At 49.7% G+C, this 233,224-nt stretch overlaps 3 protein-coding genes across 6 annotated transcripts; 2 read left to right on the forward strand and 1 right to left on the reverse strand.

Annotated features, from left to right (window-relative positions):
* Positions 1–931: 931 nt before the first annotated feature.
* On the forward strand, positions 932–54,263 carry SLC28A1 (solute carrier family 28 member 1). 3 transcript variants are annotated; one of them, XM_058665515.1, is made up of 17 exons: positions 932–1,067; positions 1,557–1,648; positions 2,052–2,146; positions 5,092–5,275; positions 9,191–9,332; positions 9,938–10,051; positions 11,956–12,033; positions 14,670–14,750; positions 16,247–16,327; positions 18,426–18,551; positions 27,710–27,840; positions 29,340–29,508; positions 29,615–29,812; positions 32,282–32,363; positions 53,363–53,461; positions 53,570–53,681; positions 53,854–54,263. In XM_058665515.1, the coding sequence occupies exons 1-17, from the start codon at positions 984–986 to the stop codon at positions 53,918–53,920; spliced, it is 1,935 nt and encodes a 644-aa protein (XP_058521498.1). In that variant the 5' UTR covers positions 932–983; the 3' UTR covers positions 53,921–54,263. The 3 variants fall into 3 exon arrangements, with proteins under 3 accessions (XP_058521498.1, XP_058521499.1, XP_058521500.1); XM_058665516.1 differs by lacking the exon at positions 11,956–12,033; XM_058665517.1 differs by lacking the exons at positions 32,282–32,363; positions 53,854–54,263 and having other exon boundaries at positions 53,570–53,684.
* A 3,875-nt stretch (positions 54,264–58,138) lies between these two features.
* On the reverse strand, positions 58,139–58,385 carry LOC101527335 (thymosin beta-10-like). The gene has a single exon (XM_036495648.2). The coding sequence runs from the start codon at positions 58,383–58,385 to the stop codon at positions 58,254–58,256; it is 132 nt and encodes a 43-aa protein (XP_036351541.2). The 3' UTR covers positions 58,139–58,253.
* A 24,639-nt stretch (positions 58,386–83,024) lies between these two features.
* On the forward strand, positions 83,025–217,885 carry PDE8A (phosphodiesterase 8A). 2 transcript variants are annotated; one of them, XM_058665518.1, is made up of 22 exons: positions 83,025–83,539; positions 155,114–155,170; positions 157,672–157,862; positions 164,429–164,485; positions 166,205–166,259; positions 171,808–171,896; positions 175,765–175,843; positions 178,124–178,261; positions 188,287–188,375; positions 190,238–190,289; positions 190,379–190,421; positions 197,674–197,751; positions 204,571–204,641; positions 204,884–205,048; positions 206,047–206,095; positions 206,303–206,438; positions 207,478–207,676; positions 209,166–209,398; positions 210,543–210,675; positions 212,167–212,334; positions 216,927–217,056; positions 217,716–217,885. In XM_058665518.1, exons 1-22 carry the CDS (start codon positions 83,327–83,329, stop codon positions 217,874–217,876), a joined length of 2,586 nt encoding a protein of 861 aa, XP_058521501.1. In that variant the 5' UTR covers positions 83,025–83,326; the 3' UTR covers positions 217,877–217,885. The 2 variants fall into 2 exon arrangements, with proteins under 2 accessions (XP_058521501.1, XP_058521502.1); XM_058665519.1 differs by having other exon boundaries at positions 83,027–83,539; positions 209,181–209,398.
* Positions 217,886–233,224: the final 15,339 nt, after the last annotated feature.

Consider the following 233,224-nt stretch of genomic DNA (forward strand, 5'->3'; position numbering starts at 1 on the left):
TCATATGCATGGACTTAAAAAGTTTTGAAACTAGGATCTGGCACCATGGCATAGTGGGTACAGCGGCACCAGCATAGCATATGGGTGCCAATTTGAATTTCAGCTACTCCATTTCCAATCCAGCTCCTTACTATGTGCCTGGGAAAGCAGGAGAGGACGGGTCCCCTGCAACCACGTGGGAGATGCTCCTGGCTTCAGTCTAGCTTAGCACTGGTCATTGCAGCCATTTGGGGAGTGAATCAGCAGGTAGAACATTCTCTCTCGCTCTTTGTGTGTGTGTGTGTGTGTGTGTGTGTGTGTGTATACGTCTCCCTCGCTGATGTTAAATAATAAATAATGTTAAAGAAGAAATAAATACATCTTTGAAAAATATATTTTTGAACCAAAACAAGCACATTCTTTAATTCTATTTTTCATGAGCTTAAAAGAACATCTGTCCATCTCTCCAGCATTTAATTATCCGAGAAGCCTCAATTATAGCCCCTGAGTTCAAGTCCCCACTCCGGCTCCTGACCCAGCTTCCTGCTGGCACAGACCTTGGTGGGCAGTGTGGTGGACTCAGGGGTTGCAGAGCTGTGGGTTGGAGAGGGTCCAGTGCCTGGCTCCTGGCTTTGACCATGGCCCAGCCCTGTCTGTTGCAGGCATTTGGGGAGTGAACCAGCAGATGGTAGCTCATTCTCTTTCTCTCTCTCTGATCTTTCAAGTAAAAAAAAAAAAAAAAAAAAAAAAAAGCAAAATCCATGGGCAGGAGGAGGTGCCTGCTCCGCAAGCTGGGGTGAGCTCTAGATGGCACCCAGGTGCTCAGTGATAGTGTCAGGCATTTGCCCACCCCGGCCTGCCCAGCGCTCGCTCGCCCGCTCGCTCTATCACTCTCTTTCTCTTTCTCCCTCTCTCTCACCTGTGTCCCTGTCTGTCCCGTCCTCTTGATTCATGGCAACCCTGCTTTGTCTTGCAGCTGAACGGCCTGGCCCCCGGAGGACGGCATGCCCTGGCACGCAGAGGCCAACTCTGCCCCGCCCGAGGCCCACGGCCTGGACAACATGGCGGCGGACTTCCTGGAGAACCTGGTCTGACCCCTCCCGCATCCCCGCGGCCTCCTGGGTTGGGGGGGCTTGGCGCTCCACCTGGCTCCTCCTCTTCCTCAGCACAACGCAGCCCCTCGCTTGCCGAGGACCCACTGTGTGCTCACAGGCCCTGTCCAAGTCTGCAAAGACAGGGACGGTGTCCAAAAGGTGGTGGAGTGCAGAGGGGTCTCAGGGTTAACCGCGCATCAGCAGGAGCCGCTTCAGCGGGCTGTGCACCCTCCGACTGCGCGAGACACCCAGTCGGGACCATCCTCAGGGGCCCCCCAACCCGACAGGGTCCCTGGTGTGTCCCAGGCCAGGCTGAGCCCTGCACATAGCAGGTGCCCAAGACAGGGGCTGCAGAACTGGGGCACTAGGGACTTCAGTGTCAAATCCCGCCCACCCACATGGCAGGTGTCTGTGGGGCCCAGGGCGGCCCCTCATGTCACCTCTGTGGACGGAGGTGGCCCTGACGGCTCCTGGTGCTTCTAGGAGGAAGGCCAGCTCCCTGGCAGCAGCCTGGACCACGCTAAGGACGGTAGCAGCGACTGGAACGGGGCAGGGCCAGAGCCCCAATCCCGATGGTGGGTACTGCGGGGTCACCTTGAGCACGGGGTGTGAGAGGGACTGGTTCCTGACAGATGTGGGGGGCTCTGTGAACGTCTGCTGGAGAAAGGGCTGCAAGAGTGTTACCCATCCAGTCTGGGCAGATGGTCCAGGCTTTCTTTTGCCTCCCTCCCAGGTGGGCCAGGGTGGGGTTCTATTGCTTTTAAGGAAACAGAATGAAATTCCATAGGGAACCCCATCAGGGGGTCTAGGCCAGCCAGAACCCTCTCCCCACCTCCCCCATGCCTTCTACTCCAGTCCATCTAGGAGAAGTTCCAGGCACTGAACATTCCTGGACTGCCCACTGTCCTGGGGGCTGGGGGCTGGGGGCTGGGGCCACTGGGCTCTGCTGACCGTTCCCTCTTCCCTGCCCACTCCCAGGAAGAGCCTGCAGCGGCCAGCGTTGAGAGCCACCCACTTCTGCCGGCAGCACGCACAGGTGTTCCGCTGGATCCTGGTGGGCCTGCTCTGTACAGGTGAGTGTGGACCAGCCCCTTTAGGGCGTCATCACCTGGCCCAGCCAGCCACGCCCCAGGCAGGCTCATTTCCACACATGAGGGCTCAGCACAGGTCTGCAGGCCTCCACCTTAGGACCATTTGGTCAGGCCAGGTGGTGCTGGGCATCCATGAGCCCAGACTGCATCCTATTCCCAAGGCAATCCCTCTTCAGCAAGGGCAGAGGGCCAAGCATTCACAACAAGGCGGCCAGCCAGTTGGGAGCATCCGAGAGGCATATGTGAGGTGGAGTGGTCATCAGGGAGGACTTACTGGAGGGGGTGGCCTTTGAGACACACACATTGAGCAGGAGTTTGACCAGGAGGAGAAAAAGGAGGAGCATGGGGAAGGCCCCTCACTCTTCCCATGCAGAGGAGTCCCAGAGTAAAGATGAGAAACTACAGGGTGTGAGTTTCAGTTGACATGACATTGCTGGAGGGTAAAGTTCCAGACAAGGCCAGTGCCAGAGCACAAGACTGGGACAGGAAGAAGCCTGGGATCAGAGGTGGCAGGAGATGTGGGGTGCTCGGGGGCTTGGCTTTTACCTCTACAGCTAGAGCGCTGAAGAAGGGGTTCTCTGATTGTACTTGTTTACATTTGAGAGAGAGATCTTCCAGCTACTGGCTCAGTCCCCGATGCCTGCCTCAACTAGAAGGGTGGCGGGCAGAAGCTGGGAGCCTGGAGCCCATCCAAGTGTCCAGCGTAGTGGCAGGCACCTAACCACTTGGACCCTCAGCTCTGCCTCGCAGGGCGCAGGTTGTAGGAAGCTGGAATTGAAAGTGGAGCTGGGCGTCTCTCACAGGCTGTCAGATGGGAAGTGGGTAGGGGCATCCTCACTGGAGCATGGGGACTTGGAAAAGGCAGGCAGGGCAGAGGAGAGAGAGTGGGAGGTGAAGGTACAGGGCAGAGGTAAGGGTGACAGGCAGGTACATGGGCAAGGCCCAGGCTCCTGCTCAGTGTGGCGTGGGTGATGAAGCACCCCCTTCATCCCCCAACCATGGGACTGGGCAGTGTTGGTCACTGGTTCACAGACAGGGAAGTCCCCGGATGTAGGGCACAGGCAGACTGGCATTGCAGGGTTCAGCATCGTGGTGCAGTGGCTTAGTCTGCTTCTTGTGACACCAGTGCCAGTTCATGTTCTGGCTACTTCATGTCCACTTAGCTATGCCCAGGGAAAGCAACAGAAGATGTCCCAAGTTCTGAGGCCCCTGTATTCACGGGGGAGACCCAGAAGGAGCTCCAGGCTGCTGGCTTCAGGCTGGCCCAGATCTGACTGAGTCAAGGCATATGCGGAGAACCTGAGAGGGAGCAGCAGAGGAAGGCCACTGATGGAGGGAGGCCCCTGGCACAGAGGGCTAGGCCAGAGCTGGAGCCGTGACTGTGTGGCCGGGCATGGTGAGGGCAGGGAGAGAGGACAGCAGTGCCCTTGTTTGCTCAGTGAACTTGAACACAGCCTTATCTACCAAGGCAGAGGCAGCTTCCTGATCCTGTTTTGTAAGACAGGGGTCGGGTTCTCAGGGAGACAGCACCAGGGGGTGTGGCCCAGTGGGGGCGCATGTGGAGCTGCAACAGGGGGTTCAGAGGGGAACCCCGTTAAGAGGAGCCTCAGGCCTGGGTGGCGGGGAAGTCCACAGCTGCCAGTGGATGACAAGGAGCCCAGAGTCGCAGAAGCCAGAAGCTGGTGGCGCAGTCCTCAGTGTGGACTAGAGACGACAGAAACCTGGGCACAGCAGGTGCACGCCCTGGAGTCCAAGGGCCAAAGAGCTGGGAGTTCCGATGGCCGAGGGCAGAAGAGGAGAAAAACGCCACCCCCCCTCCACCCACACCCAGAAGGTGGGGATACAGTCTTCCATCTACTGATTTACTCCCCTTTGGGCTAGGCCAGGATGAGGCCATGAGCCAGGAGCTTCATCCAGGTCTCCCACATGCATGCAGCAACCCAAATCCTTGGGCCATCTCTGGCTGCTTTCCCAGGTGCATTCACAGGGAGCGGGATCAGAAGTGGAGCAGCAAGACACAAACCAGTGCCTGTAGGGGGTACTGCTGTTGTAAGCGGCAGCTCTCCCCCATGCCATGATCTTTAGACTGGTTCGAGCATCCCCTCAGGCTTTCTCATGCTCGGGTGCTCTGGGTCCCCTCCGCCCTCCCGCGTCTTCACTGCATGCACCCTCTCTTGGAGAGGACTTCCGTGTTCTCTCAGGGCCTCTCTGTGCTTTCTGTCCCAGCTGTGATCATGGCTTCCTCTGCTTAGGTGGACTGTCCCTGGGGTGAAGACATCCCCAGCGTGTCCAATTCACTGAGTGGTCTCCTCATGGGAATGGCCCAGCTCATGTCACATGCACATCCCTGAACCAATCACGGTGTTGGGGAACAGGAACAGGAATCCTAGTCGCTCTTCCTGGCTAGGGCTTCCCGAGAAGGCCTGGCTTGGGGCCCTCTCTGCTCTTGGCTGTTTCCTGTCTGTCTTAGGGGCAGAAGCAGACGCGGCTGAGCTACTGACAAGTGAGAAGGGGAAAGAGAATCCTAGAGAGAGACTGGGTGTTGGTTGTGGTCTCAGAGTGGGGTCCCTGGCAGCCACGTGACAGCCCCTTCCTCAGGGAGCCGGCTCCCTTTTCTGTCCCATCCCCATGGCCCCTGCGCAGTTCTGGCCTGGTATCCTGCAACGCCCTGCAATCCAGCCTCAGTGCACCTTACCTGCAGTTGGCACTGCACAATTTGCAATTCCCTTCCCCACACCGTGTGCCGCTGGGTCACTGGTGGTAATGTGGACATGGTGAGGAGTATGCCACAGAGGGAACAGGCTCAGTCTGGGGAGCCTTGCTTACCCCTCTGTGACTGAGGGTAGCAGTGGGGGTGGTGGAGAGGGTGGCTGCGGGGGCCAGGCATGCCACACATCCTGTCTGATCCCTTGTCTGTCTCCCACCAGCCTATGCTGCCTTTCTGCTCATTGCCTGCCTCCTGAACTTCCAGAGGGCCCTGGCATTGTTCGTGCTCACCTGTGTGGTCCTGGCGTTCCTGGCCTATAGCCTGCTCAAGAGGCTGCTGGGGCCCAGGCTAAGGGGGCGCATTCATCTCCGCAGCCACTCCCGCCTCAGACTCTGGCTTCAGAGGTGAGTGAGGGGCTCCGTGTCAGAACTGGGGGCCAAGCCAGGGTGGGGGTGGTGGGACCTCAGGCTTCTTGCCTGTATCCTGGTGGGGGCACAGGCTAGGAGTCAGGGGAGTGGCTTCTCCACGGTGTTGACAGCTGTAGCTGAGATGACAGTGGCTGACAACAAGGCTGTTATTGAGTTATAGAATTATTTGTATATTATTATATCATTGAGCTGCAATGAGCATAAGGATACAGATAACTCTCAGATGCTGATTTCATTTGTTAGGGTAAATTCCCAGGAGTAGGATGGCTGGGTCTTTATTCAGCTCTCTGAGGACTCTCTGTCCTCCACAGTGGCTGAACTAGTTTACAGTCCCCCCAACAGTGTAGTAGAATGCCTTTCCCCAACCCTCACAGCATTAGATTGTGTTTTAATTTTGGGATGATAGCCTTTCTGACTGTTGCAGGGTGCGAGCGAGATCACACCAGACATGTCTAAGGCTTATTAAGGAGTCTTTATTAACCGAGCTTGGTGATAACAGAGCACAATAGCAAATCACAAGTCCATACAGCAATCCAATCAATCATAATCCCAAAAGGAGCAAATGGTCATTATCCTTAAATCCATCCATTAAGCTGAAGACCTATGTCCCAGCCTCCCCAACAATATAAGTTATTCTAACAACCGGGACGCACTTACAAAGAACCTGGACACACTTACAAAGCTGCAGACATTCAGCTTTCCCTGGCTTCTCTGCCCACATTCCACTACTGCTAGGCCTCACCCCTCCTGGAACTCTTGACAGCACACAAACCAGAAACAACATTATTATATCCATTGCTCTATCTAAATAGTACACAGGGACCATGCTCAGGGGATCACCTGTCCTGGCTCAACCAAGAGTGCTAGCGTAATGGAAGCACCTTACCAGAAAGAAAGAGAAAGAGAGAAAGAGAGAGCCAGAGCCAGAGCAAGAGAGAGAGAGTGAGAGAGCCAGAGAGCCAGAGAGCCAGAGAGTCAGAGCGCCAGAGAGCCAGAGCACCCCAGAGCCCCCAGAGCCCCCAGAGCCCCCAGAACCCCCAGAGCCCTGCTTCCTGGGCCTTTTAAAAGGGGCTCATGAGTCACAGGTGAGCAGGAGCGAATACCTAAGTGTTGTGAGTTAAGGAGTTAATTGGTGCTCATTGGGATGGGCAGGAACTGGGCTTGTAGCTGGAAATGCTTAGACAAACTGGACTTGTCTGTATCCACTATCCTGGTTAAATTAGGACATGGGGGAAGTGGTTGAGGATTGAATTAACATTCCATTGCTGTTAGGACCCACCTTCAGGACAGAGGATAGGGGACCCAGCCAAATTTCACTGGCTGCACCCCGTAACATGACTTCGGGGACATGAATCCTCATTGTGACTTGTACTTGTAATTCCCTGATGTCTAGTGATCCCAGCTCTTTCTTGTTTAGTTTCTTGAGCTCTTTATGCATTCTGGGTGTTAACCCTTTGTCACCCACAGGTGCTCATGGCTGTGCTGATGGTGTGCTGTGCAGAGCTGACGTCATCTCATTTGTTTGTGTTTGCTGTGCTCGCCCGTGCCTCTCTCCGTCAATGTCTCACAGGCTTTCCCTGACGCCTTCCTCTAGGAATGTGGTGGCTTCAGGTTGACATGTTGCTCCCTGATTAGCTTTGAGCACACTTCGTGTAAGGTGTAAGGTAGAAGATCTTATTTTTCGCTGTTTGTGTTTTTGAGGTCTCGTTTCACACTTTTGTACCCAGGGTCTAATTTTCCCAACAGCATTTGTGGAGGAGACTGTCCTTTCTCCTGGGATCAGTCTGAGCTCATTGGTCAGACCTTAGTTGGCAGTAGCTGTGTGGATGCATTCTGGGGTTTCCACTCTGTTGTTTTGGTCCACATGTTATTTTTTGCCAGTTCCAGGCTGTTTTGGTGATAACTGCCCAGCAGCGTGTCCTGAAGTCTGTACTGTGATGCCTCTGGCTTTGTTGTTGTCATGTCAGGTTGCTTTAGCTATGACGGCTCTCCTGTTTCCATGTGGAGCTTCACGCTGTATTTCCTGGGTCTGAGGAGAATGCGTGGTGTTTTGGTTGGGATGGCACTGAATCTGTGAGTCGCCTTCAGCAATGTGGACATACTTAAGATGGTGATTCTTCTGATCCTCGAACGTGGACATTTTTTCCATTTTTGTGTGTCTTTCTTCTATTTCTTTCTTCAATGTTTTACAGTTTTCACCTTGGAGATACTTTGCATCCTGGACTAAATTTATTCCAAGGCATTAAAGCTTCTTGTGGCCATTATGAATGGCACTGCCCTTACAAGCTCTTTTTCAGCCACGGCATTGTTTGTGTATACAAAGGCTGTTGGGCTTTGTGTGTTGATTTTATATCCTGCAACTTGATCAGGCTCTTTAAAGAGTCCCAATATTTCCTTAGTGGAGTCTTTTGGTTCCCCTACATATATAGGATCATGTCATCTGTAAACAGGAATCATTTGGCTTCCTCCTTTCTAATTTGTATCCCCAGGATTTCCTTTTCTTACCTGATATTTCTGGCTAAAACTTCCAGAACTTTCTTGAGTAACAATGGTCTGGTTCCAGATCTTAGTGGAAATGCTCTCAGTTTCCCCTCATGTAACATGATGCAGGTTGTGGGTTTGTCACATATTGCCTTATGTATGCTGAGGAATGTTCCTTCTATACTCAGTGTATTTAAATATATAGATGATATATATCATAAACAGATGATGTATTTTATTAATTAGTGCTTTATCTGCATCTATTAAGATACGCATGTGGTTTCTATTTTTCAAGTTATTTAATGTGATTTTCTTGGTATCTTTGTTGTTCCTAGTTTGTTTATTTTCTAATTTAAATTATTTCTTGCCTCATACTAATCTTGGGCTGGGTTTATTCTTGTGTTCCTACGTCAGTGAGACACATTGCTACATCATTACTTGATATCTTTCCAGTTCCTTAATGTAGGTACTGATTGCTATAAACTTCCCTCTTCACACCAGAATGTTTAAAATTTTCTTTTGATTTCTTGTGCAGATTGTTCAGTCTCCATGTCTTTGCATATTTTCTAAGATTTCTTAAGTTTTAATTTCCAGCTTCGTGGAATTGTGCTCAGGAAAGATACATGACATGATTTTAATTTTTTTTAATCTGTTGAGACTTGCTTTATGGTCTAGTGTGTGACCTATCCTGGAGAAGGTTCCAAGCACCGAAGAAAAAAAATGCACATCCTGCAGCTTTGGGATTGAATGTTCTGCAGGCATCAATTAGGTCCACCTGGTCCATAGATGAGCTGAGTTGTCTGTTGAGCTTTTTCTGGTAACAGTGAGGTGCTGAAGTCTCCCACTGTTGTATTGGAACCCATGTCTCCCTTTAGAGCCACTAGCATTTGCTTCAAATAGCCAGGAGCTTTGTCAAACATGCATTATGTGCATATACATTTACTATACTTCTACCTTCCTGATGAGTCGATCCTTTAATCATTGCATGATGTGCTTCTATTCAAGCAGTTTTTGTGTTAAAGTCAAGGTCAGGCACAGATCCTGGTCCTGGGAGCTGAAAACACCAGGCTGATATGCCTACCTCTAGACATTGGGAGTTGGAGCCTGACCTGGCACAGGCCCTGCCTCCCCCAGGTCAGAGGCTGGGCTGCACGTCCTCACAGTGGGGAGAGTCCCTAGGTGGGCACTCACAGGTGCCGCTGTTCATCATCCCAGCAGCCATGGCTGCATCCAACCAGTGAGGAAGCTTGACTCAGAGAGGCCCCAGGTCACAAAACAAGACCAGCCTGCTCAGTACCTGGCCCCGCAGTGGGGGCTCTGTTCTCTTTTCCTCCTTGTCTCAGGCCCCTGGGCGCCCCTGTGTCTCTGTGTGTGTGTATGACAGCCAGGGTGACTGTCCCCCTCCTGCAGATGTCTGGCCCTCGCTGCCCTCCTGGCCCTGGTGCTGTGGCTGTGTCTGGATACCGCTCGGCGGCCTGAGCAGCTGGTGTCCTTTGCAGGAAGCTGTGTGTTCGTGGTCGTGCTCTTTGCCTGCTCAAAGCACCACCGTGCTGTGAGTATTCCTTGAGCACCCAGGCCTGGAAGCCAGAGGATGCCTCTTGCCTGTCCCTGGGGCCATCCACAGCACCAAGGGGCTTGCTAGATCTGAACCCCCTAAACCAAGAAGGCACGGCCCAGCGCTCTGCATTTCAGCAGGCGCTTAGGTGCCACTGAGCACTGTGGGATACCTGCCCCTCCCCACCTCACAGTGCAACCCAGCCCCCAAGGAGCTAGGACAGCTTTGAGGAGGGGGAGTAGCAGTGTGGGGTCAGGGCATAGGTGCAGGGAATCTGATGGCAGAGAGCCCTGGGGCAGACAGAGGCTGTGGCTGAGATGTGCCTATGCCCCAAAGCTGAGCACATGGTACACTCAGGGCCAACCATGGTTCCCACAGGCCTTTAAGGAGACTAGCCTGTGGCTGCCCAGACTCTGTGGCTGCGCAGAGTATAGCCTGTTGTGAATTCCAGGGGTAGGATGGCCATGAGCAGCATCCCTTGGGCCCTGTCCCTAGTGGGGATGCACCCTCCACTGTCACCCCTCAACCCCCTGCACACTGTTCCCTGTGTATCCCGCAGGGACCGAGCTCAGCAGGGCCTGTCTCTTGGTGTTGGGGGGCAGGTGTCCTGGCGAGCCGTGTCCTGGGGCCTCGGGCTACAATTTGCACTTGGACTGTTTGTCATCAGAACTGAACCAGGATTTGTCGCATTCCAGTGGCTGGGCGAGCAGATCCGGGTGAGTGTGGGGCTGGGGGTCAAGCCGTCGGTGGGTGGGGAAGCCACAGAGCAGGCGTGGGTAACAAAGTGAGGGCAGAGGGTGCTGAGACTGGGCAGAGTGGCTTCAGCTCCCCTGAGGCCTGGGACCAGCAGCCTCACAGAGCATCTCTACTGAGGCCAGCGTGGGATGGGAGAGGGTCCCATGTGGCCAAGCTTTCAGGGTCCTGGGGCCCACAGCACTTAATCTGTAGTGGCCAACAGCAATTTGGAGATAAGAGTGACTTAAAAAGGTGTTATTCACATGGTGTGTATTTCAAAATGTTTCCTGGAATTATACATTTGTATTGTTTAAAGGTAAATGAAACATAAAATTTTCCATTTTAATCATCTTAAGTCTCTTTAAGTTGATGCACGTTGTTGTTACCATGCTTTACTTTTTTTCAGAATCTTTTTTAAATTAACAATTTATGTATTTTTATTGCAAGGTCAGATATATACAGAAAGGAGGAGAGACAGAGAGAAATATCTTCCCTCCCCAAGTGGCCGCGACAGCCAGTGCTGCATCAATTCATCGATCCAGAGGCAGGAGCTCAAATCCTCTTCCAGGTCTCCCACGTGGGTGCAGGATCCCAAGGCTTTGGGCCATCCTCAACTGCTTTCCCAGGCCACAAGCAGGGAGCTAGATGGGAAGCAGGGGTGCTGGGATTAGAACAGGTGCCTATATGGGATCCCGGTGTGTTCAAGGCGAGGACTTTAGCTGCTACGCCATAGCGCCAGGCCCCAGAATCTTTTAAAATTATTTGAGTAGTCCTCCAGTTGTGCTACCAGAATCCAATATGGGTACTGGTTTGAGTCCCAGATGCTTCCCTTCCAATCCTGCTCCCTGGTGATGTGCCTGGGAAAGAAGCAAGATATGACCCAAGTACAGGGCCCAGGCAGCCGCACGGGAGACCAGGATAGAGCTCCAGTCGCCTGGCTTTGGGTCAAATCAGCCTAGTTCTGGCTGTGCTATTTGGGGATGAACCAGTGGATGAAGATCTTTCTCTTCCTCCTTCTTTCTTTGTACCTCTGCCTTTCCTATAAAAGTAAATACATTTAAGAGAGAGAGAGAGAGAGAGAGAGAGAGGGAGAGAGAGAGAACGCTTCTGTATGCTTGTTCACGCCCAGATGCCTGAGGCAGCAGGGTCTGGGCCTGGCAGGAGCTAGGGGCCTGAACTCAGTTCAGATGTTCCACAAGAGTACCAGAACCCAACCCCTCACGCCATCACCGCTGCCTCCCGGGTCTGCATGAGCAGGAAGTCGCAGTCAGAAGCTGGAGCTGGGATTTGAACCCAGGCCCTCCAGCATGGGCAATGAGAGGCAGCATCTGCACTGGGGTATTAGCTGCAAGGCAACCCACATGCACACTGGGGCGTTGATTTGTAAAATGCAAATGCTTGAACCCAGAAGGGTTCCTTCCCCTGCCTCCTGCTCATTGCTGGCATTTGCTGGAGCTCAGGAAGAGGGAATGCATAAGAGGGGAGCGAGGCTGGGCTCCCTGCTCAGTTCACAGCTCTGCTTACACCCCCATTTTAGAGACCATAATAATCAGAATACTGGGGTCAGGGCCAGAAAAGCAACTTGACCCTGCAGTCCTAATGCAGGTTGAAGAGCAAAACCCAGTGCTCCTGAGGGAGTGCAGCTTGAGCCGGGAACCCAAGGCCAGGAGCCCTGGGGTGGAGCAAAGCTGTGCTTCTCACCCTCTGGGGACCTAGCCCTCTGGCCCTGCCTCCTCATGCAGCCTCCTCTGGGAGGGTCTCACAGTGACTGAAGTCACTCTTCTGTAAGGAGTGCTTGGCCCCCGTATCAGGTGCACCTTTGAATCCCCTCACTGCTCCCTGCCAGCCTTGCCTGCCAGCTAAGTTCGCTGTCTTTTACTTCCAGGTCTTCCTGAGCTACACGGTGGCCGGCTCCAGCTTCGTGTTTGGGGACACCCTGGTGGCGGATGTCTTTGCCTTTCAGGTTAACTCAACTCTGGGTGCTAACGGTGTTGGTGGCAGGTGCCAGGGATGTGGGCATGGGAGGGTGGGGCTCTGTCCAGCAGGCAGCCCAGCCAGGCAGCAGGTGTGTGTCCCGGGGGCTGGGAGGGGCTCAGCCACGTACCTGCAAAGTGAAAAGTTCTGGCTGTGATCTGTAAGATCTGCAAGAGAGAGCTGTTTCTGCATTTGCTCTCTCAGTGATGTGCCCCAAGTGACAGGGCAGCTGGAGCTGGGGACCATGTGTAGGGGACGGGGTGGGGGCATGGCCACACTCAGCCCTCCGTGCTGCCAGGGTGAGGGGCACAGCCCGCACTCAGTCTCTCCATGCTGTGGAAACTCTGGACTCACACAGGATGGTTCCCAGGTTCCTCCCAGGAGGCTCCTCCTTGCGTGTCTGTCTCAGACTGCCTCTACCAGGAAGCCCACCTGTATTTGCCACACACAACTCCCTCCTAGCCTTCCTCCCAGGCCCACAGTCCCTTCCCAACCCCCTTGCCTTCCTTCCAACAAGAATTATGCACCAACCACAGCACAGATATTCTGGGGGTGTTAGGATTAGAACTCTGCTGCCTTAGCCAGAGAGCCACAGCCCTAACTGGACCGGGCAGTGGGCTGCTATTTCGTGCCTCCAGGTGGTGTGGGGAGCTGCTGTGGATCACTTCCTGCTCCAGCCCGCTGCCTGAGCACCAGAGACTTGGCTTAGTAAGCACTCGGCCTTAGCTGCCGCCCATGCTCTCACCCCGGGCCTCAGCACCACTGCCAAAGGTCGGGCGCCTGGCCTCCCGGGAACTGGGCCCCTTCCCTGTCTCTGATGCCCTGGAAGCACAGAGGGAAATTGCTGCCACACCTGGCATGTCCTGGACTACACCCCTGGTGCCCTGGGCACCCTGTTTGCTGGCCCAGCCCTTCTCTCTGAAGTCTAGACAGTACACGCTGCTCTCCTCATCACACCCTGGGCCAAAGCAGTCACAGGACAGGGAGAGGCAGAGGCCTGCACAGCCAGCTCCCTGTCAGGTGACATCCCCTGGGCCATAAGGTCAGTGACAGATGTCCAGTGGGCGGGGCCATGTGAGAGGGGGCAGCAGGGGAAGCAGCCCAGGGGGGTCATGGCTCCACCCAGGGCAAGGGGGACCTCTAGGGCCCCTCTGCTCCCACCAGGCTGGCCTGTAAGCCCCGTTCATTCCCATGTCATCGTGTATGCTAGTCTTTTCTGTATCATGCCAAGTTTAGTGTATGTGCTGCCAAAACGAGCACATGCCCCGTTCACGTTCATCCCCAAAAAGGAAACCCTGGCTGCCCCAGGCCTCGCCTGTCTGGCCGTGACTGCTCCTGCTGCCCACCCAGGGTCCCCTGCCCCAGGCCTCGCCTGTCTGGCCGTGACTGCGCCTGCTGCCCGCCCAGGGCCCCCTGCCCCAGGCCTCGCCTGTCTGGCCGTCACTGCTCCTGCTGCCCGCCCAGGGCCCCCCCGCTTGCTGTCTCGGGTTTGCTGACAGCTGTACCCTGACACTGCTCTCCCGTTGCGCTCCAGCGACCCCCCACCTGACAGATGCTGAGCCCCACAGCTCAGCCCCAGGCCTCCTTCTCAGAGCTCCCTGATGTGCCCCAGCTCACCTGCTCTGAAAAGCAGCCCCCTCCCCTACTGTATTTCAGACCCTGCGGGAGGTCCTTAGCCCTTCCTGGCTCCCTTTGACCTCCCTCTCCCTCCAGTGATGCTGACCCCAGGACCTGTCCGCGGCCCATGCTCTTCCTCACTCTGGCCCACAAGGACATTCTCTCTCCATGGTTCTGCCTCGGCCCCCATGCTCTTCCTCACTCTGGCCCACAAGGACATTCTCTCTCCATGGTTCTGCCTCGGCCCGCCTCACTTGCCAAGTGCTGGCCTGGGCCAGATGAGAGCTCAGACAGAGTGGGGACAAGGCACCCACACAGCCCCAGCCCACGGCAGCAGGATGCCCTTGACTTGTAGGGGGGTGTGTCCCTTGCTCGGCACCTTGCTGCTCTCCACCTTGCTTCTAGGTAGTAAATGCTTGCAGTCCCCCTACCTCCTGTGCATCCCAGAGGGAGAAGAGAGAGGAGAAGATCTTTAATGCACTGGCTCACTCTTCGAATAACCAGGCTGGAAACCTGGAGCTGGAATTCCTTCCAGGTCTCCTACATGAGTGACAGGGGCCAGAGACTTAGGTCAGGCTCTGCTGCTTACCCAGATGCACTAGCAGGGAGCTGAATTGGAAGTGGAGTGGCCAGGTCTCAAACTGGTATCCATATGGGATGTCCAGCACTGCAGATGACAGCTTGATCAGTTACACCACAGAACTGGCCCCTGTTCTGTTTACGCTCAAGGAAGCTGGTGGTAGCAGTGGTGTGCTCAGGGCACTGACCCTCTGGGATGAGGAGAAATGGGGATGGCTAGGCTGGGCAGCACTGACTGTCGACCCCCCAAGAGGCCACCTATAGGGCCTGGGGATTACAGGTGCTGGAGCCAGAGCCTCAGCCCAGAATTCTCTCAGCCCCGAGTGACCAGACCTTGGGTAGAGCGGGCGGCCGGGGATCTCCTGGGCCCTGCCTGGTGCCCTTCCATGTGTCTGCCCTGACCTGGGCCTCTGCTGTCTTTCCTGGCAGGTTCTGCCCATCATCATCTTCTTCAGCAGTGTCATGTCGATCCTCTACTACGTGGGCCTCATGCAGTGGGTGATCCTGAAGGTGAGCTCCCGAGGCCAGAGCCACCAGCTCCTGGTTGCACACCCTCCCAGAATCCTCTACTCCCAGGTTGCACACCTTCCAAGAATCCTCTACTCCCAGGTTGCACACTACCCCAGAATCCTCTGCTCCCAGCATGCACACCACCCCAGAATCCTCTACTCCCCGGTTGCACACCATCCCAGAATACCCTGTTCCTGGGATGGTCCACATCTTCCCACAAGCCCCTGCTCCCAGGGCTAACCCTCTCTGGATCTCTGACTCCCAGAGTCTGTACCTTCCCAGAATCCCTTGCTCCTGAGGTTTACAACTACCCAGAATCCGCTGCCCCACAGCTCATTCCCTCCCAGAATCCCCCATTTTCAGGGTCATGACCATCCCTGAATTCCCTGGTGCCAGGGCCCACACCCTCCCCATGTCTCCTGCTGACCAAAGACCCTTTCAAGAGTACTTGAAACCACATTGAGTGGAAATGGCGTCAAAACCCAGTGTGGTCTTGAACCTGCCCTAGAAGATGGGAGGGAAAAAGAATTTACACCAGAAAGTCTGAGGAGACCCTAGCTGTGGTCCACGCTAGCTAGACGAGGCTGGTTATGTGTCAAAGCCTGTGCTTAGGTTCAAACAACTGCCACACACAACCAGGATGTGGCTGACGGTGCTGGGCAGCGGTGTAGCTGGCAGAAGACACTGAGGGTTTGACTGCTGGAGCTCAGAATCCATCAGCAGCAACAGGTGCACCAGCAGGTGCAGCCAGAAATGCAGAAGCAGCCTGTGCACTGGTTTCCAGGCTATATTTCCAGCACCCACTACTCTGTGAGGGACAAAGGGAGGTGATGGGCACTGGTTTTCAGGCTGCGTCCCACCCAGTGAGCTATGATAAGTTGAAGGTGGCTCAAGGGCTTGGACCACACTCAAGGGCTGAAGGCTGAGGGCCTGGACAGAGCAGTTACAGGGCAGGAAGGGGAGCGTGTCAGCCAAAACCTAGAGAAGGGACCCTGGGGCTGGTGCACTTGGCGTCTAGTAGCAGAGTGACTAGACTCTGTGTGTGTGTGTGTGTGTGTGTGTGTGTGTGTGTGTGCGCGCACACACACATGCAGATTCATACTGACTAAAAGGAGGAGCTTTCCAGCACAGAGTTTCCCAGGCCCTGGCACTCACCTCCCTCTACAGCCTGGAGACCAGAACATGGCACCTGCAGTTAGCAAGGGGGAGGGACTGTGAGTGTGTGAGACAGAGGAGATGGGGGCAGAGGCGTCCATGCATCAGGAGCCCAGACCCAGGACACCTCAGGAGACAGGTCTCAGCTCCAGGCCCCCTCAAAGTGTGGCAACAGTGGCTGGTGGACTTCAGCCTGAGCTTGGAGGGATCTTTGAGCTCCAGAGTGGGGGGCACCCTGTGCAGCCAGCAGGCAGAGGGAAGATGGGGAAACACTCCCACCCACTCGCCCAGCCCACCGTGCTGCCGTCAGCGGGCCAAGGGCTGTGTGTGCTTCCTTCCAGATCGCCTGGCTGATGCAGGTCACCATGGGCACCACAGCCACCGAGACCCTGAGCGTGGCAGGAAACATCTTCGTGAGCCAGGTGAGTGCTCCAGCCTCCTGCTCCTGGGCCCATTCCTGACAGTCCCAGAAGAGCTAACTGCACTCCCCAGGGGCACCAAACAAGGACGCCCGTTGTGGGGTGCACTTGGGGCCTGGGCCATGCTGGAGGGGTGTGTCCAAGGCCTCCTGTCCTGCTTTTGCCTAGAGTGTCCCCGTTAGCTCAGAGACTCACAGATCCCGCAGCCGGAGCCCAGGGCTCATCTGCTGCAAGGGCAGGCAATGGAGCCTGCGAGCAGTGGCCGCACTGCTTCTGCCACCAATGGGGGTGGCCTGGGTCCCCCTTTTCCATCCATGCTCCGTTTCTACTCTGTCCTAGGGGATCCCCTTGCCTTTAGACATTGAAACGGCTCCTGGTTGCTGTTCTGTCATCCACCCCCTGAACTCTGACCCTCACATTGCCTGTGCTCTTGGCTACCTAAAGGGCATATTGGATTTGACACGCTGAAGCCCAGACCAAGGGAGCCCTCCACAGCCACCCCCTCGCAGCTGCACTTCTGCAGCACTGCCCCGTGGCAGGGAGGGTGTGAGGTGGGACTGGTGACAGTGAAGATGAAGGTGGCAGTGAATAGGCAACAAAGCCAGGCCCAGGAACCCCTCCTGCCTCTGTTCCCTTCAACTGGCTTTGACTAACCCCGCAGCTCCCCCTCCACGTCACACCCCTGCTGCCTGCTACCTGCCCTCAGCCCTGCTCCCCTCCATTCTCTCCCTCTCCTCTCTTTTCTTCTCCCATCCTTCATGTACCTGCCCAGGGACCCTGCAAAGACACAGCAGGTCATGCCCACACTTCTGCTTCCACTGCTCACTCACCCCTCCCAGTGCCTGATCACTAAGTTGTGGTTGTTTCTTATTTAAATTAGAAAGAAAAGATTCGTGTTTAAAATATCTGCCCTCTCTCCTTATTCCTTGGTTTGTATGTGGTTTCTTAGTTAATACAGAACTAATAGCTCTTATTTTTCTTACATTTTTAACTGCTTAAGTCTCTGGATGTAAGGGTGAGAATTCATTTGATGGAAATACTTGTGAATATTTAAAGACCCAATTACTCCTCTGGAGAGTGTACGTTCAAGAATGATTAGTCTGTAATAAACTGATGACTGCAGTCATTACATATAATTTTGTGTGAATAGGCTTTTTGATTTTAAGAACTTCGTCTAGCTAATATTACTGGTGGACTTTCCCCACTCCTGAGATGTTTTTCATTTATACTGGTTGCATTTCAAAAATCATGAAACAGTTCCAGTTTACATAGTAAAACAGATACCTTGAGAATAATTTGATTGAGCAAGTTAGAGGCATAAGCTTAAAAGCATTCTCATGAGACCTGTATGTGCAACATTCTAGACACATGACTGTGAAACTCAATAAAGAATGAAGAATTTGAGTTCCAGGACAAGAGTTGGCACAGCAGCTAAGACACTGAAGTTTTTACTAAGATTTATTTATTTTTATTTGAAAGGCATATTTACAGAGGAAAGACAAAGGTCTTCCATTTGCTGTTCCACTCCCCAAATGGTTGCAATGGCCAGAGCTGGACTGGACTGGAAGTGGAGTAGCTGGGACATGAACCAGCACATATATGGGCTGTCGGTACTACAGGCAGAGGATTAGCCTACTAGGCCACCTTGACCCCCAGACACTGTATTTTAAACGCCCACTAATCACTGGGCAGCCCTACTGTGTTATCTTCCCAGCTTTATTTTTATTTTTGTGCAAGCACTTATCTGCTTCCTGACTGGTCATCCAACTCCCAAATTCCTATAGGCCCCTTTCTCACCCTCCACGGCCACCCAGAATATGCACCCTATGCCCAGGGCAGGGCTTAGTCTTGTGTCCCCTGACCCCCCAGCTATGGGGGTGCCTGGTCCTGGCTGGTCCTGGCTTGTGGTCAGCACAGGGGTCTTTACTGGCTTGGGCTGGGCTTGAGGCTCAGAGCAGTTCAGCCAAGGACAGATGTAGTTCTAAGACACTCTCTCTCTCCCCCTTCCTGTGGGACCCCTTAGCACAGCCTTTCCCCTGCCACTCCCAGGATGGGGACAGATCACCTCGGTTCATTTATCTGACTTCTCTCCTGGTCACAGACCGAGGCTCCTCTGCTGATCCGGCCCTACCTGGCAGACATGACCCTGTCCGAAGTTCACGTCGTCATGACCGGAGGCTACGCCACCATTGCCGGCAGCCTGCTGGGCGCCTACATCTCCTTTGGGGTAGGTAGATCCTTCCCACTACCTGCCTGGGCCGAGGTCCTGGAGCCCTCCCACTGCCCACCCGGGCCGAGGGCCTAGAGCCCACCCTCGGGACCCCAAGCAGCTCCTGGCTGGAGCAGCACTGACTTCTCTCTCAGGCCTGAATCTGGGGTTGCTGTGCTGGCAGAAGCAGCAAGGCAGGTGGACCATTCTTCTGCCTTCTTTCATGCCTACCTGGGCACGAGTCCTGGCTTCCCATTTCCTGAGTACCTACTAGTGCCAGGTCAGGTGCCAGGGTTTGTTTTATCCTTTTGAAAACTTATTTAGGGGCCAGAATGGTGGTATGGTAGGTTTAACACCTTCTGTGGTGCCACTTGCCCGTGTCAGCAGCAAAAGGTGGTCCAAGTGCTCGGCTCCTGCCCCCATGTGTGACTGGGAAGGAGCTTCTGGCTCACTGGTCCAGCCATCCGGATGGAAGATCTCTCTGTCTCTCCCCATCTCTGTCAAATAAAATAGACAGACACAGATCTTCCATTGATTGGTCGATTTCCCAAGTGGCCACATGAAACCAGGATCCTGGAACTCCATCCAAGTTCCCACATGGGGGCAGGGGCTCCAGCACGTGGCCCATCTTCCGCTGCTTTCCTAAGTGGGAGCTGGATCAGAAGTGGAGTGTCTGGGACTTGAACTGGTGCCCATATGGGATGCTGGTGTCACACAGGTGGCGGCTCCGTCCACTGTACCACAGTGCTAGAGGGTTTAATATCCCCATTTCAGAGATGAGGAAAGTGAGGCCCGTCAGTAAGAGAGCTGTCCAAAGCCAGAATCTGAGTCTGGATCTGTCTGGCTTTACGTGCATGCTCACTTTCCCACGCCGTACACACTGACATGGTACCTGGAGATCGTCTTCCTCCCCCACTTCTTATCTCCCCTTCCACTCCTCTTCCCACTCTCTGACTTCCTGCTTATGGTGCTGGCTCAGCACAGTGCACTGTGGGTGAGCTGGGCCCTCAGGGCGACCACAACACTGCTTCCTGGCAGGTGGAGAGGGAGCTCCATGGTGTCCCTGTGAAGTTCAGGGGCATCCTGCTTTGTGCTTGCAAATGTGCTGCACTTGTGCCTTCCACAATTGAATCCTCAAAGATCTCATTTTTTTTCTGAGCTGACATAGTTCTTAGTTGTTGCAAACTGAATGAAGATTTAAGAAGTTGCATTTTAATTTATTGAAGGTTTCTTGTGTTGATCACACAGTTGAGAGGGATCCATACCCATGTGGGTTTCTGATTAGGATGGGGAGGGTTGAGGTGTGGAGGAAGGTGGGTAAACAAATGTTTCAGTACTTTTTCTCTCCAACATCCACAGTGGTGGGTGGGGGAAGGGAGGGGCCGCTCCCTTGCTGTCAGCCAACGTCAGCACCCAGAGAGCAGGGGACGGTCATTTGATGACACTTGGAGACCCCGATGTGGGTAAGAATGTTGTAAGGGTGTTACCTGAGTGGTTTCGATAATTCCAAGACATTGCCGCTTCTTTGCACCAGATTTGAGAAAAATTTTTCCAAGATCTGTTGGCTGTCCACAGACACAGTTATTTGTTGCAAAGCTTGGCCAGGAGAGCTGTCCAACCTGTTGTGTTTTCCATCCTCTGTGAGACACTCACCATCCTCTGCTGGCCTAGATGAGCTGGCTGTCATGTCCCCCTTGTGCATTTGGGCCTGTCCGCTGCACAGGCTTTAGCAACTGAGGATGCCCGATCCTGACACTTGTACTCCAAGGTTGGACCCCCTATCGTGGGGGTTTTCCCTGAGGAGGGACTTTGAGTCCACAGGAGGTCTTCAGACTTGACTCGTGTGTGCCAGTTAGTGCAGGGTCAGGTTCAGTTCATCTCTTGCATGAGCCAGCCCACGCACCAGTATGTGCACAGTCCTCTCACCTGAGTCAGCAGGTACGGTGGTCTAGTTCAGCCTAACCTTCCCCAGGTTCAGCTCACATGCATTCTGCCATGTACTGTGGTCTAATTGGGGTAGCCCCTGACAACCCCCACCAGGCCCGGCCCCAGGCCTTATTTTTTTTTTGTTAAGATTTATTTTATTTTTATTGGAAAATCAACTATACAGAGAGGAGGAGAAACAGAAAGAAAGATCTTCCGTCTGCTGATTCACTCCCCAAGTAGCCGCACGGCCAGAGCTGAACCGATCCGAAGCCAGAAGCCTCTTCCAGGACTCCCATGCAGGTGCAGGGTTCCAAGGCTTTGGGCCATCCTCAACTCCCAGGTCACAAGCAGGGAGCTGGATGGGAAGTGGGGCTTCCAGGATTAGAACTGGTGCCCACATGGGATCCCAGCTCATGCAAGACGAGAAATTTAGCCACTAGGTTACTGTGCTGGGCCCTTGGCCTTATTTTTGTGCATGGTGGCCAGTGCTTTGGCTTAACCCAGGCCAACCCACCCCCAAGCCTGGTTCTTGGGTGAACCAGTGGGTGCTGAGGCCCGCCAAGCCCACATTCCATCCTGGCTCTCTTGAATGCCAGCAGATGCTGCAGCCCAGTTAGAAGCCCATCCCTAGTCCCAGCCCTTGCCTGCAGGTGCTGCAGCCTAGCTCATCTTGGCCCACTCCCCACCAAGGCCTTTGCATATGCCAATGGGTGCTAAGACAGCCCAGACTACCCCTGGACCCAATTCTCACACGTGCCAGTGGGTGCTGCAGCCTTACCCAGCCCAGACTGCTCCCAGGCCCAGCGGTTGTGGATGCCAGTGGGTATCATTGCCTTGCCTTGCCTGGCCTGCCACCAAACCTAGCTCTTGAGCATGTGGAAGGGTGCTGCAATCCAGCAGGGGTGAAACCACATATTCCCTACTGGACCTGCTCCCAGCCCCTGTCCTTCCGTGAGCTGCTGGGTGCTGCAGCCCAGCCTGCCCTTGCTCAGTCCTGCCCTGATACTCACCAGTGGGTGTGGTAGCCCAGCCCTGCCTGTCCCAGTGCTCAACCCAGGATTTCATGTGTGCCGATGTGCGATGCTACCTAGCCCAGCCCTGCTCTTCCACATGGGCAGGAAAGTCACTTTTTAAATCTCACATCCCATAACTAACTGCTTAAAAAAACAAACTGTATTTGTATTTGAAAGATAGAGTTACAGAGAGGAGAGACGTAGTGTAAGATCTTCAAGCCCCTGCTTTACTCCTCAAATGGCCACAATGCTTGGGACTGGGGTGGCCTGAAGCCGGGAGCCAGCAACTTCTTCCAGGTCTCCCATGTGGACCCAAGGCCTATGGTCATCCTCCACTTTCCCAAGCACATTAGCAGGGAGCTGGATGGGAAGTGGAGCAGCTGGGACACAAAACAGCACTGATAGGGAATGCTGGCACCACAGGCTGAGGCTTAACTTGCTATGCCACGGAGCTTGCCCCAGTAACTGCCTTTTTATTTTTATCTTTATTTGCAAAGCTGAGAGACTGAGAGTGTCATTCACTGATTAACTCCCCAGTTGACTATGGGCACTGGTTCAAGTCCTGGCAGTTCTACTTCCAATCCACTTCTCTCTATGTAACTTTGCCTTTCAAAAAAAAAAAAAAAAAAGAAGAAGAAGAAAAAAAGAAAAGAAAGCTAGGAAGGAAGGAAGAAAGAAAAGAAAAGAAAAATCTTCAAAACAAAACAATAAGTTGAGGCTGTTCTATCCAGACCTGTATACCTGCGGTGTCCTTGTCACTCGTCCTGAGCGGTCACAGACTGCAGGCTGAAGTAGGGGGCTGTGGGAGCCCCGGGGCAGTACACATCCCCCTAAATGTGGACGCTGGATGCTTGTCACAGCTCCTGGCTTTCCCACTGGGCGCATCAGCACACTCCACTCCCCGCTTGGGGACCTTGAACGTGCATCTGTCCCTGGGGCTGGTGTCCTCCAGTCCTCGCTGTGCAGTGGGGTCTTAATATTTCTAACCCTGCTCTGGTGGACACCGTTAACATTCTTCCTGGTACACGGGGGATTGCCAGGGTTCTTGGTCATCACATAGAGCTTATCACTGGAAAATCACTTCTATACAATCTGGCTGAAAACCCAGCCCCCACCCCTGCCTTCCTCCAGCTCAGCCCTGCCACTCAGGCTCCCTCTCCAATAGATGGTGCTGTGGCTACCCACTTCCCATTCACTCTCCGGAAAGCATGGAGGCTGTCAGGACAGCCACGTGGCCCCCAGATCTCAGGTGTGAAAGCGGGGGAAGAGCGGGGGGGCGGGGGGCTACAACCTTGGCTGACTGGGAGAAAAGCTCTCAGCCTCCTTCTCGCCTGCTGCCTCCTTCTGCATCTGAAACTCTCCTCTGCCCCCTCCTGGCTGAGAGCCGCCACTGCACTGCCTCACCTTGGTCAGCTGCCCAGTGGTCATCCCTTCCTGCCCGTTTCCTCTGCTTTGACTCCTGCCCAGATTGCCAGTGTCCATGTGCACAAGGGATCTCATAGAATTCCTACTTACCTGGATTTACAATCAGCCCTTTGTTGTTTTCTTAAAATAACTTATAATTTCATTTTCATTTTCTTTGAAAGAGACTAATCTTCCATTTACCAGTTCATTTCCCCACCCCATCCCCAAATGACTTCAAGAGCCAGGACTGGGTCAGGCTGATGCCAGAAGTGAAGAATTCCATCAGGGTGGCAGGGGACTGCATCCCAGGATGCGTGTTAGCAAGGAGCTGGATCCCAAGCGGAGTAGCGGGATGCTGACCACCCAAGCAGAGATGCTGACCACCCAAGTCGACTTACCTTCTGTGCCAAACACCCGCCGCCTAGAGTCGGCACCGGGTAACTGCAAGTTCCACATCTGGATTCCAACATTCCTGGGATCAAAAATATAGACTTGTCCTCTTGTCACTAGTCCCTAGACGACATGGTGCAACAACAGTTCATGTGGCATTTCCAGTGGAGCAGGTGCTATAATACGTCACCGGGTGCCAACTTAGATACGAGGAAGATGGCCCAAGTTCTAGGCAAATTAAATTGTGTTTCAGTAAGTTTGTAATATACACAATTAAAAGGCAAATTTATGTTGGCACAAAAACATGGGAGAAAACATGCATAGGTTTTTCACAGTACACACACACGTTTAAAAAAGAGTTATTTATTTTTATTGCAAAGTCAGATATACAGAGAGAAGAGACAGAGAGAAAGATCTTCTATCCGATGTTTCATTCCCCATATGGCCACTACAGCCGGAGCTGAGCCGATCCAAAGCCAGGAGCCAGGAGCTTCTTCCGGGTCTCCCACGCGGGTGCAGGGTCCCAAAGCTTTGGGCCATCCTCCACTGCTTTCCCAAGCCACAAGCAGGGAGCTGGATGGGAAGTGGAGCAGCTGGGACATGAACTGGTGCCGCTATAGGATCTCAGGGCATGCAAAGCAAGGATTTTAGCTACTAGGCTACCGTGCCGGGCCCTACACATACACTTTTAAGAGACCCCTGGTATACATATTTAGGTATCAACATTATCTAATGCCAAAAGCAAGCATGTCTTTTAATTCCATCTTCCACACACTTTTTGAAGTCCCTGCATACAGGGCCTTTTTATGGGAGGGACTTAACTGAATGTCCATGGAGCCTGATACCCTGGCAGGATCCTGTGAATGCTGAGAAGTGACTGTTTCCTTTTTCTTCTAGAACATTCCTATGGAGCATCTTTGGGATGGGCATGGGTCCTGAGGTGCCAGGCAGGGGGAGGCCTGGGAGCTGTCGGGGGCTGCAAGGCAGCCAGGCACGGGAAGCCAGGCACAGGCCACTCCAGCACCCAGGGGTGTCACCGAGCAGGACGTTACCCTTGTACCAGTGGGCAGGACGCCACCCGCTGTGGCATTTGGGGCTATGGCCAGGCCGGCGCCTCCAAAGACAATGTTCATGAAAGTGACACATGCAGGGTGTGCTGTCCACTGGGACTCAAATTTACAGAACAGGTGTCGTCTCCATGCTAGGGAGAATTCTACTTCTACCCCCACAGGCTGGGGAAGGACACGGGCCAGTGCTCAGGCCTGGGAGGGGACCTGGCTTTCCTGAGATGCCCACCTGTGTGCTCCAGGCCTTCCTGCATCCTCCACTCTTAGCCCAAGCACGAAGGCCCCAAACCTGGCTTTTTACATCTTCAAGATGGAAGGACTGTACTTAGCTCAGCATAAAAAGCAGGACAAAAGGTGTGTTTTGCATCTCTGTTGATAAAAGGACTTATATGGTCATGGACATAATGGAAAAATGCAGAAAGAAAATAAATTCAGAGAGACCAACACTGTAGTGTAGTAGTTAAAGCTGCCAACATCCCATGTGGCAGCTCCATATTTGAATCACCTCACTGTTAATGACCTGGGAAAGCAGTGGAGGATGGCTTAAATCCTTGTGACTCTGCACCCATGTGGGAGACCCGCAAGAAGCTCCCAGCTCCTGACTTCACACAGGTCTAGCTCTGGCCGTTGCAGTTGCTTGACGAGCCGATTGAGGAATAAACCAGCTTATGAAAATGCTGGAGACTAGCTCCAGCCGAGTTCGGAGCTCGGGAAGGGTGCGTGGAGTCGGCAATAAAGAAAGACATGGACACTGTCACCTGGTGCCCTCTCGCAACAGCTCAAGAAGAAGCTGTCCTTTTTATTTACTCAGACACCTCACAAGCCTCTGCACAAATGTGTGATTTTACTATATTTAACTTCAAAACTAATCCAGCATACACAGATGTTCAATTAATTTTTACTTCATGATCAAGCAGGTGCTCTTAAAGATAATTCTGTAAGTTACTATAATCAGTTTTTTAAAAGCAAGCGATATTCATTCTTCAGAAGTAGCCATTAGGTGACAGCCAGAACTCCAAGGCCAAAGCACAGATGCTTGCCTACTAATCAGTAAAACATTCCGACTACATTTTATTTTCACAACTTATCTATCACTTAATGGGAGAAATACATCAAAAGGGGAAAAAAATGAAGATCTAAGATAAGAAATTTCAAACATTAAATCCCCCTATAACTGCAGGCTCTACAACCTCATAAACAATCAAACTATAATCAAAAGTATATCTCTTTGATGCTAATAAAATCACCCTATATTTCCTCTAGTTAAGAAATTATGAAAGCGGCTAAAACAGCTACATTTTCTATGCTCTAAAGAGTTGCAAGGACAGGCTAACCCTGAGGGTCACAGTAACTATAGTTTTTTGCCATAGAAGTTTCAGACATACTCCCATCACTTCCATTAGTTTGTAAGATTCTTTTTTTTATATATATATTGTTATTGGAAAGCCGGATATACAGAGAGGAGGAGAGACAGAGAGGAAGATCTTCCGTCCGATGATTCACTCCCCAAGTGAGCCGCAACGGGCCGGTACGCGCCAATCCGATGCCGGGAACCAGGAACCTCTTCCGGGTCTCCCATGCGGGTACAGGGTCCCAAAGGTTTGGGCCACCCTCGACTGCTTTCCCAGGCCACAAGCTGAGAGTTGGATGGGAAGTGGAGCTGCTGGGATTAGAACCGGCGCCCATATGGGATCCCGGGGCGTGTTCAAGGCGAGGACTTTAGCCACTAGGCCACGCCGCTGGGCCCCAGTTTGTAAGATTCTTATCAAGCCATTTCCCAGAAGGCATGCTACATGTCTGGGCCAGATTCCGGGGCAATGGGCAGGCACACAATAAGGTGTCCAGAAACGGCATGGGCTTAATTGTACTCCTGTGCACAGTTAAAGGCCTACTCACCAGAATATTAATAACATTAACTCCCAAGCTCACATCAGCTACATCTCACAGGGGCAAGCAACAATGCCTCAATAGATTACAGAGTTCTTAGTGGGGTGCTTGAGTGTCCATGCAAAAAGGGGGTGAGACCGTGTCAAGGTGCTCATAGAGAAATCCGCCGGGTCCTGCCAAACAGCTGGAAGCTCCCCTGGCCCTGCCAAACAGCTGGAAGCTCCCCGGGCCCTGCCAAACAGCTGGACGCTCCCCTGGCCCTGCCGAACGGGAGCTGGTCTCTTCACACCTTCGTGTCATCCTCACCTACTGCACGGACCCCAGCATAAAAGGTCTCTTTCTGTTTCTCCACTCTCTGTAACTCTGACTTTCAAGTAAGATAAATAGATCTTACCCAGTAAAGAAAAATTCTAAAGTATTTATCTGTTTGAGAGGACACACTCACACGGGTTCCCATCCACTCCCCAGATGTTCACAATAGTCTCAGACTGGGTTGAGACCACAGCCAAGAGCCTGCAGCTGATTCCAGGTCTGCCTTGAGGGCGACAGGACCCGGTCCCCACTATCACCCAAAGTCCCTGTTGGCAGGAAATCGGAGTCAGGAGCCAGAATCAGGATTCAAACCCAGACAACAATGTGGCTGACGGACACCTTAACTGCAGAGCCAAATGCCCACCCCTAAAACTACAGATTTTTCTTGAAGTTTTTTTTTTTTTTTTTTTTGAACAGAATTAGAGAAAGAGGAAGAGAGGGATCTTGAGTCTTTTGCTTCACTCCCCAAATGGCCTCAATGATAGAACTGAAGTGCCAGGAGCCAGGAGCTCTGGGTCTCCCACATGGGTGCAGGGGCCCAAGGACCTGAGCCATCCTCTGCTGCTTTCCCAGGTGTATCAACAGGGAGCTGGAAGGGAAGTGGAGCAGCTGGGACTCGAAGCAGCACTCATATGGGGTGTTGGGGTTACAGGCAGCACTTTTATCTGCCACATCACAACGCCAGCCCCTAAATTTCTCTTTTAATTCCAGATTTGCCTTTTTGATGCTTGTTGACTGTCACCTCCCCTGGGGTTGAACTGGGCCGCCTCTTATATCCATGCCAACTCGTAGCCTCTGGAACTTCGCTCCTGGGGATTGGTGGTCAAGGGGAGACCGCCTAGAAGGGAGGAAAGACCTGGAGTTGGGGGCCACAAGGACACCTTGGCACCCCTTCTCTGCATGAACGTGGACAAAGTCACCATGACCCTTTGGGCCACAGTGCCCCTGTCTGTGAGGGGAGGCAGCAACAGTGGCCCCCATGACCCAGGGATGGCCTGGTGGGAATCACCTCCTGACAAAGCTGTGAGCCTCCACACGCATGGGTGCAGCCGTGGTCAACCATGAGGCCAGCCGGAATGTGACGAGGGTAGCCAGGGTGGGGGGCAGGTGGCAGTCAGGGCACATGCCTGCCTGCTGCCCTGGGCCCCCTGCATCACCTCCACTTTCACCCTCACAGATTGACGCATCCTCCCTGATCGCTGCCTCCGTGATGGCTGCCCCCTGTGCCCTGGCCCTGTCCAAGTTGGTCTACCCCGAGGTGGAGGAGTCCAAGTTCAAGAGAGAGGCAGGCGTGAAGCTGAGCACTGGGTGAGCATGGGGCAGGGGCAGGTGGAGCAGACAGCAGGGGGCAGGGCTGTCTCCTCCCACCACTGCCTTCCAGGGAGCCCTGCCCAGGCCAGGGCCTCCCTTGCCAGAACTTGCATCTTCATGTCCAGGCTCCGGCCAGCAGGAAGCAAGGGCTGTGCTGAAACCTTGGGAAGCTTTGGGATGAGGTGGGCGCAGATGTATGGAGGCTCACACGCAGGCCCATGCCCTGTCCCAGAGGGGTCCACCAGGGCCCACAGGAGACAATATTGGCCAGGCACCTGTGTGGTTAGGGGCACCGCGGGCAGCCCCAGCATTTTGAATGCTGCAGGAGCTGTCTAAACAATTGGAAACAAGCAGGTTTTGTTTTTAAATTTATTTTATTTATGTGAAGGTAGTTACAGTGTGAGAGAGGGAGACACAGAGAGAAATCTTCCTTCCACTAGTTCACTCTCCAAATGGCTACAACAGCCAGGGCTGAGGTAGACCAAAGCCGAATGCTAGGAGCCTCTTTCAGGTGTCCCACGCAGGTGCAGGGGCCCAAGGCTTTGGGCCGTCCTCTTCTGCTTTCCCAGGCCACAAGCAGGGAGCTGGATGGGAAGCAGGGCCGCCAGAAATGAAATAGGCGCCCATATGGGATGCTGGTACTTCAGGAGGCGGCTTTACTTGCTGTACAACAGCGCTGACCCCCAAATACATGCTTTTAAGAAAATAGTGTTTCACTCATATAGTACTTCCTTCCAGACAAAGTCTTGGAAAAGGGCATGGCGGGGTCGGAGGTTAGGGGTTGGGTGTTGGACCTGGTGGCCAAAGCACAGGCAGGACACCCACGTCTGTGTCTGAGGGCCTGCTTCATCCCTGCTCCGCCTCCTGCCCCCACTTCCTGCCAGTGTAGGCCCTGGGAGGGGATGCCTGCATGCCGGGGTTCCCAACCCCTGAACTCCACTGTTGGGTGTCTGACTCCCAGCTTAGGCCTGGGGAGCGAACCTGTTCTCTCTCCCTGGCTGCGCTCCTCTTACATAACCATTAAAAACCAAAAAGGGTACATTCACGCTGGTGCAAAATACTTTTAAAATCTGTGCACAGGGTCTTCAAAAAGTTCACAGAGAATGGGCAATTTAAAAAAAAAAAAACTTTGGGAGGATCTCAAAAATTATTTTGAACCCAAATAACCTTTTATTTTTTTTAAGAAAAATTCCAATATTTTGCAAATGTTTTGAAGCCAGAGGGTTACAGGAATGCATTGTTTCCTCACATATCCAAATCATGTCATAATAAAAAAAATAGTGAGGGTTGTTTTGCTTTGCTTTGTTTGCAGTTAGAATGTAAGGCTGTGTGTGCCAGCCTCCTGTCAAAGGCCAAAAGCCACAGGTCCCAGGTGGCTGATGGCTTCTGTCTTGGGCAGAATCTGGGGGTCGGGGGTGCTCTGTCCAAGTTGCCTCCCGGGCCTGCAGGCAGGGAGCGGCCAGTGCTGACAGCTGGCTCTCGGTGCCCACATACAGAGAAGCCCAGAACCTCGTGGAAGCCGCCAGCAGCGGGGCAGCGGTCTCGGTGAAGATCGTGTCCAACATCGCCGCCAACCTGGTCGCCTTTCTGGCCGTGCTGGCCTTTGTCAATGCCACACTCAACTGGCTCGGCCATCTGGTGGACGTGCAGGGGCTCAGCTTTGAGGTGTGAATCCACACGGGGCTAGTGGTAAGGGGGTGGCCCTGGGATGGGAAGGGCCAGGGTGAGGGGTGTGATGCTGGAGACCGCCGGTCCCCTCCTGTGTCCGCAGCTCATCTGCTCCTATGTGCTGCGGCCTGTGGCCTTCCTGATGGGCGTGGCCTGGGAGGACTGCGCGGTGGTGGCGGAGCTGCTGGGCATCAAGCTATTCCTGAATGAGTTCGTGGCCTACGAGGAGCTGTCCAGGTACAAGCAGCGCCGCTTGGCAGGGGTCGACGAATGGATAGGCTCCCAGAAGCAGTGGATCTCGGTGAGTGACCGCGTGCTAGCTGACCTGATTCTGGGGCCTGGGGCCAGTCGGTGCCTTCCTTGCCTCTGTGGCTGGACATAGTCACTATTATCCCATCAGTGGATTGCATCTACTTTTAAAAGAATGTACCATTGTGACTTGAGCATCCCTGTTGTGCTGACTCCTGCTGGCTGGCATTTGGCTCCCAGCCACACTGCTGAAGCACCCGGGGCTACCCCTTGTCCTGCGTCACTTCCTGGGGAACTTGTCCAGATGGGACTGAGTCACTGGGCCTGGGTACCCTGTGGTGGCTGACCCTGCTGTTGGCCTATTGCACAGACTATGGGCAGCCTACACACGGACACACAGGCTCAGCTGTCTTCAGGAGCCCAAAGGTTCATTTGCATGTCTCAGGGAACAGGGAAGTTTGGAGGGGAATGAATTTCTTCCAAATTACTTTTTTAAACTGGCAATGATGTTGCTCTGCAGTTTTAAGAGAGAAGTTGGCATACAGGAAGCAGTGCAAGTTTCCACAAGAACCCTCCCCCAGGTCCTCACTCCTTGGAGTGTCCCAGCGCCATGGCTCTTCTGGGTCTGTTAGCTCGGACTTTGGTTCTTCAACAACTATTTGCTGAGATCACTAAGGGCAACAGAAGTTGTTTTTTTTTTAAAGATGTATTTATTTTTATTACAAAGTCAGAAACACAGAGAGGAGGAGAGACAGAGAGGAAGATCTTCCGTCCGATGATTCACTCCCCAAGTGGCCGCAATGGCCAGAGCTGAGCCAATCCGAAGCCAGGAGCCAGGAGCTTCTTTCAGGTCTCCAATGCAGATGCAGGGTCCCAAGGCTTTGGGCAGTCCTCGACTGCTTTCCCAGGCCACAGGAAGGGAGCTGGATGGGAAGTGGAGCTGCCGGGATTAGAACTGGCTTTTTTTGTTTGTTTGTTTTGTTTTGTTTGTTTGGCACCAGGAAATTTATTTTATTGATTACATTGCATTATGTGACACAGTTTTATAGGCACTGGGATTCCCCCCACCCCTCCCCAACCCCCCCCATGGTGGATTCCTCCACCTTGTTGCATTGCCACAGTTCAAATTCAGTTGAGATTCTTTCATTGCAAGCATATACCAAGCATAAAGTCCAGCATCTTATTGTCCAGATAAGTTCAACGGTTTCTTGGGGAGATCATCTCTGGTCTGAAGGTAGAGCCGGCAGAGTATCATCCTGATCAATTAAAAGCCCCGACATTACATCAGTAACAATTTATATCGTTACGGAATTAGTTGACATGGTATTGAGTAACCAATGTTAAAAGAGGAAAGGAAAAAAAAAAAAAGAATGCAAGTTCTGAACCACATCCTTTGACTTCTACATTAGACGCTTGTCAGGAGGCTTCTTTTTTTTTTTTTGAAAGATTTATTCATTTTTATTGGAATGTCAGACATACAGAGAGGAGGAGAGACAGAGAGGAAGATCTTCCGCCCGATGATTCACTCCCTAAGTGACCGCAGCGGTCAGTGTTGTGCCAATCCGAAGCCAGGAGCTTCTTTCCGAGTCTCCCACATGGGTGCAGGGTCCCAAGGCTTTGGGCCGTCCTCGACTGCTTTCCCAGGCCACAAGCAGGGAGCTGGATGGGAAGTGGAGCTGCTGGGATTAGAACCGGTGCCCATATGGGATCCCAACATGTGTTCAGGGAGAGGACTTTAGCCACTAGGCCGCCGCGTTGGGCCCAGGAGGCTTCTATCTACTATGAGAGGCAGGCAAAACATAATGAGGCAAAGTTTATCAAAGCAAAAAGCAACGAAAACATCCCAGGACAATTGCAGTGGCATAGTAAGCTAATCCTCTTCCCACAGTGCAATCATCTAACATGGGCACCGGTTCAACTCCTGGCAGCTCCACTTTCAGTCCAGATCCCTACTAATAACCTGGGAAAGCAACAGGGAATCACCCAAGTGCTTGAGCCCCGGTAGCCACGTGAGAGAGCTGGATGAAGCAAAGCTCTTGACTGACAGCTTCAGACTGGCCCAGCTCTGAATATTGTGGCCATTTGGGGAGTGAGCCAGTGAATGGAAGATCTCTCTCTTTTTCTCTCTTCCTGTCTCTATCACTTTACACAGAGAGAGAGAATATGAGAGAGAGAGAGAAAGAGAGAATGCTTTCATCTCCACAAAGGTTGGCGCTAGGCCAGGATGAAGCCAGAAGCTCCATCCAGGACTCCAAATAGACCCAAGCAGTTGGACCATCTTCCGCTGCTTTCCCAGGTGCATCAGCAGGGAGCTGGATCAGAAGTGGAACAGCCAGGACTCAAACCAGCACCCACATGGGATACCAGTCTCACAGGTGGTTGCTTAACATGCTGCACCACAGTGCCGATCCCAATAAAATAACTTCCAAAAAAAGAAGGCACAAGGATATGTGAGATGTGGGGAAGACAGGGCAGGGCGGGAGAGCAAGAGGCACTCCGCCTACTCATCCTGTCTCCTCAGGTCAGAGCAGAGACCCTCACCACATACGCCCTCTGCGGGTTCGCCAACTTCAGCTCCATTGGCATCATGCTGGGAGGCCTGGGTGAGTTCCCTCCTTCCCCAGGGTCTTCCCCTCGGGACACCTAGCCTTGTGGGTCTCTGTTGTCCCCTTGGTCCGGGGCTGGGCCTGAACAAGACGCTCACTCAAGGGGGCTCCTCCCAGAGCCCCCTGGTTCTCTGTGCTGCACAGGAAGTTACGTGTTAGCCCTGGAAACCGAGCTCGGCCTAAGCTCTTGGGCAGAGACAGGGAGGGTGGAGCTGAGCTGTCCTTCCAGCTGAGGCCTGCCTGTTCCTACGCCCACCTGCGCAGGCCAGGCAAGCGTGGAGGGAGGGGGACCAAGAGGCGGAGGAGCCGCACAGACCCCAGTCCTTTGCAAACAGCCTGGGCTCCTCGCAGTCCCCCTGCCTGGGGCTGCAGCCAGCCGGTGCTGCACAGGAGGGGGCTGAGTCCTGAAGCTGAGTGGCCCAAGTCACCCAGATTCCACATGCTGGGGCCTATAGGAGGGGACTTCAGAACGTTTGTGGAAAATGGAATTGAAAGGTGAGTGGGGGTGTGTGAGATGGGGGTGTGTGTGGCAGGAGAGCAGTTGACCTGCTAGTTAAACCGCTCACTGGTAGCCTGTGTGGAGGCCCCTGCCCCGGCTCCTGGGCCTGTCTTCCGCTGATGCAGACCCTGGAATTGCAGTGAGGGCTGGGGCCGCTGGGTCCCTGTCCACTCGGGGGGGGCGGGGGGGCCTCGGGCCTAGCCAGCTGCTATAGACACTTTGGAGTGAGTCCATGGATGGGGAAAACATTCTCATTCTCTCTCTTTCAAATATATATATTTGTGTGTATATAATATAATATGTACATAATATACGTGTGTGTGTGTATAATCAAATAAACAATTTTTAAAAATTTAGAAAGACGTGGGCTTGGGAAGACACATTCAGCTTACCAGCTAAGATGCTTACACATCCCACATCTGAGTACCCAGGATTTTTTTTTTTCTCATTTTATAATACAGTTCCATAGGCCCTGCGATTTCCCTTATCTCCTCCCCAATTCCCTCCCACCCACCTAGTTCCTCTATATCATTAATAAAATATAGTTCTTCATACACAGTCATGTGTCCATCATTGTGGGCATGGACAATGGCAGAGAGTCCAACATCCTATTGTCAAGATATAGTAAACAGTTTCATTGGGAATCCATCTCTGATCTGGAAGTAGAGATGCGTATTGCATCGTATTCTCATATCTGGATATGATAGTCTCCATTACATAGTTACTATACATCCCCTTAAATGAAAAGTCATAATACAAAATCAACAACAGGAAGAAAAATATAAATTTACAATGCCATGAAGTTAAATAACATACTGCTAGATGCCGGAGTCCAGCTCCAGCCGAGGTTCGAAACCCGCGAAGTGTGCGTGGAGTCGGCGCAAAGAAAGAGACGGACCACCAGAATTCCTTGAAGATAGTGGACACGGCAATAAAGCCGTCCGCTTTATTTATACAGAATCAGTTAAACTCTGGCTCAGACCTTTTACGTCATGATTAAATGGGTGTTGCTAAAGATAATTTTGCCATTTGTCTCACCTAAGGCAGGCTCATACCTCTTGAATCAACTAAGAGAGGAAATGTGAAACAGGAGGCCGAGATCCAAAGATCAGAGAAGGGAAAGAATGGGTTTCCCCTATACCTGGGAAGTTAGCACCCTTGATTAGCATATCGTCAATGGGAGAGGAAAGGCTGTAAACAAGTCCCTGGCGCCTGGGGACGGGACACCTTTGATTAACATAGCAATGGTGGCAGCCGTAGCAGCAGTAGGTAAAAACCTTTATGCTAGAAGCGAATATCAGTAACATCAACTTCCAAGCTCGCACAGATACCATACATCAAGTGTTAACTCCGCAGGGGCAGACAGTGCCTAGGCAGATCACTGAAAACTCAGTGGGGAAGTCCGGTGTCCGGCAATGGAAAGCGGGCTGCATTCAGGTGATCAAAACAACGTCCCGCCGGAGCCCTGCTCGACGGGGAGTTCCTTCGCGGCCTTGCCTGCAATGGAAGCAATGTTTCTCACACCTTCCTGTTTCCCTACATCCATCACACGGCCCCCGGCATCTCCCCCTTTCTTTTATTAATAAGTTGAAGAGTGCGGAGTTCTCTGCGAGTAGCTTGAATCATGGAGCTCAAACGGCTGAAGATGACTGGGCCAAAAAATAATACAAAAAGGAGAATAATTAGTGCGATACCTAAATTATAGAGAGCGAGTGAAAGGTCTTGTCAGAAATAAAGGATGAAAGAGATTGTAAGAATTGATTAGTAACGCCTCCCGCAGAGAGAGCCTGAAGGTGAGAGTGAGAGATGGCAGAAATCTGGACATGTAATTCCTGAATGCTAAGGCTGGTAGATGTGTCATTCCAAACACCTTGGAGATGAGTTTTAACATCACTCCAAGTGATATGCGAGGCATTATAAGGAAGAGGAGTGACACAGATCCACTTATAAATACTATGGCAAGTGGTACCAAATCTGGTTTTTAAGTGTTGAATTTCATTGCCAATATAAATCACTGCCTCTTCTAATGCATTAATCTTAGCCCCTAAATCTTTATCAATACTTTCCTATGAACTATTGCACCAACTGTAAGAGGTCCAATAAGGGTAACAAATGCAGTGAAACCAAAAGATAACCCACAAAGCATGGACAAAGTTGTTGAATACAATTCCAAAGTATAAACAGTAGCAGCATCATACCATAGTTCAGGCAAATTTACAGCTAACATTACATATGAGGACCTTCTCAAGACACCAAAAGTACCAGGCATCAAGTAACAATTAAGACAGTTGGTAACAATGCACTAGTACAAATTACAGTGTATACAGAACCATCTTCAGGAAAGCTGGAAGGAGCTTAAGGCTCCATCTGTAAGGGAGAAATGTCACTTATCAACAGTCCTTTTGGAAGTGGCTTGAGTTCTGTGCAGAGATGTCTTCCATGGTAGAAGGTAGTCAGCAGATGTACGCATGATGTGTCCTCATGGCAGGTGTTGATCTTCAGACTCAGCCTTTAAAACAGTTCCGGGTGGAAGTGTCTGTGGATCCCAGCAAGCGTAGCATGGAGGCTAGAGAAACTCTTTCCATTGTTATGGCCACAGGGAGGCAAGAAGGAGAGATAGCACCCTGGTACCTAGCTTGCTATTCTTCCTCTGGGCCTCTGGGAAAGTGGGCTGTAGAGGCAATCCTTGGGACTTCAGGTCCATAAGTTAGCCACACCTATATAATCTCTGGAGATCTAACTGTATATTCTGAGAGGCCCTTTGGAATTTTTGGAGAGGAAGTATAAGAGAAGTGAAGGAAAAGTTAAAATAATTAAAAATAATTATATAGATCACTCTCAGTAACAATATCAGGTGAAAACCATCAAAAAACAGCCTTAGAAAATATTTGCCCAAAGGTCCAATGTTTGCTATAAATTTAAAATAAAGGCACATACCCAAGTAACACATTGAAAAAGGCAATGAGTATAACATGAGAAACCTGGCCATAAGTGAACTTAAGCAAAGGCATATGGCTGACTAAAAAACATTTCCAATGATAGTCTGAGATTTAAATTAAGTGAGCCAAAAAACAATATTAGCTTAGCACAATAAAGTAGCTTCAACAATGATCTAAGAGCTTTAGACATTTAAAATTATAAATTGGTTAGAATTACCCTGTTGTTTGTAGTAAAATAAATTTGCATGGTTATTCAGATGGTTTACAAATATAGAATAGAAAATGGATTATAGTAAAGATTTTACCAAGATGGCTAGGAAACATATATCAGACAAGTATATCTGTTCTTTAAATAATTTTTGTTACAAAACCTATAAGATTTAGTTAAAAGTATAGTATTTCCCAACTAGCAAATGCAGTAATGTATAATAGCAATTAAAAATTGTTCTGTAACAACTAGCTGGGAAAAAATGGCATAAAACTAAGATCTATCATGTACTCATTTCTCATCTGATCTCAAGGAACATTGAAGACAAACAATAAAACAAACACACGCACACATATACATTCTCCCTCTTTTTTTTTTTTTTAAACTATAGAGGAGTATAAGAGTAAAATTTCAAACAATTTTAACAAAAAGACGTACAGCAAGACAGACATATGTGGCCACCACACTCACTCAATTTTAAATAGCTAATAAGCCATGACTTCTCATATCCTGACTCAAGAAGTTGTGTTGCATCCAGTCCTCTCAAGTCCCAGATGAGTACTCAAGACAAGCAAATTTGGATGATGAGGTACCTGTATATAGGCAGAGGTCAGTGCAAATCCTGCGAGCCAGGAAGCCAGGACTGGCAGTGGGGCCGTGTTAATCATCACGGTGGCCTCCCCAGACTACTGAGTCAGGCTCTAGAACTCAGGATGGCTACTACCCTCTGACTGAGGCCTCCAAGATGTTACAAAGTGCACAAGAGATCATGTCAGATAAATTTAGGATTAACTAAGGCGCCTTTATAAACCAAGCTTGGTGATAGCATTACCCATTAGAAAATTACTAAGTGAAAGTCAACAATGATAATTCAGTCTGAACTGAAACCCCTGAGAGGAAAAAATTGGTCATTACTGAAGACCCTGATTTTAGTTATCTGAGCAATATAAATTAGCCTAAGAGATAAGCAGTCAACAGCCTAGACATATTTATAAAACCGTAAACATTTATCCTTTTCTGGCTTTTTTGTTGTTAAGCATTACCTGTCCTGGAACTCTTGGAAATACAGAAATTTGAATTAACTTCTGTAAAAAAAAAATTGTTTTATAGTAGTATATTGATATGACAAAATTTTGCCCCACTTGGCATCTGGCAGTATCTTTAATACAATCCAAATGCTTACTCAGTTGCATCTATTAAATAAAATTTTTGAATTTTTAAAATGCATATCAAGGATGTCAAGATCTATAACATCTAGTTGAAACAGAATCTTTATATAACGCAATATAGATTAGACGTAATTATTGGCATTAAGTGATCTCTTTAAATACCTATAAAATAAGTACATAACTTTTATCAATCTTAAGCAATGTGAGCATATTGAAAGGCAGAAAACACAAAGATTACTTCAATATAAAATCTTATCATATTCTGAGACGCTTCAGCAAGGTCAGATCTGGAGTTCACTGGAGCTAACTAGAAAAATTTGATCATTAATTATATAAAAATAATTAAGATGTTATAATATTTGGTTTTAAAACTTTGTTGTTATGTCAGAGGATCAGATTTTAATTCCATGTATCAATGATGAATATTTTAGAAAATGCTGCAAACAGTATTTTAAAGACTATAGATCTAAATTAAAAACTAGCAGATAAAAGCACGGGTACATCCCATACCTGGAAAAAATTTAACAGTGAATTAAATGTTACTTTTATATTCAGTTACAGTTTATATTTGGTGTAAATGTTACACTTTCAAAGCAATGTCTTAATACCTTAAGAGTTACATTCATAAAATTCAAAAATTCAATATAAAAATTTAATAGAGTTAAAAAAGAGATGTTAATTATGAAAAAACATTGTTTATGAAGTACAAGAGGCTAGGTGTTCTTCTGGGGACCCAGTTTAGTTTACCTCCTATCACTCTTCTCTTGGTTAAAAAGGGTTGGAGGTAGGAGGCTTCACAAAGGAAAAAAAAGGTAAAGCGTCCTGGAGAAACTACACCTGTGGGACAAAGAGAAGCAGGAGGGGGTCAGGAGTGAGCGTACCTGCTGAGGAGAAGAGAATTTAACCCTGAAGTTGCTGGGCAGGAGGAAGAACTTCTGTAGAGGATACTTGCTGCTGCGAAACGGCAGGAGGGTGGAAATGTAAATTGGATAAGATCTAGAGCCCTAGTCAGCAAGTCCACGCTCTGTGGAAAAAGAAAGCATTCCCTCCTCCAAAAGTTACGAGGAAACCATGTCCTTCCCATTGGCCTGTAAGGACGTTTTCAAAATCTATGATTAAGGAAGCTGTTGTTATATGACTATCTGTAAAGACTAAAGAAGCAGGTTAAGGAAACAAAAAAGGTTAAAAACAAAGGAGTTAAGAAACGAATCTTTTGAAATATAACCAAATGACTTTTAACAAAATGTAAGAGAGGATTTTCAGCTAACTGGTTTGAAATTGAATCTACAAGGGTTAAGAGTGCTATTTGTCTTATCTCAACCTTGGATATTAAAAAATGTAAGCTGTTTAGAGCTATAAGGAATATTTACATCTTTGCCAAAAAAGCTCCTTATTCTTATGACATCTCTTTGTAATTAAGGTGGAGCTCAAAGCACAATAAGATTAATTTTTTATACATGAAAAGAGATGGAGCTACTCTAAAGACCTTGTTGCCACAAGCATCCAGTTGGGATATGAACAGTAGGTAGTAAATAATTGCCAAGGAAGATACCAATTTTTAATTAGCATATCCAGTCAATATCAGGTTTTAAGTCTGTTACTCTTCTACAGGCACAGCTTGGGTAAGATAATGCTGTCTTAAACCTCTGATTGTTCAAGGCCCAAGACTGGCCCAGCCAGGAGTTTCCTGACCATAGGCGCTGGCCATCAGGATCAATTTTAGATTTACATTTACATACTTTTTGCCCAATGATCCTTAGCAACATAGGTGCCACATTTTTGAGCTAAAAGAGATGCTGTTCGGCATTCTTTTGGAAGGTGGCTGGGTTTCCCACAGTTAAAACTCTTAGCATTCATTTGCTTTTGAATAGCACTGGCTTGAAACCCTGCAAGGTGAGCAGGATGCCTGAAACTCTGAATGTTACCATAGGCCTTCAGATAACCCATAACTTGGTCACCAGATTTTTCGGCATTTGATTTCCTACAATCCTTCCACGTATGTCCCAATTTGCCACAATTATGACATTTAAATCTATTTTGCTTTAACCCATTGCTTGAGGTAGCACTCAACATTTTAGTTTTGTACCTTTCAGAGACAATATCCATACATGACCCTATTACTTGGGGGGCCCAGGACTGGGCCCTCCCGTTTCCCTGCTTCTGACCCTGTACAGACTGATTACTCAATTTAGATCGACTGCGAGGCAATAGAACTGTTCCATTCTTGTGGAATTTAGACTGACAAGCCTTCTGCCAATGAAATCCCTTCTCACACCGTGGACAGACAGTGCGAGGAATATTTAAATTGGGTCTAGCAATGTCCCTATAAGTTTCTTCCTGTTCGAAATTTTGAGATGAGTTTCTGGCAGGACAACTGTGGCTAAAATGCCCTACTCCACCACAAGAATAGCAGTTGTTTCTTTTTTTACGTCTTTGATTGCCTCTTATGTTCTTTAAAATCTGAATCGCAGTTTGACCTTGAAGAGCTGCAGCAATAGTTAACCCTTGAACGTAAGATGGAGTTACCTCAGCACAAGCTCGAACATAGTCTGACAACTTTCCTTTCCTTCTCACTGGCTGAATTAACGTTTGGCAAGTTGGAGTAGCATTTTCAAAAGCTAACTGTTGAACTATAAGATCTGTAGCTGTACTGTTAATTACTGTCCGGCTCACCACTTCTGTGAGTCGAGCTACACAATCTTCAAAAGGCTCCTCAGGCTTCTGTTTAATATTTATAAAACCTGAAGACTTTTGATCTGGAGAAGGCAGGCGTTTCCATGCTCCTATTGCCATGGAGGAGATAAGCTGTAGAGTCTCCTTAGGCAGAGTAAGTTGTTCTGAAACGCCAAGATGAGTGCCCTGTCCTAAAAGCATGTCTAAGGTAAAAGAAGGTTTGCCACACCTCACAGATCCCTGAGACTTTACTTCTGCCTTAGCTAGTTCCTCATACTCCATTTTCCACACAAGGAAGTCTCCTCCTGTGAGGCAAGCCTTGACAGTCTGAAACCAATCATAAGGAGTCATCCACTTTGCTGCTAGTCCCTCCACCATAGTCATCGTGTACGGGGAGTTTGGCCCGTAGTCAGAGACAGCGTGCTTTAGTTCTTTAATAAGCTTATAAGGCAGTGGTTCCCATTCAGGTTCATCCCATTCGTAGATAACAGGAAAACAGAAAAAATCGCCTTCCTTATGTGCCTGCTGCATAGCACCCCTAAAACTGATCTTTGCTGGGTCTGGTCTAGCTGGAAAAGGCTCACAAGGTTTAGCAAAACTAGCTGGAAGAGGCTCACAAGGCTTAGTAGAATACCTTGGAGGCTTATCATCCACAGCAGGAAGCCATATCTCATGTAATTCAACATTTTGTTCTTCCTCACAATCCTCAACTCTTGATCTAGATATTTCTGGTTTCAAAAGACCTTCCTCCTCATCTGTTAAATCCTCCTGCTCATTTTTGCAACACTTTACATTATCCTCAGGACGAACACTTTCCATTGAACCATAAGTGGAGCCTCCCTTCTTGCGTTTAATCAAGGGAGTATGCTCCTGAGGTGGAGCCGTCGGGAGAGATGGGGCATAGGCATCTGTCCCTGTTAAGACCGAGGCCAAACTCGGCCTTCTGAACGGGACGTGAGGTCGCTCGGTGAAACAGCACACACCAGCCGAAGGATGCAACAGCAAGAGGTTTTATTTGGTTACCAGCGCGCTGGGGCCGAGGCCAGTTCCTCATGCAGGAAGCTAGGCATCGACCCCGAGTCATGGTATAGCATCCTTTTTAAAGGCTAAACTGAGTTGAAAATCATAAAACCATAAAACCATAACCATGAACAGGGAAGGGGAACCATAAGCATAAACAGGGAGGGGAACCCTAAACATAAACAGAGAAGGGGAATCCTAAACATAAACAGGGAGGGGGAATCCTAAACATAAACAGGGAGGGGGCCGTGCCATTAGGGGCGGAGGCTAGTTGCAGGTGCCCCTTATCTCTCAGGCCCCCAGGCTCTATCATGAAATGTTTCACTGCCCTTCACTGTCCTTTTACCGCAAGCAGAATACAGAAAGTAAAAAGCAAATTAAATTCTTCTGTCATTTCAATCCTAAATGTCCCTTTTCATTCCCCCCTTTTTTTTCTTGTAACTAAATCCCAATCATGGGATTTCAGTATCCACATCATTGGGGCTGATAGACTGATACTGTTGTCATAACATAAGAACATGCACCGCACTAATTATTTCTCTAATAAAAGCTACTAAACGATTGAGAATAAGGGGTCCAAAAATTAAAAGCATTAATAACCACAGGGACTGGTTAAACCAGGATTCAAATCATCCCTGCTTCTCCTAAAAAAACAGTGTTTCTCTTTAAGAGCCGCACACAGGCCTCCTTACTAAAGAAAGACCAAGTCCAGTCCTCTTTTCAATGATAAGGAGATCAGCTTGAGGCCCTCTTACACAATGGCCAGAGATGCTTCAGGTGGGGAACTGATACTCCAATGTCACCCTTGTCCCTGAGAAGAGACGTGCTCTGGTGAATCCAAGACATGGCGGGGACCCAGAATACCCTAACTGTCTACTACCCAGTCTAACTCCTCTTACATTCTGCCCCCCAGAAGAAGTGACCTTAACTGCTGTTAAGGGGGACAGGGACGTCGTTCGTTCTTAACTGCTTCCTGCTGACAGAGGACGGAGTTCAAGGGCAGCAGTTAGGTACTCCTCTGGGGGTCAGTCTAAGGGTCCCCGGTAGAATGCAGAAGTCATCAGAGGTGCCTGGTAGAAGTCATTAGAGGTGCCTGGCATGTTGTCTGGGCTCTGGGTGTTTCTTCTTGTTGAAGTCTAGATGACAAAACAAAGGCAATTATAATCTTTTCCAATCTAGTAGGTTGTGAGTTCAGTTAAAAATACTCAATGAATTTGAAATTAAAGAAGGGCGGAGTTTGTCTCCAATCAAACCTAGAAAGCATGGCAGAATTCTGGTGGGGCCCCCCTCAGGTTGTGAAACCACCGTAGCACTAATGAGGGGCACAAACCCACATCACTCCACCTTAACAAGGGCCGAGATGACCCTCATTTCAGTTTCCATGCCAAGCAGAGTCCAAAAAGGGCCCTTTCTCATTTCCTCCATGCCTATCTTTTTCCGCAGCCCTAACTCCAGGTCTGTCTGCTGCATGGGGAAGGGAAGGGAAGCCCGTGACTATGACTCCCCGAGACAAAGGCCATCCAGATTCCCTTTACATACTTGGCACAGTTACTCCTTCCCTGAAATTCGGCGAATCCAACAGTAGGGAACAAGCAAGTGTTAAATTTTTCTAAAACAATTATACTTTACCAATTGTTGCAAGCCCTAAGAGATTCAGGATGACACACATAACCTAGAATATAAAACACAGCACTGAAGACATTTTATTGCAGGACCTACTAGTCACAGTGTAGATGGCAAAAGATTAAAACAGGTTTTCATTTGCAGTAACTCAGTAGTTTGTAGCATTCCAACAAGAATTTACAGAACTTTACACACTTTAAGGCAGAGACAAGCAATATACTGGTTATAGTCTAACAAGCTATGCACTTGCAATTCAAGAATACAAGAATCTTAAGTAGGAGAGCAAACAGATTCCAAACAGTTTGGCAAGGAAGTCATGAGCTCTGCTTTAGAGCACTCGGGGTGTCCTACCCTAGGAAGGCTTAGTTGTGGCACTGGTTGAGTAGTCATAGGCCAACTAACTTATAGGCCACTGGTAGCCACTGTATTTCAAGCTCTTCTTGCTAATAAGGCTTTTTAGATCCACAAGACACTACTTAGAGAAATCTATAAATATTTCTAGTATAACTCTGAAGTTACAGGTCCTGCATGGGAAGTCAGTACACAGTGACTCTAATGAATTTAATAAATTAGCACTCTTATGTGTGACGTCAGTGATCACCTGAGGCTCCGACACACGATGGTTAGGCTGTGGAAGCCTCTTGAATTCACAGCACTCCCAGTATTCTTAGACAAGGCCACACACAAAGTGGAAGTTCTCTCCTCTATTGAGAGAAGAGCACAACCATCTTCCATGGCTGCTTCTTTGCACTGGGGCATGGACCACAGAGGTCCTTCACGGAGGGACACTCTTTGCAGCAGTGTCCTGGCTTTCCACACCTGATATGCTTGCTCTCTTGCTGGCTCTCTTGTCAGACCAGAATGCCTTTGGGCTGATTCTGAGGCCACTGAGTGCTACTCAAGTTAGTCAGTCTATGAGTCTGCTGTAAGAACCGTTTCCCATGTTGGAGCATTTTAACATTACCTGACATCTGAGTTATCATAGCCATGCATTTTACCACCTAGTTCATGAGGATTTGGCATCCTATGGTGTTTTGAAACTGTGCCCTTAGCAGTAAGTCCATTTGAATGTATGCAGAACTATATAGCTGAACAGACTTTGTAGGTCCTGAGAAAACAGAAACAGACATGACTCTCCAAGAGCTTAATTATGCATCCATACATTATTTTTAAAAGGATTTAGCTTAACAATTCTCATTCATGAGCATTTTCATCTATAAGTAAATTAAAATAGATGACATAGCTTGTCACATTTAGATAGCACTGTGAAACCAGCTGTGCACCTGTAGAATTTTGTACACTCTTGCACCTTTTAGACCTAGGGGCCTAACCATTATGACAACACCACAACCAGATGGTCACTTAGACATCAGGAGGGAAGGCTTGAGGAATTTACATAATAACAACAAGAGGGAGTATACCAACAAACAATTTGTTTCTCTAGCAGATTCTTTTTCATGGCCTGTTAGTTCCTGTTCCTCCATCTGGAAGAAAAAGCACCTCTTTTTGATCTGTTATCTGAACTGAGGACCCGGGAGTTCCTTTCATGTAAATTTTCACATTAACCATTCCTGGAGCCTTTCTGACAGAATTGCAACTAATCCTGGCTCCTCACTGACAAGGCTTCTACAAGTCATTTCTATAACCAAACTTTTTTACACAACTATCTTTATCAACCAAATATGTAATCTTCGACAAATATTCTTATGCTTTTGAGATTCCTAGGGGCCCATCTAGGAATTCCAAAAATCAGAAGAGTCAGGTTGATTCAAACAGTAATGGATCAGATTCATTCAAACAGTAGCAGATCAGATTTTTTTTTTATTACTTATAAAATGACCACACAAATATTTCTTGAAAAAAAATGCAGCTCTTTTAAACCATGAGAATTTAATAAAGACAATTAAGTTACCTTTCTGAGACACGAAATGTGTATTTCTTTGGTCAGTCACTAAAGGCAGATATAACCTTAAACACAGGAATTAGTGCATAATATCATCACATTACTTCTAAGAATTTAACAAATTCAAAGGTTGGAATGACAACAGAGCTTATTGAAACGAAGCTGGATAGACAATTGACAAAGTTACCAATTTGTTTCCATTAATAGTCCTCAAAACTTGAAACTTCCATTGTCAGATATTCAGGAGCACTTCCATAGATGTCCACTTCAAAGGCATTTTGCAATAAATTTAAATGTCAGCATACATTAGATATTAATGTTAAATACATAAACAATGCTATAGCAATATCTTAAAAATTATAGCCAGATTCATATCTGAAATCTCTTGATTTGTACCTCTTTCTTAACATGCTTAAACCTTTAGATATGTTGCTTTACCTATCCCTTTGCATCTTATAATAGTCATACTCCTGTAGGACAAAATATTTTAACAGTGATGTTCTTTTCAACAATTCTCCTACCATAACCTTTTCACCAAGAACACATTCTCAGACTTGCCACCATCCTTCATCTGCCAATTCTTTGGATTTACATTCTGAAACATTTAAAACTCCAAACCAAAACATTTTCTAAACAAAAACAGGTTAAATTTTAAACACAATTGCTTCAGGCAATCTTCAATTCTTTCATATATGGCCAATCAATGAAAACATTTTAAAATGCGAACCCACTTGGACACCAGAAGCAATTACCTCTTTCCAGCTAATTTGGGAACTTTTCCATTTTTAAGAATCCCAATGGCAAGGACAAAGGCCAGGCTTCAAGCATGCCCTTCCCTTTCCCAGGGCCTGGAGCATCTTCTTATCTTCCGTTTTATTGAAGTCAAGGATATGTAGAATTCCAGTCTTGGCTATTGTCTTAGGAGGTTGCCTAAGAATTTACTGAACTTAGTTAGCAGGTTAGTAATCAATAAGATGAAAATAGTTTAAAACGCTGTTCTCTGACAAGGGTTCAAAGTTCAATTTCAATTCTATTGCTTTAAAGGTTAAATACTTAGAAAATGTACACAGTATAAACAATTTTACCACACATCCTTTAAGAATTTGTTGTCTTCCTGTAAGGCAAAGAATCAGAAAAGATGCTTTTTGCAAACTAGAACACAAATAATCCCACAACTTGGTACAACTTTATAATTAAGACAACTTGACCAATAGACATAACCACCAGTATATGCATTAGCAGCTTTTGGAACTTTAGCAAGCACCGCTCTAGGTGTAAACACTTAGGCCAGATCTGATCAGAGCTAGGATGGCACTATAAACCAGTAGATAGTTAAAACTCCAAGACCAAAAAGCAATGAAAGCAGCAGAAAACATTGCAAAATACTGAGAGCTCATCACTGAAGCCAATTGCAATAATACAGAAAAACCTCGATTCCGCACATGTTGTAACCTTACAAATACTCATTTACTTTAATAGAACATATGAAGCAACAAACTTGGCACAATTGTATAACACTGTCACATTATAATTAAATTATCCAAATTTCTCCTCTATCTTTGAGAGGTCCAGGGATTCTGCTGGACATCTCAAAGTCAGAAGGCTTAGTTTAAAGTTTTGGGGAACTTAAATGTCCAATTGAGTTTAACAAACAAGCCTTCTTTCGGCCAGCCCACGTTGAAAGTGGGCCATTCCGCAGAGAGTCTGCCAAGATCTTCTTTTAACCTGGAGGGAGAGATTATGAGCCCTTAACTTCAGTCCAATGGTTAAGAGTCAAATTAAGGGGTGCTGTCACAGTCTGTCCCATTGTTATCGTCACAATAACACTCAAAAAGAGACAATTAACAAAACACACAACCAGACGGTCCCCAGAGTTCTTTCCACAACAAAAGAAACACATCAGATGGCTTCGGCCCCCCAGAGACGTGATCAGTCTCAACCAGACATACAGAGGTTGAGGCTTGGTCACCCTCACATACAGACGGGGGTGGGGGTAGACTGGCTTTTACAAGCACCACAGACTCAACACGAAAACACAGACAGACAGAAACAACAGAATGCGCGCTAGACAAGAACTCCTCAGGGCCCCGATCCAGACTTCTGGGCAGGATTCCACATCTGCCCACGGGCAGGATTCCACGTCTGCCCGGGTAGGATTCCACGTCTACCTCAGTCTTCTGGGCAGGATTCCACGTCTGCCCGGGTAGGATTCCACATCTACCTCAAAACGGTGGAGCGTCCTCCACCTTTATTCCAAAACAGTGGAGCGTCCTCCACTATCCCTGTCGCGACTCAAAACCACCACAGAACAATAAGACTGCACGAACCACAGACCCACACGAACAGAAAGTAAAGCCGGCCTATCTCACCTCCCTTTGTGGTTTAGCTGGTCACCGAGGGACGATCACGAAATTCCCGGCCAATGCACCAAATGTTAAGACCGAGGCCAAACTTGGCCTTCTGAACGGGACGTGAGGTCGCTCGGTGAAACAGCACACACCAGCCGAAGGATGCAACAGCAAGAGGTTTTATTTGGTTACCAGCGCGCTGGGGCCGAGGCCAGTTCCTCATACAGGAAGCTAGGCATCGACCCCGAATCATTAGACAGAGGGGTTTTTAAAAGGCTAAGCTAAGGCTAAAATCATGAAACCATAAGCAGGAAGGGTGAACCATTAACATAAGCAGGGAGTGGGAATCATTAACATAAACAGGGAGGGGGCCGTGCCATTAGGGGCGGAGGCTAGTTGCAGGTGCCCCTTATCTCTTAGGCTCCCAGGCTCTATCATGAAATGTTTCACTGCCCTTCACTGTCCTTTTACCGCAAGCAGAATACAGAAAGTAAAAAGCAAATTAAATTCTTCTGTCATTTCAATCCTAAATGTCCCTTTTCATCCCCATATCCAGTGCTTGTCTCAATATTGTCCAAATACCATATGCTGAGGAAGGCATCTCAGCCGCCCCATGGTTCTGATACCACCTTTTCATGTCATGTCCTACCTGATCCCATGTTCGTAAATCTAAAGTTCCCTCCTCCGGGAACCAGGGACTAATTGTCCGTATAAACTTTAAGAATCCAGAAACCTGTTTTTTGCTAATCTTAACTCCTCTCTTTTGTAAAGTATGCTTAACGATATCAGCGTATAAGCTGCTGTCGCTGGATGCACTCTGTCCCATTTTTACTTTATAGCAACAGAGGGTACAAGACTTCTCAAAAACTGTTCTGACTATTCACCCCTTCTAACCTGACCTCTGTCAGTGGGCCTGCAGCACCCTAGGTGAAATCCTATCCACGCCGCAAAGAGAAAGAAAAGACCTACCTTCGTCGGGTCACTCACGTTGGGCGCCACTTGCCGGAGTCCAGCTCCAGCCGAGGTTCGAAACCCGCGAAGTGTGCGTGGAGTCGGCGCAAAGAAAGAGACGGACCACCAGAATTCCTTGAAGATAGTGGACACGGCAATAAAGCCGTCCGCTTTATTTATACAGAATCAGTTAAACTCTGGCTCAGACCTTTTACGTCATGATTAAATGGGTGTTGCTAAAGATAATTTTGCCATTTGTCTCACCTAAGGCAGGCTCATACCTCTTGAATCAACTAAGAGAGGAAATGTGAAACAGGAGGCCGAGATCCAAAGATCAGAGAAGGGAAAGAATGGGTTTCCCCTATACCTGGGAAGTTAGCACCCTTGATTAGCATATCGTCAATGGGAGAGGAAAGGCTGTAAACAAGTCCCTGGCGCCTGGGGACGGGACACCTTTGATTAACATAGCAATGGTGGCAGCCGTAGCAGCAGTAGGTAAAAACCTTTATGCTAGAAGCGAATATCAGTAACATCAACTTCCAAGCTCGCACAGATACCATACATCAAGTGTTAACTCCGCAGGGGCAGACAGTGCCTAGGCAGATCACTGAAAACTCAGTGGGGAAGTCCGGTGTCCGGCAATGGAAAGCGGGCTGCATTCAGGTGATCAAAACAACGTCCCGCCGGAGCCCTGCTCGACGGGGAGTTCCTTCGCGGCCTTGCCTGCAATGGAAGCAATGTTTCTCACACCTTCCTGTTTCCCTACATCCATCACACGGCCCCCGGCAGCTAGACATGATAGTCTCCACTACAGTTACTACATATCCCCTTAAATGAAAAGCCACAAAACAAAATCAACAGTAAGAAAAAAAGAATTTAACAACACCACGAAGTTAAATAATATGCTACTGAATGACTAATGTGTTGCTGAAGAAATTAAAAAGGAAATCAAGAACCTTCTTGAAGAAAATGATGTTATTGTATGATGTATGAGTCATTGAATAATTTAATCAGAAGAAAATGTTTTGAAGAGATGAAACTGACAGAAAACATCAAAACCCATGGGATATAGTTTCTGCTGATCTTTGTTGGTGAAATGTGTCTCCTGTAGGGAACAAATAGATGGTTTTTGTTTTTTAATCCAGTCTACTAATCTATGATGTTTGATCGATGAGTTTAAGCCATTTACATTCAGGGTTAATATGAATGGGTAGTAATTTGGACCTGTCATTTTAGCAATGGGATGTTCATTGATTTAGTTTTCTGTTGTTATTTTACTGGGATGTTCTTCACATTTGCTTTGGTTTTGGTGGGTGCTATTCCTTTTCTCTGTCTAGAGAACATCTTTAAGTATCATTTGTAGGGCAGGTTTGGAAGAGGCATATTCTTTCAACTTTTCTTTACTGTGGAAGAATTTTATTTCATTTTCAAAGACACAGGAAAACTTTGCTGGGTACGTTATCCTGAGTCGACAATTTTTTCCTTTAGAATCTGGAATATGTCGCTCCATTCTCCTCTTGCCTATAGAGTTTTCTGTGAGAGGTCTCCTGTGAGTTTAACTGGCATCCCTTTATATGTCAATTGATTTTTTTCCACATACACATTTAAGGATCTTTTCCTAATGTTTGACTGAAGAGAGCTTGATTATCATGTGTATTGGTGAAGATCGCTTTTGGTCAAGTCTGTTGGGAGTTCTGTGCCCCTCCTGGATGTTGTTTCCCAATTCTTTCTCTAGTTGAGGGAAACTTTCCCTTATTATTTCATTAAATACTTTTGTAAACCTAGCTTCTCTTTCTGCACCTTCTGGGACTCCCATAACTCACATATTTGACCTTTTAACAGTGTCTTTCAATTCTTGAATACTTTTTTTGGCCTGATCCAGCTCTGTTTCCAGCTTTTTGCTTGTTTCCCCCTGGTGACAGGAAATATCTTCTATTTTTGAGATTTTTTTCTTCTGTCTCCTTCATTCTATTTTGGAGACTCTCCACTATACTTTTAATTTGTTCCACTGTGTTCTTCATTTCTGACATATCAGCCTTCATTTGATTCATTTCCAGTGTGACATATTCCTTAAATTCCTTGAACGCCTGCTTTACGTGCTTCCATTGTTGATAAGAAGCTTTACAACAAGTGTTTTGAATTCTGTGTCCCCCATTTTCTTGATGTATTCCTCAGGTAACTCTTATGTTGGCAAAGGCTTTTGCTGCTTTGCAGGGGAATCTTTGGTTATCTTTATTGTGCCTATGTCTCTTCTTTTGCTCTTGCTCATTGTAGTTCTGGTTATCAGATTCTCCTTGGGGCAGGTTTCTAAGCTGTGTCACCCACGGGTATACAGTTTAATTTTTCTTATTGTAGTTGGTACATGGCTCTTTGTTTGCAATCAGTTGTGCCACTCCCTCCAGCAAGTTCCAGATCTGGGTTCTTATGTTAGATTTCCACTATGGTCTCTGTAGCCCCAGCTCCTGGCTCACCACTCTCCACCTCCCATGATACTGTACTGAGGCTGCACCGTTGTCTGTACAACCTTCTCCAACTTCCAGCGATTAGGGAGATACCAAGTGTCCTATGGAGCTAGGTTGTTGGTGGTGCTGATCTTGCTGGAACCTGTTGGCCATTAGGTCTGAGGGCCACACGGACCCGTACGATGCCGTAGTTGGTATTATTTTCCTGTGGGACCAGTGCAGTGCACTGAGCTCAGTGAGTTTGTTCCTAGCTCAGTGCATGCACAGCTCACTGTTGTCCCTGAAGTCATAAATTCTTTGCCACACCATATGAAATAGCACCTGATGTGCCACTGCTAGAGTTCTTGATCTGCTGGCCATCAGGTCTGAGGGCTACCTGGACCTATCTTGGATGCCATGTTGTTGCAGTTCGCTGAGCCAGAAATAAGTTCACTCGCAGCTCAGTTTATGCTCAGTCCTTTCCCTTGCCTTTGCCCCCTTAGGCAAAATGGCGTCCAATTCGGCTCTAGGGGGCTCCTGGGCTGCGAGATCCACCCTGTTCCCACACTGCCCACGTGGGATGTGCTGCTCTGACTCTGCTCCTGGTCAAATCAACAGACCAGCAGGACGGGCAATTCTTGGGGTTTACTTAGATGTTCCCTCCCACCTGGTTGTTGGCGGAGTTGCAGCCGCTCGTGCAATTTGGATAGTCACTCAGTGAATGCCACCGGGGCATCAGTCACCACAGCACCACACCATTGTGTTCGCCGCTTTCCTGTGTCTGTCAGTCTCCAGGTGCCCCTCTGCCTCTCCTAGTTCCTGGAATGTGCCCTCTCTTGTTTACACTGGCTAATATTTCTCAGTCTATTTAAATGCGTCCTTACACTATCCCACCATCTTGATTCTCCTCTGCCCAAGATTTTTTAAAGATGTTTTGACATTCTCATTTCATTTAGAAAATAGGACACTTGTCTAGTTTTTGTTTTGAAAAATGAATTGGGAGTTTTAGAGAAAGAGACATCTTCCATCCACTGGTTCCCAAAATGGCCACAACAGCCAGAGCTTGGTCGGTATGAAGCCAGGAGCCAGGAGCTTCATCCCGGTCCTCCATGTGGGTGCCAGGGTGATCCCACTGTTTTCCCAGGCCATTAGCAGGGAGCTGGATCAGAAGTGGAGCAACTGGGACTTGAACCAGTGTCCACATGGGATGCTGACTTTGCAGGCTACCTGCCGTGCCATGTCACTGGCCCCAAGTGCCTGGTTTTGGTCCCAGCCCCAGCTTTGCCCCCACGTAGGCCTGGGGAGGTGACAGTGATGGCTCAGGTGGTTGAGTCCTGCCACCCTCCTCAGGCGAGACCTGACCTATAGCCTCCTGGCTCAGCTCTGACCCCACAAATCCCAGCAGTGCAGATCACTGGAGAGCAAATCCAACAGACAGATGAGCGTCCTCACAACTTCTGTCTCCAAATAGGAACTTTTTAAAAAATAGATAATTTCTTTTCTTTTTTTTTCAAAATTGGTGGACTCATCTTTATTAGTTTAAAACTTAACACAACACTACAATAATCAGGGCAATATTATACTGACACAGGCTAGACCTATGGATCAGTGGAGTACAATTATGAGTCCAGAAATAAACTCTTACATTTATAGTCAACTGATTTTAATCTTTTATTTATTATTATTATCATCATCATCATCATCATTTTATGATACAATTGCATAGGTCCTGGGATTTCCCTTATCCCCTCTCCAATTCCTCCCCCTCACTGATTTCCCCTATATCATTACTACAGTATAATTCTTCATACACAGTCATATGCCCATTACTGTGGGCATGGACAATGGCAGAGTCCAGCATCCTATCGTCATATAGTAAACAGTTTCATTGGGAGCCGATCTTTGGTGTGAAAGTAGAGATGCATACTACATTGCATCCTCACATCTGGATATGTTAGTCTCCATTTCACGTCACTGTACATCCCCTTAAATGAAGATCCTATTTCACCATCTCGATTCTCCGATAACTTATTTTCATACAAAAAAGTTTAATATATGCCCCTATGAGGAATCTTCAGAAAGATCATGGAGAAATGTGTGTGATGAGAAAACCATAGATGCATTTCAAAAACATTTTTACATTAAAAATAAGCTCATCTTTCTTGAAAAATTTTATTTATTTATTTGATAGGCAGAGTTACAGAGGAAGAAGGAGAGACAGAGAGAACTTCCATCCTCTGGTTCACTACCCAGATAACTAAATAGCCAAATTTAGGCAGGTCTTAATCCAGAAGCCAGGTCTGGTGCAATAGCCTAATGGCTAAAGTCCTCTCCCTAAACACGCCAGGATCCCATATGGGCGCTGGCTCTGACCCCGGCAGCTCCACTTCCCATCCAGCTCTCAGCTTGAGGCCTGGGAAAGCAGTTGAGGATGGCCCAAAGTCTTGGGACCCTGCACCCATGTGGGAGTCCCGGAAAGAAGTTCCTGGCTCCTGGCTTCAGATAGGCTCAGCTCCGGCCATTGTGGCCACTTGGCCACAGTGAGTGAATCATCGGGCGGAAGATTTTCCTCTCTGTCTCTCCTCCTCTCTCTATATCTGCCTTTCCAAAAATAAGTAAATAAATAAAGCCAAGAGCCATTAGGTCTTATTTTATTTTTATTGGAAAGGAAGACTTACAGAGAAAAATGAGATACAGAGAAAAAGATCTTCCATCAGCTGATTTACTCCCCCAAGTGGCCGCAATGGCCAGAGTGAGCTGATCTGAAGCCTGGAGCCAGGAGCTTCTTCTGGGTCTCCCACATGGGTGCAGGGACCCAGACTTTGGGTCATCTGTTACTGCTTTTCCAGCCTATGAGCTAGGAGCTGGATCAGAAATGGAGCAGCTGGGACACTAACCTGTTCTCATATGGGACGCTGGTGCTTGTAGGTGGAGAATTAGCATACTGGCCCTTAACTAATCTTTTAACTCCATTTTCCACAAAGTGCCTTAAGACTAAGTCTGTGTGACTCCAAACTTGTGTTCCCTCCCTGTGTCTGCCACAGATGATATGTGGAGGGGTCTGGGGATGTCACCAGAGGTCCAAGGTACACCATGATGGGAGGGAGAAGAAGGGGTTCCCAAAAGTGGGAGAGGAGTCCTGAGGGTGGACTGAGCACAGCTGGGTACCCCTACTCAAAATCCTTGGCCCTGAGTGCTCTCCCCCTCCCCCCACCCCCGCAGCGTCCATGGCTCCAGAACGAAAGAGTGAGTTCTCCAAGATTGTGCTCCGGGCGCTCTTCACTGGGGCCTGCGTGTCGCTGATGAATGCCTGCGTGGCCGGTGAGTGATGGCAGCCTCAGGACTATGATGTGGGGTCGGGGTACGAGGATACTGCCCACCCCTGCTGGGCCTTGCCCACCCCTGCTGTGGTCCCCCCTGCCCTTGCAGGGATCCTCTATGTGCCCAGGGAGGCGCCCACCAACTGCACTGCCCTGCTGAGCACACCGCTCACCAACAGCAGCTTCGAGGTATACCAGTGCTGCAGTGAGGTCTTCCAGAGGTAAGCACTGCCGGTGTCCACTGCAGGGGACATGGTGGCATGGGGCGGGGAGGGGTTGTGGGGATCTGGGTGGACTAGAGACCAAGAGTAGCCTCCCCGGGACAGCACAGCCTGCCCACGGCCTGCAGAGCCTGGCTTTGAGCTCACGCTCTGCCCTGTGCTTCCTCCTCAGCTTGGAGTTCAGCCCTGGGGCCCTGGACAACTGCTGCCAATTCTACAACCGCACCGTCTGCCCCTAGAGGGGATGGAAGGACTCCTGTGTCCCCACCACCTGCCGTCCCCAGTCCCTTCCTGCAGGAGCTGCTGGGTTTGGCTGACACCCGTCCCCTATGTGGAAATGGGTGGTGAAGTGACTGGGGCCTTGCAAGGGCTCCCAAGGATGTGAAGATGCATCCTGCTTACAGCTCCTACTCCCCCAGACAGGAAACCACAGGGTGCCCTCTGTCTCCTCCTCCTTCCCCTGCACACCCCTCATCCCCTCATCTCCCATGTCTCAGTGCGATGGCTCAGTGGCTAAATCCTCAGCTTGCACGCGCCAGGATCCCATATGAGCACCAATTTGTGTCCTGGCAGCTCCTCTTCCCATCCAGCTCCCTGCTTGGGTGGCCTGGGAAAGCAGTTGAGGATGGCCCAAAGCCTTAGGACCTGAACCCAGATGAGAGAGCCGGAAGAAGCTCCTGGCTCCTGGCTTCGGATTGGTTCAGCTCCAGCCATTGCAGTTACTTGGGGAGTGAGCCAGCAGATGGAAGATATGTCTCTCCTTCTCTTTGTAAATCTATCTTTACAATAAAAATAAATATATCTTAAAAAAAAAAAAAAAGATGGCTAAATCCATGTGTCAGTTGCTGCTTCCCTTCCAGGAGACCAGATGCCCAGGCTTAACTGCATCCCAGGTAGAGGTTCTATGTTGGGGCTGGCACTGATGCCCCCACCCCACCCCTACCACAGCTGTGACAGGCATTGCAAATCAATCTCAGCACTGTTCTCGCTGCATCCAGAAGGAGCTCTGGAATCCCCGTGAACTCGGGGCTGCTTGAGCCATCGAGGGAGCGACTCATTATGCCTGCGCACCCACGGTTGACTTCTTGTCACTGGCCTAGGAGGCTATCTGGCCCCCACCTGTGATGGGTGTGTGCTGCTGCAAACTCCAACCCCTGCCCATCTTCCTGTTCCCACAGGTGCTGGCCATGAGGAGGTGGGGCCTTGGGGAGATGAGCGGGAGAGGGAGAGTTGAGTCCTCATGCCTTGTATGCATACATGTGTGGATTAATGTCCTTTGCTCATCCCTCAGGTGAGAGGCTGCCAGTGTGCAAGCTGGAAGCGGGTCCTCCCGAGCCTTGCGTCCCACCTGCACCCTGACCTTGGACCTGCAGCCTACAGGAGGGTGAGAAATAAATTTCCATTGTTCACGAGTCATCCAGTTCCCAGTATTTGGCCTTAGCGGCCTGAACACACTGGGAGAAGGCCCCACCCTCATGATCTCATCTCAGCCTAATTGTCTCCCCAGGCCCCAGCTCGGGGCTGAACTGGGCTAGCATGTGGGGGCGGGGCATGATTCCATCCACAGCACCCACTGTGCCAGGGCTGGGGCCAGGCACGGGGGAGCAGCCCCCAGCAGCTTCCATCAGCAGTGACAGGTCCAAACAGAGAAGACTGCAGTACTGGGTGTTGAGAATATGATGGCAGGATCTTTGCTTTCTTGCCCAGAGCCCAGTTAATTCATTTCTTCAAGAGCCAGGTTCTATGCATAGCAAGTATTTAATGTGATTGTGGTGCCATACTCTGTAGGAGAGAGGAGAGACAGAAAGATCTCCCATCCAGTGGTACACTCCCCAAATAGGCACAATGGCTGGAACCAGGAACCTCTCCCAGGTCTCCCACACGGGTGCAGGGTCCCAAGGCTTTGGGCCATCCTCTACTGCTTTCCCAGGCCACAGGCAAGAAGCTGGATGGGAAGTGGAGCTGCCGGGAAACAAACCAAGGTCCACATGGGATTCCTGGGCTTGAAGGTGGAAAACTAGTCAGTTGAACTATTGTGCTGAACCCTAATAACCACTCTTAATTTAATGAGTTCATCCTATGGGAGTGGTGACTCGTGGGGGCTGGCACTGTGGCATCATGGGTTAAGTCACAGCTTGCAACACCAGCATCCCATGTCAGAGCTCAGGTTCGAGTCCCAGTTACTCCACTTCCCATCCAGCTCCCTGCTAATGCACCTGGGAGGCCCAAGTGCCTGGCCCCGTGTAACCACATGGGAGATCTGGATGGGGTTCCAGTTGCAGGGTATGCCGTGGCTGGCTATTGAGGCCATTCGGGGAATGAACCAACATGTGGAAGATCTCTTTCTTTTCCTTTCTATTACTCTGCCTTTCTGATAAATACATAAAACAGTTACTCCTCATCATCAAAGTGGAGACAGGAAATACCAGCTGAGGAAGGAAGACTGGGGCCTTATGTATCTACCAAGGGCTTTGGGGCCAGAACGATGCATTCTTGTGTATTAGGTGAACCACGGGCAGAGACTATGCGGTTTTGAGAACAAACTCTGCTAAGGCAGTCTGCATGCAAGATGCCCTCAGGGGCAAGTGTTGCTCCTAGCAGGACAGGTGCAAGTGCTGGAGGTCACCAGGGAAAGGCAACAGCAGCCAGAGGAGCGAGCCAGACCAGGGCCAGGTATGTGAGAATGGAAGCTGTGAGAGGGGGAGACTGCATGGATGAGCTTCAAGGATGGCAAGGCCAGAGCCCCAGACGGCACACGTTCCTAAAGCCATCAGCCTGGCGCTTGCTCTCTTCCCTTCTGGTTGTGCTGGGATCCACCTCCTCGCAGGGGCAGGGATTGGTCAAAACACCACAGCCCCACAGGCGCGTAATGTGGGTCCCCAAACAAGTACAAGCTGCTGGGACAGGCATGGCGTGGACCCACTCTCACGGACAGAGGGTTCCTCCGCCTGCCTGCTCTCCAATACCTCTTCCTGCGTCTGTTCCTTTTCTGATTGTGTGTCACTGCCTCTTCAAGCCCGGAGAGGGCACCAGCCCCAAGCCCACCAATTCTAAAACGTCTAAGTTCGTTTCCTAAACTACTCCCGGACTTGGGTCACCTTCGGACCATACCTGTCCTGTAGGTGGCAGCAGAGGCACAGGCAGCCCAGTCCGCAGCCTCTCTAAGGTAGCCGCCTCCCGCGGAAGCAGCTTGCCGGGGTTTTGGAGCAGGGATTGCAGGGCGTCCAGGATGGGGGCAGGGCCCCTTCTGTGCTCAAGCGTCTCCTATGGACACAGCTGCACCTTCAAAGCTCACATGGATCTCCTACTGCTGCGCCTTTCCGTGATGGTCGAACCTCTTCAACTGCAAGCTTGCAAGACACACTTGCCTAGAAAAGTTTCTGAAAAGCAAGCTCTGTGTATGGGTCCTTGCCCCCAGGCACACCTGTGCCCCTTCCTGCCCAAATCCTGCACCCACCAAGGTCTGTAAGTCGTCCAAGAAGCTACAGTCACTCTCCTCTCCTCCCTTCTCCCCATGAGCCTGCTGTCCTCTCAGCCATCCCTCCCTGTAACCCAAGCTCATGCCTTTGGTGGAATACTAATTAGTGCTGAGCTCTTTCCAACTGCTTGAAATTTTTTCTGGCTCAGTGAGCAGCAGGACCTTCCTCCGTCATCCGAGGGTGTCTGCCCCTCCCCTGGGAGCTTCCTCCCAGGGTGTCTGCACGGATGGTGTCTGAATCATGGGACTGCACTTCCCGGAGTGATTCACTAACTGAACCAGGACCCAGTGCCTGACCCCGGGCAGGCCGAGTCTGCAAAGGCTCCGGGAAAAGATAGGAATTATAAAACCCGGAAACAGTGGGCTGGGAGCGGAGTCAGGGCCACAGGGCTCTGCTGGGAGCTCAAGCTCACTCTTCCTTTTCGCTCAGCCTCCACGGTCAGCTTCTCTTTGGATTCACCAAGAGCTGAATTATTTGCAGAAATTTCCACTAACCTGAGCTAACGAAAAGGACGTTGCCCAGAATGGCTCCTCTGCTAACCCCTGTTCCCAGCCCTGCACACTGCATGGAACGAACGGGTCATGCGTCACGTGCTTAAGTCCCATCACCACCTCCTGGGGCAGCCTGTTGTGCAGTAGAGAGCTCTGCTTCTTGGAATGTTTTTTTGTTTTGTTTTGTTTTTGTTTTTTTGCTTTTTGTTGTGCAACCAAAACACTTCTAGTTTGACCTCAGTTTTGAACACTATGGGCATTCACAATCAGAATTGGTTCATATTTGTTATTCTCTATTTCCCAAAGTAATGCTTGCTCATTCTATCTAAGGGATTATATATTTTTTTTTGCCATGAAGTGTGTTTTATTTTCACTTATCATACAAATAATTTTCTATTATATCCCAGGGCAAACCGGAGGAATTTGGCAGTCCGATTAGTTGGGTGGTCCCATCAGACCACAGGCCAGTGGTGGCGGCATGGAGTGCCCGGGTTCACAGTGCAGCTTGTGGCTCGCATCCATCTTGCAGGTGCCTCATCTTCCAAATCACACCTTGGGGTCTTCGAAGACCACGGGGAGGGTGGGGGACTCCTCCCAGGCTCTTACGAAATCTTGCTCCGTTTCTCCTGCTCGATGGTCTCTGTAGTTGGCAGGGTGTTCTGCTGCATTTCCGTCTTCTTCAGCTTGGCCTTTTCGAAGGTGGCGATCTCTCCCATGTCGGGTTTGTCCGCCATTTTCTTACACCCAATGCGGTTTCCTGCTGTGAGCTCGGCTCCTGGGGATCCTGCTCAGTCGCTGCAGTAAGAGATCCAAATTTTTTTTTGAAAGATTTATTCATTTTATTACAGCCAGATATACACAGAGGAGGAGAGACAGAGAGGAAGAGCTTCTGTCTGATGATTCACTCCCCAAGTGAGCCGCAACTGCCGGTGCTGCGCCGATCCGATGCAGGGAACCAGGAACCTCCTCCGGGTCTCCCACGCGGGTCCAGGGTCCCAATGCATTGGGCCGTCCTCCACTGCTTTCCCAGGCCACAAGCAGGGAGCTGGATGGGAAGTGGAGCTGCCGGGATTAGAACCGGCGCCCATATGGGATCTCAGGGTGTTCAAGGCGAGGACTTTAGCCGCTAGGCCACGCCGCCGGGCCCGAGACCCAAAATTTTTTAAATGATTTATTTATTTTACTTGAAAGTCAGAATTACAGAGAAAGAGAAAGCTCTCCCTTCTGCTGGTTCACTTCCAAAATGGCCACAAAGGCCAGAACTGAGCTAATCTGAAGCTAGGAGCCAGGAGTTTCTTCCAGATCGCCCATATGGGTGTAGGGACTCAAAGCTTCGGGCCATCCTCTGCTCCTTTTCCAAGTCACACAGCAAGGAGCTGCCTTAAAAGTGGAATGGCCAGGATTCGAACCAGCACCAATATGGGATACTGTCTCTGCAAGTGGAAGATTATCTTGCTACACTACCGGGCCAGTCCCAAAGTGTCAGATCTTACAGGCACCTTATTAGAATATTATAGCCCCTTTACCCTGTGATAGCCCTTCAACCATTTGCACATGGCAACTGGCCAGATTTCCCTCCCTCTCTGAGCTGGGAACCCTTTGTTCTTTTGGTTGGTCCTCACATTTGTCCTCACATTTGCCCCAGACTGAACTCTGAGTTGTTCTGCATTGTATGCGCAGACAGAGCATGAGGAATGAGCGAGGCCCAGCAGCCGTCAGAATGCCATGTGGGAAGCATCGTCTCACAGGTGGAACCCAGATGATGTGATGGGGGTGCAGGACCAGCTCTGGCCTGGGGAGGAGGTGGAGGGGGCAGGGTGCTGGGAGCCACATGCCTGCTTTGGACCTGCTCGCTAGCACCTCGGGACCTGCATATGGAGGGAGACCCCCCAGGAGGGACCACAGCCATGGCAGGGAAGGGTCAGGCCAAGAGATGGGATGGGGCAGGGATGAGTAGGTAAGAGTCCAACTGCTGGGACATCTTCCTGCCTGGCCACCCACAAGGAGGTTCCTGACTCACCTGGAGCTTGCCCTCCATTCACACAGGTAGAGCGGAGCTGTTGCTTTGGGTCTCACTTCTGGTGAGTATGAGGAGGGGTGAAGTGGGGGTGACCATGTTCACAGATTTAGTGGCTGCAAGCAGAGGAGAGGTTGGTACACTTCCCTCATGCTGGAGGACAGAGTATCCCAATGAAGAAAGAAATAAGGGGCTGGCACAAGGGCTCAACTGGCTAATCCTCTGCCTGGAAGCATTGGCATCGTATATGGGCACTAGTTTGTATCCTGGCTGCTCCACTTTTGGTGCAGCTCCCTGTTTGTGGCCTGGGAAAGCAGTGGAGGATGGCGTGGGACCATTTGGGAGATCCAGGACAGGTTCCTGTAGCCATTTGGGAAGTGAAACAGCAGATGGAAATGCTTTGTCTCTCTCTCTGTGAATTTGCTTTCCAATAAAGATAAATAAATCTCTATAAAACAAAAGGACAGGGCCCGGCGGCGTGGCCTAGCGGCTAAAGTCCTCGCCTTGAACGCCCGGGATCCCATGTGGGCACCAGTTCTAATCCCGGCAGCTCCACTTCCCATCCAGCTCCCTGCTTGTGGCCTGGGAAAGCAGTCGAGGATGGCCCAATGCATTGGGACCCTGCACCCGTGTGGGAGACCCGGAAGAGGTTCCTGGTTCCCGGCTTCAGATCGGCGCAGCACCAGCCGTTGCGGCTCACTTGGGGAGTGAAACTTCGGACGGAAGATCTTCCTCTCTGTCTCTCCTCCTCTCTGTATATCTGACTTTGTAATAAAAATAAATAAATCTTTTTAAAAAAAGGACATAAGTGATGAAAGGAATCAACATTATTCTAAAGAATAACAGGAAAAGGAGGAGAGAGAGGTTGAGTCCTCCCACCTGCAGCTTCACTTCCCAGATGGCTACAACAGCCACCCCTGGGCCAGACCCAAGCCAAAGAGTTTCTTTTGTGTCTGTCATGTGGGTGCTGGGGCCCCAAGCACTTGGGCCATCTCCTGATTTTCTCAGGCATATCAGCAGGGAGCTGGATCAGAAGATAAGCAGTTGGGACACAAACTGGCACCTGAATGGATGTCCGCATTACAAGAGGTAGCTTGACCTGCTACTCCACAACACTGGTCCCCAGTGGAAATTACTTTAAACGTCTTTTGAATGTTTTTTTCTTTATTTGTGAGACAGAGTGACAGTGAGTGGCTGGGACCCAGTGATGTAAGTCCCTAGCATCTGCTCTAGCCTGAAGCTGGAATCCTGGGGGCAGAGGCAGGACGTGAACTCAGCACTCCAAGGTGTAATTCTTTTTACCAATGAGGAAACCACACTGTGGAGAAGTGAAGTGGTGGGCTCAAAGACACGCGAGTCAGGGATGAGCCAGGTCCCAGCCTGTTCTGTTTGATGTCCATCCCAGACACAGAAACAGTCTGCTCACCTATCTACCCAGTGCACAGCTATGTGTGCAAAATACATGATTATTAAATTGTTATTTTATTGAAGAGGCAGTGGCGATCCCCCTTGCTGGTTCACTCCTTCAATGCCTAGAGCAGCAGAGCTGGGCCAGACAGCAGAGTGGAGACTGGAACTCCAGCGGGGCCTCCCGGATGGGTGACAGGGACTTAACTCGTTGAGCCATCAAGTATGCACAATAGTAGGAAGATGAACTGGAGAGCAGATCTGGGGCTCAAACCCCAAACCCAGGCACTGACCTGGGTGTGGGCATCCTAGCACCGTGTCCAGTGCCCATTTATAAGCACTTCTAACTCAATCATTCCTATTTTGATGGATACTATTAAGTCTTTGTGGTGATTTTTTTCAAAACATGTTTGTAAATTCTTTTAAATATTTATTTTATTTCCTTGCAAGGCAAAGTTACAGTTTGAGAGAGAAATTTTCCATCAGTTGGTTCACTCTTCAAAATGGCTGCAATGACCAGGGCCAGGCCAGGCCAAAGCCAGGAACTAAAATCTCCATCTGGGTCTTCCATACAGGCAAGGTGGCCCAGCCAGTCGGACACATTCCCACCATTATCCCAGGCCCATTAGAAAGGAGACAGATCAGAAGCAGAGTGTGGGGACAGCCAGGACATGAACTGGCTCTCACAGAGCGGATGCAGCGTCTCCAATGCTGACAACCCACTGTGCCACAGGGCGCGGCTCCCTTAACTCCCATTGAGGTGCCAGGACTGTGGGTAGGCTGTGACTACTTTGACCAGTAACAGGATAACTCAAAAAGTTCACAGAGGGCCTGGTGCTATAACCTAGTAGCTAAAGTCCTTGCCTTGCAAGTGCTGGGATCCTATGTGGGCACCGGTTCTAAAAGCAGTCCAGGATGACCCAAAGCCTTGGGACTCTGCACCACGTGGAAGACCTGGAGGAAGTTCCTGGTTCCTGGCTTCGGGTTAGCTCAGCTCCAGTCATTGCGGGTCACTTGGGGAGTGAATCATCAGATGGAAGATCTTCCTCTCTGTCTCTCCTCCTCTCTGTATATCTGACTTTGCAATAAAAATAAATAAATCTTTTTAAAAAAAGTTTACAGAAAATAGAATTGCAAAAAGTTTACTTTGGTGCAAAAATTTGAAATCCATGCATACGAGGGGGTCTTGAAAGATTCGCTAAAAAATAGTTTAATTTTTTTTAATGCATGGTTCTCTCTCTCTTGCACCAAAAGAAATGTATCTTTTCATCCCATCTTATGGACTTTCTGAGGATCTTCTTCTACATGGCTGAGTGGGTGACACTACTACTTCTAAGGCTGCACCCTGAAAGGCCAGGCAGCTTGGGCACTGTTCCCTACGGGGAGCACTCACTCACAGTACCCACCCATCACAGAGTGGTCAGCAGCAGTCCCAGAGTGGTGTCAGCCCTCAAGCCATCGCAGCCTCCGTTTTGCAACCAGACTGTCCCTTTGTCTGGGAGGGACCTAGGCAGAAAGTCAGGCAGGAATAAAGGAGCAGCAGGACCTCCCCACAATGGCACTCCTGCAGGCCTGCACGGTTACTCCACCCCCCGGGCCTGCCAATCTGTATTCTGCTTTCCCATGATGACCTGGAGGAGAGGTGATGTCAGGATGGTCATAGGGAGCTTAACCCACATGAAGCCCCACCCAAACTCCACCCTGTGTGTATATTTAATGAGGGGACCTCCCACTGCAGCATTGGAGTAGGAGGGTGCAGCACTGGCCCTTGTGGCCCCCTGCCGCGTGCTCTCCTCCCTGGCATCTCCATGGTAGGATGTGTTCCCTGTGGTATCACATATGAATGTGTTTTCTACTACTTGCGCTGTAATGATGCCTCAGTTTTGAACTCTTTTGGAGAGGCAAGAACTTGTAGTAAAACCTGGGAGGTAGGTTCCCATGTCCCTTCTAGGCCTGGGACATCATGGCACAACAGGGACAAGCCTCCTTACTACCCCATCCAAGTGCCCGAGGTGGGGCAGATCAAACTGCTGCTCAGAATGCTCACACCCCACACTGGAAGCCTCTTGGAGTCCTGGCTACTCCAATTCCCATCCAGCTCCTTGCAAATGCGCTTGTGGAGGGAGCACTTGGTGGCTCAAGGACTTCAATGTCTGTGAGAGATCCTGCGGGACGCCTGGCTTCTGCCTTTGGCCTGGGCCCAGCCTTGGCTGGCTGTGAGAGCATTGGGGAAGTGAACCAGCAGTGGGAAGATCTCTCTCTCCCTCTGTCTTCAAGCAAATCAACAAAATTCCTGAGACACGGAGTCCAAAAGCATAGTAGACAGTAAATCCGCCACTGGGTTTGGGATGGTTTCTTTCACAGCAGCAAACTGGAACAGCCCAGACCAGGCATCAAAGATGTCTTGCCATGGAGCAGATAAAATGAGAAGATGATCAGGGCTGCGTGTGTAGCACAGCCGCTGTGATGCCCATCCCCTATAGCGGCGGGGAACGACAGTTCCCTCCCACCTCCGTGCGCCCTGGGAGGCTGCAATGCCAATAGGGCGGTTCCAGCTAACCACATGGGAAGACTTCAGCTGAGTTCTGGCTCCTGGCTGCAGTCCAGCCCTGGCTGTTGCAGGTATTTGGGGAATTAACCAGTGGATAAAAGCGCGCACTCTCTCTCTCTCCTTGTCTGTCTGTCTGTCTGTCTCAAGGCAGAGCTTCCCTGGACGCTGTGAGAGCCTCTCGCCAGCTGCCTCGCTGCGATCTCCCTGCGTCCAGCAGAGGGAGCAAGTGCACTGGCGGCCGGGACTGAGCGAGAACAGCTCCATCTGTGGTGGCACAGCGACCTGGGCCCACGAGCCACAGCGTGAGGCTCAGGGGGTGTCCACAGCGCCCCAAGCAAAGGCGCTCCTTCATCCCAGCCCAGCTTACCAAGGGGCCAGGCCCCTGGAGAGTCCCCCATTTCCTGCCTTCCGCCCTCCCCGCCCCCACTTCCTTTTCTCCTTTCACCCAAACTCTGCATATGCGTGATTTTCTGACAGCGACAACCTTACAAAGAAACATTCCAGCAATTCCCTCCTCATCCCAGAGGTCCCCCATTCCCGCTCTCTGCTATTGACCCCAGCCATGACTGGGATTTTGCTGTGCTGTTGAGTTAAAATGTTTCCATCAAACTCCCCGTGGTGGCTTTGCTTCCATCTTACACCCTCATTTTCTGCTTACTTTCCTGCCCAAACAGGAATACTGCTAATGTTGATAAATATCATAATCCAGTGAATGAGTACCGTAGTTGTGCTGTTTTCCTAGCTCATCTCTTCCTTCTGGAGACATCATCATAACACTTCAATCTAAGATGACTGGACAGGTTATTACTTAAAGATCGCTAAGAAACACTGTTGCCCACTTGGTGTGACAATCTGGTTTGCATGATACACTTGCATATGACATGATAACTTTCTCAATGCCTTCTCAGGCTGTGTTTGCTTGTTTGTCTTGCTTCGTTTTCTTTGTGCTTGTTATTCATTCTTCCAGATTTTCTAAGAAGAGAGAGTATGTGTGTGTGTGTGTTTCCAGAGACAAAACCCTGAGAACTTTGTTTCCACAGAGTTGACTTCTGGATCTGAAGCTATGGCTCCTTGATGTAGTTGGAGCAGGACATGGCTCCCAAGCCCGGGGAAGGTGTATTTAAAGTCCGGATTTCCAAATTCATGGCAGTAGTAGGGTGGAGATTTAATCCAGGGGTGGTGCCCGTGGAGGTTCTTAGCTTCTTGGGGATGCGGCCCTTGGCAGGTGGTTTGCACCAGGGGATGCTGACAGAGGCCCGAGTGGGGTCTGCCTACCTCTGTGCCCCCTGACTCACCAGCTCTTTTATTCCACGTGACTTTCACCATGGTCAGCATCAGCCCCCTGCACCAGATGCCATCCCACTTGAGGCTGCCTGATCTTGAACCTGAACCTGCAAAACTGTGACCTAGGTAAGCGTGCTGTCTTTAGAACGCTGGGAACCATCCCTTACCATAGTCGGAGACGTCCCAGCTGTCTTCCGGGTCCTACCAGTGCAAAGCCATTCTGATTCCTGATGATCTGTGTGTGAACTTGGTCTTATTTTCTCTCCCTTGCTTAATATTTCTAGAATCATCTCTTTACCCACAGTGTTGTAACAGATCATAATCTTTTTTTTTTTTGTTCCTTGTAACTGGAGAATTATGTAGACCTTTCAAACTGAAATTGCATGTCATTGGTTTCAGGAATATTTTATATGATTTCTTTGGTCATTTCTTCTCTTCTACTTTCTCTGTTCTGTCTGGAATTCCTATTGTTTGAATATTGGTGCTTCTTGATTTAGGCCAAAGCCCTCCCTTCCCATCCAGGGGGAGCCCCAGTGGGAACTCCATTTGAGTCTCCCACATGGGTGGCAGTGACCCAAGTACTAGATCAAAAATGAAGGTACTGGGACTTGAAGTAGGTATTCCAATATGGGCTGTGGGCATCCCAAGCAGTAGCTTAACCTGCCAGGCCTGTCCACCTTCCCTCAAGAGAAAAATCTTGACAATTGTTAAGTCACCGAGATGCTGAAATGGTCTGTTACTGCAGCGCCACTTAACGATAAAGTGGACCAAGACTGAAGCAGGCCAAGTGCTTCAGGAAGATGCTGGGTGAAGAAGGCTGATGCCAGGTGAGAGTGCCAGGTAAGAGCCAGAGAACATGTGGGATAGACAGGCCAACTCCTATGTCTGTCTGAGCCATGCCTTTTGTCTAGTCAGCAGCAGATGGCAGGGCTTGCTGGGATATTGCACTCACTTGCTGGGTATTTTTCTCTTCCAGGCCCTTCGCTTTTATTTGAGAGGCAGACACATACAAACACATACCCACACCCCCCACACAAATCTTCCATCTACTGTTCCACTCCCCATATGCCTGCAACAGCAAAGCCTGGGCTGGGGTGAGACAAGTTGAAGATGGGAGCCGGGAACTCAATTCCGGATCTCCCACCCAGGTTGCAAGGATTCCCCAACTCAAGCCATCCCTGCTGCCTCCCTTCCAGGGTCTTTGTTAGCAGAAAGCGGGGTCAGGAGCTGGAGCTGGGAATCGAACCCAGATGTGGGCGTCTTTAACCACCAGGCTGAGTGCCCACCTTCCCCCTGGGTCTTCCAAGTCGAGAGTCAGTTCCTTGGTATTTCCTTGCCGTGGGTATTTTTGGGGATCAGAACACAGAAGCAGCTGGAAGTCCACAGACCTTTCTGGCCCCTGTGATAACCTTGACTCTTTATAGAGATCCTGTGAGGTATCCCGGAGCGGGAAGGAAGAGAGGGTGGGCCTCTGAGAGCAGCAAGAAGGTAAAGGGGAGAGATTTCTTTTTTTCACTCTAGTAGGGGAAGGGGCAGAGTGTGATGACAGTTTGGAGGGGTGAGGAAGAGTCCCTCGTGCTGATCCTACACCATGTCCGGAGGTGACCAGGACTGATGGCCTCTCCCCCTAAGCTCCTCCTCCCTTCCCTTCCCATCCAGGAGGAGCCCCAAATCAGCAGAGCCACCAGGCCCAAGGCACACAAGAGCTGGGCTGCCAGCTGTCCCTGCAGCCGCTGCTGGGAGCAGTAGGCACTTCCCCGCGGTTTGGCACATGGTGGAGGTTGGGGGAGGGAGAATCAGTGGTGTGTCTGGGCTTGGACTTGTTGCCAGCTCAGTGGGATGGTAGCTAGAAGTCAGATTACATAGACTTAGGGAAAAGAAAGAAACGTGCCAGATACCTCCATCTCTGGCTCCTGACCACAACCTTACTACCCTGCCCACTGCCAGTGGCTCCCAGCACTGAAAGCCCCATTCCTCTTCCTCCCAGGCTGCCCACACTCATGCTCCCCTAGTGGGAAACCCCCATGCCCTCCAGCCTAAGGTGAGGAAGGTGGCACCATGGGATGTGCCAGGATAAGACCTCCATGTCAGCTGAGCCATGCCAGGGCCTGGTGGGTAAGAGGAGACAGCTCCCACCAGCACTGTCAGAGCACATGCCAAGTCTTCCTGGTGGCTCCAGGGACCCCTCTCTTTCATCTTCAGTCACAACCAGGCAGGAGCTGCCTTCCCTGGCTCCAGCCATCCGGACTGGCCATGCAGTAGTCAGCATCACTGTCTCCTGACTCTTCTACAGGCTTAATCCATGCACTTGAACCCTCCCCTTTGCTGTCCAATTTCTACTCATTTCTGAGGACCCTACGTGGTCATCATCCCTTAGAAACCCTCTGCATCCCTCCCCCTACCCCCAGGCATCTGCTCACACCCTGATTTCTCCTATCCTGGTTCTCATCACACCTGTTATGCAGGATGATCTGTCTTGTGGGACAGGCTATAAGCTCTCGGTAGCAGGACGTGAGGATGGAGAAAGGCAGGGAAGAAAGGAACAAAGGTAGGAGGGGAGGTGAAAGAGGAGGGGGCCCACCCATTACTGGCTGTGCAATCCTTGCCGGAGCAGCTGCACAGGACCACCCCCACCTCTCCATTTTCCTCTGCAGGAGACACACTCTATTGGGTGAAATGATTGACATTAACCAGTATACGTTGCCTACAACAGTATGTCCAGTGAAAATGGCTTATTTGGAACTCACACAGGAAGAACTTCCACCTTTTAGTGGTTCTGGGGTTCATCCAGAGGCCCAACGATGGCTTGGAAGGCCCTGCCTTTTTCTGCCTCTCTGCTCTCCCAGCCCACATGCTGTTGGCTTTGTCCTTGGGTGGACTGTTGGTCACTGTCAGGGGTTGCCTGTGGCCAGGGCTGTGAATGTTGGAAACAGGGCTTTTGCTCTCATTCATCCTGCAGATGTCCCTTGTGTCCTGGGCTTCAGCCACCAGGCCCTACGCTCTAGCTGCAAGGGAGCCGGGAAAGGCAGGTGCCTCTGCAGCTGGCTGTGGAGGCTGCCTGCGTGGTAAAGCACATGGGATTGGCTGCTGCAACCCTCCTCATCTTGCTTTTGAGGTTCCTCAGTAAGGAAGTGCCCAGTACCTGGAGGGTATGGTTTAGGAGACCACATCTCCAGCCACCCAGAGAAGTCTTCTGTTGGAAGCTGGAAGCTGGAGCAGGACCCCTAATCCTAATGTCTTTATTTTCTTCTTCTTTTTAGTTCCCAGCCTTCCTTGCAGTGGATGAGGGCAGGTGATACATTTGGGCCAATTGGTTGAAAACCATATGTTGTGTGATTTCTCCAAAATGCCTTTAAGACCAAGCCCTCCTCTAGGGTGACTGACTGTGTCGTGGTATGCCTGAGGCTTCTCTGGTTTTAACGCTGAGGTTCCCACATCTTGGGCATTGTTACTCCCCTACAAACACACACGCACACGCACGCGAATCAAGATAGCTGGTCATGTTCTCTCCACTTTGTTCTGGTTGCAACTTGAGTGCAAGAGAAGCCTGATTGGTTCCACAAGGCTGAAACCACACACTGGGGGGTGGGAGGGCTCTCTCAAAACCCAGGCTATTAGAATGGGGTTGGCTCTGTAATTCTAGAGGACTTTTCTCAATCTCTTACAGCTCCCTTTGGGTGTCACTGATCCAAGAGAAAAAGACAAGCTTCCATGGTGTGTGCTTGAAGTCTTTTGCACCTGTCCCAAGCAGGTACACCTTCTGTCCATGGCCCAAAAGTGGGGCAGGAGGAGCTTGACCCTTGTGCTCATGCCTGTCGGGCCTGTTGATGGAGGAGGGTGTGTTTGTCCTGGATGGGAAACCATTTCCACAAAGGAGCCTCAAGACTGGCCCTGGGGAGTGGTTGCTGACCTTAGGGTAAGCTTTTTTTTTTTTTTTTTTAAGATTTATTTTATTTTTATTACGAAGTCAGATATACTGAGAGGAGGAGAGACAGAGAGGAAGTGGAGCTGCTGGGATCAGAACCAGCGGCCATATGGGATCAAGGCAAGGACCTTAGCCACCAGGCCACGCTGCTGAGCCCTAGGGTAAGCTTTTTACCTTTGACCCGGCTAAGGACTCCTGTCCTTGACCTCACTAAGGGCGGGCTCCAGCCAGAATAACTTCTTTTTTTTTTTTTTTTTTTTTAAGATTTATTTATTTCTTTTATTGGAAAGGCAGATTTACAGAGAGAAGGAGAGACAAAGATCTTTCATCCCCTGGTTCACTCCCCAAGTGGCTGCAATGGCTGGAGCTAAGCTGATCCAAAGCCAGGAGCCAGGAGCTTTTTCTTGGTCTCTCACATCGGTGCAGGGTCCCAGTGACTTGGGCCATCCTCTCCTGCTTTCCCAGGCCACAAGCAGGGAGCTGGATGGGAAGCAGAGCAGCTGGGACATAAACTGGCATCCATATGGCATCCCAGTGCCTGCAAGGGAAGGATTTAGCCATTGAGCCATCATGCCAAGCACCCTCCCACCCCCTGTTCCTTTCTTTAATACAGTTTGAGAGCCACTCTTTTTTTTTTTTTTTTTTGGTTTTTTATTCATTTTTTAAGTTGAAATACTTTCAAAATTACAGACTAATGACTTTGAGCAAGCAGGAGAGGTAAGGAATTTGTTATCCACTCCTGAAGATAGACAGCTTTGTCAGTTCACAATCACCATTAGCTGTCACATCTTTCCTAGTCCCCTTCAAGGTACTCTTTGTTAGGCCTGCCTTGGCATTCATAGCATTAACATGTGATTTTCCCTCAGTGTGACACTTTTTGTTTCAATTTACAGCAGTGATTATGACAGTAAGTAATAAAGCTTACTAGTCATGGATGCAATTGCTAGCCAACATCCATTGTAAAGTTTTCTTAGCATTCATTGACTCTTGTTGGATGACCACTTGTATTCAAAAATATTTTGGAATACTAGGGGCCATTTGGTTTATAGAATGTCCTTTGATTTGCATTTATGTAATGCGTCTGGTGATGAGATTGAAGTTGGGTGAGAGCCACTCTTTTCTTAAAGAGATGGTGACAGCCTAATGTGGCCCCACCTTGCTTCCCTTCCTGGCTGCTTCACCCCTTCCCTTTCGTCTACACATACACAGCACAAGATGCATGCAGAACGTAGCACAGTGGCGGGCACAGGCCGCAAAGAGGAAGCTAAACCCGAGAAGCAGTTACATAAGCCCAACTCTCCCCCACCCCCACTCCCAAGAGAGCCCTGGCACCAGACAGCAGGGCAGGTGGCAGACAGCCCCTGGGTAGAATGTTTGCTGTGAGGACCTCACTGGGGAAGGGAACCTTGGGGAAGGGAACTTGCAGACTTGGGAGTGTTGCATCATGATCCCAGGTGCTCACGGTTTCTAACAAGGCAGTGCTGTTCCTGGAAGCACTAAGCTTGGGGCACACCTGCACTGCCTGGGACTGTCTGGGCTTGTGGAGGGTGTAACGCAGGGCCGTGCACACGTAGCCTGGAGGGGCTGGGGCAAAAGCAAGATCAGATGAGCCTAAGAGCAAGGAGTTCCCTTGTGATCCTGTTGTGGGGGCCAAGGAGGGTGGGAGGTACCAGTGGACCCTGAACTTAAGGAGTGCCTGGGGGTTGAGTTCCCCTGGGGCAAAGGATTTCTGAAGCTGGGAGAAACAGCTGAGTTATCAATCCTGTCTCCATGGATAATTAAAAAAAAATATTTTATTTATTTTTATTGGAAAGGCAGTTTTACAGAAAGAAAGATCTTCCAAATGGCCACAAGAGCTGAAGCTGAGCCAATACAAAGTCAGGAACCAGGAACTTCTACTGAGTCTCCCATGTGGGTGCAGGGTCCCAAGGCTTTGCGCAATTCGCTACTGCTTTCCTAGGCCATCAAAACAGTTAGATTCTAAGTGGAGCAGCCAGGACACAAACTGGCACCCATATGGGATGTTAGTGCTTGCAGCTGGAGGATTAGCCAGTTGAGCTATCATGCCAACCCCAGTGGCTTTCTTGTCTCCTGTTCCTGCTGTTTTCTGGTCCTCTCCTATAGCTCAATCACAATAAAGCCTACTTTATGGTTGCTGTGAGGGCAGAGTGCAGGAAACACAGCTCCTGCCCTACTTTAAGGTGGCTCAGCCCCACATCTCTTGCAAGAGCCAGCTGTGGCCTGGGCTAGTGACTGTCTGAAGACCTGCCAGCACTGGCTGCCTGACTCAGTGTCATGCCTGGGGCAGGCGGCATGCAGCCTGGGGCTCTGTCCACCCACACACTTCCCCGTGAGCAGTTTGAGTGACTCCATGTCCTGGCAGCTGGCTTCTGGCAGTGACAAGGGCCGCCGAGCCACACAGTGTCTTCCATGACGCAGTCTGGAAGCGGCAATGGGCGGGGTCCTTCTCCCTCCTCTGCTTTCGTAGATTCTCCCCTGGGTTCTGGGCTGTAGCTCATGCCAGCAGAAGTTTTCAGGGCATGGCCAGCTCACAGGGGCTCCAAGCAGGTGCCTGGGGAACCTTGAATTCAGCCTGCTGGTCTCCATCCCAAGTGGGCCAGCAGTCCTCCTGAGCTCCCTGTTGTCTTGATGCCAGCCCAGCATTTAAGAGATTCACCCTCTTCTGAGCTTCAGGGTCAGTGGCAGCTGAGGGCACTGTAGCTGCCGGCCCAAGGAAGCAGGTACCCTACAGCTGCCAAACAAGGCAGTTATGCCCCTAGCCACACTTCTCTAATTCACTGGATGCCCAGACCACATGGTCAGAGGGGCACACTGCAGGATCAAAGATGATCTAGGATTGTCTTCAAGCCCTACTGTTGTCCCTTGAAGCTCCCAGAAGCTGTAGATGAGTGAGAAAATGAAACATTTTCTGAAAGTGAAAGCTGTTTAGTGATGACCTCCATCATGGTGTCAGTGCTTGGACAGGACAGGGGGTCGGGGAGGGGCCCAGACCCCAGACACATGCACATGCTACAAGGCTTTTGACAAATCTTGCCAAGCTCAAGTTCCTTCCTGCAAGAGAAGAGACTGGGGCTCTGTTGTTGTGGTGTAGTGATTTAAGCTGCTGCATGCAATTCCATATTGGAGTCCCAGCTATTCCACTTCCAGTCCAGCTCCCTTCTAATGAGTGTGGGAAGACAGTGGAGGATGGCCTTAGGTCCTTGCCTCCCGTGTGTTACTTAAGAGATTAGACTCCTGACCTTGGCCTAGCCATCTGGGGAATGAACCAGCAGATGGAAGATCTCTGTCTGTAACTCTACCTTTCAAATAAAATATCTTAGAGGAAAAAAGAAAATCCAACTACAAAGTGTTAGATATCAAAAGACTGGGGCAACATGCTGCACATGACAGGAGCTCGGAAAATTCCAAGTAGTTGAAGCAACAGGTGTCCATCACACCATATGTGGAGGTCCAAGGCAGAGTGGCTCTGGGTAGGTTAAGTCAGCAGCTCCGTGAGGACACTTGGGACAGTGGTGACACAAGCCTGTCCCACCCTGTGGTACTGGCAGCTCCAGCATGGCAGCCTCATGTCTGCACCAGCTGTAAGTCCTCCTATACCCACTGCAGAGACAAAAGGGGGGCAAGGAAAACTCCCCCAGAAACCCCTGCATTCCAGCCTGAGACTACCACTCAGGTTCCATTGGCCCAGGGTGTGTCACATGCCCTAGATGAAGGGAGTTGCCAACTTTCCATCCTTGGGCATGGAAAGGGTCTTGAAGCAGAGGAAGAAGAGGAGAAGGGAGGAAGTGAAGGAGAGTGTTGGCTGGCAGGAAGCAAGCAGCACTGGCTGCAGCTCAGGCCCTTTCTGAGATAGAGTCCCCCCCAAGGCAGAGTGCACAGGGATTGATGGCAACTGGGGACAAATACTGTCCTGACTTTGGGACTAGTGATTGCCTCCCACCATGTTGCTTCTGGCCTGGATGCTCTCAAGGCTGAAGCTTGAGTTTTATTCCTAGTGAACATGTTTCCCTTTAGGAACATCACAAATCCAGGCTGAACCATTGTGACTTATTCCTTGACTCAAATCCTGCAAGGGTGCATGCCCCTAGCCCAGACAAGCACTACTGGGCAGTTGCTCCCAAGACAGACACCAGGCCTTCCTGCCATCTTTGGCGTACCTGCTGCTGTCAACCCCAGCCCCCACCGGCAGTGAGCCTGCGACCACCAGTGAGCCTGCGACCATCAGTGGCCAGCCAGGAAAACAGAAACCCCTAAGGGGTCATTTCAGGTAGAACAATTTTCATTGTTCATGAGGCAGGCAGAGACAGTGAAAGACAGAGAGAATGCCCACCTGCTGGTCCACTCTTCAGATAGCCACAATGGCTGGGACTACCGCCACAGTTGGGGGCCAGGCACTCAACCCATGTCTCCCAAATGGGTGACAGGGACTCAAACACTCGAGCCATCCCCACTGCCACCCAGGGTCTGCCTTAGCAGGGACTGGAGCCAGGCATCACACCCAGCAACTTAGATATGGGATTCAGGTCTTAATGCACTAGGCCAAATGCTCTTCCCTGGAGATTGGTGCTAAAAGTGTTGGAAGGGCTGAAAGAACAGCAGTGTAATAAGAGTTTTGGGGCTCGGGCCTGGCGGCGTGGCCTAGTGGCTAAAAGTCCTTGCCTTGAACGCGCCGACATCCCATATGGACACCGGTTCTAATCCCGGCAGCTCCACTTCCTGTCCAGCTCCCTGTTTGTGGCCTGGGAAAGCAATCGAGGATGGCCCAATGCTTTGGGATCCTGCACCCATGTGGGAGACCTGGAGGAAGTTTCTGGCTTCTGGCTCCGGATCGGCACAGCACCAGCCATTGCAGTCACTTGGGGAGTGAATCATCGGACGGAAGATCTTCTCTGTCTCTCCTCCTCTCTGTATATCTGACTTTGTAATAAAAAAAAAAAAAAAAAATAGATGTTTAAAAACAATAGGAGTTTTGCCTGGAGGATGCTTGTCTTTGTCAGCCTTTTTTGATGGCTACTATGAAATTATGGAGGTCACTAGCCCTCCTAAGAGAAATAATTTATTTAGCTTATGGTTTGGGAAGTTCAAGTGCAAGATCAAGCTGACTCAGTGGTCTTGACCTCTGTTGTGGAACAGATAGAAAAATTGCATGATGAGCCAGAAAGGAGAGAGACTGAGAAGTTAGGCCAAGTTCAGGCTCTTCCAGTGACCCTCTGGTGGGAACAATCTTCCAAGCATAGCTCCTCTCCTGACCTCCGGACCTTCCCCCAGGCCCAGCCTCTACAGATTCCAGCACCTCCCCACGGCACGACCCTGGGGACAAAGCCTTTAACACATGGGCTTTGTGGGGGTAGGATCCAACAGCCAAACTCACATGTGCTTTCTCATGTCACTGCTTAGCTGCTAGAGGTACCGCCCTGGCTCCCACCGCATTCTGCTCTCACACCAGCCCAGCCGGTGCTCCTTGCTCCTCCTCTCTGCAATGCCTCCACTGGCCAAGCCCTGTTAGACATCTGCTGGTTGAGGAGTGAGGGAAGAGGCGGTCTGAGGTCCAAACTAGTCGCATGTGTAAAAGATCACAATTGATGGTATAGTTTTCGGGGTCAGGAAGGCCTGGGTTGGTGTCCTCACCTTGAGTGAGTCATTTCCCATGTGAGCCTGACTTTACTCATCTGTAAAACAGGAGTGATACTACTTGTCTCTCAAGGTGGTTGTGAAGGCTCAAGGGGAAAATTCTAGAAGACTTTAGCACAGTGGTCTATGGCTTAGAAGGGATCCAACAAATGGAAGCTACACTTAATATTTTTGTTTAAAAAGATTTGTTTATTTTTATTGGAAAGTCAGATATACAGAGAGGAGGAGAGACAGAGAGCAAGATCTTCCATCCATTGATTCACTCCCCAAAGGATCGCAATGGCCAGAGCTGAGCCAATCCGAAGCCAGAAGCCAGAAGCCAGAAGCCAGAAGCCAGAAGCTTCTTCTGGGTCTCCCACGCGGGTGCAGGTCCCAAAGCTTTGGGCCATCCTCAATTGCTTTCCCAGGGCAGGGAGTTGGATGGGAAGCAGGGCCTCCAGGATTAGAACTGGAGTCCATATGGAATCCTGGCACATTCAAGGTGAGGATTTTAGCCGCTAGGCTATCGTGAGGAGGGCCCCCCCACCATCATCACCATTGTCTTATCACAGCTATCACCATTATCACCACTTCCATCATCGTTACCATCACCATCGTTACCATCATCATCACCCCCAGTTGACGCTTCCCCAGATCTTTCATTAGGTTCCCTTTGGATTTCAAAAAGTTCTCAAGTTCTTACAGGAAAATAGCTGGGATTCCAGTTTCCATGATTGAAAAAGTATGGAAGGAGAAAACTTCCTGAGAATTAAACCTTATTTTTTTTTAAGATTTATTTACTTTTATTGGAATGGCAGATTTTCAGAGAGAAGGAGAGAAAGATAGGAAGATCTTCCTTCTGTTGGTTCACATCCGCTGGTTGCAGTAGCTAGAGCTGAGCCAATCCAAAGAAGCCAGAAGCCAGGAGCCTCTTCCGGGTCTTCCACACAGGTGCAGGGTCCCAAGGCTTTGTTTGGGCCAACCTTTCCTGTTTTCCCAGGCCAAAGGGAGGGAGCTGGACAGAAAGTGAAGCAGTCAGGACATGAACTGGTGCCCATATGGAATCCCAGCACTTGAAGGGGGAGGATTAGCCAATTGAGCCATTGTACCAGGCCCAATCTCTTGAATGACCTCGTAGTTACTAAATACAAGGTTACCAGGGGTCTTGATGGAACATGTGCATGACAAAAAATAACATGCATTGATTTGGGGATTTTTTTTGGGCACTAAATAACCATGTTTTACTTGTCCATGAACTTTTAAAAAAATATTTATTTTCGTTTGAAAGGACAATTTCACAGAGAGAAGACAGAGTCTTCCATCTTTTGGTTCACTCTCCAAATGGCTGTAACGGCCGAGGTCAGGCTGATGCAAAGCCAGGAGCTGCTGCGGGGTCTCTCGTAAGGGTGCAGGATCCCAAGGACTGGGGCCATCCTCTGCTGCTTTCCCAGGCCATAACCAGGGAGTTGGATCACATGTGGATCACCCTGGGCATGAACTGGCACTCCTACAGGATGGCAGTGCCACAGGATGGAGGATTAGCAGGCTGCACCGCTGCATTGCCCCTGCATGGGCTTTCTGTGGTTCTCTTGTACATATATGTGCATCTGAGAGCTGGAGCTTCCTCTCTGCGAGAGACACTCCTTTTCCAGTCACCGCCCCCCGGGACTGGCCCCTGTGGCTGATGGCACCTCCCACCTGCTAGTAGGAATGTGCACTATACCACCTCTGCTTGCTGTTGTCTCGCCATCTGTGGCTCTTTCATTGTCTGAACATACCGCACTCCTTCCGCTCATTCAAGGCCTTTGTACTTTGCACTTCCTCTTACCTTGGCCTGGAATGTTCATATATACATATGTATATATATATATATACACACATATATATGTCTATAATCATCATATTTATTGTTATATATAGTCATTATATCATTATAATTATATATATAGTATATATGATATCATTATATACCCTCCTACCCCAAATAGAACATGTTGCCAGAAATAAAAACTAAAAACAGACTCCCCAAAAAACCCCCAGAGGGAAGTTATTGGTTATTGCAGCTGAAAAATTCAAGCATAGTTTTGACTTCAGGCATGGCTTGATCAAGGGGCTTGCTCAGTGACATTAAAGCTCATTGACTCAGGACTGGCTCCTGTGCCCCTCTCTAAACCAATTGCCATGGCCAGGGAAGTGGCACATAAATATTCCAGCCACACAATTGGAGTTGATGCTGGAGAAGACTGTGGTTTCCCAGAGGAAAATAGGGTTCTGTCACAACAAGGGTGAGTGAGTGCCAGGCATGGGCCTGCCGTCTACTTGAGTCTCAAAGGCCTGCCTGATTCTCACCACCTTGCAAACCCAGTCCAAGACTCAGCCCTTTCCTGCTGTGGCCCACGTGTCTGCTGTCACAGCACCCAGAGCTCATGACTATATTCTGGAGAAGCCAAGGCCTGCCTGCCTGCCATCCATGCTAACTTAGGAGTTTGTGAAGGCCAAGGCTGTGTAGCCATCATGGCACCCTCAGGAACCTGACTAGTGGTGTCTGCTTGCACTGTATACTCAACAGTCTATACAGGAAGGGATGTGTTTGGGGGGGACCCTGGTGGTCACGAGGCCCAGCCTGTCCTTTTCCAACTGCACTGCCTAGAATCGTTCCCTCCTACTGCAGGTAGGTTTGGGGACACTTACACAGAATGCACCTTCCTTGAAAAGAAAATGACAATTTTTTCCATGGGACCTCATGGGCACGAGTCCCAGAACTTGGGGTGGGTGACTGGCCAGCAGAGTGGAGTTGATGAGTCAGGAGAGAAGCCAGGAGGAGAGGAGGGTTATTTTAGATTAAGAGCTTTCAAAGAGAGTGATTCATGGTCACTGTGGCTGACATTTAAAAAGCCCCAAATACTTGTGGTCACCAAGCGTAGTGCTTTGCATTTTGCTTCCCATTGATCCCAGGACCGAAGGAGCCCCCACCTCACCCCCCAAACTCCTGCCACCCTGGAGTGAATCAGATTTCACTTTCCACTTCGCAATCCTCCGTGATGCTTGGCTCCTGTTTGTCCTGTATTTAACTTAGTGTTGCCAACCCGGATTTTTCCTGGGAGCTCTTGTTCGCACGTGTGAGCGCTGATGTCAGGCTGCCCTTCGCAGCTTGCTTCTGCCATCTGCTGTGTGACTGAGGGCAGGTTACCGCACCTCTCTGAGTTTCCCTGTTCTTGCCTGTGAAGTGTAGACAGTAATGGCAACCTCACAGGCTTTGGGGAGAGTTCAGTGAGTGGGTGGGGGAATGTTCCTCTAGGGGGTGGAAAATGGCCTTGATGTCTGTCCTTCCTGGATGTGGGAAGGTCTGATGCTGAGAGTGGGGCTGGAAGGGTGCCTGGGTCAGACTGAAGCACCTGAAATCACAGGGTCCAGTGTGGCTTCAGGACCCCAGAGGTGGTGTGGGATGTCATGTGTGGGACAGAGGCAAGACTTGGAGAGGAGATAGAAGAGTGGTGGGCCCAGGCATCTGGTTTCCCTGGAGCTGTTGGGGGAGTTGCTGGATACAGGACTTGCAGTGCTAAGCCGGGAGGGCCTCAGGCAGAGGGCAACACAGTTTTGGCTACCTGCTCCCCTGCCTGGGCCCCCGTCAGCGACACAGAGCAGTTGTGGTAATGCGGTGACCACATCAGCCCTCCCCACACTCTTCGGGAAGTCACAGGAGAAGCTGTGCAGGAAGGTGGAGGCCTGAACCAACAGATGTAGATGAGGTGACCCCCGCCCCCAGGGATGCCAGGAGAGACGGAGGTCCCTGGAAGGGTCCCCCCAGCACGTGGCACTTGCTGCGATTGCCTTTTCCTGTTGGTCACCCTCAGTGTACAGCAGAATGGACGGATGCTGTTTGTATGCTGAAGTGGGCCTTCAGGTTGCTTTCTGAGTCTGGTCCTAAGGCTCTCGTTCCCTGCCTAGCCAATGGCACGGGGCATCTCCCCTCCCCACCCTGACATGGCCCACTCTCAGAACATCTGGGGAGGGTGGTGCTGACAGTCGCTGCCCCTTGTCCATCCCCACCCTGACATGGCCCACTCTCAGAACATCTGGGGAGGGTGGTGCTGACAGTCGCTGCCCCTTGTATATTTCTGAGCGTGTTAGTTATGCTCCAGGGAAGTGTTGGTCCTCTTGGCTATCTTGAAGGCCTCTGTGGAGAAACAGATGTTCTTTGTTGTGTTTAAGGAGCTCCCATTGTTGAACAAGACTCTTGATGTAGGATGGGGGTTGAGTAACCCTCCTGCTAAAAACTCAGGGTTCTTATCTGTAGGAGGGAGTGGCCAGTGCTGGCACAGTGAGTTAAGCTGTTGCTTGTGGTATGGGCACCTCACATGAGAGTGCTGATTCAAGTCCCAGCTGCTCCACTTCCAATCCAGCTCTCTGCTAATGTGCCTGGGAAAGCAGTGGAGGATGGCTAAAAAAACTTGGGCCCGTGCACCCACATGGGAGACCTGAAAGAAACTGCTAGTTTTGGATCAGCTCAGCTCCAACCCTTGTGGCCATTTAGGGAGTAAACCAGTGAATGGAAGATTTTCGCTCTCTCTCTTCTCTCTCTTTCTGTCACTCCGCCTTTCACATAAATAAATCCCCAAAACCAACAGCATGAGAGGATTGGAGGACAGAGACAGAAAGGGTAGCTGTGAGGTCTGTGACAAAGTCAGCCTGACACCACCTTGCTCTTCCCAGATTTGGCTTAATGAACCCCTGTGCCTAAGTATCCATATTTGCTAGATGGAGTTGGGTTTCTGACAGTCCCAATAGAGCAGTGTCAAGAACCTAGGAGGTGGCCTGACCATCTGGGGAGTGAGCCAACAGTTAGATGGACAATCTCTGCCTCCCTCTCTCTCTGTCTTCCAAACAAATAAAATAAATATTGAGGGAAAAAAAGCTAGGAGTGGGATGTTTGGCTTAATTGTTAAGATGTGGACTGCCTGCATGTCATGTCTGGATTTGAGTTCTGGCTCCACATCCAATCCCAGCTTCCTGCTAATACATACCATGGGAGGCAGCAGGTTATGGCTTAAATACTTGGGTGCCTGACCCAGTTGCTAGCGCTTGGCTTCAGCCCTGGCCCAGCTGTGGCTCTTGAGAGCATTTGGGTAGTGAACCAGTGGAGAGGTCAGTATCGTAATTAGATAAAATTGCAAAAGAATCCTGGGCTGCACGCAGTACAGAGGTCGAGGACTGTATTCCCCTGCCACATGTGGGCTTTTGTGAGGGACAGAACCGTGTCTGAGATGGGAATGGTTGGCAAGGTCATCTGAGGAAGCCAGTCCACGATGAGCTGTCCGCCCAGACTCCAGGTGACCTACAATCGAGGGGCGCCAAGTCCCAGAACCAGAAAGAGGAGGGAGATGCGGGGCGTGTTGGCCTGAATTCAGAAACCTCCGTTCCCGCCTCCAGGGGGCGCAGCTTGCTTCTTGCAGCTCCAATAACAGTTTTAAAGGTTAGAGGGGTAAGGATAGAGAAACCCAGGAAGGAAGGAGGGGATGGCCGAGGAGGCCTGGCCTGGGCCGCCTTATCCAGGCGCAGAGAATTCTTTCTCAGCTCAGCTTCGGGTTTCATTTTCCCTCTTGATTTCTGGAGTTGGGGTAGGGGGCAGACCCTTAGGACAAGAAGGTGTCCATGCTAAAGTTAGCACTTCAGCAGGCTACTGTGGCCTTTTGTTTGCAATATCGGAACGTGCATGTGTAATAAGTTGAGTGCAGGTCCGGAAAGCACACACACTGTTCCCAACAGCTACCTCCATGAGGGAAGGAAGGAAGTGGGGAAGCAGGGCAGGTTTTCCTTTGCCCCTGCACACACGAGGCACTTCTGCTTAGTTTTACATTGTTACTCTTGCCTGAGCACATTTTCAGGTGTAAGTTCTAGAGAGTGTGCGTTGAACACAACGACAGTCATTAAAAATAAAACAAAAACCACCTGGGGAAGTTTTGACTTCGAGGAAAGAACCCGATGAAGTTAGGTGCGGTTGCTGAGAAGCCTGTGTGGATGGCTCCTTATGGTTAATTTCGTTTCCTCCCATCGTTTTCAGGGCTAAGAGGGTTGGGCGGGGGTGGCTGGGCAGGTGACAGTGGACCCAGCAAAGCACAGCTCGCGCAGGTGTCAGGGTTAATAGCTGTTCTATTCCCGGCATGTGGGATCGGTTAGCCCATTTAATCCCTGCAAGGTGGCATCTCTAATCCTAGATTGACAGCGGAGGAAAGCCGGCTCTAAGAGACTAAGGTGCAACCTGAGGTCTAGGAGAGGCCAGGGCTGGGGTTCAGAACCAGGGTGCTCAAGTTGTCCTAATGGGGCAGCCTCCTTTGATGGAGAAAGAGGAGGGGGAAGCCCTAGGGTGCTTTGAATGGCTCACCCCAGGCTAGAGAAAGGAGTACCAACGCAGGTGGAGACCTGGCCATGGCAGATGGTGGTGCCGGGGCCATGTGCTTGTACCTGCATTTTGGGCCCCTAACAAACTTTTGAGAGTGTCCCCTGGCCTGAGGCGCCCCCTGGGAACCGGCTGATGTGTCACTCACAAAGCAGAGGGAGGAAGGCTGGGCCTAGCTCCCTTGGTTTGTACATTTCCCCAGCCTCTGCCTCCAGTCTAGGGTCCTGGAGGAAAAGAACAGAAACAGACCTGCAGCAAGTCTGACCCTGTTGGGGCCAGCAGGAGGTGGGGGCGGGGCACAAGTTGCCCACCAGCCACCCCACCACCTCCCTTGGAGAGGTTCAAGGATTTCCAAAGGACGGCCAGGTCCGGCCTGCAAGGGCAAGGATCCAGGGCAGGGGGGGGCAAGGATCCAGGGCAGGGGGTGGCAAGGTCAGAAGCCAGTGGTCAAGGCTGCTTGGCCCTGTGGCCCCAAGAGCCTGGGCGCTCGTTAGGGGTCCCTACACTGTGGTGGCTCAATGCATGTTTTTCCCGAATCAATCTGTGCAAAAGACCCAGATTGTGCCCACTTCCACTCCCTCTCCTGCCCCCCAAAACTGCAGATCAAAGCCAAAACCCACTCCAACCTTAGGTGGAATGAGGGTGATGGCTTAAAAAAAATCTTTGCTCTGTTTTTCAAAACCTCTTCATCCAGCAGGGTGTATTTTTACAAGACAGGGAGACATAAATATTATTGCTTAATGTGCTTGAACTTGACAACGGAGCCACGTGCCTTGGCAAGGGCCGATTGGGAGAGTAGAGAAAGAATCGCGCAGGAGTTTCCAGCTTCCTGGCTCTGCCGCCTTCGGGAAATCGCCTCCGGCCGTTCCTCCGACTCCCAGGGTCCCGGGAGCAGCCCCAAGCTGCCTAGTTCGGGCAGCAGCTCCAGCGCGGTAGCCTGGGCTCCAGTCCCGAGTGCCGCCTCCGGGTCTTCACGGTAGCCGTGCCGAGGCGCGAGCCGCGGCTCCTCAGGGTCGCTCCGGGGCCACGCGAGGAAAGGTGTGGACCGCGGGAGAGGAAAGAGAGGGGGCCTGGTGGCTCCGCACTCCCTCACCCGCTTCCGCGGACACGCGGCCGCCCGGGGATCGGACCTGCGAGACCCCGCGGGCCGCCGTCCCGCAGCTGTCGGGGTTGGGAGGCTTGGGCAAAGGCCACCCCGCCGGCCGAGTGTGTGTCTGTGGGTGTGCGCCCTCGGGGCCTCCCCGTGCGCAGCGCACGCCCCCCTGAGTGCTCCATGAGAGCGTCTGTGCGTGTCGAGGCAGAGAGCGGGAAGGCACCCTCAGCCACCCTCCTGGGCTTCTCCGGCCCGCAGCCGCCCAGGGCGCGGTCCAGGGCAGGAACGCCCAGCTCCGAGCTCCCCGCCGGGACCCGGGGTGCTGCGCCCTCGTGGACGTCTCAGTCCCCACCTCCCCGGCTCCTAGGCCGTGACCCAGTGACCCGAGGTCACAGAGCCGGGAGCGAACCTAGCGCTCTGGGACCCGTTGGCCCCGGGCCAGAGCAGGTCCCTTCCCTTCCTTCCCGGGAAGCGCTCCCGGGCCGGGGTCGGGCCGCAGCCGGGCCCGCGGTGGCGCATGCTCCGTGGCGGGCGGTGCCCGAGGAGGCGGCGGCGGGCGCCCCAGCTGCTTTGCATTGACGCCAGCAGCCGCTGGAGGTCACCGCTGGGGGCTGGGCGCGGCGGGCTGCCGGCAAGACCAGGCCCGGGGCGCGCGGGGGCCGGAGCCGGAGCCGCCGCAACCGGCCGCTGTGCGCGCTGCGGCTCCGGCACTCCTAGACGGCGCGGCCCCAGGCCCGGCTCGCGTCTCCGGGGCTCTCTTCCCCCCGGCCACCCGGAGAGGGCTCAGTAACTCACCCGCACCCCCCCCCCAAAAAAAGCCCTCCTTAACTCTCCAAACCGGACAGCGGGAACGTGTGGAAGCTCTAGCCTTCCCGCTACCGGCGTCCGACCGCGGGGTGGCGGCCCAGCGGGCGAAGTCGGGGTCCAGGGAGGGCGCGGCCGGAGGCTGCTCGCTTTCCCAGGGGGGTTGGGGCGGGGGTCGCGCCTCGGCGCGAGGACGCTCTTGTCTCGGGCTGAGCGAGCGCCCATCTCCCCTCCCCCCGACATTCCCCGGAAGCGCGGCGCGACCGAGCGGAGCGATGTGAGGGAGGCGGCCGGCGGCTCCCGCCTCAGGAAGGGCATGTTCGGAGGGGTGGCCGCGGTGCGCCGCCCGCCTCAACGCCCCCTCTCCGCCACTGCCGCCGCCGCCGCGCCCGCACCGTGATAAAAGGGGCGGCCGCACTTCCTGACGCGAGACCCGCGCTCGCCGCCGCCGCCGCCCGCCCAGGCGGCGATGACACGGCGCCCGCGGCCGTCCCGAGGCGCCGGGCGGGCCGTTTGCTGACCGGATCGCGGCTGCCCGCCAGCGTGTCCGCCGCGCCGCCGCCAGCATGGGCTGCGCCCCGAGCATCCACGTCTCCGAGGACCGGCCGGTGTACCAGGGCGGCAAAGAGGCCGGGGACGCGCCGGGCCCCGCGGCGGCGCCTCCGTCGTCCGGCGAGCCGCGCCTCCCCCTGGGCCCCAAGACAGCAGCCGTCCAGCCGGGGACCCGCGGCACCCCCAGCCTCGTGGAGTCCGAGCCTCGCGACGGCAGCAGCAAGAAGGTAAAGGGGGCAGCTGAGGGAAGGGGCGCCGGGCAGGGGGAGTTCCCTGGCAGCCGCGCAACTTGTCCTCCAGGGCTGGGGTGGGCCCCTCCGGGCCGCGGTGTCCCCCTTGCCTCCGCTGGTGGTCTCCAGCCACCCACCGGGTGAGCCTCGAGGAGGACGCCGACCCCGAGGACTTGGGGTCCCGGTTCTTGGGGGAGCTGCTGGCAGAGCCGCAGCGTGTGTGGGGAGCAGCGGTAGGGCCGGCCGTGAACGACTTGGGGGGGGGGGCTCGAGTCAGTTCCCTCTGAAACGGCTGGTGCTGGGGGCGCGGGGAGAAGCCCCCAGAATGTGCAGGCGCGCCCCCTGAACCTTCCTGCGGTGTGAACTTTGTGCTTGTGGTGTCCGCGGTGGGCAGCGAGGGGCGGCCGGCTTGGCGGGCGGGACCGGCCCGGGCCGCCCTGCTCTCTGGCCTCCCCCTTCACCCCATGTCCGCTCTGCACACACAGTTTTCCATTTTCTGGGGGGGCTATTCGGCTGTAATCTGGGAACCACATCAGCTTTGCTTCATTGCACCTGGATCTGAGGTTCAAGCTTATTAGCATACACATTGTATTTAAAGCATATGTAATTAGGAAAGACTATCGACAACACGCGTTTTGAAGCTTTCAGCTGGACAAAGTTAATCTTTGATTGAAGCAGTCTTACGGGGACATTTTGTAGCTTTTTTTTTTTTTTTTTTTTTTTTTTTTAAGTTGCGCCGTCTTCTCTCACGCCTGTTGCCTTGGTTTATGGCTTGCTTCTGGGATTTGGTTTTTGTTACGGTTTCCTAAAGGCGAGATAAAAAGGAAAAAGGGGGAAATTATTCATTAGGGCGCGCACACCACAGCAGCCTGCAGGCTCTCTGATTTGAAATCTCGGGTTGGCACTCGCGCAGTGGTTTATCAAACTAGTTAAAGGAGTTGAATATCATCTTATCGGTACCTTTTTTTTTTTTTTTTTTTAAATTTTCTTGCCTAGCTGGCGGAGGATGGCTAAATTTCTCCTGTTTGGTGGATAGAGTTGGAGTTAGTTTCTCTCTTCAGTGTTTAGCCCTTATCATGCTGTTTTTCCGAAATGAAAGGGAAACCTGTTGCTCAGAAACTGAAATGACCCCAAGTGAAAATTCAGCTTGATTCTGATGACTAGACGTTGAGTCTCTGTTCGAGACTTTGAGGAAGCCTGTGGCCGTTTGGACTGTTAACTCACAGCACTGTTAATGTCAGTGGAAAGCTTGCAAGCTTGTCTGGCTTATAAAGAAAAAAAGCATTGTACAAATAGCTTCTTTTCTAAGATTTATTTTATTTTTATTTGGAAGAGTTACAGAGAGAAGGAAAGACAGAAATGGAAAGATCTTGCATCTACTGGGTTACTCCCCAAACAACTGCAGCAGCCAACAGCCAGAACTGAGCTGATGTGAAGTCAGGAGCTTTCCCTGGGCCTCCCACACGGGTGTCAGGGGTCCAAGGATTTGAGCCAGTCTCTGCTGCTTTCCTAGGCCATAAGCAGGAAGCTGGATTAGGGAGTAGAGCAACTGGGACTCGAACCGGGGACTTATAGGGGATCCCACTGCCACAGGAGGAGGCTTAGCCTACTCTGCCACAGCACCAACCCCCATTTTCAAGTTTTGGACCCAAATCTAACATTGGTTATTTCACATTGGATAATAAGCTTTCCCATTAACAAAGGAGTCTTCTGAGTATGAGGTCTTTGTGTCTTCCAGATTTTTCTGTGGTGTGCTTTGTGTCCTCAAGTCCATCTCTGTGTCTCATAAGCTTCTCCCTGTCTGTCGTTCAGCCTGGTAGTGAAACTTTTTCAATCACTAGAATTTGATTCCATGAAGCCTCAAATGTGGGCTTTCAAAGATGTTCGTATTTTTGGAGGACGAGGCAAATTACAGATCACAGCACCGCAGCACAGAAATAATAGCCCCATGCTTGCTGTCCACGAGCAATGTATGCTCACAGAATGTCTCAGTTACACATATTCTTATTTAGGCATAGCAGGTAATAGAGCAGAAATAAATCTCTCTTTTTAGCTCAACATTTTCTTCTTTAAGAGAATAAGCCTTCCAAATTACTAAGAAATATACCCTAGAAATTGAGCAATGCATGTTGGAAAGGAAAGTTAACTTGCAACAGTTTCGCAAAGTCAAATGAGCATGTGTTTAGCCTGAATTTCTTTATATTGGTCATTCAGTGTCTTATTTAAGGCCCTTAAAGATTTCTTCTTAAAACTAGAGGAAGTCAACCTATCTTTGATTGAATTTCAAACTTTATATAGTTGCATAAGACCCAGTATCAATGCCTTTTGATTAGAGCCGGGAAGCAGGTGATGAACTGCATTGCAGCTGAGGCAGTGTGCGCCCTCTATATAGCATGGTTTCTGTGTGTTGCATGCAGCAGCTTGTGGTGCGCTCATAGAAGTATTACATGAAAAAAGGGGTTTCCTGGTCCAGTAAGTTTGGGAAATAGGGTCTCAACCAAAGTTTGGAGTTTTTTGTGCAAAACAGTCAGAGCTGAATTTCTTACAATATACTGAATCTCCATGCAGTGTGTGTAGTGTGTAGCATTTACCCCGACTCGTTTAGGCAGGCCACACATCGAGACCTGATTTCCTCCCAAGAGGCTCCCCAGTGTTCAAAGTGCAAAAAACATGTTTGATAGTAAAGCTCCCCTCCCAAGCATCACTTGCTTCTTGAAGATTCTTAAGAATCTTGTCAGACATGAGGCTGGGCTGTCTGTAGGAACTTATTTGAGCATTACTAAAAATATTTCCTGGCTGTTTATTCCGTTCAGAAGTTATAGTGTGTGTGGTTGCAGATAATGAAGGCTGTGTTTGGCCTGAACACTTAGAGTTTTGTTTATTTTTAATCAGTGCGAGCTTTAACTGTAATATTTTCAGTGTTTTCTTGTCAGCCTTTGGACTCACGCAGTTTCTCCTGTCCTCAGCTGGAACTGAAGTTGCCCTTGAGAAATGTGTCTATGATGGGGTGGGGGGAGGGTTGTTAGGAGAGCCGACTCTGTGCTCACCCCTCCCTCTGTGTGGACATGTGCAATCCTACTGAGGGTTGATGCCCCTGTAGTTCCTGGGTCTCCCCGGTCAGCTCTATACGGGACAGTCAGAGCCTATGGCTGCTGGATCACCAGGCACGGTAGGGCCTTTCATGAACATCTACCAAATCAGAGAAAGCAATAGTGTGAGCCAGGCTGGAGAAGTGGAAAACCCACCCAGCCCATATAAAGAGGCGGGACCCAGTTTTTGCTAGCGGAGATCGTAAAGTTTGGTTTTGTGGGCATCTCCGGTTATTGCTCTTGGGGTCATTGAACCCCGGGAGTGATCTAGTCCCACCCCGTGGAGGCTGAGCCGCAGGGATTTCCCTGTCAGGATTTGAGGATTAGAGTGGCTGGGTGGGGAGCACATGCCAGGTGACGGGCAGCAGCAGGTGCACAGTGGCCGCTCCGCACCTGTGGGTGCCGTGTGCCCTCACAGAACTGCCTTGGTGCTCTGAGTCTGTCCTGCTCTGTCCTGCTCTCTGCCTCCTGAGCTCTTCTCTTGGTTTTCATTCCTCTCTTCTTCCTCCTTGCTTTGTCCTGCCAGCCCACCTTCCCCCTCTAGAACTGCCTGAACTAGCTATTTTAGTCAACCAGTACTTGGAGCATCTTTGAGTTCCCGAGTCAAGGGTTTCCATTTGTTGCCCACTTGTAAGTCAATACAGTGGATTAGTTAAATGTTTTATATTTGGGTAAATTGCAGCAGCTTTCTCTGTGTGACTTGATGATTTGCTTTTCTTTTTCCTCAGTAGGGGATCTTTGGTCCAGTACCTTATACGGAGTTAGTGAATTTTCTCTCTGGAAGCAGAGAGAGGCCTTGTGATAAGGGAGTCACCTTAGCTCTGTCTGGCCCTCGGGGGTCGCGAGCTCCCATGTTCTGGCATGTTTAGCTCTTTGGGACATGGGATTCTACTGTCTTGCCAGGCCTACCCATGTAAAAGTTTTCTCTATATTTCCCTGAATTCTTATTATATAAATAAGACACTCTGCGTTTGTATTTTGTACGTTTTTGAGTACTTATTGCCCTGACTTCTAGAACTTTGTGATTCTTTTACTTTTTTTAAACATTTTTATGTACTTCTTTGAGAGAGAGAGAGAATGAGATCTCCCATCTGCTAGCTCACTCCCTAAATGTCCCCAGTACCTGGGGCTGGGCCAGCCTGAAGCTAGGAGTTGGGAAGCACTGGTTTTTCTTTGCCTGTCTTACTGCAGGGCAAGGCAAACATCTCAGAATAACGTAAAATGCCTTGAAGGACAGAATAGAAACAAATAAATCACCAGCAACCAACAAGAAAAGTCAGAGAGCAGAGGAAGAAGTTCTTTAGTGCGTGACTAAGCTCTGTGTCTTGGCCAAGGTCAGTGGTGCGGCCTTGCTGCTCCGTGCAGTGAGGCAGTAGGGAACAGGGGACTCTGCTGTTCTTGGAGTGTAGGTTGTTGCTGTGGCAGTGCCCACTGTGTCTTGCAAGCGCTGTGTTGGCTGTTGGCGCTCATGTGGGCTGCCCAGCTGGGGCTGGTGTCATTTCCCTTGAGCGGGCATGGATTTCTCTGGGGTCGGGTATTTAGGGATGCAGACCTGTGTCCCGGGGTGTGGTGCTCCTGGGGACTGTCCATTGCACCTGCTCTGGCCAGTCGCGGATGTCTCCAGTCCCCTGGGTTTTCAGCAGGCATCCTCAGTCTGCCTGGATGAGAACTTTTGGTGGATCCTGCCTTGCTTTAGGTTCCTGTGTTTGTGGCTGTCCAGGTCTGTGTTTATGGCCGTTGTCAGCCCTGTTACAGTTTGGATAATAGTTCGGATGTCTCCTCCTGCCCTCCCCACCCACCCACCCAAAGGCCTGTGTATTGGGGGCGTGGCCTCAAAGTCTTCTGTTAGTGATGAGTGGATGGAATATGGATCCTTGGTCTAATCATAACATCAAGTGTGGGCTCAGTGGCAACTCTTCAGGACATGGGGAGATTAGCCATGGAAGGGTGTTCTCGTGCGGGGCTGGGTTGTTGGGAGCTGCACGTGGCCCAGCCATTCTCTCTGTGTCCTGGCTGCCCTGTGATGCTCCCTTTGTTATGTCCTGCTCCCATTTGATGCCAGCTTGCTGGCGTTGCCTGATCTCACACCGTGAGCTCCGACACCGTGCGCTGAGGTAAACCTCAGTGCTTCCTCTCAGGTAGTTTGGTTTTTGTTACAAAAATCTCACACGAGCGCTCTCTGGCTTACCCTTATTCCCTTGTCTGTCCTTTCTGCCCTGAGTCGGCTGGACATATCTGGAGGGTGGGGAGATCCTTTTCTGCCCCCCTTCCTCCTACCCAGGCCACAGGCAGCCTGCCTTGGGCCAGGGCCCTCCAGGAGCTTGTTCTGCCTGGGTGTTCCCCACTTTCTGCATGGCCATACCCTTGCAGACGTGCCTGAGGCCCTGCCGAGGGCTCTGGTGAGCACCTAGCTGGGCTGGGCTCCTGGCTGGTAGGGACACCCTTCCACTGTATCCTTGAGGGCCCAGGAATTCTTAACTGGGATATAGGCTGCCTGAGGGCAAGGACTGTGTCCTAGTTTCGCTACAGTTCCCCAAGTGCTCAATGCACTCAGTAAATATTTGGATAAATACACAGTCTCTAGGGCTTTTATTCAAGTTCTCTGACTCTATCTCACCTTGTTTAAGTTTAACAAAAATTTATTAGGGTGTGTTGTATGTGTTTTAACAAAAATCCCAAATCCCCTTAAGCCAGTGATTAATCTGCGTGGGGTGATTAGCAAAGCGTTTGCCTCTAATTCTGGCTGCATTCCCCTCCTTCTGCTCCACTTTTGTTTGGCTTTGGTAGGGAGAGCGCTGGAGCGGTTTTGACAAGTTTTGTGTTGCAGTTCTTTAACTACAGGTGTGCTTAGGCCTTGCACTCAGACAGGAAGGATATCTCACATTTCCCCCCATCCTTGAGGATGACGTTGGAGGGCTCGATATGGGACGCCTTGGTTCTGTGTGTGCTGGAAATGCACCTTAGGTTTGTTTCCTTGGTCCTCTTGCTGTGTCTCCTGCGTGTCCTAGTGAGTAGAGCAGCTGCCTGCGCCCCTTCTACTCTGTTGAACGGACAGCCCACAGGGCCGGTAGGCTGCACTTGAGCAGTCCCCAGTTGTTCCAAGTGTTTGGCGTTGACTATGGCTCTGAAGGGGAGTTGCTGCTGAAGGAATACCCAGGAGAAGCCCCAAGACGCACATCTTAGGTCCAGCTCTCTATCAGGCATTGGCTGCGTATTATTTGGCAAGTAGTAATCCGGATCTTTTCAAGTATAAACGGAGCTGGACTGCCTGGGTCCCAGGACTGCAATGGCAGCTCACAAGAAAATGTTTTGTAAATGTAAAGGTGCTGTCACAGGTGAGGACTGGTCCCGATCTTGGAATTGTCCTTCTCAAAGCAGACTTGGCTCAGCTGCCTCTATTTGTTAATGCAGATCTCACGCTTGGTAGATTTGTTTTTCTTTTGACTTGATATTTTATTGAGAAAAATTCAGATATCTAGCAAAACTCGAAGAATTACTCACTCGCATGCCCATGTCCACATTTTCCTGTACTTGCTACATCAAATGCATCCATCCGTCATGCATCCATGCATCCATGCATCCATTTTATTTTTGGATACCTTTCAGTTAAGTGCCACATATCAATATACTTAACCCCTAATTCTGCCAGTATGCATATCATTCACTAGAATTCAAAATGTGTTTATTTTTAGGTAATGCGCAAATCTCATGTGTGCCATTCATGAATTTTAACAGATGATTGCAAGACTTATTTAAAAAAAAAACATTTATTTTTACTGGAAAGGCAGATTTAACAGAGAGGAGAGACAGAAAGATCTTCCATCTGCTGATTCACTCCCTAGATGGCCACAACAGCTGGAAATGAGCTGATCCGAAGCCAGGAGCCTCCTCCGATCTCCCACACAGGTTCAGGATCCCAAGGCTTTGGACCATCCTCTGCTGCTTTCCCAGGCCACAAGCAGGGAGCTGGATTGGGAAATGGAGCAGCTGGGACAGAAGTAAGTGCCCAAATGGGATGTTGGTGTTTGGAGGTGGAGGATTAGCCAGTTGAGCCATCCTGCAGGCCCCATTTTATTTATTTATTTATTTTTTTTCTTGGTAACAGGTAGTAATCAGTGAATAAATGACAACTCACTCGTCCATCCTCTTGCTGATGGACACCAGGGTAATTTCTAACTTTTGCCATTGTGACTGAAGCTACTATGCGGCATACATTTTTTGTGGACCTGTGCTTTCGTTTCTCTTGGGTAAATACAAAGAAGTGAAACTGCTGGGTCATAGGACGAGTGCACTAGTAGGTTCAGCCTCGTGAGAGGCAGCTTGGCCCTCTCCCGAATGCGGTATTGCAGTCAAGCCGCACTGTGTAATACGAGTGAGTTGCTTCACATCCTTGCTGTCAGCCAGCTGTTACTTTTAGCCATTCTGCCTTGTATGTAGTGGGATATTATTGTTTGTTCTTTCTTAAAATTGAAAAATAAATTAAAATTATTTATTTGAAAGAGTTACAGCCAGGAGCCTGGAGCTTCATCTCGGTCTTCCACATGGGTGCAGGGTCCCAAGGCTTTGGGCCTTCCTCAGCTGCTTTTTCAGGCTGCAAGTAGGGAGCTGGATGGAAAGTGGGGCTGCCGAGATTATAACCAGCACCCAGGTGGTATCCCAGCATGTTCAGGGCAAGGACTTCAGTTGCTAGACTATCGCGCCAGGACCGAGAGAGATTTTCATCTGCTGGTTCACTCCTCAATTGGCCACATCAGCTGGAGCTGAGCTGGTCTGAAGCTGGGAGCCAAGATCTTCTTCCGTGTCTCCCACATGGGTGCAGGGTCCCAAGGCCTTGGACCATCCTCCACTCCTTTCCCAGGCCGCAGGAAGAGAGCTGGATGGAAAGTGGAGCAGCCAGGACATGAACCAGCCTATATGGGATGCTAGTGCTGCAGGTGGAAGATTGAGTGCCATCCCTGATTGAGTACTTTTTAATGTGCTTATTGATAACTTATGCAACTTCCTTTGTGAAGTTTTTAAGACCTTTTTATTAAAAGCATGTACGTATCATTAGGGAAAGGACTGTATACATTTTTTGGAAAAGATTTATTTACTTAGAAAGAATTACAGAGAGAGACAGAGTGAATGAGCAAGGTCATTCATTTGCTGGTCCATTTCCCAGATGGTCTTAATGGCCAGTGCTGGACCAGGCCAAAGCCTGGAGCCAGGAGCTTCTTCTAGGTCTCCCAGTGGGTGGCAGTGGTCCATTGCTTGTCCAGGTCATGAGCAGGAATGTGGATGAGAAGTGGGGTAGCTAGGACACGACCAGTGTCCACATGGGATGTAAGCATCACAGATGGCGGCTTTACCTGCGGTGCCACGATACTGGTCCCATGAAGGTTTTCTCTTTTTTCCTTTTTTTTTTTTTCCTTTTTTTTTTTAAGATTTATTTATTTTGTTACAAAGTCAGATATACACAGAGGAGGAGAGACAGAGAGGAAGATCTTCCGTCCGATGATTCACTCCCCAAGTGAGCCGCAACGGCCGGTGCGCGCCGATCTGAAGCCGGGAACCAGGAACCTCTTCCGGGTCTCCCACGCGGGTGCAGGGTCCCAAAGCCTTGGGCCGTCCTCGACTGCTTTCCCAGGCCACAAGCAGGGAGCTGGATGGGAAGTGGAGCTGCCGAGATTAGAACCGGTGTCCACATGGGATCCCGGGGCGTTCAAGGCGAGTACGTTAGCTGCTAGGCCACTCCGCCGGGCCCTTCATTTTGTTTTAAAGCAAATTATTTAAGGACTTTTACTATAAAGGACAAAGGTTAATAACCTCAATCACATTAAAATAAAGAACCTTCAGAAGTTACAGATTGAAAGGAGGTACTTATGTATGTGTAATGCCCATAAGTAAGTACATAGGAAAAAGTCCAAGGAGTAGCAGTGTGGTACAGTAGTCAGACGAAAGCTTGCAATGCCAGTGTGCTGTCTAGACTGTCAATTCAAGTCCTGACTGCTCTGCTTCCAACCTGACAAAGCAGAGGATGATGACTCGAGTCCTTGGGCTTCTGCCACCACCTTGGGGAACCAGGTAGAGTTTGTGGTCCTGGCTTAAGCCCAGCCCAGCCCATTATATTTGGGCAATAAACCAACAAAATGGAATATTTTCCTTAGTCTCTGTCACTCTGAAAAGATTTATTTTGATTGGAGAGGCAGATTTAGAGAAGGACAGAAAGCTCTTCCAGCTGCTGGTTCACTCCCCAAGTGGCCACAGCTGTTGGAGCTGAGCTGATCCGGAGCCAGGAGCCAGGAGTTTCTTCTGGGTCTTCCACACGGGTGCAGGGTCCCAAGGCTTTGGGTCATCCTCAGTTGCTTTCCCAGGTCACAAGCAGGGAGCTGGAAGGGAAGTGAATCAGCTGGAACACAAAGCAGCGCTTGTTTGGGATTAACCTGTTACAGCACTGTGCCGGCTCCTAACGGCATTGCTTTTTTTTTTTTTTTTTTCATAGCAAACTGTCCTGTAAATCCAGATGTTCATCAGTGACATAATGGGATAAGCAAGTTGTGATAAGCTCCAAGAAGGGACTGTTTTATGGCTGTGAAAAATGAGCGGATGATAGTTGTATATAACAGCCTGGATCAGTCTCACAAACTCATTGTTGAGAGGAGGAAGTTATAGAATTTACGATTCTTCTTATTTAAAGTTTAATAGCTAAACAGTATATTATATAGGCATATACATGTACACATAAATGTGGAAACAGCAACGAAAACCAAAGAAATAATTAACTTCAAAGTTCAGTTAGAGAAAGTTTATGTTGAGGACCTGAACGGTTTAACTGCAGGTGAATCTGAGCACCTGGTGTGGAGAGAATGGGGGTGTGTAGGGGGAACTGTATCCAGCCCTTCCTTCAGGGAACCCTTGGTCCTTTCTGGAAAGGTGGGGTGGGTCCCTAACCTGGAGTGCCAGGAGCGGCCTTGGGGGAGGGAGTGGGTGTTGAGCAGAATTTTGTCAGGAGGAAGGGAGGAGTCTGAGGAGACGTGCATACACAGGGAGGGAGAGTGGAAGGGGCCCTGGCTACTTCCTGCAGTCTCCAGGGAGGGTTGGCCAGGGGCTAGAAGGAAGGCCCCAGAGCCAGGTTGAGAAGTTTGAAGTCCTTGCTATAAACCTCAGAACTCCCAAAGGCTTTTTATTTTTAGCAGGGTGGTTACAGGATAAACACATTTTACGAAGATGAAGTTTCAGGCAGAAATTGCAGTGGGTGGGGTGAGGCTCTGCGAGAGGTGGGGTGCCCAGGCCGTGGCAGTAGCTCAAGCACAGGTATGGCCCAGTCTGACTGAGGGAAGAGGTCTGGGAAAGAAGGGCATGAGTTAAGGAAAACTCGAGTGGCTGGAGATTGCCTGGATTTGGGGACGAGAAGGAGTGGGGAAGAGGGCAGGTGACAGAGTTGGGGCTTGCCAGTTCAGGAGGACTGTGATAACACACCAGTTTGTCGTGGGTTTAGGGTTTACCAGGTGCTATTTTTGTATGTCCTGTCTTTTGATGGTCCCCCAACCCTGTGAGGTGAAAAGCGGGGAGGGATTTCATTTTTCCCATTTCAGACCTTAAAGAAACCGAAATTCAGATAGCCGAACTCGTCCAAGTCTGTGGTGACCACTTACAGAAACAGCTTCACAATAATAGCATAGAATAGAAACCAGAGGAAAGAGTGGTTGAGACAGTTTTAAAAAGGTCTTTGGCTCCTGGGTTGAAAACTGAACTTTTCCCTTCATCGTAAAAGTCATATTCATTATAGATAGCTTAAAAAATACTGACAAAAATAGGAATCCCGGAAGTTATACTCTCAGGAGATAATTTCTCATTAAAAATGTGTTTCCTTCTATCCTCACAGATTATATTAAATAGCTAATTTAAAAATATTTTATGGGGCCACTGTTGAGGCATAGCAAATTAACCTCTGCCCACTGTACCGACATCTCACATGGGTGCTGGTTTGAGACGCAGCCGCTCCACTTGGATTCAGCTCCCTGCCAGTGTCCCTGGGAGAGCAGTGGAGGACCCCCAAGTGCCAGAAGCAGCTCCAGGTTCCTCGCTGCGGCCTCATCCACTCTGGTAGTTGTCTCCGTCTGGGGAGTGAAGCAGTGAATGGAAGATCTCTCTTTCTCTTTTCTGTACCCCTTCCTTTCAAATATATAAATACTGAAAGAGAAACCCCTATATTTAGATCTATTTTATTTGAGTGAGTAAGTGAGAGAAAGAGAGAGAAAGAAAGAACCCTTATCCTCAGTTCGTTCCTTGGTTTGCCCAGAACAGATCAGAGGAGCCAGGAGCCCCACTCAGGGGTGGGTGGGCAGGGACCTAAGCTGCTGCCTCCCAGGTGCATTGGAGCAGGAAGCTGGGATATGTCCACTGGGACACCAGTGTCCCAAGGGGCACCCTCATTTCTGCATGAAAAACCAGCCCATAATTTTGTTCTTCAGTCTGAGGAAACATAAAGCTATTATTTCTTTTAAAGATTTATTTTATTATTATTATTTTTTTATTACAAAGTCAGATATACTGAGAGGAGGAGAGACAGAGAGGAAGTGGAGCTGCTGGGACTAGAACCAGCGGCCATATGGGATCAAGGCGAGGACCTTAGCCACTAGGCCACGCTGCCGAGCCCAGCTATTATTTCTTGAATATGGTCCCCTTGCTGTTCTCTCCTCTTCTGTGGCTCTCAAACACATTGGGTCTGATATCACTTTTCTTCCTTTTATAAGATTTATTTATTATTTTTATTGGATAGTCAGGCATATAGAGAAAAAGACAGAGAGGAAGATCTTTTGTCTGCTGATTCATTCCCTAAGTGGCCTCAACGGCTGGAGCTGAGCTAATCTGAAGTCAGGAGCCTCTTCCGGGTCTCCCACACGGGTGCATGGTCCCAAGGCTTTGGGCTGTCCTCGACTGCTTTCCCAGGCCACAGGCAGTGAGCTGGATGGGAAGCAGGGCTGCCGGGGATAGAACTGGTGCCCATATGGGATCCCGATGCATGCAAGGCGAGGACATTAACCACTAGGCTACTGTGCTGGGCCCATCTCTTTTCTTTTACTTCCATTGTCTTCTGGGAAGATTCTTTTTAGATTTCTTAAGCTAATTATTTCAATTGTAAAGGTCTATTCAGCTCTTTAGCCTGCTGAGGCTTATTTTATTTTAGAGGCATAGAAACAGAAGGGGTTGAGTGAATTGAGGGGGAAACCACTCTTGTTTATTCACTCTCCACATGTAATAGCTAAGGCTGGACTGGGTGAAAGCTGGAACCCAGGCGTCCAGTCTGGTTCTCCCATGGTGGGACAGGCATCGAAGTCTTTGAACTGTCAGCCAGAGCTGGGAGCCTGGGTGGGCAGTGGACCCAGGTGCTCCGATAGGAAACGAGGGCGTCTTAACCACCAGGCCAAGTGCCACCTCCTTCATCGAGTTCCTCAGTTGGAATTTTTTATCTTTAAATTGTTATGGTTCTTTTTTATAACTACTTAGTTGTGTGTTATGGTTGGATATAACGTGCTCTCTTATCTCTTTGAGGATATTAGTTGTATATGCTTTAAAGTTCTATTCTGGTGGGGCTGGCATGGTAGCACAGAGCTGCTGCTGGGACACCTGCCTCCCCTCTGGGTCTGGCGGTGTGTGAGTCTCAGCAAGGCACTCTCTGAGATGCAGCAGTGTGGGTCGAGTGCTCAGGTGCCTGTAGGGTGCTGCGTGCGTGGCTCCTGCCAGGCTCAGCCCCGGCTGCTGCAGGCATCGGGTGGAGAGAAGCAGCAAACGGAAGATCATTTTTGTGTACACACCACATACCACACCACACAACACCATATGCTCTAAAAGAGCCCATTTCTGTTTGCTATTTATTTCAATATTTTAAAATCTAGGTGTAAGTACACTTAGCGAACTGAACAGAATATATAAGTATATGTAGTTTGAATGTATATTATGTGGCTGTATTCCTGTGTAACTGTAACTCAGGCCAAGGCCAAATGGTTGCAGCACTTCAAAAGGCCGCCTCATGGCTGTTTGGTACTTGTCAGTATTTTTTTTTTTAAAGGTTTGTTTTACTTGAGGGAGTTAGAGAGAGGTCGAGAGAGAGAGAGAGAGAGAGAGAGAGAGAGATCTCATCTGCTGGATGACTCCCTAGAAGGCTCTACCAGCTAGAGCTGGGCTGGGTTGAAGACTATAGCCAGAAGCTTCCTCCAAGTCTGCCACGTGGGTGCAGGGTCCCAAGGCTTTGGGACATTCTCTGCTGCTTTCCCAGGCCACAAGTGGGAGTTGGATGGGGAGCGGAGCAGCTGGGACTTAGAACCAATGTCCATGTGGAATGCCAGTAGTAGCAGGTGGAGGATTAGCCAGACCAGCCACCACATCAGCCCCATTTTTCAGGATTCTAAGCACTTTTATTATGAAAAAAAAAACTGCATAATCTTGAAGAATTTCACAGTGTATGTCTATAGACCCAATGCCTTCTTTTTATACTAGTATTTTATTATAATTGCCTTATTGCATACATCTGTCTATACATACTTCTTTCAATTTATTTCCCTTTTCTTTGATGTGCTTTTACTTTTTAAAGGTTTATTTATTTGAAAGGGAGAAAGAGAGCATGAGAATCTTCCATTTGCTGATTCACTTTCTAAATAGCCACAGTGGCTGAAGTCTGAGTCATCCTGAAGCCCAGAGCCTGGGACTCCATCCAGGCCTCCTAAGCACTTGGGTCATCCTCTGCTGCTTGCTGAAGAGCATTAGCAGGGAGCTGGATTGGAAATGGAGAAACCAGGTCTCAACCAGCAACCACTCTGATACAGGATGCCAGCATTGCAAACAGCATCTTACCCAGATGTGCCACGCTGCCGGCCCCTTGATGTGTTTTAAAGTACTGACAGGTGTTAGTACACTTCTTCATAAATATTTCAGCACATATGCCATTAACTAGAGTTTAGAATTTATTTGGAATATTTTCCTTCTGAGCAAAATATTCATAAATTGAAATGCCTGAGTTTTGACAAATGCATCATGTATCTGTGTGATCCACTCCTTTGTCTCGATGCAGAACACTCATCATCCCAGAGAAGTGTCATGGCTCTTCTAGGGCTTCTCTCCCCACCACCGCTGCAGCCACCCTCCCTGTGTTTTCCCAATGTTGGTTAGTTTTGCTTATTCTAGAACTTCATATAAGTGGCACAGTACATTCCTTAGCTGTAGGCAGCTGCCTAGGTTGCCTTGTACCTAGGCAGGTGTTACATTGTGGCAGAAAAGCAGCCAATAATTAGCAGGCACTCTGGACCTGGTTAATGGCAAGTTTGTGTTAACTGGACCAGTATGCCATCATAGTTGCCTATTCATTTTTTAAGATCTGTTGGGGAGGTGGGGAATGCCGAGCCAGGATGCTCCTTCCTAGTATTGAAGTGGGGGTGACTGAGGGCGTGTTTGGCAGGGGAGGAATGACTTCCAGGGTCTTCCATGGACTGGGTCACTGCACTCATTGGGCATTGGGACAGAGTGGTCAGGTTGGGGGGGCAACTGGAGCAAATGTCTGGGTTAGGTCAAGTCACCTGCCCATGCGGGAGACCTGGGTTAGGCTAAATAGCATCAACCGCTGCCTGCTGGTACACACAAAAGCTAAGGTTTGGGGGACCTGCCTAGCTAGGCTAGGCCACTGTATCCACCCGTGAATGTGGGTCAGGCTGGGCTGTAGCACCCATCAGAATATGAGAGAAGCAGATCTGGTGGGCAAATTCTATAGCAGACTTGTGTACTTGCCTCTGTGGGACTGCAGCACCCACTGGTAAGTATGAAGAGCTAGGGGTGATGATGGACTGAGACCACAGAACTCGCCTGTGACTTGTGGGAGCTGGGCTGTGGTAGAGGCTGCACTGAGCCAGCCTATAGCACCTGTTGGCACATGCGAGGGCCAGGACTGAGGACAGACCATGCCAAGCAGGGCCGTAGCACCTGCCAGCCCATGAGAAACAGGGAGTTAGGAGAAGTTCTGGTAAGGGAACTTGGGGAACTTCCATGCTAATCTTCAGCTTCCACTGGGGAGCACGAGAGCTAGCACTAGGGGTGGGCCAGGCCAGGCAAGGATGCAGTGTTTGGACTGGATTGGGTTAGGTCACAGCACCCAGTGGCATGCACAAGAGCCAGAACAGGGTGTGGTCCGTGCCCAGCTGGGCTCGCCTGCAACATCTGCCCGCAAGAGCTGGGACTGGCAGGTGAGTCATGGCAGGCTGGGTTGAAGCTGCTGCCAGCATGTGCAAGATTTGGGGTTGGGAATGGGCCTGATTGGGGGAACTCTGAGGACTCTCCTTCTGGGTTGCAGCTCCCACTGGTGATTATGAGAGCTGGGGTTGTGGATAGACCAGGATGGGCAAGGTTGTAGCACCCACTGGCATGCATGTGGGATGGGTATGGGTGCATGCCAGGCTGGGATAGGCTGCAGCAACTGCTGGTTTGCATAGGAGCTGGGCTGGAGGGTGGACCAGGCTGGGCTGCAGCACCCATCAGTGTGTGTGTGAGCTGGGGCTGGGGATAGGCTAGGCAGGATCAATCTACAGCAAACACTGGTAAGAGTGAGAGCCAGGGCTGGGTATAGGCCAGGTCAGGTTGGATCACAACACTTGTCAGTTCACATGACAGCTGGGGTTGGGCCAGGCTGGACTAGGCTACTGTACCCATTGGCAGGAGCTAGGTAGGTCTGGGGGTGTGCTGAGCTGAGCCAGGCTGTAGCACCTGCTGGTGAATGCTGAGACTGGGGTGGGCCATCTCAGACCTGACTGCAGTACCTGTTGGCACATGCCAATATCCAGGGCTGAGAAAGGGTCTGGTAGGGGGAACTTTGGGTGTTCTCTTGCTGGCCGCTGCTGCTTCCACTGGTGCACATGAGAGCTGGGACTGGGGGTGGGCCAGCTGGACTAGGCTGCCACACTTGATGATTTAAGAGAGAGCCAGAATGGGTATGGGCTGGCTTGACTAGGCTGCAGCACTGGCAAGTACTGGGACTGAGTACAAGTTATATCAAGCTGGGTTGCAGTAACCTCAGGCTAGTAGTATAAGATCTTGGTTGGGAACAGACCTGGTAGTCAAACTGGGCACTCCACTGCTGTGAGCATGAGTGCCAGGGCTTGGAGCAGGCCATACTGGCTGGTTAAAGTGGCAGCACCTGTTGACATATGTGTGGGCTGGGTCTTGTGGCAAGTTGGGATGGGTCTTAAGGCAAATGGTGCTAAGCTACAGCACTCATGGTTCTGCCCAAGAGCTGCATGGGATGTGGGCTGGGCTGAGCTAGGCCGCAGCACACTGCCAGCAAATGGGGTTGAAGGTGGGCCTGGTGAGGGCTTTGAGGACCTCCCTGACTAGGCTGCAGCACCTGCTAGTGTATGTTAAGACAGGGCCTGTGGTGCGCTGGGCTATGCTCAGCCATAGCACCCATCAGTTCACGTGAGAAGGGTCTGGTGACATAACTGACCATGCAGCTGCATCCACTAGGAAGGTGCATCGGCTGGTACAGGTGATGGACTACACCTGACCCTGCACTGGCTGGCACACACAGTAGTCAAGGCTGAGGTCACCCTAGGTGAAGTTTCTTGGGAGATTCCCCAGCTGGACTGGTGGACTCAGACCCTCATCACAGGGAGAATCAAAGGATATGCATGTCCTGGGAGTAGGCCTCTTCAGTTGCCTATGCCTGTGCAGCGTGTCCAGCTGCACACAGGGCACGTGACGGCCAGCTCATCCAGGCCAGAGGACATCGAGTGCCTTGTCAGAGGCTGGAAAGCAAAACAGGTTGGACCACTCTCCTAACCAGGCTTTGCAGCATGTTCCTGGGCATCCCTCTCAACTATGTAAATAATATAAAAAGTAAAATAAAATAATGTAGAAAAAGGAGGTACAGTACAGCTTGCATTTCAGCCAGCATTGCTTTGAGATGAACCTGGGGACCTATGAGGACGTTTGTGGTGCTGCAACAATATGATGGTCGCAGGGAGGTATTTGATTGTTATTTTAGCGTAAATTTATTTCATTTGTTATTCATTGTCCTCTGTCCTTGGGCACCTCAACTTTGTGAAATTTTCATGTCTGTTGTGTGCTTTGCTTGTTGGTTTTTAGAGTAAACACTTATCAGAACTTTAAAAACATGTTTTGAAGTTGTTTTATCCCTTATACTTAGTGCAGATCTTTCCTCAAGTCTTTTTTTTTTTTTTACTGAATATGTCATTTTTAAAACTCTATAGACATTTCATATTCTTAGGAAATCAAATTTAGCAGTCTTCCTTTTTTTTTTTTTGACTTGGCGTTATGTCTTTTATTACAGAAGCAGTGTGTATACATTGTAGAAAATTAGAAGATGTTGAATTGCAGTTTTCGCTACCTCAAAATCATTTGTTGCAGCTAATTAATACGTCTAGATTTTTGGGCCTGGCACTGTAGCCTAGAAGCTGAAGTCCTCACCTTGCACGCACCTGGATCCCATATGGGCACCAGTTCTAATTCCCGTACCCCACTCCCATCCTGCTCCCTGCTTGTGGCCTGGGAAAACAGTCGAGGATGGCTGAAAGTCTAGGGATCCTGCACCTGCGTGAGAGACCTGGAATAGGCTCCTGGCTCTTGGCTCCTGGCTTCGGATTGGTTCAGCTCTAGTCATTGTGGCCACTTGGGGAGTGAATCTGCGGATGGAAGATCTTTCTTTCAGTCTCTCCTCCTCTCTGTATATTTGACTTTCCAATAAAAACAGAATAAATCTTTTTAAAAAATAGTTCTAGATTTAAAAAATTTAGACAAGTAAATGCCTGCTTTCTTACTGAAATCAGATCATATAATTTTAAAAACTTACTGTAAGTGTACCTGACAACATTTCTGACCCAGTTGAAAGTACACAGTTCAGTCATGTGAAGTACACTGGCTCTGCCGTGGGGCCATCATGACCACCCATGCCGGTTGTAGAATAGCAGCCTGTTCCACTGCTTCCTGTCTGATAATCAGCTCTTGAAAATGCGATCCTATGGCGTTGGTCTGTTTCACTCAGCATAATGTCCTCAGTGTTCATCCCCAGTGTCACTCCTTTGGGAGGCTGACGAGTCGTCCACGGCATGCTTAATCCACAATTATTTACCCACTCAACCGTTGATGCCCACGTAGGCCGCTCCCTCCTTCTGACTGGTGTGACTAGTCCCTAGTCTCAGTGCTTTTTTAAACATTTATTTATTTTTCATTGGATATTCAGATATACAGAGAGGAAGATCTTCTATGCACCGATTCCCTCCCCAAATAGCTGCAACAGCCAGAGCTGAGCAGATCCAAAGCCAGGAACCAGGAGCCATGAGCTTCCTCCAGGTCTCCCACACGGGTGCAGGGTCGCAAGGCTTTGGGCCATCCTCATATACTTTCCCAGGCCACAAGCAGGGAGCTGGATGGGATGTGGGGCTGCTGGGATTACAACCGGTGCCCATATGGGATCTCGGCACGTGCAAGGCGAGGGCTTTAGGCACTAGTCTACCGTGCTGGGCTCTGGTCTGTGTTGTTTGATACAGACCCAAAAGTGGCATCGCCGGATGAAGGGATAATGGTTTTAGTTTCTTAAGAAACTGCCGTAAGAGTATACTGGTTTTCTTTTTCAACAAAATTACACACATTCCAATTCAGTATTTAAAAAATCCTAATACCAGTATCAAACATTACAGTTCCAGATTCAAATTAAATGTTTGAAACACTGTTCTGTTTCAAAGGCAGAGAAAGAGCAAGTGATCACCCACCAACTTATTTAACTCCCAAATGTCCATGGCAGTAGGGGCAGGGGGTGTTGGCTAGGCCAGAACCAGTGGGTTTTCTTTTTTATTTTAAAGATTTATTTTATTTTTTTTATTTGAAATTCAAATATTCAAAGATTAGGAGAGACTGAGAGGAAGGTCTTCCATCCACTGATTCACTCCCCTAGCAGCCACAACAGCCGGAACTGAGCCGATCTGAAGCCAGGAGGCAGGAGCTTTTTCCAGGTCTCCCGTGCGGGTGCAGGGTCCCATGTCTTTGGGAAGTCCTCGACTGCTTTCTCAGGTCATAGGTAGGGAGCTGGATAGGAAACAGGGCCTCCGGGATTAGAACCGGCACCCATATGGGACCCTGGTGTGTGCAAGGTGAGGACTTTAGCCACTGGGCTACTGCACCGGGCCCAACCAGTGGATTTTCGATATAGGTGACAAAGACCCAAGTACTTGAGTCATTGCTTGTTGCCTCCAGGGCTTCCATGATGAGCAGAAAGCTGGAATTGAGAGTGGAAGTGGGGCTTGAACTCAGATACTGTGATATGGGACCCGGTCATCCCAAGGGGCATGTCTGAACCCCTAAGCCTACCCTGAAGTTAAATACTTAGCCTACATCCTCAGTGACTCATGAATCGCGGCAGAAGACACCCAGTGTCACTGAGTCACCATCACAGATGCCCGGGCTGGTGTCTGGCTTAGGAGGAGGAGGATGCTAACCAGACCCTGTTCACTTTTTTTGGTTTAAGATTTACTTTAGCTGTTTGAATGGCAGAATTGGAAAGAGAGAGCGAGGGGTCTTTTATCTGCTGGCTCACTCCTGTGTCTCCCTCAAGGGTACAAGGACCCAAGCACTTGGGCCATATTTTGCTGCTTTCCCAGACACATTAGCAAGGAGCTGGGTTGGAACAGGGTAGCCAGGACTTCAAAACCAGCGTCCTGTAATGGCCTACTTGTGATATCAGCCGTAGCTTAACCCACTGTGCTACAACTCTGGTGGCTAAGACCTTTCATGTTCTGAAGTATTTATTCCTCAGCGGGGCTTCAGCATCTCCAACTTGCTTATTTCATGAAAGAGGAAATTGAAGCTTTAGGGATTTGAGAGGCGTGGTTGGGATCCCTGCAAGTGTTAGCCAAGCTGGCCCGTGAACCCTGCTCAGGCACTTGCTCCTTTTGGCGTTTCTGGAAGGGGACCAGGTGTAGCCAGTCCTCTGGTCATTGCAGTGAGGGGCCTGTCTGCAGGCTCTTCTGATGCACATTTGCAAAGGGAACTCCAGTCCAGTGGCTTTCCTGAATAAAAAGCAGTAAAGAAACACCTGGAATTTCTAAGCCTGTGTGTATCATTAGGGTAGTTCCTTAATAATTACAAAAGTAGATGTGTTTTTGTTTTAAGCATGTATTCAGGTATTAGTTTTTTCTTTACAGTTTGTGGTCCCTACAGATGGAGTTGGAGTTGGTGTTGGTTCACAGCAACCTACAGCACACATGGGGCCACTCCCTGTACGCCTCATCTGCCTTCTCTGAGTGCACTAACGTTTTTAGATTAAAGCGGTAAGACTTTCTGTTCCAAGGCTTTCACATTTTTTTCTCTAGCATTAGGAAAGAGTTTTGAAAAGCCAGAAATTTCAAGTGAAGGGAAGTGGGGAAGCCTTGCATTGGGTGAGGCAGGCAGGCCCGGCTCGGTGGTGCGATCGGTCAGGCAGTCCCCTCTGTGGGCTGGGGATGCCTCTTGGCTGGTGCTCGGGAGTGGCGGTGTGAGCCAGCGTGTGCTTCTGCATGCTGACGGAGGGCAGGGCTTCCTGTGAGGTCAACTGTGGAGGCCAGGAGTCACTGCTTTGCAGTCCACAGGGATTCTGCTGATGCCCTAGTTTGGGAGATTTTCTTTTTTTTTTTTAAACGTATATCTTTATTGCATTTCATTTTTTAAAAATTAATTACATTGCATTATGTGATACATTTTTTATGCACTGGGATTCCCCCCTGCCCCTCCCAAAACCCTCCCCCCACGGCGGATTGCTCCACCTTGTTGCATTTCCATAGTTCAAATTCAGTTGACATTCTTTCACTGGAGGTATTTACCAAGCATAAAGTCCAGCATCTTATTGTCCTGGTAAGTTCAATGGTTTCTTGGTGAGACCATCTCTGGTCTGAAGGTAGAGCCGGCAGAGTATCATCAAAATCAATTAAAAGCCCCAACATAATATTTCCAACCATTTACAACATTGTGGCATTAATTGACATGGTATTGATTAACCAATATGTTAATAGGAAAATGCAGGTTCTCAACCACAACCTGTGACTTCTTCATAGACATTTCAATTTTGGTTTATATTCAGCCGTGTTCTATACCTTAAAATGGCTTAGATTGCTATTCAGCTGTCTCATGCCTATTTTAATTTTAGTCTTTAGCAGTTTATAGCATTGAAGCATGTTTTCGCTAAACCTGGCTGTTTTTCAGGTGGTCTAACTCTATAATTCTAACAGGATATATGTCAACAGTTTAGGTGAGCATGTTTAGGAGGGGTGTGCAGAGAAATCTTCCATACCCCAGTGAGGAGTAACTAATCTTTGTGTCCCACCCAGTGAGTTATAAGTGCATCCCCGCTGACCGTTTCCTGTCTGTTTCTAAGCTTTCCTTTGTTGTTCTGTCTGTCTATTCTAGTTTTGTTTGTTTGTTTCTTTTGAGAGGTTTCTGGAGCACTCCTGATGGTTATTACGAGAGGGGGTGGGGACCCAAAGTTGGAAGCAGGCAAGGACCAGAGAAAGCTCCTCTCCCTAGTGCCGAAGGAAGTTTACTGTTCTTCTGTTTCTGCAGACCGCTCAGGGATCCTGGTTGTTGTTCCGGGAGATTTTCATTACAGGGATGTCACTGATACCTATCTGATGGGGACTGACCCCCTACCTCATGCAGCGCAGACTTGGTCAGGGCTTGCTGTAGTCTGGGATCGGTGCTAGCATGTCCTGGCAATGATGAGTAAGATGGGGCTCCTGTTTCGGGGGACAAGCTCACTGGTGGCCAGTAGGTATCTCTGGGTGCATTTTCCTTGCTCCTGTGGCACCTGCTCAGAAATGGGAACACACTATTGTGTGCTACAGGGAGCACAGGAACTGGCTTTGGTGTTGCTGAACTGCCGAGCTGAGGCGAGTCACAAAGCTCCTATGTGAGCCCCCAGGCCTTGAACGTGAATGTGGCCAAGAGAGAAGGTGGGGAAGGATGGCCTCCAACCTGTGCCCCAGAGAAGCAACAGGCTTTTCCTTGTAGCTTTCCATATTAACCAAGATTGTATCTTCTCACCAGTGATTCTGTGAAGAAGGAAGCCCTGTTAGGATTCTTCCAGGGCTGATGGATACACTGATAATGGAAAAATAAACAGGGGTTTTCTAGTCTGTAAACTGAAGAGCGGTTTTCAGTGCCAAGAATCTGTGTCTTGAGAGACCAAGAATGTTTCTGTGATGTAGGACGGCTTCGGATCCCACGGTGGATCTCCTGGGTAATCGTACTGTCTGGCTCCAGGTCAGCTGGTGGTGGGGCTGAGTTCACTACAATGTGAAGTTCACTTCTTGCTCTGAGCTCTTGGCCAGAGTGAAAAAATGAAGGAGGCTGGCTACTGGAACTGAAGTCATCATTGCAGCGTGGGGGCAGTGGCCAGCCCCTGTGCCTGTCCCACAGCCGGGCCCCCGGTGAGCCCTCTAGGGCAGAGCTTTTAGGCTGGGCCCTGGTTCCTGCCACCTGCTGGGTTTGGAGACAGCAGCCTCTGAATCTGTGGCTTTGTCCCTGCCCGCCGCTGTTAGTATTTGTAGCTTTCTCTACTGTTGTCCTGGGCTTGCTGGGAGCATCGGCTGTATTTTTCTTCCTCACAAGGAAATCCTAATCTGTTCTGAGAAACGGTCTCATTTCCCCAGCTCCCGGGAGCCGAGGGGAGTAAGGCAGTCCCAAGGGTGCTGCTGCTGTTTCCAACCCGCTGGGCCTTCTCCCTGCCAGACTCCCACTTCCTTCCTTTGGCCTCCAGGGCCCGGCCTGGATGTTCCTGCCCCCTCGTGAGCTTCATCCTGTGCCCTGTGTGGAGCACCTCAAGCCCTCAGCCCTCCAGGGACTGCGTGACCCCTGGACTTTTGACTCTGCACTTTCCTTGCCAGCACTTGGCTTCACGTCTCTGTCCAACCTCATCAGCAGAATTAGCGAAAGAACCTGGGTGAAGGTAGAGTTTTTAAGATGTAGCTAACCGGGCCCGGCGGCGTGGCCTAGCGGCTAAAGTCCTCGCCTTGAATGCCCTGGGATCCCATATGGGCGCCGGTTCTAATCCCGGCAGCTCCACTTCCCATCCAACTGCTTGTGGCCTGGGAAAGCAGTCGAGGACGGCCCAAAGCTTTGGGACCCTGCACCTGCGTGGGAGACCCGGAAGAGGTTCCTGGTTCCCTGCATCGGATCGGCGTGTACCGGCTCAATCTTCCTCTCTGTCTCTCCTCTCTGTATATCTGACTTTGTAATAAAATAAATAAATCTTTAAAAAAAAAAAAAAGATGTAGCTAACCATTGGAGGAAGCGTTTTATGCCAAGGAGCAAAATGCCATTTGGACGGTGGTGTTTGTGATAGTCCATTACAGAAGCAAGGACAAAAAGATACTACCGGTGTGGCCTAGTCGCTAGGGTCTTCGCCTTGATCCCATATGGCTGCTGGTTCTAATCCCGGCAGCTCCACTTCCTCTCTATCTCTCCTCCTCTCAGTATATCTGACTTTGTAATAAAAATAAAATGAATCTTTAAAAAAAAAAAAGTCAGCTATGATATAAAAAAAAAAAAAAAAAAGATACTACCAAGACAGGATACAGCCAGAGCCAGGTCTGCTCAGAGGAGGGGGCACTTTTTATTGGGTTCTCCGCGTGTTTGCCCTGCCAGCTATGTCCACTGCACCCTCAGGACTGGGGCAGGGAGAAGCAGGTGGGGAGGGGTCAGTTGACAGTGGAAGTACAGCTCAGGGGCCAGAGAACCTGCAGCTGCTGCTAGGGCTGGGGCTGCTGGCCTAACTCCTGGGGGGCTCTCTTGTTCATACCAGCCAGAGCCCTCTAGGTTGGGTGGTATAAGAGCGTACAGTGTACTGTGTGGACCAGTTTCCTGTGATCAGCTCGACACGTGTTTTCATCACCCTCGTACCACCTTAACTTATTAAAGTGTGGATTACTAGGCAGGAAATCAACTGAGATTGAGTTAATATAACACAACTGTATTGACTGTTTACTTCATACCAGGCACTGTTCTAAATACCTTGTGTGTATTAACTTCTTTAATCCTCGTGACAACCCAGAGGCCTTGTGTTACCTCAAATGTCACCCCCCACCCCCACCCTTCAAAGACAAGAGACTGAGGCAAAAGCAGTTTGCCCAAGGTTTTATAGCTCTTAACTGGCTGACTTGGATTCAGAACTCCAGGAGCCTTATTTCTGAGTCCATGTTCTTAGCATTGTGTAGGAAAAACAAGCCTTGTCTTTTATGCTTACCTGTCTCAGTATTTCACTTCTGCTCCCCACACAGAGCAGTTCTTCAGCCCCCTGCAGCACCAGCTGGGTGGTCTACAGTTCCTTCACTTTGGTTCTGACATAGTTAGCATTAGTGCAGATTTCACAGGTTGAGCATGCAAAACCCTCCACGACTGCCCTACCGCCCTCAGATACCTATGGCTTGTCATAGATCCGCAGGTTACTTGTAATTTCTGTTCAGTGTGGCTACAGATTGAAGGTTCTTGTAACCCCTTCTTCAGTTTGATGATTTTTTAGAGTGGGTCACAGAACCTAGTAAAATCGTTTACTTGTTAGAGTCCTGCGCAGAAAACCTAAAAGAAGCTCTTGGCTTCAGGCTTCTGATCGGCTCAACTCCAGCCGTTGTTAGTTGGAGAGTAAACCGGGAGATGGAAGATCTTTCTGTCTCTCCTCTTGGTAAATCTGGCTTTCCAATAAAAATAAATAAATCTTTAAAAAAATTACACCCTGCATTCTTGCATCTGTTTCAGGAACTAACTTTGCCTTTTTGTTGATATTGTGGATAGCAATTTCTGGGAATACCTAAAGGGCTCAACCTTGATAGAAGTCTCTCAGTCATTTAAAATTGAGAGTAATTGTTCTTTCTCGTGGGGCACTCTTCTCTAAGCAGCAGGGGATTCAGGGCCCATGACTTCTGCTGTCTGTGGCCCTGCTGTCTTCCTCAGATGGCTCCCAGGGTCACCATGTTTATCTGCACGCATGTGTTCAGCAAAGCAGGAGGGTCGTGGTTGAGAGGCGGTGAAGGACCGGATCTTGAAGTGATCCATGCCAGGCTGATATTTCATCGGCTGCATGACCACACCTGACTTTGCCCAAGGCTGGGAAATAGGATGCAGCTGAGTGTGGGGCTGGGCGCTGGGTCTGAGCGTAGCCAGCCTCTGCTGCACTCCCCAGGGGCACTTTCTTTCATCTTTTTTCTCTTTCCGCTTTTCTTTCGTAGCACCTGTGTATAGCCTTGTGCCCACTCTCAGCTCCAGAGTGGGTCTTCAGATGCTACTTGTCCCGCTTGTTGATTCAGGAACAGCTCCCAAACCCAAGCCAAGGGCAGTATGTGGAATTCTGTGGGTCCCAGAGACTGGTCTGGGGCAGACGTATGACATCACCACCCCACTCAGTCTGGAGCTGTTTGGGTGAATGCATGTTGGCTGGTCACTGTGCGGACAAGGCCAGTGCATCGGTGGGAGCCAGCTGAGCGAGTTGTAGCCACCTGGCTTGCATTCTGAGGAGCCTTTCTGGAAGGTCCCACGGTCTCCTTTGAGACTTTGCTTTAACATGAGCCATTACATTTACTTTATCACATGGCAACCTGAGGTTCATTTTGTTTACTTGGAACCAACATCCTTGATGTACAACTTGTACATTTTTAGAACAGGGAGAAAGGATAGAGTGAGGATCTCTTAACTTGTGCATGCATTTGTGGCTGTCAGTTTTGTGATGTCTGAATACCTGAGCACACTGTAGCAAGGGGGGAACATCTGATGTGACGTCCTGCTTCCCCGGCATGGCAGCAGCAGGGACAGTTACATTCTTGAACGTTTTCCTCTTTTTCAACCTTAATCCAGTGGTTTTATTCTGGATTGAATTAAAAGCATATAAAAATTTCTCTGAATAGTAAAACTATCGCATCTCTGTGAAAAGGACAACTTCTTAAAGTAGTGAAATTTAGTGGTTCTTTTAAAATAATTATTTCTATTTGGAGGGTCGGCAGACAGATCTTCCATCTGCTGGTTCATTCCCAAGAAGACGGCAACAGTCAGGGCCAGGCCAGGCCAGGCCAAAACTAGAGCCTGGTATTCTGTCTGGCTTTGCCTTGTGAGTGGCAGGGTCCCAAGCACATGAGTGTCGCCTGCTGCCTCCCAGGGTGCACAGCAGTGGGAAGCTAGAATCAGGGCTGGAGCCTGGACTAGAACCTGGCACTTAAATATGGGACAAGGAGGATCCCTTAGGCCGTGTCTTACCACTGCATCGAATGCTGGCCTCTGTGAGGTGTTTGTTTTTTTGTTTTTTGTTTTTTTTTTTAATTCAAAGCAAACCAAAACAGAAACAGTTTGAGTTTGTAGCTCCCGAACCAGGATATTTCCAGAGAACTCCAGGTGACAATTTGAGAGACAGCATTAATAGGAAAACAGAAGTGAGGCACAGAAAATAACTCAGGGAGTGAGGAGAGGGCGGTACGATAATTCACTTAACTAATCTTCCCCTTGCAAGTGCTGGGATCTCATATGGGCACGAGTTCATATCCTAGCTGCTCCACTTCCCATCCAGCTCCCTGCTTGTGGCCTGGGAAAGCAGTGGAGGACGTCCCAAAGCCTTGGGACCCTACACCCACGTGAGAGACCCAGAAGAAGCTCCTGGCTCCTGGCTATGGATCAGCTCAGCTCTGGCCATTGTGATCACATGGGGAGTGAACCAGCGGATGGAAGATCTTTCTCTTCCTTCTTTCTGTAAATTCTTGCTTTTCCAACAAAAATACATAAATTTTTAAAAAAATAAAAGAAAAAAGAAAACCTCAGGGCAGACAGCCAGGTCCCTGGGTTCAGTCCCCGGCCCTGGCTTCTGGCTTCAGCTTCCTGCTCATCAGATCTGGGAAGGCAGAGGTGGTGGGTCTCTGCCACTCATGTGGGAGATGTGGATTGAGTTGCTATGGCCTTTGTGGGTATTTAGGGGGTGTTAACCGGCAAATAAGTTTCTCTTTCTCAAAAAAAAAAGTGGGGGCAGCTCCATTGGCTATAGTTTAGCCAGCCTAACAGCGATAGCGTCACTGTCTAATTGGTAATAGCTTAATCAGTTAACTGAGTGCAGGGCCCTCTAGAACTGGCCAAAGCGCAGGTGCCAGGACCAGTAACTTGGTCTGCTGGACCCGGTGCCAGGACCCAGTCCAAATCCTTGGCTACCTAACTAAAACAAGCAGAACCTGGTTCACACAATTTCTTCTGCATGGTTTGTTTCAGCAGCTTCTCAAAAGTTTGTGTTTGAGCTGAGAAAATACACACACGAGCTAAATCATACACATCTCAGAGCGCGCTTGGTTTGTACCTGTGTCTCCTCTTTATTAGTGTAGGGAATTTGAACTTTCTGAATGGAATGTTGTAAACCTTTTTGGAATCTGAGTCATTTGTCAAATTTGTTGATATTATGCCACCTCTAACTGGAAAAAAAAGTTGCTGTTCCTGAAATAACATTTTGAGAACTTATGTGGTATCCAGCAGGCAGTGGGAAATAGCCTACCCAAGAAGCTGACTTACTTTCCTTCATTTTTTCCCCCAAGATTTACTCATTATTATTGGAAAGTCAAATATACAGAGAGAAGGAGAGATGGACAGAAAGATCTTCAATCTGCTGGTTCACGCCCCACGTGGCCACAATGGCCAGAGCTGAGCCAATCCGAAGCCAGGAGCCAGGAGCTTCTTCTGGGTCTCCCACGCAGGTGCAGGGTCCCAAGGCTTTGGGCTGTCCTCCATTGCTCTCCCAGATCACAAGCAGGGAGCTGGATGGGAAGTGGAGCAACCAGGACATGAACCAGCACCCATATGGGATCCCAGCACGTGCAAGGGGAAAGTCAAAATTAGAGGGAAGGAGAGACAAAGAAGCTAACTTTCACAGCCAGAAGCTGTGAGCTCAGCACCTATACACCTCATGCACCTGTGGGGATACCTGCAAAGCAGGGAGCTGTATCCTGACTCAGTCCCTCAGAACCTGGAGAAGAGGAGTGGCAACTGCGGCATTAGAACTTCCCTGCCTGGGGTCTGGGGCCTGGCGGCTAAAGTCCTCACCTTGACCGCGCCGAGATCCCATATGGGCGCTGGTTCTAATCCCAGCAGCTCCACTTCCCATCCGGCTCCCTGCTTGTGGCCTGGGAAAGCAGTCAAGGACAGCCCAAAGCTTTGGGACCTTGCACTCGTGTGGGAGACCCGGAAGAGGTTCCAGGTTCCCGGCTTCGGATCAGCGCAGCACCGGCTGTTGCGGTCACTTGGGGAGTGAGTCATCGGATGGAAGATCTTCCTCTCTGTCTTTCCTCCTCTCTCTGTATATCTAACTCTGTAATAAAAAAAAAAAAAAAAAAAAAGAACTGCCCTGCGTTGACCAGCAGGGTTCAAGACATAGTCCTGGAATTCTGGAGATTTAAAACTACGAATGGCTCAGGAGAAGTGTAGAAATTGCCAACCTGGTCCCTTTTGAGGGACAAGATTCTTGACAGTGTTCCCCTGACCGTTACGGTAGTTCATGAGCAAGGAGGCGGGGATGTTGGGACCTGGTACCCAGCTCTGGTAAGGCATGTCCATTTCTTGACCATTAAATGCTGCAGGATTGTGCAGTCTTCTGCTTGTGTTGTGTCTGGACCCTGGGTATGCAGGCAGAGATGGACAGTTGAATTGATCCAGTATTGGAGTTTTTGCATTTCCCAGAAACCCGCCAGCTGTTAAACCTGTAGATGAAAGAGTAGAGAGCTGTAGATTGTGGTTTGATGGAAGTGACAGGTGTTAGAAGACACCAAGGGAGCTAGGTGAAGAGGAGAGATAAGGGCCTGGAAGCTTCTGGAAGCTCCAGGATAAGTGGGCAAAGATTACTTGCTTAGTGAAGTGCCAGATAGGTGGAATTGCCCAGTGTCTTTGACTAGGTGTGGACTGCCGAGAACTAAGAAGCGCAAAAATGAGCAAGTCAGATTTGTGCTATTAGAAGGCAGCCAGTGCTACTGTGGGGGACTCGGGAGGGCTGCAGGTGGCAGCTGTTTCATCTGGGTGCTGGTTATATAGGTGTGCTCTCTTTGTGAAAATGCAAGTGCTAGCATGCATTTGCATTCAAGGGCCTACTGAGATGGAATATAATCCTTGCATATGTTTAAATTTTTAAATTTATTTTAATTTTATTTGAAAAGGAGAGAGTTCCAGTTATCTGTTGGCTCACTTGCCAAATACCTGCAACAACCAGGCACCAGGAGCTCCATCTGGGTCCAGTTTCTGCAGAGACCCAAGTACCTGCTGCTGTCTGTGTTACCGCCCAGTGCGTGCGTTCCTAGGAAGCTAGCTGGGAAATGGAATTGCTGGGTCTCAGACCAGGTACTCTGTTCCGGAACCATAATTGTTGGCTTGGGACAGTGGCGGGACTGGGGAAGAAGACAGAGTGCTGGGCGTCAAAGTGGACTGAAGGTCAGGAGAGGGTGGCAAGAGTGGCTTTGCCACATGTGAGTCTCAGAGGCTGGGGGAAGGCACACTGTCTGCCCGTGACATTGGGGCAAGAGAGTCAGGGGCACCCCTCCACAGCTGCGCCAAGTGACCTCCTGATAGCCCATGTGGCTTTGGCAGAGTCCTAGGAGGACGGCAAGTTAGTGACCCAGGAAGGTGTCCGAAGGCAGGGAACATTGGCTGTGTTGTATCAGTGAAATATGGATTGATGTAATCTGTTTGAATATGGGAGACCCTGATGAAGTTCCTGGCTCCTGGCCTCATCCTTTTGTGTTCCCTGCTTGAGAAATGTGGTTTTGGAGTTCCATTCTCAGTCTTCTTTTTTTAATTGTGCATTTTTTGTTTTTAATGGAGAAATTGTTTTATTAAACTACACAGCAGCCATGATCCAATTTTTTAAAATTAAGATTTACGTATTTTTATTGGAAAGGCAGATCAGATTTACAGGGAGCAGAGACAGAGAAAGATCTTTCATCTTTTATTTCTCTGCCCACTGGCTGGGGCTGAACTGATCTGAAGCCAGGAACCAAGAGCTTCTTCCGGGTCTCCCATGCTGGTGCAGGGTCTCAAGGCTTTGGGCCATCTTCTATTGCTTTCCCAGGCCACAAGCAGGCAGCTGGAAGGGAAGTGGAGCATCTGGGATAGGAACTGGCCCCCATATGGGATCCCAGTGCTTGTAATGTTAAGATTTAGCTGTTGCACTGGGTCCCATTCTCAGCCTTCTGATAACTTGTGTTGGTCTCTGGACTTACTGCCTTTCCCCTGGTGCCTTGGCTAGGCTTGTTTCATCACTCAAGACCTTTCCTCCATAGGTGTAACACCCCTCTCCTCAGACCCCCTGGGAGAAGTTACATCATTCTAGTTCCACGCTCTGGACTCCAGTCCTGTTTCTGATCAGTGAGCAGCGTGGCTTTGAACATTCTCTCATCTCCAGTTCCTCCATCAGGCCCAGGTCTTGCTTGGGTGCTCTGTCCTGGCTGTCTGCCAGTGCTCCAGTTTCCCTACAACTGAGATCTTCTTTGTATTCATCCAGATTCTAAGATCCAAGCCCAGGACAAGATCCTATCACTAGGCACGAATATTCTCGCCTTAGCTGGTGGACTGAATCCTTCTACGCCCTTTATCCTGCCAGGCTTGCTGAGCCTCAGCCTGTTGCTGATCCCTGGAGGCCGTGTCTGTGGGCACTGCTGGGCATGTGCTGCTCTCCCTGGCTAAGGAGCTGCCTTCTCCCCAAGTCTGAGGAATCAGGCACCTGTTCCACTTCTCACGACAATCCTAATGGATACCTCCTGCCAGGCCAGCCTTCTCCTTGTCTTCAGGGCTGCAGTTCTGAGCTAGGGTACAGGGAAGGGACAGCCTTGGAGTCCTGTAAAAATGAAAGCTTCTGCTCTTTTTCTTTCTTCTTTCTTGGTGTGTGTGTGTGTGTGTGTGTGTGTGTGTGAGAGAGAGAGAGATTGATTGATTTGAGGGTGTTCAAAGTAGAGAAGTGCCAGAGAATTGCACAGTAATTTCTGTTCCTACATATTGCCTTCAGTGACTGAAAGAAGGCCCTTACAGATCACGCTGGGATGTGACATTTGTTGTCCTGAGAGTCACCCGCTGAAATGTCGGGTTTTTGGTGGTAAACAGTTAAATTTGTGTAAGAGGAGAAAACAAGGATTTCAGGCTGGAGAAGGACCATTGGTTGTCATTTTTTTTTCCTGACCAGTTTTTGTAAAAAAGCTTAGATTTCTCTGTATTGTGGTAGCTTATCTTGTTTGCTTTGACAAAGAACCAACAACATACACACGTCATGTGCTGTTTGTAGGAATGTGAAGTTAGTGAGAGTGCTTTGGGAAACTGTTGGAAGTTTTTATTGAAGTTTAAATATGCATGCCAGCCAAACACTGGACATAATCCCACGGGTCATCAGCAGAGAATAAGTTATGGTATAAATATGCCATGAAATACTTTCTGGCAATCCAAATGAAAGCACCATTGCGCTGTGTGTAGTGAATGAATTTCCTAAGATTAGTGATGATGAATGAAAGCAGCCAGAAAAAAAAAAATGCATGCTATGTAATTTGACCGATAGAAAGGTTAAAATTGAGCAGAAGCGCGGTGTTGGGAGCCTCTGGGGAAGTGGGGGTGGGTGGGTGGTCCCCTGGAGGAACCCGAGAGTGCTTAGGGATGGGTCAGCCTCTGGTTCTTGACCTGGGTGGTAGATATCTGAGTTCACTCTGATCATTCGAAGCTACACATTCAGTATTTGTATGATTTATTCTGTGTTAACTGTCAGTCATACCAGGGAACCTGGTAATGGGCTCTTACCTCTGGGTCCCACTGCCTTTTATGTCCTAAGCCTCTTTGGGAAATTTTCCCTGGTCAGTGATTTCGCTCGCTTAGCACCACACTGGGCCTGGGTTCCCTATCACATGCTCTGCTGGTGGCCAGGCCTGAACTGCAGCTGGGATTTCACACATTTATGTATTTGATCACTTTCTGCTGATCTGTGAGCTTTGGGAGAGCAGGGGCTGGTCCCCACTCATTCACAGCAGTCATTGCTGCAATGCCCACAACTGCCCACAAGCAAGTAGACCGACTTCAAAGGAGTCGGTCTTTCCCCTCCGCTTTTTCACGCAAGTTAGAGGAAGTGCAGGTCTGAATGAGCTCTGAGGCTGAAGGCCCCGTGTAGCTGCATGGAGCGCTTTGGTCTGCGAGTGTAGCCTGCAGAGAACTGAGCTGCAAGAGGGAAGCGGGGCTGGCTAATGAGGCCCAGCCCTGTGTTGTGTGCCCGCTCATCATGTTCCTGAGAATGAACAGTTGATAGATGGTGACTTCATTTGTTCTGGCTTTTCTCATGACAATCCTAAGGTCAGGTCTATTTTAAGTCTGAGAAATATGTCCTGGAAGTTAGTTCCAGCATCCCTATTTCCTTTCTCTCTCCTTAGCATTAAAATCTTGGCCTGCCTCTCCCAGCCCCTCCTCCCAACGTGATCTTAGAGACAACTTCGCAGGGATCACAAATATTTGCTGTTGATTTTTCTCTGAACTGCACTCATTCTTTTCCCACTGGATGTGGGAAAATGGCATGTTCTCATCCACCATTCCAACTTGCAAGAGTTAAGCCCCAAGCAGCACTCTGATGAGCCCAAAGGAAAGAAGAATTTAGGACATTGACATTTAGATGTTGTTGGGTTTTTTCCCCCTTGTTGTGCAGAATGGTTAGGAGTCGGGTTTGGAGGCAGACAGTACTGGTCCAGATCCCGGCCCTGCCGCTCCCTGCTTTCTGACCTTTTGACCACACAACCTCTCTAGGCCCAGCTTTTCTTATTTGAAAAGGGAGGGCTGTTTCGAAGATTTCGTTAAGTAATAAAAGTAATCCGTCCAGTGCTTACAAAATGATAAACATTCAATAAATAACAGATACCCAGAGTGGAGAAAGAATGGTTTTAATAATAGTTATGTATTAGACTCTAGAAAGTAGATTGAGAATTGTTTCATGTTTTCATCATTTGAATTTTATTTATGTTTATTCAAAAGGGAGCAAGACAGAGAGAACTGCTCTATCCAGTGGTTCATTTCCTAAGTGCCTACTACACCCACGGCCGGGTTAGGCTGGACTCAGGAAGCAGGAACTCAGTCCACGTCTCGCATGAGGATCTGCTGCGTCCCGCGGTCTGCATGAGCAGGGAACTGGAATCCGGAGCTAAGCGAGGACTTCAACCCAGGCCCCCTGATGTGGGTGTCCCAAGCCATGTATCAATTGCCATCCCCAAAACACCTATGCTGGAGGTTGCTTTTTAACAATATATTTGGGTCCCCGGCGTGATAGCAAAGTGGCTAAAGTCCTTGTGTTGCATGTGCCAGGATCCCATTAGGGTGCCGGTTTGTATCCCGGCTGATCCACTTCCCATCCAGCTCCCTGCTTGTGGCCTAGGAAAGCAGCGGAGGACGTCCCAAGGCCTTGGAACCCTGCACCCACATGGGAGACCCAAAAGAGGCTCCTGGCTCCTGTCTTCGAATTGACTCAGCTCTGATCATTGCAGTTACTTGGGGCGTGAACCAGTGGATGGAAGAGGTTTATGTCTCTCATTCTCTCTGTAAATCTATGCAATAAAAATAATTTGTTTTACAAAAATTGAAAGAAAAAGAAACAGAGTAGTCATAGCTTGAACTGGTGCTCTTTGTAGGCAAGGTGGCTGTCCCACCCGAGTGGCTGCCTGACATGTTGTGCCACAGTGCCCACCTCCTCAAGCTTCCACTCATGTGCACTTTGATCTGGCTGCTGACTGCTCTCAGCATCACATTCTTATTTGCCATATGGGAATAATAAATTCTACCTTTAAAGCTTTTACATGGATAAACTGAGATAGTGTGTGATAAATGAACATTTTTCTTGGGAGTCCCTGAGGTAGATGTAGGGATTTTATTGATTGATTGATTGATTGATTGATTTAACTAGCCTTTTCTTTCCCCTCCTTTGATTTAGCTGATTATATGTTCTGTCAAGAATGAAAGGATTCTATCTGAAAAACTGTAACTTGTTGATTTAATGTTTTAAAATATATATCATAAATTCTCCAAGATAAAATAAACAGGTAGAGAAAATGGTGTTTTATTGATTATATAACAGATTATTTCAAAATTTTTTGGCCCAAAACAATAATCCTCATCAATCTTCCATGGTTGCTGTGGGTCAGGAGTTTGAGAGTATCATGGCTCGGGGTTCTAGCTCATAACTAGTGAGATGTGGGCCCGATTGGGCCAGAGGACTCGCTCCCAAGGGGGCTCCGTCACAGGTGTGTTGGGGTGTCAGGGGCCTGAGCCTCTGCTGATCAAGGCTGCTTCCTGCAGGGATGCCCTGCAGCAGGCCAGAGTAGAGGCTGCGCAACCCTTTCTGAGCCACTGGCAGGTGCACCGTGTTCTGCTGATGGGGGAGACTACATCACCATGTCCTTACCTCTTCAGTGAGGATATGGCGATAGAGATGGGATCTGCCACACCCCTTTCATTTAATAGCTGAATATTTTTTGAAAAAGATATTCCCTTTATTAGTTACTAACAATGCTTGGAATTCGTGGGCAGGAGAAATGCTTGTTTCTTGCCCTTCCTCGATCAGTTTTCAGGATAATCATTTGTTCTTAGCATCCTTCAAAAGGGGGCAGTTACATTTTATTTTTGAGTGTTATGGGCTCCAAGATCTTGAAGCATTTGATAGGGTTCACTTTGTTACACTGGTGGTTTTATGGATGTTTGTGTCTGTATACTACTTTTAGAACCATAGTAGCATATGACACACAGTCCTCCTACCCTTGTTTCTCACTTAACAGTGAAATCATTCCATCATTGTCTGGAGGACTTCATTCTTTAAAAAAGCACAACAACTGAGATTTAATTAATTTATTAATGCTTTTGAAATACGGTTCAGGAGTAGGAATTGGACCTGGCAGTTAAGATACTGGTTAGAATGGCTACATCCACAATACAATGCGCAGGTCGGACTCGCTGGCCAGCTCCTGACTCCAGCTTCTTCTGGTGTGGACTCTCAGAGGCAGGGGGCAGTGGCTCAAGTGGTTGGCACCATGGTTAGTTACAGGCAGTTGAGTAGTGAGCCAGCACATTCTCTTTCTCTGCCACTCAAAAAAGACTATATAACTTAATGGACTTTGAATAGCACTAATTCTAGAATGTTTTGACAAATGCAGATTGTCTCCTGCCATTTGCCTCCCACCCCCAAACTCTGATAACCATTTCTGTCTCTTTGAACTTGTCAATAGATATTTCATGTCAATGGAGTGATCTTCTGTCCTCTGGTTCACTCCTCAAATGGCTGCAACGGCTAGAGCAGAGCTGATCCAAAGCTGGGAACCAGGAGCTTCTTCCAGGTCTCCCACCAGATGCGGGGTCCCAAGGCTTTGGGCCGTCCTCGACTGCTTTCCCAGGCCACAAGCAGGGAGCTGGCTGGGAAGTGGAGCAGCCAGGATATGAACCGGCGCCCATATAGATATGGGATCCCAGTGCATGCAAGGTGAGGACTTTCAGCCATTAAGCTACTGTGGCAGTGTTTTGAAGGCTCATTTATGCTTTAGTTTAGATTGTTTCCTTTTTTTTTCTTTATAAGCATTGTCTAGCCCTCCAGTGGATTGTTTTACCTCTGCCCCAGTCAAGCAGTGCACATTGGTAAGCACTTGTTATTTCCAGGCTTCATGTAAGCTGTGCTTGTACGAAGTTTCCTTTTTCCACCTCCGTGTGTAATTTTGGTAGATACTGCTGAATTCCCCTTACTGAGCATCATCTTGCATTTTCATCAGCAGTCTTTCAGGAAGTTTTACATACAATAGTGTTTTGTGAAACCTTACAACAGTTTTAGTTTACGTTTTACTTACATCTCTCATAATGAGCAGGATTGGTTGCATATGTTTCCACATGTTTAAGGCCCATTTCTTTCCTGTGAATTATCTGTCTGGTATTCCTCTAGATTATTTTTTGCAGGGCTTGTCTTTTCCTTCCAATTTTGATTTCCCTTCATGTATTGCAAATGTCTTCCCCATTATTTTCCTCTTTTTTCTTTGCTTAAAGTAACTTGTCATGCGCGTTAAAATTCACAGTAACAGATTTTTACCACGATTCTAGTGCAAGTACAAATAAGCTCTGACGTTTCACCAACCATTGAGCAAACAGAAGCCGTCGTGCCACCAAGTTGAGAGCAGAGCTCAGCGCGGTGTTGGCCAGTGTTATCTTCGAGTATGCCTCATCTACACCTTGAAAAGCAGCAGCACAGTTCTCGTTTCCTTCTACCCGCTCTAATCAGTGTAAAAGGGTACGGAATGCTAATGGGAAGAAGCTGGAACCCCCCTGACACACTCAGAAGCAAGACACTGTTTTGTATTAAAACTTACCTTGCCGACTTTCCAACATTAAATTGGAGGTGTCATCCAGTGCAGTACAACAAATGGTCTAAAAATTGGAAAAGAAGAGATAGAACTCTCTCAACTGATAAATAATTTAATGATCTGGAAAACATAGCAGAGTTAGTTGGAAATGTAGTTATTACATGTTCATAACGTAGCAGGTTGTACAGTAAACATCAAAATCCATAGACATGATTCATCAAAAAGAAAATTCAAAGGTTGATGCTGTGGTTTTGCACATTAAGCCTCCACCTACAATGCCAGCATCCCATCTGGGCGTTGGGTCCGGTCCTGGCTGCTCCCAGCTAATGGCCTGGGAAAACCCAGGATGTTTCTACACCCATCTGGGATCTGGGTGAAGCTCCTGGCTTTGGGCTGGTCCAGTTCTGGCCATTGCAGCCATTTGGGGAGTGAGCAAGCTGGTGGAAGATCTCACTTGCCCTCATTCCTCCTCTGTTTGTAACTGCCTTTCAAATAAAAATAAATAAAATTTTTTTAAAAAAATCAGAAAATATGATGGAAAAGAAAAACTCTACCTGTGAAAGCAAAAAAAAAAAAAAAAAAAAAAAAAAAAAAAACCTAAAGCATAAACCTAATAAGGACTACTATGAGAAAATGTGTTAAACTCCTTCAAACACACAAGATTTGAATAAATAGAAAGACATGCCATGTTCTCAGATGAGAATATACAACATTGTAACGATGTCAGTTCTTGCTGTACTAATTTATAAATTTAACCCCACTCCGGTAAAATACCTTCAAGGTTTGCTTTTCAGCTCTAGATAGGCTGCAAAAGTAAACAAGCAAGAACAGCCAAGAGACCCCTGGGAAGGGAAAAAAATGAGGGATGGCTACCTTGCTAGGTACTAAAATACATTGTAAGGTCTACTTGGGCCAGTGTTGTGGTATAGTGGGTTTAACCACCATCTTCAGTGCCAACATCTCATGTGAGCTCCAGGTCAGGTCCAGATGTTCCATTTCCTATCCAGTTCCCTATTAATGGCAGGAGAGTATGGCCCCAAGCCTGGAGCCCCTGCCACTCGGATGAAACTGGCCCCTGGCTTCCTCCTGGCACAGAGCAGGCCATTGCGGCCATCTGGGGAGTGCATGATTGGACAAAAGAGCTCTCTCCTCCTTTTTCTCCATAACTCTGGCTTTCAAAATAAATATATTTTTTAAAAATTCATGTGACTGTAGTTGAAACAATTCCTAGCACTTGGCTGGAACTCAGCCCTAGTGTTATAGAGACTGGGTGAGGGAACCAGCAGGAAAAGAGAACTCTGTCTCTCTGACTCTTCGTCTTTCTGTCTGCGTTTCAAATAAATAAATAGATCAATTCATTTAAAATGTATTTCAGTGGGCCTGGCGGCATGGCCTAGCGGCTAAAGTCCTCGCCTTGAACGCCCCGGGATCCCATATGGACGCCGGTTCTAATCCTGGCAGCTCCACTTCCCATCCAGCTCCCTGCTTGTGGCCTGGGAAGGACGGCCCAATGCTTTGGGACCCTGCACCTGCGTGGGAGACCTGGAGGAGGTTCCTGGCTCCTGGCACCGGATCGGCGCGCACTGGCCCATTGCGGCTCACTTGGGGAGTGAATCATAGGACGGAAGATCTTCCTCTCTGTCTCTCCTCCTCTCTTTGTATATCTGACTTTGTGATAAACATAAATCTTTAAAAAAAAAATGTATTTCAGTATTCTTCCCTCTTGTAGAGCACTTGACTGGGGGAGGCAGGAGGTCCCCGCGTGCTGCTTTTGCTGCCCCAGCTGCTCCCCGAGGCGGCAAACTCGGGATCAGGCCGAGATGCTGGAGTGACAGGTTTGGTATGAAGGACTTAGTAGTTCAAAGCTCTTGTGACAAAGAAACTGATGTGGGTGATAGGTGACATCTAAGGATTATTTTAAATTTTGTTGGGTCCGATAATGGGACTGAGATGGAGTGGGGAAAATATATCCCCACCTCCAGAAATGTGTTTAGGTGTGAAAAATGTTACGAATTTTCTTAAAAGTACTGCTGTAAAAAAGGAGAGGAGGATGTAGCAAGTGTGTCAAAATTATGACAATTATTTAATCTGTGTGATAAGTGTTTGGGTGTTTGTCACATTGTTGTCTACTTTTGTGCACGTTTGAAAATGTTCGCCCTTTTCCAGGAATCGGCAGGTCTCTGCAGCGTTAAAATATCATGAGTCAGAGTGGAATCTTGTTATTGTTTCTTTTTTTTTTTTTGTTTTAATTTTATTTTAAATTCATTAATTACATTGTATTATGTGACACAGTTTCATAGGTACTGGGATTCTCCCCACCCCTCCCCAAACCCTCCCACCATGGTGGATTCCTCCACCTTGTTGCATAACCACAGTTCAAGTTCAGTTGAGATTCCCCCATTGCAAGCATATACCAAACATAGAGTCCAGCATCTCATTGTCTAGTCAAGTTCAACGGCTTCTTAGGTATACCCTCTCTGGTCTGAAGACAGAGCCAGCAGAGTATCATCCCGATCAATTAAAAGCTGTTTCTTAACTGTGGCTTGTCCGGCCACTGGACTCTTCCTTTCTCAGAGACACGGGTACATTAGAGCTGTCCCAGCGGCCTTGTCTTTAGCCGGTGTTGCCTGTGGAGTCACAGCAGCTGAATCTGAAGCAAGTTCAGTGTTGTTCCTCACCAAGGATTAAGCTCCTTTTTCAGGACTTGCAGTACCAAAAAAACCAATACCTGACCTCATCCAAACCCTAGAGATTATACTTTTCACGCAAGAAATTGTAGCTTTCATCACTTTCCAGAATCGCAGCATTGATGGCGGAAGCAGGACAACACAGACCTCGCCTTACGAGCCCCTGGCTTGTGCTCTGTCCGTGACCGTGACGGTGGATGATGCGACGCTGTAGGTCGTGCATGTCCGGTTGCCGGCTGCTTTTCTGTCTCCTCACCGCCTGTTGATAGGTTGGGGATGCCTTTGGCTTTCTCAGCCCCTTTCTCCTGGCAGTTTACAGGTGGGTTGTTACCTTAACCTCACCCGTGGAGGCACCAGGAAAGTCAGACACGATTCAGAAACACACGATCTTGCTTCTTCTGTGATGTTCCAGAAGCCTGGCACTCCATCTGGGATCTTGCACACGGGTGGCAGGGACACAGCTATAGGAAGCATCGCTTGCTTCCTCCTGGGGTGCACATCAGAGGGAAGCTGGATGGGCAGCAGAGGGGGTCAGGACTGGAGCCTGCCTCCCTGCTCCTGGGAGGTAGGCATCCCAAGTGGATCAAAACTCCTGTGCAGATGCCTGCCTCAGGCCGAGCAGCACCTCTGTGGGAAAGAGCAGTTAGAGCTTCACATTGACCAAGCTCAGGAGTACTGCACGTGTCCGTTACACATTCCTGGTGCCTGCTTGGGCCTGGTTCTCACTCCCCGTGGCTAGTTTAGACAGGACTGCCTCTGCCCGTCTGCTGCCCTCTAGCTGCAGCACCCGTGCGGGGCCCAGGCAGCTGGGTCTGGATGTTGAATGTGGTTTTGTTTGACATAGATCATATCAGTTAGGGGGGAAAAAAAAAGAGAAGCAACCACGGCCATGATAGCATGGTAGGCTGTTGAGGATTTTAGTCCGGTTGGGATCAAGAGAAGATGGGCTCACTTTGTTGTCTGGAAGATACGTGTATATGCTGCAGGGCGGAGCCATTAGGGGAGAGACTAATGAATCTGCCACACCTCCGGAGGCAACCCTGAAAATTAGGTGGTGCTATTAGCTCTCTGTGAGTGAGAACACGGATGCTTGTTTTGGGAAGCCATCAGAAGGAAGGAAATGAATGCCTTTGTTTTGGTGAAGTTATGAGTAGGCCCAGGTTTGGAAGTTATTGCTCGATTAGCTCCTTTTTGCTTTGTGGAGCCAGAAGGTGAGCACGTGTGAAGAGTGAGGGTGCACAGGCCCTAAGAGCACTGAGCAGGGCAAGGAACAGTGGGGAGAGAGCCCCGGGCCACTTCAGAGGATTCGCGGCAGCTGGTGGTCAAGCCCAGGACTTTGCAGCGGCTCTGGCCTATGGGCTCAGCAGCCTAGGCGGAAGCACAGAGCCAGTGAGCAGTTAGGCTGACCGCAGGATGAGGCTTTACCACATACTAAGCGTGGTAGAAAGGTGTGCGTGTGGTAGCAGAACAGAAACTGTCACAGAGGGCAGGTTCTCTGTCTTGATAGGTGGTTGAGTCCCCTTAGCCAGTACGGCAGGAGGGAAGTGGAGCTGGGAGAGAGCAGAAGAGTGAAAGGATTGGCTGCCAGGGGATTGTTAGAGGAGGATTAAGGTGGAGACTTGCCTCAGCATAGGCGTGTTGGCCCAAGAGTAGGGTGTTGGGGTTGTGCACTTCCAGCAGGGGACAGCTGTGGATGAGAAGGGGCTGAAGGGGAGCAGCCTGGCGGCGGGGAACCCTGGGTGTGAGGAAGCCAGTTGAAATTGCTGGGTGTGTTATTTACATGGACGTTGAAACCAGCAGGTTAATGGCAAGGATTGGCAGAGGGGCAGGACCATGTTCCAAGGGCTCAGGAAATGAGGGGAAGTACATCAGGGAATGCACTTGTAGCCTAGCCAAATGGAATGAGTTGCCTTCAGAGAAGGTGGAGTTTGGCTGCCTGCGATGAGGGGATTAGGAACAGTTGGAACTGGAGATTGGCTTGGCATTGGCTGTTTATGGCCTTGACACTGGTGGAGAGTGGCATCTTTAGGTTTCAAGCAGGTGTTTGCATTGTTCCTTCCCTGGTCCCTTGCTTGCTTTCTCCACCTGGCTAGGTCCTGCTGCCCTGCAGGAACAAATTCTGCACTCCCCTGTTGCCAGCCGTCTCCTGAAGCCTGTCTCTGGTCTCTCTTTCCCAAGCATTGTTCCCTGCGCTTAGCTGCAGCTTAGTGACCTTTGCTGCAGCCAGGCTTCCCCGAGGAAGACAAGGGTCGTGTCTTGGTCTGCCAGTCACAATATCTGGCTGTGTCTGGTCTAGTTGAACTCTAGGAGACTGCCACTAAGTGAACTGGATTTCGTTTATTATTTCATTCCCTAGTTAGTGACTTTCCTTTGTCAGCTCATCTTGAATCTCTTTTGGAGTGACAAAACCCTTTCTTAGTGTGGCCATAGCCATGTTTGGTGTGGATGAATAGTTTGTGTGTATGTTGGGAGGCACACTAGTTTCTGTAAGGGTCGTCATCTGTTCATTCTTCTCTGATTTGGATTTGTTTTGATAACTTCCCTTTTTCATTCCTCTATACTTAGTGGAAGGGATCAAAAGAAACTAGCTTGTATTCAGCCTTCCTCAGTTGCCAAAATTCTCCTAGGAGTCTGTTCATGCATTTCCTTTGCCTGTTCACCGTTACGGAGTGACCTGCACACCAGGCAAACAGAAGCAACTCATTTCCCTGCTTCTGGTGTGTTTCATGCTGCTACTGGCTCTTGCTTTAAAGTGCTTCGTGCTATCCTTATAGCCACTCTTTAGCCACTCCTTATAGCCACTCCCCAGGAGCTCCAGAGGAACAGCTTTTCAGAAACAGGGATCTGTGTGCATCACCCCTTAAGACATGCAGTGAACAGCAGTATATCCAGATTCCGGGCAATCAGGTATGTCAGAGGTAATAGGAAATTATTTCCCTTTCAGAGTTGGGGCAGATATGCCTTGTATAAATCAGATAAGTTGGTTCAGATTTTTTTTTTTTTCCGGTGGTTTCTACTTCCCCTTCCTGGTTGCTTTTTTCTTGCACATTCTCAAACTCAAGAGCTGCTGGTTCTTGCTTTTGTGGCCACTGACACTGTCATATAAATACACTGTTCATATCCCAAGGCCACCGCCCTGTGTCCTGGGTCAGACCTGTTCTCCTTGAAGTGGCCTGGGCTGGCCCTTGGGACCTCACCAGCTCTGCTTCCATTGGCCCCTGGGAGCTGACCTGATCTGCCTCAGAGCTCCCCTTCCCTGGGTGGGCAGGAGGGTCTCAGTGTCCCAATTCCCAGGATGTTTTTCCTAGGAGTCCTGTCCACGTCATGAATTTCCTGTTTTTCCCTGAGGGCCAGCTCTGCACTGTTAGCATGCCTGTTGACATTTAAAGAAGCCTGGAGCCCAACGGATCAGTTACATGTAGGCTTTCTGGTCCCAGGCCTTCTGGACACTCTGCACCCACCAGATGCTCCTTATCCACCTCCCACTTCTTCCTTTCTTAGACTCTGCTAATCCTTAACAGGTTAATCCGAGTTTATGTTTAGAAGAAGGTTATCCATTAACAGGAAAGTCTAAAAAACGAAGACAAGGTTGACAGCATTGAAGTAGATAGAGGTGCAGAGACAGCCTGATATGGTCAAGCAGGACCCTGGCCATCCTTTGGAAGCCAGGGCTGCCAGGAGACTCAGTCCAGAATGACAAGCCGCCCATCCCTGAGCCCCAGTGTGTCTCACTCCTTGAAGGTGCTGGTCTTTATATCCGTAGGCAACACACTGCACAATCTACTCCACTTACCCTACCCCAGCCCTTCCCAGTGGCAAGAAGCCTGACCTGTCCAAATATGCACAAACTCCAAGAGAACCTTGTGGTTGAGTGCCAGTCCTCGACTATGCAGTCACGTCCTCCATACCCGTGTTTGGCAGACTTCCCACGAGTCAGTGGTGACATCGATTTAGCAGGTTGTGCCTGGCGCTTTCGTCTCAGTTACCTCGGAACCAGCCACCCTAAGTCTGTGACTCAAGGGTCTGGCCAGTGCCCAGCATGGGTGGCTTATCTCCACTTTGTGATGCTTGGGATCTGGTGCCTAGGCAGCTCCACATGGTTGGGTCCTCTCACAGAGTGGGCTGGGTTCCAGGCTAGAGGTTTCTTGAGGTGACATCTAGACAAGCCGTGTCCTCAGAAGATGCAGTGTAGGTGTCTGCAGGACCCTTCTGGACCTTGCCCCAGGATTCTCACAGCTCCTTTCTGACCTCCTCCAGGCCTCAGGAATGCTCAGGAACCTGTCTTGATCCAAGGGCGAGGAACAAGATCCCACCTCTTAGGGAGGGAGGGTCAGAACATTTCGGACTGTTATAAAAACTACCGTGAATTTGTCTTCAAAAGAAAAAAAGATAGTGAAAAATAACAGAATGCCTCCTGTGTAGTAAGAACCAAGTATTATGGAACTCGTGTTTCAGTTATAACGTGTGTCTGAATATTCTGGGTTATGGTATTACATATTATTGCTATTGCAGGTTACATTTTTTAATTGCTTAGCTGTAGTAACATATTAGTAACATGTAATCTGCTTTTAGATGTCTAACAGTTTACTCCTGTGTGGATCTTAGCCAGTGGTAAAGATGAGACCCTAAGGCGGGAACAGAACACTCTCCTTTTTGGACTGTGTTCTTCACCTCATGGGAGAACAAGGCCTTGCTGGGTTGCAGATCATGCTGGGAGAGCTAAGTGCATTTCTTTTCTTTTCTTTTTTTTTTTTTTTTTGCCAGTTTATATGAATTAAGTTTATCCTTGTAAAACACTTCTGTATCACAAAAACATTGGCTGCAGATGATGAAGATTCAAACGTATTATGTGTTGTAAGACTGTAAGACTTCCCTTCTGCAGTGTAGTGGATGTGAGTCCTGCATTGAAGAGCTATAACTTGCTACATTTTTTTTTTTGGGGGCAATCTTTACATAGTTAATTAGGGCACAAAGGTTCAAGGGCTACAGGAAAGTGGGTAAGACTATCATTTCCACCTTTTTAAAATATATATATGTCTGGGTTAAAGGGGGAGGTAAAGGGAGAAGCCCCACCCAGTCTCCCACCCATCCCAGGTCCCTGATGTGGGGCATGCTCCGAGGGTCCTGCTCAAGTGGTTTTGATAGTCCAACAGTTATGAATTGCTGTCAATTGCACCATTTCTAAGTGCATGTCAAAACAGGCTGGTCTGGGCCAGCAGGCAGAACTTCCCTAAAATGTTAGTCTAATCTTTGCAAGTCAGTTTCCTTAAAGAACAGAGAAGCAAGATTGAAACACCTGTAAGCTACAGAAGGTTCTGTGGAGATGGCCTCCGTGCCCCGAAAAGTGGCATTTGGGCCCAAACCATCTGGAGACCGGCTTCCTACTTTCCATGTTGAAGCCAAAAGGGTGGTGTTGAGGTTGGGATCTCCTGAAGAAGTCAGGCTTGGTGACACAGCCATCCGCCTTCCCGCCTCCCCTTCTGCCTGTGGCTTCACCCAGGGCTGTCCGCGTGCCTGCTCTTTCAAGGAAATGTGCAGAGATAGCTGAGCTTCACAGAACATTTCTGTGGGAGGGTATTGTAAAATGACCCAAGTTTTGCCAAGTATTTAGAAAATCCACATCACCATGTGCTTTTATCGTGACAAAATGATACACATCCATCCTAGAAAACTGGAAAATACAGATAAGCCAAAAATGAGAAAATAGCAATTATGTTGCTTTCCCACTTCGAAGCACTGGTCTTTGTTCTTGTGTATCCTTCTTGTTGTTTTTCTGTGCATGTACTGGTACTTTCATTATTACTTAAAAATAATTATGGGATCTTTTAGTTACATAGCTGGTACAGCTGCTGCCTGCCACACCATATGGGCACTGGTTTGAGTACCAGCTGCTCCCCTTCCAATTCAGCTCCCTGCTAATACACCTGGGAGAGCAGCAGAGGATGGCTTAAGAGCCTGGGCCCCTGCACTCATCTGGAAGACATGCATGAGCCCCCAGGCTCCTGGCTTTGGCCTGGCACAGACGTGGTTTTGTGACCATTTTGTTAGTGAACTAGCAAATGGAAGATGTCTTTCTCTCTTTTTCTCTGATACTGTACCTTTTAAATAGATACATCTTAAAAAAATTTGTGGGATCTTTTAAAGTTCTGTGAACATGGACATACTATTTGGGTTGTAACCTCCTCTTTGGTTTTTTTTTTTAAATTTATATATATGTATATATAGTTTTAATGTCTCAAAATCTTATTTGCTCTTCGAGGCGCATCTCAAATGCCACCTCCCTTGGACCCTTCCTTCCCACCGTGCAGTCAGAACTTCTACCTGCTCTGTCTTGCAGATTCGGATAGTCTTCTGCCATCACCCAGAGTGACTCGAGAACAAGAAACACCGTCTTCTTTGGCCTGCAGTGTATTTCAGTGCGTGTGTTTAGAACTCAGATAATGTTGAGTTAGATTAGAGCTCACCACAAAGATCTGATGGTGACCCAAATGTGTGTGTGTAATGAGAGAGAGAGAGAGAGAGAGAGAGAGAGAACATGGAAATGTTGGTCAAGCTGCAGCTCCTTCCCAGCTAATCTGGAAGAGGGTAGTTCTCCCTCATTGAGCCCACTCACCCTTGGGATTCTTTGTCAGCAAAAGCTGATGTTTTGTCAGTGTTCTTGTATTAATCTTAGGTAGTAGGAATCCGCCACACCAGGATTTTTTGAATGATCCAACTTTTCTCTGTTCCTCAGCATGTCAGTGTTGGCTACAGTCAGACACTTAGCTGTATTATTTCTACCTCATGGCCCTGCCCCCCACCCCCTGCCCCCATGCCTCATGTTTACTTCTGACGCCTTTGGCTCTGTTCTCACGGCTCTTTCTCTGTCTCTCTCTTTAAAAATGTTTATTTTTGAAGAAGCTTTATTATTTGGAAGACCAACTGACTGACAGGAGAGAGAGAAGAGAGAGGAGAGAGAGAGCGAGAAGAGAGAGAGAGAGAGAGAGAGAGCTTTCATCTGCTGGCCACAATAATAGCCAGGTCTCAGCCAGGCTAAAGTCAAGAGCCAGAAACTCCGTCTGAGTCTCCTACGTGGATGGCAGTGCCATCTTCTGCCTTTGCATATGCATTAGCAGGGCACTGGGGAGGTAGAGCAGCTGGAGTTGGAACTAACACTCCAACACAGCATTGAAAGCAGTGGGTTAGCCGTTGTGCCACAATGTTGCCTGTTTCCGCCCACCCCTTTAAAATAACTTTCTTTAAGCTTTAGAGTACCATTCCCGAATTTGAGGAGATGATGGCTATTTTTGTTTCTTTTACCCTAATTGCTTTTCCATACTTATTGTGTCATATTTTTGCCCATGTTCTTCATCTTCTCCCCAAATATACAGAGTTTTACTTCCATTAATTCCTTTCTCTACTTGAAAAATAATTGGTAATGATGAGTGAAATGATGAGACGTTTGTGAAACCTGGAGCAGAGCCTAGCGTCTGAGCCCACTGGCCTTGACTCCTGCCAGGCCTTCCTGGGGCCTTCCTTGAGGCAGCAGCTCCCGTCGTTTGCATCCCAGTGTCCCACGGTACCAGTTAGGACGCTACCCTGCAGCTGAGGCGCTTTCTGCTCCTTCCACGGGGGAGTCTGGAACAGAGGGCCTGGCAGTGTCCACAGCAGACAATCAGGGATGCTGCCCCCCACCTAGGGTGCATAGAGGATGACCCACAAAGGCTGCCCCAGGCCCAGCTGTGTGCATACAGCGCCAGCCTCTGCTTGATGGAGCCCCATGACCGCGTTAACTCTCTTAGCCTTCGTGGACCTCAGGGAAACTTTCAGGAAGTTCTTAGGGTGCTGCGTGGATTTTTCTCCTTGTCACGGGTGCCTTCAGTTCTCTAGCCTCTGATGTGGGTTCCTCTGGCCTTAGCAGCTGTGTTGAGCTCACCCCAGCTTTGGGTAGTCTTCTAGCACTGCCTCCATAGCCCCCAGTTTTAGACACTGGTTTCCAGTGCTGGCCACAGCAAGATTGATGGAGATAAGGAGCGGCTCTGACTTGTGCCTGGGTGTTTGGCTGGCTGCAGCCCTGCGCGTAGCTGAGGCCCACTGGAGACCACGACCTCCTCTTCTGACCCTGCCCCCTGCACAGCCTCATCCTCTGTGCAGTCCTCCAGCTCAGCCACATTCAGCCACTTCTTGCCTCACAGGCCCATGCCTTTGCACAGGACATCTTCTGTTTCCAGAATGCTCTTTGCTCCCTCTGACCTGGCAGAACTCTGTTTTTCCTTCAAGATTTGCCTCAGTAGATAACACTTCTCAGAAAACTTTCATGCTTTTCTCCCCCCTGGGGTAAAGTTAATCAGTCACTTTTCAGTCACACTCTGTACAAGTTTCTGATGTTAAACATTCACAAAGTGTTGTAATTGTCTGTTTATATTTTTCTGTGCTTCTGTATTTAGCTTCTGGAAGATTGGATCCATAATGTTTGGATGAGTGACATTGGCACATTTGCATCTCTTGGTTGGTAGCTGCATCATTTCTTCTTCCTTTGCCAGAAGATGATAAGTACAACATGCACAGGACATGATTGGTGTTGTCTCAAGTGAGCTGAGAGTTGGTCACATTTCTTACTTGGCAGTGCAGACTGGAGCTAGTGGGCAGGGGCCGCTGTGGCGCTGGACCTGCCCATTTCTGCTTCCTCTCTGGTCCTCGACTGGTGATTTCTCCGACACTGTCCTAGCATGTCGGGGAGCGGGGCACTGCGCCTGGCACCCTCCATGTCCCTGTTGGCAGCGCTGACAGTGTGTTTTTCCTCCTGAGCCCCACCACCTCTGCTTGCTCGAGTTCCAGCTTCTGTTGCAGATCCAGACACATCTTCATTCCCCTCCCCGAGCATCTTAGTCACAATCATGTCCATCCATTCTGAGTTTCCAGAACAGTCTGGCACCTTGGGCAGTGCTGGGCAGAGACAGAGCACAGGTGTTAAGGGCACCAAGCCCACACACCCTGGCAGAGTGACTGCTGGTGGTGACTGAGGGCTGACACACATGACCTGGTACTCTGTTAGGAGGTGATTGCGCAGCAGGTGGCTGTGTGGGTAAGTCAGCAGCGGCTTTTCCCTGGCCTTGCCCTCTCCATCGCCTGACAGCTTGTCCCTGAGTCAGTTATCTGCTTTTTTTTTTTTTTTAACATTTATTAATTTTTATTGGAATGGCAGATTTACAGGGGGAGGGAGAGAGAGAGCTTCAGGATTCTGGTTCACTCCCTGAATAACTACAATGGCCAGAACTGAGCCGATCCTAAGCCAGGAGCTTCTTCTGGGTCTCTGATTTGGCTGCAGGGTCCCAAGGCTTTCCCAGGCCACAAACAGGGAGCTGGATGGGAAGTGGAACAGCTGGGACATGAACTGGTGCCCACATGGGATCCCCATGCGTGCAAGGCAAGGATTTAGCCACTGAGCCATCCCAGCAGGCCCAGTTACCTGCTTGTGTAAGGGACATGCCCATCAAATACTTCTGGAATATTTTTGCAAATAAGGCTGATCACTTTAGTTTCTTTTCATCTGCCAGTGCGGTTTTGCCATCTGGAGGTTTAGAGGACGTCTCTTTGAGAAAAGTCGCTACTAAGTGTGCTAAGGGAACAGAATGTTTTCTCTGTTTCACAGCTTCAGCCAGCTTGGAGGTTCAGTGTTTGTATAGCTGTAAATCTCTATTAATTAAGGAAATGGATTAGAAAAGACAGCTTAATGAAAACTCATGGACTGGAGGCAATTTGGCACACATTCCCTTGTTTGACACCAAAGTTCAAGCTCACCTGTAGGTGTGAAAGGAGCAGGCTGTACCTGCCTTTTCCTGACTGGTAACCTGTAGAGATTGTCCGTCCTGGGGACAGGACGTGCGGCACTCTGCTGTTTGGGTTTTCTCCATCTCAGGCCTGAGAAACCAGGAACCCACGGCGCGTTCACTAGAGAGGAAGCAAAGTTCACAGGGGCACCAGCGTTGAAAGGGCTCCTTTGGCGGCCAGGCCCTTAAAGTCCCAGGCCTGTTTGTTTTATCCTTAAAAGCCTGTGGCATAAACTCCCTGCTTTACAGGGAAACTTCAAATGTGGAAAATTTGATCTTTAAGGAGCATGCCCTCTGGCTTATGCACTTGTTTATTTTCAAGTTTAAACATTTCAGTGGCTCATGTTAAAAAGAAATTGTTTTTGCTGCCAGGTAACTGTTATTTTTCATTTAGACCTAGATTTCCAGGAAAATACTCAGTTTTAAGGAAAAAGAAATGTGAAAATGTTGATTTTTTAAATGTGCATTGGAAAAAATACGAAGACATATGCTTATATATTTAAATGATTACTTTGAGATAATAAGGTTTCAGGGAACTTTTTACTTTTTTCTCTGAATCCTTTCTATATTGTCTGGATTTGGGGGTTACTATTACTTAATATTCAGAATTTTTAAAAGCCATTTTGTTTTTGGAAAACATATAACTTAAAATTTGTACATGGTGAAGTCAACCCTTCTTTTAGGATAATTACTTTCAAGTAACTAGGAAAAAAAGGAACAGAAATGAAAATTCCCTCTTTGACGAAATTGGGAGGTATCTAAAACCTCAAGCCAGAAAATAAGTAGACAAGAGTCTTGAAAAGATTAAACGGGAGGTAGGAGAGGAAGCTGGCAGAAGACACTCGGAGTAGGTTTCCAATGTGAGGACTGTACCATGGGATCAAAAGCCACGGTCGTGGAGCCGAGCTACTGGGAGCAAGCACACGCTGGTGGCAGGAGCGTCCCGGGATCCAGTTTGTTTCCAAGACACTGAGAAAATGCAGAGCTTAACAAGGAGCCAGGGCCCGGTGGCATGGCCTAGCGGCTAAAAGTCCTCGCCTTGAACGCGCCGGGATCCCATATGGGCGCTGGTTCTAATCCCGGCAGCTCCACTTCCCATCCAGCTCCCTGCTTGCGGCCTGGAAAAGCAGTCGAGGACGGCCCGAAGCCTTGGAACCCTGCACCCGCATGGGAGACCTGGAGGAAGTTCCTGGCTTCTGGCTCCGGATGGCACAGCACTGGCTGTTGCGCTCACTTGAGGAGGGAATCATCGGACAGAAGATCTTCTCTGTCTCTCCTCCTCTCTGTATATCTGACTTTGTAATAAAAATAAATAAATCTTAAGAAAAACCCAAGAAGCCACTGGCCTCACCGACACTCGGCAGCCCCACAGCCCCTGGTGGGAGGAAGAGAGGCGCTCAGGACTCCCATGCAACCCTAGGTGTGAGTGCACATGCGCGCGCGCGCACACACACACACACACACACACACACACACACAGTGCTGCCAAAGGGAGAAGGAGACCTCCATTCTTGGCATGTGGCCTTGGCACTTCTCCCAGACTGATCTTCAAATGATTGGACTGGGAGAAACTGCCCTCCGAAATGAATAATCAAAAAAAAAAAAAAAAGGAAAAGAAAAAAGAGCAGTTCAGGATCTAATCAAACAAGGAAAAGCACACGGAAAAAGACAGTGAACATAGACTAGTCACGTGGGAATATCCACAGTGCCAAGGCCTCAGTCCGTGGAGTCCCCAAGAAGCAGACCACGTGGCAAGCCGACAGGAAGATAACCTTGAGTTCAGGAAAGAGTGAAGGAAAAAAGGAAGGTGAGCAAAGAAATGGAAATTTCAAAAGTAACACAAAAAAGTGTGTGGAAGTAGATGAGCTAAATGAAACACTTGAGAGGAATCTGAGCCTGAGGGAAAGGTAGGAGTGAAAAGCACATAAATACCTTGAAGAGAAACAATGGCTAAAAACAACCAAAAAAGTTAAAAAGTCGAGGTAGAGCAACCACTTGGAGAGGAGAAAGCTCGAATCTGCAGCGGAGAGGACGCAGCCTACGTAGGATTTTCAGCTGTGCAGCATGTCCCGATGAAGTTACTGGACTTCAGATGCAACACATCACCTGCCAGCCAGGCTGGAAGCCTGGATTGCTTGTTCAAAAAGGATGCTTAAAAATGATTATTTTTCATGAAATAGTTCCATAGGCTCCAGGATTTCGCCTTCCACCCTCCCTACCCCCTGTATTACTGTAATAGCATAGTCCTTCAACAGTCACAAGTCCATCCTGCTGTTTAAGTTTATCATGACACTGTAACTACAATGATAGAAAGTCCAGCATCCTGTTGTCAAGTTACGTTTAATGGTTTCATCGGGAGTCCCTCTCTGATCCAGGAGTGGAGATGCATCCTGCAGCCCTGCACTGCATTCCGCATGGGCGCACGATGGGGCAGCAGTGGCAGAATCCTTAAAAATACTGTGCCCCAAGAATGTTCTGTTCAGCAAAGTTATTTTTAAAAACAAAAAAGGCAATAGAAGAGGCATACTTTATTTATTTTTATTTTTTATTTTTAAAATTTGTATTTATTTAATACTTGAAAGAGTTACAAAGAAGAGGAGAGACAGAGATTTTCCATCTGTTGGTTCACTCCCCAAGTGACCACATCAGCCAGAGCTGAGCTGATCTGAAGCCAGGTGCCAGGAGCTTCTTCCAGATCTCCCACAAGGGTGCGAGGGCCCAGGGCCTTGGACTGTCCCCCACTGTGTACCCATGCTGCATGTGGAGGACCGGCTTGCTATGGCACTGTGCCTGCCTCCAGGTGGGTCTTTGATGTAAGAAACTGAGGCCGACTTCCGTCCATTCAGAGACAAGTTAACATGAGAGGTACGGAAGCATTAGCTCTGCTTGAACGCAGGGAGTGTTAAGGTGTGAAATGATAGAACTCAGTGAATGTGAGAATGAAGAGAAGATGGGTGGTGAAGTAAGAATGCTCTTGTGGGGCAGGCCTTGTTGCGGTGGGTAAGCTGTAGCCTGCGACCCCGGCGTCCCACATAGGTGCTGCTCCACTTCCCACCCAGCTCCCTGCCGTTGTGCCTAGGAAAGCAGCAGCAGAAGGCCAAGTGCCTGGGCTTCTGCCACCCATGTAGGAGACCTAGACGGCGTTCCTGGCTCCTGGCTTCTGCCCGGCTCCTGCCTGTTGGCAGCCACTTGTGGAGTAAACCAGTGGATGATCTCTGTCTCTCTGTATGTCATTTCCTCCCTCTCTCCTTAACTTTTAAATAACTAAATAAATCTTACATAAATAAAGAATGTTCTCTCATCTTTAATTTCCTCGTAGCTGCTTAACAAAATATATCCATGGGTGTATTCAGGAGTCTAAAACTGAAAAGTGAGGGCCCAGTGCAGTAACCTAGTGGCTAAAGTCCTTGCCTTGCACATATTGGGATCCCATATGAGTGCCGGTTCTAATCTTGGCAGCCCTACTTCCCATCCAGCTCTGTCTCTCCTCCTCTCTGTATATCTGACTGTAATAAAATAAATAAATCTTTAAAAAAAATGTTATGTTGGGGGGGGGGGTGTCACAGGATGGCACCCACTCACCAGGAAGTCAGACTGTGAGCTGGCAGAGAGGGCAGCTCGAGCCCTGGTCCCAGCAGCTTCTGCGGCTACATACACATCATCTCAGCTCTGGGGTTCTCTTCAAACTTGGGCCAGCTGCCATGAAAGGGTGATGTTTGGTTTAAGGTGCTCAGCTTCACTCCTCTGAAGAAATTGAAATTTCAAAACAAATGAATGGTTCAAACCTAAAGGAAAAGAGAAAGGATTAAGTTACGATTTATTTTGAAAATTAATGTTGTAGGTTTCCATGCAGTCCTTTTCTCAAGAACTATAATGGGGAATCAAGAAAATGTGATATTTGGGTTTTGGAAGTTCCCAGAATTATAAACAGGTCATCTTTTTTTTTTTAAAGATTTATTTTTATTTATTTTTTTTATTACAGCCAGATATACACAGAGGAGGAGAGACAGAGAGGAAGATCTTCCGTCCGATGATTCACTCCCCAAGTGAGCCGCAGCGGGCCGATGCGCGCCCATCCGAAGCCGGGAACCTGGAACCTCTTCCGGGTCTCCCACGCGGGTGCAGGGTCCCAATGCATTGGGCCGTCCTCGACTGCTTTCCCAGGCCACAAGCAGGGAGCTGGATGGGAAGTGGAGCTGCCGGGATTAGAACCGGCGCCCATATGGGATCCTGGGGCGTTCAAGGCGAGGACTTTAGCCGCTAGGCCACACTGCCGGGCCCCATCTTTTGTTTTAAAGTCAGATTTTTGGCAATTTAAAAAAAAATTTATTTTTATTGGAATGTCAGATATGCAAAGAGAAGGAGAGGCAGAGAGGAAGATCTTCCATCTGATGATTCACTCCCCAGGTGACTGCAATGGCCAGAGCTGAGCTGATCCGAAGCCAGGAACCAGGAGCTTCTTCCTGGTCTCCCACGCAGGTGCAGGGTCCCAAGAGTTTGGGCCGTCCTTCACTGCTTTCCCAGGCCACAAGCAGGGAGCTGGATGGGAAGCAGGGTCACCAGGATTAGAACCGGTGTCCATGTTGGATCCTGGTATGTGCAAGGTGGAGACTTTAGCCACTAGGCTACCACGCCAGGCCCCAGGTTATCCTCTTGATGTGTCATGCTGTTTGGATCCCTAAAGTATGTTTCTAATGCCGTTCTTGATTCCACCCTCAAAACCAAAGCATTATTTAATCCTCAGTTTCATAGAAATGGTGGGCATATGTAACAGACCAGAGTATACTCTGGTTTACATACCTAGAAGTTGCTGGTGTCACCTTAGTGAATTTTCAGCTTGATTATCTGAAGTTAAAATGTCACAACACCAAAGCAGTCCTGATGTAGCACCTGTGGTTGGGATTGAAGAAAATGTATTTTACAACAGGAACATCACCCCTGCCAGTGTGAAAGAAAACGGGAAGACTTCTTGTCCCTCTGCCTATGTGAGTGCTATTTTTTTTTTTTTTGAAAGGCAGGGTTGCAGGGGCTGCATGTGTTTTCATTCCTCATTCATGGGTTCACTCCCCAAATGGCTGCAACAGCCAGAGCTGGGCTAGGGTGACACCAGGGGCTTCTTCTGGATCTCCCACGTGGGTGCAGGGGCCTAAGCATTTGGGCCATCCTCTTCTGCTCTCCCAGGCACACTAGCAGGGAGCTGGATGGGAATTGTAAGTGCTGGGACTTGAACCTGCGACCCTGTGTGCTGCCAGTGCTCAGTGCAGCAGCTTAACTTGCTGAGCCACGCTGTGTCCCGCAGGTGCTGCTTTCACTGACATTAGCCAAAAGGCAGAGAGTGCTCACTTTCAACAGCAATCAGGCCTTGGGATGTTTTCCTTCTTGCTGACTCTTGGCTCTTTATTCACATCCATTCAAATGTTCCAGCTCCCGGCTGACATCTGGGAAGTGAATGGGAGTATTCTTTTTTAGAGGACCCTGTAATTGGGGCGTAAACAGGAAGCACTTCAGCCCTTGACAGTGTCAGAAACACCAGAGGACAAAGTACACAGACCCTAAAAGCCAGAGGCTTAAACCTGGATGCATCAGCCTTCCCTCCCCTGGACATGTAGCCGTGCCCAGAGAGCGGGGCTGTGGGCACTAGCTGGGTCCAAGTAGAAGGCTGACCTATGGTCATTCCCAAGGTTCGTGCCCAGAACAACCTGCCAGGGTGAAGGGATCTCAGTACTTCGGCAGAACACAGGGAGGATGGAAAGCTGGCTGATGGAGAGAGGCGCTGCCCCCAGAAAGGAGCTGAGGAGCATGGCGGGAGAAGCTCCAGAGAGGCCACAGAAGTAATCCTGAGAGTTGGAGCCGTCAACACCTGTCAGGCTGCATGAGTGAGGGCTCCTCTTCCAGTTCGCTGGAGCGGAGGAGAACGCTGACCCCCCAACCTTACTGTCTCAGAAACAGCAGCCAGCAGGTGGGAGGGGCATGCCTGTCCTGAGGCTCGCCCCGCTTGCTGGGGAGAGCACTCTTCTTCAGACTGAACCTGAAGTGCTATTAAGATATGTGACTGGTCACTTTCTTTTTAAAGTGGACTCTTTCTGCAAGGGTAACCCTGTCAGCTTTCTGCCACTGTAACAGACTCCTGAGAGAAGCCATTTCCGAGTTCCCACTGGGTCAACCCCAGGAGTTGAGGTGAGTGAGGCAGTGGTAGCCTGAGGAGCACAGGTGGGCTAGGGGTCACATGGCAGCCAGGAGCACAGAGAGAGGCCAGGCCAACCTTGGCTTTCCTGACAGAGCTCTCACAAGAACCACATCCTAGCACGCTCCCCCAGTGACCTCAAGTCCTCCTGTGACACCTGCACTTGATCTGTAACTGGATCAAGTTAATTGTGGGGCCATTAACTTATGACTTTAGGAATTTAATGCCCTACCTCAGTGAGGAAGTCATTTCATGTTCAAATGTAATACAGCAATTAATGCGTAAATCATAGTGTACAACGTAGTGAATTTTCACAAATGTAACCGTCACCCAAATCAAGAAATAGAACATTCCAAGACCCTTAAGATGCCCTGTATTCTCTTACACATACACATACAATTTTGCTTAATTTGAACTTTATGTAAGTGAACTGTTCACTTTCTAAAAAAGACATCATGATAAATCTGTCTGCTAGCTCTGTGCAGCCAGGCCTGGATCAGGCCAAAGCTGGGAACCTCGTGAACAGCAGGGACTCAGGTGCATGAGCTGTCACCTGCCGCTTCCCAGGATCTGCTTAGCAGGGAGCTGGAAGTACAAGGACAGCTGAGATGTGAGCATCCCAAGTGATGCCTTAACTTATAGATCATCACCTACGCAGGAGTCATGATTTTTTATTACTAAGTTAAGGCTGTTTGGAATTTAATGTGCGTCCTTGGCTGCATAGTTTGTTTCTCTCCAGAACTTCAGAGCATCATCTCATTTGGAAATAGAACCTTCGCAGATGTAGTTAGCTGAGAACACACAGTTTGGGGTGGGAGGACGCAGTGCGCTACACCAGCAACTGGTGTCCTTGTCTGAAGGACATAGGATGACAGAGGCCGAGATTGTAGCAATGCCACTACAAGTCAAGGAAAACCAGGGTTTGCAGCAACTACTAGAAGCTAGGAGCAGGGGGCAGAGTCTGCAGAAGGTCACAGCTCTGGGTGGGGCCTTTGTTCTCCTCACAGCTGAGCTGGTAACCCTTCTGTCAGCCACGCTGTCAGCAGCCACGTGTTACCACAGCCCTGGGATGATTGCAGTACGGCCATGGGAGTTTGTGTTGGGCAAGAGGGCAACAGGAGACGTAGGAGACTTGCCCAGGTTTCCCAAGTGAAGGAAACATAGCTCCACTGAACGGGTTTCAAGTGTCAACCTGACTCAACAGTGATTATTTAAGTCTCACAGATGGAGCTTTGTTGATATACTATCAATTCGAAAAGTAAACTATGAGCTGACCAAGGTTATCAGAATCTTACCGGCTCTCTCCGGAGGGGCAGTGGAAACCAAACCTGCCCCAGGTTTATTTTGTGCCTTGTCAACAGCCAGGCTTCTCCTGTAAAGCGAATGCCATGTTCCCGAGCACTTTGTGAAGCAGTCGAGTTTTTTGGTGAACCCTGAGGACGCCCTGCCCCTTGCCAGCACCACACAGCGCTGGTACCGGCTGCTCAGCCTTGGCGTGCGAGAGCAGATCAGAGGGAGGAGGTCATCAGAACAAAACCACGATGCCCAGGCTTCTTCTTCTGGCCTGGTAACTGCCCTTCCCCAGACCACCTCCGAGAGGGAGGTAAGTCGGCTTCCTGGGCTCACCCTGCACAGTTCTCTTAGCCAGTCTTTGGCACTAGATATCTCTGTGTATTCCTTCGGCCACCTGTGAAGACTGCTGAGGGAACATGGACCTACAGGAATATCATATTAGCATAAGAAGTGAAACCAGCCTCTTGGCTTCACTTTGATTTTTGAGGGTAATTACAAATACGAGCGTTAGATTTATTTCTCATCACTATCACATATGATAGATCCATCCCCCATGTCTAATTTTTTTTTTAAGTGGGGACCTTTTCTTATCAGCATGATGAAATTGCAGTGTCAGAGCCAGCATCATGACACAGCACGTTACACCTGCAGTCCACGTTAGAGTGGCTTCTCTGCTTCAGATCCAGCTTCTACTGACGCCTCCTCGGAGGCAGCAGTGGTGGCACAGGGACCCAGGTGTCTCCCACTCACATGGGAGACCCAGGTAGGGTTCCTGACTTCGTGGCCTCAGCCTGGCTCAGCTGTTACATGAATCGGGGAGTAACAGTAGGTGGAAGACAATGTCTCTTGGCTGTTCACGTGGATAAAAACAGATAAGCATCATAAAAACACTTTGTAAAAATATTTCATTTTCATTTAATGTAGAAATCTATTTTGTGTGTGGATATACTTTTAAATTTTATTATGCCACACATACTTTTTTTTTGTTATTTTACAAATTTTATCTATAGAATCACATCTTTAAAATATTGTTTAGGGCCCGGCATGGTTGCCTAGCAGCTAAAGTCCTCGCCTTGAACACACCGGGATCCCATATGGGTGCCAGTTGTAATCCCAACAGCCCTACTTCCCATCCAGCTCCCTGCTTGTGGCCTGGGAAAGCAGTCAAGGGTGGCCCAAAGCCTTGGGACCCTGGACCCACATGGGAGACCCATATGGCGCCTAGCTCCTGGCTTTAGATTGGCTCATCTCCAGTCACTTGGGGAGTGAATCATCGGACATAAGATCTTGCTCTCTGTCTCTCCTCCTCTCTGTATATCTGACTTTCCAATAAAACTAAATCTTTAGAAAATAGATTTTGTTTATTTAATTGGAAAGGGAGAGTTATAGAGATAGGAGAGAGATCTTGCTTCCACTGGTTCATTCCCCAAATAGCCGCAATAGCCAAAGCTGAGCCATTCCACGGTTGGGAGCCAGGAGTTTCTTTTGGGTCTTCCACATAGGTGCAGGGTCGCAAGAACTTAGGCCATCCTCTGGTGCTTCTCCAGGACATAAGCTGGGAGCGGGAATGGAAGTGGAGCAGCCGGGAGATAACTGGCACCTGTATGGTTAGCTATGCCACAGGAAGAAGATTAGTTTACCATACCACTGATTTAAGCCCCAGAACCACACTTTTAAATGAAAATTTTACCCTTTACCCAGCACGGTAGCCTAGCGGCTGAAGTCTTCGCCTTACACTCGCCAGGATCCCATTTGGGCACTGGTTCTAATCCTGGCAGCTCCACTTCCCATTCAGCTCCCTGCTTAAGGCCTAGAAAAGTAGTCGAGGATGGTCCAAAATCTTGGGACCCTGCACCTGCGTGGGGAGACCTGGAAGAGGCTCCTGGCTTCAGGTCGTTTCAACTCTGGCCATTGTGGCCACTTGGGGAGTGAATCAATGGATGGAAGATTTTGTCTCTCTGTATCTCCTCTCTGTATATCTGCCTTTCCAATAAAAATAAAATAAATCTTTTTAAAAAATCTATAAGAAAATTTTAGCCTTTTGTTGAACAGGAGGTTTTACTGATTTGTATGTATCACACTTCTTTTAAAGTCAGTTATGTGCTCAAAACCAGTGCTGCGTTATTTTGTTTTGTAATTTAAGTGGAAAGTAATATTTCAAAAAAGTTAAGGATGTCCCATGATACCTAAACAAAGCTTGATTGAAAATAGCAGTTGATGTCCTGGTACAGTAACGTAGTGGCTAAATCCTTGCCTTGCATGCACCAGATGCCATATAAATGCCAGTTGGTATTCCAGCTGCTCCACTTCCCATCTAGCTCCCTGCCATGGTCTGGGAAAGCAGTAGAGGATGGCCAAAGCTGTGGGACCCTGCACTTGTGTGGGAGACCTGGAAGAAGCTCCTGGCTCCTGGCTTCAATTGGCTCAGCTCTAGTCATCGTGGGCACTTAGGGAGTGAACCAGCAGCCAGAAGATGTTTCTGTCTCTTCTCTCTGTAATTCTGACTTTCCAATAAAAATAAATCTTAGAAAAGGAAATAGCAGTTGATTTGAGGATCTACTATTTCCAGATAAAAGATGGTAAAAATCTAATCAAACAAGGCATTGGAGATTTGGCTGAGGATACATTCAATTGTAACAAAATTAAAGATTACATCATTTCCTTGGAGATCTCTGCAAATGGTAGAGTGTCCATTCAGCTGGTAAGATCACATAGCACCATTAGAAGAATAGTATGATTTATGATATAAATCTGTTAGGAAGATGGGCCAGTCTTCATTTTCTTCTAACAACTGGAGTTGCTTATCTTCTTTTTTTTCTCAGCTATTTTTCTTTCAGAGCATCCATGATCAAAACCTGAAGAAATGTGGGGACTTTAGTTATTCATTCATCGGTTCATTGAGCAGCGGACAAGTTAGTGAGCTGTCTGCCCTTGCTGGGATTCTAGTCTGAAAAAAGCTGATAGGGCTCAGAGGTCTGGTTGGGGGAACAGTTCGGTAGATGTGTTGGGGATCAGGCCTGGGCGCCTTGGGGGCACAGGGATGGTGAGTCGGGGAGCACTCTGCTGGAGACAACCCTGCTGAAGGATTAGGGTGAGGGCAAGAGGAGGCAAGCCGGCCTCCCGGCTGAGCGAGCCACGCCCACACGGCTGCTGGTGCTGCAGCCCCGGCCCTAGGCTGTGCTTGGTTTGCAGCCATTGAAACCTGGTCATTCACACTCTCCCCGGAGCAGTTGGGAGCTTCCCCCACCCCCCGAGGATTTGTACACGCCTTGTGGTTTTGAATCATAGATTTCTTTTCTCTGGAAACTTGACGTCCTGATGTTTCTAGGCTCTGGATTATAATATCACATTTCCCCTCATCTGGTTAGTTTGAGGCGGTGACAGGAGGAACATGGTTTGACTTTCATCGTGCCTCACCCACGGTTACTAGAGGAGACCGTCCACATGGAGTGGCCGGGAAGCGAGCAGGAGGGTGTTTTCACAGTGCTTTCTCTTGACCCTTTCTGGTCAGTAGCTTTGTGCATCCTGTAGAAATATGTTATTCCCTGCGTTTTCAGGAACTTCTGAGATCCTCGGAGTCTGACTTGCTTTGGAGGACTTGTATGGATGTATTCTCATTATTACCACTGAAGTAAAGAGGAAATGATATCAGCAGATATGCAGAGCTCTTATTCCCACTGAATACACTATTCATCCAGACAAAAAGATCATTTCTCAATTCAGATTGGAATATTCTAATTTAAGGCCTACATCAGTGGTGTCATAATCGCTATGGAAACAAAGCTTCCTACTGTGTAGTAGTGCATAAGTGGCTCACTTCCCCTGGGTAGAGGCACAAGTTAGGGATGCAAATGCGCCTGTTCCATTTTCCCCAAGAACTCACCGAAACCAGAAGAGACTATAGCCAGGGACATTTGCCTGTATGTTTCATGGAGTCTGAAGTATGTGTTCAAGTTTCCCGCTTTCATGCATTTTTCTTGAATTGCTGCTGAGCTTTCTTTTCCTGGTTGAGTCTATAGGAGAAGGCTGGATTATCCTTCTCCATGCAGTTACTATCCGTCTGCAGTCTGTTTTCTTACTAATCTTCAAACATTCTGTACCTGTTGTGGGCATTAAGTCTTTTATCCATCACGTGTTTGCAAATACTTTCTCTAGCTTCGTGAATTCCCTTTTCATTCTTTTACTGAGGCATTTGGAGGAACAGAAATTCTTCATTTTAAAATCTAATTTATCCATTTTCCTTAATGGTTAGTGTTTCTTGTGTCTGCCTCAAAAATCTGTGCCACAAGAAAAGCAAAAATAGACAAATGAAATTGCATCGAGCTAAAAAGCTTCTGTAACAAGAGTGAAGAGACAATTTATAGACAGGGAAAAAATATTTGCAAGTCATAATCGAATAAGGGCTAATGGCCAAAATATAATAGGGACTCAAGCTGTTCAATAACAAGAAAACAAATGATGAAACATGGGCAGAGGATCTGAGTAGGCATCACTCAAAAGGAGATTACCAAATGGCCAATCATCCAGTAAGAAATTGCTCAGCATCTTAGAGAAATGCTAATTAAAGCCACAAGGAGACCTTCTGTCTTTGTATATTGACTTATCAAAAAGGTGAAAGATAAGTGACAGTTGATAGGGATCTTGGTGATACTGTAAAACTAGTACAACCACTTAGAGAAATAGTTGGAAGGTTCCTCTGAAAACCAAAACTACAAACAGCAAGTGCTGTGGTTGGGATGCTGCAGCGTGTGTGTGTGTCGAGAGCTTGGTCTCCACAGTGGCAGTACTGGGAGGTGATGGAGCCTGGGGGACAGACCCTGGGCCAATCGGACAGGCCCTCAGAAGGGATTAAGATGTTCCTGTGGGGCCCTGGTTAGTTCCCATGAGAAGATTCCTGGGAAGCCTGAGCCTGGCTCTCTGCTTCCTGCCCGGATGGGATCCCTTCTTCCTGCACGCGCGCCCTCCCTTGCTCGCTGTCCTACGCTGGTGCGTCCAAGAGCCTGCACGATGCCCTTTGGATCTTAAGCATCCCAAGTGGTAAAGTCAGCCAGCAGCCTGCCACAGATACTTATTAGAGCAATGGCACGCGAACGCACCAGGATCTCGTTTCTGGGTATATGTCCAGAGGAACGGAAGAGAGGGCTGCACTCCCGTGTTCAGTGCTACACCGTCCACAAGAGCCGAGGTAGAGAAACCATGGCAGTACCCATCAGTAGGTGGGTGGGTTACACATGCAGTAAACATAGCTACCTGGAGTACTATTCAGCCCTGCACACACAGAGTGGTCTGTCATTTATGATCGCATTGATAAGCCTAAAGGACATTTTGCTAAGTGAAATGAGCCAGGCGTAGAGAGACAGCTAGTGTGATCTCATTTCTTTGTGGAATCTATAAAGGGCTGACTGGTAAAAGCAGAGAGTAAATGGGTGGTGAGCAGAAGCTGAGGGAGGCTGGGGGAGGCTGGGGCCAGACGGCGCAGGGTTTCAGGTGACAGAGGGTAAGTTCGGGTGGTCTGTACAGGTGCTGAGTACAGGTAACAGCCAACTGGCGTGTTTCTCCAAACAGCCTAGAGAAAATTTTAAGTTTTCTCACTGCAGAGAAATGAGAGTATTTGAGGTGGAAGATATGTTTTTGGAAAAACCAGCAAGCTTCCCTCCAAGGTTCCTCCTTGTCTTTCCTCTTGTTCTCTTTGTAATTGTCCATTTCCTTTCCCCCTTGCCATCCATAGGTGCCCATTCCCCTGTATTTAATGTGTGTTACTTTGGTTTATGTGTGTGTGCTTTTTTAATTATTCTTTATTATTTTTAATTCATTAATTACATTGTATTATGTGACACAGTTTCATAGGTGCTTGGGTTCTCCCCACCCCTCCCCAAACCCTCCCACCATGGTGGATTCCTCCACCTTGTTGCATAACCACAGCTCAAGTTCAGTTGAGATTCCCCCATTGCAAGCGTATACCAAATATGTGTGTGTTCTTACAAGTATATATTGTCATGTGTTTATGTGCTTTCTGTTAATGTAAATAGTATTACAGATATTCTTTTATACTTAGCAATTTTAAAGATGTTTTTATTTGAATATTTGCTTATTTTTGTTGGAAAGGCAGAGTTACAGAGAGAGAGGTCTTCCCTGCACTGGTTCATTCCCTCAACTAACCGCAGTGGCTGGAGTTGGGCTGATCTCAAGTGGGAACCAGGAGCTACTTCTGGGTCTCCCACATGGGTGCAAGCGCCTTAGCACTTGAACCAGCCTCCATTACTTTTCCAGGTCATTGGCAGGGAGCTGGACCAGAAGAGGAGCATCTGGGACATGAACTGGTGTCCGTATGGAATGCTGGTGTCACAGGCTTATCCTGCTACACCATTGTGCCAGCCCCAAGGTTTATTTATTTGGAAGGCAAAATTAAAAATAAAGGAGAGAAGGAGCGAGAGAGAGAGATTGATCTTCCATGTGCTGGTTCACTCATTAGATGGCTGTAACGTCCAGGACTGGACCAGACCAGGAACCTGGAACCTCATCTGGGTCTCCCACATAGGTGGCAGATTCCCAAGCACTTGGACCACCTTTTGTTACTTTTCTAGGTGCGTTACTGAAAAATTGAATCTGAAGCAGAACAGCTGGATGCAAGCCAGCACTGTGGGGGCACTGGTGGCTACTCCACAACGCTAGCCCCTTAGCTATGTTTTAAAGAAACACCATGGGGTCTGTGTGAAGCCTCTGCCTACAAGGACAGCATCCCATATGGCTGTCAGTTTGAGTGAGACCTGGAGACAGGAGTTTCATCTTGATCTCCCTCATCAGTACAGGAACCCATGCACTTGAGCCATTCTACACTGCTTTCCCAGGCACATTTGCAGGGAGCTGGATCACAAGTAGAATAGCCAGGTCTCAAACCTGTGCCCTTATAGAATGCCGGCATTGTAGATGGCAGCCTTCCCAGGTACACCACAGCTCTGGTCCGTCTTACTATTCTCAATGGGACAAAAATTTTGCCTCCAGACTGCTAGGAAGCAGCTGCCGCAGGAGGAGACCATCTCTCTTGGGAGAACTCGTAGCCCCTGTATGGGTGACTGCTTCTACGCACAGTGCAGGGCAGGGGGCTCGTCCAATGCTGGGCCTGGCCTGCACACCTTGTGCAAGCGACCATCCTCATCTCCAGGCTTCTGCCTGCCCCTGGGGCTGGGGCGTGGTCTATCCATTTTGTCGGTTCTTCCTCCATATGGCTCCTCTGTCTCTCCTGCAATTTCTCCTCTAAAATCCAAACTTCAGGTTTCTTTGGGATAAGAGGTTTTTTTTTCCCCCTTGATTCCCTGATTTTTCTGACATGATAATTCTAAATTTAGAATTGGACACAATTGTTAGTAAAACAAAACAAACATAAAAAACGGTGTTCAAAAAAGAAAGCTTTAAAGAGAATACTGTTGTTAAAAATTGTGCGGGCCACTTGCTGGAAGATCTGGGTAGCCCTCACAAACAAGGATTGAGAACCCTGTTTAGGGTCAAGGGCTCAGGTCAACCCCAGGTCAAGGGCTGCATTCCCGGCTCTGATAGCCTGGCACAGGAATGAGGTCAGAACGAGCCATGTGTGGCTAGCTAACCGAAGGCGTTCAGTCTTCAAGTCTGCTTCCCACAGAAGCTGTGATGGGCAGAGTGTTCTGCCTTTGGCCTCTGCTTCTGCTCTCTTCTTTACTCTGGGCTTTGTTGGGGGTGTTCCCCTTTCCACAGCTGTTGTTGATGCGTCCTAGGCGGCTGCCTGGGTGTGGGGTGCTGTGCAGAGCCTTACCCAGAGCCCTGTCATCTAGGCCAGGCAGAGCAAAGTGGAGAGCCCTGGTTAATGCCATACGGGATTTTTTTTTTCTTTCTCCCACTTTTTTTAACTTGAGAAAAGAGTGGTCAGAGTTAAACCCCTATCTGTTTAACCTGGTTAGGGGGCAGGGTGATTCTAGATTGTTCTGTTGTGTGGATTGTCATTCTCAGTGTGATCCCTTTCTGATCGCATTAGGCTTATTAGCTACTCTGTAAACCGAGGCTGGTCTTAACCGCCAGGACGGGGAGGCTCAGGCAGTTGGCGGAGCCCCTGTGGAGCCTTCTGGAAGGGCAGCATGTTTCATAAACATAATTGATGAATGTACATCTGCCTCAGCTACAAGCGGACTTTAGGAAGCTCATGAAAAATGTATACAGTGGAGAAGCTGTGCAAAGTGTGCAGCATTATTTAACAGCAAAGTAAATTTACTTTTTAATTCAATGTTTCCATGACTGTCTTGAAGTCCTTCTGTGGACTCATTCCAGAAAGAGAGAGGCAAATTTGTTAATTGATGGTTGGGAGCATTCCTTTTTTTTTTTTTTTAAGATTGATTTATTTTTATTAGAGGCAGATTTATAGAGAGAAGAGAAAGATCTACCATCCACTGGTTCATTCCCCAAATGGCCACAAGAACTGGAGCTGATCTGAAGTCAGGAGTCCCCTCTGGGTCTGCCACATGGGTGCAGGGTCCCAAGGCTTTGGGCCGTCCTCGCCTGCTTTCTCAGGCCACAAGCAGGGAGCTGGATGGGAAGTAGAGCAGCCAAGACATGAACTAGTACCCATATGGGATCCCGGTGTGTGCAAGGCAAGGACTTTAGCCATATGATTATCATGCCAGACACAGCTACTTTTGTATTTCAAAGTGTCATGAAATTAATGGCTCTCAGTAAAGATAGTCCCCTTGGTACTCTGTAAAAAAATAAGATATTTTAGAAACCAGCTTTCCAAAGACTTATCAGTCAAGACGGCCTGTGCATCTGGGCTCCTGCCCTCTGGCTGGCAGGGAGTTCTAGGTTCCTGGCTTCAGTGTGGCCCAGCCACAACCACTGTGGACCTTTGGGAAGTGAACCAATGAACAGAAGGTTGTTTCTCACTCGCTTTCTCTCTCTGCCCCCTTGGGTTTTCGCTCCCTCCTTGCCTGCCTTCTTTCCCTCTCCTCTGGACATCTGCCTCTCTCTGCCTTTCAAATAAATCAAGTTATTTTTAAAAAATCCTTATAATGTGTATGAGACATAATTCCATAGCAGAAACTCCTTGGTCAATATTTGTTATTGATATTAATAATTTGCTTAATTTACTCAGTGCCAGGCAGAGCGTTTGAAGTAGCTGTTCTTTGGGTCTTTTTTTTTTTTTTTTTTGCTGTAACACTATATGGATTTAGACAGAAGAATGCCTGCATGATTTTACTTGAGCATGTGACTCGCTTGGGCTACATAATAAAGCCATAAAACCTCTCAGTAGATATTCACTTCTTAAATTAATGGAGAGAAAAATCAGAAATAGATAAAAGAAGGGGGTGGGAAGGAAAACAGTAGGGATGGGACGAAATGTGGGGAGGGCAGGGCAAGCAGCTCGGAGCTCAGGGCAGCTCTTGGTGCCATCTTGTGGGTGAATCTGTAAAGGACTGGACAGGGCCATGCCAGCCCTGACTGGGACACCTAGCAGAACATCACATTTCCCAGTGCGACCTGTGGCTTGGGTCTCAGGACTCGGGTCTGTGTGCTGACAGCCACAAGTTCTGTTCACTCTGCGTGCAATACACACCCCAATTCCATCTTTTCTCCAAGGCAAATACAAGAGCTCACCGCCGCCCTCTGCCACCTGCACGGCTGCACAACTTTCCCTTCTGGCCTCAGTCTCCCTCAGCCCACTCCCCAGGAGCAGCCAAAGAGATCTTTTTTAAAAATAGAAATCAGATCATATCGCTATTCGTGTAAAAGCCTGACCAGTTTTCCTGAAATTTAGAATCAAGTCCAACGTTTTTTTAAAAGACATATTTGCTTATCGGAAGGACAGAGTTACACAGAGAGGTAAAGATAGAGGGGATATCCATGTGTTGGTTTACTCCCCAAGTGGCTGTATCAGCCAGAGCTAAGCCAGTCCTAAGCCAAGAGCCTGGAACTCCCAACTGGGTCTCCCATAGGGCTGCAGAGGCCCAAGCACTTGGGCCATCTTCAAGTGCTTTCCCAGGCACATGAGCAAGAGGTGGATTAGAAGTGGAACAGTGACATGAACCAGCGCCCCCGTGGGATAGAGCAGTTTAGTCCATAAGGCTACAACTTCAGTCCCCAGCATTCCAGTTTCTTGCTCTAGAATAGAGAACTCTGCATGGTCTGGCTCCTGCCAGCTCCTGACCCTCTTCCTCCACCTTGCTCCCAGCGTGGAGCCTGTGCACCAGCCATCACAACCTCAGCTGCTGCTTTGCTCTTTGTCGTTGTGGTCTCACCTTCCATGTTGCTGTGCTGAGTGAGAGGCCCTCCCTCCTGGTCTCTGACTCAGGGTAGCACCCCAGCTACACCATCACATCTCTCTGGCGTGTTAAGTGGTGGTGTGATCTGTCTCATTCTCTACTGGGAATCTGTTCAGCAGCGACTGGGAGCTCGGTGAAGGTTTGTCGGGTAGGGGATGCTGCTCTTCCGTTTCAGGGGAGCCAGGTCAGGGGCTTGAGGAGCCCATGGAATTCCATTCCCATGGAACTGTGTCCTGTTCCTGTCATTGCTGCAGCCCAGCGTTAGACCAGCTGCTCTGAGCTTTGGCTCTCTCGTCAATGAAACGGGGTTAATGATCTCCCCTTGTTCACAAAGTAAGTGCCAAACTGAACTGAACTAGGATATAAAGCAAAGACTTTAGCACACAGCACACACTTGGTACACTGACTGCATCAAGTTGTCATTACTTACATTTCCCCCAACTGCTACTCAAAGACAGGTTAGGTACTTGGCCTTGTGTTCTGTATGTCTAGCACGGCACCTGCTTTCTAACGTTGAGATGTGTACTCCATGATGTCTACAACTATTGCAACTCCTCCTGGGTTTGCATGCAGTGAATGTAAACTGACCCCCAGCATAACTTTCTGTTCCTAATAAAGGCAATGTAGGAAAAAGGGTGTAGTTCACTGGATTCCTTTGTGGTTTCAATTACTTATTCTTCAGTTTGTTTCTGTTTTTAGTGAAAATAGGTATATGTGAAATTACATAGGACGGAGATGCCATGTGACATGCCGACATGTAATAAGCTGGTGTGAATGTTCTCTTAAGAGATGATTTGTTCAAGAGGATTGGCTGCTGAATGTTCACTTGAAGACATTGTTTGAAAGCATGCTGTGTGCCAGGTCCTATTTTTAGGTGTTGGGAATGTAGCAATGAAGAAAATAGATAAACCCCTATCATCATAGCATTTTTATATTCCAGTAAGAGAAACATTAAAGGAGATACATGATAAAAAGATGTAGCATATCAAGTGGTGACTGGGCTAGGGAGGAAAAAACCAATGCAGAGCACAGCTAGGGAGTGCTCTGAGGAGCAGAAGTGTTTGTTGAGTTGAAACTGTGCGCTCCCCACCTGGTCTCCCTCTTTGAACTGTGAGTTCCTCACAGAAGCTGTCTTGTGGCGTCCCATCCAAGTGCTGTTGGATCAGTTCTGCAGTCAGAAGAAACCTTGTTGTGATTTATCAGAGCTTCCAGTGATAACTTTGTATTTCTGTATTTACCCAAACAAATACTTAATGCAGTTCAGTATTCTTATTCACTGCTGCCCTAATTTTACATTTTTGTCCTAAACAAGAAATTTTAGTAAATATATACACACTTAAAATCCAAAAGGTTGAACTTAGCAGTTTGTGTAATTTTTGATATCAACCCTTGAACATATTGACACTTTATATATTATCTGAAAATGTCAGGTGCTTTTGAAGCCGGAAGATTAAATCCAAGCTATCTTCTTAATCTTAATTTTAAAATGTTGCTTCCTTTTTCAGATATTAATGTGGGAAATGAATTAAGAGGGCTGTGACCGAAGCATTGGGTCAGTTTGATTTTCATGCACAAATAAAGGATGGATGCACAAATTCCATTAGTTCCAGTCTCCTTATGCAGAGCCGCGGGAAAGTTGTTTACTCTTTGAGGGCTGGCTGCTGACGTCCGCCCACTGAGTAATGTCATCAGATTTCCTGGTCGTGGTTATTTGGGGTGGTGGTGGTGAGTAGCTGTCCGGCTGTGCGGGGACTCCTCTCCAGCAAGGCCCAGAGAGCCGGATGTACCCTGCAGACAGGATGTCAGTCTAAATGCATACAGCTTGAGCAAATCAGTGCTCATGGGCGATTGGAGTTGTTGAAACATTACCATTTCTAAACGATACTGCTACAATTAAAGTGGCAACGCTCACAGTCTTAAACATCTTTCAAAAATGAACACGCAGCTTCTTCATGTCTTCAGTGTTGAGTTACTTTAATAGTTTGAGATCATAAAGTTTATTTGTTATTTGCAAATTTGCTCTTTGAAAATTACTTATTTATATAAGAGAAAGACCTGGGAGGTCCAGGATGGGGAGCAATGAACAGAGATAAGCTCCCATCCTCTGATTCACTCCCCCAATGGCCACAACAGCTGGAGCTGAGTCAATCTGGAGCCAGGAGCTTCTGGATCTGCCATATGAGTGCAGGGTCCCGAGGACCTGGACCATCCTCCTCTGCTTTCCCAGGTCACAAGCAGGGAGCTGGATGGGAAATAGAGCCACCAGTGCATGAGCCAGCATCCATATGGAATGCTGGCACTTGTACTTGGAGGATTAGCCTATTGAACCACCATGGCGGCCCCCTCAGCTTCCTCCTTTTTGTAAAATAGGTTGGTTACAGTCCCAGGCGGGAGAAGTGCTAGGAATGAATGTTACATGTGAAGAACTGAGGTTTGTTCAGAGATTTCATCTACAGACTGCCCTCCTGGCCTGTTTGTCCATCGTAGGTGTGGGAACAGGTAGGTCAAGGCCTTAGGCCTTAGGGCCTAAAGGGGGGGGAGAAGATGAAGACAGAAGCAAACCAACAAAAATGAAAAAAAAAGTAAACCTAAACTTAATAAAGGCTATTTGAGGACAGATATAAAAATGTTCCCCCCCCAAAATAAGGTTTGAACAGATGGGAAGACATTTGATGTTCCAGGATAAAACCTCAGTCTGTGAAGATGGAATCTTTAATTTCTCTCGGCAGTGTTTTGTAGTTTTCATTGTAGAAGTTTGACTTCCCTGACTGAGTTAACTCCTAAGCCTGCTATTAGGAAAATACAGTTTGCTGAATTCAGTCTGGCAGTGTTGAGGGCTTTTGCTCAGTGTTCATAAAGGGCAGTTTCTTTCTTACTTTTTGTCTTGTTATCATGGAAATATGGGCTTACTAGAGTCAGATAGGATGTGTTCCTTTCTTTTTAATTGGAAAAGTTTGGGAAGGATTGGTGTTAGTTCTTTTTTAAATGTTTGGTCTAATTTACCCATGAAACCATCAGATGAGGACTTTTCTTTGTAAGATGTTTTTTATTGGGAAGGCAGATTTACAGAGGGAAGGAGAGACAGAGAGGAAGATCTTCCATCTGCTGGTTCACTCCCCAAGTGGTTGCAACAGCCAGAGCTGAGCTGATTCAAAGCCAGGAGCTTCTGCTAGGTCTCCCGCACAGGTGCAGGGCTTTGGGCCGTCCTCGACTGCTTTCCCAGGCCACAAGCAGGGAGCTGGATGGGAAGTGGGGCTGCTGGGACACAAACCGGTACCCATATGTGTTCCAGGTCTTAAAGGGTGAGGATTAGCCAATTGAGCCACTGTGCTGGGCCCAAAGGGTTTTTTTTTTTTCCCCTTTCTTTTAAGTTTTAGTTATCATGTTTATTTGCGAATGAGAGAGAGATTCTACTGCTGGTTTATTCCCCAAATGAGTGCAGCAGCCAGCATTCCACCTGAAGCCTGGAACTCCACTTGGGTTTCCCATGTTGGTGGAAGGGCTGGAGTACCCATGCCATCTTCTTGCCCTCTTTGGGCTGGTCTGTGCAGTGCAGAGAATCCCAAGGAGGGAATGGGTGGCAATTAACTCCAGTCCCCGGTGACGACCTCTCATGATGTGCTCTAGCACTGGACTGCTCCTCAAAGGAAAGGATGCACCTTGTGATTAACCCAGAGGCTCCGTGTGTGGCAGGTTTCCCACCCTGGCCTCTTGGTGATGGTCTGGTTCCTCACTCAGACCCCCGCTGAAGCCCCTACAACTTCCTTCAAGACCAATGCTCTGTGCTGAACACACGCTGACCAGATCTGCTCAGAGGCTGGGAAACCACGAGTATTTTTTAGCTAGGAAAAGCTGGTACCCACGACTCATGGGCCACTAGCTTATTTTATTTCAGACCATGACTGAAGAATGATGCTAGCGAGGGGAGAGGGAGGCTGAGCAGCCATGGCACCGCCTCCCACATGGGATGGAGAACCATGGGCCATCCTCACAGCTGGAGAGGCAGTTGAGGTCAATGTCTGGGTTTCTTTCCTACAAGGATTATCTGAAAGGTGGAGCTATGGAGAGAGAGAAAGAGAGTAAGAACTGAGAGAAAGAGAGAGAGAGAGAGAGAGAGACCCGAAAGAGAGAGAGAGAGGAGAAAGCGTGTGCTCTTCCATCCACAGGAAGCTGGATTGGAGCCACCTTCAGGCATAGGTTTGCACATTTGTGGAGCTAAAGTGTCTGCAGTTCCTTGTGCTGTCAGGCGGTCCCAAACAGGGACCTCTGTTTCCTGCCCTACACTCTCCCATCGCTGTGAGGACTCAGTGAAACGTCCTTTGTTCAGCCCTCATTGCAGTGGCCAGGGCACGGGAAACTTTGCTCTTCACTGGTGGGATCGTGTTGTTGAGTGGCTGGGCTGGTGCTAACGAGTGCTGCTGTGCTGTTTCCTGGGGTGGGTTCTCGGCTGCTAACACCTGTAGCTCTGACTGCTGCGTTGTATTATCCATGTGCCATTCCGGAAACAAGATTGCATCATCTATCAGAAGGATGGAAAGAGGCGAGGAGGGAATCCATATTCAGTGTGTGCTATTTGGAGACCTTTGATGTTGTAATCTAGTTTGATTGCGATTGTAACCATGAAGACGTTTTTCACTTAAAGCAACATACTACTAGTAAAAGACAATGTGAGGATGAGTTTCATTTGACATCTCCATTCCAGCTCTGACTTCTTTTGAAGATTAGGAGGCGTGCCTGGACTCCTTAATTTTTTTTTCTATTATTTGCTTCATGTAATTTTTCTCTAGGGCAGAAATTTCACTTTTACCTATGGGACTGATTAGAGCGAGAAACAAAGCAAACTGTGTGTGTGTGCATGTGTGTTTTATTATTTTTTTTCTTACAGGTAGCAATAGCTGATGTGCAGTTTGGCCCCATGAGATTTCATCAAGATCAGCTTCAGGTAATTAATGAGTCACACTGTTATTACCACATGTTGATTTTCTTTAAAAAGAGTGGGTGTGGATCCCAAGTAGCCTGTTGAAGATAATCTATTTCAGATGATAATATTGGGCACGTGTTAAATTTCCTAAATTTAATAGCAAAATTAGAAGAATAAAGATATTTATGTATTTAAAATTTTATACACAAGACAGAAAAAGACAGAGACCTTCTATGTGCTGGTTTACACCACAAATGCCCCCAATAGCCAGGGATGGAGCAGGGCAAAACCACAAGCAGCCAGAAACTCAAACAGGATCTTCCCTGTGTGTGGCAGGGACCAAGTTCCCTGAGCCATTACCTGCTGTGTCCCAGGGTGCACATTAGCAGGAAGCTAGAATTGGGAGCAGGGCTAGTACTATAACTTAAGGACTCCCTGTGATGGGCTGTGGACATCTTAAGAGGGGTCTTCACCTGTAGTATCTTTCTTGGCAGTGTACATGAAGCATTTTAAGATGTGTGGCAGCCTGCATTAGATTGGGTTGGCCATAAAAAAAATTTGCCATATTAGTGTTTGTATGCAGGCGTGGGTGTGGAAAAGTAAAGGCAGTCTTCACAACTATTCTTATAGGTTTTAAATTTTCCTACATGAAAGGTAAAGCATTTTATATTTTACTTTGCTGAATCAGTTCCATCAGACAGAAAATATCTTTTATCTGTCCCCCAAATAGGGAGCAGAGAACAGCCCATTGACATTTACCCAAGTTGGGCCTGGTGCAGTAGTGTAGTGGCTAAAGTCCTTGCTTTGCGTACTCTGGGATCCCATATGGGTGCTAGTTCATATCCCAACAGCCCTGCTTCCCATCCAGCTCCCTGCTTGTGGCCTAGGAAAGCAGTCGAGGATGGCCCAAAGCCTTGGGACCCTGCACCCACATGGGAGACCTGGAAGAGACTCCTGGCTTTGGATTGGCACAGCTCTGAACAGTGTGGCCGCTTGGAGAGTGAATCAGCAGATGGAAGACCTTCTCTCTCTCCCCTCCTCTCTGTGTATCTGACTTTCCAATTAAAAAAAATTTTTTTAAAAATTTACTCAAGTATTTTTGGGGATTTCCTCCATACAGATTATCACTGTTACTTTTAAATAAATGAACAGAAATGTGTGTTGTTAGGTCTTGGCATTCATGGTGTTTGTGCAGGCAGGGAGAGTCTGGGGCGGAGGGTTTCTGTGACTCCGTCCCACACAGATGGCTCCATCTCCTGCAGGCCACCGCTATCCCATGAGCCAGGCAGGGCCGCAGGTGCTGCCTCCCACATGGCTCCCTCACTAACCGGGAGGTTTTAAAGTTAACATTTTCATCTGGTTTTAAGTCTTACCTCTCAGAATCAGAGTAATTTAACTTGGGAAAATTGAATACAATCCTTAAAAAAAAACTCAATGGCTTCTTTTTTATTTTTTAGATTGATTTATTTTTATTTGAGAGGCAGAATTACAGAGAAGCAGCAGCAGAGAAAGATCTTCCATCCGCTGGTTCACTCCCCATATGGCCGCAACGGCAGGAACTGAGTCAATCCAAAGCCAGGAGTCAGGAGCTTCCTCCAGGTCTCTCATGTGAGTGCAGGGGCCCTAGCACTTGGGCCATCTTCCGCGGCTTTCCCAGGCCATAGGCAAAGAGATGGATCAGAAGTGCAGCAACCAAGGCTCAAACTGGCATCCATGTGGGATGCCAGGGATGCAGGCAGAAGATTAGCATACGAAGCTATAGCACCAGCCCCAGAATTAAATAAAATCTTGAGTCAAAACCTAAGTGAAAAATAAGTAGCATATCCCCTTGCTAAAAGTTACAAGTTTAACTTTCTATTTAAAATGTATTTACTATTGGCTGCTAGTTCAAGTCCCAGATGTTCACGTCCAACCCAGCCCCCTGCTAATGTGCATGGGAAAGCAGCTAAACATGACCCGAGTGCTTGGGCCCCTGCACCTATGTTGGAGATCTGGAAGAAGTTCTTGGCTTCTGGCCTCCGCCTCGTCCATCCCTAACTATTGAAAAATCTCTATCTCTCCCACTTTCAGTCTTTCAAATAAAATACAGTAAATCTCAGGAAAAAGAAAACCACATAAGTATGTTTCTTAAAAGTAAAATATTCTAATAGTTTTCCTGAAATATTTGTGTTTGCTACCTGAGGCTTACCTAATTAAGTTTGTGTTTCTGTGTTTTGATTTAATTTCAATATAACATACTTTATCAAACCTTTGTTGAGTTGTGGCAATAGCTTTATGAGCAGAACAAGTAAGTTTCTGACCAAAGTGCCTGACCTTGCAGGCTCAGAGCAGATAGGAAATGGCACAGTCAGAGAGCTGAGGGCTGACGTCACCGAGTGGCGTGCAGGAGGAACATTGCCATGGATATGCTACTGTGTTCACACATGAGTCCCCGCTTCAAGCTTTCTGCTGCTTATTAACAAATGACATGTCTGACATGTGTGTGTTTTTAATAGGTGTCCATGCTCTTTCTAATTATTCAGGTACTTTTAGTGTTTACCAAAGAAGATAGCCAGTGTAATGGATTCTGCAGGGCGTGTGAAAAAGCAGGGTTTAAATGTACGGTCACTAAGGAGGCCCAGGCCGTCCTGGCCTGTTTCCTGGACAAGCATCATGATATCATCATCATAGACCACAGGAACCCGCGGCAGCTGGATGCGGAGGCGCTGTGCAGGTAAGCCAGAGATGTGGGCCACTGTGGCCATCAGCACAGCTGGGGAACGGGTTGATTTACTTTTAAGTTATCTTACTCGCATGTCAACAAGAAGACCCTAGAGTCTAATTATTTCCGGGACCAAGCTTTATCTCTTTTATTTTTCCCTTGCTTTGCTTTGCTTGGTGTAGCTCAAAACAGTAAGAAGATATACATGAGAACCAGGAAGATTAAGATGAAACCCAGTGTGCAGTGTACCACAAGTTGTTACCTGAATTACCAGAATTATTATAATCATCCAGATTGGTTTTTAAAATTATCAAAAATGTTGAGCATTGTCTTCTAATTTTAGACAATGTGCATTATTTGCAAAACTGCAATGTCATAAGAGAATTCTGCGTGGTCAACAAAACTAATTAAGACGGAATTTTTAATATACAAAAGTGATTTGCTACTGCTTGAGGCAAAGTAAAATACTCATTTTATCTAATATAAAACTTTATTTGGGGGAAGACAAATCATAAGTTTAATATAATGTAAAACCTTAGAGTAATAATTTTAAGGATATTTAAAATCTTGATTCTTTTTTTGAAGAGGCAGAAAGGATGTAAGGCAATATAACAAGGGTTGAAAACAGACATGATAAGCAAGTGATCACAGAAGACTGTGGGGCCCTTGGTCAGTGCACGTGAACTTGCCTGTTCCTGTTCCTGCACTGACCAACCGGTAGCTTTACCTGGTGTGACTGGCCTCAGGGAGTGTCCCCTCTGCCCTGGCTCCTGCCAGCCACCTGGCCCTGGGTGATCCTCTGCCTCCCCTGGCTTCTGTTACTTTCCAGGATTCCTTCCATCCTGGCCATGCAGTGACTGTCACTCAGAGGAAGGGGAAGAATACTGCAGGCCAGGAGCAGGAGTGCTCAGGAATACGTGGCCTCTTTCCCAGGCTTGTCCATGCACAGACCCAGCCACAGGTGTGAGCTGGACAGTGCAGATGCAGACTTCTTAAAGGGACTCTGCTAAAGCCTTCTGTATAGAGAAGAAAAAACAAGGCTATTTCTCCACTCTGCACCACTTTTTTTTTTATTGTTGTGCTAAAACAGTTATAACCGAATTTGGCTCCACTTCTTAAGAAAATATACCATTGATAGGAATAGTACACGAGAGATATTCTCAATAAACAATTCACTGCACAGATTTTCACAGAGTCCTCTACAGGAGTATTTTCTAGACCCAAAGTAAATAAAGTCCCTGCCTTGTGTGAACTTTGAGATGAGCAGAGTTGAAGTATTTAAATGAAGACAGCAATGTTACATAACAGCTAAAAAACGGACACAAATTGTGTAAACTCCATAAACATTTTACCTCTTTTATTTTAACTTACTGTCAGAAAGTGAACAAGTTTCGCCCATTTGACAGTACACATTTAGGAGCTCAACGATCCTTCCCCCTCCCACCCTCCCTCTGCCCGTGTTCCCCACCCACCCTCCTCCTTCCTTATGTCTTTGTTTATTTTTTTGCAACGGCATACTTTGAGCTCATTTCGCAATCGCAAACTTAACATTTCCATTAAGTTTTAAAAAAGAAAATTAAACAACTAGAAAATAGGGGGAAAAAAACCAGCCCCCAATGTTCTTCAAGAGTATAGAGAAGGACTATAAACAGTAATCAAATCTCAAAGTGTCAGTCTTACTCACATAGATTACACTTCTTGCTCTCTATGTGCTCGTTACCACAGATCAGGGAAAACACAGATATTTGTCTTTTGGGGACTGGCTTATTTCACTAAGCCTAATGGTAAACATTTTAGTTAATCAGCCTTCTCTCAGTGTATGAAGACTGAGGTTCTACAATGTGGACATAAGGAATGGGAGCAGAGTGTGTCTGAGCGGATGCCTTTAGCAAGGAATCAGGTAGCAGGTGTATGTCTTCAGTTCTCAGGCCAAGGGAGCCCACCCCTGTCCAGCCTCCTGCCAGAGGGAGGCTCCTGGTGTTGTGCAGCCCCACCCGAGCGCTAGGTCAGCTCCAGTCCCCCACCCCGAGGCAGAATCCCAGCCTTGGAAGGCAGAAACATGTTTCCCCCTAGGTGTTCTCTCTCTGCTTGACTGAGCACATCCGCATGGAGCACGGCTGGAGAATTGGACCCCAGCCAGGGTCCTGAGCTCCTGTAAGTGTGGCTCCAGAATGGGAACACTCAAAGCGGTAGAACAGGCGGGGTGGCCCTCTCGCCAGATTGCAGAGCTCATGCAGCCACAAGGGTGTTCCTCTCCTGCTGGCCTGGGCCAGCCCTGGCCAAAGGCACATCTTTCCCACCAGCTCTCTTCTACCATGCCACCTCTGTGGTGTTAGGTGAGAGTTCAGGATGCGGTGGGCTCCTCGTGCCTGTGGGAATGGGCTGAGGGGGACCAGAGTAGGCCCTTGTCTTGATGTGTTTTCCTGGGTCAGTTTCCTCTTGATTCTGACCCTTACCAGGTAGTCTCCCTTAGAATCATCCCGCTGAGCCAGCCCGCCCACTGGGGGCTGCTGTGTTAGGAAGTCTTTAGGGCTCCCCTCCTGAGCCTGTCCTCTCAGCTTGCCCTGACAGAGCACGGCCCCCACTCCACCTCGCTGTTACCATAGCTGCACCTCTGGGGGTGTGTGTGGGGAAGGCCTTTTTCTCTGTCTCAGACCCCACCTGAAGGACTAGCAGCCACACCTCCAAGTCTCCCCCTGGGGCCTGTGGAAGTCCCTACCTCCCCTGTGACCAACTTTGCTATGGCCAGACATTCTCTCCACTGCCCACAAGGTTAGGGACCCTCCTTGGCAAGTCGGCTCAGTTCCCGGCACTGTGTGTGACACCGGAGCCAAGTAGGCCGAGAGGTGTGGTTCTCGCCTGTGAGGTACTGATGCTCTAGTTCATGGTTGTCTTTGTGTTTTTGCTGCTGTAACCAGACACCTGGAGAAACTTACAGAGAACAGAAATTCATTTCTCACAGTACTACAAGTTGCCTGATAAGGGCCACATCTTGCAGAGTGTGGAAGGCAGCAGGAAGTGCCTTGGACAAGGGGTTTTCAAAATGTTCATGGGAAATGCATATGAGGAAAAACTTTGCTGGATTTTTTTTTTTTACCATCTAAATAAACATTTTAACTTCCGTTTTCCCTAAGCTTTTTGAAGTACTTTTCTGTAAGGACTTTAATCTCATTTACAGATAAAGAACCCTCATAGCTGAAACCCTGCTGAAATCCTAGCACGCCCAAAGCTGGGAGTACTGGCTCAGGGAGGCCTGTGAGTGACCTCAGGAGGCTCTGCAGGCTCTGCAGGCATCTGACCCAGTGCGGGCTTCCCCAGAGATGCTTGGGTGGAGTCATGGAGGGTGAAACGCGGAGAGAGGGTCCCGTGAGAGGATGCAGCAGGCGTGCATAGGGACAGACAGGGCGTCTGCTGGGTGTCCGCGGCTGCTGGCCCTGGGGGCCTGGAGCAGGTGGCAGGAGCCTGGTCATGAAGGCCTCGACTCCTAAGCCAGACTTTGGACTCAGCCAGCTGGCGGCTGAGATGCTGACCCGTTCTGAGCAGGAGAGCGTTCAGAGCAGAGCAGGAGCTCGTTTGGGTGCTGAGAAGTGACAGGAGGAGCTGAGCTCATCAGCCCCTGGCTAGGCTCCCAGAGGCCACCTTGTACAGTACCTCATTCCACATGTCCAAAAACTCAAGAAGATAGCCAAAGAGGCAGAAATGGAGCTGGCTGAGCAGAACAGGATTTCCTGTTCTCTGTTGTACAACAAGAACTGACCGAGGCCTCTTCTTGAGCCATGCCTGCTCACGTTGTCTGTGAAGCCAAGCCGCGGGGCTCTGTGCTCACACTGTGTGCTGCCTGGCCCAGGACACTGACCCCCCAGCTGTGCTGCAGTTCCTGTCCCCCCTAGTCCCTTCTACTTTACTTTCTGCATCTACTCTGAAACCCAGGCCGAGGGTTGCACGGAGCCATGGCTTTTCCCACCACGTGGTAAGAAGGGACAGAGGCCTGAGGAGTCCGATCAGCACAAGTTGCCAAAGCAGTAAGCTGTGTCGGGTCTGAGACTCAGGTCAGGACCCACCCTGGGCGGCAGCGCCACGCGTGCTTGCTGGCAGCATTCTCTGAGCTGGCCCTGTGCCTCTTGGGCTGATCTGCTGCCCAGACCCAGGGGCGGGTCTGGCAGAGGGCTGCTGAGGAAACTTCTGGCCCCTTCTGCCAGCCTAGCAATTCTTGGCCTGCGCACAGTGAGTGAGCAGGATGCAGAGGCCGGTGAAAAGCCGCCCAAGCAGAAGGGAGGGGAAGGCTTAACCCAAGCGGCCAAGAAAATTGTTTTCCCTAGGAAGCCGAGGAGCCTTTTAGAAGCCACGTGTTTAAGAGTGTCAAAACAGGCAGGGAGACAGTCCCCTGTGCGGCAGAAGCAGGGCACATGGGAGACAGGGGAAGGCGGGACAGTGCAGGGGTAAGGCCGAGCCCAGGGCACCAGGTCCTTCCAGATCCGCACTCCTCATGGCAGAGAATCCCAGCAAAGCACAAGAACACAGTTGTAAGACTGCACTCTGGAGAGGGCTCCGTGTGTTTCTCATGTGGCCCTTCTTTCCAGGCCTGTGCCAAGATCGTACGCAGCAGGACTTGTCCATGTCCGGTCATCGCTCCGAATGCCTGTGTCAATTCTTTCCTTACCAACTCAGTCTCTGATGTTTAGCTGGGCAGAGAGCTGCCTAGAAAATGACTTGCATGGCCCTACTTCCTGCAGCTGGACAGTGGAATTGCCACGTGTGTCTTCTGGAAGGCCTCGCTGACAGAAGAAACCAAGTCCTTTCCCTGCCATCCAGAATGGGACATTATGGCTGGTGCTAAGCACCTGTGTTGGACCATGAGGCACAAACTTCTATAGAGAAGGGCCAGGGATCAGAGGCCGGGTCCTCTGCCTTGGCAGCTGTGCACTGATGCTTCTGCACATTTTTAATGTTCTTTGAGACAGGTACCAATGGTTTGAGTCCCTATTCTGGAGTTTTCTGTCCTCCGTGACCAAGCTGGATGCTAACGAAATGCCGGAGGGGCAGGGTGGGGCGTGATTTTTGAGAGCTTCCCGACAGATTGGCGCTGGTCTCCATCCACGGGGTCATGCCCTATCTTTTTTCTGACTTTGTGAAAACCAGTCTTCCTAGTGTCCCAAGGGTGCCAAGTAATCCCTCCAAAGTTTTTAAGAATTCTGAAGGAAGAGTGTTCTTTCTTTCTTCCCAGGTTCCTGACATTTCTAAGCAATTCTCATCTTATGCACCAGAAAAAAAATTAAAAAGGCAAAAATATACCTCTAGCTTTTTAGAAACTTTTAAGTGCTTGACTCCAGAGGAGCGTGGCCTTCGTCTACCGGGTCCTCTGCCCGGTGCCCCTCGCCGTCATATCTGCAGTTACAGGCAGCCCACTCCCAATGGACTGGGATCACCTATCTCTGTGGTTGCATGCTTGCCATTTCCCGACTCAGATCCTGGTTTTCCTTCTGAAAAGTGGAAGTTGAGGCCTGAGATGGTGGCTGCATGCTGCATGCTCCACGGCCCCTGAGAGTCATGGGAACGCTGTGTACGAGCCCAGGCTCCTACTCCCTGTTGGGGATTAGTGCCCGGATGCAGAGCAGTCACCAGGAATGCAGCCTGCCCAAGGTTGTCTGCTGTGCCAGGGACCCTTGCCCAGGCAGATTCAGCAGTGGTTCTCAATCAGTGTCCATCCCGGCCTCACTCTCCAGGGCTGGGAAGGGCAGCCACTTCTGCATTGCCCAGGCCGTGCAGGGCCCCTGCAGTGCCAGGCGTCTTCCTCTCGGTCAGCTGGGTTCCTGGTCCTGCTGTGGCTGTGGTCCCCTGCAGACATCTCCTCCCTGTCCCCCCACTGAGGAGGAGTCTGGAGCGGTTTCCTGTCTCCGGTCTCAGAGCGCTCCTTTTCCTTCTCGCACCCTGTATGGTGGCGCATTCATTTCCGTCCTCTCTGGTCCTTTGGTTACAGCCTCACTCCCTGAAGGGTCAGAAGCTGCTTCCCCAGAGGACTGCTGGCCCTGGCCCTGCAGGGGATTGAAGGGTGTCTTCCACAGCTTCCTGTACTCCCCGTCTCCCCATTTTGCTTCTGACTATGGGTTCTCTTCTTTCTGTTAGTTCTTCTGGAGTTGTTTGTTTTTTAGTGTCCAGGTAGCCTGCTTTTTGCTTGGGGCTCTTCATCCTCCAGGCTGCTTAGAACACAGTGAAGGCTGGCCCTTACTCTCCTTCCTCCCCTTGGCTCCCAGCCATCTGCTCAGGGCAGTAAACAAGGGCCAGCATGGCCCTGTGCCAGCAAAGAGCCCCGTGACTGTGGCACACAGTAGGGGCAGTTCTCCACCTGAAGCAGCTAAGGTTAGCAAAGGCCAGGCCAAGTGGGAGGGCATCCTACAGTGAGCTGCAGCGTTCCAGCACCACAGTTCACAAGGTGGAGTTTGTCCCCCAAAGGGAGGAGGATCCGGAAGCCACAGAGTTGACTGCCAAGTGTGAAGGGATGTATTGCTCTCCTGCCTACTTCTCCCACAACTTTAATTGTCCTACAAAATTTGTATATTTGCTTTTTATATTTTTCCCAGGTCTATCAGATCATCAAAACTCTCAGAAAACACGGTTATTGTTGGCGTCGTACGCAGGTAACATTTCTCTCCCCTTGTCTCTGGTGTTGAGCTTGTGTTATCAGTGAAGTGCTTGCCCGGCAGCCTCTGTCCCGAGCATGTCCCTTGGTGGTATGACTTTGTCATCTTTGTTCTGTTTTATCTAAAGTTGCTTCTACAGTTAACTTCATAGAGGGATTTCTGACTTGTTGCCAAATTTTTATTTTCAACTGCCTTTCACTTTAAAAGCACATAAACTATTATAAGAATTTCATTTCTGAAACTGTGGTTCCCAGGGGAACCTGCCTAGCACCTTCCCACTCTGCATAAAGGGGGAATCTCAGATTTCATCCTTAAATCAAGGCAGGAAGAAGGCAGATATTCACATGGAAAGCTCACTTATTTGTGTAGGCATGGGAAATGCTTCTGTATCCTTTAAACTTTTCTCTTGAGCTTTAGGAGAGATGAGATTGCTTTTGTTTGTTTGTTAAAGATGTATGTACGTATGTATGTATCTATGTATCTATCCATCTATTTGAAAGTCAGAACTGCAGAGAGAGGGGAGAGATAGATCTTACATCTACTGGTTCACTCCCCAAGAGGCCATAGCAGCAGGGGCTGAAGTAGGCCAGGAGCAGGACATTCTTCCAGGTCTCCCATGTGGGTGCCAGAGCCCAAGCTCTTAGCACAGAGTCGGATTGGAGGTGGAATAGCTGGTACTGAAATTAGTGCCCATGTGGAATGCTGGCACGGCAGGAGGTGTCTTTACCAGCTTCACCATGATACCAGCCTGCTTTGTTTTTTAAAAAACTGGAAGTAGAAGAAATTAGGAAAGAATTTAACTTAATTTAAAATGTATACATATTGAAAATATAGACAGACATTCTTAGATTCCAGCTGTAAATGTAGTTGCTATATTTCAGGTATTGTAATGTATATGAACCAAAAGTTAACTATGGGGCCCAGTGAGCTAGCCTGCTGGCTAAATCCTCACCATGCATCTACTGGGATCCCATATGGGCACCAGTTCGTATTCCCATTCAGCTCCCTGCTTGTGGTCTGGGAAAGCAGTTGAGAATGGTTTAAAGCCTTAGGACCCTGCACCCACATGGGAGACCCGAAGAAGCTCCTGGCTTCTGGCTCCGGATCAGTTCAGTTCCAGCTGTTGTAGCCACTTGGGGAGTGAATCAGTGGACAGAAGAAGTTTCTTGAGCTCGGTGCAGTGACCTAGCAGCTAAAGTCCTCGCCTTGAATGTGCCAGGATCCCATATGGGCGCCGGTTCTAATCCCGACTGCTCCACTTCCCATCCAGCTCCCTGCTTGTGGCCTGGGAAAGCAGTGGAGGACGGCCCAAAGCCTTGGCACCCTGCACCTGCATGCGCTCACTTGGGGAGTGAATCATCAGATGAAAGATCTTCCTCTCTGTCTCTCCTCCTCTGTGTATCTGCCTTTCCAATAAAAATAAACGAATCTTTAAAAAGAGAAAATGTTTCTGTATCTCCTTCTCTCTTTATTATCTGCCTTTCCACTAAAAAAATTTTTTTAAAGTTAAAATGAAATCAGAGCAGTTTTTCAAATTTATACTTTAAATTTAGATATTGATGTGTTTAGATGAATACCTCTGAAAACCACGCACTATATAAGTTTTATGTAGAGGAGTAAAGTGTGGAAGAGGGAGGGTCGTGGGCGGAGGCCGTGCCCGACAGAGGGAGGGTCGTGGGCGGAGGCTGTGTCTGACTGCCCTGTGTTCTCCCCAAGGGCGGATAAGGAGGAGCTGTCTGTCATGCCCTTGATTGCCGCTGGCTTCACCAGGGTAGGTACCACTCTGTATTAACTAAAGACAGCTCTGTGAGGTGAGATTTCATCTCCTTACCCAGCTAAAGTTTTTAATTAATTTGAAGCAAATACATTGTCCCTGGATGTGTAACTGTTTGATTTACATTTCTAGCCTATTGACAGTCTTTATACTGTTCACTTTTTTTTTTGTTGTTTTGGTCTCAAAAGTTACCTTTAAAGCCATCTAAGTGTAATAAAACCTCTCACACTGGTACCCACATTAAAAATCCCACCACAGGATGTGTGTGAAAATGCTTGCACGTGTGCATGGAATTGTTAAAGCCTGTCCAAGAATTCTGGACGTAGGAGTAAGGCAGCCTGAACATGGCTCCCGTGCTTCCCAGTCTGTTGCTGTGTTCCAACCTAAAGGCTGTGAGGACTTGGGTCAGCTGGTTGCACAGCAGGCCTTCGGAATGGAGTGAACACTTAGGTTCCCCACTTAGGACCCCACAAGGCAGGCAGCCGTGGATTCGAGGTGGTAAGGGGTGGGGTAGGTCTCCCAGGTGCTTGGCAGAAGAAAGTCCATATCCTCCCGTGGCGAAGGATCCCTTCATCCAATTAAATTTGAATAAATGGAAACAGAATAACTAAACAGTTTTAAACCTAGACCCTAGGTAGAAGAAATTATGCAGCGTGTGGCACAGAAATACAAGACAGGAAATAAAGAGGTTAAATAATGTGGTTAACATGTGATTATTTAGTGTATAAGTAACAGGAGTCCCAGGAGGAGAGGAAGAGTGGGGCAGACGAAGTATTTGAAGAGTAACTGAGAATTTTCCGGAGGTGCTGATTGGACTAATCCACAGGTTGTAAAATTACAAAAAATCAAAAGTAGAGTACATTAAAAGAAAGGACACACCCCAGGAAAAAAAAGTGGAAGAAAATCTTAAACGTAGCCAGAGAAAAGTGACTTTCCCAAGAATAACAGAGTGCCAGGTAGCTCCTTAGCAGCAGGGGAACAGCACTGTAGTGTTCAGTGTGCGCCAGGAACAACCAGCCGAGAACCTTGTCTCAGTGTGATCACCTTTTCCAAGGCGAGTGGCGTGAGAAATTTTCAGAGATGTGGATGTGCAAAGAGTTTATGTGAATACTTTACCAAGACGTGAATGCGTGAGCAGGAACTGAAGTGCAAGCCAGCTGTGAATGTGGAATCCCTGTGAATGCCTGGTGACTATGAAAATGGTGCTGATGGCAGTCAGAGATGATGGAGGGGCTTAAGGCCTGCCACCCAGTCAGACACCCAGCCAAGCTACTCCTCATGTTTTTGAAAAGTACATGAAGTTCAAAGATACATCTCCCTAAGAGCCATGTCAAGAGAACGTGAACCTTACAAGAAATGACCTCGAACAGCAGCTTCAAGAGGAAGGAAGGTGATCCCACCCTGCGCCCCCACGGCCTCGTTGTAGCCTAGCTCGCCTCCTTTCTCGCTCTGCACACACGCGGATGTGTACCTGAGTGTGTGATCCCTCTACCTCCTTAGAAAATCAGTGCCAAATGGAGAAACACAGAATGAGACAGATCATACTGTTTGAGCAGAAGGGACTTCTCCCGGGAGAAATTTTAGTACTAGCTCAGTACATAAAATTGACACCATCCTAGCCAACCATAGGTGTCTGCAAGCTTGGGGGCAGAAGGTGGAGGACAGGAAGATTTTCCTGGGCTCAGCTAGGAGATGTGACATGAGAGCAAGCAGTAGGAGTTCCCTGGCATGTCCCTGCCTGTGAGAAATTCGCAGAATAGGGTTCAGTGGGCCCTACTTTGTGGAGGAGGTAACTGCTGCCTTGGTTTCAGATAACCGTAAGGAAATATATGTCTGTTTCTGAGATCCATTGAAAAGACGGTAAGATGTGCAACTCAGTCAAACTGGCAAACACGGGGAAGAAGAAACAGCACGTAGAACCCACAAGTGAAAGTGAAGAAATAAAAGCCAGAGTGTATGAGTGGACTGCATTCTCCCTTTTATATTCCGGTAGTTAGATTGCATTTAAAAATCCCAATTGTATCATATTTGTAAGCATTTAATAATAAATGAGCAAAGAAATAGGAAAAAAGTTCAGACCAAAAAAACATAGAAATAGACTTTAATGTCACATAAGGTGGAATACAAGATTTTATACAGCACACCATTTTATATTTAAAAACATACAGTGGGTTATTATTACTACAGTTTCTGTGCCTTTCTTTGTGTTTCTGATAGCCTTCACGACACATGGTTGAACATTCCTTATCTGCCATGCTTGGTAGCAGAAATGCTCTGCTATTTCCAATTTGGGAATATACACACACACACTTTACTGTCTGAGCATCCCTAAACTGAAATCCAAAATCCTCTGACAGTTCAAAACTGTCTTAAGTTTTGAAGCCTCATCCCCTGCCCCCTGACCTCCAGTGACCCCGTCAGCTCGGTTGAGAAGAACCCTGCCAGCCAGCCAGCCAGCTGGTGAGGGTGCCCATAGGTGGGGCCCAGGTGAGGAAGCTGCGAGTCCTGAAGGATCGACATCATCCCCCTCCAGGCTGATGTGGCTGTGCTTTTTACAGGGGACCCCTCCCTGCCAGGACCCCTAGAATCGTTGAACATCAGGTTTATTCATGGTGTCTTGGAAAGCACACCACAGCAGGGCTGGACAGATGGGTGCCGGGGAAGTGCTGTTAAGAGATTCCACGTCATCAATGCTGGCACCACACTGTTCCCCCCTTCTCTGCCCACACCACCAACCCAATGTCACCTGCAGCCTTCTCAGAGCCGCTTCTAAGTGCCTGTCCGTATAAGAGTGTGTCTGTGCAGAAAGCACAAAAGTTACAGTCAGTCCTGCTGACACCTGGCTCAGGAAGTATGGAGGTGACAGCAGCTCACCTTGGTAGACAGGGACCAGAATGGGAGATGGGGAAGTGACGTTTGTGATGTCTGCCTTCCATGGTGGAGTGCAGGTTCAAGCCTCAGCTGCTCTCTCCTAACATGGCTGGGAAAGCAGACGATGGCCAAATCTCGGTTCCCAATTTCAGCCTGGCTCAGCCCTGACTGTTGTGACCCTCTGGGCAGTGAACCACTGGGTGGAAGCTTTTGCTTCCCTTGCTTTCTGTCTCTTAACTCTGTCGCTTTGCCTTTCAAACAGATAAATATTAAAAACAGAAAGGGTGGCCAGTCCTGAGTGACCACAAGTACTAACTAGCCCTGTTATTCACAGTTCTTGACCTTTGTAAAGAGCTTTGCCAAAGGATGTTCCCGTCACTGATCTGGATAGCTAGACACAGAGGGACGGGGCTTCTGCCCCATTGCAGGCCTGCCAGTGCTGGGGACAAGGCTTGGGCCTGGAAGCCAATGCCCCTGGTGTTCAGGGGCAGCCCGCTGTTTTGTGGATGGGTCAGGGTTCAGGATGGGAGAGTAGGCGGAGGACCTCTTTGCCTCTGCAGGTGGACTTGGCAACAGAGCACATAGGGTTTGCTGTCTCTCACCATGGGGTATGTCAGAGCCCCTGGAGAGGAACAGCTCCAGAGTCTGTATCACTCAGCTTGGGGTTGGGCTGCAGGTGTCAAGGGGTTGTCCCTCCCCTCATTCCTGCCTCCCCCAAATTACAGGTAATTCTCACTGCTGTTTGGGCAGAGGGCCTAGCAGCTGACCTCCTCAGCATACTTGGGCCAGGGTCCTGGCCTTATTCTCCAGCCTCCACGGCCTATGGGCTCCTTGGGACAGAGCAGATACTTAGCAGGGCAGATGGGATGATGAGATGTTTGTGTGCAAGGCAAGAATAATGAGCAAGAAGACATACAGAGCAAGACGCTGAAGAGCAGGATGGTCACGTGCACTTGTTTTTCTGACATTTCTGCCTTTGCAGTAAAAAAATAACATTCATGGCCAGTGAAAAAGCTAGTTGCATTTTGCAGCTGGATGAACACACCCCCTACCCTGTCTGTCTCAAGGTCCCCAGCTGCCTATCTGCTTCTTGGCACAGGCACTGGGCCCAGCAGTGTCTTCTCCTGTCCCTTCCCTGTCAGCATTGCCCTGCCCTCCCCTGCCAGCTGGCCATCAACCCCCAGGGGCAGGGAGGGTCATGTGTTGCCAGCGAGCAGGACTACCCTACCCTGGCCAGCACTCCTTGTCTCCCTTGCTGTCTCCCTTCGTTCGCTGCAGACCTCATGGTGACCGGCACTGGGTTGTAGGCCTCACCTTTCCCTCTCAGCTGGAGTATCACCTGTGTATCATGCAGGTGAAAGCCAAGAAAAAAGGCGAGTAATTATTCCCAAATACTTTCATATCAGTCCTGGCGCTATGGCTTGACTGGTTCATCGTCTTCCTTGCAAGTGCCAGGATGCCGTAGCAGTGCTGGTCTGTGTCCTGGCTACTCCACTTCCCATCCAACTCCCTACTTAAGGCCTGGGAAAGCAGCAGAGGATGGCCCACGTGCTTAGAATCCTGCACCCATGTGGGAGACCTGCAGGAAACTCCTGCTTTTGGACCAGCCCATCGGTGGCCATTTGGGGAGTGAAAACCAGCAGATAAAAGATCTTTCTCTCTGTAAATCTGCCTTTCCTGGGCCCAGCATGGTAGCCTAGTAGCTAAAGTCCTCACCTTGCATGCGCCAGGATCCCATATGGGTACCAGTTCATACCCCGAATCCCGGCTACTTCACTTGCCTTCCAGCTCCCTGCTTGTGGCCTGGGAAAGCAGCAGAGGATGGCCCACGTGCTTAGAATCCTGCACCCATGTGAGAGACCCAGAAGAAACTCCTGGCTCCTGGCTTCACATTGGCTCGGCTCTGGCTGTTGTGGCCACTTGGGGAGTGAACCTGTGGATAGAAAATCTTTCTGTCTCTCATTCCTTCTGTAAATCTGCCCTTCCAATAAAAAATAAATAAATCTTTAGAAAAAAAGACCTTTACATCTAAACAGAATTATGACACAACAGAGTGACTTCATGAAATATAACATTGGATCAGGGAATGACTCCCCCCTTCTCAGAACTGTGTGTGCTTTTTCTGAGATGTTTCTGTTCCATGAAGGTCATTGTACACATTCCAGCGTCCACAGCAATAAGAGACAGTGGGCGGAGCCCTGGCTTCTGGAGCAGGTAAATATGTGCTTGTTGTCTGAACTGCACTGGCAGCGTAGGAAAGTGCTGCCTGCTAAGGCACAAGGGCAGGCAGAAATGCATGCACAGGTCTACTGATTGTGCTGTATGAATTTAGTTTTTTAGAAGATTTATTTGCATTTGGAAGTCAGAGTTAGAGAGAGAGAGATCTTCTATCCATTGACTCACTCCCAAATGACTACAACAGCCAGAACTGGGTGAATCCAAAAAAAACCTGGAAGGTTCTGAGAGAAAAGCATTCCTAACACTTTGCTTAATGTAGCTAACTGGGTGCTTATATAACTGTCTCTCATCTCCTATTCACAATTGGTGTTAATAAGATACTTTTGAATTCCAGTTATCAAATTGAGACGTATGTTTGGGATTGTTTTCATTAGAATACATAGCTGCTTGCAGATGCTACTGTGCTTATCCACGCATTACCCCTTTGTGTTTATAGAGGTACGTAGAGAACCCCAACATCACGGCCTGCTACAACGAGCTGCTGCAGCTGGAGTTTGGAGAGGTGCGGTCACAGCTAAAACTCAGGTAACGCCTCCCTTCACCCTTGCAGCCTGACAAAGCCAAGACCTTGTGGGTGGGGCCCCTGGCGGGCCCAGGAGGCTGACCCTGAAACACAGAGCTGCCACGTGGTAGGAAATAACAACATGAACACAGGCCTGCAGGTGCCAGATTGTAGGTTGCGTTTTCTAAGAAAAGTACTTTTGACGCTCACTTCCCCACTGACATTTTCTGTCGGTTGATAATATATTTTCAAGCAGACTTTCGGTTCTTTCAAGAGCGAGAAAAGTTAGTAAAATTATGTCAGGTTGACAGAAGGACAATAAAGTCAGCTGCTGCCTGACATTCTGGGTTTTTCTGCTTGGGTGTCCTATTTTTCTTTAACCCTTCCTTTACCAGGATCAAAGAGCAAGTTGGGTCATTGCCTGCTCCTGTGCCTAAGGCAGAGCAAAGGTATCAGAATGGGATTAGGATTAGTGGGGCAACAGAAGATGGCCCAAGTGCTTGGGCTTCGCCCTCCAACCCCGTTCTTGCTGTGCTGGTTGGGGAAGAGAACAAGCAGATCCTGAGCGAGCAAAGCAGTGGTGCTGAGTACAAGTGTTTGGAGGCTTCTGGGGTGTGGGAAGGGAGGCGGCCGCCCTGGGGCCTCTGTGCCCTCCCTCCAGAGCAGCGGCAGCCTGGCCCTGCCCTGCCGTGGAGAAGCAGGCTGCCACCCTGTCTCAGGGAAGAGGAAGCTTTCAGAGCAGGTGGTGATGTGGAGCTTGTTTTACTCGGTCACCACGCAGGACCTGAGACGTGGGAGGCCAGCGGCTCACCTCCAAGATCTCAGAAGCAATAAAGAGCAAAATGGTGAAAATGGTGCTATGGACAGTTGCCCACACATCCAGAACTGGATCCATCGTCTTCCCCATGTCTAAATCTTGTCAGACCCGCAACCTTTTCTGCCTAGGACTCTCAGCTTACTTAGTGTACCCTCCTCTTCCCGGTGGTCTTTGAGTGAAGCTGGGCTTCCCTCAGGTTTCCCTAAACCCAGTCCCTCATGTCTGCTGGAATCCACCCCTGGGCTTCATCCTCATGGCTGCTCTCCTGAGGAACGTTTGCTAGCCCAATGTGCCTGGATTGTGACGCCTTGCCTCCTCCTGTCCATTCTCCACATTAACTCCATTGGTGTTCCTGCCCTGCAACTCCTTGCTGTCTTCAGAGGAAAGGCCCCATTCAATGATGTGGCTGCAGGACTCTCCACAGTCTACTCAAGGCTTAGCTCTCTGTTCCTGGTCTCCCATCATGCACAGCTCTGTCCTCTGTGCAGTGGAGGGCACGTTTAGTGTGTGGTTAAGGTACCCACATACCTTATCAAAGTACCTGAGTTTGAGTCCCAGCTCCAGTTCTCGATTCCATCCTCTCTCCTGAGCTGTGCTGAGGTGTACTTCACATATCACCCTTGACTTACCACATGCTACAGCAAGAGCTAGTTTTTGTCGGCTGGGCCCCTTGGTGATGTTCAGTGCGTCAGTTTAGTACTACCAGCAGTGGAGAAGCGCTGCTGCTTGTGTTTACCAACGGTTGTCTCTGCAGTTCTCATCCAGGCAGCCAGTTGCTTTTTTTTTATGCATTTATTTACTTACTTAATTACTTACTTCTTTCTTTTTTTTTTTTTTAAGATTTTATTATTATTAGAAAGCCGGATATACAGAGAGGAGGAGAGACAGAGAGGAAGATCTTCTATCCGATGTTTCACTCCCCAAGTGAGCCGCAACGGGCTGGTGCTGCGCCAATCCGAAGCCGGGAACCTGGAACCTCTTCCAGGTCTCCCACGTGGGTGCAGGGTCCCAAAGCTTTGGGCCGTCCTCGACTGCTTTCCCAGGCCACAAGCAGGGAGCTGGATGGGAAGTGGAGCTGCCGGGATTAGAACCGACACCCATATGGGATCCCGGGGCGTTCAAGGCGAGGACTTTAGCTGCCAGGCCACGCCGCCGGGCCCTACTTACTTATTTCTGAGGCAAGAGAATCACCTGATCATTCTTTGGGGGATTTTTGTACAAGAGGAGAAAAAAAAATGCATTATTAGTGGCTAGTTGGACAAATTATGGCATAACTTTAGAATAGAATATCATCTGTTATTAAAAGTGATTGTGAAGAACTCTAATTACTTATATGTAAAGATAGTACATATGAGAAAAAGCAGATTATAAAACCATAGAATATGATGCTGTTTCTGTAACTGTACATATCAGAGAAATCGACTAAGCCACTAGCTAATACTTAGTTATGGGGGTCTCGGCTAATTTGATCTTACTTGTTTTTTTTTTACAAGATTTATCGAAAAGACAGACTTACAGAGAGAAGGAGAGACAGATCTTCCATATGCTAGTTCACTCCCCAAGTAGTCACAATGGCCAGAGCTCAGCTGATCTGAAGCCAGGAACCAGGAGCCTCTTCCGGGTCTCCCACTGGGTACAGGGTCTCAAGGCTTTGGGGTGTCCTCTACTGCTTTCCCAGGCCACAAGCAGGGAGCTGGATGGGAAGTGGAGCAGCCAGGACATGAATCAAACTGGCACTCATGTGATCCCAACACATGCAAGGCGAGGACTTTAGCTACTAGGCTACCATGCTGGGCCTTAAAGATTTATTTATGTGTTTGAAAGGCAGAGTTAGAAGGAGAGACAGATCATCTATCTGCTAGTTCACTGCCCAAATAGCCACAACTGGGCCTATCCAAGCCAGTAGCTTCTTCTGGAATTTATACGTGGATGCAGGGTCCCAAGCACTTGGGCCATCCTCCACTGCTTTCTCAAGCCATTAACAAGGATCAGGACTGGAAGTGGAGCAGCTAGAACTAGAACCAGTACCCACATGGATTCCAGCATCCCAGTCGACAGCTTTACCCACTAAGGCACATCTCTGGCTCAAATCTCATTTATTTTGAAACAGACTAATTGAGGTATAGTTCACATGTCATACAGTTATTTAAAGTATGTAGTTTAATAACTTTCTTTTGCAGAATTTGACACCCATCATCACAATTTTAGAATGTCTTCGCTGCCCCCAGCCCTAGGTATCTGCTAATCTACTTCCTGTCTGTTGATTTTATTCTTCTGCACATTTCCTGTCACTGGGGTCCTGCAACGCCAGGGCCTCTGACTGGTTTCTTTTAGCACTCAGTGGCATGTTTTCAGGGTCCGCCCATGTGGTGGTATAAGCCCCGTGATTCTACTGCCTCGCTTGCATGTCTGTACTGTATGATATGTGGGTTTAACCCTGTATTAGTCAGTTGAGGGACATTTGGGTTGTTTATACTTTCTAGCAGTTGTGAATAATGCTGCTAGAGTGACTTGCTGTCACTCCTGCTGTGCTTGACCGTCCCATCAACTCCTGGCTTTCTCCAGAAAGGGACTGCACCATTTAACCCTCTCACCAGGCAGCTGCCGTACACAGTTGTGTAACCCGTCTTCGATTATCGTGGGGGATATGATATGATAGTTTTAATTTTTGTTCATGTGTACTTTCTAACATCTCACAATAGATTTTGTTACTTGTATAGCTAAAAAGTGTTGTCAGACCCCAAGGGTGTGTATGAGAAAGTGCCCACAGTGTGACCTAAGTAAGAAAACAGAGCACAAAGCTAGCCTGTCATTCATGAGGATCCCAGCTGTGTGATCCCAAAAAATACCTTGTTTGAGGGTTTTTGACTCTCACATAGTCCTCACAATCTTGCCCAAAATATGAGAGGAAGGATGGGAGCTTGGTCACTTGACTGGGCATCATAGCTGCTGAAGAGCTGAGGTTTGACCCTGACCTGTGGTTCCATGGCCCACTGCTCCCTCACAGTGACAAGAAAGTTTAGAGCGTGTGGTTTATATAGCATTAATCGGTCCTTTTGTTTCTACCCACCAAGGGCTTGTAACTCAATATTCACTGCGTTAGAGAAAAGCCAAGAAGCCATTGAAATCACAAGTGAAGACCACATTATACAGGTTTGTCATCTGGAAATGTGTCCTTTCCGATTTCCTGTTGTGAGTGGGCTTGTTTTTTGGGGATTGAACTTCCCCCCACCCAACCGTAGGATTTTTTTTTTCTTTTTCAAGTTCTAGAAACCAGGCTTTCCTTAGAGAATTAACTAGAAAAAATTAACCAAGATAGATCATCTTTAATAAGAAAAGGTACTAACCATAATTTGAGGTATTAAAGGTGTCTGTAGAAACACCACACTTGCATTTATTATTCTGATACTGCACAGCTGAGAACCCGGTGTGGCCCGTGGCAGGAGGACCTGGCTTCGGTGGGGGGATAGACTCAGTCATGAGGCAGTCCAAGCAAAAGGGTTTGTCTTTTTTTTTTCTTTAGATTTACTTATTTGAAAGAGTGATAGAGAGACGAAGGCAGAGATGTACATACAGAGAGAGAGAATGAATTTTGCCTCTGTCGGGTCACTCTCCAAATGGCCTCAGCAGCTGGGTCTTGGCCATGCTGAAGCCAGGTGCCAGAAACTCCGTTTGGGCCTCCCACATGGGTGGCAGGGGGCCATCCTCTACTGCTTTCCCCAGGTGCATCAGCAGGGAACTGGATCAGAAGTGGAGCAGCTGGGACTCAAACCAGTGCCTGAATAGGATGCTGGCCTCTCAGCTGGTGGGTTAACCCCTTGTGCCACAATGCCAGCTCCAGCAAGAGAGCTTTGTTGTTAAAACGAAACAGTTGGCGGGGATAGGGAGAAATCCCAGACTACAGAATTGTATCATAAAATTCAAAATTTTAAATAAAAATTTGATTATTTGAAAAAAAAAACAGCAAAGATAGGGCAGCCTCCTTGTATATTTCAATTTCTACATTTACAAGGTCCAGGAAATCTATGTTAATATCTGGGCAGAACATTCACGCGGTTTCTGGGAAAGCGGTGTGGAATTCCAGGACTTCAGGATCCACCCCTTTATTTTCCTCTAGGCTTCCATCAGTTGTCATGGCAATTGTAAATTCTCATGGATGCTAAGGTATCACCATGGGGTATAAGGAGGATTCCAGTGGGTTAGGTGCCATTTTGGACCAGTCTTTTGTCTGCGTCTGCTTTTGTCATCCCACTTTCCAGAGGGTGAGACCAGGGTTTGCTGCACGCTGTCTGAGTCTCACTGCTGTTGGAAGCTTTTCACCCTAGGAAGGGCAGCTCTTGCAGGAGAGGGAGTACCTGGACCATAGGTCTGCAGGCCCTTCTCACTGTGTTTGAAAACAGTGTACACTTGCTGACATTTATTGGAAGCAAACTAGCTTTAAAAAAAATGGACTTCAGAATTGCTATATACATGACAGGCTGCTAGTGGAGTGGGTTTGACTAAGACAAGGTGGCTTGCACTTTTAAGTGACAGCAGATAAGAGTTGTGTCAGACCTGCAGCATCTGTCTGAGAATGAGCTCTCCTTTACTTTTCCTGCTGGGCACTCCGGCCCTGGAGTCTGCTGGCCCTCCCTTGGTGAAGACTTGTCAGTGCCCTGGGAGGAGACTCAGGCCCATGGTGGGGGTGGGGGTGGGGGACTTTGGTTCCCATTGGCCTCAGTTAAGCAGCTGGGGGTCCCGGCACTTAATCCAGCTGACTGCCCTCCCATCCCTATAAATGGCAGTGGCACAAATAGCAACAGCTAGCTGCCTCTTGTAAGCAGGTTCTGAGGGGTGGCTGAGCTGGTGCCCAGCAGGGACCAGGGCCCTTGGCAGGGGCTGCTGCCGCTCGGCTTTCCTTTGCGTCTCTCCTTGTCTTAGAGCCCTCTTTGAAACACAGCCACAGTGCCTTTCTTGTGTCGCACTCCCGGGTTCATAGCCTCTGTGTGTGCATCACTCACTTGAACCCGAAGAGAGAGGCCAAAGAATTGTTCTTCCCATTGCCCAGAGACACAGCCTGGGCCTGGGAGGGGTTCAGAGACCTGGTGGAGGTGAGACCGTGTGTGCAGGGACAGAGAGCGGGGGTAGCACCTGCCATAGAAAGCCCCTTCCTGGTCCGCTGTTTGGTTCCATGCCCCACCGTCTAAATGGAGCTGCTCTAGAAGCTGTTCTTTACCCCGGGCAAACTGGTTCAAGTGGGGGTGGGGCTCTGGAGGATGTAATAGAAAGGTCTGGAATCCTGCACCTGTGCTCGTCAGCCCTCACAACCCTGCGGCAGGTCTAAGGTCCTGAGCATTCTCAGGAGAAAACAGGAGGCTGGAGGTAGAAGACTCTTCTCTTGAAAACGTCTGTTCATTCACTTGGTGTCTTTTTTCCCATTTTGTCTCCCTCCAGTATGCAAATCCTGCATTTGAAACAACAATGGGCTATCAGTCGGGTGAATTAATAGGGAAGGAATTAGCAGAAGTGCCTATAAATGAGAAAAAGGCCGACTTGCTGGATACTATAAATTCATGCATCAGGATAGGCAAGGTAAGTGAGAGGTCAGTGCCTTTATACAGCCACACGAGGGAGGGGACAGCAGCGCTCAGCGCTCCTGAGCACTGTGCTGGACACCATTGTACAGATGAGGAAGTGAGCCCACAGTGAGTGTGGTAGCCTGAACTGACCCCTAAAATCATCATGTCTGTCTCTGAGAAGACTGAGTGAGCCGACTGATTTAACAGTTGATCTTGGTAGGTGTGGCAGAGGGTTCTAGGCGAAGTCATGTGATGAGGCAGCACTACGCAGGGCCGTTCACTGAGCTGTGTACCAGGCACTGTGCTAGACTCTGGGACAGACTGAGAAGTCTTGCCTGAAGAAGCTCGTCTTGTTGGGTGGAAAAGAAACAAAAGGAGTAAGTGCATAGTGACATGTGAAGCCACATCATCCTGGTGCAGAGGGAGTGGGCAGAGGTTGGCAAGCTCTGTCAAAGAGCAGCTTCCTTCCGCCCAGGACCTGCAAGGCACCTTACTCAGGCTTGCTGGGGAGTTGGCCGCCCTGTTTGAGCAGTGGGCCCGGGGTCAGACATTCCTTGGGACCAGCGTGCCGTAAGTGAGTCAGGACGGTCCTGGGGCCACCCTGCAGCACCAAGTGTCAACTTGTAGTGGTTGGGTGTTCTTGGGGCTGGGGAAATTCCCAGGATGTTCCATCATAGAACATCACGTACCCGCCCCGCTCCTTCTCAGCCAGCAGCTTCTCTTCCGGATAGAATGACTGTAAGGGAACTTGGTTTTCAGTCTCCGCATTCAAGCTTCCTTGCCTCCTTGTCCTGCCTCCTCCTTGACTCCTCCTCTTCCTCCCCCCCGCCGGCCTCTCTGTCATAGCTTTAGGACACATGCTCTCCATGGCCCTTCTCTTCTAGAAAGCTGTCCTTTTCTGCTATGGAAAGTGCATGTTCTCCGCCAGCAGGACATAGGTGCTAACACATGCAGGCTGCTCTGAGGCCTGGCTGAGGGCCTGCAGCTGCAGGGCCTGGGCACCGGGGAGATTCCACCATCTCCCTGGGCTCCTGTGCAGCCTACTCCCTCCCTCCCCAGCTCCCTGGTTCTCTGCCACCTCCTGCTTCCTGCCAGGCTTGCCTGGGCTCTTGCTTTGGGCTGTGCCATGGGCCCCAGAGGTCCTCCTTGTTTCTGAAGCATGTTTTCTGTCCTGCACAGGATGTCATCCACCTCTCTGGTTTTATTTATTTATTTATTTTAGATTTATTTATTTTTATTGGAAAGGCATATATACAGAGAGAAGGAAAGAGAAAGATCTTCCATCAGCTGGTGTACTCCCCAAGTGTCCGCAATGGCCGAAGCTAAACTGATCTGAAGTAAGGAGCCAGGAACTTCCTCCGGGTCTCCCACATGGGTTCAGGGTCCCAAGGCTTTGGGCCGTCCTCTACTGCTTTCCCAGGCCACAAACAAGAAGCTGGATGGGAAGTGGAGCAGCTGGGACATAAACTGGTGCCCATATGGGATCCCAGTGCATGTAAGACAAGGATTTAGCCACTGAGCCATTGTGCCAGGCCCACCTCCGTGGTTTTGATGTCAGCCTCTTCTCGAATGGCTGGTTCTCACATCCCGTAATCTTGAAATTCAGTGCTGCCAGTGCTGTGGCACAGTGGGTAAAATCTGCCTCCTGAGATGCCAGCATCACACATGGGCTCTGGTTCTAGTTTTGGCTGCTCCACTTCTGATGCAGCTCTTTGCTAACGTATCTGGGAAAGCAGCAGCATCCATACAGGATACCTAGGTGGAGTTCCATGCTGCTGGCCTCAGCCTGGCAGACGCAACCACTGCAGCTTTTCAGGTAATGAACCAGCAGGTGTAAGCACTGTCTGTCTGTGTGTGTCTCTCTCTCCTTCCCTCCCTCCCTCCCTCCTGCACTCTTTCTCCTTCCTTCCTTCCTTGCCTCTTTCTCTTGCTTGTTCTGTACCCTGCCATTCAAATCTTTAAAATAAGAAATTCAACTTTCTTAACAATTTTCTCTCATCTTTTATAAGCAAAACTCCCAGTCTGTCAGCTGTGTCTGCCTGTGAACCATCCTCTGGTTGCTTTTACTGTTGTGTGTCTAGTTATTTGAAAGATCCAGACAGAATGTAAGACACACACATACATGTGTATGCACACGCGCATACACACACACACACAGTACTGCCATCACTAGTTCATTCTTCAAGTGTGTGCACTGCCTGTGGGACTGAAGCTAGGAGCTGGAGACTCAATCTAGACCTTCTGCATGGCAGGCAGGAACCCAACTCCTTGAACCATCACTTCTTCTTCCCAGGTTCTGCATTGCAGGAAAGCTGCAATGGGGCACTGGAGCTGGAGGCCCAGCTAGAGCTGGAGCCCCAGACCTGGCAGTATGGGACACAGGCATCCCAGCCAGCAAGTTAACTGTTAGAGCAACTGCCTGCCCTCTGCCCTTTTGTTCTCTTCCATCAAACCCATCACCAAACCCCGAGAGTCGTTCATCCCTGAACTACAGACCTGGGCCTGTCTTTGCTTAGCGCCTGTTTTGGACAAGTGGCCGAATCCAATTAGGGCTTGCATCCTAGTTATAATCCTCCACCTCCAGTTAGTCCAGCCTACGCTGTTAAATGATTGGTCTGACTAGATCCTTCTGTCCAGTTGGTGCCCCAGTACAGAGTTCCAATCCCTTAGCCTGGCCATCAGAATTCTACAGTTGACCTTGGCCTCCCTTTTTCTGTTGAGAAAACAAAAGCCCCAAGTGTCCCTTGGTTGTTTACCATGGGTGAGCTGTGAGCTGGCCCTGGGGAGTGAACAGCTGGATGACGATGATTTAATTCTTAAGACAATGGGTGCCAAGAGGGACCACACCACTGGCTGGAGGAGCCCAGCTCTGTGTGAGGCTCGGACAGTCCTGTGGGACCCAGGGCTGGAGAGAGGCCCAGGCATTGGCCCCTTTCACTGATGCAGGCTGCTTATGAATGCTTGCTGCAGCCTTGACTAGGCTAAGTGCTAATACATCATCCAATTCCATCTGCAGGACAGCAATCTAAAGTAGAGCTTTTACCGTTTGCAGGAGCCAAAGTTTATATGGTATTTATGAGAAGCTAATCTATCTTTTTGATCAGTAAATACTCGCTATAATAAGTAAATAGTTTTTCATTTCCATTGACAACTGGACTCAGGGGACAAGCCTCTGAACCACGGCAAATTGTTGCTAATGTGTGCTCTTTGTGGCATGAACTGTGAAGTTTTCACTAACTCTTGCATGTTGGTTTAACATTTGCCGGACTATTCAGAAAGGAATAGAGAGGAAAATCCTAAAAAGATTTTCTTAAGTGTTGATTGCTTGACTAGATTGGTCTCCTGTACCAATGTGTGTATACCAGTTCTGTGGATTCACCCACTGAAAGTACACAGTTGGTGGCTATTAGTGTATTCACAGAGTGTTTTTTTAAAGATGTATTTATTTTTATTTGAAAGGCAGAATTACCCAGAGAAGGAAAGACAGAGATCTTCCATCTGTTGTTTTTGCTGTAACCTCCATAGCTGAGCTGAGCCGATCTGAAGCCAGGAATGAGGAGTCTCTTACAGCTCTCCCACATGGGTTGCAGGGTCCCAAGGCTTTGGGCCGTCCTCGGCTGCCTTCCCAGGCCACAGGCAGGGAGCTGGATGGGAAGTGGAGCAGTTGGACATGAACCAGCGCCCATGGGATGCCTGTGGCAAGAGCAGAGGCTTAGCCTGCTGCATCGTGTTGCTGGCCTCATAGTCTTAGAGTTTTACAAACTTCACCATAATTGGTTCCCCACATTTCTCTTGACAGTGAACTCCAGAAGGGGCCCTGAGGCAGTCTGTGCAGCCCCTAGGGAACAGGCATCTCTGTGGCATGGAGGGCAACCTGCTCATTCCTGCCAGAAATCCTTTGCTGGCTGTGGGCACAGGCCTTTGCTTCCAGTCCAGGATCCTCTCTGTATTGTACCAAGGCCTGTGTCTCCTTCCTGAGCCAGATCCTCCTCTGGCCCTTTTTGAGTCTTTTTGGGTCCCTTTCTTTTTTACAGTTAGGTCAGGGAGCCTCAGTGATGACACTCTACCTCTCTAAGGGTGTCCCAGCTTCTTTTTGATCCACACGAGCCTGTCATGATGCCCTCCTACCATTGGCATCTGCGTGCAATTTGCCAAACTCTAAGCATGGAGTTGACTTCATGTCGGGATTAGGGTCAGCAGACTTCAGCTAAGCTGCCAAGGCCACCATGGTCCACTGCTGACCTGGGCCAGCACTAGGTCTTCAGGGACTCGGAAAGTCAAGAAGATTATGGAACAATGGGGTTTCGGTGGGTTTTAGGAGTTTCAAGGATTGAGCAACTTGGGTGAATTGAGACCCTTTTAGGATGGTGGGTGACCCAACGCAGCTCTTCCTTCTTCGCCAGCAGCAAAGGAAGCACACAGAACCCATTGCCTCGTTGGCCTCCTGTCCTGTGTAGTTCCTTTATTCAGGAATCCGTGGGTCCTATATGACCAGGATATTACCGGAGCAAATTAAACCCTGGCTGCTTGACACTGGACAGACAGTACACCAAAGAGAAGAGCTGACACATGTTTATCAGAGTGACCACCCAGAGAAAGGTAGACCAGTCCCAGATACGCTGCTTCCCAGTTGACCAGCCAGCAGGACAACGTTTAAAGGAGAAAGTGTAGGGGCTGACCTTTTGTAGAGCATCCCATAGCAGAGTGCTTGTCTAAGTCCCATCTGCTCTGCCTCTGGGCCAACTCAGTGTTAAATGTATGTGGGAAGGCAGCAGGGAAGGTGGTGGCCCAAGTACATGGGTCCCTGCTACCCACACGGGTGATCCCAATGAGAGTTCCTGGCTTCTGCTTGGCCCAGCCCTGGCTGTTGGAGCCATTTGAACAGTGAACCAGCAGATGGAAGATTCTTTCTCTTTCTTTCTGAAACTGCCTTTCAAATAAATAAATCTTAAAAAGGGGGTGGGGGTGGCTGGCACTGTGGAATAGCAAGCTAAGCCTTGACCTGTGTAGCTGGCATCCCATTAGGTGCTTATTCATATGCCCACTGCTGAACTTCTTATCCAGCTCCCTGGTTATGGCCTGGGAGTATAGCAAACGATGGCCCAAGTCCTTGGGCCACTCCACCCACATGGAAGACCAAGAAATAACCCTGGCTTCAGATTAGCTAAATTCTGGCCATTGCAGCTATTTGGAGAGTGAACTAGTGAATGGAAAATCTTTATCTCTGTGTCTGTCTGTCTGTCTGTCTGTCTCACTCAGTATATACCTCTGCCTTTCAAATGAAAAATAAAATATTTTAAAATTGGGCCCAACACAGTAGCTTAGCTGCTAAAGTCCTCACCTTGCATGTTCTGGGATCCCATATGGGCACCAGTTCTAATCCTGGTGGCCCCACTTCCCATCCAGCTCTCTGCTTGTGGCCTGGGAAAGCAGTCGAGGATGGCCCAAAGCCTTGAGACCCTGCACCTGCGTGGGAGACCCAGAAGAGGCTCCTGGCTTTGGATCGGTTCAGCTCAGGCCGTTGAGGTCTCTTGGGGAGTGAATCAATGGATGGAAGACATTCCTCTCTGGCTTTTCTCCTCTCTGTATATCTGACTTTCCAATAAAAAATAAAATAAATCTGAAAAAAATATTTAAAAATTAAAGTATATGATTATGTGAGGTCAAGGAAAACCATTGGTTCTAAACTTCTTAGGCCAACAGTCCAGGTTACACAAGGTTAATAATTTGATTTTGTTAGTTGATGTGAAGAGAAGGGAAGGGAAGATGCATTTGTTATGGTTATATGCACCATTTGGCACAATTACAGCCCTGTAGTTTTGTTTTTGTTTTTATTATCCAATATTTATTTATTTATTTGAAAATCAAAATTAGAGAGGGAAAGATTGAGATCCTCTGTCCTCTGTTTGCTTGTCTAATAGTTACAACAAGGCCAGACTAAAACCAGAAGTTTCTTCCAGGTCTCTCACATGTGTGCAGGGACCCAGGGACTTGGACCCATGCTCGCTGCTTTCTCAGGCACATTAGCAGGGAGGTGGATTGGAAGTGGAGTGGCAGCAGTTTTACCTGCTGTGCCACAATAGAACGTACAAGCCCCCCAGCTTTGGATTGTAGGGTCTTAACCTATTTGTTCTTTTCTTTTTAGTTTTGATGATGTTTACATAGTTGATTAAGGTGGGAAAGGTCGAGGATTAGGGGAAAGTGGGTAAGACCATTGTTTCTAAATTTTCTTCTTCCTATATCTGGGAAAGGGGAGAGATAGAGGGAGAAGCCTCCCCCAGCCTCTACTGTAGGAGGGGAACGGCCACCCAATGTCATCCCAGGGTCCCTGATGTGGAGCATGCTTCAAGGGTTCTTCTCAAATGGTTTTGATAGTTCTGAAATGCTGTCAACCTCACTGATCCAAGGATGAGGAAATCCTTCCAAAGTCCGTTGGCGGACACAGTCCACCTTAGAGTCTCCATTTGCCCAGATGTTTGCCACCAACGCTTTGCTAGGGAAGTTGACCAATTTGTTTTGCCCTCTTTCCTCTGCTATGGTACTAGGTGTCCTCTGCAGGTCCCAATGGACTGCCATATCCTCCTTGTACGTCTGGGAATGTGGTCCACTACTCCATCTTAGCCACTGAGGAGGCCCAACTCTGACATATGCATTCTACATTCAGACCACAGATCCTACGATTTTCACCGTGGTTGGAGTTCTGAGTCCAGTGATTCAGTTGGGGGATCCGCAAACAAAACCTCATCCCAGACCTGACCTCTTGTGTGTGTTTGCCAGTACAGAGTCTGGCTCTGTCTGTCACTCACATCAGCCTACACTCACACTGGTAGTTGTAGTTGCTGGGTCAGTTCTGTCTCTAGCAGTACAGCCCAGCCCAATCCTGCACACCACACACTTGGTCCTCACACACACCAGTGGGAGCTGCAGCCTAGTCAGAGTGACCCCAATAACCCCTACTAGTTCCACCCCCTGCCCTGGTTCCCATGCTTGCCAGTATGTACAGCCAGCTGATCCAGTCTGTCCCACATCCCATTCAGCTCTGGTACAGGTCAGTGGGCATTGAAGCCTGATTCAACCCAAACAACCCATTATCCAACCCACACTTGTACCAGCAGGTGCCACCACCTATCCAGCCAGGCCTGCCCCCAGCCCTGGTTCTCATGTTCACCAGTTGGAGTTGCATCCCCTCAGAGAAGTAAGTGCCCACAGTTTCCCTGCTGGGCCCACTCCCAGATCTTGCATTCTCTAGGTGGTTCTATAGTCTAGCTTGACAGGACTTGCCCTAGTCCCAGCACTTGCTAGCTGATGCTGCAGTGAAGCCCAACCAGCCTGTACTTATTTTGGCTTATGTATGCAACAGTGATTACAGTCAGTTAGGCCAGCCTGGCTCTCCTCGTAAGCCAGTTCACATTCCAGCCAACAGGTGTTATAACCCTGCCCAGCCTGGTCTTCTCCAATCCCATTTCTCATGCTTGCCAGTGGGAGCAGTGACCCAGCAGGGGAGCCCCCTGCAGCCCCTCTACCCAGGCTCACACCCCACACTTCTGTGTCTCACATGTGCTGGTGGGTGCTGCAGCCCGACCTGGCCTGTCCTGCACCTAGTCCTGGTCCTCGGATCTGCCAGTGGGTGTTACAAACTGGCCCAGCCTGGCCCTCCCCCAGACCTGACCCTCTTGTATGCCAGCCAGTACCGCAGCCTGGCCTGGTCTGGGCTGCTCCCAGCCTTTGGTTCTAGCACTCACCTGCAGGGATTGCAACCTGACAGAGGAGATCCCCAAGCTCCTCTATCAAATCTCCTCCCAGTGGCAGATCTCACACACCACACACTGTGGGTCCTTGGCCCGGACTTAGTCCACTTCCTATCCAAGCACAAACAGTGGCCTTGCCCAACCAGCCCACACCCATTCTGGTTCTTACTGTGGGTGCTACAGACCAACCGTACCTGGTTCACGCCCAGACACACATCTCATGTGGTTCAGCTGATACCAAGACCTAGCCCAGCCCGTCCTACACCCTCCCTGCCTGTCACAAGCACTAGGAGGTGTTGGAGTCTAGCCCAGTCTGGCATACCCTAGACCCAGTTCACATACCTGCCGAGGGATACTACAATCATGTCCAGCCCAGATCTCTGCTTCCATTCCAGCTCTCGTGCTAGCCAGTGGGAAGCACAGCCCAGCCAGGGCTTTGCCTTAGCTCCTCAACCAGGCCTTTTCACAGACAGACATTGCACATGCCAGTGGTTGCTCTGATCCAGCTCAGTATACCCTGTCCCCTTTCTTGGCCCTTACCATTGAATGCTGCAGCCTGACCTGTCCTGGCCCACCCCTAGTTCCAGCTCTCATTGGTGGGTACTGCAGCCTATCCCTGCCCAGTCTGTTCCCATCCCTAACTCTTGCAAACTGGTAGGTGTGAAAACATGACCCACACTTCAGCGTGGGCATGCCTATTCTGCCCCTCTCTAGAACCAACCCACACACATACCAACAGGTGGAGCTACCTTGCCTTGCCTGACCAACACCCAGGCCTGAGTCACGTGCTCACCAACAGGAGCTATGCCCACAAGGGGAGTTCTCACCAGTCCCACTCCGAGACCCAGATCTCACATGTTCCAGTGAGTGCTAGACCCTTAACTGGCATAATCTACCCCCTCCATCCTGGTCTTTGTATGAACTAGTGAATGTTGCAGCCCACCCCACAGCCTATGAGTGTCGGAGGGTTCCATGGTCATGCCTAGCTCAGCCCATCACCACCCCTACCTCTTAAGCCAGCGGAAATCGTAATTCCCCAGGGGTGGGCATATCTCACACAGAATGTGCCCCCAGATCTGGTCTCTCATGTGCTGGTTAGTGTCATGGCCCAGCCTAATGTGACTCATCCTCTATTCTGATACTGACTGGCGGGTACTGTGACCAAGCCCTGCCAGGTAAGCTCCCAGCCCTAACTTTTGTGAGCACTGGTGGGTGATGGTTGGCAGTGGTTGATGCTAACTAGCCCAACCAACTCAGGTTTCATACTTGGGTGGATGCATCAGTCTGACCCAGAAAGGTCCTCTGGCTTCTACCCTCTAAACTGCTTAGTCTCAGCCCCCTTGCTTACCTGCAACTGCAGTGGCCTTGTTGATGGAAATCTCTCAAAAGGTATTCCTCACCTGCAACATATTCTCTCAGTGGTCCTCCCTCCCTCACATCCCCATATCCCCTTCCCTGAGCAATCCACAGTCCTTGTGCCTGGTAGCACATGGGTTTCCCAGGCTGGTATTCCCAAGCCCAGTTTTCTGGTGAAGTGGCATGCTGGCCTGGAGCTCTGCCTGCCCATCAGAGACCCAAAATCTTTGATGGATTCCCAGACCCTGTCCTCTGACACGTGTACAGGTCTGGGACCTTACCTCTCCACTGATCCTAGGCACTGCACGTGAGCACACCACGCTGGCCTGGGACCTTTCCTTCCCTCTTCCTCATCTGCCCTTGGGACTAAAACTCGTGCAATCTCAGGCCCCCTCCAATAGCCCCCAGGCCCCAAAGCTCATAGAAGAGAGCGAAGCCACCAGCAGTTCTGGCTCCACAAAGCTCCCATTTTGTTTTATCTCATGCTTCTCACCCTACTTGCAGGACAACCCTCTCCTCAGCACCACCCATCCCTGGACTTCTCATCCCAGAGGGGTCTCCAGCCATTGAGACTGAAAAGCTGGTAGCAGCCCACTTGATAGTGGCCACACGGCGGCCTCTTCCCCATCCCAGACCTGAGACTTGGGCCCTCCCATGTGAGGGACAGAGGTAGCACACAGAGGAGGAATCTGTGCCTGAAGGGCCCTGACCCGGTGTTATGGCCTGCATACAGCCAGCCACTCACAGCAGTCCCTCCCAAGATTAACAGACTTGTTGGATTAATTGAAACTGAGTTTGGGTCTGAGGTCTTTTTTTTTTTTTTTTTTTAACCTTAATTGCTTTAGCTCAGTAGTAACTATTCTCCCCACACACAAAAGTTCTTGGATTTATGTTTTGAACACAAAATGTAATGGTACTTGTGTTGCATTTATAGGAATGGCAAGGAATTCACTATGCCAAAAAGAAAAATGGAGATAATATACAACAAAATGTGAAGATAATACCTGTTGTTGGACAGGGAGGGTAAGTTGGAGGGAAAACGAAGTTATTCTGGTCGGCATTTTATGCTTAGGATCACTGCAAGGTTTGCTCTGAATTCTCGAGACCTGCCCACAGGATTTGGCAAGCCAGGCTCACAGGCAGGTCAGGTGTCACCATGGAATGGCCCTCTGCATAGGGCTTCCCTGACAGCCTCGTCCACCTGATGTCCCCAGAGTAAGGATGGGTGTGTTTTAAGCGTTATGATGCACAAGGGACTCAAGTGCTTACACTTAAAACCAGACCATCCGCTCTTGACGCTGCGTGACACACATCTGTGTTAGCCAGCGTTTTGTCAAAACCAGAGCCCCAAGAGGAGCTGTTGTGAAAGGAGGCAGCTGTGTTTCAGTTCACGGTTTCAGAGGCTCACATCCAAGCCCTGACAGCCCATTGGTCTGGCTGAGAGGAGGGTGCTGGTTGGTGGTGGAACATGTGTGGAGGAAGAGAAGGGTGGCCAGCATGCACACTGGTCCTCAGTGGGTCAGTCAGCTTCTCTCTATAAAGCCACTGTGACTTGATCTTGGGGTTGTTGCATCTCAGGAGTTGAACCCCACCTAGCCACTTTTCAAAGCCCCAGATTCAGATAGCACACTAACTAGTAACAAACTATTAACCATTAACATGAGGCTTATAGGCCCTTGGAGGACACTCAGAGTGGTACCCAAATCACAGTGTGTGCTGGCTGGGCTGGGGGAGTCTGGCTCTTTGGTACCTTATTCCTTATTCTAGCAAAAGCCTATCAAATTAGGTACAAATATACTAACAGTTACAGAAATTCTCAGATGTTGGCTATAGACTGGAAGTCAATTTCTTTATCAGGAGCCTAAAAATTTTAGATGGTTTATCTCAGACTCTAGGTTAAGGGGGGAAAAGTGGAAAATTACAAATATGAAATTGTAGAAACCCAACCACAAAATATGCACCCATAGGAAAGGCTGCTCATAGAAAAGCAAGTGACCAGGAGCAAGCCTGTGGTATGAAGTACAGGTCATACCTCATGTAGGGTCCCTGTCGTGAGAAAGGAGGAGCCATGGCCCTGGATGGCCACTGCTTCTCCCTGAGCCTTCCTCCAGCCAGGCCCTAGCACCTGCTGGTGGTCACTTCCCGAGTCCCAGCAGCATCCCTGTGGGGTTGGTGTCTTGGCTGTGTCTGGGGAGGCCCAGCTGTTGGCCTATCTTCCGCTGCTGGTGCATGGCAGAACTGGCCACAGACCGGAGTACTGACCACACGGCTCACGTGCTGTGCCACCAGGCCCTGCCACCAGCTGGCATTGCGTTGCGAACACAGTGTCTGTGAGCCCTCTGTTCTCATTCTTTGCCTTTTTATGTCCCTTCCAAATTTTTTGTGATGAGTGTATAGGGATTCGAGTATCAAAGGGGGGAAAAAATGAATGAATGGAAGGAACAATGAGTAAGTGAGCAGTCGGCGACTTCAGAGCCTTGTTTTCAACTTGCTGCTGACCCCGCTCTGGAAGCCGTGGCCGCAGGGGACCCAGACGGGTTGGCTCATTGGCACTTGAGCAGAGCATCAAAAGGATTGCACATAAGAAAATGTATTGGAGGGCCTTGAAGCCCTTGGCTGCTTAACATGCCACACACATGGGATTTCTCAGTCTGTCATGATGATTTGACAAGCCAGTTGTTTTCACTGAAGTCACTTGTTTCCTACTGAGACCCCAAAGGATGTTTGTAAACAACAACTTCCACTTATTGATGGCCTTGGCCACAAAGAATAGGGGAGCAGTTGTCAAACGGAGACACTCTTTTCCATGATGAAACTCTGCTGCCTATTATCTATCAAATTAGAGAGCCACAAGTGAAATAATGCCTTTTTTTCCCTGCTTACAGAAAAATTAGACACTATGTGTCCATTATCAGAATGTGCAACGGCAACAACAAGGTACGTGAGGATCACCCTGGGACCCACGCGCTCCCCCCCGCCCCCGGCCCTGACATGCAAAACTGATGGCTTTCCAAATTCATTTTTAGGCTGAGAAAATACCTGAAGTTGTTCAGTCTGAAACTCCAGCAGGTATGGTGCCCCATGCTCGCTGTTAGGGCTCCTTGAGGCTTTGGGAAGAAGAGGCAGCAGCCCCTTCCTGTGCCAGCCAGGCCTTGCCTGGTGCGGCGACAGACCATGCTCTCAGAGCCCGTGTTCCCTGACTTGGAGCAAGGGAGCATCAAAGGACCAAGGCCTCCAGGGCATTCTTCCCGCACCCCAGGGCGGGCCCCTGCCTCAGGGAAGAGCCAGCCCAACGGAGGCCTGAGCTCATGTGACATGGCTGTAGAGAAGTTTGCTTTGATGAGCTGATATGAGCTTCCAGGACGGGGGGCTGGAGTCAGACCAGACACTGTGGCATGGCTCTTCCTGTGTGCCTTCAGTCATCACAGCAGCCTACAGGACAGCGGTCAGCCTCCCAGTCCCCCTCACTCATCTGTTGCTTACTCATCCTAGTCACCACCTGCTCCAGCCCACTTTCTGTATCACAAAAAGATGCTTTCCCCTGGTCAAGAGAATGATGGCCAGGGGATGATAGAGGATAAGGTGATGGCAGTAGGATAAGAGAGGAGAGAGCAGATGGTGGTGTGGACCAGAGAGGGCACAGTGCAAAGTTGTGCTGGGTTAGGTGGGTGCCACCAGGGCCTGGGGAAGGTGCCACCTGTGGGGTCCCAGCATGCAGCAGAATGGTCCTGTATTCCTCTTCTATGTTCTGCAGTGAGGCAGACTGGAGGAGCTGTTGCTTGTAGCCAGCAAAGCCTTCAAGTGTAAGGCAGATGTAGAAATACAGCGAGGGGTGGCAAAGGGAAGTAGAATCTGAGGTTAACCCAGAGGAGGAGAAAAGGGAAAGGAAGGAAGGGGGAGCCCAGCCAGGAGGTCAGGGAAGGTGGGCGAAAGTAACCAAGCCGGAACACACAGAGGCAGCCGTCAGGGGAGCTGGAGCTGACACGCATGGAGGCCAGTTCTGCATGAGGAGCTCCTGTGTGCCCTGTGGAGGGCAGCTCTGGATGGCTGTGAGGGCAGGAGCCCGGGCCCAGGGTAGAAGCAGCCAATGCACGCTGGTGTGGCCAGGGCCCTGTTTCTGCGGTGGCTTGCTGCATGCCTCAGAGCAGCCTTGTGCAGCAGGCATAGCTGCTGTTTGTTATGCTATTTCACTTGTGAAGCAGAACAAGCTCTCATGGGTGAGCTTAAGCCTGTGAGATGCGCTTCAGCCAGAAAGGAGCTATAGAAATGGACTAGAGGACTTTCATGGGAAACTAGAATAAAAAGATTTGTTTTGGTGCAAAAAATGTTTAAAATCCATGCATGTTTCCTTCATAATATGGATTTTTCGTGACCTTTTGAAAGACTGCTTCATATGCCTGGACTACAGAATTTCACTGCACTGATGAACTTTCCTATTTATTTGAGAGTTTGAAACAAACAGACAGGCAGAGCTCTCACCCACTGCTTCCTTTCCCAAATCCCCAAGTGAACGAGGGCTTGGCCAGGCCAAAGCTGGAAGCTAAAAGCTGCATCCAGCTCTCCCACAGGGTGGCAGGGACCCAGGTACTTGAGCCTTCAAGAGCTTGCCTGCCAGGGCATCGAGCTGAAACCAGGAGCAGGCACACGGCTGTGGATTAAGGGCATTGTAACGTCCAGGGTCAAGGCCTGCCCCTAACATGGTTACTGCTATCACTCTTTTTTTTAAGATAATTATTTTTATTTTTGATAATTTTCCGTAGCTGATTAGGGTACAAAGGGTCAAGGGCTACAAGAAGGTGAGACAGACCATTATTTCCACATTCTCTTTTTTTCTTCCTGTTTCTGGGGGAAGGGGAGAAGCCACACCCAGCCTCCTGACCACAGGAGCCATACCTAGGATGGAGGACAGCCACCAATGCCATCCCGGGGTCCCCAATGTGGGGCATGCTCCAAGGGTCCTGCTCAAGAGGTTTTGATAGTTCAATAGTTCTCAATTACTGCCAGTCTTGCCACTCCAAACACGATGAAATGTCTTCAGAATCCATTGGCTGACATAGTCAACCTTAGAGTCTCCATTTGCCCAGGTATTCACCGCCAAACATTTGGCTGGGATAGTTGATCCATTTGTTCTGTCCTCAATCATTTGTTATGGTACTAGGTGTCCTCTGCAGGCTCCAATGTGCTGCCATATCCTCCTTGTACACCTGGGAATACTGTCTACTGCTTCATCTTAGCCACTGAGGAGGCCCAGCTCTGACACATGCACTCCACATTCAGACCACAGATCCAGTGATTCAGTTGAGGGGACCACCAAAGAAACTTCATCTGAGGTGATCCCAGACTCTTGTGTGTGCCTGCCAATACAGGATCCGACACAGGCCATTGCCCCAAGCAGCTTATGCACATGCTGGTGGTTGTAGGTGCTGTGTCAGTTCTGTCTCTAGCGGTACAGCCCAGCCCGATCCTGCCCACCACACACTTGGCCCTCACACACACCAGTGGGAGCTGCAGCCTAGTTGGAGACCGCAGTAACCCCCACCAGGCCCATCTCCTGCCCTGGTTCCCATGCTTGCCAGTATGTACAGCCAGCTGATCCAGTCTGTCCCATATTCCATTCAGCTCTCATACTTGTCAATGGGCATTGAAGCCTAATTCAACACAGCCAGCCCCACTATCCAACCCACACACATGCTGGTGAGTGCCACTGTGTCTAGCCATGCCTGCCCCAGTGTTGTTGGAGTGGCAACCCAAAAGGGAGATACCCGCTGTTTCCCTACTGGACCTACTCCCACTCCCGGATCTTGCACTCTCCAGGTGGTTCTGCAGTTTAGCTTGACAGAATTATCCCCTCATGCCAGCATCTGCTAGCTTGATGCTGCAGCAAAGCCCATCCAACCCTCACCCACTCTGGCTTGTGCATTTACAAGTAGGAAAAGTCAGCTCAGCCTGGCTTTCCCTTGATCCAGCTCACATGAGGCCAGCAGGTGTTGTAGTCCTGCCCTGCCTGGTCTGCTCCATCCCAGCTCTCGCACTCACCACTGGAAGTGGTGGTCCAGCATGAGAGCCCCATGCAGCCCTCTACTAGGTTCACCGTCTCCCCACCTGGGTCTCACGTGTACTGGTTGGTCCCTGGTCTGACATATCCCGCCTCACCTCAGCATTTGCCCATGGGTGCCTTGGCCTAGCCAGGCCCAGCCCACCCCCAGTTCCAACTCACGCTGCTGGGGGCTACAGCCAAGCCCAGCCCACCCAGCCCCTAGTCCCAGCCCTCATGTGAACTGGCTTGTGTTAACAGTTTTTATTACAGAAGGAGGAAGCAGGGCTCAGAAAAGTTAAACAACAACCTAGAGTTGGGCAGGAAGGAAATGGCAGAGCTGAGTGTGAGTGGCAGTCATAGGAGATGTTAGATGAGGTAAGATTCTCCCAAACCACACTTGTGCCAGGTCAGCAGCACTCTCTCAGGAGTCAGACACACCAGGTGAGCCACCTGCCTGGGCAGCATGACCAGCTTTCCAGGCAGGGGTTCTGGCTCAGCATCTCACCGTGGGAGGACAAGGGGAGCTACATACACCAGAACCAGTTTTATTTTTTTAAAGACTTATTTATTTTTATTGGAAACGGAGATGTACAGAGAGGAGGAGAGACAGAGAGGAAGATCTTCAACCCATGGTTCACTCCCCAAGTGGCCGCAATGGCTGGAGCTGAGCCAATCTGAAGCCAGGAGCCTCTTCTGGGTCTCCCACGCAGGTGCAGGGTCCCAAGGCTGTGGGCCATCCCCGACTGCCCTCCCAGGCCACAAGTAGGGAGCTGGATGGGAAGTGGAGCAGCCGAGATTAGAACCGGCGCCCACATGGGATCCTGGGCGCATTCAGAACGAGGACCTCAACCACTATACTATCGCACCGGGCCCCAGAACCAGTTTTTGGCAGGAAAGCAGTTTATTGCAAGGGAATGGGGTAGCTCACAGATTGGACAAGAATGGACAGTGTAGAAAAGGGAAAGGAGCCATGAGAAGCTGGGAGCTGTACGGTTGAGGGCCACTGCTGTCCCTGGTGCGTTTTGAGTACCTGCGGCCCAGCTGATACCTAGAGACGGGCTGCTGCCGCTGCCATGGACAGCAGCTTTTTTTTTTTTTAAAGATTTATTATTATTGGAAAGCCAGATATACAGAGGAGGAGGAGAGACAGAGAGGAAGATCTTCCATCTGCTGATTCACTCCCCAAGTGAGCCGCAACGGCAGGTGCTGCACCGATCCAATGCCGGGAACCAGGAACCTCTGCCGGGTCTCCCACTCAGGTGCAGGGCCCCAAAGCTTTGGGTCATCCTCGACTGCTTTCCCAGGCCACAAGCAGGGAGCTGGATGGACGGTAGAGCTGCCGGGATTAGAACCGGCGCCCATGTGGGATCCCGGCGCGTTCAAGGCAAGGACTTTAGCCGCTAGGCCACGCCGCCAGACCCGACAGCAGCTTTTTGCCACCTTTGCTTACTTGCCTCCTTCACTCAGTGCAGCCTTGGCAGGGCCTGGGTCACCTAGAACTCCATTGCTGCCTAAGCATGGTGCAGAGGAGGTCTTGGGGGCTCCCCAGGCACAGGAAAGACATACTGAATCAGGACATCCAGGAAGCAGTGACATCCCAGCATACGGCCCAGTCCCTTCCCTTGGCCATGCGTGCTCTGGGTGCAGAAACGCATAGGTGTCCATGGTGCATTGGGAGGCAGGGATCACTTGCATTCACTGTGCTTGCACTGCCACACTGGGGTGCACAGGGGTGCATCCCCCAGTCCTGAGAGCCAATCTGGTGTCTGGAGGAGAGGCAGGGTTAGCCGGAGGACCAAGAGGGAGAAGCTGCGTATGCAGAGACAAGGAGACAGCTGGGAATGGGGCAGGCCATGTGACTCAATCCTGCAGCAAGGGAAGGCCTAGACACTCATGGGAACCAGTAAGTGAGAAGGGCCAGGCCCTGGACATCCAGGTGACTGTGTGGAGAACAAGACCAGAGGCAAAGACACGGGGGAGGGGCCGCGTCCAGCAGGGCTTGGGAGCAGCTTGCTGTGCTGGACTCCCGATGAGCCTTGAGGGTGGCTGCCAGCCTTCTGGGTTGGCCAGCGGGTGGCACAGATGAAATGGTAAGTGTGGATGAGAGCCTGTGAAAGGACAGTGGACCCAGGTGTGGATTGATCAGGTCTCGAGAGCCAGTGGAGATGTGGCGCAGTGTTAGGAGATTGCCCTCACTCGGGGCCTTGGGCCAGCTATCCAGAAGAAAGGAAGCAAGACAGGAAGAATGCCTCCAGTGGAACCTGGTGGCATGTGGGGTTCATGCATTGACTCCAAAACCAGGATACACCGACCAGGTGCTAGGCTGTGTGTGTCTGTGCTCTTGAGAAATCCACATTGTAGCGGAGGTCAGACGGGGAGCAGGTAACAGGGTTCTTGGTTCTTTGGCAAAGTGAAACAGAGAGGCATGTGGGCAGGAAAGGCTGGTCCCGGGGCTACAGAGCGCACCCAGCCCCAGGATGTGTGCGTGGAGGCCCGTGTGCCCCTGGAGAAGGTGAGCTTTCTTGTGAGGACAGATCTGTGCTGTTCTCCAGGGCCTGGGGGCAGTGATGTCCAAGACCTGCTAGAGCTGGGAGGCTGTTCAGACGCGTTCACCAGCCTGTGCAGTCTGCTTCTGCTCTGGCCGCAGCCACCCGCCTCCCGGCTGCAGCTGCCCCCGGCTCCTCCCCCCCCAGGGGACTGTGCCACTCTCAGTCCGCACGCCATGACTGCCTTACTCATCTCACATCGCTAATGGCTACCCCAGGGCCTGGCACAGAATTCAATGACCTGCAAGTTTCTGTTGATGAATCAGAGCAGAAAGAAGGAATAGATGCAGAGTTCCAGCCGGGTCTCAAATGACAGCACCGCTATATCCAGTTACACTTAGCTGCCTGCAGATAGATTGAGGGAGCAAGCTCGGCTCATGAGACCTGAAGAGAGAAGGTTAACAACCCCAGAGAGTAACATGTGTCCGTGCTAGGACGGGGCAGAGCGGGGATGGGTACAGCAGTGTTGAGAAGGTAGGTGGAACCCATGAGTCAGACTGACCAGTGGGTGGGACAGTGGGACAGACGGGTGATTTGTCTCCCCCTGTGCAGAAAGGTCGCTGCTGTTCTGTGACCTGGGATGCGGGCCGTTCATTCTGGGTAAGGAGCTGATGGCTAGTGCCTGAGGAGCATGGGGTGGGGGTCAGGTAAGATGTGAGCACTCAGGTCTGGAGCGCAAGAGAGGTGGTCTAGGGTAAGATGGCTGCCTGGGAGTTAGTCACAGCTGGGAGAAGAACAGAGTGAAGGACGGAACCTTTGGAACCATTGCAGAGGGTGGGGAGGGAAGAAGGGGTCATGCAGGAGACCAGGAGGGCATCCTGGGAGGTGGAAGTCCCCCCAGGAGCACAGGCCCCTCCGATGGCAGGGTGTGGAGAGGAGGACTGGAGTTTCAGGGAGTCAGATGAGAATCGCAGTTTGGACCCTCGGAGTTGGCAGCAGGAGGCAGTGGGTGGTCTCAGCAGGTGTACAACCAACTGGAACAAGAGAAGCACCTCCATAGTGCAGAGGGGCCCAAGGGACCTGCCCTGGGGACATCTGAGCAGAAAAAGAAGGGCTCCCAGGTAAGGAAGCCAAGAAGGCACCAAAAAGCTGCCTCTGGGGTGGGACACCTGGAGCCGGAATACTCACTGTGTTATGACTGCCTCCCAATTTGCCTGTCTGTCAAATGAGGACATGAGGTGTGGTCCACAATAGTGGCAGCCAGCAGGTGCACAGAGGAGGGATGCATGAGGAAGTTTACTCTGCTGTCGCCAATGACTAGGGTGGAGATTGGGGTAGAGAAGTTTCCAGGATAGTCCTTGTGGAACTCAGAACAGCTATGCCCCTCACAGACAGCAGGATCAGCAAGAATGAGGTCAAGGAGAAGGGTTCTTGGAGACGTTGAGGACAAAGTAAGGGAAAGGTTTATTCCTCTGAGTGGCAATGTCTGGAGACCAGAATTCCCCCACATTGTACTTGTTCCCTGGAAGTGTGATGGGACTTGCCTGAGCCCCGCTCTGCCACTTGTAGTAGGGGCCAGGGATGTGCGAGTGCCACCTGCAGCTCACAGCACCCATGTTATGAGGGCACCACGGCACCCTGGAATAGCCTAGGCCCCAGATGGCACAGTCTCCCATGCGTCCTGTGAAATCTTCAGTGAGGTTTTAATTCTTTTTATTTTTTCTTACATTGATAACCTTTCCTAATATGTTGTTGGAGTCACTGGAAGAGGTGGTTGATAAGTTGACTGTTTCCACAGATAACCAGACGGGCAAGCACCGAGACAGGAGGAAAGGCTCCCTGGACGTCCGAGCTCTCGCTTCGCGGACAAACGAAGGTGAGTGATTGGCAGGAGGGCACGATGGCACCCTGAGCACTGGCCAGAGGTCTGCGCTGAACCAACCCTGCCTCCTGGCCATTCTGTCCACATGGGACAGGACCTTGGTGTCCTTGTTCCTGCTCCCGGCACTGGCTGCATTCTGCGCATTGCAACATGCAGTCCCCATCTGCTGTCCATTCAAATAATGAGGCTGTTTTTCTAGTTGATGAGTTGTCATTCTCCAAGCTGCTGTATGCTGGGGCATTCCCTGGATGCTTCCAGTGGGCCCCGGTTTGGGCAGCAGCTAGACTGTGGATGCCATCACTGATTTTCTGAGCTGTGATGGCATGTGTCAGGTGACTGCCGGTGTAGCAGGGGCCGTGCATCGGCAGTTCCTAACCGCATTGGGGGCTGCAGTTCACCGTGGAAATGTACCTTCTGGGGAGAGGTGAGCCTTCTGGGGGTGAAGGAAGACTCTTAATAGGCACCCACGCTTTAACCCCTGAAGTCCTGAGCTTCCAATTCTATGTGTATTTCAAAAACATGTTTTTTTCCAGAGTCACCATATGTGGCATATTTATTAACTGATTTAACACATTATAAACGTTATATATAAGACAATAAATATGGCTATGTTCCTTGTCTTTCAGATTTGTTTATTTTATTGGGAAGAAACAAAGATCTTTCATCCGCTGGTTCACTGCTTAAGTGCCCACCACATCCAGAGCTGAGCCGATCTGCACCCAGGAGCCAGGAGTTTCCTCTGGGTCTCCCACGTGGATGTAGTGTTCCAAGACTTTGAACCATCCTCCACTGCCCTCCCAGGCCACAAGCAAGGATATGGATTGAAAGTGGAGCAGCTGGGAACGAACCAGCTCCCTTATAGAATGCCAGCACTTACAGTCATAGGATTAACCAATTAAGCCATCGTGCCAGCCCCCAACATGGTTACATTCAAACTGAAATATGTTAAAGATTATCTACATGCATGAGCTGAATGACCTAGTGTATTTAAAGTAATCAGAATTGCTTATGGGACTGGCATTGTGGCATATTGGGTCAAGCCGCCACCTGCAATGCCTGCATTTTCTATGGGTGCAGATTTGAGTGCCAGCTGCTCCACTTCCAATCTAGCTTCCTGCTAAGGCACCCAGGAAAGCAGCAAAAGGTGACCCAAGTGCTTGGGCTCCTGTACCCACGTGGGAGATCCAGATGGAGTCCCAGGCTCCCAGCTTCAGCCTGGCCCAGCCCCGGGCTTTGTGGCCATTTGTGGAATGAATGAGCTAATGGAAGGTCTTTCTTTTCCTCCAACTTTGCTTTGCAAAGAAATAACTTTTAAACAAACAACAACAACAAAAACCCATTATGTATCATTATGGAGTGTGGTGACACACACTGTTGCTAGCTATGTTCATGTTTTTTGGTCAGGAGACAAATAGGTAAGGATACAGAGCTGGTGGCTGCTGGTTGAGAAGTGAAAGCTTTCCAAGGCACCATCTGCTAAGGTCATACAGTGCAGTCAGTTGCCAGACGTGTGACTTGATGCCATGCCTAAATGGTGCAGGTGACAGCCTGTGGCAGGACAGTGCTGGATGGAGCCAGGCCGGGGTAGGGGAGCAGGATGCTGTGAGTGGAAGAGTGTGGGCTGTGGGTCAGTGACCTTGGTCCAAGTCCTGGCTGGTCAGCTCTCTGCAGCCTGGGGGTGGCTCTGTGAGATGGGGTAGCTGTACCTTCCACAGGGCATCCCATGAAGGGTCCTGATAGAGGGGGTTCACTTAGCGTGGGCAGCCATCACCACCTGCCCCGTGGCTGTGGGTGCTGTAGTTCTGCAGCCCTGTGCAGTCCTGGCCATGCCGTGTCCCTCAGTCACCACCCCAGTAACTTCCAGTTATTTTTGCGCTCCTTCGTGTATTTCCATGTCTCAGTAAATATTTTCCTTTTTTTTAAACTACTCTTTATCACTACTTTAAAATTGAGTTGTAGAAGTATTCAGTTCAATGACAGTTGTACACACTCAGGAAAGTACTCTTCAAAATAGAAAACACACACACACAGGCCTTACGCCACACAGGGGCTACCCTGCTTTCTGACACCATGAACGAATGCAGCCTCTCGTGCCTCCTAGATTCAGAACAGTGCCATGTACACTTCTGTGTCTAGCTGCGTTCACTGATGTCAGCATCTTTGTTAGGTGGATCAGCCTGTTCCTTTTTGTTGTTCAGTGTAAGATTTCCACGGTTGGTCTATCCATCCCCTTATGGATGGGTTTTTGTGGTGTTCCTGTTTTACAGCTGTCAGGACCAGGCTCCCAGAGGTGTTTTTGCATACGTAGGTTTTTTGTGCGTGTGTTTTGTTTAGGGCAGAGAGATGCCATCTCTTATAGCCAGTTCATTTCCCAAGTGCGTGCAACTACTGGTTCTGGAACAGACCGAAATCAGGAGCCAGGAATTCAGGCTGGGTCTCCTTTGCTGGTGGCAGGACCCCCCAGACAGGCAAGGTACTAGAATCAGGGTTGAGTCAGGGCTCAAAGCCAGTGTTCACTTCCAGGATATCACCACCACCAAGCACTGTTCCTTCATGTGTCTTAGTGGACACCCGTGTTCATCATCTGAGAGTGGCATTGCAGAGCTCAGGGTAGCTGCAGACTGTTCTCTACCTTGGGTTGTACTATATTGCTGGGTACCACCACTCTCTGAAAATGCCTGCGTTTCAAATGTTAGCCATTCTGGGCACTGGTGTCATGGCATAGTGGGTAAAGCCACCACCTGAGACCCTGCATCGCATGTGAGCACCAGTTCAAGTCCCAGCTGCCCCACTTCCAACTCAGCTTCCTGTTGGTGGTCTGAGAGGAACAGAGGAGGATGGCCCAAGGCCTTGGGCCCCTGGCACTCCCTGGGAGACCCAGATGAGGCTCCTGGCTCCTGGCTTCAACCAGGGTCAGCCCTGACCCTTGCAGCCATCTCGAGAATGAACCAGAACATGAAAGATTCTCTTTCCATTTCTCCCTGTAACACCGACTTGCAGATAAATACTTTTTTAAGTGTTGGCTGTTAGTGTTCCGTATGACTGGTGAGGTTGAGCGCCATGTCCCATGCAGACTGGCCACTGGGAGGCCCTCTTTGTGAAGTGCTCTCCAAATCTTTCTTGCCCATTTTTATAATTAGGTGACTTTTCTGTTGATTTGTAGGAAATCTGTTGAGAGGCAGAGACAGACAGACAGACAGTGGGAAAGGCTGAACGCATTAGTTCACTCTCATGCTTGCTTGGGGTTCGTTAACCCCAGTTAGAGCAGAAGGCAGAAGCCAGAAATTCATTGCAGGTCATATTCGTTTGTAGCAGAGGATCTGATTACTGGAACCAGCACTTGGGCACGACCTTCAGGACCTAACCCAGCCAGCTACCCAACCCAGTGCTCCACTGTGGAATGGGGCAGCTTCACCACAGGGCCAAATGTTTGCCCTGCAATTTCTTAGGTAGTCTAGATAAGGATTGTGTATAAATGGAGTTGAAGATGTTTATTTTGGGTACCAAAAATTTAAATACATGTTTTTTTTTCATAATATAGATTTTCCATGAAATTTCTGGAAAATCCTCATATACATATATGTTTTAATATCCTTATGCTAAAATTTTAAATTCCATGCTCCAGGAACTTTTTGAAGTAACCCTGTATGTATCACAGATATATTTTCTTTAGCCAGTAGTTTATTGCTTGCTATCTTGATTGTGTCTTCTGATGAAGATGTCATGGATTTTTTTTTTTAACATTAATTTATTTGGGGCTTGGCATAGCAGCCTAGTAGCTAAAGTCCTCGCCTTGCACGCCCAGGATCCCATATGGGTGCCGGTTCTAATGTCAGCGGCCCCACTTCCCATGCAGCTCCCTGCTTGTGGCCTGGGAAAGCAGTAGAGGACGGCCCAAAGCCTTGGGACCCTGCACCCATGTGGGAGACTCAGAAGAGGCTCCTGGCTTTGGGTCAGCGCAGTCCAACCACTGTAATCACTTGGGGAGTGAATCATTGTATGGAAGATCTTCCTCTCTGTCTCTCCTCCTCTCTAACTTTACAATAAAAATGAAATAAATCTTTTTTAAAAAAAAAAAAAAAAAAAAACATTTATTTGGAAGGCATCTTCCATCTGCTTTACTCCCCACATAGCCACGATGACCAAGGATAGGCCAGACTGAAGTCAGGAGGCCTGCATGCCAGTGCAGAGGCCTTGAACTTGAGCAGCTCTCCGTGGCTTTTCCAGGTGCATCAGCAGGGAGCAGGATCAGAAGCGGAACAGCTGGGACATACCCAGTGCTCAGATGCAATGCCATTGTCACCGGCAGCAGCCGGACCCATTACACTGCCCCGGGGGTCATTAATGAAGTCCATTCTATCAGTGTTCTATATTTCGGCCGTTGCTTTTTGCATCTCATATAAGAAGTCTTTGTCAGTGTTAACATTGAGGCATAGCAAGGAGAGCCTCCACCTGCAACGCCAGCTCCCCACGTGGAGACCCGATGGCGTTTCTGGCTCTTGAGTTCAGCCTGGCTCAACCCTGTCCACTGTGGCCATCTGGCAAGTGAACTAGTGGATAGAAAATCTGTCTGTCTCTCTTGCTCTGTACCTCTTTCAAATATATAATTCCTTTCTTAAGATTTATTTATTTTTATTGGGAAGTCAGATACACAGAGAGGAGAGACAGAGAGGAAGATCTTCTGATTACTGATTCACTCCCCAAGTGGCCACAACTGCCGGAGCTGTGCTGATCCGAACTCAGGAGCCAGGAGCTTCCTCTGGATCTGCCACACAGGTGCAGGGCCCCAAGGCCTTGGACCAACCTCCACTGCTTTCCCAGGCCACAAGCAGGGAGCTGGATGGGAAGGGGCAACCAGGACATGCACCAGCACCCATGTGGGATCCTGGCATGTGCAGGGCAAGTACTTTAGCCACTAGGCTACTGCACCAGGCCCATAAATAATTCTGGAAACAACAAGACAGCAACTTTTTTTTATCCAAAATTCATGAAGATATTAACAATGACTTTTTTCTAGAAGTTTTTTTGTGTTATCTTTTCACTTTAGGTATCTGATCCACTTTGAATTAATTTTTTGAATCTAGTGAAGTTAGGGACCAGGATGAGCACGCATACACCCCCTCCACCCCACCGTACCTTCCCGCCATGGAAATTCAACTGGTCACTTACCACACTGAAAACGTCTTTGGCCGTAGTACTGTTACTGTAAATCAGGAGATGGGGTATGTGATGTTTCTGGACTCGGTTCTGTCTTGTTTCTCTGTGTTGGCCCAGTATCACAGCAGATGCTTCAAGGACCTGGCTTTGTGGCCGTGAACAGCTGCTCTTCCACCTGCTTCTCGGCTCCGCCAGGTCCTTCCCATTTCCATCCAGCGCTCGGGATCAGCCTGTGGGACACACACACACTTCCTCCTCGTCCCTGTTTCTCGCCTGGGGACTTTTTCAGAGTCTTGAGTCTGTAGATCCGTTGGGGAAATGTCGTCTCCATCAATTCAGGTCTGATTTCTCTTGGCAATGCTTTGCATTTCATCACAGAACTCTTGGGAATGTCTCGTTAGATCCACTCTGGGTGACTGGTGGACCTGGTGCAGGTGCACAGGTGTTTTTCTTTCAAGTTTCCAATCGTTATTACAGGGAATATAGTTGATCCTTGGGTATTGACCTGATTTATACACAGTAGCTTTGATGAACTCACTGCTTAGAGTAGTATGTGTAGAAATTGGACTTTCAGCATAACTAGCTCTTTTTCGTACATTATTTTATAGTGTTGAATTTTTTTTTTGTACAATTCACTTATTGTCAAAACTGCGCGTGTCATTTACATGAAGTTTTAAAATGCATATACATTGTGGAATGGCTAAATAGAGCAAATTTGCAAATATATTACACCACAACTTTATCATTCCGGTAGTGTTGAGAATACCTAGTCTACTGTCATTAAGTTAATGTAAGTTTTCCACATACATTGTTGTTAACTGTAGTCACTGTGTTATGCAATAGACCTCTATTGTTTGATCTTTATAAACATAGGCCACCTTCATTGAATTTTAAAAGGAGAACAAGTGCTTTCATGATAGCAGGTGGTGGTGGCTTTTATTCTGATTCAGTGACCTGCTTGGGTAAAATGGAAAGTTGGCAACCATATGCTGGCCACCAAAATTAGATTTAGGTTTTGTTGGTCCTGGAGACCCATTGAGTTGGACCCCACCCCTCCAAGGGCCTCTTTGGTGAAGTGGACAGGTCTTTGTGAGGACAGCCACAGGCCCTGGGAGGGCCTTGGTGAAGCGGCCTTGGACCTGGAGGTACAGAGGCTCCCAGGGACCCTGTGCTCCCATCTGTGCATCCTCTGGGCTGCCCACCCGAAGGAACCCACTGTGACCGGAACAGCAGGTGGTCAGCAAACCTGGGAGCCTGCAGGCTGCTGCCTGCCCAGGCGCAGATGCAGCATGCCGTGGAAAGCCCTAGGGGGTACGCCTTGAAGCAGCTACAAACTCAGGCGTTCAGCTAACAGTGAGTTGGATCCCTATGTCTGTCCTTCAGGAAACAAAGGGCTCGTGTGGCATTGTCCTGTCTCCCCTGGAGAGTGACAGCCAGATGGCCTTATTGTTGGAGACACAGGAGGAGACTAGCTGTTTGCCCTTGGTTTGCTAAGTTCTTTCCTGTTTTCTCTGTGGCCTCTGACATCAGGTGTTCAGACCCTGGGGTGTGTGTACATGCTGGTGCTGAGGGGAGCAGAGACAGTTGTGCCAGAACCCCCGGCCCGCGGGGTGCGAGCCCTGCCCCTCCCCAACCTGTGCATCCCTTTCTCCGCAGTGTCCAGCCAGCGACGCCACTCCTCCATGGCCCGCATCCATTCCATGACGATCGAGGCGCCCATCACCAAGGTGAAGCGGCTTGTGGTTGGTCTCCCGGGAGCAGGCAGACCCCTGTCTCCCCCAGGGAGATGGAACGGGGACCCACGGCACCACCAGGATTTGTCCTCGTGTGGCCCTGCCTCCTCCGAGAGGACCCGAGACACGAACCCCAGATCTAGGCTGGAGCGAGCACAGCGGGCGCAGTTCAGCGCTAGGTGCTGCCCCTCAGGGTTTTCAAGGTTAAACTCAAGCGACTTCTGTCCACAACGTAGGTGATCAATATCATCAATGCAGCGCAGGAAAGCAGCCCCGTGCCTGTGACAGAAGCCTTGGACCGTGTGTTGGAAATCCTGAGAACCACTGAACTGTATTCTCCCCAGTTTGGCGTTAAGGATGACGACCCCCATGCCAATGACCTTGTTGGGGGCTTAATGTCTGTAAGTATGTTAGGCGGCTTCTGGCCAGCTCTTGTCTGTATTCCCACAGAGCTTCTGTGTAAATGGGGCCCTTTGGAGACTGGCAGGACCCCATCAAGCCTGAACTCCTGTGCCCTGGGCTCAGCTGCCCGCCACCTGCCACCTCTCCCAGAGGGACCTCAGCTTGGACCAAGGAAGTGGAGTGTATTCTAGCTAGGCTGTGGAGTCAGGTCCTTCACCCCCATCCCCCACCACAGTGTTGCTTAGAGCTTCGGTGAGTTATTTAACTATATATAATTTTTTAGAAAAATGTAAGTTGTATTAAAGAGTTCAAAAACAAGGCGAATAAAAGAAACCCAGTAAATATCACACACACTACGCTGGTGGTAGGCTCATTTACCTCCAAGGCATGCCACAGCAGTGTGGGTGCTTCCATAGGAAGGGATCCTTAGGGATGGCTTACTAGGAGGGGGCCTTGCAGTAGACTCTTCAGGGGGCCTGGGTGTCCCCCAAACCCCTCTGGGAGAGTGTGCATGAGGGAGCACCCCCCTCGGGGAGCACGGGTCACTTGGTCACCTGTTGTCTTGGCCAGGAATAAAATTCACCTGCCGACTCCTGCCCTCTGAAATCATGTGGTTTCATACAAATAAGGTTTGAGGCAGGCATCTAAAAGGCAGCGTGGATTCCAGCTGTGGTGACACCTGCCTGCGTCAGAATGACGAGGGCTCAGGAATCAGAGGAGAGGCTGTGGCCAACAGGGGCTGGCTGAAGACCAGGCATGGCCTGCTGCTCTGGGAGCTGTGGGGTCAGCTGAGAGAATAAGGCTCCTTTAAGGTCCTTCCAGAAAGGAGCCCATGTGTGCAGAGAGCAAGAAAGGTGTCTTAATGGGGCCGTGTCCCCAAGAAGCCTGCATGGTCCTGGGGCAAGCGGGAATGTGGGAGAGGACAGAGGTGGCTGGCGCTGTGACAGGGCGGAGCACAGAACGGCCCTGACTGGCCTCCTCTCCTTGGTTTCATCAGGATGGTTTGCGGAGGCTGTCGGGGAATGAATACGTCCTTTCATCCAAAAGTAAGTTTCGTTTTCAGCTTTCTTAGTTCAATCCTGCAGTAGGACTTACATGAAGAAAAATCATTTTTGCAGATGAAGGTTTTCAGATGCGTTTTTCTCATCAGCAACAAGTTGCATGCTCCTAAAAGCTGGGAGACACAGCAAACAGGCCCCCCACGCCAAACTGTCTTCCCTCTGAAGCCGTTAACCTCATTCTCCCCATCACAGGCCTCTCCCAGGTTTCCAGCAGCATGATCGCTCCCACCACCCTGCACGACATCCCCCCGCGGATAGCTCGGGCCATGGAAGATGAGGAAACCTGGGACTTCAACATTTTTGAACTGGAGGCTGCCACCCAGAACAGGTGTGTCCCTGGGCAGCTCGGCGCATGCGGGAGAGGCCACTCATGGGTCATGAGTCACACTCATGCACAAGAGCTGGTCCCTGGTCAGGGTGGCAGGTGGCCCTGAGACCCATGGCAGGCAGCATGTTCATTAGAAGCAGTGGGGTTGTGTGTGTGCGTATGAAATAAAACATGAATTTCTGCTGTGTTGCCGCTTTGGTAATAGGCAGGCCGACTGTTAGCCTCCTCTGCTGCAGCCACAGGGTGCCTTCACCTTCACTGTGCTGGGAAGGAAGCGCTCACAAAGGTTGTCTGTCCCTGGCACCCAGGCCAGGGGTGTCCGCAGACTCAACATCTGCCAGCCATGCCTTCAGGGCTTTTAGGAGGGGCCTGCTGCTGGATTGCAGCTCATCCCAGGCTGGGGACTGTCTCCAGGCTAGGCCCTGCTCATGCTTGCCTGTCACCATCCCCGGGAGGCCCAGGTGAGTGGTGGAACACCCTCATGGCAGGTGCATCTTTGAGCACCTGCTCTGCATGTTACTGATACTGTAGCCATGAGAGTTGGACTGAGGCAGGTTAGCTCAAGGCCCCGACCACTGGGGCCACCGCCTCCACAGAGCCACGAGGTGCAGGCCTTCAGAGGCTCCAGGTGCCTTCTTGAGGGCGAACTCAGTTCAGTCGAAACTGGTCACTTCCTCAGGGTAATCCCCTCACACTGTGTCAGCCACTTCCAGATTGCCAAGACAACTCCATGATGTGTGCTAAAGTCTGGCACGTCTAGAGGAATGGAAAAAGTTGAGCCTGGGAAAATCATGATGGCAGGTGTCTGAGGGTTCCCGTAGCAAGCGGAAAACCCCAGAGGGGTCTGAGGGCAGCAGCTTTGGGCAGCAGCTGTGGAGCTGGCCTTGCCCAGGGTGGACTAGCCTCACAGCGAGGCCAGCATGGCCCTCTGTATGCTTGCTGAAGGCTGGCTGACACTTGCCTGTTGCACCTGAACATATTTAGAGCTCAAAATAGGTGGCCTGCTTCATTCTAACACTGTGGTGGTTTTGCTCTACAGGCCTTTGATTTACCTTGGTCTCAAAACTTTTGCTCGCTTTGGAATCTGTGAATTCTTAAACTGCTCAGAGTCAACGCTGAGATCATGGCTACAGATCATTGAAGCCAATTACCACTCCTCCAACCCCTACCACAACTCGACGCATTCCGCCGACGTGCTGCACGCCACCGCCTACTTCCTCTCCAAGGAGCGTGTCAAGGTAGGCCAGCCCCGGGCCTCCTGGCTGAGCGAGCAGAGCAGGAGGGGTGGCCAGTGTGGCTTCTCAGGAGCGTTCCCCACAGACCCCTAGACTGGCACAGGCAGGGCAGAGCCCCCAAGAGTGAGAGGGGAGTGGACAGACTCCTTGGCGGCAGCACAGCCACGTCACTGCTGCAGAGCAGTGGGGCAAACCTGAGGCCAAGTTCATCATCTTTATCCCCGCCCTGCTCCCACCTGGTGCAGTCAGCCAACCCCACACTCAAAGCAGAAACCTGACCCCGCTACTCCCCACTCCCCAGGCTGGCCATACATGTAGGCCAAACTAGAACTTACTAACGGTGAAATAAAGAATATCACAAATACCAAACATGATCAGATATCCTAAGACTGATTCATTTTAACCAAGCAAATAGAAAATAGAAACAGGTGTGAAACATGTCAGAGGAAAACACTGAGCATATCGATGCTGAACTGGGTTTCTCTTGGTTAAAAAAAAAAAAGTTTAGGGCCTGGCATAGTAGCCTAGTGGCTAAAGTCTTCCCTTACACATGCCAGGATCCCATATGGGCTCCACTTCCCTTCCGGCTCCCTGCCTGTGGGACCCTGCACCCGCATGGAATAAGCTGCTGGCTTCTGATCGAATCAACTCTGGTCACTGCAACCATTTGGGGAGTGAACCAGTGGATGGAAGATCTTTCTGTCTCTCCTTCTCTCTATAAATCTGCTTTTCCAATAAAAATAAATATATCTTTTTAAAAAAAGAAAACCAACAGAGGACATTAGCACAAAAATAATTTCTAAGTTGTCAATTCATTTCTTCAGTGAATTGACAGGCGAGCTCTTTTACCTTTCAAAGGGGAGTTTTTTGCTGTCGCGCAGTCCTTCTCAGAGCCTTAGAAAAATGGGAAACTTGTAGATCAGACTCGCTGAGCTCTGATGTCAGCTCGATGTACCAAAAGGGGGAGAAAACTAGATCGGTCCCAGATGGTGCCGGTGATGCACAGTTAAAAATCCTATTTTTCACATAGATCTAAATCAGTCTCTGAAACAGTTTTTTGGCAACAGGGGTGAAGAAGGGGCCAGCCAGGGAGGTGACTCCTGTAAGGTGGGGACACCTGTTCTAGGCCCTGAGGATCAGATAGTTCTCCCAGTAGACGTATGTCCACACAGAGCTCCCTCCAAGTGGTGATGGGAGAGAAGAGACAGAGAGAAAGATCTTCCATCTGCTGCTTCACTCCCCAAAGGGCCACAACAGCTGGAGCTGAACCAATCTGCAGCTAGGAGTCAGGAACTTCTGGGTCTCCCACGTGGATGCAGGGTCCCAAGGCTCTGGGTCACTTCTGCTTTCCCAGGTCACAGGCAGGGAGCTGGGTGGGAAGTGGAGCAGCCAGGGCACGAACTGGTGCCCATATGGGATCCCAGTGCCCTCAGGCAAAGGATTAGCCAACTGAACCGTCGCGCCAACCCCACTCTCCCCCCATTTTGAAAAGACCTCTTGTTTTCAGAAAACTTTAGATCCGATCGATGAGGTGGCTGCCCTCATTGCTGCCACAATTCACGATGTGGACCACCCTGGGAGGACCAACTCCTTCCTGTGCAACGCCGGGAGCGAGCTGGCCGTCCTGTACAATGACATCGCCGTGCTGGAGAGCCACCACTCGGCCTTGGCCTTCCAGCTGACCATGGGAGATGACAAGTGCAACATCTTTAAAAACATGGAGAGGTGAGAGCAGCACCTCTGCCTTCCCGTGCACTGCCACTCGGCTCCTCCAGGCCGTGGGGGCCTGTGCTAGGTGCCCGGCGTGTGCAGCCAGCACCCCACTACCACTGAGAGCACTTTCGCTCATCCCTTCAACACCCCCACTCCTGAGCAGTCCCTCCCTGTCCCTGCTGCAACACCCCCAACCCTAGGCCACCGCAGAGCCACCTTTGGTCTGCAGACCCGCCGGTTCTGCGAATGGAATCACACACGACCCACGGTCTCCTGTGACTGTCCTCTTTCTTAGCACAGCACTTCCAAGAGTCTGTCCCTCTGTGTTGACATCTCTGGAAAGCAAAACGGGGTGTTCCCGAGGCCCTGAGAGGCTGCCATCCCCTGCTCCCTGTGCCCAGTGCCCAGTGCCCAGCACACGTCTCAGCCCAAGCCCTCACATGCTAGGGTGTGCAGTCTGCCATCCTGTCAGAGTATCACGTGGTTGGCAGCCGCTCACCTGATCTCATGGCTGAGCCCTTCAAGGCCTTAGGTGTCCGAGGTCTTCTGCCCCCCACATGCCCGTGGGTCTCCCACGATGCCGGGTATGCATGCGTTCCGGGATTTTGGAGATGAAGTAGGCTTTGTTCACCATGACAGAACACATGAGATCCTGCCACTCCGGTGGTCCACAGGGACAAGATCTGGTGATTCAGCCAGGGGCTGCCTGCAGGCCTCACGTCTTCCTCCTTAGTCCCCGTTGAGTTAATTCCCTGGATTGCCTCTTCAAAAATGAGCCCTAGATCTGTTCAACTGAAAACCAGGAGATAGTGCCCAATGGTACTGTGATTTTTCTGAGGCAGCAGGGTCCTCTGGGTGGGGTACATCCTTAGTGAAGATACAACGCTGAGGTCATGACAAGAAGGGCCTTTGTTCCTCCTATGCTGTCCTGTGATAATTTGTTCTAGAAACACTATGCCTCGTGCTAGACTGACAGCAAGATAAACACAGTAGCTATAGCACAGTTCCAGGCAGGTGGTTTAGATGCTAGCCCATCCTTCCAACTCCCCAGGGCATTAGCCACAGCGGACATGGGTCCTGGTGACAGGTGGGCTCGGGTACCTGCCGGGTCTGGATCCGTGACCCGCAGCCGCCTCTCATCTGTCGTCTGATGCAGGAATGATTACCGGACACTACGCCAGGGAATTGTCGACATGGTGCTGGCCACAGAGATGACGAAGCACTTCGAGCACGTCAACAAATTTGTCAACAGCATCAACAAGCCCTTGGCAGCCCTGGAAGAAGCTGGGGTAAGGGGGCCTGTCTGGAACGCTTAGAAGCTTGAGTTGTGGAGACGGAAGTCTTAGAACATCCCAGGCCGTGGAGGGGGACCCTGCACAGCTTGCAGAATTTAGCTTCCATTAGAAAGAAAAAAGGTTAGGACATCCAAACAGAGATGAGGACTGCGGCAAAGGTCAGATGACAGGTAAAACTGGGTTTAGACGGGGGCGGGGAGAGGGGGACAGCCTGGGCTCTTTCTCACACACGTCCCCTCCCCTCTTCTTGGACACTCCAGGGCCAGCTGGAGCCCTTCAGGACTCTGGCAGCCACTGCCACTAGGTACATTGCGTTGTTACCCACCCAGGCGAGCCCTGGTATTTAGGTCCCAAGGACAACAGCATTGCTGCCCTTTGGGGCTGCATCGGCAGCGTAGTGGTCAGGATAACATAACCTGTGGCCAGGCAGGAGGCCCGGCTGAGGAGGCTGAGCCAGGTCCCCTGCTGTTTCTGCTGTGTGGCTTCCTTGCTTGTGCCCCAGGGCAGCAGGCATGCACCCCAAGGCACTTACCGACTGGGAGCAGCGCCCTAGAGGTTGTGCTCCTTTGTGAACGCTCTTCCTGTGAGCCCATCAGCTTCTGCATTTATTAAAGTAGGAACTGAAAAGATTAAACAGGGGGAGAGAAGACCAGCAGCAGCACAGGAGGTGGATACAGCCATCCCAGGGCTGCCCGCTGCTCTCCCTGGACCTCTGCTTTTACCTTTGTAAAAGGAAAGGCCAGAGGTTCAAGTCCCGGCTGATCCACTTCCCATCCAGCTCCCTGCCTGTGGCCTGGGAAAGCAGCAGAAGACGGCCCAAAGCCTTGGGACCCTGTGCCCACGTGGGAGACTAGAAGAGGCTCACCTCCAGCCATGGTAGCCAATGGATGGAAGATCTTTCTGTCTCCTCCTCTCTGTAACTCTGCCTTTCCAGTAAAAATAAATAAATCTTTAAAAAGAAAAGGAGAGGGCTCGGCAGCGTGGCCTAGTGGCTAAGGTCCTCGCCTTGATCCCATATGGCCGCTGGTTCTAATCCCGGCAGCTCCACTTCCTCTGTGTCTCTCCTCCTCTCAGTATATCTGACTTTGTAATAAAAATAAAAATAAATCTTTAAAAAAAAAAAAAAGGAGAGTCCAGATGCCAGCACTGAGGGATAGTGGGTTAAGCCCATAGCGGATGCTGGTTCATTCCCCAGCTCCTCCACTTCCTACCCAGCTTCCTGCTAACACACCAAAGGCACCGGAAGGAGGCCCACGTGGGATGCCCTGGCCATGTGGCCATTTGCGATGTGAAGCAGCAGATGGCAGAGTTTCCGCTCTGTAACTCAGCCCTAAAGGGAAGGGAGGGCAGGCCAGCTCACTGAGGGGTGTTGGACACACTCTTCTGTGCAATCGCCAACATGAAGATCCTGGAACCAGGGCAGAAACAGAGTGTCCAGCACCAGAAACTGACTCTGACTGTTTTGAACTCCACTGGGTGTTTTAGGAGACTGAGAAAGACCATGAGGCTATCAACGCCATGCTCAGAACTCCAGAGAACCGAATCCTAATCAAACGGATGCTGATCAAGTGTGCCGACGTGTCCAACCCCTGCCGGCCGCTGGACTACTGCATCGAGTGGGCCGCACGCATTTCAGAAGAGTACTTTGCTCAGGTAAGAGATTGCTTCTTAACCTTCCCAGAGAGACGCAGTGGGAACAGGCAGTGGGCATGGTGGGTAAGACGCTGCTTCAAACACTAGTGTCCAGTCTCAGGGTGCCTGGATCCATGCCCGGTTGCCTGCCCGTGTGCACCCTGGCAGGCAGCAGGGGACGGCTGCACCGGTCGGGCCCCTGCCGCCATGTGGGAAACCCTAGTTGGGTTTTGAGCTCCTGACTTCAGGCTGGCCCAGGGTCAGTTATAGCAGACATTTGGACAGTTAAGAAGAGGGTGAGAACTCTTTCTGTGTTAACCTGTCTCTCCCTGCTTCAAATAAAATGTCTTTAAAAATTAATACAACTAGGAAACAGAGTTCTTAAGAAACCTTTGACCCTGGAGAACATTATGTTGCATATTTACTGGCAATGAGTTGTATTACCTGTTCCTCTGAGAATTGGGTTGATTGGACTTGAATCCTTGCAGGTATTCCTCCTGGGGATAGAATCCTGGGTTGACATTTCCCTCCTGAAAACATTTTAAGGGGTATCCTGTCCTCCATGTTCTCTTTGATAGAGCAAAGACTTGTCTTGTAACACTACCAAAACATTAGAAAACACAGAGAAAGGCTATGGTGCCCCCGGTTAAGCTGCCACTTGGGGTGCCTGCATCCCATACCGTGGGACCTGATCAGAGACCCGGCAGTGCTGCTTCTCATCCAGCTTCCTGCTGCTGAGCTCCTGAGCGGCTGGTGGGCCCCTGCCAGCAGCATGACCGCTCAGAGAGCCCAGGCTCCTGCTTTGGCATGGCTTAGCCCTGGCTGTTGCAGGCTATTTGGTCAATGACCCAACAGATGGAAAACTCAATTAAATAAACATTTTTTATTGAACTACAAAATATAATTGGTAGGATTTCTGCAGGTTTGATGGAGATCATGTGTACACAATTCAAGAAGTTCAGTGAATCATAACCCTTGGCAAGCATGCCATGGTCAACTAACTACAAGCCAAACAGGAAAAAAAAAAAAAAAAAACCCACTTCACATTGCATGTTGCTTATAAGAAAATAATGGATTTTTCCTTTTCTGATGTCCTGCCAGAAACTATGAAAGCTGAGGGACATTGGAATAACTTTTTTTTAATAAAAGGATTTCTTTTTCAGATTTATTGATGTATTTATTTGAAAAGCAGACCTTCACCTAGAGAGATCTTGCATCTACCAGCTCATTCCTCATATAGCCACAACAGAGCTGGACTGGTCCAAAGTCAAGAGCTTGGAGCTTCTTCTGGGTCTCTCATATGGGTTGCAGGGTCCCAAGGTCTGGGGCCATCCTCCGCTGCTTTCTCAGGCATATCTGCAGAGATCTAGATCAGAAGTGGAGCAGCCACGACTCAAACCAGCACCCGTATGGGATGCTGGCATCACAGATGGAGGCTTGGCCCACTAGGCCAAAGCACTGGCCCCAGGCATAGCACCTCTAAAGTGTGGTAACGAGAAAACTCCCAGAATTCTCTGTACAGCAAAAACAGCCTCTAGGAGCCGAGCCAAGGCCGGGATGGTGATGCAGAAGGTTAGGCCCCGCCTGGGACACTGGCTTCCTAGGCAAGCACTGGTTTGAGTCCTGGCTGCCTGACTTCCCATTCAGTTCTCTGTTGATCTACCTTAGAAAAGCCGGGAAAGATGGCCTGCGTGCCTGGGCTCCTGCCAGCCACAGGGCTGACCCAGAGAGAGCCCTAGGCTCCTGGCTTCCAGCCGGCCCAGTGCTGGCTGTTGCAGCCATGTGAAAGTGTACCAGTGAATGGAAGATCTCCCTCCTTCCAACTCTGCCTTCCAAATAAACGATAAACAAATCTTAAAAACGAGGCAAAAGTGAATACACCTCTCAGATAAGGAAAAAAGAATTCTTGACCAGCAAACCTAGAATGACTAAGGGAAGAGTACTTTTTTGTTTTTAGTTGCCACATATCAGTGGGTACGGTGTGGGCTCTCCTCCGTGTTTTCATATGTAACAGTGGGATCGGGATAATGGCGGGACCCGCCACCTTAGACATGGGTGAGCTCTGAGTTGGGAATATTCAAAGTCCACCTGCCCCCATCTGTTTGGAAGTACTATCAGCCACAGCATGTACAGTTCTTCCTCCCCCTCCCATGGCGGCACACCAGGCCCAGCAATCAGCACCCTCACCCAGGCCCCCGCCGGCACGCCCTGGCTGGGCTCCGGTCACCACTCACCTCCGTGCCTGTGAAACCAGAGGTCAGCATCCACGTTGCAGCGAGAACACATGGCGCTCACCTCTCACCTCGCTGCAAACGAGAGGAAACGTGCTTTTGAGGCAGAATAATATTCCACTCTGTGTACATACCACATTCTTCTGTTGCTGGACGTCTCAGCTGATTTCCACACCCTGGCTATCACGAATGGCACCTCTGTGTAAATATGAGTGTGGGCACTTCTTCCACAGGCTGCCCCGACTCCTCCCGCGGGGGCGTGCCGGCGGCCGGGGTAGATGTGGATGAAGTTTTCTGAGGAGCCGCCCTTCTGCTTTCCTAACGGCTGCACTCACGTCCCCATGGACAGCGCCTTCTGCACTCCCCTACCGGCACTGCTTCTGACCTTGGGGACCATAGCCCTTCTGACTGGGCTCAAGCTACCTCAGTGTAGGTTTTTTTGTGTTGTTGTTTGTTCTTTAATTAAAGATTTATTTTATTTGTATTGGAAAGGCAGATATACAGAAAGGAGGAGAGACTTAAAGGAAGATCTTCTGTGCGATGGTTCACCCCCAAGCGTCCGCAATGGCTGGAGCTGAGCTAATCCAAAGCCAGGAGCCTCTTCCAGGTCTCCCACTTGGGTACAGTGTCCCAAGGCTTTGGGCTGTCCTCGACTGCTTTCTCAGGTCACAAGCAGGGAGCTGGATGGGAAGCAGGGCCTCCAGGATTAGGACCGGCGCCCATATGGGATCCCTGCACGTTCAAGGCGAGGACTTTAGCTGCTAGGCCATGCCGCCTGGCCCACTTTTAAATCAGAGTTTTTGGGGGTGTTTGGTTATTGGGTTATTCATACATCCTGGAAGTTAACTCCTTGTCAAATGAATAATGTAGATATATTTTCCTCCATGGGTGAATTAACAAGAAAAATTAGGAAATATTTGTTGTTAAATAATAGCAAAACATAACAAATTGTGGGATGCAACCAAAATGATTAGAAGGAGATTTATAACTTATTAGAAAGGAATATGAAATTAATGACTTTGATTTTGCCTTAAAAAAAAAAAACTAGGGCCTGGCGGCGTGGCCTAGCGGCTTAAATCCTCGCCTTGAACGCACCGGGATCCCATATGGGTGCCGGTTCTAATCCCGGCAGCTCCACTTCCCATCCAGCTCCCTGCTTGTGGCCTGGGAAGGCAGCAGAGGACGGCCCAATGCATTGGGACCCCGCACCCGCATGGGAGACCCGGAACAGGTTCCAGGTTCCCGGCTTCGGATCGGTGCACACCAGCCGTTGCGGCTCACTTGGGGAGTGAATCATCGGATGGAAGATCTTCCTCTCTGTCTCTGTTCCTCTCTGTATATCTGACTGTAATAAAAAAAACTAGAAGATGGATCAGCATCGTGGGAAGGCACAGTGGGTTAAGCAGTTGCTTGTGACACCAGCATTCCATGTCAGAGCACTGGTTCAAGTCCCGGCTGCTCCAGTTGCAGCCCAGCTCCCTGCAGAAAGCAGCAGCAGGCATAGCCCAAGCACCCAGGCTCCTGCCACCCACCTGGGCTGCCCAGATGGACTTCCAGGCTCCTGGTGTCCGCCTGGCCCAGCTCCTACACCCACAAATAGCCCTCTGTCTGTCACTCCGCCTTGCCAATGAAGGAATCTCTTCCCAAGGGGAGTGGGTTGGCATTGTGGCACAGCAGATGAGTTGCCTGTGAAACCACCATCCTCTATGGGTCCTGGTTCCTGTCCCAGGTCCGCTTCCCATCCCGCTCCCTGCTGACGGCTGGCAAAGCAGTGGGGACGGCCTGGGTGTTTGGGCTCCTTCCTGCAGCCTGGCTCAGCCCTGGCCATTGCAGCCACCTGGGGAGGGAGGCAGCAGGGGGGAGACGGATCTGACCCTCCCTCTGTAACTGACAGCAAACGGATAAATCTTTCAAAAAAAAATAGAGAAGTAAAACTTTCCTCCAATCATGAGGAGATTCGTTGTTTTTTTTTTCTTTCCTAGAAATTTGGTTTTTATCTTTCACTTGAGGTGTCTAATCCTTTTCTGATTTTTCTTTCTGGTGAGGATGGGGACCAAGATGATTACTCCCTATCCCAACCGGGAAAGAGGTCTTCCGTCCATTGGTTCACTCCCCCTCACGTGGCCACAGCTGCCAGGCCTGGGCCAGGCCAAAGCCAGGAGCCCGGTGCCAGGAACCCATCTGCTCATAGCTTGCTCACTGGGGTGCTCACCTCAGAATGGGAGCAGAGCAGCCAGGCCTGCTCTGGAGGGTGGCTGTGTCTCCCGGCGTGGTGGCCCCTGTGTGGGCCGGGGTTGCTGGGGCTGCACCGGGAGGTCCTGCAGCCCCCTGGCGATGGGCAGGCTCCCCGGGGCCGCTCCCACCGAGGACTCTGCTTTGCAGACGGATGAAGAGAAGCGGCTGGGCTTGCCCGTGGTGATGCCGGTGTTCGACCGGAATACCTGCAGCATCCCCAAGTCCCAGATCTCCTTCATCGACTACTTCATCACCGACATGTTCGACGCCTGGGACGGTAAGGAGCCACACTGTTTTGCCAGGTCTGGATCGGGGTGGGGTGGGGGGTGTGCTGGGCCCTTCCCAAGGGCCCCGGGGCTGGCTGGGCTGGGTGCCTTTCTGCCTCCTCCGCCCCAGGCACTGGCGTGTTTGCAGCCAAGGGACTGGCTTGGAGTGCACACCGTGGGAGGAAGGCCAGAGTTCAATTTGCAGTACTGAGGACACCCCCCACCCCCAGACTTGTGCAGCCCCACAGGGCGGCCGGCCTCCCTCCCTCTAGCCAAAACAGGTCTTACAATGTGCGTCAGACCACAGAGCCCTCCTTACCCTTCAACCCCGAGGTCATGAGAGAAGAGGGTCCCTGCTGTTCTCTGCACGCTGGGCACCTGCAGAATCCTGCTGTGAGCAGTCACAGGGCTGTGGGAGTGCAGGAGAGCCACTTCAGTGCGCACAGGGCGGCCAGGGGGCAGGGTACCTCAACTCCCCAGGGGTGACCAGCCTGGAGGTGCTGGGGAAATGGCTGGGAAGCGGGCTGCCGTGCTGCTCAGTAGTCACGGTGGTGGGCTCGGTGGGCAAGGCAGAGGAGGGCTGGGGAGGCCCTGGCACGCCCCTCTGCAGACCCTGTCCCGCGTGTGGGCGAGGCTGGAGCAGCCGACCCACCCCCACGTTTCTCCACAGCCTTTGTCGACCTCCCGGGTCTCATGCAGCACCTGGACAACAACTTCAAGTACTGGAAAGGACTGGACGAGATGAAGCTGCTGAGTCTGCGGCCTCCCCGGGAGAGTGAGCAGGGGCTCCCTGAGGACGAGCCAGGGGCCGGGACAGGCCTGGGCCCCTGAGCCCGCGGCCCTCCCCTCGCTGCGAGCTCCTGAGGGCAGCCCGAGGAACCCCCGCAGCCACTGCCTGTCACTCGAGCCTCCAACCGGCCTGGTGAGGCGCAGCTCCGGAGCCCCAGGGCCGCGGGCTCGTGCGGCTGCCCCCTCGCACTCGCAGGGCCCAGAGCACACGCTGGAACACTACTGAAAAGTGACTTCTCTGAGAGCTGAGTAGCAGGTGTAAAATAAGAGGAAATTGTTGAAGCTGATTATTACTCCCAATTATTATCAAAATGTTTTATTTATTTTATTAGGAGTTCAATATTTTCTATGAATTTAAAAAATCCTTCAATGCCAAAGCCCGCGCCTAATGCCATGACCAAATCTGTGTGACTTGTATCCATTAAATATGCATTATACTTGGTGTACACTTATTTTCATAATGCAAACTTAAGACATTATGGCACATTTTTATTGCACTATGGAAACGTGTGTACGTTCAACTGCTTTTGATCGCTGTTGGATGGGTCGCCCGGGGAGCCAGGACGGCCTCCCAGAGGGGAAGATGCGGGCTCCGGCGCCCCCTGGTGCTCTGTGAGCGTCACAGCGACTCCACGCGCAAAACGGCACCCCTCGGAATGCCAAGTGAGGAGTTACCCCTTTGTTCCTAAAATTTTATATATGAATTTCCAAAACATCTGCCTTATTTTATACTGTTTCTATAAAAAGATTCCTTATAAAGAAAACAAGAGCAAAAATGGAGTATTGAATGAGTTGACACTTTATAACCAACCTGCTTTTCACCCACCAGTGGGAATTGTTTTTGAGTCAAGAAATTTCTAAATGCTCTGTATGGTCACATTTTGAATAAGCATAATACCACAAAAAAAATGACACCTGATGACTTGTCAACGTGTTTGCTGTTGTTTTAAACATGTCTATTTTTTCCAGGCCAAAGAAAAAATGAAATTAAACTATTTGTTTCTAAGAATGCATGTGCCCCTTTCTTTGCAGTTTGGTCTTGGGATACTTCTCTTTTTCTAAGCTGAGAAAATGCTCCCGCCCCGCCCCGCCCCAACCCACCCCACCCCACCCCCGGAACTACAGGGGCCCAAACCATCCTCGGCTACTTTTCCAAGTACATCAGCAGGGAGCTTGATCAGAAGTGGAGCAGTCAGATGCCAGCAATGCAGGCAGTGGCTTAACCCACAATGCCGCAGTGCTGACATAATTCCATTTTCCAACAGACTTAAAAGTACCATCTTTGAAATAAACAGGAAACCTCTATGTACAGTTTCAACAGAAGACCAGACATCCCTAAAGAGAGAATCAGTAAATCAGAAGACAGTGAAGGGTCCCACTTGGAAAGTGAGACTAGGAAGATGAAGATGGGAAATCTGAAAGTGAAACATGAAGGTGAGACGCAGTGCTTAAGCACGTGGAACAACACAGCTAAATGACACACTGGGACAACCCCAGTGAGGAGACAGCGGTGAGGGTAGCTGCTGGCGGTGTCACCATCTCACCACAGCGCCTGTTCGAGTCCCGGCTGCTCCACCTCCGACCCGGCTCCCAGGACGGTGCCTGTACTTAGACCCGGGCCACCCAGATGGAGTTTCAGGCTCCTGGTGTCAGCCAGGCCCAGCCCCAGCTGCTGTGGCCATTTGGAGAGTGACGAAGCTCTCCTCCCTCTCCTCCTCGCTTCCCTTCTTGAAATAAATCTTTTTAAGAGAGCAGCTAGTGGGGCCCGGCGGCGTGGCCTAGCGGCTAAAGTCCTCGCCTTGAACGCCCCGGGATCCCATATGGGCGCCGGTTCTAATCCCAGCAGCTCCACTTCCCATCCAGCTCCCTGCTTGTGGCCTGGGAAAGCAGTCGAGGACGGCCCAAAGCCCTGGCATCCTGCACCTGTGTGGGAGACCCGGAAGAGGTTCCTGGTTCCCGGCTTCGGATCGGCGCAGCACCGGCCGATCAGACGCAAAATCTTCCTGTCTCTCCTCTCTGTACATCTGACAGATAGTGAACAAAGACACGGCAAACATCTGGACAGAACTAAGTGTGCTGAGCGGGGAGAAGCAGTGAGGAAGCAGGTGAAGGAGGGACAAGAGTCCAGAAGGGTGGGAGACACTCCGTGCAGACATCCGAGCGCAGGGAGACGGTCGGAAAGCAGAAGGAAAACAAAGGGGAAATGACAAAACCAGGCAGAAAAGTGGAAAGAGCAGGACTCGCCAGCGCTAATGACATGTAAGCTCAGTCACACACGGAACACCAGAGGCCCGCATGGAGCGGGTACCGGAATGTCAAAAGTACCGCGAAGTCCACACGGGGCAGGCAGGCAGCAGTGCGCCGCAACCCGCAACCCGCCCCTCGGCTCAGCTCTGGCCCGCTGCCCGCTGCCGGCCTTCACGGGAGTCCCCACCCCGCCAGTCCCTGCCTCCAGTCCCTCGCCTTCCTCTGTGCGCCCCTCTTCTTACGGGGAAGAGTAGCTGCTCCTAAGCAAAGGCGCTTGGACCTGCTGGCTCTGGAGGAGACGCTGACCACCCTGGAGGTGCTTGCCCAGGAATTTGGCTGCTGCCCACCAGCTGCCCGTGCCCGGGGCCCCTGGCCAGGAGCAGCGTCACCGGCAGGGCACTAGGCAGATGAGGCCGCATCTTCAGTCAGGCAATACCACTGCGCCCTGACCCGAAACCCACTGGTACCCGATTCCAACCAGGTGAGAGGGGAAGCCGAAGGACCCAGCTAAGCTATGCCTGGACTCCTGACTCCTAATGTTGGTTTACACCAGTCAACTTTTAGGTCATTCATTACGCAGCAACAATAATATAGAAGCTGCATAGCCATGAAGAATGAAATAGAGCAGCAGATACTGTGGCACTGCAAGCTAAGCTGCCATCTGCAACGCCTGTAGCCTGCTTCAAGCCCCAGCTGTTCCACTGCTGGTCCAGCTTCAGTGAACAGTGGCCCAAGTGAGAGACACCGATGGGGCTCGTGGCTACAATGTAGCCCAGCCTTGCCTGTTGTCACTTGGGGAGTGAACCAGTGAATGGATGAGCTCACGGTCTCTGCTCTCTCATCTAAATAATATCTTTAAAGATTTATTTTTGGTTGAAAGGCAGATTGACAGAGATCCTCCACCTGTTGGTTCTCTCCCCACATGTCCACAACAGCCAGGGCTTGGCTGTTCCACAGCCTGGAGCCAGGAAGCCTCTTCCAGCTCTCCCACAAGGGTGCAGGGTCTCTAAGGCCTGGGCCATTCTCTGTACCTTTCCCAGGCCACAAGCAGGGAGCTGGATGGGAAGTGGAGCAGCCAGGACCCGAACTGGTGCCCACATGGGATGCCATGTCATGACGCTGACCCACACATAAACAATTTGTAAAGAGTGAAGTACATGTATAGGTGTCCACTGGGGGAAATTTTAATATACACAATGAGTCCCCGTGTTGTGCCACAGGTTAAGTTACCACTTACGACACCAATATTAGCAGAGCGCCAGTTCAAGTCCCCAGCTGTTCCATTTCCGATCCACGCCTGGAAGGAAGCAGAACACAGCCCAAGTACCTGGCTTCCTGTCGCCCACGTGGACAACCCGGATGGAGTTTGTGGCTCTGACCTGGTCAGAGGCAGAGGCACTGAAAGGATGAGCCAACTGAAGGAAGCCTGATCTCGCTGTTAAATAAACTTCAAAAGCCCAAACCACAGCCCCAGAGGCAGGGCAGCAGCGCTGTTTGCGAAGCCACCACTGTGCCTGCTAACAAGCATGGCCACTGGACCGGGCACAGCTTCCCCCAGCTGCCCCCTGCTCTGGTTACCACGCTGCAGGTTCACGGGGCCACCCTCTGCGTGAGACAGGGCACCCCACCCCGGCTGCGGCTGGGACCCCGTGCTTGGGGCAGAAGCAGCAGGCTCAGGAGCCACTGCCAGCTCCCAGCAACCAGCCTGTGAGGTGTGGTCCGGGTGGCCCACCCGCCTCGGAGTCCACCCACAGGGCTTTTCCATCCCTCCCCCTGGCAGGTGTCTTCTGGGAGACTGGGAACGGGATAGGCAGGAACTGCAGGAAAGGTACGGAGCTGCGCCCCGTGCCAGGGGAGGCTGGGAGGAGGAGCAGCGTGAGAAGGATCCGTGACTGTGACCGTTGGGCAACCCACGGTGGGGGTGGGAAGGACCCTGCAGCGAGGCCAGCACACAGGCGCTGGGAGACCAGGAACCACCCAGTGCTTGCCCCACAGGTGCGGAGGCCAAGGGCCCACCAGGTGTCATCCCATGGCAGGGCTGGGAGCAACTGCCTTGTCCTTCCGGTCAGAAGAGCAAGCACCAAGAGGACCCTGAGCCGGCCATGAGGCTCCGCCCTCACGATCCAATGTTACCACCCAGGTTGGCAGCTGGGTTCAGCTGCCACCCCAGATGGCATGCCGTGTGGGTACTGGTGGATACCTGGCTGCTCTACTTTTTTTCTTTTATTTTTTTTTTTTAAGATTCATTTTATTTGGGACTGGTGTGGTAGCCTAGTGCTAAAGTCCTTGCCTGTATGGATCCTATACGGGCACCAGTTCTAATCCTGGCAGCCCCGCTTCCCATCCAGCTCCCTGCTTGTGGCCTGGGAAAGTAGTCGAGGACGGCCCAAAGCCTTGGGACTCTGCACCTGCGTGGGAGACCTGGAAGAGGCTCCTGGCTCCTGGCTTCGGATTGGCTCAGCTCTGGCTGTTGCAGTCACTTGGGGAGTGAAATCATTGGACGGAAGATCTTCCTCTCTGTCTCTCCTCCTCTGTATATCTGACTTTTCAATAAAAATAAAATAAATCTTTAAAAACAAGAAAGCAGCAATTTTTTAGGATAAAAATGCACCTACTTTTATATCTATACTGCACACTGATGCAATTTTTGATATTCTAATCAAGCGCAGCTTGACAAAGTTCAGTTCTTAACATGACAGATGATTTTCAAGACAGCTCCTTTGAACGCCAACAGAAACACAGCCTGCTGACCAACACAGTAGTGGACAGGCTGAGTCATTGCCTGCAGTGCTGGAATCCTATATGGACGCCAGTTTCTATCCCAGCTGCTTCCCTTCTGATCGGGTGCCCTACCTGCAGCTGGGAAATGCAATGGAAGATGGCCTGGCCGCCCGGGCCTGTCATCCACATGGCAGACCTTGGTTGAATTCTGGGACCTGGTGTTGGGCTGCCTCAGTTGTGCCCGTTGTGGCCATCTGGGGAGCAAACCAGCAGATGGAAGATGTCCCACTCTGTTCTCCATTCTACATATAACTCTACTTTCAAACACACACACATTGTTTAAATGGGTGGTGGGGCCACACTGTGGCAGGAAGAGCTGCTGCCAACAGAGCAGGCATCTCATTGGATGCCAGTTTAAGTCCTAGGTGCACCACCTCCATTCAAACTCCCTGCTAATGTGCCCGAGAGGGCAGTGGAAGGTAAGTCAGGTCCTTGGGCCCCTGCAACTGCATGGGAGCCTAGAAGAAGCTTCAGCCCAGCCCAGCCCTATCCACTGCGGCCAGCTGGAGAGTGAACCAGTGGATGGAAGATCTCTCTCTAACTCTAAAATGTTCTAAAATAAAAAATTTTAAAAAAATCTTACAAAAGAAAAAAAAATACTACATATCACACTGGTCACAATGCAGTAACATTCAAAGTAAATGTTAGTAAAAATATGCAAACAAAATTTTAACCACCTGGAAATGTTAAAAAAAGAAGAAAAGCAACCCATAAAAACCAAACACCTTTCAAGCCAAAGAGAAATAAATAACAAAAACTAAAACACAGGTATCAGAAGCTTGTTATAAATGATTGTATGGACAATGCAACAAGAAAGAAAACGGTACAATGCAATGAAGTAGAAAAACACTGGCCCAAAAGACGCACACATACGTGGCAATTTAGGAAGAAACATTTATTGGGGATTGGGAGGGGGTGACCTTGGGGTCTGGGAATTAAAACTTCCAGCAGCCTGTTGACTGCTGGTAGGTTCCAGGCCAGGTCTGTCTCCATGCTCAGAGCCCTGATTCCAGCCACCGTGAACACGTGGTGAGCCGTCCCCAGGCCTGCTGGCCGCCCGGTGGCAAGCTCTGAGGTTTTGGGGCTATGAATTGCTGCTTAGACACCTCCATGTTGAGCCCACTGTGCTTCTGGGTTGCGAATAAATCCTGAAGACTCCCAACGACTGAGTTACTTTTCCTTTGAAGGTAAGTGAGGGTGTTGAGACCTGGTAGCTTGGAGGAGAGGGACCAGATGATCTTTATGGGTCAGACTGATATACCAGCCTCCTTTGAGTCCTGTATAGAACCTGTTATCACTGAACAATGCTGACCACCGTATACCAGTCCATGCAAAAGCTAAGGCTCGGGGCTTGTCTAGCAGGACCAGATCCTAGTACCTGACAGAATGATGGATCAGGAGATGGGTCACATTAGGCAGGGCCATGACATTAACTAGCACATGAGAGAACCATTTCCAGGGGATAGATTCTGTGCGGGATGTGTGGGCCAAACCCCGTGGAAATACTAGTTCCACTGGTTAGCTCAAGAGTTGGGGTGATGATGGACTGGGCTAGGTGTGACCAAGGAGCATGCCATCACTCACAGGTAAAGGAACCAGCAACAGTCTGGGTGGGTCAAGGCAGCAGCACCCAAATGTGCATCCTGAATAGGGTGTGGGGTGGGCCAGCTGCAATGTTCACCAGCTCATACAAGGCCAAATGGAAGGCCAGACTTCGCTGGAACCTGGCCTAAACCCAATGGCATGTATGGGAACTGGGTCTGGGAGTGGGTCAAGTGGAGAACTTGGGAAACTGCCCTGGTGGGTCATAGCTCCCGCTGGTAAACACATGGTCCAGACCTGGGGGCCGGACAAGCTGGGCAGAGTAGCTCCAATGGCTGGCTAATGTGTGGGTGGGTGATGGAACAGGGTGGACCGGACAGGACTGAACAAACCTTAGCTCACATGCAAAAATAGAAATCAGGATGGAACACAGGTCATGCCAAGCTAGGCTCTTGCACCTACTGGTTGGCATGAGCCAGGGACACTAAGCCACAGTGTCTAAGGCAAAAGCCAAGACAGGTGAGGGGCTGTGCCAAGCTGAGTCAGAGCAACCACTGGCATGCATGTGATCTATGGCTGGGAACAGGCCTGGTTGGGGAGCTAAGGGAACACCCTAGCTGGGTTGAGATTCCCACCAAGGAATACGGGGGCTGAAGTGGGGGCTACATTCTGGTCTGGATATGGCTGCAGTCTGCCTTGGCACAAGTGTGGACTGGGACTGGACGCACCAAGCCGGGCTAGGTCTCTGGCCCTTCTGAGCCATGTGTGAGCTGTGTTTGGGTATGGATGAGCCTTGGCTGGGCTGAAACATCCAACAGTGAGAATCAGATTGGCCAGTCAGGAAAGGCCACTGTTCCTACGAGGATAGGAGGTGGACTGAGTAGGGCTGGCTCATGGACCCACCAATATGTGTGAAATCTGGCACTGATGGAGGAGCCTGGGCAACTCCTCTGGCAGGACACAGACCCTAAAGGTAAGCGCAAGAAGCACGATAAGGAACACCCCAGACCAGGCCAGGAAAAGTTACCCACTGGCATACATTTGGCACGGGTCGGGGGCAGGCCAGGCTGAACCAGTTCGCTTCACCCACTAGCGAATCCAAGCACCAGAACAGAGTGTGGGTCGGGCCAGGTATGGTTGCGACACAAACCAGTGCACTTACAGAATGCCAAGGTGAGATGAGCCATACCAGATGTGGCCGCAGCGCTCAAACAGCACACGTGAAAACCAGCGAGGGAGGGGGCAGAGCCTGTAGGGGGAATGTGGGCTCCCCTGCTGAACAGCCACTCCCACTGGAGAGTGTGAGCTGGGATGGGGCAGTGAAAAACTGGACAAACGGAGACTCTGGTGGACTATGTCAATCAGTGGATTCTGAATAGATTTCGTCATGCTTGGAATGGCGAGATTGGCAGCAATAGAGAACTGTTGGACTATCAAAACCACTTGAGCAGGACCCTTGGAGCGTGCCTCACATCGGGAACCTGGGATGGGTGGGAGGCTGGGTGGGGCTTCTCCCTTTATCTCCCCCTTTACTCCAGATACAAAAAAAAAAGTGGAAATAATAGTCTTACCCACTTTCCTGTAGCCCTTGAACCTTTGTGTCCTAATTAACTATGTAAAGATTGTTAAAAATAAAGGGGAAAAAATGAAACAAAAAGAAACATTTATTTATTTATTTGAAAGCCAGTTACCTAGAGGGAGAGAGAGAATGAGATCTTCATCCACCGGCTCACTCTGCAAGTGGCCGGAAGAGCCAGTGCTGTGCCACCCCAAAGCAGGAGCCAGCATGGCTCCCCAGTGAGCGAAGGGGCCCAAATACTTGGTCCATCTCTCATGGCCTTCCCAGGCGACAGATACGGACTGGGATCAGAAACGGAGGAGCCCGAACTCCAACCATTGCCCATTTGGAATGCTGGCATTGCAGGCAGTGGCTTAACCCACCATGACATAACTGACCCCGTTACATTTTTAATGTAAGAAAAAATATTTAATAATGACTCTCCCAGGCCTGGTGGCGTGGCCTAGCGGCTTAAGTCCTCGCCTTGAACCTGCCGGGATCCCATATGGGCGCCGGTTCTAATCCCGGCAGCTCCACTTCCCATCCATCTCCCTGCTTGTGGCCTGGGAAAGCAGCAGAGGACAGCCCAAAGCCTTGGGACCCTGCACCTACATGGGAGGCCTGGAAGAAGCTCTGGGCTCCTGGCTTCGGATCGGCACAGCACCGGTCATTTCGGTCACTTGTGGAATGAATCATTAGATGGAAGATCTTCCTCTCTGTCTCTCCTCCTCTCTCTCTCTCTCTATATATATATATATATCTGACTTTTCAATAAAAATTAATAAATCTTTTAAAAAGATATTAATGAATCTCCTTATCTCCCTGAGATAATTAATTAGTAACGGGAAAAATAATGAAGGAGAAAAATGCATCATCCTTTCTTTAGTCCTAATAAAATAAATTTCAGATTACATTTAAAGTTCAACACCAACAGAAAACCTACAAGATGGGCCTGCGCGGTAGCCTAGTGGCTAAAGTCCTCGTCTTGCATGCATTGGGATCCCATATAGGTGCCAGTTCTAATCCCAGCAGACCGGCTTCCCATCCAGCTCCCTGCTTGTGGCCTTGGAAAGCAGCAGAGGACAGCCCAAAGCCTTGGGACCCTGCACCCACATGGGAGACCCAGAAGAAGCTCCTGCCTCCTGGCCTCAGATCAGCGCAGCACCGGCCATTGCGCTCACTTGGGGAGTGAATCACCAGATGGAAGATCTTCCTCTCTGTCTCTCCTCCTCTCTGTATATCTCCCTTTCCAATGAAAATAAAATAAATCTTAAAAAAAAAAAAAAAAACCACAAGATTATCAACTCAGAGGCCAGTATAATGGCATAGTAGGTTAAACCTCTGTCTGCAACACCAGCATTCCACGAGCCGGTCGCCAGTCAGAAGCAGCATTTTTTAAAATGGCTAAAAGGCTTTAACAGATGCCCCCCAAAGAAAACATGCAGGCAGCCAATATGGATGTGAAAAGTTGCTTCATCCCCTGTCTGCACCATTTTCCCAGGCCACAGGCAGGGAGCTGCATGGGAAGCGGGGCTGCCAGGACACGAACCAGGGCCCATATGGGCTGTCAGCTCTTGCAGGTAGAGGTTTAGCCTATTGAGCTATGGTGCCAGCCCAGCTCTCAATTTTCAATTCAAGTATTTTCAGAGTCACTCTAGCCCTAATAACTGAAACAAGCAAAACCAAAAAAGGGGAAACAAAAGTGTGGCCTCTATTTCCCTCTGATTTTTAGAATGAAATGCAAGTGTAAGCTTCTTAGTAAGAAACGTAGTAATCAGGGCCCGGCGGCGTGGCCTAGCAGCTAAAGTCCTCGCCTTGAAAGCCCCGGGATCCCATATGGGCGCCGGTTCTAATCCCGGCAGCTCCACTTCCCATCCAGCTCCCTGCCTGTGGCCTGGGAAAGCAGTCGAGGAAGGCCCAAAGTTTTGGGACCCTGCACCCGTGTGGGAGACCCGGAAGAGGTTCCAGGTTCCCGGCTTTGGATGGGCTCAGCACCGGCCGTTGTGGTCACTTGGGGAGTGAGTCATCGGATAGAAGATCTTCCTCTCTGTCTCTCCCCTCTGTATATCTTTGTAATAAAAATAAATAAATATTTAAAAAAAGAAACATAGTAATCTCTTGCTTTAAATCTTGGTTCAAACAAACGAACAAAAAATCTGAGTAGAGAAAAATAATCAGCCTAATTCCGTAAAAGAAAAACGCTAGACTAACTCCAACTCCCCATGCGATCTGTTCACTTAGAGCTTCGAGTTTTCTTTTGGAAATGGGAAAATGAAGGAATGCTCACACAATAGACAAGGGGCTCAGGGAGTGCCACAAAACCAAGTGAGGGTGCCTGTGACATCACATCCCATATGATCTTCTGCTTGAGGCCGGGCTGCTCCACTTCCCATCCAGCTCCCTGCTTGTGGCCTGGGAAAGCAGTTGAGGACGGCCCAAAGCCTTGGGACCCTGCACCCATGTGGGAGACCTGGAGGAGGCTCCTGGCTCCTGGCTTCGGATCGGCTCAGCTCCGGGCTTTGTGGCTGCTTGGGGAGTGAACCAGCAGATGGAAGAAATCCTGTCTCTTCCTCTACATAGCTGATTTCCAAGCAAAATAAATATGTATTTTTAAAATACATTCCTCTGGGACCCTGTGCAATGGCTCAGTGGCTAAAACCCTCACTTTGCATGCACCAGGACCCCATATTGGCACTGGTTGATGTCCCAACAGCCTCACGTCCCATCCAGCTCCCTGCTTGTGGCCTGGGAAAGACATCAAGGACAGTCCAAAGCCTTGGGACCCTGCACCTGTGTGGGGGACCCAGAAGAAGCTCCTTGCTTCAGATTGGCTCAGCTTCAGCTGTTGTGGCCACTTGGCAAGTGGCGAATACAAGAACTCCCTTTTAACTCTTGGTTACAAATCAAGAATAATAACAATAAAGTGATTTTGAAATAGCATGAGAAGCTGCACTTGATGTAAGTTTTCCTTACCATAATCATGGACAGAACCAGCTGGACCGCTGCAAACCATAATCAACATAAGGGAAGCTTAACTACCCCATGGCACACCACGTCGCAGTTCTAGGTACCGGGTTCTTCCTCAGGTTTTCCAGCACCCAGAGCTTCAACACCAATGCTGTAGCATTTACTAGTGGATTTTCTCAGCTTCAGTTTTACTGCACTTTCACATGTCACCAGATGTAAACCGCGTGTCCCGTCACTGCTCGACTATCTCAGTAAGCCGTGCCCTCACACTCCCGACAAGAAACAAAGAAAAGTGCTGGACACGTTTAGCTTGCTAGCTGTAGTTTTCTATCAACTGAAGGCAAAGGAATCATGAGAAATCACAAATATTTCATGTTCAGATACTAGCTATCGAGATGATAAACGTTGATCCAGTTCAGGGAAACCACAGAACGACTTAGCCCAGAGAATTACACAGGGCTTTGGAACGAGCCAGTGCTGTGGCACAGCAAGTTAAGCAGCTGCTTGCCGTACCAAACCCTCACACGGTCCGTGCCTAGATGCTTCACTTCGAACCCAGCTCCCTGCCAATGCATACTGGAAAGCAACGGAAGGTTCCCCGAGGGCTTGGGACCCTGAACCCATGTGGGAGACCAGGATCTGGGGAGTGAGCCAGTGGGTCAAAACAGTTCTTTCTCCTTCCCTCCCTCCCTCCTTCCCTCCTTCTCTCTGTAACTCTGCCTTTCAAATAGAACAACACCCCCCTCCATCTTTTAAACAAAACTTTACAAATACAATAAAAGCAACAGAGACGCAATGTTCCAAAACTTGATGAGCAACCCGGATTCTGAGGTGGTAGTTGCTGGGTGTGTTTATCATGCGACGCATGCATATACCCATGGGGTCTTATAGAACTGGCATTTCCTAGGACAAAGAATCGTCCAGTAGCCTAACTGAACCATTCAAGAAAACCAATCCCTGGCCTTTCGCTGATTGGCTGTGACATCACATTAAGAAGCTCCTGGGAGGCTGATTTGCTCAATGCCAGGTGCACTTTCGGTCAAATGTGAAAGAAGATACAGTTTATATTGCAAGTGATTCGGCAGGTGCCAGGATCCCATATGGCCATCGCGTTCACTTGGGGTCAAGTGAAACGGCAGGTGCCTGGCAGCCAGGGGCAGCACCTGTGGTCACCGCCATCCCCCCCTGCCACCCCAACCCCACAGGTGACAGGCCGTGTGGGCGCTCTGGCTGCGCATGCCCAGATGGATCTGGGAGTTTCCAGTTTCCCGCAGGACACAGGCTGGCCTCAATGGGGGCATCGGCTTCTGCCTTTATCATTCAGGACTGACCTGCCCAGGTCAGGCTAGTGATGTGGCTAGGGACCGTGGACGTGGCTGAAGATCACGGCCCACAGGTGAGGTGAGGTGAGACCATAGCCCACCTCCCCATTCACATCCCTTCCCACACAGTAGAAATTGACTTCAGAAGAAAAACAATTACTTTCTTTTGCAGCAGTAGCATGAGACGGTCCACTGGGGGTCCCTGAAGAAGAAACAGCAACTACAGAAAACCAAGCATCCTGGTGTGATGGTTCACACGTTGCTGCCTGCAGCTCCCAGCGCTTCTGGCGAGATTAAAATGGAAGCGAAACCCGGGCACGCGGTACCCTGGCCTGCGATGATGACCCCGCATGGCAGCGGGAGCGTGAAGTTTCCTGGCAGCCCACGCCAGAACAAACCAAGGTCACTTCCGTCGTGCTAAGTCAAGGGAAGCCTGCTATCCGGAAGTCTGAGTAAATGTCTACTCTTCACACTCAGGTACTCTTAAGGCGGCCCCCATGCCCCTACATTCTGGCTTCGTCTGTATCCTCAGAACAAAGTCCCCGTTCCCACCAGAAAACCCCGCAAGACACACTCCCTTCCTTCTGTGAGGTGGCTGCATCTGGGTGCTGAGGCCACCTCCGACAACCACAGGGGCCCAGGGCTCCGGGTGTGGTGACCCCACACCTCCCCAGCTCTGTGCTTGCTGGCCGCTGAGGTCTGACATGCTGTCTCTTATGGTTTAAACAAGCTGCCTCCATTGCTACAGAAACATCCAGTGTGGGGAGGAAAATACAACCCAAGGCGACTCCCTGTGTGCATGGCGAGCTGCTGGCCAACATCACGGCAAAGACTGGAAGGTTGGACCTGGCCTTGGCACCGTCCCTCAGGGAGGGGTGAAATGGAGCCACAGCGAATTGTTGGTCAAACACCACACAAGCAGCGGGAAGACCCCTCGGCCGCCACGCGGGCCAGGAGCCTGCATACATCCGGGGAGGAGGAGCCGTCCACTGTGGCTGGTGGCCGTCACAGGGACAGAATCTCAGTGTTAGTCGTCTGTGGCTGTACCGGCAAGCCGGCCCACGCCTGGCAACTCGACACGCCAGCTGTTCCTCATCTTGGTGTCTGGGGGTCAGGAACGGGGGAGGAGCCAAGCAGACAGGCTTTGGTTCAGCATCTCATGTGGTTGGAGTCAAGATGAGAGGTGTGGGCCTGGTGTGATAACCTAGTGGCATGTGCTGGGGTCCCATATGGGTGCCAGTTCATGTCCCGGCTGCTCTACTATCCCATCCAGCTCCCTGCTTATGGCCTGGGAAAGCAGTCGAGGACGGCCCAAAGCCTTGGGACCCTGAACCCGCATGGGAGACCCGGAAGAAGCTCCTAACTCCTGGCTTTGGATCATCTCAGCTCTGGCCATTACAGCCATTTGGGGAGTGACCCAGTGGATGGAAGATCTTTCTCTATCTCTCCTCCTTTCTGTCAATCTTCCCAATAAAAATAAATTGTAAAAAAAAGTGGGAGGTGTAGGACTGGAGCAAGTGGTGGCTCAACTGGCTAATTCTCCATCTGCAAATACTTGCATCCCATAGGGATACTGGTCTGATGTTGGTGTCCCAGCTGCCCCACTTCCCAACGGCCCAAAGCCTTGGGACCCTGCACCTGTGTGTGAGACCCGGAAGAAGCTCGTATCTTTGGATCAGCTCAGCTCCAGCCGTTGTGGCCATTTAGGGAGTAAATCAACAGGTGGATGGAAGATCTTGTCTCTCCTCTCTAAATCCTCCTTTCCAATAAAAATAAATAAATCTTAAAAAAAAAAGAGATAGAGAAAGCCAGCACCCCACAGAGCAGAGGAAAACACTTGCAAATCATCTATAAGGCATTAATATCTTATTCACACAAATTCCTGCAACTCAGTAAACAAACCTCCAGGTGACGCATGGACTCCAGCAGGTGACACAAATGGCCAACAAGCATGTAAGAACAGCACGCCGACTGCGCTGCCTGGCAGGGAGATATGTGTGCAAACCAGGAGGAACACGGCCACTCATCCGTGCTGGTGGGAACGCGAAATGCCACAGGTCACAACTGCCAACTTCCAGGTTGGCATAACCCCCACACCGGAAACTGCGATTCAGGACTGGCCCTGTGGTGTAGCCAGTTAGGCCACCACCATCGTCATCTGGCACCAGCTTGAATCCCGGCTACTCCACTTCTGATCCAGCTCCCTTCAAACGTGCCTGGGATATTCAGGGATTGCCAATTAAGTACACAAGAAACAGATGCCGTGATCAGTAACACAGGAATTCGACATTCGCCACGAAATACCTGACGAGGAAGCAGTAACACAGGTTTTCAGCACTCCACGTTTCTGCAAGCCACGAGAGTCCCCCCGCCCGCCCCTGGCTGCTGCCCCGTCTCGATTGCTGCCAGCTGCAACACAGCTCAGCGGGTTCCTGGTGCGGTCTGGTACCTTGACAATGTTCTCTCCCCGAGTTGTTCCATGCAGTGGGCCGCACTGACTTCCTCAGTGGCCCCTCAGCAGTTCTGGTAAGATCTTTCAACTCATCAAGCACCAAGCAACACTGTGCAAATCCACCTGCTTGCCTGCCTTGTTTGCTACCGATATAGTCCCCAGGATTCTCAATTGTTCTCACAACCATTACCCCATGGCTAACGGTCTCGAAACCGTTCAAAACATACTTCTGGATGCATTTCTTTTGGGGGTAACTCACTACCAGCAAATGGCTTCCATCATGTGGTTGACAAACGACCTTTTCCTTAAAAACCGGGACTGGCACTGTGGTGTGGCACGCTAGTTCTCCACCCGCCACACTGGGATCCCACATGGGTGCCAGTTTTACTCCCGGCTGCCCCACTTCCCATCCAGCTCCGTTTGCGGCCTGGGAAAGTAGCAGAGGAAGACTCAAATTCTTGGGCCTCTGCACCTGTGTGGCAGACCCAAAAGAAGCTCCTGGCTTTGGATCAGCTCAGTTC

This window comes from Ochotona princeps, chromosome 6 (genome assembly GCF_030435755.1).
Source record: "Ochotona princeps isolate mOchPri1 chromosome 6, mOchPri1.hap1, whole genome shotgun sequence".
NCBI lineage: Eukaryota > Metazoa > Chordata > Mammalia > Lagomorpha > Ochotonidae > Ochotona > Ochotona princeps.

Coding starts and splice junctions, on each gene's coding strand:
- SLC28A1 (XM_058665515.1), top strand. CDS start 984: ATGCCCTGGCACGCAGAGGCCAACTCTGCCCCGCCCGAGGCCCACGGC. Junction 27,841..29,339: donor GGCGTGAAGCTGAGCACTGG/GTGAGCATGGGG, acceptor GCCCACATACAG/AGAAGCCCAGAACCTCGTGG. Junction 53,462..53,569: donor GATGAATGCCTGCGTGGCCG/GTGAGTGATGGC, acceptor CTGCCCTTGCAG/GGATCCTCTATGTGCCCAGG.
- LOC101527335 (XM_036495648.2), bottom strand. CDS start 58,385: ATGGCGGACAAACCCGACATGGGAGAGATCGCCACCTTCGAAAAGGCC.
- PDE8A (XM_058665518.1), top strand. CDS start 83,327: ATGGGCTGCGCCCCGAGCATCCACGTCTCCGAGGACCGGCCGGTGTAC. Junction 212,335..216,926: donor CAGAAGAGTACTTTGCTCAG/GTAAGAGATTGC, acceptor TCTGCTTTGCAG/ACGGATGAAGAGAAGCGGCT. Junction 217,057..217,715: donor CATGTTCGACGCCTGGGACG/GTAAGGAGCCAC, acceptor GTTTCTCCACAG/CCTTTGTCGACCTCCCGGGT.